At 46.4% G+C, this 288358-nt stretch overlaps 3 protein-coding genes across 5 annotated transcripts; 2 read left to right on the plus strand and 1 right to left on the minus strand.

Moving 5' to 3' along the window:
• Positions 1 to 16868: 16868 nt before the first annotated feature.
• LOC144805924 (uncharacterized) lies at positions 16869 to 240121 on the minus strand. The gene is made up of 3 exons (XM_078672395.1): positions 239953 to 240121; positions 185847 to 188165; positions 16869 to 22308 (listed from the first exon to the last, which is right to left on the minus strand). The coding sequence occupies exons 2-3, from the start codon at positions 187242 to 187244 to the stop codon at positions 20662 to 20664; spliced, it is 3045 nt and encodes a 1014-aa protein (XP_078528521.1). The 5' UTR covers positions 187245 to 188165; positions 239953 to 240121; the 3' UTR covers positions 16869 to 20661.
• LOC144805930 (uncharacterized) lies at positions 49732 to 60791 on the plus strand. Its single transcript, XM_078672402.1, has 2 exons — positions 49732 to 49785; positions 56650 to 60791. Exon 2 carries the CDS (start codon positions 57989 to 57991, stop codon positions 60116 to 60118), a length of 2130 nt encoding a protein of 709 aa, XP_078528528.1. The 5' UTR covers positions 49732 to 49785; positions 56650 to 57988; the 3' UTR covers positions 60119 to 60791.
• Positions 92091 to 95249, plus strand: LOC144805929 (uncharacterized). 3 transcript variants are annotated; one of them, XM_078672401.1, is made up of 3 exons: positions 92879 to 93575; positions 93639 to 94356; positions 94522 to 95249. In XM_078672401.1, exons 1-3 carry the CDS (start codon positions 92879 to 92881, stop codon positions 94907 to 94909), a joined length of 1803 nt encoding a protein of 600 aa, XP_078528527.1. In that variant the 3' UTR covers positions 94910 to 95249. The 3 variants fall into 3 exon arrangements, with proteins under 3 accessions (XP_078528526.1, XP_078528524.1, XP_078528527.1); XM_078672400.1 differs by adding an exon at positions 92091 to 92868 and having other exon boundaries at positions 92947 to 95249; XM_078672398.1 differs by having other exon boundaries at positions 92091 to 95249.
• Positions 240122 to 288358: the final 48237 nt, after the last annotated feature.

Below are 288358 nucleotides of genomic sequence, written 5' to 3' on the forward strand. Positions count from 1 at the left end.
TTGGCTCCAGTATGGCAAAATGCAGGAATTCCTAAGTGTGCAGAGAATGTGGTCAAGAATTGCATGGTGTGTCTGAAACACAATCCTGGTAGGGGAACCCCAACTCCAGCTGGTCATTTTGCGCCTCCTACGTATCCGTTCGAGGTATTGCAGCTAGATTTCATCCACATGGAGAGGTGCAACAACTTAAAATATGTACTCGTTGTTGTTTGTGCCTTCTCAAGATGGGTAGAAGCATATCCCCTAAAGGACAATACTGCCTTGTCCACAGCGAAAGCCCTTGTGAAAGAGTTCTTCCCTAGATTTGGAATGCCTAGAATGGTCTGGAGTGACAATGGGAGTGAATTTGTGGGTCGTGTGATGAAGAAAGTATGTGAAGGGCTAGGCATTCAGCAGAAGTTCCACGCTGCAAATCACCCCCAATCAGCTGGATTAGTAGAATGTTATAATGGCACGCTTAAGTTAAAACTAGCCAAAATTCAAGCGAGCACTGGTCTTAAATGGCCTGATGCTCTACCCTTAGCACTCCTATCCACCAGAATGACTGTGCATTCGCGAGTGAAACTTAGTCCCTATGAAATTGTCTTTGGCCGCCCGGCCAACATATGGGGAGTGCCAAGGCCCACAGAGTTCAGTGAAATCGAACACCCTGTTTTACTTGATTATTTGTACGAATTGACAGCTAAATTGCGTGTTTTACATCAACAGGTCCATGACACCCTGCCTCCGGTCTCTGAAACTCCAGGTCATCCCATCGACCCTGGATCCTGGGTTCTCGTGAAAAACTTCCAGCGAACCAAGAACGACCAGCCCAGGTGGACCGGACCGCACCTCGTCCTTCTTTCCACAAGATCAGCTGTTCGAGTGGAAGGGAAGAAGCACTGGATCCACGGGGTCCATTGTAAAAGGGTACCATTACCTCTGCCGTACGACCAGTGGGTACGGAAGGGTGTCGCTGACTCAGAGACTGAAACCGTGCCACGTTTTCTGCCTTTCAGTGATGCACGTGTAAAAGGAACACTTACTGAACAAGAGAGTGATACAATTTTGCAACCAGCTGTATCACCATCAGTTCGATTGGACACTACAGAACCTGAACTCCTTTTCCAAGATAATACAATACCAGGAAAACAACGATATAATTTGAGGCCGAGAAATACGAACTAATAAAAGTGTTTTTTTTCCTCCGAGTACTATTTTTGAAAGTGCGGCTCTCCCATCTGAGAAACTTGCTTATTTTTGTTTTTCGAACCGCCATCCGGGTTCCGCTGCTAGGGCCGCGATTGCCCAAAGTCTTTGGGGTGCAGCTGACGATGTTAGGTTGACAGTTCTGGTTGGTCCAAGGGAGTTGCCCTAGACTGACAGAAGCATTCCTTAGCAGAAACAACCTCCCATCGCGGGCAGCACTTTAGAGAGGATGGAGTTTTTCGAGATGGAGAGACCTGCCAAAACAATGAACTTTAAAGCCAAGATATGTAAAATGATGACAAAGAAAAGTTTTTTGATATTGTGCATTTTCATGTTATTCAGTGTGATGATATTTTTATTATGATATGTTTTATTCTCTTTTCAAGTGACATTTGCACCCACTACATCGCCTGCACTTCCTCCTTCTACTGTTTCCCCACACTCTTTTCAACCCCTTCCTGAACATGAATCCGCTAGGAGATTAGTGTTTATTAATAACTCCTTTGTTCAGCTCTTGCACCAACACCAACTTGTAATAAACACGACTAACTGTTGGGTGTGTGGTCTTATGCCTCACACAAAGGATAAAGGTATCCCTTATTTGGTCCTGCCTTTCAGCCATAATGGTTCTGTGTGGGCATACAGAACAATGTTCATCTATGCACGTGAAGTCCACCCCCTACGTTCTGTAAAAGACAATCCTAAGAATAGTGCTCTAGTTAAGGGTATAGTCGACATGATTAAGGAAGATATTTCTTATGAAACTACCCCCGAAGATGAGACACTTGCATATATAGGATGGAACGTGACCGGATATGGAGCTACTCTGAGTGAGAAACAGCAAGCTAAGAGATCGTCCCCGATTTGGATTGTACCCCATCAGGGTCAACTGTGTCTGCAAGGTACTGGCAAGAATCCCAGAGCTCAGTTAGGGAAGAGTGTCTGTACGGAAACGTGTTTTTGGGTCTCAGACTTCCCCTGCGTTTTTAGCAGCTAAGGGTACCTATTTCATCTGCCATGATAGAGCCTATACATGGTTGCCCCCTGACTTTTCGGGCTCATGTTTTGTTTCGTTCCTGTTGCCCCCCACCTACACAGCAGCGGCAGATTACCACAAGACAAGGATAGTTAGAGGTGTCTTGAGTAAAGAAGACACTGCAGGACAAGGATTTGGGGACTTTGTAAAGGGTTTTCTGCCGTTCTGGGGACCCATGGTTAACAGCAGGAACATAAGGCAAGTGACAAGGGTGGTTGAGTCCACCGTAATTGAAACTGCTGGTGCACTTAGTAACTTGACTGCTGAGCTCCAGTCGGATCGTCTTATGACCCTTCAGAACAGGGTCGCTTTAGATGTCATACTTGCAGACCGAGGTGGGGTATGTAAATTGATCCAATCGAGTTACTGTGTTTTCATTCCAGATAACGCTCCAACAGTGTACCAGGCCATCTCCAAACTGCATAAGATTTCCAAATCTATTCATGTGGATAAAGGAGATTGGTCGTTAATGGGATGGTTCTGGCAACTGATATCCGGCCGGGTATGGAAAATTCTGATGGCCATTGGGATGGTCTTAGCCATTCTTTTCCCGTTCTGTCTGTGTGTGCAGTGTGCTCCTGCAATATGTGGCCTCTGTGCTACATCATGTGTAAGGAAACCTGTATCAAGAGACGAGCTAAGTACTAGGATGATGTTACAGCAGCATCTCAATGACTTTAGGAATATAGACCTGGACTCAGATTAGCATGCGATTAGGTTAAATTGCCTATGTAAGGGCAAAAGGAGGGTTTGTAGTTCTGAAAATTCTGGACTCGTGAATAAAACTTTGTCGTAGCATGACGAATTTGATATCAAAAGACCGAGAATGGCTAGTACACTATGTACAAGCATTTTCGTCTTGCTCAAGTAACGATTTCACCTCGAAATCGTAATTTTTGTTCTGAACCCTTGGGTTCCATTTTGGGCACGGCAGCCATTTTGTGAGTTGCCCTCACATAGGCAGATGATTAAGCCAAATTCGATTCCAAAGGACACGTACACCTTAATTGACTTTTCTGTGACCTGGGCAAGCTGGAACCATTGCCCCAGGCCGAACCTGCCCGGCCAGTTCCTCTCCCAGTGGCCGAACGAGATAGCATCAAGGCACAACATGCCATAAACCCTTTTCATTGCACACACACCCTGCCGAATCTTGCTCACACCTGTCCCTGCTCTTTTCTCTCTCACTTGCTTTATGATGGGGAGGTGCCCGTTTTTATTGGGGGTCCACCGGTATCTGATGGAAATGTTGGGCCTTGCCGGGTAATTTGTTGTGGGCTGGACAAACTGAAATGTGGGCTTGTCTTCATGACTCTGCTTTTTCTTTGTAATGGGAACATGTGAATGGTATACTAAAATTCAAAGAATGTTTGCCTAAAGCACAATATTTCGTATAAAAAGAGAAGCCTGACTTTGTAAATTTGAGCAGTCTCCTGAGAATATACATCCCGTGTTGTTGTACTTCTAGGACGCCTGTTACTTGGTTGCAGCCAATAAAATCGATCCTTGACTTCACCTAGAAGACTCTGAGTTTCTGTGGTCTGAATCAGGAAAGTACTCGAGGTCTTTGGGTATACCCTGACACGACTGGGTTACCGGTTCGGTACCGGTTCTGAAAAACCCAGTACCTCACATGGTAGCAAATGTTAGCCCCTGGATGGGGAATACTCATCTCCAGGCTACTGCTAGGCCCTGTTTAATGAAAAGTGTATTCTTGAATGAAAGGGTTATCCCAGCCCATCAAGGATAAGGAAATGTACTAATGAAATGTTTTAAGGAGATAGTGATACCTGCATTATCGACATTACCTTGAATGATTTGCCAAATCTGAATTCTTGCTTAAGGAAAAGCTCATTTGGCTTGAATGCATTGTTTATCAGTGTCTCAAGGAATGTCTAGGGTTGTGTAAGGAAATAGATATGAGTTCCTACTGAAATTTTTATGCCTGCTTAGTGTAGGTACTGAAATGCTGATTCTGACCTACTGACCTGGGGATTGAAATGCCTGCAGTTCTATAATGAAATGTTTCCGTTACCTCCCTAATGAGACGGGGCCAGGATCCTGTAAGCCATTTGGGGACTGAATTCTTCTGAAGTTAACCCCAGGTTGGGGGTCGAGTTGTGCTAACCTGCCCCTAGGCAGGTCCTTGGAAGGTACCGCTATTGGGCTAGTTTCACGGCACCCTGGCCCAAAGTGCTAAATGGCTAGTGTGGCGAATGGTAGGTCTACCACTGTTGAATGAGTCAGCTTAATGCCCTGATGACTCCTGAGTAAGGAAATGTTATTATTCCTGCCTGATTTCTAGGGACATGTTTATTCTGACCCCATGCAATGTGTGCCTCCCATAATGAGATGGTTATCTTTACCTGTGTGCGGAGATGTTTATTTCTGATTAAGAAAATGTGGTACCTATGCCTAGGAGGGGGTTCTTCCTAACTGTTGAATGTTTATCCTGCCTAATGCCAGGTTTCCTGGAAGCCAACAGTTACCTACTTACATGTGTACTGCTGTGTAAAGAAACGTTATAACTTTCCTGGCAGGGTTATTGCAATATGCTGAGTTGATTAGGGAATCACACCCTTTACTCCTGCAGGGAAATGATTATTAAAATGTTCTTCCTAGTCAAGGAAATGTGTACCCTGGCGTAAGGAAGTATCTATCTCTGCGCAAAGGGGATAACTGAGAGGTACTGCTAACAAATGAAACGTTTTACTCTTACCTGATGAGATGGGTAATTCAGTCCTAATGAAATGGTTTACCTATGCCTAAGGAAATGTTCTACGTTGGCTTCATAGAATGTTCTACGCCTGCTTAAGGGAAGGTTTTTATTCCTGCTAAGGAGTTTTATGTAATGTTCACCCTTGCTTGGTGAGAAGTTAATTGATTTGCCTACTGAACAGGTTACTTACCGTATGACATGTGGACTCTTGCTACATGATATGCTCATCCTTACCTGATGAGCTGGTGGTCCATGCTAATCCTAATTAAATGTTTATGGCGCCGTGTTAAATTGGATATTTAACTGCTCCCTTTACTCCCCTCCGATGAAATGCTTTGATGAGTAATTGATACTGCAATTTTTGATTACCCTGAACCTTGATGTTACATAAAAGTGTATTGTTTTAAATCAAACTCACTCGTGTGGTCTCAGTTATTGCGAATGCGTTTATTGTCTCAGTGGTTGTGTGTGCTGTGTAGTCACTTAACACCTAAGCTTTCAGGTGCCTACCTGCTCGTGCCAGGCTACCCCCGGGGAACTGGTGACCCCAGTTCCTTCATTGGTGCTGAGCGGTGGGATTCAGGACCTGTGACTATACAGCACCCTCCAGTGAGACGAAGTGCGCCGCAATTAGACTGGCCACCTCTCGTGCCTGCAAGCATAATTAATTGCCCCCCACTGTCTAGCCTGTAGAGTGTGTAGAGACCTGTTTGACCCGGCATTGTTACCTACGTCCTAGTGCTTTCCCTTTATTTTATCAGGGTCCCCACCTGGCAAAATGGAGTTCCGGCTGGCCGACCTGAAAGAGTAAATGTAAATGTAAATGTAGTTGAGCTTATATAGCGCACAGCTACCCGCAGTGGGTTTCCCGGCGCTTGCTTAGGGAACCCTTCCTGGTATTCCCCTGTGAGATAGCAGGGTATCCACAAGGTGAAAGTCAGGCATCCCGCCGCGAGGGGCCGTTGTGGAGATTAAGCAAGCTATTGCCCAGAGTCGCAGAGTGTGAACCCGTGAGTCGAGGAGGCACCGGGGCGAGAATTATCGAGTCCGTGGAATTTTTAGCCCAAGACCCCCGCCGAGGCGGGGAATTGAACCCTGGTCCAGGACCGATCTCAGCTTCCGGGTCTGCTGCCTCTAACCCCTGAGCCACACTTCTCCAGACACAGGGGCACAGCCATGGGAATTTTGTCAGGGGATGAGGGTGCCGTTTGGGCGGAGAGCCGCAAAGGAGGAGCTCCGTACCGCGTTGAGGGCATGGGTAAGGGCCCACCCAGAGGGGAGAGGGGATGGGGAACAGGAGGGGCAGGTCACACAAGGGGAGGCGGGCGCTCCAGAAGGACTAGACCTACTGAACACTGTGATGAGTGGAAATGTGTTGCCGGGAAGACGTTCCGGGACAAGCAGTAGGGTATCTAGGAGGAGTGCGTCGTCAAAGGTGTATGAGGACAGGAGGGAGGAGAGGCGATTGAGATTGGAGCTTGCTAAGCTAGAGCACGAGAGGGAGAGAGAAAGGGAAGATAGGGAGTTCGCAATGGAAAAAGAGAAATTAGCATTGGAAGAGAAGAAGCTGGCGCACGAGCTTCATCTTAAAGAGTTAGAGCTGAGAGCCTTACAATTAGGTGCGCCAAGAAATTCTAATGGTGGCAGCGTACCCGAGGTTCGGGGGAGTGATCCTGAAGGGAGTGGTGCAGGGATCTTCTGACCCACCGAGGCGGGAGAGGTGAGGAGTAGCCAGCTAGGTCCCAGGATAGTAAGAGGGTTGTAGCCCCTCACATCCCATCTACAGGAGGGAGTGAGATGGGGAGGTGTCCCGAGGTGCCCCAACCGTAGTCACAGGGTCTGGAGAGTTCCATAAGGGGACCCCAGGTTGGGAGCCTAGGCAGTCCTGATGTGCCTTCCAGTAAAAGGGATCCCCTTGTGACAGGAGAACCCGGAGCATCAGTAATCGGAGCTCCAGTGGTTCGGGGTTCTGACCAGTCGCAGGGTTTAGATCCTGGACTGGGGTTTCAGGTTCAGGAGTTGCCTGACTTGGAGGGTGGGGTACCTGTAATCAAGGTCCCAACCAGTTTGACTTCCAAGGGTACTTCTCCCGGTGGGAGGGTGCGGAACTCTGGGAGGGGGTGCGGAGGGAGGAAAGACTCTCCTCTGTCACCGGCTCAGCCACAGGGCGCAGATCCCGGGTTGGGTGGCCAGGTTGAGGGTTTGCTGGAACTGGCGGGTGGGACATCGGTAATCAGAGTCCCTTCGGATTTGACTCTCAGGGGTACTTCTCCGATGAGGAGAGTGCGGAACTCTGGGAGGGGGTGCAGGGGGAGGGAGGACTCACCCCTGTCACCAGTTGAACCTAAGGGTCTAGACTCTAGGTTGGGTAGAGACTGTTGTTCTGAGGGTGTCCCGCTTAGGAGTAATGGGCGGAACCCCAGAAGGAGAGGTAGGGGGAGGAGAGCCTCGCCCCTGGTGGCTGGTCAGCCTGAGGGTTCGGACTCCAGGTGGGATGACCAGTGGCCGTTTGGAGCTGCAAGGAGAAGGAGAGTGGTCAAATTGTACTACAGGCCTGGGGCTACTGCCCCCCACTCTGTGAGAGAGCTAGGGCCAGAGACTTTTGGACTGTCTAGAGGCCAGTCCTGGCCACATCCCACTAGGGAACACCAGAGGGGTGGTTTGAGTGGTGAAGAGCTGGCAGATGCCATTGAAGTAACGGGCCTGCGTCCACCTTTTTCCGCCCCAAGCAGCGAAGCCCATCACTGTGATGATTGGTCTACCCTGGCTTTTGGCTGGGGGGGAGTTGTGTTGGACTTGGCCCTTTTCCCAGAAATGTTTTGCTTTTTGCTTCCCCTAATTCCGGATGTCCCCCCATGGTAATGTAGTTGTATAGACCCTGTGAGGTTGAAAGGCCCTGTGTATTATTAAAATCAATGCTAGGTGCAGGTGCTCTCTACCCTCAACATGGCTGCCATAGGCCCCTGTTACTGCAGCGTGGTCTTGTTAAGGTGCATTCTAGTTCCCAGGAGCTGGCAGGGACTCCAAACATTGTTGCCATTCCAGCCTGCCTTGACTGCCCACAGTTAGAGTAGGGAGGCTCCTGGCACCTTCTAGAATAGGGGCGGAACCTATTTTTGCCACCTTAGAGGGTGGTCACCTGACCTGGGCCTATAAAAAGAAAGGGAGGGAAACTTTCCAGTCAGTTGGGGCATCACTGACCTGGGGGACCCACGCAGGAGATTTAGGCGGTACGGCCTAGTCAGGGACTTATGCCACTGGGAGTGACAGGGCTTAGGTGCTGCCTTCCAAGTTGAGTGAGGTACCCTGAGCTAGCCCACTGATCTGGCCCGGCGGGAGGGGAACCCAGGGACCATCTACAGTGACCTGCTGAGGAATCCTGTCAGCAGCCCTCAACTCAACCCCCCTTCAAGAAGGAAGGAACTATCCCAAAGGGCGCCAGAACAACCAAGCGCCAAGAAGAAGTCTAACTGCCCTACCACAGGACTGCTGGGGGAACAACCAGGTATTGGCGCTCTGTCACCCCCTGCGCTCCCGGACTCCACCTGGGCCCCCCTTTGCTGATCTGCCACTGTCGTGTGGCCTGTCCTGCCTTATCTGATCTGCAAATCTGACTATCCTGCCTAATCAGCGCTCTCCTATGGTGCCCCTGAGAAGCGCTGTGGACTGCTGGAATTGTTGTGCCTCTAAGCGCTGTGAAATTGCACCCGAGCGCTAACTCTGCTGTGAAATTGCCCCGAGGCGCTATTATTGTCCCGCGCCGTTCTGCCCTGGAAGTGGCTGCCCGACTTACCACTCCAGAGTGGGAGCCTCGGTGCCTTCTTGTGCCCCCCTCGGCGACCCTCGGTGTCAGGAGAGGGCCGCCGCCGCATCGTGATGGGCTGCGCCCGGCCCGATTGTGTGCCATCCTCACGGCGGCCCCCGGAGACTTGGGGAGGCCGCCGCGATCACCAGCCAGCCGGTGCTGTCCTCAGTACCCCCTCGGCGGCCCTCGGAGCCAGGAGAGGGCCACCGCGAATTTATGTCAGGCCGCGCTAGGCCTGAGGCTGCGATCTCCGCGCCTCACGTGACGGGGGCGCCCGGCACGTCATCGGCCGCACCCCCGCCCCTTTGCCACGCAGCCATTGGCTGCATTTGCCGCGCCCACTGGGCCTGCCCGGCGATGGGCCGAGGAGGCCGAGCCCCCTCCCCTCCAGCCCCCGGATTGGTTCCCGGGCCTCGGAAGCCTCTGGAGGCCCGGGACCAGGAGAGGAGCCAGTGCTGACGCCCCGGAGGAGCCCAGGAGCCCCCACCAGCCTCGGGAGAAGCAGCGGAGCAATCGGGCTTCCCTAGAAAGCCCCCTTCCCTCCCAAGGCCAGCTGAAACCTCCGCAAGGGCTCCCCGAGGAGCCGAAGAACCCCGGTTAACCCTTGCGGTCGCGTGACCTCACTAGAGGGCTCCAAGAGGAGCCGGAGCCCTCCCCCAGCCCCCTGAGCCTACGCAAGGGTCCCGAGAGGCCGAAGAGAATAAGGTGAACCCCGGGGAGGTGGGCGGAAGGCCGGAGAAGGCCCGAGTTTGCCCCACCGCGGGGGAAAGTTGAAGTTGGGCCCTGCTGGCCCTGAGAGCCCTTGAGACTGGGAAGCTGTTGTTGGGCCTAGTTGGACCCTGCGGTTCGAACTGGGCCACCCCAAGGCAGGAGCTGGGTATTCCGGGCTCACTGGCCCCATTTGCTCCAGATGGTGACTAATATTAGAGTGGCCGGCTTGATTGTAATGGTTACCCCCGCTTAATAAGCCAGTTTAAGGCCCTGACCTATACCCAGATTACCCTTGCCTGATGAATGGGTCGTTACTGCCCAAGGAGATGTTTCTATATACATAAGGAAAGGTTTTATATGTGCAAGCCAAGTTCCATAAGTTCATTCTCGCTACATGAAATGCTTATGCTTGCCTGTTGAAATGCTTAGTCCTGCATAGGGGTCTGTTACTGTTTTCTTTAAAGGTGGCTTGATCCTTGATGAAATGTTTAATGGGTCATTACTATTAAAAGAAATGTTTCTATTGATATAAGGCAGAGGTCTTCAAACTTTAGTCGGCCGAGCCCCCCCATCTAAACCTTTTTACGCGTTGAGCCCCGCCACCGCCACTACCACCTGACAAAAAAGTACTGGAAGCTGGTACTCTGCATCATTGATGGCCATTCCCTCCTGCAGAGCCCAGGTTGTATAGGGCAAGTAATATTAAATAAAGTAAGAGTGTTTAGTAAACTGAAGCTTTTGTAGTGCATGTGTTTATCCTAAAGTTAAAATGAAAAGTCTCCAAGAAACAAATGAGCACAAAAATTTACATTGGTGCTTTATTTTTCACATAAAACACAAAATGTAAGATAGATCTGCAAAAACACTCCCAAAACACATGTGTGGGAGTGCTTGTTTTTCTCCACAGAGACAATGGGTGGACGTATTCTTGCTTCTGCCATCCTTAGGTTGTGCTCCACTTCCAGTCTTGAGCAGTGCCTGGAAATGGGACTGCTCACAACATTTCCAATATATTTTTTGAAGTTTCATATAGGGTGAACATGACCTAAAGGTATTGGAGCGCTTTACAGGAGCATCTTTTATATTACAGAAGCACACATTCATTTTTTGTAAGTACAGGGAGATTAAGTGATTTGCCCAGAATCACAGGATGTTGAGCAGACATCAAGAATTGAACCTGGTTTCCCAGCTCTACAGTCATCAGCTCCAGCTGTTGTGCCACATCCTTGCCTCTAAACAAGATATCAGAAAAAGAAGTTCCACAAAACATGCTTTCTGACACAATCGAAAAATCCATGATTATGTGGAGTATGGCCAGGTGTTGCCATGTCAGTAGGAGGCCAGCCGCAGTTTTCCAAGAAGCCTAGGGGACATTTACATCATACACATGTGATATAAGTGATTCAAGAGGATATATACATCTTTATTTTCTAGTAGCATCAAGAGTCAATTTGTTAGCATAGTTGGCTTATAAAGAAGATCGCCTTCCAAAGCTTCAGAAATAGTTGCACAATATTTTTTTTTAATTTGGTGTATGAAAGAAGTGAGGACAGATGGTAGGCACACTTAACAATATTTGTTATATTTGACTGTGGACTCAGCTCTAGGGATTGGAACATATCAAACAAGCACCAGCGACTTTAATCAAGGTCAAATTCATTTTTCGTAAGTCACTGGTAAATTAAGTGATTTTACCCACACGATGTTGAGCCGAACCCAAGACTCGAACCTGGGTCCTCAGAACTCAAGGCAGCACCTATGGCATTAATGCCAAATCCACTCCTCCTTGAAATATCCAATGTTCCCACTAGTATTGGGACGAAGGGGAAAGGAGCGCGGCTTAAAAAAAATAATACAAAAAGCTCTTCACTCTTACCTGCCAGAGAATGGAATCTACAGGAAGGATGTAACCGTTGTAAACTCCTTGCAGTGAAATGTACTTCCGATTTGGGAAGCAACATGGAGCGCAACTAGACAGAACTTTGGGGGGGGGGACTAAGATTCCCAGCCAGGGCTGGCTCTAACACTGATCGCACACATGAGAGGGACAGGTGAGTGAAGTGTCGCATGAGCAGGGTGAGTAGTGTGCTCGTGTGACAGCAGGGTGAGGTACAAGGTGAACTTGTGTGACTGCAGGGTGAGGTACAGGGTAAACAGCGCAAGAGTATTGTGAGTGCAGAGTGATCACTGTGAGTGCAGAGTGTGCTGATGTGACCGCAGGGTAAGTGGAGGGAGAACGGTGTAAGTTCATGGTGAGTGGCTTAAGTGCAGTGTGGTCACTGTGAGTACAGGGTGAGAGGGTGGGTTCAGGGCATAGTGATCAGTGTGAGTACATTGTGATCCCAGTGAGTGCAGGGTGAGTGTGAAAGTGAAGGACGAGAATGAGGAGTGAGTTGTCTGAATGCAGGGTGCATCCCCAGACACAGTTGAAGTTACTCAGCATGTTATTGAGGCTTGGCATAGGGTTTCAGATATAAGTTAAACTATTGCTTTTATGGCAAGGTCCAGGGATCGAGGGTGGGGGAAATAAATATTGTGCTCAACCTGCAATAAACTTCCAGTCTTGCGATTAGGGTTGCCAGCTCATTATATTGATGTCCCAGAAGGTACAAAAGTAAGCAGTCCCCTAAAGCCTATTTTCAGCACTGATTGGTGCACACTTGGAACAGCAAAAATACATAGAAAGTATTTTTAATTGTGTTCTAAGGCTGCCTGAATGATCTATGACATATAATTAAAGGGAACAAAGATTTGAAACTTCACATTACAAAAGAAGACATACTATTTTATTTATAACCCTATTTAGTGTCAAGACAGGGCCTTTGCAGACTCTTTAAACAGCACATGGCTGGCATTTTTATTTTGGTAACCCTACTTTATATTCCTTTTCATGAAATGCATTCTCACATTAAGGCAGTAAAAAGTAAAAGGTAAGGAATAGGCAGAGCGGGGACACAGGGGGTACTGGAACCAGAAAACAAACAGCCTCTTTAATCATTTTACAAAGTATGTAAATATGCACATGGGGCAGATTTACAAGCCCCTTGCGCCACATTTGTGTCACTTTTTCTATGTTAAAAGTGACGCAAAAGTGGCGCAAGGGGCTTGTAAATAAGCCCCATGGTTTTTAACAGGCACACAACACCCATGGGCACAAAAGGCTTCAGCATGCTTCCCTCCTCCCCCACCCCCCCTAGTTGTGTGTGTCAGCACAGAAATAGACAGTTTTGGAGCTGCGCATCCGAGTACTTCACAGGTCTTTAAAAGACCATTTAAGCGTTAGTGAGGCTTTGTTGTTTTCCTTCCTTTCTTAGAGCCCTTGCATCTCCATGAGAATTAGCGTCCTACCCCCTCCGAAATCGTCTTGCCTCTGGCCTTTAAAGACCTGTGACTCTTGACACTCTCAGCCGAGCGAGCCCCGGGCAGCTGCAGCAGCCTGGGCTGAGAGGCACGTCTCGCGACTGGAAACAACAGTGTTGGGTGTAGTGCGCGCCCCCCCTGAAGGGATGTGGTACCCCCCCCAGGGGGGCGCGCCCCACAGTTTGAAGAGCTATGCTCTAGATCGTAAGGGGGCGCACCCAGCATGTGTTGCAGGCTATGCATAGGCAGTCGGTACTGTCAGTGATGCGATCGTGGCAGCCCATATAGAGGAGAAGTGTGGCTCAATGGTTAGAGCGGCAGACCCTGATGCAGAGGTCTAGCCCGGGACCAGGGTTCAATTCCCCGCCTCGGCGGGTCTTGGGCTCAAAAATTCCACGGACCTGATCATTCTCGCCTCGGTGCCTATTCCAATCATGGAGTCCCACTCTGCAACTCTGGGCAATAGCTTGCGTAATCTCCACAGCGGCCCCCACTACGCTAAGGATGCCTGGCCTCCACCTTGGGGGTGCCCAGGAGTGGACACCTCACAGGGAAAGCCAGGATGGGTTCCACAGCGGTATTCGTTCAAGCGCCTTGAGACCCTTGCGGGTGAGTAGTGCGCTATACAAGTATCAATTTACATAATCACGCATGAGAGTAGCAAAGGGGGCCAACTCACCGTCCCCTACTATATCGTCAGCAGAGCGTATCCCTCTGATCCTCCACTGTGTAATCGGAGTTCAGATCATACTTGGCCCCAAGCAGCTCCTTGAGAAGAGCAGGGATCAGCAATGCGTTATACGTCTGAGCCAGGAGAAACGTGAGGTCAGTGAACCAACGCTGTTATGCCTCACAGTGGCATTATAGGCAGCCAAATCATTCATCTGCCTTCCTGTCCGCTCACAGCACCTGTGCAGAGGAGATGGACCCAGCGTTCGCCTCCCAGTACTGGCTCAGATATTGTGACCGTCTGTGTTTATTTTCAGGGGCTTTATACCGTGCTGTATACGTTCTCCAATGGGCCTGAGGAGTTTGCAACCGTCGAAGATTATGGTCGAGTTGCAGAAGATCATGATCAAAGGTACTGTTTGGGGGATCAAGGCGTAAACGTTTACAATGGAAGCAGGAGGTGAAAAGATAACCGCGTCCCTCAGGTGCGTCAATCACCAAGTATCCATCAAGGCACGATCATCAATAATGTCAAGGAGGATGAACCGGTCGCGGGGCTGCATGGTTTATGGTTTCTGGACTTGTCAAGGTGCCATATTCCAGCCCCCCTACTCATTAAATCCCTGGCTGCCCCAAAGGAGAGCAGGAGTTTGGTCAGCCGCCGGGGCATAGATAGAGCCCACACACAAAGACTCATTGAGGATCTGAACCTTGGCAAAAATATATCTGCCCAGGGGGTCCCGCCATGTCTGCAGCGTACAAACCCCCAGGGCTTTGTGAAATAAGATGTCCAACCCACTCTCCCTATGTTCCAAAGGAGTAGATGGGTGTGTAAGGGTAGTCTGGATCCTGCTGGCATGTAGTACCGTACTCATCCAATCCCTTCTGAGTTCATCATGTTCAATAGGTGACAGGTGTGTGTCCTTCAGCAATGCTACATCAAGGCGGTGTATCTTCTGAAATGAGAGGATTTTCTGTCTCTTGATAAAATGGGTCAGGCTGTTGACATTAAGGGGCATATTTACAAGGAAGTGGTGGAGCACAGCGTTGGCCTCTTTGGTTTACGCCACGCTCTCCACTGCTGAAATGCAGGGCTACACCGTATTTACAAGAATACGGTGCAGCCTTGAATTTCACCCTGTGCTGGTGCTAAATTTAGCTGCCTAACGCCAATGGTGCAAGGCTGCCTGCGTTGAGGGGAACAGGCATGACAAGTACCACGCATCAGGGTTTTGACTAACCCATTTCAATGTGGTGGTCCGCATCACCGTACTGAAATGCAAAGTCACACATTTTTATGGCTGTCTGAGCTGTCAAGGGCTGGAGCGCTGCTATAATAATTAGAAGTCAAACTGAGCAAAGCTGGCAGCGCACATTTAGAGGTTCTGGTTTAGCTACTTTCAGGCATGGCACTCCGATCCATCACGTGAGACATCCTGTGATTCTGGGCAAATCCTTCAATATCCCCGTGCCTAACAAAAGTGGATGCGTCCATCTGTAACACAACTGGGGCTCATATAAAGCACTATGATCCCCGATACCTTCGGGTCGAGTGCGAGCTTAATGAATCTCCGAAAAAAAATGCAGGAGACATTCCTATTCCAACTCTAATGCTAACCCCATGAAGCACCCTAAAACTTTAGGGCTACTTAGACAAAGACAGACTGTAATCCAAGTCACAGAGTTTCAAACCCACTACTTCCTGAAGAAAGCCTAAAGGAGGTTCTGGCGGTGCCCGACCAAAAGAACCAGTGGAGGCCAAGTTGCGTGATGTTTGGGTGGTTTCCTAGGGTCAGCACAAACTGCAGCAGTTTAGGGAACACAACTCTTCCCCTTTCAAGAGTTTGACACCAGCCGCTGTATTAGTGGTGTATGTACTGTCAGTAAATTATTTTAAGGGGCTGAGAACCCCTAGTCATAAGCACTGAATGCCCATGCTGCTCCAGACCAAGGGCTTCCTGTCCCCTGTCAACACTCAGCATTTCTGTAAGGAACCGGTTACGTTTCAGCCCCACACAGAGCAAACTAGTCCTCGTGGATCTCTAGGACCAAACACTCTGGTCCTGTGATCGGGGTCGATCAGCAGCCCTAGTTTTGTTGTTTTCGCCTGAAGTGCTCACCTCCATGTCTGCTAAAGTTGGGTTTATGAGAGAGAGTTTAGTGTTCTCTCGCCAGCCACCTACAGGTGCTGCTGAAGAGGGTCTAGAATAGGTTAGATTTGCAGGTATGATGAGACATGGCTGACCTTTCCCATGGAGCGGCGCTGTTAGCAGATAAATGTACACACTCTTGCTAGCAGTACTAACAGTATTGATCAGGGCATGGCATCACCATCACCGTTCCTTTGTAAAGTGTACATGTTTCTATTACTTTCATGTTTTACATCTCAAACCTTGATTTCCAAACTTGTGCTGAATATACTCAGCCAGCAGCCCATCTGGACATGGTTGGAGGGGGCCTGATCCAATCACTTATTGCAATTGTGAGGATGATAAAGTGGTAATAAACAGGTTTGACGTTGAAATCCATCGGCTTTGAGTCTCTGTGTTGTCTCCTTTAAGATTTGACTAACCAACAGTGTCATAACAGGCCCCTCACACCTCTCCGATGAGGAACACCCTAGACCAGTGGTCTTAAAATGTTTTAATGCCATGCCCCCAACTCCACAGCGATCGTCGGGCTACCCTCAGAATTTTTCACAATTATTCTATTCAATTGGCAATGTTTAAATATGTCTAGACTTATTTAAACATTGCAGTTAAGTACTGTTTTAAGAATGCAATCAAATACATGATTGCCAAAGATACTATTCTGGTCAGGTAGGCTTTAATATAGTCTTATGGCCTGCTGACGAAGGCCTGCATCTCGGGACTATAACGAGTCCAGGGCCTTTAACTAGCGGTATATCCCGAAGCAGAAGGGCTATAAGGCTATTTGAACATTCCACCCACTGAGGGTAGAATGTTCTAAATTAAAAAGAGAAAAACATGAAGACAAACATTGGAATGTTGGAGCTCCGGACTTATACCAGCCATTACAAGCCCGGAGCTGCTTCAATGGAGCTCCCGACATTCCAATGTTCTAATAATGGGTACAAGTACCCACAGTGAGTTTATTTGAAGTGGAGTCCTGTCCCTTTTGACACCTACTCCTAGCTAGGATATAAATGACAAAACATGTTAGTGATGGCCCATTGGAGAGCAGCTTACGGCCGCTCATTATTTTCAGCTTAAAACAAAGCACCGTTATCAGCATAATGCTTCTTTTGACCAGAGCCTAGCGCCCCACCTGGGATCATCTAAGGCCCCCATGGGAGGGCCGCCCCCAGTTTGAGGCCCCCCGCCCTAGACATACATTTCAAGCATTCTCAGATCCTAAACAAAATCCCATAAGAGCTGATAGAATGTGAGTGAATGAATCAATCAAGATTTATTTAAGAATGAATTAATATTTCACAAAATTGATATAGCAATAGTACAGAAGAACAAGTAAATGACCGAAATGCATTTTAACATCTACTAATCAATTCATAAACACTGGTAGGAAACAAGGAACTGGTGATTCAAAAGGATGAGAATAAATCCTACATCTAAATCTGATTACAAGTTTGATTAAACATTCAAAGATACACAAACTGACTAAAAAGATTCCATGGTTAATCACGCCGCTAGCTAAATCAAACCTACGGAAATATGTTACCAGCAGCGTGATAAGAATTTTTAGGCTAATGAAGTCACGTTTTGACCTAAAACTCTATCATTTGTTCGTGTCATACTGTTGACCAATTACTACAGAATGTCCAGATCATCTGAGGTTAGGAGGAAAGTTAGAGTCTCACACTAGCTTTCTTTTTTTTTTTTTCATTTTTAGGGCTTTAATACAGTGAAAATGTATCTCAATATATAACTGTTGGCAAATTGTTGCTTTGTTATCATTTTATCCGTCCCCTCAGAGTCAGCAACTAGGTGTTTCAGAAATGTATGACCTTTTTATTCTGTACACTGCAGTAAAAGCTAGGGACAGCTGTCGTGATCATCAACCAAACTACCTTTTAAATTAGTTTGAGCATCCCCAGTGCCCTAGCTTGAGTTCTCGGTGAACACCCACCATGTCATACAGGACAGGTAGCCAAGTCGATAGGGAGTCATCTTTCTTTACTTTAACATCATTGGTTCACAAAGCCCTCCATACCAAAAGTGCCATGGTGGATGGAACTCTGGCTCTGTGGCTGTGCTATGCTCTTTCTAGCATTTAACAGTAACTAAAGGTTTTATTTCCAAGCTCTGAAAGTGACCTCGTCCTGGTCTATCGGACATTGACCTGGTGTGCTAGCCTGTATCTCAAACTAGCTTTATAGGTATATCAGCTAGCACCTGTTTTAAAGAGAACCAGGGGTAGAAAAAGGTTTACGGAATCAAAAGAACCAAATACATTCAATTTCATATCACAATTATTTGTGTCAAATGTTTTGGTTCTCTAAAATTTACAAATGACTCGGCCTCACTCTAGTAATTATATTCAAATGTATGAATATTTAGATATGGTGTCCTGGCCTTAGAAGTACTGGAGTGAATATGTGCCCAAAATGAGGACATTTTAACACAATTCCATACACAGATTTGAGCTGGATCAACTGTGTGATGACAGCGATCCTTGTGCCAATCATTCACACTCGAGCTCATCAGGTAACAAAGACAATCATCAGTACAGACTACTTACTTATCCCTATCTTGGCTCAGTCTAGGAGAGCTTTTAGTTCCATTCTAGTCAAATATACATTTAAAGTTAAGCTTCCATAGGACTATGGAATGATTATTCTCCAGAGGAACCCACAGAATTCTCTTTTACAAGTTACATACGACAACAGCTCAAGCAGGTGCTGCTCAGTAACACCAACGGAGGGCTCCATAGATTGCTTTTGCTTGAACTTTAGCACTGTATGTTCTTACAGGGGCTTTAAGGAACATCCTTCCTTCCATTCTAAGAAAAAGCTTAAAACACTCGGTTAGTCCTGGACACAGGAAGAACGACATTCTGGATATGATTGTGGCATAAAGATTTCGACAAAAAAGCCAACACTCCTGTGCCAGACTCTCTGCTGAGGGCAGTCACACTGTCGAGGCAGGACCCCCTTCTAATGCCACCTGTGCCAGACTACCTGCTGACAGCAGTCACACTGTCGAGACAGGACCCCCGTCTAACGCCACCTCTGCCAGACTCCCTGCTGACAGCAGTCACACTGTTGAGACAGGACCCCCCTCTAATGCCACCTCTGCCAGACTCTCTGCTGAGGGCAGTCACACTGTCGAGACAGGACCCCCTTCTAATGCCGCCTGTGCCAGACTACCTGCTGACAGCAGTCACACTGTCGAGACAGGACCTTCTTCTAATGCCACCTCTGCCAGACTACCTGCTGACAGCAGTCACACTGTCGAGACAGGACCCCGTCTAACGCCACCTCTGCCAGACTCCCTGCTGACAGCAGTCACACTGTTGAGACAGGACCCCCCTCTAATGCCACCTCTGCCAGACTCCCTGCTGACAGCAGTCACACTGTCGAGACAGGACCCCCTTCTAATGCCACCTCTGCCAGACTCTCTGCTGACAGCAGTCACACTGTTGAGACAGGACCCCCCTCTAACGCCACCTCTGCCAGACTCCCTGCTGACAGCAGTCACACTGTTGAGGCAGGACCCCCCCTCTAATGCCACCCCTGCCAGACTCCCTGCTGACAGCAGTCACACTGTCGAGACAGGACCCCCTTCTAATGCCTCCTGTGCCATACTCCCTGCTGAGGGCAGTCACACTTTCGAGACAGGACCCCCTTCTAATGCCTCCTGTGCCAGACCACCTGCTGACAGCAGTCACACTGTCGAGACAAAACCCCCATCTGTTGCCACCTCTGCTAGACTCCCTGCTGGAATCACAAATTATCTTGAGTTTAGTGGCTCAATATAATTTCTTTACAATCAGCAGTAAAATGTCAAAATCCAAATCATTTTTTTATTCTATTACATATCTTAAAAAACGTGCCCTTCTTTTTAATATGTAAAACTTAGTCATTATTGTGTACATTTTATAGCATCGTGATTGGTTCTACCTTTATATTATTTTTGTGCAATCAATCTTTTTTTTCATTTCTTTTGTGGAACAATCATGTCAAAATTCGGCTCCATTAGCCATCAAAAAATCGTCGTGCAAGAATGTAAAATGGTGATTTTGCCTAACTATCACACAACATGCGGCTCAGTGACTTTTATAAATGATTCCTCCTGAAGAGAAGCCGCATGCTCACTCTGTCTATCACACAGCATGCAGGTTGGAGACTTTCATTAATAATCTGTATTTGCTGAACAGACACTGTGTGCTCTGCCTGGATATCACACAGCTGCAGCTCTGGGACCTTCATTATTGATCCTGCACTCTTCTGAAGTGTGCTCGGCCTGGCTATCACACAGCTGCAGCTCTGTGACCTTCATTATTGATCCTGCACTCTTCTGAAGTGTGCTCGGCCTGGCTATCACACAGCTGCAGCTCTGTGACCTTCATTATTGATCCTGCACTCTTCTGAAGTGTCCTCTGCCTGGCTATCACACAGCCGCAGCTCTGTGACCTTCATTATTGATCCTGCACTCTTCTGAAGTGTGCTCGGCCTGGATATCACACAGCTGGAGCTCTGCGACCGTCAATATTGATCCTGCACTCTTTTGAAGAGAGGCTGACGTCTTTGTAGCTTTGAAAGTTGACAAAAAATCCTCACACATTTACTGCAATGACATGGCTTTTCCCGTGTGTGTTCGCTGATCAGTACTTAATATTGAATATTCATAAAACCTACTTCAACATTCACTGCACTTGAATGATTCCGGTGCGTGTTTTCTGATGCCGTTTTGGACCTGATATATATATATCCATTGTCACACACCTTGCACTTGAATGGTTTTTACAGTGTGTATTCGCTGATATTTTCTTAATGTTGATGATTCACTAAAACTACTTCTACATTCATGGCAATGATATGGTTTTTCCCTAGTGTGTGTTCTCTGATGCTGTTTTAGTTGTGATAATCAACTAAACATCTTCAAACATTCTCTGCAATTATATGTTTTTTCTCCTGTGTGTGTTCTTTAATGGTGCTTTCGGTCTGATAATCGACTAAAGCTCTTCAGACATTCACTGCACTTGAATGTTTTTTCCCGTGTGTGTTTGCTCATGAATCCTCAATGTTGAAAATTCACTAAAACTACTTCCAGATTCACTGAACTTGAATGATTTTTCCACTGTGTGAGTGCTCTGGTGCCGTTTTAGGCTTGATAAATATATAAAGCTCTTCCCACATCCATTGCACTTGAATGGGTTTTCCCCAGTGTGTGTTCTCTGATGCTGTTTTAGGCCTGACAATCGAATAAACCTCTTCTCACATTCACTGCACCGGTATGGTTTTTCCCCGGTGTGTGTTTTCTGATGCTGTTTTAGGTGTGATGATTGACAAAAGCTCTTCACACATTCACTGCACTTAAATGGTTTTTCCCCTCTGTGTGTTCGCTGATGAGTCCTCAATGATGAAGATTCACTAAAACGTCTTCCACATTCACTGCACTTAAATGGTTTTTCCCCTGTGTGTGTTCTCTGATGAATCCTTAATGTTGATGAATTACTAAAACGTCTTCCACATTCACTGCACTTAAATGGTTTTTCCCCTGTGTGTGTTCGCTGATGTTTTCTTAATATTGATGAATCACTAAAACTTCTTCCACATTCACTGCACTGGAATGGTTTTTCCCCAGTGTGTGTTCGCTGATGCTGTTTTAGGTGTGATATTTGATTAAACCTCTTCACACATTGAGTGCAATTATATGGTTTTTCTCCTGTGTGTGTTCTTAGGTGGCATTTTAGGTCTGATAATCGACTAAATCGCTTCAAACATTCACTGCACTTGAATGTTTTTTCCCCTGTGTGTATTCGCTGATTAATCCTTACTGTTGAAGATTCACTAAAACTAGTTTCACATTCACTGCACTGGAATGGTTTTCCTCCTGTGTATGTTCTCTGATGCCGTTTTAGTCCTGATAAATATATAAAGCTCTTCCCACAATCATTGCAATTGAATGGCTTGTCCCCTGTGTGTGTTCGCAGATGTTTCCTTAATGTTGATGAATCACTAAAACTTCTTCCACATTCACTGCACTGGAATGGTTTTTCCCCAGTGTGTATTCGCTGATGCAGTTTTAGGTGTGATAATTGATTAAACCTCTTCACACATTCAGTGCAATTATATGGTTTTTCTCCTGTGTGTGTTCTTAGGTGGCATTTTAGGTCTGATAATCGACTAAAGCGCTTCAAACATTCACTGCACTTGAATGTTTTTTCCCCTGTGTGTGTTCGCTGATGAATCCTTAATGTTGAAGATTCACTAAAACTACTTTCACATTCACTGCACTGGAATGGTTTCACCCCTGTGTGTGTTCGCTGATGCCGTTTTAGGCTTGATAAATATATAAAGCTCTTCCCACATTCATTGCAAATGATTGGTTTGTTCCCTGTGTGGGTTCGCAGATGTTTCTTTAATGTTGATGAATCACTAAAACTTCTTCCACATTCACTGCACTGGAATGGTTTTTCCCCAGTGTGTATTCTCTGATGCTGTTTTAGGTGTGATAATTGATTAAACCTCTTCACACATTCACTGCAATGGTATGGTTTTTCCCCTGTGTGTGTTTGCTGATGTGTTTGGAGTCCTGATACCTGGCTAAAGCTCTTCTCACATTCAGTGCAATGGTATGATTTTTCCCGTGTGTGTTCGTTGATGTCTTTGTAGGCCTGATAACTGAATAAAGCTCTTTACATATTCAGTGCATTTGAATAGTTTTTTCCCTGTGTGTGCTTGCTGATGGTGTTTTAATATTGATGACAAACTAAAGCCCTCACTGCATGTGTCTGAGACTTCTCTCTTGGTTAGTGTCTCTGGGTCTGGTATATACTTGTTTACATCCCTTGACTGTACTTCCTGAAGGGCCAACATGACTGATAAAGCACTTGTGCTATTCTTGCATTCCTTGTATGAGTCGTATTTTGCACGTTTGTTTTCCGATTAAAGAATAAAGTGCAATGGTCACCAACTACTTTCCAATCTCATAACATGTGTAAGGCTTCTTCATGGGCGATTGTGTCTTTAGACTGGATAATGGTTCTCCATGCTTGCGGGTAAAGATTTATTTTCCTTCTTGTCAGGGAACACTGGGACAGTGCTCTTTATTTTAGACTGCAAAAACCCTATTTCTTTTAACCTTCAGTTGTCTGACTCCACTCCGTTGCGCTTTTCAATGCTTGCTGTGGATTGGTCTGAAACAGTTTGCAATGCACCTCTAGCACTGAATGGTAGCCTGGTATTATTTAAGGAAGCAGAGCACTGCTGTAACCACCTCATACCGACCTCATGATCAAAGCTGTTATTGGACATGTTTACACAAGAGGAGGTTTATCAGTGTTGTCTTCATTTTCTAGAGGTTACTTCTTCGTTTTGAGGCACGGAGGTGCACAGCTGAGACTTGTGGAATCACTGAATTTCTCGTGTCCCTTGTCCCTTCTTCCAGGATGCCTCAGTTTATGTTCAGTCCGGCTGGCTCTGTCGGTACTTATGTTTTCCTGAATACTGGAACTCAATATTTCAGACTTCGTCTTTGCAGATTTACAGTGTTATCTTCCTTATTTTGAAACATTTCGTACAATCAAAGATTGTTTTCTGTCAGATGTAAAAAGATTTAAAATTACTTAAAGGGAAACATAACGGAATGTGCATACACAATTTTTAATTGATTGTTTAAATATATCTTGATTACCATTTTTGAAACTTATGAAGGCATCTTTAACCGTACACAGAAATGTACATAAAAGTTGCTTTGAATATGTCACATCTTACTTATTTCAGCAAAGGTGTTCATGAGTAAGTTAGTAAAAAAAAGCACTCATACACTAGTTACAGCTTTAGGTAGATGCATATGGTCAAGGTTTTGTTAAAACAAGAACATCTCTTTGAGTAAGAGATGGATCAGGAAGACTCGAGACAGAAGGGTGGACATCAGAGTGTTGTATCATGAATCAAATATTGCTGCTCGCAGAGGTGCCTGGCTTCATCCACTGCACCCACAATATGCAGTAGAGCAGCAGTTTCATGATTGGATTTACTTTGTGGTTTTACTTCTCTCAAATATTTTTACGTTTGTCAGTATTATCTACCGGGGTGGGAATTCCCGGCGGGAGCTTGAGATAGCACACCAGCCTGGTGGCACACTAGTTGAGAGCTGTGGTGCATAAGCATAGCAAGAGCACAGATGGTGCTCCAAAGCCAAAGCCTGTTAGCACCCTTTCACCTCTGGATCTTGCTCAGCACCCGAAATGATCTTAAAAACATCTCTTAAGTCAAACTGCTCTGTCCATATATCCTACATCTCTGCTGCCCTCTATACAAGGAAGGGCCTGTTCTCAAATGTATTCACCTGCACCTCACATGCATAGACCTGCTTTCAACATTCCTTTTCCAGCACAAAACCTGCGAACAACATTTTCCAACTACGTAATTCCCATGACTTTCCATAGGTCTCTCCTCCTACTCATGCTTTTCAACATCACCTGTACAAACCACCGTGGCCACATTTAATGGAACAATCCTGAGGTGCACTCATTCTTTCCACAAGATGGAGAATGCACCAGAACAGCGCACGCTGCACATAAGATAAAGATAAAGTGCCCTCTGCGACTCTCACACATGCCCGGCAATGACACAGTCCCTACACAGCTTTTACAAAGGACCAGATGCTTAGCATTGCTTTTCAAATACACACAAAATGCCATAGGCACAGCTCAACAATGTAAAATAAAAGTATTTCACAGTGTGAAATGCACCGCCAAATGATCCAAAGCGTGCAGCATGGTCTTTACTAGCTCAACTGCGTTCTACAGCAGCAAAGTTTGTTGTCACCAAAGTGTTCTTCCTTTGAAAAAGGTGCTATGCATGTGGTATTTGTACAGCACAAACCTCACCAAAAATCAGCTGAGCTCCCTACCGATCCAAGGCAGGGACAGAGTCAACGAGTGATAGGTGAGGCGGCGAGATAGTGGATTGTTACTGCATTGTGATCGAAGAGCCTGAAACTAGCAGTGTGTATGATAATTCCTCAGAAGCTTTCCCTTTATGACATGTAGAGCGGGTCCAGGCCAAGATCAGACAGAAATAAAACATTTATAGCTCAGTAATATTCAGAGATATAGAAGCGGAAAGTAGGATGCTGGCTTCCAATAACACAGCACTGAGCACTCCACCTCAGCCAATCTTTAACGATTGTTTGAAGAACAGAGCAACAGGAAGGGGTTTTAAATGCCGACCATCGACCTTTCACCAGCTGCACATGGGGGACAGCATTGGCTAGATGAACGCTGTGCTCCTTCAACCGCTCGAGTCATGCATACAGGCGCTACAACATGTTAGCCAAGTGTCCTGGAACCCTCGATTCCAATTCACTCAATTTAACTACACACATTACAGTTAACTCTCCCCCTACCGTATCAAGAGCACGTTTCCTGATTCAACACCAGAGTGTCCGTGCTGTAAACTGGCTGATGCTGGTTTCTAACATATGGTGTGGGAGTGCCCACCACTACAGGTGTCATGGCTCGAGGTTACAGCCACCATAGCAGAACTTGCAGACCATACACTGTCAACTACCCCTGAATCCTGCCTGCTAGGCCTTCACCCTAAAGCAAAGAGGGGGCAAACACTTACACAGGTTCATAGACCTTGCATACGTACTTTTCAAATGACGAATAGCAATGTCTTGGAAAGCGGCCTCTGTGCCGGACACTAGGAGGCAGCTGCATACTCCCCTGCACTGTGCATGAGCAGAGGCCAACACACTACACATGCTACTCTCTAGAGGAGTGGGGAGAAGGGGTAGGAGGGTGGGAAAGTAGGATCTGCTTTCATTGTTACCCCCACTTTTTCCTGGTGTCATACAGTTTTTCCTGACTAGTCTGACTGAGATCCTGCTAATCAGGACCCCAGTCACTGTGCTTCCTTCCTAAATTGGCTAAGGTGAGTACTTTGGTACATTCCTAATTGGCTGCTGATGTACCCTTGTACGTCCCTAGTATATGGTACTAGATACCTGGGGCCAAGGAACTCCAGGGGACCCCCATAGGCTGCACCATGTGTTATGCCACCCATAAGGGACCCTTCAAACTCTGACTACATTGCAGCCTGTGTAAGTTGGTGCATGTACAATTGTACCCAAGTATGATGTATACCCTCCTGTTCATGTGATCTCTGGTCCCCTGTGGACAGTGGGGCCGGGAGCCGCGCTGACAGACTGCGTGGATTAGACATTATGTTGTTCTACACTTAAGTGTCCCCGGCAGCCTCCTCCTTACATCCTACTTCCTTATAATGTATTGTTTTATTGACGCACTGTCTGCTATTAGGATTGGCATGTTTCATAGTCCTCACCATCCTCCTTGCCCTGTGGTCACCCTTTACCTTAGCCCCCTCGCTGCCAGGCCTTTTGTCCCCCTGTTCCACTCCCTTTTTTGGTTAAAATCATGATCTTCCCAGCTTTCACGAACAGGCAAATATTTGTCAGAAAACCAAAATGTTCTACAAGGTTTTGGCATTTTATTAGGAAATAAGCTATTTTCCTATTTTTTGTGCTTTCAACCTCCTTCAAGTTAGTGGTAGAAATGGGTGTAAAACCAATAATGGATCCCGGAAAGCAACAGATTTATGAAAAAAGACATAATTCTGAATTTAGCAAGGGGTCAATTGTGTAGATCCTTCAAGGTTTTCCTTTAAAAGTAACAGTTGAAATAAAAAATATTGAATTTGAGTTCAAAACAACAGCCATGTGTGCCTAGATTTTCATCTGTAACTTCTTCTACTATCTTAGATTTTTTAAAGCAATATACCGTTATATTCGCAGGACCCTTCTGGAAGCGGGGATATATCGGGCTTGTAGGTCCACCAAGAACCTGAGATACCCAGAGCCAATAACTGAGCTGCGCCTTGCAATGGTCATTCATTGTGTACCGGGTATACAGCAATTCATTTGGTAAAATATAAAGAGAGAAAAATAGGTATCAAGTAAACCTATGTATTTCTCATATTGGGAACAAGATAAGGAGTTTTGAAGCAGTGGTTATTTGCACATCTCTGAATTTGTGGGTAGCAATGCCAGCATGTGAATTAGGGGGCATTTTTCAAAATGTCTTTTTTACCCACTGTGTTATATATTCGAAGGCAGAAATTCCTAAAAAAATAGCTGCTAATAACACTTGTTCTACTATTCTGGGTTCCCCTAAGTCTACCGATAAAAACGGTACCTCACTTGTGTGAGTAGGCCTAGTGCCCGTGACAGGAAATGGGTCAAAATGCAACATGGATATTTTTTGAAAACTAGACAACCATGGGAATCCAGGATGGGGGCACTTGTGAGGCTATCACCAGGTTCTGTTATTCAGAATCCCTTGCAAACCTCAAACTTTGTAAAACAAAAAACATTTCCCTCACATTTCTGTGATGGAAAGTTCTGGAATCTGTGGGGAGCCACAAACTTCCAACCTCCCAGCATTCCATCAAGTGTCTCGATAAAATTGGTACCCCACTCATGTGGGTAGGTTTAGAGCCCGCAACAGGAAACGGTCCAAAATAAAAGAAATGTGGTCACATAATTTTTTGCAAGGAAAACGGACCCTTCTTTCGCAACATGCCTACCTGTGGATTTTGGACCCTAGTTCAGCCGGCACGAAGGGAAACATAGCAACAGGAAATTGCCCAAAACGTACTGTGGAGACTTCAAAATTATTGATCACAAAAAAGACATGGGTTTGCGAGGGAGTCACTTGTGTTTTTGGTCACAGGCTTGGCAGCCATCTAGGGAAATCTAACAAACCCAGACATTTCTAAAAAATAGACACCTGGGAGAGTCCAGGGAGGTGTGGCTTGCGTGGATTTCCCAATGTTTTCTAACCAAGAATCCCCTACAAACCTCAAATTTGCTAATCAAAATTATATTATCGTCACATTTCTGTTTGAGATCACCAAGCCGGCACAAATTTCCTACCACCCAGAGTGCCCCTTAAAAAATAAAAATGATACCTCACTTGTTTGGGTGTCCATTGCAGAATCGCCTAAATAAATAGGGTGCTTAGAGCTTGCTGTGCTATTTCCTCAGTTTCTACGTTTTTGGCCTTTCCCAGTCGCAGACCCTTGGCCACCCAAACAAGTGAAGCATAATTTTTATTGGGAGACCGAGAGGAATGCCGTGTGGTAGGAAATTTGTGCCAGCATGGTGTACCCACAGAGAACTGTGAGAAAAATGTAATTGTTTAGCAAAATTTGAGATTTGCAGGGGATTCTGGGTAAGACAACATTGTGGAACCCATGCAAACCATACATCCTTGGACTCCCCGGGTGTCTAGTTTTTAGAAATGTCTGAGTTTGGTAGGTTTCCATAGATGGCCACCGAGCCAGGGACCAAAAATGCACTTGCCCACCTTGCAAAACAAGGTAATTTTGTGATAAATAATTTAGATGTCTTCACAATGTGTTTTGGGACCCTCCCTGCTGCAGGCCCTTAGCCTTCCCACACAAGTGAGGTAGCATTTTTATCAGGAGAGCTGGGAGAACTTTGGGTGGTAGGAAGTGTGTGAGGGCTTGGTAAAAAACTCCATTCGCAAAAATAGGTTGTTTTGTGATAGATTGGGTGCACCTGCGTTTTTTGGCCCTGGCTCGCAGGCCATCAATGGAAACTTACTAAACATAGACATTTTTGAAAACTAGACACCTGGTGGAGTCCGGGGATGTGTGGCTTGCATGGATCTCCCAAAGTTTTCTTATCCAGAATCCGCCGCACAGCTCAAATTTAGCTAAAAGGTCACATTTTCCTCACATTTCTGTGTGCCAAGTTTGTGAGATCACTGCCCGGCACACATTTCCCACCACCCATTGTCTCCTCAGTCTCCTGATAAAAATGGTTCCCTCGCTTGTGTGGGTGCCCAAAGCAGAGTCAGCCTAATAACGTATATAAAAAACTGCCCTTTTGGACCCTCTTTGGTCCCCCTCAGTGTTTCATTTTATAAGTTTTTAGGTTCTCTGTTTTGGGCGCCCACGCAATTGAAGTATCATTTTTATCAGGAAACTGAGTAGTACGCTGGGTGGTGGGAAATTTGTGCCAGCACGATGATCCAACAACTTTTCCACACAGAAATGTGAGGAAAGTGTGACTTTTTAGCTAAATTTACGTTTTGCAGGAGCTTCTGGGTAGTAAAACGCTGGAGGTTTCACGCAACCCACACCACCAGCCAAGCGCCATCCATGCACACCACCAGCCAAGCACCATCCATGCACACCACCAGCCAAGCACCATCCATGCACACCACCAGCCAAGCACCATCCATGCACACCACCAGCCAAGCACCATCCATGCACACCACCAGCCAAGCACCATCTATGCACACCACCAGCCAAGCACCATCCATGCACACCACCAGCCAAGCACCATCCATGCACACCACCAGGCAAGCGCCATCCATGCACACCACCAGCCAAGCACCATCCATGCACACCACCAGCCAAGCACCATCTATGCACACCACCATCCATGCACACCACCAGCCAAGCACCATCCATGCACACCACCAGCCACGGACCATAAATGGCTTCAATAAAATATCGACTCAGAATAGTTTTGATAAATTCATTAAGAGTAATGATATTATCTGTCTGCAGGAGACTTGTCTGTGTGACGATACCAGAGCAACCCTAGTTACAGAAGGTTTCGTCCAACACTATAAAGCAGCAAAGAAAAATACTCTGGGGAGGCCATTAGGGGGCTAACTAACGCTGAGTTCCACACTGATAGCTATGAAGGTTCAGAATTTGAAACTACATTGTGATTGGGCATTAGGCTGTAGGTTCCTACTGCAGAAGTCGGATCCCTGCTATGATGGAATATGTATTATAAACGTATATATACAGAAGGGAAAGGACAATGAATAGAAGGTGAATTTGGGAAAACTGAAAGAAGACATAAAGTCTGTTAGCCTAGAGTATCAGAAGGATATATTATTGGTGTTCGGTGATTTTAGATTAGACACCTCAAAGGGTGGATAATTGGCACAAGGAATTTTTAAAATCTTATAATATCGAAGTAGCCATTTTCCCTAGAGGAGAGATCTCGCCACAGGATGCGACTTTTACTCAGCTGATGGGTTCACTGGGCATGGTATGCGTAAATGGAAGAATGCTCTGTGCACTCTAGCCATGCTCTGTGCACTCTAGCCATGCACTGTGCGCTCTAGCCATGCACTGTGCACTCTAGCCATGCTCTGTGCACTCTAGCCATGCACTGTGCTCTCTTGCCATGTTCTATGCACTCTAGCCATGCACTGTGCACTCTAGCCATGCACTGTGCACCCTAGCCATGCACTGTGCTCTCTAGCCATGTACTGTGCTCTCTAGCCATGCTCTCTAGCCATGCACTGTGCACTCTAGCCATGCTCTGTGCACTCTAGCCATGCACTGTGCACTCTAGCCATGCACTGTGCACTCTAGCCATGCTCTGTGCACTCTAGCCATGCACTGTGCACTCTAGCCATGCTCTCTAGCCATGTACTGTGCTCTCTAGCCATGCTCTCTAGCCATGCACTGTGCACTCTAGCCATGCACTGTGCACTCTAGCCATGCTCTGTGCACTCTAGCCATGCACTGTGCACTCAGGCCATGCACTGTGCACTCAGGCCATGCACTGTGCACTCAGGCCATGCACTGTGCACTCAAGCCATGCACTGTGCACTCAGGCCATGCACTGTGCACTCTAGCCATGCTCTGTGCACTCAAGCCGTGCACTGTGCACTCTAGCCATGCACTGTGCACTCTAGCCATGCGCACTCTAGCCATGCACTGTGCACTCTAGCCATGCACTGTGCACTCTAGCCATGCACTGTGCACTCTAGCCATGCACTGTGCTCTCTAGCCATGTACTGTGCTCTCTAGCCATGCTCTCTAGCCATGCACTGTGCACTCTAGCCATGCACTGTGCACTCCAGCCATGCACTGTTCTCTCTAGCCATGCACTCTGCACTCTAGCCATGCACTGTGCTCTCTAGCCATGCTCTCTAGCCGTGCACTGTGCACTCTAGCCATGCACTGTGCACTCTAGCCATGCTCTCTAGCCATGTACTGTGCTCTCTAGCCATGCTCTCTAGCCATGCACTGTGCACTCTAGCCATGCACTGTGCACTCTAGCCATGCTCTGTGCACTCTAGCCATGCACTGTGCACTCAGGCCATGCACTGTGCACTCAAGCCATGCACTGTGCACTCAGGCCATGCACTGTGCACTCTAGCCATGCTCTGTGCACTCAAGCCGTGCACTGTGCACTCTAGCCATGCACTGTGCACTCTAGCCATGCGCACTCTAGCCATGCACTGTGCACTCTAGCCATGCACTGTGCACTCTAGCCATGCACTGTGCACTCTAGCCATGCACTGTGCTCTCTAGCCATGTACTGTGCTCTCTAGCCATGCTCTCTAGCCATGCACTGTGCACTCTAGCCATGCACTGTGCACTCCAGCCATGCACTGTTCTCTCTAGCCATGCACTGTTCTCTCTAGCCATGCACTCTGCACTCTAGCCATGCACTGTGCTCTCTAGCCATGCTCTCTAGCCATGCACTGTGCACTCTAGCCATGCACTGTGCACTCTAGCCATGCTCTCTAGCCATGTACTGTGCTCTCTAGCCATGCTCTCTAGCCATGCACTGTGCACTCTAGCCATGCACTGTGCACTCTAGCCATGCTCTGTGCACTCTAGCCATGCACTGTGCACTCAGGCCATGCACTGTGCACTCAAGCCATGCACTGTGCACTCAGGCCATGCACTGTGCACTCTAGCCATGCTCTGTGCACTCAAGCCGTGCACTGTGCACTCTAGCCATGCACTGTGCACTCTAGCCATGCGCACTCTAGCCATGCACTGTGCACTCTAGCCATGCACTGTGCACTCTAGCCATGCACTGTGCACTCTAGCCATGCACTGTGCTCTCTAGCCATGTACTGTGCTCTCTAGCCATGCTCTCTAGCCATGCACTGTGCACTCTAGCCATGCACTGTGCACTCCAGCCATGCACTGTTCTCTCTAGCCATGCACTGTTCTCTCTAGCCATGCACTCTGCACTCTAGCCATGCACTGTGCTCTCTAGCCATGCTCTCTAGCCGTGCACTGTGCACTCTAGCCATGCACTGTGCACTCTAGCCATGCTCTCTAGCCATGTACTGTGCTCTCTAGCCATGCTCTCTAGCCATGCACTGTGCACTCTAGCCATGCACTGTGCACTCTAGCCATGCTCTGTGCACTCTAGCCATGCACTGTGCACTCAGGCCATGCACTGTGCACTCAGGCCATGCACTGTGCACTCAAGCCATGCACTGTGCACTCAGGCCATGCACTGTGCACTCTAGCCATGCTCTGTGCACTCAAGCCGTGCACTGTGCACTCTAGCCATGCACTGTGCACTCTAGCCATGCGCACTCTAGCCATGCACTGTGCACTCTAGCCATGCACTGTGCACTCTAGCCATGCACTGTGCACTCTAGCCATGCACTGTGCTCTCTAGCCATGTACTGTGCTCTCTAGCCATGCTCTCTAGCCATGCACTGTGCACTCTAGCCATGCACTGTGCACTCCAGCCATGCACTGTTCTCTCTAGCCATGCACTGTTCTCTCTAGCCATGCACTCTGCACTCTAGCCATGCACTGTGCTCTCTAGCCATGCACTGTGCTCTCTAGCCATGTACTGTGCTCTCTAGCCATGCTCTCTAGCCATGCACTGTGCACTCTAGCCATGCACTGTGCACTCCAGCCATGCACTGTTCTCTCTAGCCATGCACTGTTCTCTCTAGCCATGCACTCTGCACTCTAGCCATGCACTGTGCTCTCTAGCCATGCTCTCCAGCCCTGCAGGCCTCCAGGCCTGGTTTGAGCAGAGGTCATCGTATGCAATGGTCCAGCCTCCAGCCCTCACCTTGGTCAGTCAGCACCGAGTGGTGTCTCAAGAGAGCCTCAGACTCAGCCCTTGGGCTGCGCGTTGGCAGTAGCAGGGATTGTTTTGGTTGTATTGAATGTATCCAAAGCTGGATGAGATGTGAGATTCTGTAGCGCATTAGAATCATTCATATTTCATGCAGCGCTATATTAAAGGAGACAGAGAAAGCATTCGCGGGAGTGGAAGCTTCTGGAAGGCTCACACAGCACAAAGGATCCAGTTTACAACCAGTGACAGTCAGAAGCGCCCGCTGAGCCGCGCATTGAACCCGTGGACGGACGGCACGCGCATTTGCATTATAATTACAATGCAATATAAAGCTCTGCAAAAAACAATTTAAAAAAAGACTGTGAGCCCATCTTTGTATGTCATTCCCTCACCTGGGGTGGTTTGGGTGCTGTGGGCCCTGCTGAGCCCGAGGCCAGGACTGAACCATGAGCGCGGGGTAGAGAAGGCCTGATAATGGGTAACTGCGCATGCGCTGGGGATAGACACTGCCTCCTACAGCGGGACGCGGTGAAAGACGGCCTCATGGATGAACAACTGCGCATGCGCGGAGGACAGACACACTGTTAATACAATGCAACTCCGGGAGTCGGTGCAAGAAAGTTTTCTTTATTTCGTTCTCAGCACCGGCCCCGACAGCACGGAGCGCAGGAAGGGGCCACAGCTCAGGGCCAGGACAGGTGGGACGGGGTCCGCGCAGGGACAAGAATGAATGAGATACAACAGCTGCCTCCCGCCACGGAGCACGCGCTGAGATGTATTTCTGTGCAGGGCTTCTCTATGGCACTATCTCTCCTCTGCGCAGGCGCAGTGAGGCTGAGCGCCCTCTGTCCGGGGCAGGTCACAGTCTGTACCCGTGGAAGGTCCTAACTCGGCGATAGGACGTCGTGTCTTCGCCCCGCACATGCGCAGCTCTGACGCGCGGTCCTGTTTTGTTCGCACGCGCGATGGTGGCTCGTGCAACGGCGTGAGCTCGCGCGTCACTCGGTCGGAGGGGGAATAACACACCGGCTCCCTTCTCACTGCCCCCGGTGCCCCACCTCTCCCCCAGGCCCTGCGGCCCCCACTGAGCGGTGATTAAGGAGAAGGGAGGAGACCTTAAAGCGCCCGGCCATGTGTGTGAGGTTTAAATATTTTTATTGGCTTTTATGTTTTAAAAAAAAAAAAAAAAATGTTTGTTGTTATTTATGAATAACAAAAGAGAGACCCTGCCATCGCCATAGTCAAATAGTTCCATATAATCCCGTCCCCGTGGGTGGTTTTGTGGTCCCAGGTGATCCTGGGGCCTTATTTATGAAAGCCTTGCGCCACCGATGCGTCACTTTTTCCCATGTTAAAAGTGACGCACCGGCGGCGCAAGTCCTTCATAAATAAGGCCCCTGGTGTCTGATTTCTGGTGTTCGTTTGGGCCTCGCGCACTCCGGCCGTTCTGCCACATCCTGCCCGTGAGAGCCACAAACAAGGATCCGCTGCAGGGGCGTGAGCCCGGCTGCAGCGATCCCCGCTTCCAAGCTCCATTGGCGTGATGTTTACCTTCTACTGTGTATGTCGTGCGCTTTACAAGTGAATGAATGATTGATTGATTGATTAGGTGGATCAAGAGAAGTAAAGAGAGGTCAACAATGTGTACTGTCACAAAGAGGCATGGCAGTCCTAAAATAATCAGCGGGAGGGGAATTCCTCCTTTCGGAACTAGGGCCCTCACGCACCCAGCCAGCTAGGTGCCATGCTTCATCATTGGGGCCTGCTCCTCGTTGGGTCGGCGCTGCAAGACCTGACGGCCACCCAAAGAGGGCCTCTTAGGTGGTGATCTTTTGTTCTATGCCGTTTGGTGCAGTGGAGGTAAGGGACCTAAAAAGTGGAGATGAGATGTAATGGAAAGTGATTAAAACAGGTTGGGTAGTGCAAAGACTGACTTTTATTCAAGTTGGCTCCCCACCAGGTTAAAAGGAAGAGTGGCGACTCTCTGAACTAATAGTTTGGGATAACTGCGCTCTACTCCTGAGGGGTCGACATGTTTGATGCCTCATAGTCTGGAGAATCAGTGGCGATTCATCAGGACCTAGTGAAAAACTATCAGTTCGAATGTTACTGCATATTGTGCTGTGTTTTATGTAGTTGGCTCCTCATATGCAATGCATTATTTCGCTATTCTCGTTGAGTCCATTGTCGGTTGTGCCCAGACCTAGGATAGTTTTTGCTTCGAAGCGCGATAATATGGAATCAGTGCAACATCCTTTTACATGTTTTAGGACTGTCCATTTTATGTCTTGTGTCCCATGTCTTTATTTCTTCGCAATGTCGTACCATGGGTGCATTCTGGACTTTGCATTTAATTCTTGATCTGTGTTGAGTGATTCTCTTTTTTTACTGCCTGAGTTGTTTTACCTACGCATGCAAGCAGGCATGGGCATATTACACAATATATTACATTGGTACTATTGTAATTTGTGAATTCTTCATCGATGATACTTTTGCCTCTGTATTCAAAGTTATCTCCTTCGATGGTACTCAATCATGAGATGCAATTTCCACATTGGTGGTGTCCTTTAATGTGAGGTAGTGCTAGCATGGTCTGTATGAAACCTTTGGTCTCTTCACCTGTGTATTGGCACGTACCAGTTTGTCTTCGATGTTTTTGACAGCTGTCAGGGGCCTCTGTTGGTTGCTGTCTTAATTCACAGAGTTTACCTTGGGTTGGGAACAAAAGTTTGATCCAAGGGGTGTACTGATCCAGATCACTTTTGTTTGCCATGGTGGTACTGTCTGCCACCTGGGATGTATCTGTGAACAAGTTACGGTTAGCTGCTGCACAGATGAGGAGAAGAGTTCCCCGTGGGTCAGTTCAGTGTCTCAGGAGAGTGTAGATAGAGATATCCAACTGAGTTCAAAGGGGCATAGAACTGATGATTGTCTCTGACGTAGAGGGCCACTGTCCATGTTCTTTCACCTAAGCATGTAATCAGATGTAGTATTGATATATAGGCAATCAACGAGGCATCAGTTTGGTACATTCATGATTGATTTAATGCCTTCGATCCATATTGAGATAGTCTTATTGAAGAACACCAAGTCGCTTATTCTTATTAAGAGATGCAATATCAATAAGCTGGTAATCACCATCGCATCCAGTCAGATAAAATCTTGAAAGGATTATTGCCTTGGATAAGTACTAGCGTGTAGTCTCGTCGGGTATGCAAGGCCGTCTATCCGATCTGATAGACAGACGGCCTTGCATGCAACGGTGATTGCCTGTATAATCTATCCTACATCTGATTACGGAAATAGCACCTTGGTGAGCTTCCCTGCACCTGCTTCTCTAATGATTGCTGCTCCTGTGTGGGCATAGGGTAGGCTTCAGTGAGCTCTTACCCCTTCTTCAGCCCTGGTGCCACTGTGCCTGCTGCACTAACAATAGATGTGCCCATGTGCTGTGTAGTGTTCAACCTACAAGGATACAGAACACTAAAAAGGCCTTTGCTGCAACTGTCCAGCTGACCAGTGGCATGGACTGGACTGGTCCCGGCTGTTGGTCCTTGACTGAGCCCATATGAGGCTCTATGTGCTTCCCCTGAGGTCCTGGGAGGCTATAGAAGTGCACTCCTATTATGGAAGAAGACTTAAAGGACTAAAGTCAAAAGGTAAAATCTTTGACCAGCACGAACCTGGTTGGTGTATCCGACCTGACTTCCATCCTGGTCACCATCAATTTATGCCTAGGTCTTCCGCAACAATGGAGTATCATTGGCACCTTGTGATTCTTGGCACTATCGCTACTTGAAGCATTACATTTCATATCTCAGATTCCGCTTATTGGGTTTTGTCATTTTAGTGTTATTTTGTTCATTACATTTTACATTATTTTTCTATTTCGTTTTTTTTTTTTTATTGTTTTACATTTTGACTTTTACTGTTTTGGTTTCTGCATACATATTTTACATATTTTTCTATGTTAAGCCTGCCTGTTCCGTGCCTTAGGTACCAGGGGGTTGACTCCAGGTTACTTTTAATGGCGTTGAGAATTCACTCTGACAGGGGTTGTGATTTTTCCTCTTTCACCACAAATAATAATTCAATTTCTTGCAGAAACTAGCAGAGTTTTTAGAAATAATCTGTAAATAGGCAGTTGATAACCTACCAGGGTTGAAGCACTTGGAATATGAGACGAGTATCGTGCGGGAACAGAACCTCTACAAAATTCAGTTTAGAGATAAACCAAGCTTCACGCTTGAAGATCATAACTTTTTAAAACAAATATATTGCAGCTCTTTGCATTTTGAAAGCCCCAAGCAAATTTGAGAACAGAGTGGATATATGTAGCAGAGACGAGTTTGTGTTTAACTGTTTATCTAAGAATTTGCAGGAGAGATTACTGAGCTGCAGGAACCCAACTCTCCCCGAGAGGTGAACATTCCTAAAAGCATAGAGCGCTACATCCTTCCATCTAGAACACTGATCTCTGGGGAGGGCGCATCACCAGTGAGTCTCATTCTTGAGACTGCTCTGGGTTGTTCTGTGAACTCCAGAGACTGAACAAAAAGGAATTGGGCTGAGAAAGCTTATCATGGCAGTTGTTACAGGTGTGGGTTTAAGGCACACGTGGGAAGTAATGGGAAATGCCCGGATCAAGGACAGTGTTGCAGTGTTGGGGCATTTTCAAGCAGTATGAGTGTATGCACTACTGTAAAAGTCTGCACAATTGATGTTAATGAGGAAGAATGTCCCCAGAGGGAATAACTTAGTTTTAGCCATTGATTCCATAGTTCGTTCCACCTTCCTGCGACAGGTAATGTGTCCCTTGTGTATGGTTCATGCTGGTGCGGTGCTGTTAAATGGAATGGCGGATTCAGGACTACCCATCAAGATTTGGTGTGATGTAGCCTTTGATAAAACTAGAGCCGTGAGAAACAGCTGGCCAGCTCCAGTATAAATCCCCACACCTTAGGTGAGCAGATTATCGATATATACTGGATTACTTTGTTAGTCTGCTGGAATGATTGGGTAAAAAGATTCACTCAAAAATTTATGTATCTATCAATGGAAGGTAAGGGATGGAATGGCAGAATCAGACTAAGTTGGTTTCGCTATGAGGCCGGTTCCTGATAATCCAGCGGTGTTGAGTGACATGCCTGTATCGAATGTAGATTTTGATGCCAATGACATTAAGAATACTTTACTACATTCTCCCGATGTTTCCCGAGTGGGTGCAGTGAATGGGTTGAGCATTGTATCAAACTTAAAGCTCAGGCAGTACCTCTCATTCATAGAGTGCGCTATGTTTTTCTGAGGTTACGGAGTAAGCTTACTGAACTCTTACATGATTTATGATACCAAGTCCTCTGAATGGTTTCATCAGTTTTTATTGTCCAGAAGAGGTCTGGGGGCATGCATCTTTTAAAGTTCACCGACCACAGCCCTTTGGTTTGAACCCTTAATGGTGTCAGTAAGGCCCCTGTAAGGTTGCTAAGGCTGTTTTTAAAATTACAACTTTGGCATCAAATTAGTACACAGAGACAGACACTACAGGGCTGGCTGCTTATCTAGAAAGCCACTTTTGGGTAGTTTGGTCACGAGGATTTGGATGTTCATGAATGTTTGTGGCAGCGGTGTTAGACGCTGTCCATGATGCTGCTTGTGCTGACCCAGGAGTGGTGCCAGTTCAGAAGGACTTCACAGATGGTCTCCCCTGGGACTGGTGCTTAAGTGCTGAGGTGTTTGGGTGTGCTCAAGTGGCGGCAGAGCTAACTGTGGCTCTGTATATGTTGTGAGACCCTGTGGTAAATAAATAAATAATACCCTATTTTTGACTAGGCATATATCATAACAGATAGCTCAATAAATAAGAGTCAAGATTCGAGGTAGTAGGAGTTTCTGCAGGTTTATTACAGCATAAGGACAGGATCAGGACGACCTGCATAGGAATAAGATGACAGGGCCCGGCAGCTGCCGGGGCTAGATCTGGGATGAGCGCGCTAACTTTTAATAACAATACAGGAGCATTTATACATAGCGCAAACACATAGCATTACATTGCAGTAGGCATAGCAGTGGGTGGAGCAGAAGGCGTGACGCGTAGCAGTCGCGAAAGATAACAGTAAAAGTAGGTGTAACTGGGCGTATACATAGACATGTGGTGCAAACGTAACAGAATATGTCATGAATGGGCGGAATCATTGGAGGGGGCTACCTAAGGAGCCGGGACCTCTAACCTAATGGTGCGCGTGAACTGGCAATGACGTATTACTAGGAGAAGCTGGGGGCTATGAACTCTGTGCTAGGAGCAGAGACTAAAGTCTGGAGGGTTGGAGCGACTTGTACCTAAACCCTATCTAGTATCTGATGTTTAGGGAACATGTTGATATAAACTAGAAGTCATGAGGGGAAAGGCTAACTTGATTCTAAGACTGGACCATGCATTATTCTACATGTAGTGCGTGATGGAGAATATTAAATGACCATTAAATACAGTATTTCTCTAACGTGGAGCCGCATAGGCTAGACAATGACGGAAACTATTGATGCAGTTCAGTAGCTTAGGAATGCAGAGAAGGAGGACTGAACTGATAACTGGAACTATAACATACTTTTGGCAGACTCAGAGGCAGAGCCAAGCTACACCGGGCACTGCGAGGCAGGAAGTAAGTGAAGGGTCGAGGATACAGGTGGGGGCTGTATCGCTCCTTAGCGAGACTTCAGGAGACAGGAGCTGAATCTGATGTCCGGGCCCTTTTGAGGCCTAATATTCGTAGTATTCACGAGGACTGGAAACTGGCATATTAGAGGAGGACACAACTGTAATTGCGTCTTGATCAGACATGGGGAGTAACATATGCATATTTAATCATGCACACATAACATATGATGGATGAGGCGTAGGGACACAGAACATGACAAAATTTACTTTTCCACATTCCCTCCTTGTCACTACGTTTCCATCAGGAAACATCAATATTCATGATACCATCTATCATTTCATACAGTACCATTTGCTCGTCTCGAATTGTCTTGGAACGGGATTTAGAACGGGGCTTAGGACTAGGAATACAAGAGGTAGCACAAATGCCGCAAATCGCAGGGCCACATTGTATACAGAGGCAGCAGCTAAATATGATCGCTACTGCAATACTTAGAAAGGACAGGATTTTCCATCCCCATGCGGAAATTATATTCCAGAACCAACCGGACCATGTCCAGGTGCCTGGATCTTGATGTAACAGATGGGCAATTTTATGGAGTCTGGTTATAGCTGAATAAACAGACGGCGCGTTATTTGGAATGAAAACGCAACAACTAGATCCGATGAGTCTACAGGCCCCGCCCCTATCGGCCAGTATGACGTCAAGGACGAGACGATTCTGTAAAACGACAATTCTCATAAAAGATTGCTCTTCAGTTAAGTTACCTAGAGCGGAGGCAGTCTCATCTACTACTGCTTCAAGGGTTCTTGTTAACCTACGGATTAGCTTACTGTTTACAACTGTGCCTAAATAAGGGAAAACACCTTTATCTATATCAATGAATTGTTCTGCGGCAGTTTCAGTATAATCGACAATCGGGAGGTTTCTCTTGTGTCTAGTGTGTACTAGGAAGGAATTCCTATGATAGTCAGGCGGGGCTAGAAAAACAGGTGGCAGTAGGAAGGCAATGTAACAGGTTCCCTCCCAATCGAGGGGCAGACGAACATATGCGGTTTGACCACAAACAAAATATGAATGACGTGAAGCTTTAAAATTAGATTTCCCACTGTCACTATACTGGATAATAGTAGTACAATCACTATGTCCTACATGTACGGAACCCTTATTTCGGACACATAATTCGCCTTTGACTGGTAGTACTGAAATAGCAGGTGAGTCTGGAGTAGTATCAGACTGGACATTCAGGACCATGAAATTCGACGAATAATTACCTAAATTATACACTTCATTTTCTAGATCTAAACCTGTTCTGTGGGGGAAACCTTGCTTGTCTGGGAAACATGTACTGTTAAGAAAAAACATATCTGTTGAGGATGACGTTAAGGTGGACCATGCTCCACACGAACCATTATGTGTGAATGGATAAGGAAAGAGTGGCAGAACTCCCTTCGGTGTCTGGAATGGGGGGAGTCGACCACACACCCAACAATTAGTGGCATTGCTGGTCTGGTGTGAGTAATGTAACATACGGATAAATGAATTGTTACGCATAGCGAGGCGGTAAGCATATTCGTGAGGAGCCAGATCACTAAACGTGTGCTCTACTGTAACATTAGCAGACTTATTTACATGAGGAATTGGAAAATACAGGAAAAATGCATAACTGGTGCAGGAAATCATAATGCTGATGAATAATATGAAGCTTAGAAAAATGATACATTGAATTGAATTTTGACTGACTCTCTCACTATGGGGGTCTATTTTATACATGTCAGAAACAGTCTAACCGTTTCACCTAGGGGAGGACTTATACAATCAAACTGACTGACTTATTTTACTAGACCTTAACTTTTGCTTATACTCCTGCTGCGGAGTTTTCTCTAACAGGGGAGGGGTTGTAGCAATGTCTTTTGCGGGACAGTCCTTAAGAGCAATAGTTTGGCAGTCTTTAAAATCCTGGGAATCCTTGGAAATGTTTTTAGAAACGGGTTTCAGTCCATTGAAAAGTTTTACATGAGAAAGGTGGACCCACCCCTTCCTGCCTTCCAGCTTGACGGCAGTACGGGTGGTCAAGAGGACCTGACGTGGCTCCTTCCAACGAGGTTCCAGCGGACTTGATCTGTCAAAATTTCGGATCATCACCAGCGAACCTGGAACGATTTCATGCGGTGCCACCTCGGTATTGTCTGGAAATGCGGCGGCAACCTGTGAACGACATGAGTTGAGGGCAGACATCAAGGAAGCTAGGTAATCTGTCAGCATATTACATGAAACATCGGTAATACTTCGGGGTCTAGGAGTACCCCACATGTTAGGGGGGCGGCCGAATACGACCTCATACGGGGACAGACCTGATCTGGAATGTGCGACCATGCGCATATAAAACAAAGCGACTGGCAGAGCTACTAGCCAGTCCACACCTTTTTCTTTACAAACTTTGGCGATGCGGATTTTCAGGGTCTGATTATGTCTCTCGACTAGACCGGCTGCTTCAGGATGGCGTACACAATGGAACTTCCACTGGTACCCTAACAACAGGGAAACGTGTTTCATGAGTTCGGATGAGAATGGCTGACCGTTATCAGAATATACGACTCTAGGGAGTCCATACCTAGGGAAAAATTCACGAACCAACTGCTTGGCAGTGGTCGCGGCTGTGTAATCTGGGACTGGATATGCTTCTGTCCACCTGGACAAAGCGCATACTACTACAAGGACATACTTGAAACCTCGACATCGCTCCATCTGAATATAATCCATCTGGAGGACCTCAAAAGGGTGGTCAGGGGGCTGGAAACCACCTTGTTCCACCGGAACACTTTTACCTGGATTAAACTGACAACATATCATACAGGTACGGACTTTCTGCTTGGCTGCAGCTCGTAAATGCTTGTTGAACCAAATGTTCTGGATACTGTCTAACATGGCTTTTTCTCCTAAATGTGCTGGACTATGTGCGGTATTAATGATGACTTGAACCATAGAGTCGGGGAGAAACCATGTGGCTCTACCCTTCGTTAACCATCCTTGATCTGTCTGGACCCCTCCTTGTTCGGACCATTTCTTGATTTCATCGGGAGTAGCATGTAACTGGATATCTATGACATCTTGTGTAGGGTCCTTAACTGTCATACATGTAGTCGGATCTGGAGTATGTGTCTTGTTAACTGGAATGTCTGGAGTCTGTGCTGTAAGCTTGGCTGTGCGGTCTGCTAGATTGTTACCTTGGGAAATAATGTCAGTAACTTTCGTATGTGCTTTGCACTTCATGATAGCAATGGATGTCGGTAAATGTATGGCATCTAACAGAGCTTGAATAAGGAGACCATGCTGAATCTTGGTTCCATGAGAAGTCATGAAACCTCTCTCCTGCCAGAGCACTCCGAAGTCGTGTACAACTCCAAATGCGTAACGTGAATCTGTGTAAACATTAACTTTCAGGTTCTTGGCGTGTATGCAGGCTTGTGTCAGAGCAACTAGCTCTGCTGCTTGAGCAGACAGGGTATCAATACGGTGTGTTTCAATAACTTCGGTGTCAGTAGTCACTGCATACGCGGCGACTAGTTCTCCTGTACTAGTTCTCATACATGAACCATCCACATAAAGTGTCAGGTCAGGATCTGGTAACGGAATGTCTGTCAGGTCTTGTCTTGGCTTTGTCGTAATGTTAACTACTTCCACACAGTCATGTGTGGCTGGATTTGAACTAACTGATGGTAACAGTGTGGCAGGATTCAGAACGTTGCAGCGTCTGATTTCTATGTGTGGCTGGAACAGTGTCAATTCATAACCTGTTAAACGTGCAATTGTCAAGTGCTGAGTTTGTGTTCGGTTTAAAAGAACTTCCACGGAATGTGGGACTTGTACTGTCAGGGAGTGTCCTAAAACTATGGAATCACTTTGTCTGATAGCTAGTGCTGTGGCTGCAACTGACTTAAGGCACGCAGGCAACGCCTGGGCGACTGGATCTAATGTGCTAGAAAAGTAAGCACAGGGCTTGGATTGTCCTGCTTGATCTTGTGTAAGAACAGATAATGCTGTACCTTCACGTTCAGTAACGAAAAGTGTAAAAGGCTTACTGTAGTTCGGTGTAGCTAGAACTGGAGCTTGGCATAGGGCTTTCTTTAACTCGTTGAAACTAAGTGTATGTTCAGATGTCCAAGGGAGGACAGTCGATACGGCTGCCTCCTGTGTCGTTAACTGTATCAGTGGCTTGGCTAGAAATGCATACTGAGGAATCCATTGTCTGCAATAAGAAGTAAGGCCGATAAAGGCACGTACCTCCTTCTGGGTTCTGGGCTGGGGAAGACTCGCTATTAACTGGATACGGTCTGGTGTCAACTGCCTACCCCTCTTGGACAGCAAGTGTCCTAAGTATACCACTTGCTGGACACAGAATTGAAGCTTCGAAGGGGACACCTTGTGCCCCATCTCGGCTAGAAAATACAAAACTGTAAGGGATGCTCGCTCGCAATCACGTTCAGAACGGGCTGTGATCAGTAGATCATCGACATACTGGAGCAGGGCAGTGTCAGTTGGCATGTGAATATTATCTAGTTGTCTCTTAAGTGCTTGACTGTAAATACTAGGGCTTTCTGTGAAACCTTGAGGAGCGCGTGTGAACATATAGCTCCTTCCATTTAAACAAAATCCGAAAAGAAACTGGCTGTCTGGATGAATTGGAACACTAAAAAATGCATTCTTAAGGTCTATGACAGTGAAGAACGTGGCTTCGTAATCAATGGCTGTCAACAGGGAGGAAATATCTGGGACAACTGGGTACTGAGGAATAATACATTTGTTAAGTTCTCGTAAATCAATCACTAATCGATATACTGGGGGTGCATTTGGATCAGTACGTTTCATGACTGGAATGATCGGAGAATTACATACATTGGAGTCAGTTTCTACAACTACTCCTTGTGCCATGAGCTCGTCTATAATTTTGGATAAGGCTGCTACAGCCTCAGGTGGCAATCTGTACTGTCTGATTCGGGGTAACACTACACCTGGTTTGAGAGTCACACGATAGGGTGTGATTTGCATGTAACCTACATCAGTTGGACCTTGCGCCCATAAATGCTGCGGAACATTAGACAGTCTGGAATCAAAATCTCGTAATACATAGTGACCCTTAAAGTCACGTAGGAACAGACGTATTCCCTCTGGGGAACAGCAAATGACTGCACCTAACTCTTTCAGTGTCTTAATGCCTAATAGGTTTTCTGGACATGACTTAGTAAGTAACAGATCAGTAGTACGGGACAATGGACCTACTTCTAGAGTAACTGGCTTTGAAATCTCATTAACTATTGGTTTTCCTGAAAATCCAAGGGAAACATTTCTTGAGCCTGAGAGCGGAGCCCCTGGAACTTCGGCATGACTAATTGTGGTCCTACTTGCCCCTGTATCGATCAAAAACTTTCTGTCTTTCCCTAATACTTGACTGTGAACATAGGGACCTTCTTGATCTACAGGTATCTCGATGAGAGGCAAGCCTACCTCCCTCTCTAGGCTGTTTCATGAATATGGCTGGTACTCTGGATACTCGGACTGAGCATACTGGTACATCTGCGATGTGACATGCTGTGTTGCAGCAATAGGCTGCGGTACTGTAACTGTCTGTGGTGCATTCTGTGGCTGAGGAATCTGTGAAACTTGTTCTTGTCTAGGCGGACGTGGTCTTTCTTTAGTCTTACCAGTAGCTATGTTGTGTTTCAGAACTGCACACTCGTTTATAAAATGACCTGGCTGTTTACAATAATTGCAGTTCCCTTTAGCGGGTGCTGCAGGATGACTGGCTTGATTCGGACCCCTCTTCTGACTGTCTTGAGGAACAGATTGTGCAACTAGCACTTTCATTTTCGTGTCTTTCATACGTTTTCTCTCGTGTTCTTGCTCTTCCCTGATTCTATTCTGGTGATACTGGAGCATCTGGAGCATCTGGGACGGAGTATTAGCTTGCCAGGTGCTTTCGACTTTCAAAACTCGATTTTTAATTTGTGGGCTTGAATTCTCGACTAATTTAGTAACGAAAAGGTGAGGGTATGACTCACTACTTGTCTTGAGACCACTGTTAATACTAAAACATTTTTCAAATCTAGAATAAAAATCACTAATATCTTCATCTTGTTTCTGTTTACAGGCTGAGATTGCATCCCAGTCTTCCTTTCTCGTTGTCAATAATCTGGGTAAAACTTGAATCAATAATTCTGGTAATTCTTTACATTTATCTCCAAGACCGGTACCTGGTACTCGTGCCTTGTCTTCAGCTTCTAGAGCTGCCCAATCGATCTTTTTCTCTCCCACCTCCCATTCTTTTTCCTTTAGCTTTTCATACACCCCTGCGGGTAACAGGACCTTTAACATTTTAATGATATCTGGGTAAGTATATTCTCCCATACGGAGCATGTCTTTTAATTCTCTATGGAACCCCGCTGGATCTTTGTCATGACAGGGAATTAATTTCTTCATTTCAAGAAGTTCCATCTTTGATATTGGAGTGTATACAAACACTCGTTGCATTTCGCCACCCGTCCCTCTGACTGGGTGGACTTCTCGTAACGGATTCTGTCTGTCTATGTAGAATGGTTTACTTTCTGGGGGTGAGACATGAACAAAATGCGGGTTCAAAAACTTTCTATATTTGTGACGCTGTTCTAGAATGACACTAATTAAATCGGTACCTAGACCTCTCCATCTGTACTGGAGTAACTCGTTCAGGATATCGTGTAACGGACCTGGATCAGAGTGCTGACCCTCATACAGAGTAATGAGGTGCTGGATCATATACATACCCACCAGTCGTTGCTCGGCTGGGGGCAGTTTCAGAAACATTTGTGCCACTATTTCGTCTGGAAAAGTGGTAGAATCAGTAATCCATCGGACTGCTGATCGGGCTAGTTCTTGTTCGTGCATGGTACTTAACTCACTATAACCGATTCGTGATTTCAGAATGTGATCGGTAGCTTGAAATACTTGTTCTAAAGAACCTTGTTCTGGTGCTGAATGATGGAAAATAGACTTGTGTTCTAGGCGTAAATGGCGATCTGGAAATCTAGATTTTCCTACATACGCTATTCTGGCGGGATTCTCGTCCTCTTCTTCTTCGGGATCAGAGATACTTTCTTTCTCGCTTACTTGTGCTGCTTTACGCTGTTCGTGTATCTTTATTATCTCTTTACGGATTTTCTTGTACATACTCTCCATAGCACCGACGGTCTTGTGCTTACCCTCGGCTATATTATCACTCCACCTTGTCAGGATTCTCATTTCGGCGGAATCTTTAGACGGGTAATCTTGTTCTCTTATTAGACAATTGATCAGGAACTTTAATATCATGAGCTGGATCTCGGCTTTCCTTTGAGACATGGTCTCACTAATACTTTCTGGATCATCCCCTGTACGGATGAAACGATATATTCTGTCTAGATCTTCTTTCATATTCGGTAAGGTGACTAGATACTCGGCCACCTTTCTTACGCGGAATGAATATAAAACCATATTATCCTCGCCTGGGACTGGATCATAGCAACATTCGGCAAGGGATTTTCTTATTTCTGCAACAGACTGATACCTAGGCGTACGCTGTGATGCTTGTGCATGTAATTCGGCTAACGTTAAACGCTTGTGTGGCGGCGGGGTTTGAGGAGGACCTCCTCCTGCGGCCCCTAAACTGGAGTCGTCTACTGAGGCTCTACGTCCTGGCAGAGTGGGAAATGGAAATGTAGGCTGGACTTGTATGGCGGGCTGGACCGGGGGTACCGTAACAGGTACTCCGGTGTCTGGAGGAGCGGGAAGTGCCTGATTTACAGGGACTGGCGGAGCGCGAACAGGATTTGTATATTCTGGGACTGTGTCGTCCAAATAGGACGAAATAAAAATATCAGCTGCAGTCTGTTTGTGACGTAACTTGGTCGGAACTAATGGTGGCGGAAAATTACTGGATGCCTCTGGGGTCGCTTTTGGCAAGCCCTCGGCAAGGAGAGGATACATACCCTTAATAAGGGCATGCCTCTGTCTGTCTGATTGTTCGGCTTTGACTCGTTCACCTATCTCGATTAATTCTCTTTCTTGGGCTCGTTCTTGGGATTCTCTACTTAACTCTGACTTTCTGACTTCCTTTTCGGTTCTTCTATGCGCTTCTCTACGCCATAACTCGATGGCATCTTTCTGTGACTGTCTGGCTTTCTTTTTCCATAATGCTTCTTCTACTCGCATGATACATTCGGCATCCCATGTACCCGATACGGGCCATCTATACTTTTCTTCTAACCGTTTGGTATACTCTACCCATAAATCTAGATACAATATGGCGCTTATGCCATGTTTCTGATACATAAAATGACCTGGACTGTCCCTCGGCGGGACAGGAACTGCTGCTTCCAGCAGACCCTTTCTAGTTTTTAACTGACGTAACTTGGAAAATATAGGCATGACTGAACTGTAATCTGGACACAATACAATACACAATAAACGCGAAATCACGTCACACTCATACCACAACATTAAAATACATGAAGAACATTATAAATAACAGTTTGAACAGAATATTACCTGGAATACTGAGAGCAGAAATACAAGAATTTTCTCGAGAACGGAACAGACTAGAATTACTGGATGCACTGCTGTAACAGTACGGAACATACCGGTCCCATAAAGGAACGCATCAAGACCCGTATCCACCTAGGTGAACACTTCGTTTGTGAGTCTGGGTACCACCAACCCACGGACCAGGAGTCAATTTAGATTGGTCCTGTCTAGATACTACCCCAGCAATGGTACTCACCGGGCAGCACGGAACGGAAGGCCTCGGATCGGACTGGACTGCTACGACGACGGACGGACTTCGGACTTCAGTTACGGGTGGGCCTCCGGATACCTCGGACCTTGGACTCTCGGCTTGGGCTCTGGTCGGGACTCGCCGCGTTCCTCCACCGTCTCGTTTGGATGCTGGACCGCCTCCTCCGTCTCCTCCGTGGGCCTGAGGGATACTTGGAGCAGAAATATCTGCCAGTGCACGGTATGGTTCCGTCACGACTGCAGAGGGTCAGGGGGTCGGCGTGGCTTCACCGACGCGTGGGGAAAGGGCAAGTCCCTATTCGGGCGCCATTATGTGGTAAATAAATAAATAATACCCTATTTTTGACTAGGCATATATCATAACAGATAGCTCAATAAATAAGAGTCAAGATTCGAGGTAGTAGGAGTTTCTGCAGGTTTATTACAGCATAAGGACAGGATCAGGACGACCTGCATAGGAATAAGATGACAGGGCCCGGCAGCTGCCGGGGCTAGATCTGGGATGAGCGCGCTAACTTTTAATAACAATACAGGAGCATTTATACATAGCGCAAACACATAGCATTACATTGCAGTAGGCGTAGCAGTGGGTGGAGCAGAAGGCGTGACGCGTAGCAGTCGCGAAAGATAACAGTAAAAGTAGGTGTAACTGGGCGTATACATAGACATGTGGTGCAAACGTAACAGAATATGTCATGAATGGGCGGAATCATTGGAGGGGGCTACCTAAGGAGCCGGGACCTCTAACCTAATGGTGCGCGTGAACTGGCAATGACGTATTACTAGGAGAAGCTGGGGGCTATGAACTCTGTGCTAGGAGCAGAGACTAAAGTCTGGAGGGTTGGAGCGACTTGTACCTAAACCCTATCTAGTATCTGATGTTTAGGGAACATGTTGATATAAACTAGAAGTCATGAGGGGAAAGGCTAACTTGATTCTAAGACTGGACCATGCATTATTCTACATGTAGTGCGTGATGGAGAATATTAAATGACCATTAAATACAGTATTTCTCTAACGTGGAGCCGCATAGGCTAGACAATGACGGAAACTATTGATGCAGTTCAGTAGCTTAGGAATGCAGAGAAGGAGGACTGAACTGATAACTGGAACTATAACATACTTTTGGCAGACTCAGAGGCAGAGCCAAGCTACACCGGGCACTGCGAGGCAGGAAGTAAGTGAAGGGTCGAGGATACAGGTGGGGGCTGTATCGCTCCTTAGCGAGACTTCAGGAGACAGGAGCTGAATCTGATGTCCGGGCCCTTTTGAGGCCTAATATTCGTAGTATTCACGAGGACTGGAAACTGGCATATTAGAGGAGGACACAACTGTAATTGCGTCTTGATCAGACATGGGGAGTAACATATGCATATTTAATCATGCACACATAACATATGATGGATGAGGCGTAGGGACACAGAACATGACAAAATTTACTTTTCCACAACCCGATTCTTTTGTTCTACTTGGGAAGCTGAGACCATGCTTGTTGAATATTCACCCAATGTGTGTGGTGAGGTCCGCATTGCAGGTCTGCCTGAAGTTATGATGCTGCCGACAGCAGCGTGTCTGCTAAAAGCGATGGCGTGACTGGTGGAACTATAAAGCCAAATAAAAGAAAGTTATCTTCCGACACCACAGTCTTCGTGACTGAGACCAGTAATACTGAAGACTTTGAGACTCACAGCTGTAATTTCTCCTTTCAGAGCGTTATTGCTGCAGATGGAGTGAAGCCCAGAAGAAAGCACATTACTAAGGTACCAACAAAGTTTAATATTTTTCAATTGTATTAACTGTTTCTCTTTTGCAACATTTGGAAATGCATTTTCTAGTTTTGTGGCTTTTTGTTTCGTTTTTTCTTGTAGGCTGTTACCTTTTGTTTAAAGGGAATGATGTTGTAGTGTGTGACCTTAATGCTGCAGTTTGCATTTCATTACCATCATTTGCTTACCCTGGAGAATCTCCAGGGTGCAGTAGGTTTGCTGTTCCAGAGTTCTTTCTTCAGCTTCTGGGCAGTTGTCACTCTGTGGCGGTCTGTGGTCCTGTTTCTCTGCTCTTCTTGTAGTAGCTCCTATCAGACTATGGACTGTTCCCATGAGGCACAGGGTCAGACTGATTTGCATATGGCCATGTCTGAAATGGGGTGGCAGAGTGGGCTAAAGAACGGTGATGGATTAAACCCAGATCTGTTGACTGGGTGTGAGTGTTTGATTGGTTCAGATGCTCCGTCCATCACCACCCCCTTTTTTACTGCTTTTGGCCGCCATAAGTGTGGCAGGGTATGCTCAGACGTTGAGTCCCTTGCTCACTTTGCCACTGGATTCAAGCCAGCCTGGCTGAAGACGGCTGGAATGCCAGAAACTGGTCCTATGAAGCTTGATTCCGGTCCACGGAAGGCATGGCTTGGCAGTTCGGGCTGGACTGTTCCCATGAGGCACAGGTTCAGACTGATTTGCATATGGCCATGTCTGAATTGGGGTGGCAGAGTGGGCTAAAGAACGGTGATGGATTAAACCCAGATCTGTTGACTGGGTGTGAGTGTTTGATTGGTTCAGATGCTCCGTCCATCACCACCCCCTTTTGTACCACAAGGTCAAAATCAGCCACTGGCTTTCATCAGTAGAAGGCTAATCCCCAGGGATCAGCGTCGAAGTGCCATTTAGATGGGTGCCTTTGCTGTGGTTTGGTCCCTTGAGAAGTTTAATTCAAACCTGTATGGCTCTCACTTCCAAATTCAAACCTTCCACAGGCCTCTCCGATGGTTAATACAAATGAAAGGTGAAAATCCCAAATGGCTAAAGTAGTCCATCTCCCTACAGGGAATAGACTTTGAAGTGAAACAGAGACCTGGGACTGCCAATGCAGATGGACTTTCCAGGTTGTCCCATTTAGACGATGTTAAATGTTACGTTATGTTAAAAATACTTATAAAGCGCACGCACACCACAAGGTTTCAGGGTGCTGCGGACAAGGGAATCCTGCCCCTAAGTGATTCATTCATAAGCCTGGCAAAAGAGCCAGGCTTATGAATGAATCACATTCACATGCATTTTAGGTCAATGCGCAAGCGCATTGACCTAAAATGCGCGTGCATATTATCAAATCGCCATCTGTTCCCCAGCAGCACTCCTCCCACACCTTTGAAGTGAAGCTTAGCTTCACTTCAAAGGCCCCTGCTGCTTCACACCCTCATCACCGCTCTCCCCGCTCTGCCCCCTCCCCTGCCCGCCGTGTCGCATTTCTCCTCCCCCCTCCCCTTCTCTGTCTTCCCTCCGTCTTGTTCAAACAAATATGCTTTTGTTTCACCTTTTCCTGTAAGATTACTTTGATTAGTGGTAGTAGATTTCTTGGACTTTTTATTTCCTGCAAATTAACTGAAGTGATAAGATCTTATTGAAGCAAGTGATCGCGCTATAGCAGTCTGTCCTTGCATTTCTCCTCCCCCCCTTCTCTGCCTTCCCTCCGTCTTGTTTTTTTTTACCCGCTCCGCCCCCTCCCCTGCCCACCGTGTTGCATTTCTTCTCCCCCTCCCCTTCTCTGCCTACCCTCCATCTTGTTTTTTAAACGCAGCGCTTACAAACATAGACAGCATACACAAAAGCTTTCTCAAAATACAGCATGAGAGAATTCTTCACACACACAGACACACACACGCACTCACACACAGACACACACACCCATGCACTTGCAAACAGACTCACATGCATGCACTCACATACACACACCCACATGCACACCTAGACACACACACACACACACACATGCACATACACTCACACTCACATGAATACTCCCACTCAGACACACACGCACACAACTAGCACAACTAGCGTCATCCTCCCCTGCCCGCCGTGTCGCATTTCTCCTCCCCCCTCCCCTTCTCTGCCTTCCCTCCGTCTTGTTTTTTAAAAGCAGCGCTTACGAACATAGACAGCATACACAAAAGCTTTCTCAAAATACAGCATGAGAGAATTCTTCACACACACAGACACACACGCACACACTCACACACAGACACACACACGCATGCACTTGCAAACAGACTCACATGCATGCACTCCCACATGCACACTCAGACACACACACACACACATGCACACACACTCACACTCACATGAACACTCCCACTCAGACACACACACACACACAACTAGCACAACTAGCGGCATCCAAGGAGTGTTATGTTTTCCCATCACAAGGAAAGCATGTGCAGCATATTTTCTGCCACATACGAGAAATATCACAAACTCTTGCGTAGGATGTATTTTTATGTAATTTTGTATGCTAAAGTACTCAGAGAATAGAAGAGTAATTAAATACTTAGCTCCCCTAGAGCTTTGACAAGGACATTCTCTGCCTTTTCCAGGAGCAGTTAAATGTGTTTCTTCTTTGCCGCTATGCACCCACACAAATGGCCAAATAGCTGCTGCCGATTCACAATTAATTTGAAAAAAAAAGTCTCCGTAAGTCAGGAGACAGGCAGGAAAGGCTACAAAAAGAAGGTAGCAAGCCTCACCTGGCAGCAGTGTATTAAGGGGAGCTATTTTTGGTTCATTAAAATGAGCGATCACGCACTAGTGGCCCGTGACCAGTTCTTTGCCTGGATAACCTTGATCCAGCTTTTGCCCATGACCAGGATTATGATGCATCAACCGTCTTGTTACTTGCCACTAACTTTACCAAGAAGTGGGCTACACTATGGTAACATCACTCTGTGCTTTATGTTATCTTGGATGTCAGAGAAACGACAGCCTTCCCCCTTTTAAACCAGCTGGCTTCATTGCCAAGCTTGTTTCCTTAGTATTGGGACAGCGGAGGTTCCTAAGTATTGAGGACTCCCCAAGGCTTTATGCAGCTCGGTTTCATGTAAGATGAGCGAGGGAGTAAATACTCCCACTCAGACACACACGCACACAACTAGCACAACTAGCGGCAGGCTGAAACACAAAGTAAATAATAAATAAAAAACAACATGTAATCTTTGACAGGGATTACACTGCCACTGACAAAGGTAAACAAAAGTTAGCTCAGGATCTGCAACACTGCATGTTCTTCTCTTCGCTCAAGTTTGACTTGCAACTGTGGGGAGGGGGCGGTGTATTCGCCAGAGCACTTCCACCTCATAATCTGGAAGCATAAATCACCCCGCCCTCCCTCTCCCCATTGTTCGGCTCCCATTTCCTGTAAAGTTCAATTCACAGTTTCTGTATTTTGTGGTCGCCTTTACATAGTGCATTACACAGTGAGTTACAGCCCTCAGTTCACGACAGGCGACACTGTTTCAAGCTGTTTTCAAGCTTTCAAGCTTTATTACAAATCACAAAAAAAGATGTTAATATTTCACTTCTGTTCTTGGATTTTCGTCACAATAAAAAACACTGAATATAATCTTCACAAAAGTTATTTACAAAAGTTTAAGATATTGCCATTACAAATTAAATAAATTATTTAACAATTAATTTAACAAAAAAAATAAAAGCCATTGTTATTTGTAATATTAATACATCTAAGTCACGTAAATAAAAAACATGTTGCATTACAAATGTTATAGGTGTCACATTTGCAAAAGTTATTACTATTAGCATTGTAAATGACAGAGCTATTAATTTAGCTATTTTAACAAACACATAAATAAAAAAGAATTTAATTTATAAGACCAATAGCTCAAACTTTCCTAATGCGAGACCTATTGCATTTTCAATGCTTGTTTGGGATGACCACCACCTCAGACATTCTTTGGTCCTCTGGGAGACACCCTTATTTTCAGGCAGTCTGAAACCTCCTCTGGAGGTACTCCTTGATTTTATCCATCATGCTTTTATATAATTCTATGGGGAGCTCATTAGGCCCCGTCGCTTGCCCTGCTTGCAAGGTTCTTATTGTCTTATTTATTTAGTCTAATGTCAAGTCTTGGTCTAGTGCGTCTCGGTCCTCATTCGTTAGCATTGGCAGGGTCAGGTCTTTCAGGAAGTCTCTCCCATTATTTCTGTCCCCTTGTAGTCAGTGTCCTCAAGGATCACTGGTTTGAATTCATCCTATAGCACGCAAGCTGATTCAACAGGCCGCCCGTTCTCCTTAAAATAGAATTCTGCTCTATCTCTCATACGAGCTTTGACCGTCTTGTCTTTTAAATATCACGGACCAACCCTTGGGGGTAGCATGAAGTCCATAACCGGACCATCGAGTTGCACCTCCACCAGCGAATGGTCTGAGATTCCCCCTGCTATGTGCGTAGCGGCTCTAAAATCAACTTTATGGACAGTCTGGGTGAAAAGATAGTGCAGGCATGCCAGACTACCATGTGCTGAAGACAGGTGCGTCCGGTTCTGATACCCTCTTCCCCTCTAGGGGCATTTAGGAGTATCATGAATATAGTATAGGGTCAGTTCTGTCAGTCCAGTCACCCCAATGCGTGTATGCTCAGTCGTAAGTGTCTTACCCTTTCACAGGATGAGTCAGTCTTATCTGGGTCTCTTTCCTGTTTCCCGACACTTGAATGGCACGCCCGAAGACTCGAGAGAGCAGTGACCCACCAGCAGGCTTTTGTGGAGCGGTTTTGTCCTGGATATAGTGCTGCATTCAGTAGGGCACCCACTCTGTCTTTTCTTTGCAGTTGCCTGAAGATCATTAGTCCCAAGGTAGCAGTCACACCTGGCCTGTCGGTAAGTGCAGCCCCCTCTGGAGGCCCGATCGTCAGCAATCGAGGCCACACTGTGGCTGGCTGGACCACAGGCGTAAGCTCAGACAGGGTGTTCGACACTGGAGTAAGTGTAGTCCCTCATGGGCCTCTGACACAGAGTAGTCAGAAATTCAGCAGCTAAAGGCCCAACACAGGCTCTCCAGGAAGTCAGTAGAGTCAGACTCTGTTGTGTTAGGAATTTGGCAAATGCAACCTTGAATGGGCCTGTTGGCAGCACACAATCGTCCTACTGGGCCTCAACAATCATGTTGTTGTAGAGTTTTATTTTCTGCCTTGAACTGTTGGGAGAGTCTTGGGGCGGGGGGGGCATCTCTCAGACTAGCTGGTCCTGCTGGATGGCTTTCCGGCCCGCCCTACAGATAGCCTTGTCCTCCTGCTGGACAGTCAAACTCCCTTCCCTTTCTTACCAAACAGGCAGGCTTCTAGGCAGATTTTTAGGCTCCCCATTAAGTAAGTCAGCCTGCAGGTGATGTCCCTTCAACTTAGATAGACTGTCAGGCTGACACCATCCCTGGTGTCACAGCAGGCACCTGGGTACTTTGTAGAGCACATTATTCCTTGGTAACAGAGGACTTCGAACTAGGGTATAAAAGAGGGATAGATGGTCCCACTTGTATACACAACTGGCAGGCAGGAGATGCAGTTTACTCTGTCGCACTCTCACATTGCATTTATGCTACGCACACCGACACCCTAAACATGCACTTGATGTTAGCGCAAAGTCTGGGCACAGGTATATAAATGGAGCATTACATGGTTGTGTCAGTAGGAAGCCACTTCACTGAACATGATGCAAAGATCTCATCAGGCTATTGATCCTTACAACAGGGTGCATTGCCACCACCGCTCTAGCTGTTAAACCCATGACAGTCCTCTGCCTTAAATAAGAGCACACTTGGTGTGACCCTCCAGGTCACAGGACCTGTCCAAGACCTCTCATAGTCCCTTGTTAGAAGTTGCACAGTACTGGAGTGGCAGAAAAATCTCATGTAATTGTTTTGTGGTACATTTACCCCAGTAACGTGCAGTTACAAGTTTAACGCCAAGGACTGGGGAGTTGCCACGAGGAACAGACTCTTCTGCCTGTCAAACCACATGCCCTTCACTATTTCATAGTGTTTTCCTGCTTTTATTTACCACTTGTTTTAAGCAGGTGGTATATATATGCATGTGGTTGGTTGGGGGGAGATGGGTGAAGCAGGGGAGGGAAGAGGAAAGCATTTTCTAACAGAGGGAAGAATTGTGTGTTTCCCCCAGTTAGTAAAAAAACAGCATAAGTCTTGGCTGCGTCATTTCAGTAAAGATTTTCTGTCTGGAAAAAAAGTGTGTCCTATTTTTTTTTGCACCCGGTACATCCAGGTGCAGAAAAACCTAACAAATGATAATCAGATGGAATAAAATGAACACATGAAAGTATGCCTTAATTTCATTGCCCTTGATTCATACTCTGGACCATAGTTGAGGGATAGGTCTAGGCATAGTCCTCGCAATACACAATAGATTTGCGTCCGGCAGAGGACAGAACTCAAAAGTCAGGAAACCAGCTACAAGTAGGTGGTAACTCAGGGCAGGGGAAAACGCCTGTTGTCCGTGGAGGAGAAATTCCCATCCCAGAAATCTACATTAAAACTTAATTAATAGTATTCTTTTTTAAATATCTGTTTGGTGCCAGTCCATATGACTTTAATGTCTGCCTTTGGGATTCTATGTTACAAGTCCATAGGGTACATGTATCCTTTTGAGCTTAATAAATTCTACAAATCCTCACTCATCCAAGTACTCTCAAGCTACCATTCTACACTCTGCTCTGTCTGAAGAACAGCTCAACATTTTCAAAATTCTGCAATTCTGCATTGATTTGGCTTGTAAATTATTTTTGTTGAAATCTACATGTATTAACTATTTAATTTTAATACTATAGGTGATTGAAATTACGCATGAAGAAAGCAAGATTTAGCACCAGGCAACTGAATGTTAGTGCCATAAGAAGGATTATTTGGAAAAACTGATGGACATCCAGCATTCTAAGTTTAAACAATTTCCAAAACCTAGGTGTGGCGAGGAAGTGGGAGCTGAGGAAAGTACTATACCTGTAAGTGAAGTCTCTAATTTTGCATTTCATTAACCCAGAGCAAAGTCATATCTGTGCACACAGCATCAGGAATAATGCCAGAAAGACCAATCACAGCATCCTCATCTGAAATATTATCAGAAAGACAAATTGCTGCAGCATGACGGAATAACGTTAATCTAAAGCATCATCTAATTCCAGACACTGCAAAAAAGAAAGTTATAACAAAAGGTTTCTTCTGCAGACCATCAAAGAAAAGACGCTAAAAGAAGACTCCAAAGCTGACAAGCAAACAATCAAAATATTGGAAAATCACCTTTGTTTAACAACCGTTTTTAACCAGTTACGCAAGTTTGAGACTATCTGCCTCTGAATAGAACACCACGACCCACTCTGCTCACTCTGGCGAAAACCTAAAAATCCACCACTTTATTGTGTTCATGACCATCTCAGAATGTTTCCTTTTTAATGTTTTCTGTTCTGTAATTCTATGTAAATCGCCTCGACATTATCTGTTGTGCAGGAGTGATGTGTAAAAACTGATTAAATGAGCACCATTGCGCTATATCTAATGTAAATAAATTCTCGTCTTCAGAACTACACCTTACACCAAACATAAAAAGGGTAAAAGGAACTGATGCTCTTTGACTCGTGATCCACAATAGTACTGTGCATTTTCTAATGTTCTCAGTTACTGCCATTACATCAGTGCAAAAAGGTACTTCTCAGTTTAATAATTAAATATCAGACTAACACCTTATTACTGTATTGCTAAGAACCTATACAAATAGATTTGAGAACAACTTCAGTCACAAAATAAGTTGCTGCCGGAGAGGCTATAACCAAAAGACTATTATCTGCTAGAAACATTTCGACAGGTGTTACAGGGCTGCTTCTAGACATATTTTGCTCAATTCAAGTGTAAAACACACAATTTCTTTTAGAGATAAATACTGAACATTATCTAAACAAGCCCGACTCTAAAATCGGGTTCACTCTTACCGTGGCATATAAGGAAGAGAAAATTAAATGTAACTCAAGGAATACACCTTATAAAAACACGGGCTGTGAGAACAAATTCAGTGTTCAAACCCACCTTAATCAAAGCAAAATAACCCAAGTTGGAGAAAAAAGTTACCTGTGCCAAGAAAGATTCAGCCATAAATCTCATCTCACTGAATTTGAGAGAATGCACACTGGGAAAAACCTCCCTCAGTGCAAAGTATGCCAAAAAAGTTTCAGGCGTAAATCTTATCTCACTGAGCATATGAGAATCCACACTGGGGGAAAAAACTCTCCGTGCAAAGTATGCCAAAAAAGTTTCAGGCGTAAATCTTATCTCACTGAGCATATGAGAATCCACACTGGGGAAAAACCTTATCAGTGCTCTGAATGCCAGAAAAGGTTTCGTAACAAACCGAGTCTATATCAACATGCATTAACCCACTCTGCAGAAAACCCTTACCAGTGCTTTGAATGCCAAAAAAGTTTCAGCCGTAAATCTTATTTCACTGACCATATGAGAATCCACTCTGGGGAAAAACCTTATCAGTGCTCTGAATGCCAGAAAAGGTTTTGTAACAAACAAAATCTTTCTCGACATGTATTAACCCACTCTGTGGAAAAACCTTACCAGTGCTCGGAATGCCAGAAATATTTCAGTGACAAAAGAGGACTCACTCTACATACAAGGACCCACACTGGAGAAAAACCGTATCAGTGCACGGATTGCCAGAAATGTTTCAATGACAAAAACATGCTCACTCGGCATAGAAGAACCCACACTGGGGATAAACCTTATCAGTGCACGGATTGCCAGAAATGTTTCATTGACAAAAACAGTTTCACTCGGCATAGAAGAACACACACTGGGGAAAAACCTTTTCAGTGCTCTGAATGCCAGAAATGTTTCAGTTGCAAAAGCAGACTCACTGAACATACAAGAATCCACACTGGGGAAAACCCTTATCAGTGCTCTGAATGCCCACAACATTTCAAACTTAAATCACTTCTAACTGCACATTTGAGATTCCACACTGGGGAAAAACCTTATCAGTGCTCTGAATGCCAAGAAAGGTTTTGTAACAAGCAAAGTCTTTCTCAACATGCAATGACCCATTCTGTGGAACAACCTTATCAGTGCTCTGAATGCCAAAAAGGTTTCAGTGTAAAAAGTACTCTCACACGGCACATAAGAATCCACACTGGGGAAAACCGTTATCAGTGCACTGAATGCCACAAATGTTTCAGTCAAAAAGACCGCCTCACTCGGCATACAAGAACCCACACTGGGGAAAAACCTTATCAGTGCTCTGAGTGCCAGGAATGTTTCAATGAAAAAAGACATCTCACGCTGCATATAAAAACCCACACTGGGGAAAAACCTTATCAGTGCCCTGAATGCCAGAAATGTTTCAGTGACAAAAGAAGTCTTTCTCGACATACAATAGCCCACACTGGGGAAAAACCTTATCCATGCTCTGAATGTCAGAAATGTTTCATAAACAAACACAGTCTCACTCAGCATATAAGAACCCACACTGGGGAAAAACCTTATCAGTGCTCTGAATGCCCAAAAGATTTCAAACTTAAATCACTTCTAAATGCACATGTGAGATTCCACACTGGGGAAAAACCTTATCAGTGCTCTGAATGCCCAAAAGATTTCAAAGTTAAATCACTTCTAACGGCACATGTGCGATTCCACACTGGGGAAAAACCTTATCAGTGCTCTGAATGCCAGAGATGTTTCAGTGACAAAATGAGACTCACTAAACATACAAGGATTCACACTTGGGTAAAACGTTATCAGTGCACTGAATGCGACAAATGTTTCAGTGAAAAAAGCAGTCTCACTCAGCATATAAGAACCCACACTGGGGAAAAACCTTATCAGTGCTCTGAATGCCACAAAGGTTTCAGTCAAAAAAACAGTCTCATTCATCATATAAGAACCCACACTGGAGAAAAACCTTATCAGTGCTCTGAATGCCAGATATGTTTCATTAAAAAAAGAAGTCTCACTCAGCATAAAAGAACCCACACTGGGGAAAAACCTTATCAGTGCTCTGAATGCCACAAATGTTTCATTGGAAAAAACAGTCTCGCTCATCATATAAGAACCCACACTGGGGAAAAACCTTTTCAGTGCTCTGAATGCCAGAAATGTTTCAGTGAAAAACGCAGTCTCACTTACCATATAAGAATCCACACTGGGGAAAAACCTTATCAGTGCTCCGAATGCCAAAAATGTTTCAGCCAAAAATCTCATCTCACTGAACATGTGGGAATCCATACTGGTGAAAAAAATTATCAGTGATCTAAATGTCAGAAAAGATTCAGGGGTAGAGATGGTTACAAGCGCCAAACACACCATCAAAATAATCAGTTCTCCGAATGCCAGAAAAGCATACATTTTAAACTCAATCTCACTCTACATGAGCAGACGCACACAGGGGTAAAACATTACCAATGCTGTGAATGCCAGAAATTCCTATTTGATAGGCACAGCCTCACTAACCATAAGTGACTCCATACTGATGGAAAACCTTGAGGCCGATTCCGATCCTGGAAAAACGCTGTACAAATCGTGGTATGGAGCGTTTTCCCCATACAACTCGTACTTGTAAGGAGGCCCCTACAACCTAGGAAGTACGATCCGTACAAATAGACGCACTCCATACAAATTGTAAAAAAAACATACAACTCGTATATACAAGCGATTCCGATTCGGATTGCTCTGTACGCGGCGTTCCCATGTATTCCCGGCAGCAGTTTACAACCCGGCAAGTACGATTCGTACAAACGGCACTCCGTACGGCTAATTTTTTTACAAGAGCCAAAAAGTGCCGGAAAAACCTTGTACGCCCCGAAAACAGTACGAGACAGACCCCCTCATGTGCGCGTCATACACCCCATGAATACAGGGGTACGGTGTGTATGTATGGTGCGTACGGATGACACGGAAAGTGGGGTACGGTGCGTACATACGCGATGGAGGGGTACTGGTCGTGTACGCACCGTACAAGCACCGTAACCCAAAATCGCGTATGTACGCACCGTACCCCAAAATCGTGCATGTACGCATCGTACCCCAAAATCACGTATGTACCCCCAATCGCGTATGTACCCACCATACCCCAAAATCCCGTTAGTACGCACCGTACCCCAAAATTGCGTATGTACGTACCGTACCCCAAAATCGCGTATGTACCCCAAAATCGTATATGTTCGCACTGTACCCCAAAATCACGTATGTACGCACCGTACCCCAAAATCGAGTGTACCCCAAAATCGCATCTGTATGCACCATACCCCAAAATAGAGTATGTACGCACCGTACCCCAAAATCGTGTATGTACCCTAAAATCGTGTATGTACGCACCGTACCCCAAAATCACGTATGTACGCACCGTACCCCAAAATCGCATATGTACGCACCATACCCCAAAATCGCATACGTACGGTGCGTACATGCGCGATGTTCGGGTACGCACCATACACACGCCTCTTATGTGGGGGGACCCCTGTACGCCTCATACCCCTATACGACCCGTACCCCGGTATGAGTCATACCCCCAGAACGAGTCATACCAGGGTAGGAGGCGTATATGGGTTGGCTTCGTTGCCCGGTACGAGTCATTCCCCGTATACAGACCATTATCCATACAAATCGTATGCTGACAACCCAGTACGAATCGTACTTGACGGGTTGGACAGCCTTTTTACAAATTGTATGGTCTTTTTTACAAGTCCGTGTAGTACAACTGTTCCCTATCCGATTTGTAAGGATCGGGCCGATCTGTATGTATTTTTCCCGGACAAATGGTACTACACGGGTTGGAAGGGACTTTTACAATTTGTATGGAAAAAAATACAAATCCTATTTGTATGGAAAATAAAAATCCAGGATCAGAATCGGCCCCCTTATGAGTGCTCTGAATGCCAGAAAAGCTGCAGAGAAAAACGCTATCTCACCATGAGAAAATTGACACTGGCGAAAATCCTTATGCCATAAAAGCTTGAATCTGAAATACAGAGTTATGCTTCATGAGAGATCCCACTCTGGGGTAAAACCTTATGAGTGCTCGAAATGCAAGCAAAGTATTGGTTACAAATTACTTCTCACTTGACATGAGCGAACTCACACGGGGGAATAAAAGCCTTATGTGTTTTCTGAATGTCAGATAAGGTTTAGTCTTGAATACAATGTCACTTCACATGAGAGAATTCACACTGGACTAAAGCCTTATACAGGAGGGGAAAGCCAGAAACGTTTTACTCAGAAAGGAGATCTCACTAAACATGAGAAATACATCCACATGAGGTAAAAAGTAAGGCGTATCTTGAGTTGCAGAAAAGCTTCTAACAATCTGACTTTACATGAGAGAGCACATATTGTAGTTGCAATAGGATTCATCAAGAAACTCTTGCAGGATAATTTAGGCTGCCCGCATGCAACCTCCAAAGAAATTTCAGGCCTGGAAATATTTTTAATTGCAACAGAATTCACAATTTGAGTATCTGAAAGTTACAAAACTCTCAAGGTCTTTACTTTAGACAAAGTAGTGTTAGTGGTTGCAAAAATCAACTGATTGCCAAACAAATCAGAATAATAATGTCATAAATTTTACTCCACCCAAAAGGTTTCTACTCACCCTTGTTTCTTAACATATGACTGATATCTATATTTTCACGATAAGATTAAGCCTATGCAGAGTTCCTCAATGAGGAACTCTGCAAAGTGATAAAAAAACTCTGCCGGTGTACACGGAGTTCAGCGAGCAGCAGAGTGGGTAAGAGTCATGCCGTTTGTGGTGATTTTGATCTCCTGGTGTTTGTCCCGCCCTGTAAAAATAATCGCGAATGGCACCATGTGCAGCGCAAGAGGTAGCAGCTGCTTCTACTCGAGCAGCAGCTTTGTCAATGTGAAGGAAGGTTTCTCAACGCGAGTGGTTGTGACCTGCCACGACCACTCGCATTGAAAAATCCAACCACCCGCTTTGAGAAATGTCCCCAGGAGGTTGATTTTGCTCGCCAACTAGACCATGGCGGGCGCGAGCAAGTTAAAATCTCATCAGGATGTGGATTTTCCCCGATCCGGCACATGACGTTGAAGAGCTCGAGTGTAGTAAAAACCTCGTTAGGCTCCATGGACCGGAGTTTTTAGGAACTATGCGAGCTCCGCGGAAAACTCCGCGAGCAGAGTTCACCACCCAGAATGAGATAATATACGACACCATGAAAACATAACAAACCATTTACTTGCCTTCGGTAACGCTCTTTCTGGTGGATACTCCTTTACCTGCAGATTCCTCACCTTGTGAATATCCCCCACACGCCAGACTGGGTCCTCCAACTTTAAAGCAAAGTAGGAGACAACATCCAACTCAGTGTCGACATCATTCTGCTCCAGAAGTGACAAGCAGAGACTCCTATAAGCACTTTCCATTCGCTCTGTGAACAACTACAGAGGTCTATGATTTCATTATCTCACAGGTCTGTATCACATATGCAGGCCCTGGGCAGATATTAATTCACCATTTTTATCATGATTAGAATTCAGATGAAGTCTTTTCATTTCCAAAATTCTAATTGTATTCTCAGCAGCAAGGGTATATATAAATCGTTGAGTGATGACTGCACAGTGCTCAAGATGAAAGTGATATGATGATAAAACAGTCCGATCTACATTTTGTACACAAAAACAGGGCTGTAAATACTTTTGTACAATACAAGTTAAGCAAAGGCGATTCTTAGAAGACATAATATATATGAAATAGTCCCTGTATAGTCAATGTTTCGACCCTTCCAGTTAATTACCGTAGTCTCATCAGGACGGTAGATCGGCGCCTCTCCAATTTGCCCATACAATGGTAGGGTAGTGGTCAGTTTGGGTGGGGGTGGTAGGATCTGTCTTTTTTCCAGATCCTTGGAAAAAGGCATCGATTTTGCCGCTTCTAAAGACTCCCCCCCCCCCCCCCCCCCCCCCTTGATCCCTCAGATGTAAAGTACTACAGATCCAAATTGGTCTTTTCTCTTCCCGATGAAATATTAGAAAAGGCCATGAATCAGGAGATCACCGCCTTCTTCAAAAATACGGACTGTATGGATCCTGTTCAACATGGTTTTAGACCCTACTACTGTACAGAGTCAACCATATCGGCAGTGACTGAAGAGATCAGATCCATTATGGATAGAGGAGATTAAACGGCCTTGATCCTATTGGATCTTTCAGCCACATTTGATACAGTTAACCATTTCTATTTGGTAAGCCGTTTAGTAAGTATAAGCATCAAAGAAACTGCTCTCAAACTGACCAGGTTGTTTTTGTCAAACAGAGAGCAATTGGTACCTTTGGAAGATTTTACCTCTGCCCCATTTTCACTTCCTTGTGGGGTGTCGGGGATCTTCAATAAGTCTGACTTAGTCTAACGCCTACAGCACTCCATTAATTGAACTAGTTCGATCCTGTTGGTTCTCTGCATTCTTTTATGCCAATGATACCCAAATAGTGGTATCGGCTACTGCAGAACCTGAAAAAGTGGCAAAAGATTTTAGAACAAGTATGACTAGCATTGCTAATTGGATGCAGAAGACTTTCTTAAAATTGGATACAGAAAAAACAGAGTTAGTGCTATTTGGTAAGTATTCCTCCATCTGGAGCTCCTTTTGGTGGCCACACATTCTCGAGCCCCTTCCACTCCCAGTCCAGAAGGCTAGAAATTTGGGTAGTCGTCTTTGACTCAATCCTCACTTTTATTGACCACTCCAATCAGGTAACCTCTTCCTGTTTCCTTATGTTAAAACATTCAAAGAAAATCTTGCCCTTCCTTCCCATGGAGCTTAGGAAAAGTGTTATCCTGGCTGTTGTCGTATCTAAAAGGGAAAATTTTATTGAACTTTATATGGACTCCCAGTTGTCTTCTTAATAAGTTGCAAACCGTCCAAAATGTGGCAGCAAGAGTGCTGAAGAACCTCCCCAGATTCTGCTCAGCCTTTGAAGCCATTTAAGACCTCCATCGGCTGCCCATTACTAGGCAGATATGTGTACCCAGAATAAAAAGTGTCCATTGGGGAGGGAGACGTTTCTCCTACTCCACCTCCAGATGGTGGAACTCTATCCAATCACTTGAGGTCAGCCTCAACTATTGGAGTTCAGGAAGGAACTTAAGACTTTTCTTTTCAGCCCATAGTTTAATGCTCTCATCTAACTGCTAGGCAAATGTTTAGGTATTTTATATTCCGTACTGTCAGATTTTCAAATGACAATAGTGCCAGGATGCCTTTTTGGTAATCGTGCGCTTGATTTAAAATTTATTTAAAATTGTTGATCTCCAAAAAGGCCTAAATCAATAAATTGAATTGAAATTCAAGTTTATCATTGTAATCCTATTGTTGGAAAAGATGTGATTTTTAACCCCATGAGGCGGTTCCTTTCCATAAATCATTCAGGTTGTAATCATGAGTCAAATAATGCTGAGGAGTAGGGCTCCCCCGATTGAGGTATGGAAAAGGGGCTTGGACTATTATATGGGACTGGAACGTCCAGTGTTTGAGGCCCGCGGCTGCCCCAGAAAGCACTATAAAATTTGGAAGCGGTGGGCGGAATACAGGGGGCTGTGGCTGCAGCCGCCGCCGCGGCAAGATGCAACTGAAGACCGATTGTTCTGAGAACCGGGGCGAGGAGGAGAGTGTAATACCGATATTGTATAGACTGATTAGCTTAGTTCCAGGTGACCATCGTGACCAGGGCTAGGGTGGGTTGAGGGGGTGGGGGTAGTTCAAAGTTAATGCCTTATCCTGCTTACTGTACTGATTGCTATATTTTGCTTCTTGATTACATGCTCACAGCTCCTCCGGTGTTCGGAGTACTGTGGATGTCTCGGAATCGTATTTCGAATGTCAATAAAAATTTGGTTCTGAAAAAAAAATAATGCTGAGGAGGTTAAAATATTCAAATTGAATTCTAATTACACATGAAATGTTCATTGTTCAATATATTTCTCTTAGTATTTTAATGTGAGGACTTTATTGCTTAAGGAAAATAATTAGTATTTGTTTTTCTATATGTAGGAAGCATTACATTAATGAAACCACTGTATCCCACCTTCTTTCATTCCTTTCCTGTTCTTTATGAACGTTTCTATTGTTGAACTTTAAAGATTGCCCGAAATTAAGAATTGTGCTCTACATAACTTTGCTGTGTTACAGTATTTTGATTTTTATGTACAACTTTCGTCTCTTATGTGTATGGCAACTGATGTTTTGTTTTGCTTTAATAATCAGCTCATGTTTATTAGGTTTTATTATTCAATAAAATGTTTCAAACGCAACAAATGGTAGTTGATATGTATTTACAACTGCAACATTTTTATTGTATGGGCACTTTCAAAGGGGCCACAAATCTGGTCTGTGGGATGACGGAGGTCGACATTGGCATCAGCATGGAGAGGTTTGGGCAGGTGATTGGGGGTACATGTAAAGTTGGAATTAGGGGGAACAAAACGTACATTGTGTGGACTGTGACTCCTGGAGCTATTGTGAGGGATACCATGCTACCCTGTAAATGATTTCCCTACTGATTATTATCACGGTGAAGATCCCTCAGAAATAAAAATGATGTTACTGTCAATGCCAATGGAGGACATCAACTGCCACAGCTTGGACCTATTGACCCAGTGGAATGCTGAGGACAGGTCCACGAAGGCTAGGTATATGGGGCTGGAACGAGCCACAGTGTATTTGTTCAGAACCATGTACAAGTTTAAACACTGTTCCGCAGTGGAACGACCTGGGCGAAAGCCGTATTGGATATCGGATAAAAAGTTGTTTTCATCAACCCATGATACAAGTGTGTCAAGTACCATGTGGCCCACCACCTTCACCACAGAGTCCAGCAGAGAAATGGGCCTATAACAATAGGTACTGTCCCGTTATCCCTTTTGAAATGCCGGGACTATAATCGATAAAGCCCAAGAATTTGTGCGGCCAATCTGGACTGCAGCATAGATGACAGCTGTGAGGACAGGCACCCAGGTTTTTAAGTGGGCGATGTAGAGATCTGGTGGGATCCCATCTGGCGCAAGGGCCTTGTTTTTAGATAGACCCAGAATACCTCTTGCGTGGTGAAAAAAAGTTCCGACTTGCCTTCCACCCTTTCCTGCCCCTCGATTGGAGGGGTATCCGACTGGAAGATACTCTCGAAATGATATACCCAATCGTCCTGTGTGATTTGGGCATCCAGTAAATTAGCTCTATTTTCCAGATTAACAGATGGGCTGTTAATAATACCCCAAAACTTTGAGCTATTCCGCAGTGTACTAGCCTTCACTAAATCGATCCAGGCCTCCTCCTTCAGGACAGACTCGCGAGTTGCTAGAGCAGTCTTATATCCTCTTCGTAGGCCTTTGACCTCCACCCGGTCTCGGGGTTTAACACCCAAGGCCTGTCACAGGTTCCTGGAAGCCTGGGAGCACGCCGAGTAAAACCATTGTGGACCTGGTTGCTAACGGCCCCGTAGAAACTTCCTTATGACAGTAGACATGGATCCAAATGCACCCATGATGTTCAGAGCACTTGCCTCATCGTCGAGACAGGTGGCAAACTCGCTGCGACATCGAGTTAAAAGGGACTCGTGGAGTACCTCTGGGACAATACACCCCCACTTTACGCTCCTTCCCGCTTCCACCTCTTTAAGGGGGCACCAGCCCCCCGTCCACCTTGGTGTGTCTGAGTGTTTGGGTCCCACCTGTTGAGACACAAATGGGGTTGTGGTCACTTTATTCACTCGCCTGCTCAGAAAATTCGGTAACCAGAGAGTAAAAGGGGGTATATACAAAGGTGAAATCAATAAAGGTCTCACAACATCTCCCAAAAAGGTGGGAGTAATGTCTTTTTTCCCTGGAGGCAGCTTATTCATTACAGATGTTAGATCAAATTCAAGCAAGATGGAATTAAGCTCAATACCCTGGGGAGTATGTTCCGTGTGTAAGCCTGCTTGTCGTGCACAGTCCATAGCTTCCACTCCTCCTTTCCTTATGTCCCCACACACATGAGTGTTAAAATCCCCTGTTAGAAAAATGTAGTGATAACTCTGACCTTTCAGGATGCTATCCTGAAGTACAGACGCCAACAGAGTTATTTAGCCCTCATCCGAGTGTGTAACTCCCGCGTTGTAATAGTTTACCCAGAAGTAGCTTGCTCTTTCCACTGGACAACAACATCACATGTGAATTGGGAGAGACACATATAGTGAGGTAGTGTAAGAAACTGTCTCTCTATACTGCACTAAAGTGAGGTACAGTGTGTATAGAGTCCAAGGATCTCCAGAGGTAGGCAGAGTTAAAAGTTAGATAGAAACGTACTCTCTAAAGTGGTAGCTTGGTCGAGCAGTGAGGCAGTATCAGAGGACAGTGTAAAGCATTTGATGTACACACTCAGTCAGAAAATGAATTCACACACTCAAGAACTGAACTCTAGGCCAATTGTTTTTGTATAAAAAAATTACTGTTGTTTTATTTCTAGAACCATGCAAGTCTGGCACAGGTAAGCATAAAAATACTTTGCAGTAATAATTTACTTGTATGAACACAGTTCAAGTATGCAGTAGAAATTGTACTTTGTTTGATTTACAGGGGAGCAGTATTATGCAACACTTAGCAAATAGAGTACATTGAAATGAATAGGCTTTTTCAGTAAATTGCAGGTAAGTTACTTTTTACGTTACTTTTCTAACTCAGTGCTGGATACCTAGATTCAGAACTGGGACATTTCCTAGAAACAGGTAAGTAATTACGTTTTGGTTCTTCACATGATTTTTAAAGAATATTTTCAGTTTTCAAAACACCACACTTGGAAACTTTTTGGAGCAGCACATTGAAATGAATGGTCTTCTACAATAAATTGCAGGTAAGTTACTTGTCGCTTTACTTTTCTAACTCAATGCTGGATACCTAGATTCAGCACTGAGACATTCCCTAGAAACAGGTAAGTAAACACGTTTTGGTTATTAGTGCATTTTTTAAAGACTATTTTGAGGTTTCAAAACTCCACACTTAAAAACATTTTCGAGAAAAAGTGTCCATGTTATCCTATGAAGGGAAAACAGAATAACGGTTCTCAGGTAAGTAATCTACTGTGGGTGTTCAGGTTCTGGGGTTAGACTCAGGGGTGACCCAGGGTCAGTGATGCACTGTTGTTACACCTTCAGCGGCACTAGGACAGCCGGGTGCAGAATGTTGAGGCCCAATGTTATTCTATGGAGAATAGGGGAGCACCGGTTTGTGGCCGTTGGCAAGCAGGCCACGGGATTATGGGAGCAAAGCGCTTAGGGTTTAGCTCAGGGCAAGTTGGGGACCAAAGGTGCACCCTCAGCGGCACTAGGGCGGCCGGGCGCATGGGGCTGTTTTGAGGTCGGGTGCCCTGTTGATTTCAATGGAAATTCTCGGGACAAACAAAACACTGCAGGCTCGGGGACGAGGATCTTCGAGGAGCGACCACCACTTCGAGGGGTAAGTTGGGATGTTGAGGGTTGGTTAGGCACCGCTGGGTTGGGCACACAAGGCCGTGGGGCGTGGAGTGCAGGGGGCCCTTTCAACATCAGTTTTTCTTACCCGCTCTGGTCGCGGTAGGGGGTTCTCTGGATTGAGGCTGCAGGCGTCGTCTGGAGGCTTGAGACAGGTCAGGGGTCGCTGGATATCTAGTCAGGATTGCCAGGGGGACCTCCTCGTGGTGTTGTTTCACTCAAGCTCGTGCCAGGTTCGGCAGGTGCACAGTGGGCTGGATTCGCGGTTTCTGGCTGGCACCAGAAGCTGCAGTTTAAACATGTGCGGTGTTCACAAGAGAAACAGTCTTGAAAGTGAAGGCAGGTCCTCTGGGGTTTGTGAGGGTGCTGGCTACTGGACACGCCGGGGTTTCGCAGGAGCAGGTTCTAGGGGAGACAGGCCTGTAGGGCTGGGGCCAAGTCAGTGGGCGTTGTCCTCTTATTAGCTCTGCACGGATTCTCGTCCTTCTTCTCTTCTTTTCTTGTTGTTGCTGGATCTGAGGAAGGAAGGTTCAGGGTGCCCCTAAATATGAAATTTAGGGGCATTAAAGGTAGGTAAAGGGTAGGGACTAATGGGTCCATTCCCCTGTGGTGGGTACACCCCCTATTCTGCCACTCTCCAGTGGGAGTGGGGCTGAAGCCTGTCCCTGGTTGGCTGGGTCCGCCCATCCTCAAGATGGCAGGGACTCGAGGTAGTGCTTCACCTCGCCTCCCCCACCTTAGGGGTGGAGTTGGCAGAGGTGGGCACACCTCTCTTCCTCAATTGTTTTCCCCGCGGGTTCTCCCGCCCAAAGTGGGGGGTAGAACCAGAGGGGAACTGTTGCTGAAAGCGACAAATGGTCTGGAGAGTCTCACAAAGGTGGCATGCCTTTGAAGCTTCCCCTTCGTGAACCCTGCCCATCCTGGGGGTGGAGGCATGGCACCTCGTCCCAGGATGTGCATTGTTTCAGACCCCCGAGAGCATCAAGCTCTCGACCTAGGGGTCCAGAAACAGGTCTGGTGGTGGCAGCCTAAGCAGCCACTCAGTCAGGTCACTCGGAGTTTGTCGAGTTTCAGGGGGCATTTCTAAGATGCCTTCTGTTGTGCATTTTACCTTAAATCCCACACTGGCATCAGTGTGGGTTTAATATGCTGAGAAGCTTGATATCAAACTTCCCAGTCTTCAGTGTAGCCAATATCGTGTTGTGGAGTTCGTAATGACAAGCTCCCAGCACCATATATTCTTAATGGCAGCACTGCACTTACAGTGCGCGGGAATAGCCTTGGGCACTGTAGGGGTACAGGGCTCATGCACCTGTACCCTCACCACTGGCATTGAAAGTATGCCAGGGCAGTGGTTTGTGGGCATGGCACACAAGGATTTGTGCCATGTCGACTCTTCAGTTTGTTCTGCACCAAGACACGCAGACTGCAAAGGAAGTGTGTGAGTGTCAGGGTACAGGGCCTCTAAGGGTGGCACAATAAGTGCTGCAGCCCTTAGAGGCGTTCTCTGTCACAGTGCCCTGGGTACCTGTGGTACCATTTACCAGAGTCTGACATGTAGCCAGAGATGTCAATTGGGTTAGTTTTGGGGAAAGAACAAAGGCTCTGGGAACCTGATTGGCAGGGACCCAGGGTACACCAAGAAAAAGTGCATCAGTAGTCTAGCAAAAAGTGGGGGGGTTACTGCAACAGAAACCCACTATCCTAAAGGTAGCGGAGATGCCAAGGACAGCTAGAGAAACAAAGGTGATAAGCCCCCTCTTGGCTCTCCCTGACCTGGACAGGGTAGCTGGAATGAGGAGTGTTTTATAGCCATCCAGGTGATAAATATTGTCTACAGCCCAAGTTTCCTGAAGGCATATCACATAAAAACTCTTAACAAGGGCCAACCATTCGGTGTTCTGGATCTTACTCTCCAGCCCCGCGATATTCCAAGAAAGAAATTTACACCCTCCATTCACACTCCATGCCTGTTCCGGTGGCGATACATTTCCCTGGGATGCGGGTGCCACAGGGTCCTAGGGATCCACACATCGTCAATCTCCATCTTCCTATGAGCTCAGAGGAGTAAACCTATTTCCTGTGCTTACTCCTGTAATCCCCTCTGCACGACCCCTATGGCCCACATCTTGGAGCCGCTCGCGCTGGGACCGTAGTTGGTAATAATGGGGACTGTAGAAGTGTCAAGATTGCTGAGTTCCAACACCTGTAGTTAGACTGGGCAACCGTGCTTAAGATTCAGTTGACCATGACTGGATTGTTAAAATTGATGATAATGCAGTCCCCCAGTCAGGATTTCTTGGCGCTACCAACCCACTGTGTCCGGTGCACCATGAGAATTTGGTTTTCCACCCTAAGCCCAGGGTCAGTGTTGGAATTGATCCAGTGCACCACCTTACTGTTCAGCTGGTAAAAGTCTTCCTTGGTCCCGGGGTTGAGGCATGGTACTCACACCACAACAAGCGGAGTGGACTCAGGTAGGAGATGAACAGAGCCCAAACTAGGAGAATAGTTATTCTAGTCCCCGGGGCATGGCTTCCAGCCCCTCCCACCTGTCATCGGAACTGTACAATCCGCCCACTTTGAAACCCTGAGATTGCAGAGATTGAAAATATACTGAGTTCTGGGTGACCCCCGCCCCCCTCCGGTTGGCTGGACGGTCTTTAGGGTCAGTCCTGAGCATAATAGGTGGCATTGTATCTCCTACCATGTGACTAGGCTGCTTTGTGATAGACACTGCTCTGTCTCCTACCTCCGTGCCACTACCACTGGGACTGGAAATGGTGGTCGAGATCGTAGGCCTTGTAGGAGGGATACTTGTGGAGAGAAGGACACGGTCCCCTTGCAAAGAGGCGATCAGTGCAGACAGGTTGCTTTCCAGTGCAGAAAGTTGTAGTAGGATGGGGTCCAATTTAGTTCCAAGTGCTGACAGCAAGGCCGCTTTGAGCATGTCTAACGAAATAGCATCCACGTTAGGCACTACTGAGTGGACTGCTGAAGATGACTACGATCCAATGTTCTTTCTGCGTTTACAAGGGCCCCCAACCAAAGGGCGCTTCCTCTTAACGCCTCCTGGGCCCAACCCATTGCTAGGGGTCATGTCAGAGGCTGACCGAAAAATTGGCGACTGGGCACCGACCCATGTGACAACAACTGGTGTAAGGAGGACGATACCCCCAGCCTGGTCTTGAGGCATATGGAGTAGTTTCTTACCTGTAACTCCAGTTCTGTAGTAGGGGTATCTCTGTTATAGTCATAATCTAGTGAATAGTCCCGCCCATGTGTGTGGACCCCGGAGCAATCAAAAATAATCTCTTAAGCTGTCTTTATTGCAGTACCGCATAGACACTTAAGAGTACATTAAAGACAATAATGCAGCCTGTACCTACAAGTCTAAACTGTCCAGTACTTCAACTAGAAATGCCAAGGATATTACACCAATATCACATCGGCTGCCAAGCCATGCCCCGTGCCTGGCCTATGTTATTTAATTATTTGCGTCACATTCTCCTCGTGCCTGCCTGTGTTATTGTATTGTTTGCGTCAGATTCTCCTCGTGCCTGTCCTGTGTTATTGCATTGTTAGCATCAGATTCTCATAGTGCCTGGCCTTTGTTATTGCATTGTTTGAGTCAGATTCTCCTAGTGCCTGGCTTGTGTTATTGCATTGTTTGAGTCAGATTCTCCTAGTGCCTGGCCTTTGTTATTGCATTGTTTGCATCAGATTCTCCTAGTGCCTGGCCTGTGTTATTGCATTGTTTGCATCAGATTCTCCTAGTGCCTGGCCTGTGTTATTGAATGGTTTGCGTCACGTTTTCCTAGTGCCTGGCCTGTTTTATTGCATTGCTGGCATCATATTTTCCTAGTCCCTGGCCTGTGTTATTGCATTGTTTGCGTCACGTTTTTCTAGTACCTGATCTGTGAGATTGCATTGTATGCACTGCTCTTGCTATGTTATTATTCTAATAGTTGCAGCTTTTCTAACAAACATGGTACCTTTTATTCCAATCAAGTGCATCTGACTGCAAGGACACTGCACTCTTCCTGCAGGAGCAATCGATTTCCTATTTATGTAGCAACAGACAGCACAACATGTCTGCCAGAGATGTCGTAGGGTCAGAAACAGTACATATGTAAGTAGGTATGATGCAAAACAAACTGTTGAGTAAGATTTTAAACGAAGAATCTGCTATGATAGATGGCGAAACATCAGCAGTAGGACAATGGTACATGGAATGATATTGGTAGATTGCAGTGCGTGTCACTTATTGTTCTTTTCTTCCACTCTCATGGCGGCACGACGTGAAATATGTACATGTCATCATGACTCTGCTTTTCCTTTGTAACCAAAACCTGTAAATGATATATTGCAAATTCGAAGAATGTTTGCCTGAAGCCGAATATTCTGTATAAAGAGAGAAGCCTGACTTTGTAAATTCGAGCAGTCTCCTGAGAATATACTTCCCCGTGTGTTGTACTTCTAGGATACTTGTTACCTTGGTTGCAGCCAATAAATCGATCTTTGACTTCACCTAGAAGACTCTTGAGTTTCTGTGGTCTGGATCAGGAAGAACCCGAGGTCTCTGGGTGTACCCTGACACCGCTGGGTTACCGGTTCTGTGCCGGTTCTTAAAAACCCAGTACCTCAGCTGGCGCCCAACGTTTGGGGCGATTCCAGTGGTACCAGTCAGCCAGAGGATCGTGAGGAGCTTCGTGTGAAAATTCCAGAGGACGGCCAACCACCTCATCGACCCCTGCATGTCGACGTGGTCCGAAGGTCTTTGCTGCGATGTTCCCCGCTTCCCGACGGCTACAAGGACTGCTGCCCTGGCTATCGCCCTGATTTGGACCCTTGAAGTTTGGTAGAGCAAAACACTAAGATGAGTCTTCTGGTGACGTCATTGATATCTCAGTTAAGTATAAGTGGAGCGTCTCCCAGTCCTTAGTTGGTCTTAGCCTTGGGTATCCTTTGGGATAATTGTTGGTACTTGCAAGCACCAAAACCGAAGGACTCGTGTATTCACGAGAAATATCGTAATCGATAATCCTTTGAAGTTTGGAACTAGACTAGAGAGCGAAGATGCCTAGTCTTAGACTTGGAAATTTGTTTTGCCTTGGTTGTAATAATAGGGACTCCCGATTGGAGGACTCATGTCCGGTTCCTCCGGTTGGAACTCCAACCTACGAGTTATATGTCAAACACGGAGTAGGCCCCATCACATACAATGAAGTGTGGATCAAATACACAAGGAAAGATGGTGTTTTAAAATGGCCCCAATATGGTAGCTTTGATGCCGAAATCTTAGACAACCTTGAAGTTAAACTGTTCAAAAAGAAAGCCCGGCCGGCGATGTTTGACTCTTTTCGCCTATGGCGTAAGGAGGCCAAACAAAAAGAAATCAAATTAGCTAAGAAAAATAAGAGAGAAGGGGGAATGTCAGTAATGCAAGCTGCTATGCAGTTTAAAGACAATGAAGAAGAGCAGATGAGTGAGCAGTTGCACAGGCAACGTAAAATGGCAATAGATAAATGTTATCCAGTTTTGCCGTCTCTTCAGCAAGAGGCAGCAAAAGAGCGTGAAAAAGATCCATTGATGTCACATTTGTTAAGTTCACCACCCCCCTATGCGCAAAATGCCACGGCACCCCCGCAACCTTTAGTTGTACAACCTGCGCCTCCTATTCCTCCTATTCAGCACTCACCAGCTGTTCTCCAGCTGGCTCCTATCCCTATGGTGCAGCCTCCTCAAGGCCCACCGATCACACCTGTTTCACCTGCGCTTTCCACAATTTTGCCTACTGTACTTTCTACTTCTCCTAATGCTCCCTCTACGATTTTGCCTAGTGCTCCTTCTATGTCTCTTGATGCCTCCTCTGCTATTGTCTCTGCTCCTGCCTTATCTCACCCCGTTGTTCCACCCGTTCTTCCCTCAGTTTCACCTTCCATTCGGCAGAAAATGGCCAGCACTGTCACTAACCTTTTCTCACCTCTTTTCGGGTCGCCTACTACGACCCCTAAAATGGAACGAAGACAGTTGCGAAGTCGACTGCCTGACTATCAAGAGAGAGACTCACTGAATCGTTTGGCACGGAAATGGGTGATGGACACTGTGAAGTATGATGTAGAGTCTGTCATGGAAGTCTTGCATCAATGGGAAGCACCGACGCAGAGATATTATTTTGAACAGATGTGTGTTTTCCTTTGCGAGGATTTGGAAGACAATGATCTGGAATGCAACCCGCAATAATTGTGTCGTGTACGGTTTAGGTTTGGAGAGGGCATGATTGTAGGTCCCGATGTAGAGCAAGCGGTTGAAATATTGTTATCATATCGGAGTAAGGGGAGCAGTTCTGGATCACAATTTGAACCTGGTGCGTCTAGTAGGAAAAAGGCGCAACAATACTCCATGAGAGAAGTCCCCCCACAATGGAGAGATGGCGACATAACTGTTAACCCACCTATTCTGCCACACTTTCAGCGTGTATGGGTACATGTCCCATGGAAGCGAGCTGAAGTTTTAGCACTTAAACAGACATTACCTGATCCGCGTAAAAATCCTGCAGGGTATTACAAAGAGTTGTCACAAACTGCTGGGTCATGCATAATGATTTTAGCCGATATCGATATGTTATTTGGGAATGTTGTTCCACAGCCTTTATGGGGTAAAATTCGTCATACAGATCATGATCAGGAATTAGGTGACTCATGGGCTAATATTGCTGCTGCAGATGCCCGACAAGTTGATGGTGCTAAGCCTGAGCCTTTGATAGCAGAACTCCCTGGTAGAATAGTTGATTACATGAAAACGATAATGCCTGCAATACGCGTAAATTGGGATACGTTATCTGCATGCAAGCAAAAGAAAGAAGAAACTGTCTCCGATTTCTTCACCGGGTTTGAAGAAACATTTGTCGACCACAGCGGTCAAGATATGACCACAGAAGGTGGTCAGAGATTGTTTGTCAATAAATTCGTGCACAATCTGCTTCCAGAATTGTGTAAAAAGTTAAAGGATTCGGAAAGTTCTTGGGCTGTGTCATCTTCAGCGCAGATATTGGCTACTGCACAATATTACGAAAATAGAGACAAGGACAAGAAAGATAGAGTAGAAAAGAAAACTAAAGAGCTGAAAACAAAGGTTTTGCTACAGCAAGCCTATCCGCCACGTGGTGGTGGTAATCAAAATAATAATGGCCAGAATAATTTTCAGCAGCCTCAACAGTATCAGAGGAACTCGCCAAGAGTCGAGTACACTCAGCCACGTGTCCCTGTAGGCCCCAAGCAGTGTTCATATTGCAAAGGAGAAGGTCATTTCAAGTATAGTTGTCCTATTTTGTTACAACGTGCAAATGGTGTTTCTGGTGCAAGAGGTCGTGGTGTTCAGCAAGCGCCTAGAGGTAGAGGACGTGGAAACATCCCTCAGAACGCACGTCCCCTTCCACCACAAAATTCTATGAATAGGTTCGATCAGCAGAACAACGCATCTGACAGGACAGCTCAATACTATGTTGTTGATTACTATACAGAAGATGAGTATTTGGAGGGTAATGATTGCTAGGACAGCCATAGACAAAGAGAGGGAGTTGTTTCAGTTCCAGTAGATCAGAGCGGACCTTACATTGAGGTGATTACATCAGGTGTGTCAGAGCCTTTTCTGTTGGATACTGGTGCTACAAAGAGTTCTATTATGCACTCCAAACTCCCTGGCGCACCTTTGTCTGGCGAAATTAACGTTTCTGTAGGTTTTTCTGGCGCCGCAGTTAGAAATCCGATTTCTGACCCTTTGTCTCTTTCTGTTGGTCCTTGCGAATTCGAAGCACCCCTCATTCTGACAACAGGTTGTGGTGAAAACTTGCTAGGATTGGATTTGTTAAATAGATTGTATGCGACTTTGTACTGTTCTCCTTCAGGAGTACAACTTACTTTAGGCAAGAAAGTGGTTTCTCCCATGTATTTGTCGAGGGATAAACTTCCAGCAGAATTGTCATTTCTTCCAGATATTCTTTGGGCCGCTGGTCCTAATGATGTAGGCCTTTTAGAAATTCCACCATATGTTGTAACATTGAAAGCCAACGTTAAAATGCCACAAATTCCCCAATACAAAATCTCGAGTGAGGGTGGAAAAGCCTTGCTAGCGATCGTTTACGAATTGATTGAAAAGGATGTGATTGAAGAAACACGAGGCAACGTTTGCAATAGTCCAGTTCTGCCTGTTTTAAAACGAACTGACCCCCTCAGCCACCTGTGTACAGATTCGTGATTGATCTTAGAGAGGTGAATAAAATAGTTGTGCCACAATTCCCAGTTGTCCACGACATTACCACAATATTGACCATGATTCCAGCTTCTGCCTCTTGGTTTTCGGTGATCGATCTAAAGAATGCTTTCTTCAGCATCCCGATTGCTGAGGAAAGCAGGGATATTTTTTCCTTCAGTTTAGGAGGTCGAAGCTTCCGCTTTAAATGCGCTCCTCAGGGCTACTGTGAAAGTCCATCAATATACAGTCAAGCTCTAAAAACACAGCTTGATACGATTGTTTTACCTAAAGGTGCTGCTCTTGTACAGTACGTGGATGATTTGCTCATTGCTGCAGACACTGAGGAAATTTGTAAAAAGGCAACGCTGTCATTATTGCGTCATCTGTGTGAACTTCATCACAAGGTGTCACTTTCCAAACTGCAATATTGCCGACAAGAAGTGACCTACTTAGGTCACCTCTTATCAAAGGAGGGAAGGAAACTGACCCCAGAAAGAATTCAGGCAATAGCGAAATTGAATGTGCCAAGAACACAGAGAGAAGTGCGTGCTTTCTTGGGCATTACATCATACTGTAGACAGTGGATTCCGAATTTTTCGTTATTAGCCAAACCCTTGGTGGCATTAACGTGCAAAAATACACCCAATCCCATTCCTTGGTCTGAAGAGTGTCAGAAAAGTTTTCTTGAATTGCGCACAGCATTGTGTTCGGCTCCTGTGTTAGGTACCCCCGATTATAGTAAGCCTTTCACATTATATGTCCACGAGAAAGAGGGCTGTGCATTGTCTGTGTTGACTCAGTTGTTTGGAGGTAGGCAGCGTCCATGTGCCTATTTTTCGTCAACTTTGGATCTGGTAGCTAAAGCATTGCCAAGTTGTTTAAGAGCCACAGCAGCAGCAGCAGCTGTTTCTATTCGACAGTCTGCTGGTCTAGTAATGAATAATACACTAGTCGTGATGGTCCCACATTCAGTAGACACGTTGTTAAATAGAACCAAGACACAGCACTTAACTAGTGCTCGACTGTCCAGTTACGAATTGACATTACTAGCGAGTCATGTGCACATAAAAAGGTGCAGTACCTTAAACCTAGCTACATTGTTGCCAATTGCAGAGGAATCAGATGTTTCAGAACAGCACGATTGTTTTCTCAGAACAGAGGAAGAGACGAAAGGGAGAGTAGATCTATCCGATACTTCTCTTGCTGAATGTGATGGTACATTATGGGTGGATGGTTCGTGTTTCAAGCTCCCGAGTGGTGACACGACTGCAGCATATGCTGTCACGACTTTGCATACAGTTGTTGAAGCTGCGCGTGTGCCACATAATTCAGCTCAAGCAGCAGAATTAATTGCACTCACAAGAGCATGTGTATTGTCCAAAGGAATGAAAGTGACTATCTACACTGATAGTCAGTATGCATTTGGAGTGGCTCACAGTTTTGGACGATTGTGGAGAGAACGTGGGTTCCTGACTTCGCATGGAGCTAAGATTCAGCATGGTCAGTTGGTGAATGAGCTTCTTGAATCACTGACCTTGCCCCTGCAAATGGCGATTGTGAAATGTAGTGCTCACAAGAAGGTGACTGATGATGTTGGTCATGGAAATGCATTTGCTGATGGGATCGCGAAAGAAACGGCAAAGAAGGTAATGAGCCGAATGTATGTTGCAGGCCCTGCAAGATGGACTGGTGATGTTGGAATGTGTGAAGACACAATAGAGAGTGTGAAGTCCATTCAAGCTGAGGCCACAGAGAAAGAATTGAGCACGTGGAGAGAAAGTACGGGAAGAATGGATACAAATGGTTGTTGGATTGAATTATCAGAGCATCAGAGATGGTTGTTACCCGATGCATATGTGCTTGCAGTGGTTACAATGGCTCATGGGATGGCTCATATCAGCGTGAAAGGGATTTGCGAGTTGTTGGCCCCAGTATGGAAGAATTCAGGGATTCCCAAGTGTGCAGAGAATGTTGTCAAGAATTGCATGGTATGTCTGAAACACAATCCTGGTAGGGGAACCCCAACTCCAGCTGGTCATTTTGCACCTCCTACGTACCCGTTTGAGGTTTTGCAGCTAGATTTCATTCACATGGAGAGGTGCAACAATTTAAAATACGTACTCGTTGTTTGTGCCTTCTCAAGATGGGTAGAAGCCTATCCCCTAAAAGACAATACTGCCTTGTCCACAGCAAAAGCCCTTGTGAAAGAGTACTTCCCCAGGTTTGGAATGCCTAGAATGGTCTGGTCTGATAATGGAAGTGAATTTGTGGGTCGTGTGATGAAGAGAGTGTGTGAAGGGCTAGGTATTCGGCAGAAGTTCCACGCTGCAAATCACCCCCAATCAGCTGGATTCGTAGAATGTTACAATGGCACTTTAAAACTTAAACTGGCCAAAATCCAAGCGAGCACGGGTCTTAAATGGCCTGACGCTCTACCCTTAGCACTCCTGTCCACTAGAATGACTTTGTATTCACGAGTGAAACTTAGTCCATATGAGATCGTTTTTGGCCGGCCAGCCAACATATGGGGATTGCCTAGACCCACTAAGTTCAGCGAGCTTGAACACCCTATTTTGCTTAATTATCTGTATGAATTGACGGCTAAATTGCGTGTTTTGGATCAACAGGTCCACAACACCCTGCCTCCGGTCTCTGAGACTCCGGGTCACGCCATTGACCCCGGTTCCTGGATTCTTGTCCGCAACTTTCAAAGAACGAAGAACGACCAGCCCAGGTTGACCGGGCCTCATCTCGTCCTTCTTTCTACAAGATCAGCCGTTCAGGTGGAGGGGAAGGCCAACTGGGTTCACGGGATCCATTGTAAAAAAATCCCTTTCCCTCTGCCCTATGACCAGTGGGTCCAGAAGGGTGTCGCTGACCCAGAACCTGATACCGTGTCACATGCCGTCCCTTTAATGACTTGCATGTAAAAAGAACTGACTCTGAGTGAGAAAGTGAAAACCTTTTGCACAAGGCTGTGCCACCACCTAATCGATTGAACACTACAGAGCCTGACCTCTTGTTCCAGGATCAGACAATACCTGGAAAACAACGATATAATTTGAGACCGAGGAAAACGAACTAATAAAACACTTTCTTTTTGCAATTTGAGACCAAGATCCATGGACTAATAAATAGGTATTTCTTTTTCCTCCCAAATACTATTTTTGAAAGTGCAGCTCTCCCATCTAAGAAACTTGCTTATTTTTGTTTTTCGAACCGCCATCCGGGTTCCGCTGCTAGGGCCGCGGTTGATTAAAGTCTTTGGGGTGCAGCTGACTACGTTAGGTCGGTAGTTCTGGTTGGTCCAAGGGAGTTGCCCTAGACTGACAGAAGCATCCCTTAGCAGAGGCAACCTCCCACCGCGGGCAGCACTTTAGAGAGGATGGAGTTTCCCGATGTGGAGAGACCTGCCAAATGGACGAATTTTGGACAAAAATTGTGCAACGTGATGACAAGGAAAAGTTTTATAATATTGTGTATTTCTATGCTATTCAGTATGACGATATTTTTGATAAGTTACGTTTTATTTTATTTTCGTGTAACATTTGCACCCACTGCATCACCCATACCTCCTCCCACTGTTTCCTCTCATTCTTTCCACCCTCTGCCTGACCACGAATCAAATAGGAGATTGGAATTCATTAATAACTCCTTTGTTCAGTTGTTACACCAACACCAACTTGTAATGAACACAACTAACTGTTGGGTGTGCGGTCTTATGCCTCACACAGCGGATAAAGGTATCCCTTATTTGGTCCTGCCATTTAGTCACAATGGTTCTGTATGGGCATATAGGACAATGTTCATATATGCACACGAAATCTACCCCCTACGTTCTGTAACAGACAATCCTAGAAAAAGTGCTCTAGTCAAGGGTATAGTAGACATTATTAAGGAAGGTATTTCTTATGAGACTATCCCGAGAGATGAGACACTAGTCTACATAGGATGGAACATGACTTGATATGGAGCTATTCTGAGTGAGAAACAGCAAGCTAAGAGATCGTCCCCGATTTGGATTGTACCCCATCAGGGTCATCTGTATCTGCAAGGTAATGGCACAAATCCCAGGGCTCCGTTAGGGAAGAGTGTCTGTACTGAAACGTATGTTTTTGGATCTCAGACTTCCCCTGCATTTTTAGCAGCTAAGGGTACCTATTTCATCTGCCACGATAGAGCCTATACATGGTTGCCCCCTGACTTTTCGGGCTCATGTTTTGTTTCCTTCCTGTTGCCTCCCACCTACACAGCAGCGGCAGACTACCACAGGACAAGGATAGTTAGAGGTGTTTTGAGTGAAGAAGACACTGCAGGTCAAGAATTTGGGGACTTTGCAAAGGGTTTTCTGCCGTTCTGGGGATCCATGGCTAACAGCAGGAACATTAGGCAATTGACCAGGGTAGTTGAGTCCACCGTGATTGACACTGCTGGTGCCCTTAGTAACTTGACTGCTGAGCTCCAGTCGGATCGACTTATGACCCTTCAGAACAGGGTCGCTTTAGATGTCATACTTGCAGACCGAGGTGGGGTATGTAGATTGATCCAATCGAGTTGTTGCGTTTTCATCCCAGATAACGCTCCAACAGTGTACCAGGCCATCTCCAAACTACATAAGATTTCCGAATCTATTCATTTGGATGAAGGAGATTGGTCGTTAATGGGATGGTTCTGGGAACTGATATCTGCCTGGGGATGGAAAATTCTAATGGTCATTGGGATGGTCTTAGCCATTCTTTTCCTGTTCTGTCTATGCATACAGTGTGCTCCTGCAATATGCGGCCTTTGCGTCACATCATGTGTAAGGAAGCCTGTATCAAGAGATGAACTGAGTACTAGAATGATGTTACAGCAACATCTCAATGACTTTAGGAATATAGATCTGGACTCAGATTAACATGAGGATAGATTAATTGCCTATGTAAGGGCAAAAGGAGGGTTTGTGGTTCTGAAGATTCTGGATTCATGTAATCGTTCTGGACTCGAGAATTAAAACTTCGTCGAAACATGACGAATTTGGTATCAAAAGACCGAGAATGACGAGCACACCATGTACATATATTTTCAGCATATTCGAGTGATGATTTCACCTCGAAATCGTCAATTGCGTTCTGAACCATTGGCCTCCATTTATGTGTTGCCCTTTACATAGGCCTTAATCCAGCTGAATTCAATTCCACAAGGACACGTACTCCTTAATCGACTTTCCTATGACCTGTACAAGTTGGAACCATTGCCCCAGGCCGAACTCGTTAGGTCAGTTCCCCTCCCAGTGCCCGAACAAGATAGCATCAAGGCTCAACAAGCCATAAAACCATTTCAGCGCGCACACCTGCCGTATCTTGCTCCCATCTGTCTCTACTCTTTTTGCTTCACTTACTTTATGGTGGGGAGGTGCCTGTTTTATTGGGGGTCCACCGATATCTGATGAAATGTTGGGCCTTGCCGGGTGATTTGTTGTGGGCAGCACGACGTGAAATATGTACATGTCATCATGACTCTGCTTTTCCTATGTAACCAAAACCTGTAAATGATATATTGCAAATTCGAAGAATGTTTGCCTGAAGCCGAATATTCTGTATAAAGAGAGAAGCCTGACTTTGTAAATTCGAGCAGTCTCCTGAGAATATACTTCCCCGTGTGTTGTACTTCTAGGACACTTGTTACCTTGGTTGCAGCCAATAAATCGATCTTTGACTTCACCTAGAAGACTCTGAGTTTCTGTGGTCTGGATCAGGAAGAACCCGAGGTCTCTGGGTGTACCCTGACACCGCTGGGTTACCGGTTCTGTGCCGGTTCTTAAAAACCCAGTACCTCAGCAGAGAAGGTTGAAAGATCTGAGTCTTGATACTGGCAAATAGACTGGTAATCCCTGAGGGGGTTCAGTTGGTCTGTGTGTTGCCATGGCTGTCCAGGGGGTGTAAGAAAATGTCAGCAATTTGTGGAGGGCCCTCTTTTGGGTGAGAACCACCCAACTTCATGCAATATGGACTTGAGGGTTTGTGTCTGCGCAGGATGCGTTACATTTTGATAGCAAAATGGAGGACCTTGTCCAAAGTGGATTGATGTTACCAATGATTAACATCTTCAGTTACAACAGATAGAGAAAACAGTGGCGGCTCCCCCATTGGGGCTTGTTGCGTTGCCTCACTGCTTTCTGGCAGTGCGAGAAGGCAGAAACATAAATGGTAAAAACTACCATTAATGTTTCTGCCTTCTTGCACTGCGTGAAAGCAGAAGTGCCTCTGTTTCTGGTTGGGGGCGGGCGGGTGGGCGTCATGCTTGAGGGCGGGGGGGAGTGGCTTGCCTACTGTTGTGGGTACTGACTGTTTGGTCGGCCCCAGTGTCAAACAAAGTAGTCATGCACACTCCTGCCGGGGGGCTCTCCGCTGCGCCTAACCAATCACAAAGCGTCGTGATTGGATTAGGGGAGCAGGAAGAGGGAGGCGGCCTAAAAGGGCGCCAGGACTCCAGAGCAAGCAGGAGCTAAGACAGCGGAGCGTGATGCGGTCCCAGAGGACGCAGGTACGTTTTTTATTTTATTTAGGTAAGATACTGATAGATTACCTCCCCCCCCCCCGCTTGTACTCACCCGCTTTGCCGGCCGCAACTGTTTACATGATACCATGGGATTCGATTAAACGTTCCCACCATAAATGCTTCTTCTTCCTAAAATTATGGAACCCTATCATTGAAAACAATTGGGCTATATATCAACAGCAGGGGTCTTCTTTGATTTTCAGTGCCTGGTAGCCCTGTTTGCATGAATTTGTGTATTAATATGCCAAGGTTCTTACGTATAGTGTCAACTGATCACCATCGTTTCTCAAGCTGACAAAACCAAAAGCGTTCTCTGTTAACAAGCAAGATGCTATCACGGTTTTCCAGTGTACCTTATCCTCCGACCTCTGACTCATTTTGTAGAGAAGGCTTGTGCAGTGGCGTAACGAAAGTTGGAGGGGCAAGGTTCACAGAGGGGCCCCTGCTCCGGATTTAATCTGGAGCTCTCTGGCTTCAGTACAGTGCTGAGGGAGACCCCGTACTGCGGGGCTTGTGTCGTTGCTATCTATTCAGGAACTTTCTTTTAATAACCGCATAGCCACGTAACAGTTGAGCTGAAAAAGACACCGGAATAAAAAGATGGTGTTTTCCCAAGTGGAGTATTGGTTAATAAACATAGTCTGTGAGTCTCAAACACAGTACACATAAAGCCGCCCACCCAGGGTAGATGATACGGTTGTATCAACGTCTAGTGCAGTTATCTGCATCAACAACGTTCTTTACTAAGCTCTCAACTGTGGATTACCATTAGCATCTTAAATCCTGCAGTCTCGGCACTGTAAAACCGAGCAAAAACAAATCAAACTAGAATACGATATACATAGCATGTGCATATTTACTGATCTGTTGTGTCCTGCAAACACTATTCCATTCTGATGACAGGCTTTTCAGGAGTCATTGGAGGGTTGAGCGCTGAAGTGCCTGGCCTTGCCTGCAAGAACTCTCTGCCTGTTTTCTGCTTCCCGCCGAGCTGCTTGTGTTCCTGCTTGGAAATCGGCATCTCTCCCGACACAATCTGCCATTTCAAAGATGCTGCCGTATTTTATGTTGATAATATCTTAATAGCCTCCCCTGCTTAGGAATACGATCTAAATGACCCGTCCTCCAGTCCACCCTGCCAGGGCCGTATCTGTGAACCACGGATTGTCTTCCCTGCAGTGTCGTCGACCAGATGCCAGACAAGCAGGAGGCATCTCACACTCTCACTGCCTGTTATGTGTGGCTCAGTCCTTAATCTTTACGATAGTGAAATTTATTATTCTTTTCCTGCTAACAAGCTGTGTGGCTAAACTCTCATTCACAGAGGCTGCAGAGGCACCAGAAGTCCTCTGCGGGGCTTCCCGAAGAGGGACACATAACCATGGGGTCAGGCCACTTTTATCTTGGCTGTTTTTAGGTGTAGTCGCAGCAGGGAATGTACGAAAGCAGTTTTTCACTCCCCATCTTGTGCAAAGTGCCAGTGGGTGGGTCAGTTCAAGACTTAGGGCCAGATGTAGGTAATCCAGATTTACCGATTCTAAAATATCGAATTTTACCGATTCGGAATTTTAGAATCGGTAAATGGGATGTAGGTATTCATTCGGTAAGTATTACGGGATCGGTAAGATTTGGTAAATATAATACCGATTCGGTAAAAGGGGGAACACATTGAAGGGTGGCAGGGTGTCACTTTGACACCCTGTTGCACCCCTAAATAGTGTATGGGTGCATATGTGGCACACCTACATGCCCTAAGGGCATGTATGTCTGCCACATGGCACTGTAATAATTTGAAAAAAATTGCTTCTTTTGGGGTTTTTGATATTTACCACCAACTTGTAGTTGGTGGTAAATAACAAATCCTAAAATGGGAAAAGTACTCATTTGAGTGCTCCCTACATTAAGGTCTCGGTAATTTACCGAATCGGTATTTAAGAATTCGGTAATTTACAGATTCCTTAAATTACCGATTCGGTAAATTATCGAATTCTTAAATTAGGCCCCTACATCTGAAAAGCCTAATACCGGTCGGTAACGGCCGAAATTCTGTAATTTCGGCCATTACCGACCGGTATTAGGCTACCTACATCTGGCCCTTAGTTTTTTTTTTTAACCTAGCTACCTCATTACTCTTGGCATTTGCCCTTCTTTCAACAGACTACTATCGGAGCTGGCTGCGTGTTAAAGAATCACACCACAGGCTGCGTACGTACATAATAATCATAAGTGTTTGTTTTATTAAATCATTTTCATCTGCTATTGTGTTGTACAAACTGTGAAGAGTTAATTTTTTTTAATCGGGGCTGCATTGTGACAGGCGTTACCATACCAGAAACAACCTTTGTCTGCAATTGTTTAAGCAGTTCTTAGTTCATTAATTATTAACTTCTTTCGAGTGGTAGATGTATTCAACTGCCTCGCAATGACGTCGGGAATAACACCAATTCATCAGAAAAACTTTTCATTCATTGGCTAGGATTTTGTTTTCTCACACCGAGGCTCATCTAAAAGCTGAGTGAACGGGAACTAGCAGGCCTCGTTTTTTTAAAATCATGTTTTTAAAATATTTTCTTCTGTTCGATATGGCTCTGTCTTTGAATTTGCCCCCATGCTTGTCTACGCACGCTGGAAGCCATTGAGCATGGACTCTACGGGTATCACTTGTTGTGATGTAGTATGTGGGATCTGTCTCTGTGTAGCGTGTGGTAGTAGTGGAAGGCCTTATCTTAATTTAGGGTAGGTGTGGTCTGTCCGTGTTTTGGTGCAGGGCGTCAGTAGGAATGACGAATATGAGGTAGGAGTCCGAATAGTGGGATTACACTCTCAAATTTGCTTGAAAATGCACCATTTGCACCCTCCGTAGGTGGTTCAGTCTCGCTCGCTCGCCACAGTGAAGTACAACAATTGTTTTATGCCTCACCACTTTCAAATGTCACCAGCCGCCACTGAGAGAAATCCCAGGTACCTCTAGTTTTGAAAAGCTTCCTGCATGGGATGTTCAGATACAGTGGTTGAATTAAACCTTGGAACAGCACTTGTAGTGTTGACTTCTGGAGTCTTGTAGTGTGTGCTGTATGCAGTAGGACTGTCTCAATGCTCTACGGAGCTCATAAAATCCAGACTCTCATTCATCTCAGAGCTCGAGCTCTGTGGCATGACCAGTAGAACTGCAATAAAGAAGATGACCTAGAACAGTTCTACCTCTCCCAACCTTTGAACTGATCATTGAGGAAAGAAGACCTTGTCTGGAAAGCAGATCTACGCAAGGCACAGCTGACAGAAAGCCCCTGCCTGGAAGGAAGATCTGCACAAGGCACAGCTGACAGAAGTCCAGCCTGGCAGGAAGATCTGTACAAGGCTCAGCTGAGAGAGGTCCACCCTGGAAGGAAGATCTGTACAAGGCACAGCTGACAGAAGTCCACCATGGAAGGAAGATCTGTACAAGGCTCAGCTGAGAGAGGTCCACCCTGGAAGGAAGATCTGCACAAGGCACAGCTGGCAGAAGTCCACTCTGGAAGGAAGATATGCACAAGGCACAGCTGAGAGAGGTCCACCCTGGAAGGAAGATCTGTACAAGGCACAGCTGACAGAAGTCCACCCTGGAAGGAAGATCTGTACAAGGCACAGCTGACATAAGTCCACCCTGGAAGGAAGATCTGCACAAGGCACAGCTGACAGAAGTCCTGCCTGGAAGGAAGATCTGCATAAGGCGCAGCTGACAGAAGTTCTGCCTGGAAGGAAGATCTGCACAAGGCGCTGCTGACAGAAGTTCTGCCTGGCGGTGACCTCAAAGCAGTGAGAGATCCACAAACCACTAGACCCTTCAAGCCCAGCTAGCCACACTGGACACAATGTACATCAAAGGCCTGATTTAGATTTCAGGGGATGGTTTATTCCATCACAAATGTGACAGGTATCCTGCCCGTCCCATTAAAAATGCATTACATCCTGTGGCAATCATAATAAAGCAGACAGGATATATGTCACGTTTTGATTAGGCCTTGGAATAGTTCACAGAGTTTTACTCTGCAGAACTCCACGAAACTTCACACTCTGCGGACTTCCACAAGTGGCAGAGTTTGTTAAATTGCGCTGTTCTCACTGATCTTTCGTGCCAGGAGTTTGTCCTGCATTGTAAAATCAGCATGAACGGCACTACGCGTCACACCAGAGGGCGCTGCTGCTTTCTGCCGCTCGAATTGACATTCTAATTGAGTGGCAGCTTCATCAACGAGAATGGCAGATTTCTACACTCAAGTGGTCGCGACCTCCCTAAATTAGAAGTCTCACCAGGAGGAGGTCTTGCGCATAATATATTCTCACAAGCGCTCGCCACCTTACCGTTGGTGAACCGCTTGTGAAAAAAACTCAGTTCTGCATCACTTTGTGGAGTTTTTTGGAACTCGGCACCTGTCGGCAAAACTTCGCAAGCTCCCCCGGCAGAGCGGAATTCTTCTACCACCCCTAGTTTTCAGGCAATAATCTGTTGGACAAACTCCTAACTAGGCCCTATGTCTGCAATAAGTGTTGTAGAAGAAGTGAGATCCATGGCCTTGTGACTATCAGGTCATTATCTGACTTCTGATGAACCCCACAGAGTGAGTGGGCAGCCACAGGGCAGTAGGGGGGCCGAAGGACAGGAAATGAGATAAACTAGAAGATGGCAAATATGGAAAGGTAGAAATGCTGCATCACCGGTGGATAACTGACACCTCCTTCCGATCTTCCAAAGGCCCATCCATTCACAAAGTGGCATCCAGGGCCCCAAACGGACAACATCATGCCAGATGCCATGTAATGTTGGAAAAGGGGGAAAAAAGAGTAATATGCACACATCTGATGCGGGGATACGTAAGGTAAATTATTGGTTGTGATGGATTTTCTATAAGTACTAAATGACTGATATTGTTGAATATTAAATTATATGAATCAACGTTTGTTTGCCTTATCTGCGCTTATAATGTAAAGGACGGGCCTTACATTGAACCCCTCGCTCTGTTTTACACAAAAGCCCCGGAAGGAGCTGCATCTTACAGACTTTATCTACTTTAGGAAGAACTAAAGACTTGCTTTTTAAAGTTGTCTTCCAGGGCCAGAACCAGGCTCTGTAAGCGGCACTAGTTTCAGGGAGATGGACAGATGTTATGGCGATAGGAAACCCCCTCAACTCACAATAATGTTCCAATCTTCCAGGTTAGAAGAAACCAGAAATGCTTGAACCAAGGAGCTGTTGAAAGTGTCAAAGGTGACTTATGAACAGCGAGTAAAGACAGGAGTTGGTATTTGAGATGATCTTAAGTGAATAGGAAAGAATGAGAAAAAGTGTGTAAATGGAGTTACTTTTGTTGTATACTTCGTAAAAAGAGTTACTGGAAATTTTACAGCCCAGCCTGATCCATCTCTTTTTCTAAAATCTACTGTTGTTTAAATGAAATCTTGACCATATGCGTCTATCTTAAGCTATGCCTCTAGCACTTGGGTGCCCCGTGAGTTACTTTGCTCAGTTACTCTGTAAACATTGGTAAATCACCTCCTTTTCAGACATTAATAAGATGTCACGTGATCAAATGAACTTTTAGTTAAATATCTGTGTATGATGAAATATTCCTTGCTAAGTTTCAAAAGTGATAAAGAAGAAGGGGGAGATTTACTAAGATTTTGCACTGTGTTTACGTCACAAAAGAGGCACAAAATGGCGCAAAATCTTTTTTCCTAATTTACTTTCCAGCGCTAAACTTGTTTAGCGCTGGAAATAACGTTAAAGTAATGTGACATAGCATTGTTTGGCATTACTTTGTGCCATGGGGGTCTGCCAAGGTTGGTGCATGGGCGTTCCCGTGCAACCAGATAACTAGGTGCAAGGAAGGAGAAATGCTTTCATTTCTTCTTCCTTTTCTGACTTTGCATGTGTGCTGCACTGTACAACACGTATACAAAATGGTAAAAGCTTTCCCTCGTGTCGTGTAGTATTTTGTACAGGAAGGGTGTCCTTCCTGTACAAAACCCATGCTGGACTCACAGACACACACACGCTAGTGCTCTGGTGCTAAGGTGTGTGCATGGCGCAGGCCTTCTGTAATCAGTGCCGGCGCAAGGGAAAGGAAAGGAGAGAGCCATATCTCTGAAAATATGGTGCTCTCCTGTTCCCACTCGCGTAGCTAGGGGGGGTGAGGTGGGCGCTCCGCCCCAGGCGACACCATTTTTGAGGCGGCAGCCGTCCCGCGGCACTGGAGGCCCGTTGCGCTGAGGCGGCCTTTAAAATGTATTTGGGATTCTTGGGAACGATTCACTGGAACTAAAGAAGGAACACAGTGTCCCATAAATTATTAAGGCGGCCGCAACGGGCCTCCAGTGCCACGGCCGTGCTGGGGTAGAGTGCGTCTGAGGTCACGTGACGTCTGGAGGGAGAGAGAGGAAGTAGGCAAGCGGCAGCGGGGGAATCTGAGGCTATGTGCTGCACGAGACTCAAGTGAGTCTCTCTCTCAATGGCACAGCCTCCCGACACGATGCAATCATCCGGCGATTATCATGGCGCAAAACAGATACTGCAGGCAGCTGGCGGGCTAAGTCAACAGGGTGGCCAGCCAGGCCAGCCAGGCCAGCCAGGCCAGCGTGGCGCCTGAGGGCCGCCCAGGACGAGGGGCCCACATCAGCAGGCGCAGCCTGGAAGAACTGGGCTGCAGCAGAGAGAGAGTCCTCCAAGAACTGTAAAAGTAAGTGAGTGATTTAGTCGACTAAGTCGGTGACAGTAACAGGTGGTGCAACTGACATCATGCATGCAAAAAAATATTGGTAGCAAGATAAAAAGTGGCATTAAATGTATGTGGAAAATAACCCTGTGGTAATGAGGTAGCGCTTATGCAGTAATTTCATTCTTTTCAGGACGATGACGTAAGCAGAGAAACAGAAGGGGGTTCCCCACAGGGATTTGGATGGTCGGCAGGTTAAGGGGTTAAACAGAGCAAAAGATCAGCAATAAGAACCCTGCCGAGTCACAATACGTGACGTAAGCAGCACTGAACGGCACTTACATTATCAACCTTCATTGTCTGACACGCCAAGTTTATCCAGCAAGACAAAAGCGTGCACTTTCTTAAAGGATATGTTCAAGTGCCATCAGGTAATTTGGGTCATCTGAAGAACTATTACGTGCTTGAACTTGTTCCAAACACGGATATAGACAAACTAGAAAAGCAGATTGTTTTGTCGCATTTAATAGTTTACTCCAAAATATGACGTTTCCTGTATACTTTCCTCTTAATACATTAACAATCTATACAAACTAAAATTGGGAGTTGTCGATTAAATAAAATTAACAATGTAAGAATTTCAGTTGCGCTGTGCAATAGGGATTAAACACTTAGACATGTTTAATTAAAGTAATCAGAAGCGTAATAGTTGCAACACACTGACAATATTTGAAAAGACACATGTTAAAATTGGGGTGCAACAGAGTAGTGTGAGATTTTCGGTAAAAGCAAAACTGACCAGATTCCAGCTTTGGCTGCCAATATTTTTTCAAACTCAAAAACGGAGCCTGCTGATGAGAGACCAGAGAATTCATGAAATGCTTGTAGATCCAACTTCGTTTGCTATGTTTGCCATACATGTATGTGCATGTAACTTGCATGATCGAGGTAACTATTAGCAGCAATACTACGTGTCTCTCGGACATCTTTCAAGTGCTCACCGTCCTTCCCCCCCCCCGGGCCCCGGGCGCCACAAGCTCTAGCTACGCCCCTGCCTGTTCCCTTCCTGTCGCGCCACGCAGCATAGCCTCGCAGGGGGAGGGCTGCGCTGCATTGTGTGGAGTGTCGTTTACAAACAGTTAAACATTGTGAATTCTCCTTCCATTATGTTTCAATTTAGTAATTTTAAATATCTTTACATCCAACAGAAAACAAGCCTTGAATGTGTGAAATGACCATCAATAATGAAGCGAATGCTGAAAATCTTCAATAATAGCAGAATAAATGAGCTACGGTATTCAGGAAGTCATCAGCGCAGTCGGCGACAGGGGAACCTGCACACAAACTGACAGATCCCGGATGAAGCATCAAGGGCAGTTCAGTGATTGTAAGAGTCTAAGCTGTGCACCTTCACGCCACAAGACGGAGAAATGACCGTAGGAAAATAAAGGCAACAACAATAACAAACCGCCTCCTGTATAAACAAGTGTCCAACACCAGCTTTGATCCTGGGATCGGTATGATGTGATTACCGCAGTGCTCTATTTAATAAAGTGATGACAAGCCATCATTCCGTGCTCTAGGAGAATTGTAAACTCTTTCTGGACAAACCACAGTAACCAGAGAAGAGCACAACAGAGCGGAGCCAGACAACTGTCGGGTAAAGGAAAGAGGAGTTCTTCTATCTACAATACAACAGACTGTCCCTATTTGCACCGGTCAGAAGGAAGATACATCTTTACCCTCAAGCGTGCATAGCCATAATCCAATCTAAAGGCACAATTACCTACAAAGACACCTTCTACGTATTAGGAGTGTGGCAAATATTTGGTGGCTATCGCATTTTATTGTTAAAACAGAACAAACATGGAAAATACAGCACACATTTAAAGTGTGTGAGAAAAACACAAGTGCTTTATAAGCCATGTCGGCCCATCAGGAAATGCAATCATGGGATGTAGACAAATATATACCCGACCCACAGACACTAACCAAGAAGGAAGAATCATACACATGCAGCGAGAGCTTTAGTTTAACATCACTACGCAAGCTTCATCAGCACACGTACATGGGACAAAAACCATTCAAGTGCAGTGAATGTGTCAAGAGGTTTAGTAGGTTATCAAACCTCCAAAGTCATCAGCGAACACACACAGGGGAAAAGCCATTCAAGTGCAATGAATGTGGGAAGACCTTTAGTCGATTATCAGTGCTACAAAGTCATCAGCGAACACACACAGGGGAAAAACCATTCAAGTGCAGTGAATGTGGGAAGAGCTTTAATTGGTTATCAAACCTTCAAAGTCATCAGCGAACACACACAGGGGAAAAACCATTCAAGTGCAATGAATGTGGGAAGACCTTTAGTCGATTATCAGTGCTACAAAGTCATCAGCGAACACACACAGGGGAAAAACCATTCAAGTGCAGTGAATGTGGGAAGAGCTTTAATTGGTTATCAAACCTTCAAAGTCATCAGCGAACACACACAGGGGAAAAACCATTCAAGTGCAGTGAATGTGGGAAGTGCTTTAGTAGGTTATCAGAACTACAAAGACACCAGCGAACACACACAGGGGAAAACCCATTCAAGTGCAGTGAATGTGGGAAGTGCTTTAGTCAGTTATCACACCTTCAAAGACATCAGCGAACACACACAGGGGAAAAACCATTCAAGTGCAGTGAATGTGGGAAGAGCTTTAGTTGGTTATCAAACCTTCAAAGACATCAGCGAACACACACAGGGGAAAAACCCTATCATTGTAGTGAATGTGACAGTAGTTTTCGCTGCTCTACAGCATTAAAGGATCATCAGCGAACACACACAGGACAAAAACCATTCAAGTGCAGTGAATGTGTCAAGAGCTTTAGTAGGTTATCAGAACTACAAAGACACCAGCGAACACACACAGGGGAAAAGCCATTCAAGTGCAGTGAATGTGCTAAGTGCTTTAATCAGTTATCAAGCCTTCAAACACATCAGCGAATACACCGAGGGGAAAAACCATTCAAGTGCAGTAAATGTGCAAAGTGCTTTAGTAAGTTATCAAACCTCCAAAGTCATCAGCAAACACACACAGGGGAAAAACCATTCAAGTGCAGTGAATGTAGGAAGAGCTTTAGTTGGTTATCAAACCTTCAAAGACATCAGCGAACACACACAGGGGAAAAACCCTATCATTGTAGTGAATGTGACAGTAGTTTTCGATTCTCTACAGCATTAAAGGATCATCAGCGAACTCACACAGGAGAAAAACCATTCAAGTGCAGTGAATGTGGGGAGAGCTTTAGTCAATTATCAGGACTACAAAGACATCAGCGAATACACACAGGGGAAAAACCCTATAATTGTACTGAATGTGACAGTAGTTTTCGCTTCTCTACAGCATTAAAGGATCATCAGCGAACTCACACAGGAGAAAAACCATTCAAGTGCAGTGAATGTGCAAAGTGCTTTAGTCAGTTATCACACCTTCAACGTCATAATCGAACACACACAGGGGAAAAACCATTCAAGTGCAGTGAATGTGCAAAGTGCTTTAGTCAGTTATCAAGCCTTCAATGTCATAATCGAACACACACAGGGGGAAAACCATTCAAGTGCAGTGAATGTCCAAAGTGCTTTAATCGGTTATCACATCTTCAAAGACATCAGCGAACACACACAGGGGGAAAACCATTCAAGTGCAGTGAATGTGCAAAGTGCTTTAGTTGGTTATCACACCTTCAAAGCCATCAGCGAACACACACAGGGAAAAAACCATTCAAGTGCAGTGAATGTGCAAAGTGCTTTAGTTGGTTATCATACCTTCAAAGCCATCAGCGAACACACACAGGGGAAAAACCATTCAAGTGCAGTGAATGTGCAAAGTGCTTTAGTCAGTTATCACACCTACAAAGACATCAGCGAACACACACAGGGGAAAAACTATATGATTGCTGTGAATGTTTGAAGAGCTTTAGTCAGTTATCAACCCTACGAAAACATCAACAAACGCACACAGGGGGAAAGCCACTCGAGTGCAATGACTGTGGGAAGAGCTTTAGTCGACGATCAGAGCTACAAAGTCATCAGCGAACACACAGGGGGAAAACATAGAAGGGCACTGAAAGTGAGAAGGGCTTTTGTCAATTTTCGATCCCACACTGCCCTCAGTGAATACACTCCTTCATTTAACTCACATGGAAATAATCCTAGAGATGCAGAGATTCTGGAAAGAATTTAAGAACATCAAAAATAATATTGACCCATCTAAGGACATAGACAAGAGCAGAACAGTGCAGTTATTGTGAGAGGAATGAATTACGGAAAAAGATCAAATTCAAATTATGTATGACATTGAAATACCAATGATAGAAGACCTGAATAGCAGTAAAGAAGAAAACCAGATAACAGTATTTGCAGAATTATAAAAGTGTTTGTTTCCAGTGATTGTTCACTTCCGTGCACATAGCAAAGTGACATGATGTACCAGGATACACAGTTGGAGACAAGCACAATGTGGATTAAAAGAAACATTGTTGATTTTTATTTGGTGAAGAAGAGATACAAAGAAAAAAATTCAATCGCACCTGACCACACTACCTGTAAAAGCAACACTGAACAATACTGGGACTAACAGCGGTATCTTCAGCTAACTTGTCGGATTAGTGATAAAACCTATAAACCCAACACACCCAGAGTGGACATGTTGTCAGGGCTCTGGAGATGGAAGCTTCATTGGTAAAATGCATGTATTACTATTAACAAATGCTACTGCAGTATATGTAATGAACTAAAGCGAAGCACAGGTGTTCAAGAAATAACCTATTTTGAGATATAAAAGAGCACATACCTTGTTTTTAAGTAACGTTTGGTGCATCTTTTACACACTGTTATCGGTCGTGCCTCGCGCCTTATTACTAAGTGCCTCTCCGACTTGGCGATGTGGTGAAATAGCGAAATCCCACATCAAAAGCATATATGTCTCAGGACAATCAGTTGCACTCCCAGCAACTCGTCTTCCACACTGATTGTTCCTTGTTCTCAAATGTTCTGAAGGATTTGTCATATGAATGCCAGAAGTGGCAGTGACATTCATGAAGCTAAAGCTAACAGGAGGGTGTGGGAGATAGAGAGGGGGAGAGATAAAGAGAGCGAGAGAGACAAAGAAAGGGGGAGAAAAAGAGAGAAATGGAAGGAGGGGGAACAGCACGTTATTTGTACTCACCTAAAAATAGAAGAAGCAGCCGAATACATGCCAAAGTGTGACATCACCAGAGAAACGGGCTGAACACCTGTGAATTGATATGTTTATTTTTAACACCTATAGACCCATGTCATGCCAATAAACAGGGCACAAGTAAGGAAAATAGTGAAGGAGCCCATTATCATATGCAAATCACAGAGACGTCACATGTAGTGACATCACAAGAAGTGATATCAGGCCCTTATAATAATGTTCACGTGAAAGGTTGACGGCCTGTTTTAAAAACAAAAGATAAGAAACATAAAATAATGTAAAAGTACGTTTTTGGTTTCAGTTTTTATACATCATGTGTTTTTCCCACTTTTAGTTTGTAACTAAACTCGGAAATGACTGAAAGTGTAAATATTTTTAAACAGATATGTGGAACTTGGAAATTACATTTTTAAACAGTTTTCAGTGAATAAATAAAATTTGCTTTTAATTTGCGCTTGTTTCCTGACGTTATTCCTTATCCAGCCCCTAAGCCCCAAAGTGTTTCACATTTACAATGTATTAAGCAATAGAAGGGCTAATTTTGTCAAGTTCTCTGTCTCTCTCTTGCGCCACTCACACAAACAAACACTCAGAGGCCTGTGTCTGCAGTGCAGGGGCACAAAGTAACAATTACCAGTTGCAGACTAAGGATCTAGGTGGAACTGAGTCCCGTTTCTAGATAATAGTGGGGGGACCCCTTAAACTGTGGCTACCCCCTCGACTTGTGCCGTGCTGATAAAGCAATAGTGAAATTGAGTAATTTATGATGAATTGAAATGAGAGAAAGAGAAGAAGAGAGCGTGGTGCAGGATATATTAAAGAAAATGAAAAAAAGCGACACAAGACTTTACCCTGTTCGGTGTACTAGCACTTTACGTAAGCAAGTTGTGCTGTGTGTTGTGAACAGGCTGTCACCCCCTTTGTATGTAAATGAGCTTCTGTGACCAGACACCCCAGGCTCCCATCTCTTCTAGCGCGGATGATAATGTGAGCACTGTAAGGTAATCACAAACTAGGGCTTTATTGAGAAACAATCGGCTTCCAGGTCCCACAGCTGTGGTTATGTAGTTCTTTATTCGTTTTTTTTAATTTACTTTAATTTGCAGCAATTCTCCAGGTTACTTTTTCTCAGTATTACGCTTCAGGTCGCTCATAGCTCTCCATCAGTTAAATGTGAGGTTTGATGTAGGATTTGTTGCAAGTGTTCCTAGACCATGTTCCAATCCCTTTGTCCTCGATTTGTCGGCATGGGTTTTGTCCACACACTGGTCTAGGATGGGCCTTCTCAAGGTAGAAGGCGCTGTAATAGGAATAATAAATCAGACATATATGAAATTGTATGTAAACAAATGTGTGCCTTTCAGTTATCAGGCACCCCCAGACCCACATCTACACATGGAATTGAGCACCAAACTAAAGTGACTCCTCCCTGTATAAATATGTGCCATCAGTAATCAGGCTGATCGTTCTACTGATGTTGACAGCAAATATAGTTTCTGGCATTGTGCACATTGGCCTAAATTTTAATTGGTGAAGTTTCACGCAGTTCCGCTGATGCGCACAGCTTATAAGGTTTGTGGATATTGTGCACTGTACGCAGATCACTGAAGATCACCCTTAAGTAGTAACTAGGTGAAAACATAGCTCGTACATCATGCAAGATGTCACTGCCCCTCCCTTCTTGTTGACATCTCCAGAAGTTCCTCCTCTCTCGTGGAAGAAGGTTTCCACACATTATGCTCGTGTCTGTGCCACTTAAGCGCAGGGAGGAAAGCCTCATTGCTAATGCATTGTTTGGGCTCTGAGGGATAAGAATTCTTTGAACACCTTCCTGAACTCTCTGATAGTGACTCCGACACTCTTAATGAATACGAGATCTGCTTCAAAAAGTTGGACTTGCACCACCTCCCCAAAGTGAGTACAGTCCTTGAACAATATCACTTCGGGAGAAGGATGCAAAGGCAGGATGAGTCGGTCGAACAGTACATAACTACCTTGCGCAAATTGGCTTCCACGTGCAATTTTGGTGCCGCTTTAGGGGATCGCTTAAGAGATTAGTTCATGTTAGGATGCACCCTCGACAAAACAAGACATGCCCTGTGGTAAAAAGACACACCATCTCTTCAAGAAGTGCTGACCATAGCCAAAAGTCATGGGCATTCAAAAGTGTGTGTTGATATTATACGCAAAGACAGTACAGGTGATAAAAAGGAGAACATTAATGTCAAGGTGGTGGTGGATAGATTTGTTAAACCCATATTGAGCACCACTTCAAAGTCCTTTAACACAAAGAATTTTCAGAGGAAGTGCTTCAGGTGTGGCAACTCTGGCCATATGGCCAGCTTTAATCCGTTGCGTGCGTCGGACGGCCCCCTAACGTCACAGTGGGCATGTGTGGAGGGGCTGTACGTACTGCACCCACTCATTAATATGCCCGCACAGCGGTGAAATTCGCGCCACAGGCAACGGGTTAAAGACTGCCCAGGTTGGAAGGCCATGTGCAAAACTTGTGAGAGAAAAGGTCACGTCTCAAAGAGCTGCAGAACGGGCCACGAGCATAAAAAAGTCAGGGAAGTTTATCTTTATGAAGAAGATTTAGAAGGAATCAATGTTCTCCCTGTCACAGGGAATGCTAGAGATGGCCCTCAGGAGCTAGTTTTGATCAGTGATGCTCTAGTGAGCATGCTCTTCGACTTTGGGGCCAAGATACCGCTAGTCCCCAAAACATTTTATGAGTGTAATCTGCTGGGCAAACTCACCCTGTTGAAGCCAGACATTAGACCAAAAGGTTAAGGTATGGTGACTATTGAGTTGCTGGGTTATTTCTGGGGCACGATTGACTTCAAAGGGAGAGTCATCCCTGGTAAAATCTATGTCTCGATGAAGCGGGACTCGCTCATAAGTTGCTTCCATCAACGTGATCTACATATCTGCCTTTATCCCAATGAGATCTGTCTGCCTAAAAAAATTACCACCAGTTAGGGTTGTTAGTAATGCTAATCGAGACTGGATCAAGGAATTCCTTGAGGTCTTTGCTGGTGAACTGTGTTTGTTTCAAAAACTATGTACATGGGATAAAGGTCAAATCTAACGCTGTTCCAAAAACAGCTAAGGTCAGAAATGCACCTCTGTAAGTAAGGGAGAGCATAAAAGTTGAATTAGGCAATCTCTTAGCCAAGTTTATCATTCAAGAAGTTGAAGCAACGTTGTGGGTCTCTCCTGTTGTTATGGCCCGCAAAGCCAATGGGGAGGCTAGGCTCTGTGTGAGCTTGAGGGAGCTCAACAAAGCAGTTATTGTTGATCATTATGCTTTCACCCACATAACTAAAATGCTGTGTTCTCTTGAGTGGGCAAGGCATTTTTTTTCTTGGACTTGACCTCCGCCTATCACCAGGCCGGCCTTCACTCCTCTTCAGAACATTCAGAGCATTTACTCCTCTTCCCAGGACCTTACCTCCTGGGTAACACCCTTTGGTACCCTTAGGTTTCTAAGAATGCCTACCGACTGATTTCTGCGGCCTCAGTTTTTCAGAGGGCGATGGAGGGCATTCTTGGAAGCCTTCAGGGTTTCAAGGTGTACCCAGATGATGTGCTCATCTTTGGTGTGGATCTTGAGGATCATAATGGGAGGCTGAGGTCAGTATTGAAGAAGTTAATTGATGCTGACCTCACCCTTATTGCTGACCAGTGCAAATTTGATGTCAAAGAATTAGAGTACCTTGGGCATTTTGTGTCCGCTGCAGGCATCAAACCTAAGCACCATTTGTAATTTGCACAACCCTTTGAACAAAGAAGAGTTTGTAAAGTTTCTCAGCATGGCTGAATTTTATCACAAGTTCGTTCCGAACTTTGCAGGGAAAACCTCTTGTTTGAGGTCTCTCCTCAAGAAGGGAAGCACATTTGTTTGGTCCAAGGGCTGTGAGGAAGAGTTTGAGTGCATTAAGAAACATCTGAATGAAGCACCTTGTCTAGGAAGTTTTGACCCCACAAAGGAATCTTATCTCATCACTGATGCCAGCTCAAAGGGGTTAGTAGCAGTTATTTTGCAAAAGGTTGATGTGGAGGTTAAAATTATTATGTTCTTCTCTAGGCCCTTGAGGGGTGCTGAATGCAACTGTTCTGTTGTGGAGAAAGAAGCTCTGGGTGTTTCCTGGGCAGTGCGCAAGCTGAGAAAGGATTTGTGGGGGAAAAGGTTCAGAATTCGTACTGATCACAAACCTCTTAGGGAGGTCTTCTCCAAGAAAGGCATTGACTCTGTCTCCCATGGGATACGGAAGTGGGTTGTGGCTCTACAGTTCTGGCACACTGTCTGTCAAGACTGGTGGTGTGGAGTATGAAATGACAGATGATGTTGAGAGGTTTGGAGGTGAATAATTGGAGGAAGGAATTAATTTGTGTGTGATTAGCGAAGGGTTGATTTCAGAGAGAGAGTGGAGGGAACATCACATGATCGGTTTAGACTTGCAGAAAGTCCTCACCATGGTCAAAGGTGGTTAGTGTGAGAAGAAGGACTGTGAGGAGGTCCTCGAAGGCTTTTGGCAAGTTAGGAAAGATCTGGCGGGGGGAGGATGGTCTCCTCGTGTGTGGTAGTAAGTTGGTTGCACCCCTTGCTCTAAATTATAAGCTAGTAAAGAGTGCTCACACCTCGCATATAGGCATTGCCAAGACAAAGCAAATTATCAGGTAAGAATATTGGTGGTCTGCCATGGATGTACATGTAGAGAGGTTGGTGCGTGAATGTGCGTGTTATGACAGGATATTGAAGTGCAGGACTCAACCCATGGTTATTAGGGAACAGGCTACTGGTCCGTGGTGGACACTTTCATAGATATTTTGGGACCTGTGAAGTTGAAGACTCAGGATCTCTATTTGATCGTGTGTATTGATATGTTTTCCCATTGGCCTGATATCAAAGGTGGTTAATTCCGTTGAATCTGGTGAAGTGATTGAGTTTCTAGAAGAGTTATTTGAACGTGAGGGTTTCCAGTTAACACTCTTGTCAGACAATGGTATTCAGTTCACAACCTTAGTCATGGAAGAGTTTCTGAGTTCCAGGGGGATCAAGCATAAGAAGGCGTCCCTGTACAATCCACAAAGCAATGGTGTGGTGGAAAGGTTTGTCAAGGTTGTTAAAGAGACTCTGCAACAAGCTGTTGTCTGTGGTGAAAGTTGGGAGTTGGCCATGAGGAAGTAGGTTAGCGAGTATAGGTTCACTTCTTGTTCGTCCACTGGTGAAACTCCCTTTTGTTTATTTAAAGGAAGGGTCCCCAACATGGAGGTCACTCTGTTGTGGGTAATGATCAAAAGAACCTTAGTGGATGAAAAGGTGGGTTTTAGAACTGGGGGTCTCTAGTCAGCAATGGCTTGCACCTTTGTCCAAATAGGGACCCTTGATTCTAGTCAGAATAAGGGGGCGACACTCCTAAAATAACCCCTGCTCAACCCTGTGGTAGCTTGGCACGAGCAGGAAGGTTTATCTCAGAGGCAGTGTGTGAAGCATTTGTGAACACTTACAGTAATACAGGGAAAACACTACAGATGTACACCACACAGGTTTTATAAAAATAAGTATTCTTAATATAGACTTAACACAAGACTCAAACGACAAAAATCCACAATACTGTAAGCAGAAATAAGATGGTAGAAGTAGCTCAAAAATAGGTTATTCACTTAAACGCAGTTTTTAGCAACAGATAACCCCAACTGGAGTTATCACAACGTCGAGGTCAAAGAAATCCCAAAGTACGGCGCCGACCGTGAGGTGCGCGGCTTCGAGCGCGCAGTCAAAACAGACCCACAAAGAACAGTACCTTGGAAAAGTGAAAACAAAGACAGCTCACAGCGTAATTGGCGCTGTGTTGTGTCGGTTCCTTGCTTCAGGGGAGGCGCGTGTCAGGTCCTCGATGCTTGCACAAAGCAGGGGAGGCGTTGGTTCCTTACGATAGCGCCGAAACCAAGGTTCCGTACAATGTCACGATGTCGATGGATTCTTGACCACCCACTTCTAAGATCGGCTCCACAATGATGTCGGCTTTGGAGGCGATGTGGCATAGCAGCTGGCATCAGGCCTACGTCACAAAGTCGGAGCAGCGCTCAGGGCTTGTGGCAGGTCACGATGTCGCTTGTTGGTGTCGATATGGCACGGCGGCCGGCGTCGGGTCTACGTTGTAAGTCAGAGCAGCGCTCACGGCTTTGATGGAGATTATGGCTTTGTTCGCCGGCGTCAGTTTTGCAATTTCCTTCTGTAGCAGCCAGAAAAGCAAGTTCCAGATGCAGGCAGGCATATGGGGTGAAGTCTTTGTATCCCTGAGACTTCAGACAGGAGGCATGCTCAAATTCAAGCCCTTGCAGATTTTCTGCAAGATGATGAAAGTTTCAATAAAAGTCTTTTCTCCTTTCCTTGGCAATAAAGAAACCACTGAAGGTCATCCCCAGCAAACAACACACTGGTATAGGGGTAGTCAAAAACTCCTGCTGATTCTCTTGTTCTTCTCCTTGATTCCCAGAAGTGATCTAAAGTTCTGGGGTCTTGGTCCCCCTTTTTATACACACAAATCCTTTGTCTCTGAAGGTAGAGAGTGTCTGTACCTAGTCTAAACCAGTTCTGGGTGCATCCTGCCAGTGCACAACTTCTTCCTTTGTCAGGGTGGGCCAGGGTCAACAGACACACCACAGGAGGTGGAGCCAGCATTGTGGAAGGCAGGCGCAGCCCTATTCAGGCCCAGGTGCTACTCCTCTCACCACTCTACATGCAGATAGGTCTATTCAGCCCAGTGCTGACTCACCCTGTCTCCTGGAGCCCCCTCAGCCCCTGTCACTCACAGACCAGACATGTAATACACATCCTTGCAGAAGCAGGCTTGGATGGTTAGGCAAGAAAATACCTATTTCTAAAAGTGGTAGTTTCAAACACAGAATGTTTAAAACCAACTTCACTAAAAGATGTATTTTATCATTCTGAGTTCAGGCATATTAAATTCATTTTTCTACCATTTCCCTGGGATAGTTAAGATTATAAGGTGTTATAACCAAACTGCCCCTTCTGGCCTATGGGGACTGGTAGCCTTGCAGTAGTGAAAAACAAAATTGGCTGTAATTCACTACCTGGACATGCTACACACATCAGTGCATGTCCTACCTTTCACATACAATGCACCCTGCCCTAGGGCCTACCTTAGCCACACCTCTCCGGGGAGAGGTGTGGCGCCGCAGCCAGGGCGACTGACGCTGGAATCTGGGGACCACGGTTCGATCCCCGGCTCCGGCGGCAGGTTAGCCCAGCACCATGTGACTCTGGGCAATAGCTCGCTTAATCTTCCCGACGGCCCCCAGCGCCTAGAGACCCTTACGGGTGATTGTGCGCTTTACAAATGTGGACTGTACTTTACTTTTACTTAGGGGTGGCTAACATGTAGAAAAGGGACGGTTTAGAGACTAGTCAGTGGGTGCACTTTATAAACAACATAAGGCCTCACCTAAAAGACACTTAGTCCTAACGTAAATAACAAATCCGGGGTTTTCAATACTCTTCTCAATTCCCTCGAGTGTGTACAGTTCAACTACTCTTGTTTGTCACAGTGTCTCACTAAAAACAACAACTGCTACCATCCAGACTCCCCACCTTCCAGCAGTGAAAAAATGTGAGAGAAGGGAGAGAGTACCTCATGGTAGAACCGCCAACGGGGTTGCTGACTAACAATCGCCAGCTTACCCACTTCTCATCATCGGTAACTCTCTCTCTGAGTGTGTAAGAAGTAAAGAAAACACAGGAAAAAACTGTGTTGGTTCTCCTTTTCGAGAACCACAAAAAAAGTGGTGACACAAGTGATAGTGAGACAAAATAACCGTGCTTACTATTGTGTATATGTGCCCAATGAACCCCTGTGAGAAATAATTAACATAATTCTGTGAGTGGGTGCACTTACCAAGTACACATGGCAGTACTAGACTGCATACAGGCTCTGCAATGGCAGGCCTGAGACACACTTTACAAGCTGTTTCTGTGGGTGGCACAATCAGTGCTGCAAGCCCACCAGCAGCATTTGACTTACAGGCCCTGGGCACACGCAGTGCAGTGTACTAGGGACTGACATGTAAACCAAATAAGCCAATCATAGAGTTATTAATCCATGACATCAAATTAACATAGGGAGCACTTGCACTGTGGCACTGAATAGCAGTGGCACAGTGCTCACATGCAATGCACCGTGCCCTAGGGCCTACCTTAGGGGTGGCTACCATGTCAAAAAGGGAAGGTTTAGGGACTGGTCAGTGGGTGCACTTACCAAGTCGACATGGCAGTACTAGTGGAAGGGAGTCTCATGCCAATGCTACCAGGTCTAACAGTATTGAGGACTGGAAAGAGAGAAAGAGGTGATAAAAAAATACAGATCTTGTATGATAAAAGGAGGGCTGTGAAGAGAACAGTGGTCGACGTGGGAGACTGAGTCAAGATCAAGATTCCCAGATCCAAATTCAGTCTTCCGTTTAAGGGTATCAAGGTTTTCAAAAATGCAATAACGACGAGTGAGCCTGATTCAGGCTCTGAGGTGGAAGAGCCTGTTGCAGGAGAAAGGGGCTCTGGGCCACTTCACTTGAAATGTATTCCCCGACGTTTGCACGATTGTGTTTCTTAAAGTGAGCTCTTTTCCCATTTGCCATACACCCCAGTTTTCTCTTTGCCTATAAAATAGCTTTGTTGAGTTCTTCAAAGATCCTACATGCATTCTCTATTATGTTCTTTGTATCCTTTGCATTCATAGTTACGTTTCCTTTTATTTTCTTTAAGTTTATAATGTGTGAGGGGGAGAAGGTGTGTCGTCCTGTGTCATGATACTCTGGAATGTGAGGATGGGTTCTGGGCCGTGGGCTGGAATAGAGACATTTGTCATTCGGTTTTACCTTGATGAAGGATGGGGTCTCTGTAGCTGTGATACTTAAATAAACCTTTCTTGACCCCCCGTATGATCTACTCTGCTTTCTGGAGGGACACACTTCCACAGACGTCCATGTTAAATCTAGCAGCGCACAACCCACTGAGCATTCCTGCATGTGTGGTACTTGATGGCAAAGGTTTATTGTCAGCGGTTTATGCCATAACGCCTAAAACATTGATATTTACAGCATGTAATAAAACAATCACAATTCTTGTTAATTTAAAACGACTTAAGCACAGATCATATAAATACTAATCCACACATAATCCATGATCTGACGTGAAGTGCAAGTGCAAACGGATGACGTACATCACTATGAAAACCAATCAATTAGATAGAGCGGTCATTAGATCTTACAAAGCGTCCTAAGTAACAAGCGCATACCGAGGTGCAGACACCGGCGTCTCCGTCTGCTTGTTGCCTACTCAGAGCAATTAAACCTATTAGGAAGCCTGAAAGCTGTCTTATAAACAACAGAAATAAAACAAGAGCACAAGCCTGCTGCGCAAACGTTATCTATTATGTTACAAAAACGAGGATTTGACCACATAATTACAGTTTTGCTGACAGCCCTATGGAAATTAACCCTTAGATATGGGCCAATAGACGTCCAACACCTAAGCGAGCATTTTATAAAGTGCAGGTGCAAGTAGAAATGAGCAACAATACGTCTCGATGCTCTGTCCAGTCAATAAGGGGCTCCTGGTCGTCCATTTTGCCCTAGTGCCTTTAATACCGGAGTCGAGCCACACTCCAGTTTATGAGGGCAGATCTATCAAAGGACGACCACAGTCCCCAGAGACAACTCGGAAAATGGCAAAGCCATCACTACAGTTGGTTTATGGTTTGCACCCACTTCCTTCGCTGCTGTCTATAGCAGGTCTGCATATACGAAGCAACTGCCTGGCAAATCTCCATACGATCAGTTCTATAACATAAGAAAAGTGCTGCCCTGCAGCATCTCAGATTACGTTTTAGAAAAAGAGGACGTAGGTAGTACCTTTGGAATTTAAGCGACATATCACACAGCAGCATAAAACACATAAATGACTCAGGGCCCCCTTATGTACTGGGACACATGTTAGATCCGCCTCCAGGGGCTTTACCCATGATTTAGCAAAGGCCCCCACCTGAAGAGTCCCTAAGCTGAACATGAGATAGAAAGCCCTTTTCTCAGGAGGGAACAGCAAGTCCTTGAACTGCTCCCAGCGCGGTTCACATTTTACTTTCTGGTAATTAGTCGCAAGGATGCCTTTCCTGGCTTCTTGCTTGCGCCACATGAATGGGCAATATTTCTTTTTAACCAGTTCTATGGTTGCCTTATTCATCAGTTCCAGGTTATTCTATTGCTCTACTAAACTACTGTATGTTAGAACGTTTGTAACGTACTTTAACCAGGGTAAAGTATTGTAATCCTGCATCGTCGCAGTTCCTTCAGGACCATTCTATATGAGGGAAGAGCTGGAGTCGACCACACTCGCACCCGGTGTCTTACAGGTTGAGATCCTCCGGTGAACCCCAGCTCAGCTGTTAATACTGTCATTGGGGTGCCAGGACCCAGGATCAGTACACGTTACAAGAACATTTTCCCAGTTTTTGAACAGCGTGAACCTTTGTAAAATCCCACAGTTAGCACCATAAGAGCAGGCCACCCGTGCATTTGTCTTGAATGTGTCAGTGCTAGTTTTATTGGTCTCTTGCTGCTTGAGTTAGCAAAATGTAGAATCGTGGCGACAAGTTTGTTTCCGACTTCGCTAGATGAGCTTTCCAATATAAATGGTAATCCATTCGTATGCCGAGGTAGCCATGTTTTAATTAGCTTAGTTGGTTTACTATCAATCCTGAATGTCAACAATAACTTTGATTTAGGATTAATTATCATATATTTTTCTCTTTATTGATTATTAACTTCTGTACTTTAGAGAATAGCTCGAAGCCTTCCAAAAGTTGATGCATTGATTTTTCAGTATGCTCTAATATTACTGCATCATCTGCGACCAGCGGGATTGGAATATTCTCCTTCTCCAATATCGGAACATGGAGACCAAGATTCCCGAGAGAATCAGTTCCATTGATGTGAATGTTGAATAAAGCTGGGGCAAGTACGCAACCCTGCCCAACGCCAATGTTTATTTCAAACTTCTCTGTGCATTCTCCTTTTACAGTGATTCGTACTCTGGAATGATTGCCGTGGGGCAGATCCTTTCGGATACTCAAACAGTTGCTTGGGAACTTCCTTCCTCCAGAAGACTCCAAAGGACGGAGCGCCAACAGAATAGAATCCTGTTTTTAGGTCTCCAAAGACCACAAAGAGCCAGGAGTTTCCAGGGACACGTACTTCATACAGATCATGTACAACCTCAGAGCCAGGTCGATTCTACTTTGGCCTTTCCAGGATCCGGCCTGAAGGTTAGAGAGAATCAATCAATCAATCAATCACAGCATTTATAAAGCGCATTACTCACCCGGTGGGTCTCAAGGCGCTAGGGGAGGGGAGGTCCGCTACTGCTCGAACAGCCAGGTCTTGAGCTGTTTCCTGAAGGCGAGGTGGTCCTGGGTCAGGCGGAGGTGGTTCGTGAGGGAGTTCCAGGTCTTGGCGACCAGGTAGGAGAAGGACCTTCTTCCTGTGGTGGCTCTTCGGATGCGGGGGATGGCGGCGAGGGCGTGGCCGGTCGATCGAAGTTGGCGTGTGGGAGCGTAGAAGTTGAGGCGGCTGTTGAGGTATCCTGGGCCTTGGTTGTGTAGGGCCTTGTGTGCGTGGGTGAGGAGACGGAAGGTGATTCTCTTGTTGACCGGTAGCCAGTGCAAATCTTTCAGGTGTCCGGAGATGTGGCTGCGACGGGGGATGTCCAGGATGAGTCGTGCTGAGGCGTTCTGGATCCGCTGGAGTCTCTTCTGGAGTTTGGCGGTGGTTCCGACGTAGAGGGAGTTGCCGTAGTCCTGGCGGCTGGTGACGAGGGCCTGGGTGACCGTCTTCCTGGTCTCGGTGGGGATCCACCGGAAGATCTTACGTAGCATGCGCAGGATGTTGAAGCATGATGAGGAGACGGCGTTGACTTGTCTGGTCATGGAGAGGGAGGAGTCCAGGATGAAGCCCAGGTTGCGTGCGTGGTCTGTTGGTTTGGGTGCGCTGCCTAGAGCGGGGGGTCACCAGGAGTCGTCCCAGGCGGAGGGTGAGGATCCCAGGATGAGAACTTCCGTCTTGTCTGAGTTCAGTTTCAGGCGGCCGGTCATCATCCACTCGGCTACGTCTTTCATCCCTTCGTGTAGGTTGGCTCTGGCGGTGGCGGGGTCGTTGGTGAGGGAAAGGATCAGCTGGGTGTCGTCGGCGTAGGAGATGATGTTGAGGTTGTGTTGGCGTGCGATGGCTGCGAGGGGGCTCATGTAGAAGTTGAAGAGGGTTGGGCTGAGCTAGGAGCCTTGAGGAACGCCGCAGATGACTTCGGTGGCTTCTGATGTGAACGGGGGAGGAAGACTCTCTGTGTCCTTCCGGCGAGGAACGAGGTGGTCCATTCCAGTGCCTTCTCCTGGATTCCGACGTTGCTGAGACGCTGCACTAGGGTACGGTGGCAGACAGTGTCGAAGGCTGCGGAGAGGTCTAGGAGGATGAGGGCCGCTGTTTCTCCGTTGTCGAGCAGGGCTCCGTTGTCGAGCAGAGTTCTCCTCTGTCCAGGACTCGAGTCGTGACTGTAAGAGTTTCCCAAAAATGTTCCTGATGTTGTCTAGGGAGGAAATTTGCTGATAGTTGGAGGGGTCATCTCTCCCCCCTTTCTTGTGAATCACCATAGATATGGAAGGCTTGCATGATTCTGGAACCAAACCAAGAGGCATTACGGTGCTAAATAAAGCTGTTTAAGACCCTGAAGCACTGAACGTCTGAACTGGCCAACCCTCCTTTCCTCTGAATCCATGCAATAACGCTTAGTGGAGGTGTGGAGGGGGGAAGCCCATGTTACCGCACAGTAAACAAAGTGATGCTATAAAGAGAACAAAGGTATGCCCAACTAGAAGACCAGGAACCTGGAGGAACAGCAGGTAACCAGTAACAATGCTTCGCTGTAGACTGATTTCTGAAAAATACCAACTCGATGACTGTGTGGATGCCGCCGCTCTCCACGAGCGGTCCATTAACCAGAAATGTACAGTTTTGACATTTGCTGACACGACTTCGACAATTTGGAAAATACAGTTAAAAAGCAATGATAGAACAATAGCACTTGATTCCATTTATTCACAGAATTTAGCAGATTAACCCACCCACCAATAGGATCATGAGACCACCATGAGACAGACCAGATTAACCCCCTACCATAGGGACCACCATGAGCCAGACCAGATTACACCCCACCCGTAGGATCATGAGACCACCCTGAGCCAGACCACCTGTAGGATCATGAGACCACCATGAGCCAGACCACCTGTAGGATCATGAGACCACCATGAGCCAGACCACCCATAGGATCATGAGACCACCCTGAGCCAGACCACCCGTAGGATCATCAGACCACCATGAGCCAGACCACCCGTAGGATCAATAGACCACCAAGAGCCAGACCACCCGTAGGATCATGAGACCACCATGAGCCATACCACCCGTAGGATCATGAGACCACCATGAGCCAGACCACCCGTAGGATCATGAGACCACCATGAGCCAGACCACCCGTAGGATCATGAGACCACCATGAGCCAGACCACCCATAGGATCATGAGACCACCATGAGCCAGACACCACCATGAGCCAGACCACCCGTAGGATCATGAGACCACCATGAGCCAGACCACCCGTAGGATCATGAGACCACCATGAGCCAGATCACCCCTAGGATCATGAGGCCACCATGAGCCAGACCACCCGTAGGATCATGAGACTACCATGAGCCAGACCACCCGTAGGATCATGAGACTCCCATGAGCCAGACACCACCATGAGCCAGGCCACCCGTAGGATCATGAGACCACCATGAGCCAGACCACCCGTAGGATCATGAGACCACCATGATCCAGACCACCCGTAGGATCATGAGACCACCATGAGCCAGACTACCCGTAGGATCATGAGACCACCATGAGCCAGACCACTCGTAGGATCATGAGACCACCATGAGCCAGACCACCCCTAGGATCATGAGACCACCATGAGCCAGACCACCCGTAGGATCATGAGACCACCATGAGCCAGACCACCCGTAGGATCATGAGACCACCATGAGCCAGACCACCCCTAAGACCATGAGACCACCATGAGCCAGACCACCCGTAGGATCATGAGGCCACCATGAGCCAGACCACCCGTAGGATCATGAGACCACCATGAGCCAGACCACACCTAGGATCATGAGACCACCATGAGCCAGACCACCCGTAGGTTCATGAGACCACCATGAGCCAGTCCACCCGTAGGAGCATGAGACCACCATGAGCCAGACCACCCGTAGGATCATGAGACCACTGTGAGCCAGACCACCCGTAGGATCATGAGACCACCCTCAGCCAGATCACCCGTAGGATCATGAGACCACCATGAGCCAGAGCAGATTACCCCCCCCCCCGAAGGATCATGAGACCACCATAGTGTTTGAGCGAGAAGCAACAGCTAAGACGCAGACACTCGCTGTATCTGAAGTCCACAGTGATGGGTCGTGGAGACGCGGTCATAGAGTGACTCGCGCGTATTCTCTTCCTTTAGAATTCTCTTTTTTGTGTTTTCTTTCCTTTAATTCTTCTCCTTCCTGTCTGTTTTTCTTCTTCCCCCACCCCGCCAGATTGCCCTAAATCCTTTTATTTATCAACCAAGGGGTAAGATGTTGATTAAAGCTTAATTTGAGCCGGTGGTCGCAGGTGGGTCCCATCTTCACTCTCGTTTTGAGGGCCGGCAGTTATTTTTCCTCATCAGACTTTGACCCATAACGAGGGAGTGAAAAACACACAAGAAAGGGAAAGAGAAAGATGAAACAAAGTAACAAAGGGAGAAAGCAGGGACCTACAGGAGTGAGATAAAGGAGCCGGGAGTGTCTGGGGGTGGATTAAAGAGCCATGAGGTGGAATCAGGAGTGAGATAAAGGAGCCAGGAGTGTCTGGGGGTGGATTAAAGAGCCATGAGGTGGAATCAAGAGTGAGATAAAGGAGCCATGAGTGTCTGGGGTGGATTAAAGAGCCACGAGGTGGAATCAAGAGTGAGATAAAGAAGCCGGGAGTGGATGGGGGTGGATTAAAGAGCCACGAGGTGGAATCAAGAGTCAGATAAAGGAGCAGAGAGTGTCTGGGGGTGGATTAAAGAGCCATTAGGTGGAATCAAGAGTGAGATAAAGGAGCCGAGAGTGTCTGGGGGTGGATTAAAGAGCCATGAGGTGGAATCAAGAGTCAGATAAAGGAGCAGAGAGTGTCTGGGGGTGGATTAAAGAGCCACGAGGTGGAATCAAGAGTGAGATAAAGGAGCCGAGAGTGTCTGGGGTGGATTAAAGAGCCACGAGGTGGAATCAATAGTGAGATAAAGGAGCCGAGAGTGGCTGGGGGTGGATTAAGAGTGTCGGTGGTGGATTAAAGAGTCATGAGGTGGAATCAATAGTGAGATAAAGGAGCCGAGAGTGGCTGGTGATGGATTAAAGAGCCATGAGGTGGAATCAATAGTGAGATAAAGGAGCCGAGAGTGGCTGGTGATGGATTAAAGAGCCATGAATCAAGAGTGAGATAAAGGAGCGACCCTTGACCCTGATCCAGGCAGGTCGCTCCCCACGCCGCACAGCTCTACCTGTCTGTGCCAATATCCCTGCTCCCTGATCTCACTGCTGCCGCAAGTTCAAGTTCCTCATCCACCCCCAGGCTCCCACCTGCGCCTCATCCCTGGTGGCCCAGTGGTGAGCCGTAAGTATCTGTGTGCTCGCTCTGTTCCTTTTTGCCTGTTATTTGTCTGATGTTGTATTACTTTTTGCGGTATCTGTTACCCACTGTTGTATTACCACTTTGTATTCTGCTGCTGTATTATTTTGTGCCCACTGTTGTATTCCTTTTCTTTGTATTCTGTGCTGTCGCCCGTTTTTTGCGTACCTCAACAGATGACTCAGCTTCTACACCCTGAACTGCCAGCTTAGCTCCGCTGACCTCACCCTCGCCACCGTCCCTGTGTGGGTGAAATACCCCCTCCGTCCTCAGACCCCATCCACTGAGTGAGAGACCCTTGTGTGGGTGAAATACCCCCTCCATCAGACCCATCCACTGAGTGGGAGACCCCTGTGTGGGTGAAACACCCCCTCCATCAGACCCCATCCACTAAGTGAGAGACCCCTGTGTGGGTGAAATACCCCCTCCATCCTCAGACCCCATCCACTGAGTGAGAGACCCCTGTGTGGGTGAAATACCCCCTCCGTCCTCAGACCCCATCCACTGAGTGAGAGACCCCTGTGTGGGTGAAATACCCCCTCCATCCTCAGACCCCATCCACTGAGTGAGAGACCCCTGTGTGGGTGAAATACCCCCTCCATCCTCAGACCCCATCCACTGAGTGAGAGACCCCTGTGTGGGTGAAATACCCCCTCCATCCTCAGACCCCATCCACTGAGTAAGAGACCCCTGTGTGTGTGTAATACCGCCTCCATCCTCTGACCCCATCCACTGAGTAAGAGACCCACAGATACTAACCAAGAAAGAAGAATCATACACATACAGCGAGCGCTTTCGTTTGTCATCACTACTCAAGCTTAATCAGCACACGTACACAGAACAAAAACCATTCAAGTGCAGGGAATGTGTCAAGAGTTTTAGTAGGTTATCAGATCTACAAAGACACCATCGAACACACACAGGGGAAAAGCCATTCAAGTGCAGTGAATGTGCAAAGTGCTTTAGTGAGTTATCAAGTCTTCGAAGACATCAGCGAACACACACAGGGGAAAAGCCATTCAAGTGCAGTGAATGTGTAAAGAGCTTTAGTCAGTCCTCACACCTTCAATTTCATCAGCAAACACACACAGGGGAAAAGTCATTCAAGTGCAGTGAATGTTTGAAGAGCTTTAGTTGCACCGCTCTTTCCTTCTTGCAGCCAGCAAATCCAACGAAGAGCTGGTCGTCCACTCGATAGTCTCTTGTTCTATCAAGATAAAAGCTCACCACCCTCTTAGGGTCCAGACGGTGTAGTCTCTCCTCCTCCTTGGAAGGATGAGGGGGAGGATAAAAGGTAGGAAGGATAATAGACTGTCCTAGATGGAAGGGAGTTACCACCTTAGGTAGAAAAGCAGCCCTGGTCCTAAGAACCATTCGTCAGCATGAATGGTCAAGAACGGGGGCTTGGAACTAAGAGCTTGAAGCTCACTTACCCTCCTTGCCGAGGTGATCGCAACCAGGAAGACCGTCTTAAAAGACAAAAGCCTCATGGGACACTTGTGTAAGGGTTCGAAGGGAGAACCCTTCAAGTAGGTTAAGACAAGATTTAAGTCAACCCATCAAGTAGGTTAAGACACGATTTAAGTCCCATTGAGGTACAATAAAGGGAGTAGGAGGGAACTTATTAGTGAGGCCCTTCAGAAACCTCACAACCACAGGAGACTTGAAAAGAGACGGCTGATCCGGCAAACAGAGAAATGCCGACAATGCCGAAAGATAACCCTTGACTGTGGCGACAGCAAATCCTTGCTGTGCCAAAGAAAGAGCAAACTGTAAAATATCAGACAAATGAGCCTTCAAAGGGTCAACAGACTTCTCCCCACACCAAGAGACAAATTTAGACCATCTGTATGAATAAATGGATTTAGTGGAGTCACGCTTAGCCGAAAGAATGACATCCACCACATCGTGTGGGAGAGAACAGGAATTCAGGTTGCCCCGTTCAATCTCCAGGCATGAAGGTGTAATGTCTGGAGGTGGGGGTGTAGAACCTGCCCCTCCATCTGGGAGAGGAGATATGCCCTGAATGGGAGACGGAGCGGTGGGCGAAAGGAGAGGTGGAAAATATCTGTGTACCATACCCTTTTTGGCCAATCAGGGGCGATCAGGAAACTTGGGCCCGGTCTTGGCGAATCATCCTCAGAACCTGAGGAATCAAGGGTATGGGAGGAAACGTGTAAAGGAGTTGACTTCCCCAACTCAACTGAAACGCGTACCCCAAGGCTCCCTGCATCGGATACTGGAGACTGCAGAATGACGGGCAGTGAGCATTCTCGTGAGTGGTGAACATGTCCACCTGAGGAGTCCCCCACGTCCGAAAGACGTGACAAACCACCTCTGGGTTACGGCTCCACTCGTGGTCGGCAGAGAACTGCCGACTGAGACTGTCCGCACGCACGTTCAGAACTCCGTCCAGATGATTTGCCATCAGACAAATCTGATGGTCCTGAACCTAGGACCAGAGGCGCAGAGCCTCTCTGCAGAGACACTGCGACCCAACTCCTCCCTGCTTGTTGATATACCACATCGTGGTCGTGTTGTCCATCAGGACTTGAACTGACTGACCGCGAAGGGAAGGGAGGAAGGCCTTGAGTGCTAAACGAATCGCCCGTAATTCTAGAAGGTTGATGTGAATCAACCTTTCCTCTGTAGACCAAAGACCTTTGACCTCCAGATCCCCCAGATGAGCACCCCACCATAGAGTGGATGCATCCGTAATCACTGTGGCCACCGGAGGAGACAGATGAAAAGGCTTTCCCTGAGACAGATTGCCTTCCACGCTCCACCAAGATAGATCCACCGCAGTTTCTCTGGAGATCCTCACAGACTCCCTGAGATCTCTGTTGTGTTGACACAACTGCCTGCGGAGGCACCACTGGAGCGCCCTCATGTGCCAGCATGCATGGTTGACCAACAGAATGCATAAAGCCATCAGACCGAGCAGGCGAAGGACCTTCAGGACTGGAACGACCGTTCCATTGTAAAATAAAGGAATCATTTCCTGTATGTCGCGAATCCTTTCAGGTGGAGGGAACGCACGACATACAGTTGTGTCCAGTACAGCACCTATGAACAGGTTGCGCTGGGAGGGCACCAGGTGAGACTTGGGTACATTTATTGAAAAACCCAACCAGTACAACAATTGAGTTGTCTCTTGCAGATGCTGGAGCACTTTCTCTGATGACTCTGCTTTGATCAGCCAGTCGTCCAAATAGGGGAATACTGGAATCCCCGATCTTCTGAGATGTGCTGCCACCACCGCCATCACCTTGGTGAAGACTCAAGGGCGCAGTAGTAATTCCAAAAGGAAGGACCGCAAACTGATAATGTTGCGATCCCACCGTAAAACGGAGATACTTCCTGTGCGACTTCAGGATTGGGATGTGAAAATACGCATCCTGCAAGTCGAGCGACACCATCCAGTCTTCTTCCAGCAGCGCTTGAAGAACCTGCGCCAGGGTGAGCATCTTGAACTTCTCTTGTTTCAGATAAAGATTCAATTTCCTGAGATCCAGGATTGGACGAAGCCTGCCATCTTTCTTGGGAATCAGGAAATACCTGGAGTAGCATCCCTAACCCCTTTCCTGCTCTGGAACCACCTCTATCGCACCCTTTCTTAATAGCGTCTGTACTTCCTCCTGCAGAAGTAAAAGGTGTTCCTACGTGCAAAAACCTAGACAAGGAGGGTAATTGGGAGGGAATTCCCGAAAGGGAAGAGCATCCCCATTTTCTTCGAGATTGAGAACCCAAAGATCTGATGTAACCGATTCACAATCCCATAGAAAGTAGGTAAGCCGGCCCCCCACCGGACCCGCATGATCCTGAATGATGGATCTAGGGCTGCTTTTCTGAGGCTGGGGGGTTGGAGGAGGAGGAGGAGAAGGAGGCTTGACGAAATCGAGGTTGAGCTCTTTGTTTACCCCTATATGTTCTGTACAAGGGATTCTGCTGCTGCTGTTGCTGCTGCTGCTGACCTTGCCGATAGGTACGAAAGGAAGAGCGTCCAAAAACTCTGTATCTCTTGGTGGAAGAACCCCTGGTCTGAAGACCTAAAGATTTGGCAGTAGCCCTACTGCTCTTAAATCTTTCTAGGGCTGTATCAGCTTTTTTCACAAAGAGTCCAACACCATCAAATGGCAGATCCAACAAAGCAGCTTGAACATCTGCCGAAAAGTCTGAAGATTTCAGCCAAGCTGACCTTCTTGTGGCAACTGCAGTACCCATGATACGTGTCACCGAATCCGCAGTGTCTAGCCCACTTTGTATCACCTGGCGAGCCGCTGCCTGTGTATCCTTCAACACCTCCTCAAAATCCTTCCTGTTGTCAGCAGGGATCTTAGGAGCCAGAATATGCAGTGTATCCATGAGAGCATGCACATATCTCCCCATAAGGCAAGTGGCATTGGTTGATTTTAACGCCATACTCGCTGAAGAAAAGGTCTTTTTTGCAACCTGATCTTGTTTCTTGGTATCCTTATCCCCAGGCACTTGAGGAAATGCACCCACAGTCTTTTTGGAACAGGCTGCCTGGATTACTAAACTCTCAGGTGAAGGATGAAAAACAGGGTCTTCAGGAGCAACCCTGTACCTTCTTGCCACATTCTTGGAAACTGCTGGTGCTGTAAGAGGCTTTTTCCAAACTTCCATGATAGGCTCCGTTAAGGCATCATTAAAGGGGAGCAACGGTTCTACCACGGAACTGGGTGAATGCAGAACCTCAGTCAGTAGATTCTACTGTGGGTAGAGTCAAATTCAAAAGTTCTGCTGCCTTCCTCATAACCATGTGATAAGGCTGAGCGTCTTTTGAAGGGGGATCAGACACAGAAGGTAACTCCCACTCGGGAGAAAACTCCAGGCCACTAGCCTCAGCCAGATCCTCGAAACAGTCATCCTCAAGCTCACCTTCTTCCATTTCAGCTTGAGCCTCTGTATATCTCTGCTCCTCCATGAGGCGCTGAGCCTCCCTCCTGGACCTTTCCTTTACAAGCCACGTCGTCGGATCCACCAACGACTCTGACGGAGCCGGAGCCGGCGTCGGTATCGAATCCGATGGCACAGAGGGTTGGTCTCGAGGTCGATTCGGAGGAGTCGACGTCGGAATCGGCGTTGACGACCTCGGCGGAGCCGGGTACTGCCACGGCGGCGTCGGAGCTGGCATGAACGGCATAAATGGAGCCGGAGCATGGGAGTGAGGAACTCCTAGATTGAAGGCTAGTGGACCCACGGGACCCGAAGGTGCACCAGAGGGGTACCAAGCCCTTGAAAAAAAACGCTGACAGGTCTTGGCCTGGGGCTGGAAAAGGTGGCTGAAGGCTGGTCTTGAGGTGGTTCCGGATTCGACTCTTCCATAGGCGCAGAATCCTCACCAGCAGGAACTTTTTCCTCATCCACTCGGGCCGGGGACGGAGCCGGAGATGGAGCCAGAGACGGAGCTGGCGACTGAGCCTGCGACTCCGAAGGCGAAGCCTCACCTTCAGGATCCAAGACCTCCTCCGGAGGAATCACCTTCGAACGTACCTTCTTGGGTGACTTCGACCTCAAGTCCGAATCCCTACCGGAGTGACGTCGGGACTCATGTCTTCTTTTCTTATGCTTCTTCCTCAACTTCGAAGCATGATCGAAGTCGACTCCACTCGAGACCTTGACCTCGATCTCGACCTCGCCCTTCTCGAACGAGACCTCGAAGACTTTCTCTCCTTGTCAGCTTTCAGCTCCGCCACCAGAAGTTCGGCCTCTCTCTCACGCAGAGCCTTCGGGTACATCTTCCGACATGAAGAACATCCATCGACATCATGGTCCGAACTCAGACACCAGATGCAATCTTCGTGTGGGTCCGTGATTGACATCATTTTCCCACATTCTCTGCAAGGCTTGAAACCGGTCTTCTTTGTCGACATCGTGAAAGACACAAAGAAGCATAAAAGTGATGAAAATAGCAACAAAGTTACTAAATAGCTACAGAGATTCCCCGAAACCGTTAGCGTCGACGACGTGGAAAAAATGGAACTGATGTCATCACGCCGGCATGGGCCTATCATGGCGTCGGTGACGTCAGCGGAGTTGCGAGCGATGCCGTGCCTCTATGACGTCCACGTCCACGTCGGCGCGAAGCTACAAAAAAAAATTCTGAATGTTGCTGACGCAAGGGGGATATTCACAAGGTGAGGAATCCACTGGCTGATGTATCTATCAGAATGAATATTCTTCAGAGTTTTGGTCATTTAGTGCATCATTAATGGTTCTCTGACAGCGGCCAGAGAACAGTTTAGAAGAGCAGAAGTGAAAGCAGGTTAACCCTCGCAGTGCATGACATTTACCTCTGAAGCAGGAGAATGTGAGCTGCAGCTCTCTGGGTTAACCCTCGCAGTGCTGACATTTACCTCTGAAGCAGGAGAATGTGAGCTGCAGCTCTCTGGGTTAACCCGTGCAGTGAATGACATTTACCTCAGAAGCAGGAGAATGTGAGCCGCAGCTCTCTGGGTTAACCCCTCGCAGTGCATGACATTTACCTCTGAAGCAGGAGAATGTGCGCTGCAGCTCTCCGGGTTAACCCTTGCAATGCTGACATTTACCTCTGAAACTCTGATGTAGAACAAATGATGATCATTTCCATCATCATTCAATCAAATCCGAGGAGACAGAGAAGTTGAAACATTTAAGGCCAGGTTTAGAACTCGGCGGACGGGTTACTCCATCACAACGATGACAGATATTCCATCCGCCGAAATATGAATTCCATTATATCCAATGGGATTAATATTTCGGCGTACGGGGTATTCATCACTTTGTGATGGAGTCACCCGTCCGCCAAGATCTAAATCAGGCCCTTGGTTATTAACAGGTTTCTAAAAGCTTGACGGTCGAGTAAAAATTGAATCTTGAACAGCAAAGAATTCCAGCACTTAAAAAATAGAATTCAGAACTCTGCTTTACAGTTCTAGACCCTTGGCCTGAAAAAATAAATCTATATTTAGAACAGAAGGAAGGTGAATGAAATTCATTATTCACTGAAATTATACTCTGGCTTTGTGTTTACAAGCAAAAAGGATCCCTCATTTTATATAAGCTTCAGTTGTGTGATAGTCAGGCCAAGTACTTATTTATTTATTTTATTTAAAGAGTTTTGTATAGCGCGAACAAGCCCCATGGGTAACAGAGCGCTTTACATATCATGAGGTAGTAAGGAGACACATCTTGTACAGAAGAGTTAAACAAAGAGATATAGCATATATACGTGTCCAAACCTCAAAATATTGAGAAACAAAACAACAAAAAAATACAGTAAACACAATATATACAGTGTCTGAGATTATCTTAGTGAAATAAGACTATCTCTATAATGCTATTCCCTGATTGCAGGGAGATTTTTTAAGTGTTCTTTCCGATGTGTTCTATATTCTTTACAATCTAATACCAGGATTAGTATTGTACCGGTCTAGGCAATCTTCCAAAATAATAGTGGATTTATACATCGGGTTAACAAAGTATGGTTTGTGACATGAGGTAGATTTGGTTTTTAGTATTTAAGTTCACTTGTCCTGTATCTTGCCCTGTAATTTCCATCTTCTCCATGCATGGAGTATTTCCCTCGATTACGACCTACTCCGCTGTTGTGCTTTTTTCACTTCTTATGAGTAAGTGTCTTGGACTTAACTCTGCCGCTGTGTTAAAGAGGATCCAACTAGAGCTATGGGAGGAATTTGCTCATTAGAAATATTTTTCGTTTCCCTCTTAAATGTTGCTCTGTTTGTTAGCTTTCTAATGTTTGGCGGAAGAGAGTTCCAGATTCTAGGGGCTGCTCCAGAGAACGTTCTATCATAAGTTCTCTTCTTCCTGAAAATGGGCCGTCTCAGTACCAGCTCCTTGGCACTCCTAGCAGGTCTATTTCCTCCAGATAATACTATTTTCTGGGCAAGATATCTTGGAGTGTTGTAGTAAAGTGCTTTGTGAGTGATACATGCCATTTTCGGCTGAATTCTGGCTTCGTACAGTAGCCAGTTTAATGCTTTTAGGTGTGGAGAGATATGGTTGAACTTCCTTGAGCCGGTTATAAGTCTTGCCGCTGCGTTGAGGCATGCTTTTAGCGGTGCTGTGGAGATTTGTGATATGCCTGCTAATGTAGTGCACCCATATTCAATCCTCGAGATGACCAATGATTGGACTGCCAGCTTGAGATCTGCTTTTGAAATGAAGGGTTTCACCTTTCTAATGTAGTTCAGGTGAAAACAGGCACTTTTTGCCATTGCCTTGATATGTTCTTTCATATCCAGGTTCTCATCAAGTGTTATTCCTAGTGATTTAGCTGAGTCGACTAAGGTTGGGGTGCAGTTAAGCGCCGTGATCATTCTAACCCATTCCTTAACTTCTGTGTGTGTCACTGTGTCACTCCAGAAGATTGCAGAATCAATATTGAAGGTCACAGAGCTGCAGCTATGTGATAGCCCGGCCGATCACATAACTTGACTTCAGAAGAGAGCAGGATCAATAATGCCTCCCGTCCTATATGGCATGGTGGGTGTTCACTGAGAACCAACTTTTCAACCTAGGCTCAGGGCACTGGGATGCTCCAACTAATTTAATAGGTAGTTTGATTGATCAACAAGACAACTGTCCCCAGTTTTCACTGAAATTCACTGAATAAGTAGGCCATCGATTTCTGTGATGCCTAGTTGCTGACACTAAGGTGACAGATAAATGGATAACAGAGCAGCAAGTTGCCAAGAGTTATGGGCTGTGCAACATTTTCAATATATTAGGGCCCATTAAATAAAAATATTTTTTTTAAAAGCTGGTGTGAGAATCTCTGGATATGTAATAAGTTTTCTCCTAACCACAGATGATCCAGACGTTCTGTAGTAATTAGCCAAACGTATGAAACAAATTATAACTAGAGAGTTTTAGCTCAAAATGTGACTTCATTAGCTTAAGAATTCCTTTCATCCGTAGGTTGGAGGATGCTGCTGGTAACATCTTTCCACGGGTTTGATTTAACAAGCGGTGTGATTAACTATGACATCTTTTTTGTCATTCTATGTATCTTTGAATGTTTAATCAAACGTGTAATCAGTTTTAGATGTAGGGTGTATCTTATCCTTTTGATCCATCAGTTCTTTGTTTCCTACCAGTGTTTATGAATTGATTAGTTGATGTTAAAATGCATTTCAGTTGTTAACTTGTTCTTCTGTACTATTGCTGTATCAATTTCGTGAAATATTAATTAATTCCTAAATAAATCTGGATTGATTCATTCACTCACATTCTGTCAGCTCTTATGTGATATTTTTTTAGGATCTGAGAATGCTTGAAATGTATGTCTCGGGCAGGGGGCCTCAAACTGAGAGCGGGCCCTCCCAGGGGGGCCTGAGATGATCCCAGGTGGGGCGCCAGGCTCTGGTCAAAAGAAGCATTAAGCTGATAACGGTGCTTTGTTTTAAGCTGAAAATAATGAGCGTCAGTAAGCTCTCCAATGGGCCATCACTAACATGTTTTGTCGTTTATATCCCACATTCATGATTTCTGAGATAAATCTTGATTGATTCTTTCACTCACATTCTGTCTGCTCTTCTGTGGTTTGTTATTTATGAAGAGAGAATGCTTTATGTATGTCTAGAATCTTCTGTGACAACTGACAAGTAGTCCCTAGTTGGCCTATAAATCAGGCAGAGAGGGAGGTTCCTCAGTTAGATTGACAATGGGGTAAGGGGGAGGGAGGGGGAAGCCAAATAGCCAGCAGATGCCATAACCACATGAAAAATAAATCACAAATAATGAGGGAAAATTATAAAAACACAATTCAAAACACAAAGTGTATGTACTTGCACAAATTTTTAATTCACGATATACAAAAGTTGATATAATACCAGTTTAAAAAAACATAAAAATGTACTTGTAAATGTACATGGGTACAAAGGAATAATTTAAAAACACAAGAACACAAGTTGTCGACGCAGCGTTTCGGTATCTAGGATTTTGACCTTCATCAGGACAGGGTTTCTAGAAGAAGAAACATCTTATTTAGAGAAGGATCTATTACATTTTGATCATCAGTTTGTTCACATAATTATAACATTAAGAGACCCATGTTATCTAGCATAATTGCTTGACAAGTACAGTGTCGGTTTTTTCTTTAACAAAGGTGGGCACAATTTCGCCTCTTTTATTAAGCATTTGGTATGGTCTTGAAGGGAAAAAGGGGGGGGAAAAACCTTAGAGTGCTAGGGTTTATAGGTATTACGCAAACCCAGTGACTGAGGTGGGGGTAGCACATATCTAATAGAATGTTGTGGCCAGTTTTTTAATAATTACTGGAGCACGCAGGGGTTTATACATTTCCTGCCGTTACAGAGACCTATAATGATGGAGTTGTACAAGTACCTTTGAAAAGAGAAAACAAGATCCTCTCTATTCGGTTCTGTATACGTGTTGTTGCATCCACCCTTGTGGAAGCACGATTCCTTGGATGATGGGGTCGTTCTAAAAATTATTAAAGAATATTTGTATTTTTCATGTCTGGTCATCATAGGATTTACTGCTAAGATATGCATATGACCTGGAGAATTACCTTTACAGTTAGTCTTTTTGGTGTATCCTTTAGTTCTGTTCACCAATGAGATGGTTCAAGTGCGAACTTTGTGGAGGCTACCTTCTTCAATTGGATAGTCTCTGTGGGAACCCTGTGTTGTGGCAAAAAATGAGTAGATACAATGTCTCTACTAGTATCGCGAGAGTTTCTGGTAGGGACAGTTTGTGTAATTACCTTAAATAAATTTGGTATTCCTGATGTACGTGTAGATATTAAACATTGCTCAGGTGTGGTCAGGTGGATCTCTTTAGAGGTTACTGTCATCAATTAGTAATGCTCTGCCGGAGTCCTCAGGCGTCCTATATATTAGGAGAAGCCATATATACAATATTTCATAATCCTGATTTGGAATAAATTGACATATTCATAGTCCTAAACATTTTTAGAGCATTACTAATTGATGACAGTAACCTCTAAAGAGATCCACCTGACCACACCTGAGCAATGTTTAATATCTACACGTACATCAGGAATACCAAATTTATTTAAGGTAATTACACAAACTGTCCCTACCAGAAACTCTCGCGATACTAGTAGAGACATTGTATCTACTCATTTTTTGCCACAACACAGGGTTCCCACAGAGACTATCCAATTGAAGAAGGTAGCCTCCACAAAGTTCGCACTTGAACCATCTCATTGGTGAACAGAACTAAAGGATACACCAAAAAGACTAACTGTAAAGGTAATTCTCCAGGTCATATGCATATCTTAGCAGTAAATCCTATGATGACCAGACATGAAAAATACAAATATTCTTTAATAATTTTTAGAACGACCCCATCATCCAAGGAAACGTGCTTCCACAAGGGTGGATGCAACAACACGTATACAGAACCGAATAGAGAGGATCTTGTTTTCTCTTTTCAAAGATACTTGTACAACTCCATCATTATAGGTCTCTGTAACGGCAGGAAATGTATAAACCCCTGCGTGCTCCAGTAATTATTAAAAAACTGGCCACAACATTCTATTAGATATGTGCTACCCCCACCTCAGTCACTGGGTTTGCGTAATACCTATAAACCCTAGCACTCTAAGGTTTTTCCCCCCCCTTTTTCCCTTCAAGACCATACCACATGCTTAATAAAAGAGGCGAAATTGTGCCCACCTTTGTTAAAGAAAAAACCGACACTGTACTTGTCAAGCAATTATGCTAGATAACATGGGTCTCTTAATGTTATAATTATGTGAACAAACTGATGATCAAAATGTAATAGATCCTTTTCTAAATAAGATGTTTCTTCTTCTAGAAACCCTGTCCTGATGAAGGTCAAAATCCTAGATACCGAAACGCTGCGTCGACAACTTGTGTTCTTGTGTTTTTAAATTATTCCTTTGTACCCATGTACATTTACAAGTACATTTTTATGTTTTTTTAAACTGGTATTATATCAACTTTTGTATATCGTGAATTAAAAATTTGTGCAAGTACATACACTTTGTGTTTTGAATTGTGTTTTTATAATTTTCCCTCATTATTTGTGATTTATTTTTCATGTGGTTATGGCATCTGCTGGCTATTTGGCTTCCCCCTCCCTCCCCCTTACCCCATTGTCAATCTAACTGAGGAACCTCCCTCTCTGCCTGATTTATAGGCCAACTAGGGACTACTTGTCAGTTGTCACAATTGCTTCTCTCCTCGTCCCCTAACGGATTGTGAGGAGACCTCCCTTTTCATTTTGTTGTCTAGAATCTTCCTCATCGGGGAGGTGTGAGGGACCCGATGTGACACTGTTAGTCAAAGCTTCAAGGGGAGGTCACACAGACTCAAAGCCAGAGGATTTCAATGTTGAACCTGTTTATCACCACTTAATCATCCCCACTGATCATAATAAGTAACTGGATCAGGCCCCCTCCTCCATTTCCAGTTGGGTATATTCAGCACAGATTTGTAAATTAAGGTTTGTGATGTGAAACATGAATGTAATGGAAACGTGCAAGCATTACAAAGAAACGTTGAGGGTGGTTTTCCTTTTTTATCCAACTCTCAGCCTAGACCAAAGCTTCAGTCATTGCAATAGTTTGTTGTGGGGTATGTTGGCTTATGGCACTGTCTGCAGAAGAGATTGTGTTTCTGTTGCCCAGTTGTGAGTGTGTGTGCACCTGCCAGGTAGGGGACCTGTGAAACAGCGGAACATAAATGTCTGTGTGTTCTTAAAGTGCCTCAGCAGGAGGTTTTGTGTATGCAGGTTGGATATGTGTGCATGTGAAGAGGGTAGGGTTGCCTTTGCAGAGTGTGTGTGCCTGTATGAGGTGTCTTCAGTGTTTCCATATCTTTGCAGGTTGCCTGACTTTGCAGATGTTTGCAGGGCTTTCATCCTCTCTTCTTGGCCTCTCCTCTTTGAACAAGAAGATGAGCGAGTGGACAAAGTAGAAGAGTCCAGGCAAGAGAAATAAGAAAGGTACAGAGAGAAAAACGCAAAGGGTGGAGTAAAGTAAATAATGTATATCAGCTAAAATACCAAATAAATAAATCTGTCGGCAAGGGAACCAGAGCTCGAAAAGAAGGGCAGGAAAAGGAAAATAATTAATTTTATTTATAAATTGCAAAAAGCTGAATTGTATGTTAAAAATATGATCAGGTGCCATGTGACTCTTCAAGAATTGGAGGGGTAGTTTACTGTTTAATAGTACCAATAGTTGAACCAAGTAGAGCTATGGGATTGGGTTTTAATCCCATGTAGTTTGCTGCAGGTCAGCAATTTCAACTCTAGTGACATTGTTAAAGGTCCTTAAAGCACTAAATGCAGAGATTGATTGTAATTTATTGATCCCAGGTTCCAACTATCTTCCTGTATAAATGGGATAATGTACATACTGCACGGATCTGTGTTACCTTTGTATCACTAGAACCAGTCCTAATAAATTCCTAATAAAAATAAATCGAAAAGTACTCCTAAATTAGGCCAATTTTACACCTAAGACAACCTCCAGCTGTTCCACCTCTAGACATGTTTTTGCTTTTAAAAAGACCTATGAATGTGTCGGCTATGGTCCATCTAAGATTCAGGTAGTAAGTAGGACAAGTGGATTTCTATGGAGGGCCAGTAGATTGCTCCAGGATTCTGCATTTTGGACAAGCAAAGTTTTAATAGAATTTCATGCACCTGGAAGGGGCATTACAGATCTATACGGTGCACTGATTACCACTCACAGTAAGGGACATTACAGATCTGTATGGTGCACTGATTACCACTCACAATAAGGGGCATTACAGATCTGTACGGTGCACTGATTACCACTCACAGTAAGGGGTGTTACAGCTCTGTACGGTGCACTGATTACCACTCACAGTAAGGGGCATTATAGATCTGTACGGTGCACTGATTACCAGTCACAGTAAGGGGCATTGCAGATCTGTATGTTGCACTGATTACCACTCACAGTAAGGGGCATTATAGATCTGTACGGTGCACTGATTACCAGTCACAGTAAGGGGCATTGCAGATCTGTACGGTGCCCTGATTCCCACCTACAGTAAGGGGCATTACAGATCTGTAGGGTGCACTGATTACCACTCATAGTAAGGGGCATTACAGATCTGTACGGTGCACTGATTACCACTCATAGTAAGGGGCATTACAGATCTGTATGGTGCACTGATTACCACTCACAGTAAGGGGCATTACAGATCTGTACCGTACACCGATTACTACTCAAAGTAAGGGTTATTACAGATCTGTACGGTGCACTGATTACCACTCATAGTAAGGGGCATTGCAGATCTGTAAAGTGTACTGATTACCACTCAAAGTAAGGGTTATTACAGATCTGTACGGTGCACTGATTACCACTCATAGTAAGGGGCATTACAGATCTGTACGGTGCACTGATTACCACTCATAGTAAGGGGCATTACAGATCTGTACGGTGCACTGATTACCACTTATAGTAAGGGGCATTGCAGATCTGTACAGTGCACTGATTACCACTCACAGTAAGGGGCATTGCATATCTGTACAGTGCACTGATTACCACTCACAGTAAGGGGCATTGCATATCTGTACAGTGCACTGATTACCACTCACAGTAAGGGGCATTATAGATCTGTACGGTACACTGATTTCCACTCACAGCAAGGGACATTACAGATCTGTATGGTGCACTGATTACCACTCACAATAAGGGGCATTACAGATCTGTACGGTGCACTGATTACCACTCACAGTAAGGGGTGTTACAGCTCTGTACGGTGCACTGATTACCACTCACAGTAAGGTTTGTTACAGATCTGTATGGTGCACTGATTACCACTCACAATAAGGGGCATTACAGATCTGTATGTTGCACTGATTACCACTCACAGTAAGGAGCAATACAGATCTGTATGGTGCACTGATTACCACTCACAGTAAGGGGTATTACAGATCTGTACGGTGCACTGATTACCACTCAAAGTAAGGGTTATTACAGATCTGTACCGTTCACCGATTACCACTCACAGTAAGGGTCATTACAGATCTGTACGGTGCACTGATTATCACTAATAGTAAAGGGCCTTACAGATCTGTATGGTGCACTGATTACCACTCACAGTGAGAGGTATTACAGATCTGTACTGTGCACTGATTAGCACTCACAGTAAGGGGCATCACAGATCTGTACGGTGCACTGATTACCGCTCAAAGTATGGGGCATTACAGATCTGTACGGTGCACTGATTACCACTCACAGTAAGGGGCATTACAGATCTGTACATGCACTGATTACCACTCACAGTAAGGGGTATTACAGATCTATACGGTGCACTGATTACCACTCACAGTAACGGGCATTATAGATCTGTATGGTGCACTGATTACCACTCACAGTAAGAGGCATTACAGATCTGTACGGTGCCCTGATTCCCACTCACAGTAAGGGGTGTTACAGATATGTACGGTGCACTGATTACCACTCACAGTAAGGTTTATTACAGATCTGTATGGTGCACTGATTACCGCTCACAGTAAGGGGCATTACAGATCTGTATGTTGCACTGATTACCACTCACAGTAAGGGGCATTACAGACCTGTATGTTGCACTGATTACCACTCACATTAAGGGGCATTACAGACCTGTATGTTGCACTGATTACCACTCACAGTAAGGGGCATTACAAACCTGTACGGTGCACTGATTACCACTCACAGTAAGGGGCATTGCAGATCTGTACGGTGCACTGATTACCACTCATAGTAAGTGTAGGAAGGTGGATATCTGACTATGGTTACCCCCAAACTTTTTGCCTGGTGTTTAGCTGGTTTTTGACATAGTTGGCCTGGGATCCTGCTATTCAGGGCCCCAGGCTAATTGCTCTCTCCTTAAAATGGACTCCATGTACCTTAGGTGCATACACAATTGGAACTTGTTGGACCCGGCCTCGTGGCGTGGTCCCACTCCTCCCGCATGGCGGGCCCTGGACTACCTCGACCCCTGTCCTCTGGCCGAGGGCGGCACCATCCACCCTACACAAGAGCCGCCCCTCCGGGCAACTGCCGGCTCTCCCCCTTTGGAACTCGGCCACCCCTCCTCGACACCCTCGGTTGGTCCGAACCCTATCCCGGACCACCACCTCAAACCCAGAATCCATCTTGGACCCTCCACGACCAGGCCCCGTGGCCTCAGCCCGACCCCGGCCGCAGACCCCGCGAAGCCCCGACATTGAGGCACCACGATCCGACCAGGTGGTAAAGAGGCCACTTGACGGTTCAATGGGGGGACGAGTTTCGATGGTCCTCCAACTGTCCCCCGACGCCTGGTTTCGATCGCCTCTAGCCTCCCTGGGCACAGGCTCCACCCCCCTGCTGGGTGTCTGGACACTCTCATCCCGGCCCCTCCGACCCCCAGGTGCGAGGGTCCGACCATCAAAGGACGCCAGACCTATATCTGGGGCAGCTCTGGAGCAGGTCGGCAGTTGTATCCTGGAGTCGAGAGACACCGAGACAAACTCATCTGCGTGGAACCCGTAACCACCTTTGGAGCCCTGCTGGCGCTGCCGCGGCTCATCTTCGCCGGAACTATCCTTGGAGCCCTGCTGGCGCTGCCGTGGCCCATCTTCGTTGAAACCATCTCTGGAGCCCTGCTGGCGCTGCCGCAGCCCATCTTCATTGAAACCATCTCTGGAGCCCTGCTGGCGCTGCCGCGGCCCATCTTCATTGAAACCATCTCTGGAGCCCTGCTGGCGCTGCCGCGGCCCATCTTCGTTGAAACCATCTCTGGAGCCCTGCTGGCGTTGCCGCGGCCCAACTCTGAGGAACCCCCCAGCTCGAGGATTGAGAGCTGAGCGTAGGGTTTCCCCGTACCAGGCTGGTACCAAGACTGTCCCGCTACCCCCTTCCCTCCGAGACTAAACCTGAAAGGATCCCTGGATACGGTTACACCTGTATCGCTACGATAACCTGCCTTAAAGTATTGATAAAAGCGTTGAGAATCTATCTTTGTGTGGTGTCCATCTGTAGGGGGGTGATTGCTCATCTGTACGATCCTTGGGGAGGAACCTCGCCAGGAGGCCTCTCGACTTTGCTCGGCCAACCCTAAGATACCCCTTTCCAACATTGGTGGCAGGCGGTGGGATCCGAGCCGACGCAGATTGTACAGAGAGTAACTCGCCCCACTACGAACAGAAACACACGACGACCATGACTACTAAGGAAACCGGACCGACCTCAGAGTTCCAGATGGAACGATTAGAAGTCTATAGCCACAAAGAATTGAAGCAATTCTGCAAAGACTTGGGTATCGCTACAACAGGACTAAGCACCAAAGCCAATCTCAAGCAGGCCCTGCAGACCTGGGTGGAGACAGGAGCGACGCCACCCCAGAACGAAGGCATCACAATCCCCGATCTGCACCCAGAGAACATCGCAACCCCAGCGGAGGAGAGAAACACAGGCCTCTCCCACGAGGATGCCCGAGAACGAGAAAGGAGCCGGCTCCATGAATTGGAACTGGCTAGACTCCTAGCCCTTGAGCAACTACGGCTACAGGGAGACCTGGAAGAGAAAAGAAGGCAGAAAGAGTTAGAGGAGAAGAAGCTTGCGTACGAGCACAAGCGCGGTTTAAAAGAACTGGAGATTAAGGGGAAAAACGGGGACACCGGCGTCTCCGGGAGCTGGAGCCCCCCTCCTCCTACAGACACAAAAGTCCACATCCCCAAAGATGTCGTCCGAGAGTACTATAAAAACGACGACATCCAGCAATGGTTTAAGGCCTACCAGGTAGCCATGACCTCACACCGAGTACCACAAAAAGACTGGGGTGCCGGGTTATGGGGAGGGTCGTCAATGAGGGGAGAGACGCCCTGCTACAGCTCCCCGACGCCGAGATGACCTCGTACAAACACATGAAAGCCGCCCTCCTCACTCGCTATGGGCTCACCCCCGAGATGTACCGGTAGCGATTCCGAGACTGCAAAAGGATCCCCGGTACCACCTGGGTGGAATATGTGAACTTCTTTAGTAGAGCCTTAGAGGGGTGGATCAAAGGCAGCCAAGTCACCACCTACGAGCAGCTGTTCGACCTCATTGTATGGGAACACCTCTCCAACAACTGTTTCGTCGAACTCAGGCAGCATCTCCTCGACAGCAAGCTGACCGAGCCACGTAAACTCGCCATCGAAGCCGATCGATGGGAGAGCACCCGGGTCCCCCGGAACTGGATGGGAGACCAAGGCCGAGCTCACCAGCGATCCCACCATCAGCGAGGAGGAGGAGGAGGCCAGGGCAGGGGCAGGGACACCGCCACGGTGCCCCCCATCAACACGTCCCCTCCCCTGGCCGGAAGAGGAGCCCCCCAGCACGGCCGGGGCCCCGCTCAAACCTTATCTGCCACAAATGTCAGCAACCCGGTCATTACGCCAATGACCCCAACTGTCCCAGAAACCAGCCATCCAACCCCACAGGTCCGCAAAACCGCCAGATCGCCGCCGCCTCCCTGGGGGAGGAGCAGGGCGAAGAAGCCGACTATGACCAAGACCAGACCGAGTGGGAGCCCGCAGCCATGTCCCTGGTATGTCTGGGCGAAAGAGACATGGTCCCCCGGGCCCCCATCCCGGCCAACACTCAGAAGTACAGCCAGTGGGTCACCATTAATGGACACCGGGCCGAAGCCCTCCGCGACACAGGAGCCAGCGTGACGGCCTTCCGTTGCCACCTGGTGACCCCGGATCAAATCTTGCCCAATGTACTGTGCCCAGTACGGTCCGCGGATAATTCCGAGAGCCTGTGCCAGATGGCCCGCGTCCCCTTTGAGTGGGGGGGGGAGTGTCCGGCATGCTAAAAGTGACTGTCCGAGACGATGCCCCCATAGACTGCCTCCTCGGGAACGACCTCGAGAGCTCCCCCTGGGCTGACGTCGAGCGGAGAGAGCATCTGGGGATGCTAGGCCTCCCTGAGTGGGTCTGTGCGATAACCCGATCCATGGCCGCCCGAGCCATCACCTCAACCGAAGAACCAGAATGGCCCGAGCCTCCACCGCCCGTCGTCTCCGAAGACACCGACCCTGAACCCGGTCCACCGGGGCCCAACTGTGAAAAAAGTGCCCCACTCAGCGACCTCCCGGAACTGGCCCAGTGGCGCCAAGAAGGTGGCCCCACTCGAGAACAGTTCTGTCAAGAGCAAAAAACGTGTCCCTCCCTCGAGGGGATCCGACAGCAAGCCGCAGCCCAGAGCACAGGGGATGCCTCGGGGGCCCACTGGGTCTATTGGGACAATGAGCTCCTCTACAGAGAGCACAAGATTGCCGAGGTAGGGGCCAGCCGGGTATTGGTGGTCCCCCTCCGATTCAGAGACTTCCTCCTGAACCTGGCACACGATGTGCCCCTCGCCGGACACCTGGGGCAGGACAAGACATACAGCCGCCTGGTGACCAACTTCTACTGGCCCAAGATGAGGAATGATGTGATCAATCACTGCCGGACTTGCCCCACCTGCCAAGCCAGCGGGAAGAGCGGCGGAAAACTAAAAGTCCCCCTGCAACCTTTTCCAGTCGTCAACACTCCCTTCGAGCGGGTGGGGATCGACATCGTGGGGCCCCAGGAGCCCCGGACCTCCCAAGGTTACCGTTTCATCCTCGTCCTGGTGGACCATGCCACCCGCTATCCCGAAGCTATCCCTCTCCGGACCGTGTCGGCTCCCATGGAGGGCCGGACCCTGATGGGGATCTTCTCCCGGGTGGGCTTCCCCCGAGAAGTCGTCAATGATCGGGGTACGAACTTCATTTCCCGCTACATGAAGTCCCTGTGGCAGCAATGCGGGGTCACGTACAAGTTTTCGACCCCCTATCACTCCCAAGGGAACGGACTGGTGGAACGCTTCAATCGCACCCTCAAGGGGATGATCATGGGCCTGGAAGAGCCCTTACGGCGCCAATGGGACGTGTTGCTGCCCTGCCTCCTCTTCCCCTATCGAGAGGTCCCCCAGAAGTCCCTGGGATTCAGCCCCTTTGAACTATTGTACGGGCACCCGGTCCGGGGTCCCCTAAGCCTGGTCAAAGAAGGTTGGGAGGTGACCGCCCAAGATGCTCCCCCCGACGTATACCGGTACCTCCTGACCCTCCGGAACCAGACTCGGCGGTTCCGGGAACTTGCCAAGGCCAACCTCGAAGGCAGTCAAGAAGACATGAAGCGTTGGTATGATCAAAACGCCTCTTCTATTGAGTTCGAGCCGGGACAACAGGTCTGGGTCATGTCCCCGGTCGAACCGTGTGCCCTCCAGGACAAGTGGACCGGGTCCTTCAAGGTGGTGGAGCGCAAGAGCCCCATCACTTACCTAGTGGACATGGAGTCCCCGAGGAACCCCCTCCGGGTCCTCCACGCCAACCGACTCAAGCCCCACTTTGTCCGATCAGAACTTAGCCTCCTAATGGCTACCGACAGTGGGGCTGAAGATGACTCAGAGCCCCTACCAGACCTCCTGAACGCCCTCGAAAAGGACGGCTCCGTGAAGGGAGTCAACCTCTCCTTCACCCTGACCCCAGAACAACGCCGAGATTGCCAAAAGCTATTGGGACAATTTGCCGATTTATTTTCTCTTACCCCCGGGGTCACCCCGTGGTGTGTCCACGATGTCGACACCGGGGATAGCCCACCTGTGCGACACTGGGCCTACTGAGTTCCCGATCGAGTGCGAGCCTGCATTCAGTCAGAAGTGTCCAAAATGCTGGCTCTGGGGGTGGTCGAGCCCGCCGACAGTCCATGGGCCAGTCCTGTTGTCCTGGTCCCCAAGGCCGCTGCCCCTTGGCGCCGCCCCCGAACTCAGGTTTTGTGTGGACTACCGGGGTCTGAGCGCCGTCACCCGGACAGACGCTCACCCCATCCCTCGGGCTGATGAACTGATCGACCGCCTGGGGGTGGCCCGTTACCTGAGTACCTTTGACCTGACCGCGGGCTACTGGCAGATCGGACTCACACCAGGCGCCCAGGAGCGATCCGCTTTCTCCACCCCCGATGGCCACTACCACTTCAGGGTGATGCCCTTCGGAATGAAAAACGCCCCCGCCACGTTCCAGAGACTGGTGAATAGGGTGCTGGCGGGGCTCGAGGATTTCAGCGCCGCCTACCTGGACGATATCGCGGTGTACAGCCTCCACTGGGCTGAGCACCTCCAACACCTCCGGGAAGTCTTGGCCGCCCTCCGCCGGGCCGGATTAACCCTAAAAGCCAGCAAATGCCAGATCGGCCAAGGTTCCGTGACCTACCTGGGACACCAAGTGGGAAGCGGCCAGGTCGCCCCCCTCCAACCCAAGATTGACGCCATCATGGCCTGGGAGCCCCCGATCACCCAGACAGAGGTCCGAGCCTTCCTGGGGCTCACTGGATATTACCGGCGCTTCATAAAAGACTATGGCAGCATTGTGGGCCCCCTCACGGAACTCACTTTCAAAAGACAACCCCAGAAGGTGCACTGGACACCCGAGTGTCAGGCCGCCTTTGAGACCCTAAAGACAGCGATGTGCACCGCCCCCGTGCTCAGGGCCCCCGATTACAGCCGGGAGTTCATAGTTCAGACGGATGCCTCTGATCACGGTGTCGGGGCGGTTCTCTCACAAGTCAACACCGAGGGGATTGATCAGCCAGTGGCCTTCATTAGCCGACGTCTGCTGGCCCGCGAACAGCGCTGGAGCACCATTGAGCGGGAGGCCTTCGCCGTGGTGTGGGCCCTCAAGAAACTCCGGCCCTATCTCTTCGGCACCCACTTCCGGGTACAAACTGACCACCGACCTCTGCGGTGGCTGATGCAGATGCGAGGGGAGAACCCGAATTTGCTGCGTTGGTCCATCTCCCTACAAGGGATGGACTTCACTGTGGAGCATCGCCCAGGCAATGACCACGCCAACGCAGACGGCCTGTCCCGCTTCTTCCGCCTCGGCGAGGAGAATACCCAAGAAGATGGGTGACTCTCCCTGCCTTCAGCTGGGGGGGACGTGTGTTGGACCCGGCCTCGTGGCGTGGTCCCACTCCTCCCGCATGGCGGGCCCTGGACTACCTCGACCCCTGTCCTCCGGCCGAGGGCGACACCATCCACCCTACACAAGAGCCTCCCCTCCGGGCAACCGCCGGCTCTCCCCCTTTGGAACTCGGCTACCCCTCCTCGACACCCTCGGTTGGTCCGAACCCTATCCCGGACCACCACCTCAAACCCAGACTCCATCCTGGACCCTCCACGACCAGGCCCCGTGGCCTCGGCCCAACCCCGGCCGCAGACCCCGCGAAGCCCCGACATCGAGGCACCACGATCCGACCAGGTGGTAAAGAGGCCACTTGACGGATCAATGGGGGGACGAGTTTCGATGGTCCTCCAACCGTCCCCCGACGCCTGGTTTCGATCGCCTCCGGCCTCCCTGGGCGCTGGCTCCATCCCCCTCCTGGGTGTCTGGACACTCTCATCCCGGCCCCTCCGACCCCCAGGTGCGAGGGTCCGACCATCAAAGGACGCCAGACCTATATCTGGGGCAGCTCTGGAGCTGATCGGCAGTTGTATCATGGAGTCGAGAGACACCGAGATGAACTCATCTGCGTGGAACCCGTAACCACCTTTGGAGCCCTGCTGGCGCTGCCGTGGCTCGTCTTCGCCGGAACTATCCTTGGAGCCCTGCTGGCGCTGCCGTGGCCCATCTTCGTTGAAACCATCTCTGGAGCCCTGCTGGCGCTGCCGCGGCCCATCTTCGTTGAAACCATCTCTGGAGCCCTGCTGGCGCTGCCGCGGCCCATCTTCGTTGAAACCATCTCTGGAGCCCTGCTGGCGTTGCCGCGGCCCAACTCTGAGGAACCCCCCAGCTCGAGGATTGAGAGCTGAGCGTAGGGTATCCCAGTACCAGGCTGGTACCAAGACTGTCCCACTACCCCCTTCCCTCCGAGACTAAACCTGAAAGGATCCCTGGATCCGGTTACACCTGTATTGCTACGATAACCTGCCTTAAAGTCTTGATAAAAGCGTTGAGAATCTATCTTTGTGTGGTGTCCATCTGTAGGGGGGTGATTGCTCATCTGTACGATCCTTGGGGAGGAACCTCGCCAGGAGGCCTCTAGACTTCGCTCGGCCAACCCTAAGATACCCCTTTCCAACAGAACTGGTTCACCTTATAGGCCCCTGTAACAGTGTACCATAGGTACCCAGGGCATAGGTGTATCCAAGACCTACCAGGGGCTGCAGCATGTATTTTGCCACCCCTTGCCTGGCCTCCATATTTGACACAACTGGCTGATCACTCAGCTGGGGTAAGTTGGTGTAATCACGTCTTACTTAGATATAGTATCCCTATATCTAACCTTAACGGGACACATGTTAACCTATAAGCCATTCCTATGGAAGGCCCCTGCAATCCTGGGGGCAGAGTGCGTGGTTTCATGTGAGATGGTGCTCTAGCATGAGCTGAGCCTGTCTGCAGCTGTTGGGAACAACTCCCTTAGCTGTTCCGCGATATTGCCATACCATATACTCTTAAGTGCATTATAATCCTCGCGGTTATATGCTAACTTTGGTTTGGCTTTATCAAAACATGTTGAGTAAGGTGTCATACGATTTGGAATACTTTCCCCTCGACAGTTCTGTCGACGGGGATAGCATTCCACCCTTCTAGAGGGACACGACATGTGCGTAGCCTTAACCCCGGTTAAAGTTAACCAGAGCCTCAGCATCACAAAATGGATGCTGCCACCACAGACACAAGTCTGACCTCCTGCTGCTGGGAGTCCTTCCAGCGAGGGAGGCTTGGACAAAGGGTTTCCTGCCTTGGGAGGTGCGAGCACCACCCCAGACAGGATTTTGTGTATTGGGTAGGACAGGGCTGAATAGATTGAGACATGTCCGGGGCACACAAGGTGTCCCCGTGCATAAGCCAGTCCAAACCGGTCCTGGGACTTTCCAGACCCATGGCTGGTGAGGAGCTGGACAAAGGAAAGGGGGTGTAACCGCCCCCCTTCCTGGTCCCACCCAGAGGAGGGACCTAGCAGGTGATCCACCCCTCAGATTGGGAATAAGAGTGGGAGCAGTGCCATAGCACCTCAGATCATCCTGAATCAACTTGAAACTAAGAAGACAACTGGACTTCGACATTCTGCTGCACGGAAGACTGAAGAGTATCTCCCTTGTGGCCTAGGAGTGGCCACCCTGTGAACACAGGTACCAACCAGCAACTTGACATCTGCTTTGCCACCGCCTCCCGCCAGAGCCCTAGCCCAGAGCCTGACAAGCGCCAGACTCCCAGATTTCTCACAGCCCGATCCACAGTCCCTACAAAGAAGGGACCCGTGGAGGCACCGAGAGACGTGGGACCGGACCTCTTGGAAGACACCTGAAAAGCTGACTGCGCAGCATCAGAGGCACCCTCGACATTGTGCTTTGGGGATTGAGAACCCCCACTAACGAGCAGCCCTTGCACCGAAGATCAGCCCCCCAGCATCTCCACGATCTGCGTGGGGCCCTTTTGCATTGTGCTACTCGACGGGCCATCCCGGCCATTAGCCACGTGGTCAGCGGCCATCTTGGCGATGAAACCAACAAACTACACTGCGGGTCTGGTTGCTCCAGACTTGCCCTCGCTCCTGTAAAAAGGAGCACCCGCTCTGACCTTGCTGGTCCGAGTGATAAGCCTCTTTCGATTCCTGCGTAGCTTGCATTAGCCAAGGCCTGTTTGCTCCAATCAAGTTGCCGACACCGCCGACAGCGAGAAGCCTGCGTGGGACAGCTCGTGATTGACTCCTGGACATCCTCGACCCCTGGTGTCCATGTGGCTTGAGGTTCCGTGACGATTTTACTCGTGTTTGTAACATTGTCGTAAATACATAATTTTGGTATCAGTGAACCGCAAATGATCCATTTAGTATATCCTGGTGTTTTCGCTATGCTACGAGCAAGAGCACTCCTGTTATGAACACATTTCTGTTCTACCCATGGCATCCATCTTAGAAACACGGAAGCCATTTTGTATTCCTTGCCCTCACATAGTCAATGGACGCGCAATGACCTCTTTTCATTTAAGGACACGTAGGCTTTAGCCGGCGGTTCACCTTGCGAGGGACACGTGCACCTTAGGCCAGCAACGCTGTGGCAGCATGACTCGGCAAGAACTGCCTCCCCAGCCTGAGGCCAGTCCTGCTATACTGGTTCTTGTGTTCGTTGGCCTGATCATGATTAGGCGGCCGAATCTGGTAACCGTGCCCATTTACGACCCACAAACATCTCTTATCCTGTCTTTCTATCTTCTGCACCTGGCTCTGCTCCTTTCCTTCTGGGCCTTTATTAGGGGGAGGTAACGAAATTTACGATGAGGCGGTCCGGGTCTTGAATGAGAAATTGACATGGGATTATGATGGAATAGTGGGAACCCCTCATTCGTAATGTTTTGACATCAGATACTGTTGACGATTCCTGTGCAACGCCAAATATTTATTGTTCAAGACACGAATGTTTAGAACTGTGGTAACATGTAAAGAATTTGCCCCGAGCAGAATATTTAGTATTTAAGGAGTAACCCTCTTTGTACAAATTGAACAGGCTCCTAGACACTGCCCCTGTGCAGTTTCTGTGACTTCTGTGTCCCTGCAGTAATAAACCTTTGGTCTTTGACGCCACCATCGAGAAGCCCGTGTTTCTGTTTGTTTGTGCACCGAGACAGGTTGAACTCCGGGGTCTTCGGGTGTTGTCCCTGACACCTCTGGACGGAACCAAAAAGTCCAGAACTCCAATTGGCGCCCATGTGGGGCAACGTCATTCGGTACCGGTCCAAAAGCCTGAAGAGTTCGAGAAGCTTCGTGTGAAGATTTCAGAGGGAGGCGCCCCACTTCATCGATCCCGGCATATCGCAAAAGTGGCCCGACGTTCTCTTCCACGAGGGTTCCCGTTCAGACGGCTGCAGTGGTTCGTTGCCTTGACCGTCGCCCTGTCTTGGACCCGAGGTGCAGTCCTCAGTACGGCGAGACGTGACGGGTTTCTCCTTGGTGACGTCTTCAGTGCCTCAGTTAAGTATTTTGTGAGGGTTGCTCCTGTTTGGATAATCCTTTTAGTTCTCAGTTCAGTTCAGTTCTGTAAGATTATCACTGGTTATTCTGGTTACGATAATCATTCGGTTCAGTTCAGGTATCGATACGTTTGTCAGTTCTGGTAGGCCTAAGTTCTTGGTTCAAGTGCGCATTTTTTTAATTTGTGTTTCGTCTGTTTTGTGTTCCGGGTTATAAAATGGTAAGTCGGAAAAATTGTATGTTGTCTTGTTTTAGTTGCAACAGTGATTCCCAGTTGGAGGACTCGTGTTTGGTTCCTCCGATTGGAACTCCCCTTTATGATCTATATTGCAAATTTGGTGTGGGCCCTATCTCTTATAACGAGGTATGGATCCACTATACAGAGAAAGATGGTGTCCTTAGTTGGCCACTACATGGTAGTTTTGAACCTGAAGTTCTCGATAATCTAGAAAGAAGGTTGTTTAAGAAGAAAGCCCGGCCGGCAATGTTTGATTCTTTCCGTTATTGGCGAAAAGAATCTAAACAGAGAGAAATTAAAAAATTGAAGAAAGAACAGAAAGAGCAAGAGTTGACTTTAGAACAGTCTGCTAAGCAGCTGCAACTCAACGAGTCTGAAAAAGCGATGGAGGTGGCCAATAGAGAGCATAATTTAGCGATAGACAAGTGCTATCCTGCTTTGCCATCGAGTACAGCTAAGATAGTAGAGGACCCTGAAAAGGATCCCCTGTTATCTTACTTGTTACGATCACCCCCACCGTATGCACAGGGTGCTACGGCTCCACCTATACCGAATGTTCAATTACCGGTTGCTGGACAACCTGGTGTCCCTGTTCCCGCTCCTCTGAATCAAGTTCCTGTACCTCCTATGGTCACTATTAATGTTCCTTCGGCACCCCCTCTTTCAGGGTTGCCGGCTTCTTTACCTATACCTGTATCGCTCACACCTGCTAGTTCACAAGCTGTTTTGCCCGCTACTCCTACTGTTCCTGATCTATCTGTTCCAACTGCTACTCTATTTACTGCTTCTGCTAATATTATGACTCCACTTTCTGTTCGTCGAAGAATCACTGATTCTGTCTCTAACATTCTATCTCCCTTCTATAAAACTCTGATTAAGACTCCTACCTCTGACTCTGTGCAGAGACGTAGTCAGCTTCACAGTACTGAAGAAAGAGGGATATTAGATTCCACTGCCCTTAGATGGATTTCAAAAGTTGGAAGATATAATGTACAAGATGTATTAGATACATTTATGCAAGGGAATGAACCGACACAACGATATGTGTTCGATGAAATGTGTTTCCTTCTACGTGAGGAACTGGAAGAGGATGACCCTGAATCAAATCTAGGAGAATTAATTAATGTTCAGAAAGAGTTTGCTGCAGGTATGATAGTCGGTCAAAATATAAAAGAAGCGATGGAACTGGTTCTAAGTTATAGGACCGACTCATCCCTTCGTTCACCAAGAGAGTTAGGGAAACGTAGTACGAAACAAAATCGTCAATATCCAATGAGAGAAGTTCCACCAATTTGGCGTGAAGCTGTGCAAGCTAATGTAAACCTTGGTATTGCAGCCGCTCCGGCCCAATTCCAGAGAGTATGGATACATATTCCATGGAAGCGAGCTGAAGTATTAGCAGTGAAACAGGCCTTGCCAGATCCGCGTAAAAATCCTGCAGGGTACTACAAAGAGTTGGCTCAAACAGTTGACGCTTGTGTATTGAATCTTGCTGACATAGATCTGCTATTTGGTAATGTAGTACCGCAACCAATTTGGGCTAAAATTCGTAAAGAGAATCATCCAGTTGCCCTAGGTGGTGATTGGGCAGCTATAATTGCAGCGGATGGTCAACAAATAGGTGGTTCTAAACCTGAACCCTTAATTGCTAATTTGCCTGGTAGAATAATCGATTTAATGAAAACCTTGATGCCAGCATTGCGCGTTAACTGGGACAAATTGTCCGCGTGCAAACAAAAGAAAGACGAAAGCGTCTCCGACTTTTTCACAAGATTCGAGGAGACTTTTGTGGATCACAGTGGTCAGGATATGAGCACAGAAGGAGGCCAGAGATTATTTGTCGATAAATTTGTGCACAATCTGTTGCCAGAACTTAGTGGTAAATTAAAGAATTCTGAAAGTGCGTGGGCTGTCTCTACGACTGCGCAAATACTTGCTACTGCCCAGTACTATGAAAATAGGGACAAAGAGGAGAAAGAAAAATCAGATAAAAAGACGAAAGAGTTAAAAACTAAAGTACTTTTACAGCAAGCTTATCCGCCTCGCACGAATCAGACTAATATACAGCAAGGGCCATATCAAAGAACGGATTATAATTCTCAGAGACCACAGTACCAATGGAATCAGTGTGCTTATTGCAAAATGGAAGGCCATTATAAGACTGAGTGTCCGGTACGGGCACAAAATAATGCTGCGGCAGCTCAAAGAGGTCGTGGTGGTTATATGCAGAACTCTAGAGGTCGAGGAAGAGGTGCTATGCCTCCACAGACAAGTGATCGCCCTTCTAATTATTTCGACCAACGAAATGGACAATCTGCCCAACAGAATAGGTCTCCACAGTATCATGTTGAAGACTATTATGAAGCTACTGAGGAAGGTCAGCAAAGTGAGTACTAGGACAGCCATGGACAAAGAGAGGGAGTAGTATCAGTTCCAGTAGATCAGAGTGGGCCTTATGTCGCAGTAGCAACATCAGGTATAGTCGAACCGTTTCTGTTGGATACTGGTGCAGCAAAAAGTTCTATCATACATGCGAAACTCCCTGGCGCACCTTTGTCTGGCTCAACAAACGTTTCAGTAGGTTTTTCAGGCGCCCCTGTTCACAACCCTGTTTCTGGTCCTTTGTCTATTTCTGTTGGACCCCGACAATTGAAAGCACCCCTGATTTTGACAACAGGTTGTAATGAAAATCTGCTTGGTTTAGACTTGTTAAAACGCCTATATGCGACATTATACTGTTCTCCAGAAGGAGTACAGCTTACGTTGGGTAAAAGAATAATCTCTCCGATGTACTTGTCGATGGATGCGCTCCCACCAGAGCTGCGTTCACTCCCTGATACTCTTTGGGCGACTGGTCCTAATGATGTAGGTCTATTGGAAATTCCACCCTATATAGTAACTTTGAAAGCAAATGTCAAACTTCCACGAATTCCACAATACAGAATCTCTAGTGAAGGTGAGCGTGCGCTCCTACTGATAGTGCATGATCTGATTGAGAAAGACGTTATAGAAGAAACTAGAGGTAATGTCTGTAATAGTCCTGTACTGCCTATTTTGAAACGAACTGACCCAACAAAACCTCCAGTATATAGATTTGTAATTGATCTTAGAGAGGTTAATAAAATTGTGATTCCACAGTTTCCTGTGGTTCCAGACATTACTGCATTGTTAACGTTGATTCCTGCTACAGCAGCATGGTTTTCGGTTGTCGACTTGAAAAATGCCTTTTTCAGCATTCCGATAGCCGAAGAAAGCAGAGATATCTTCGGTTTCTCTCTAGGAGGACGAAGCTTCAGGTTTAAACGCGCTCCACAAGGCTATTGTGAAAGCCCATCCATTTACAGTCAAGCATTAAAAAGCCAGTTAGATTCCTTCGTACTTCCTCCTGGTTCTGCTTTAATACAATATGTTGATGATCTTCTAGTGGCTGCTGATGACAAGGAAACTTGCAAAACAGCTACGATTTCTTTATTGCATCATTTGTCAAATTTGAATCACAAGGTGTCACCTTCAAAAATGCAATACTGTTGCCAAGAAGTGACCTACCTAGGTCATCTCTTGTCAAAGGAGGGAAGGAAGTTGACCCCAGAGAGAATAAAGGCAATTACACAGATGAATGTTCCTAGCACGCAGAGAGAAGTACGTGCCTTTTTAGGTATTACCTCATATTGTAGGCAATGGATCCCAAATTTTTCTCTTTTGGCAAAACCATTGGTAGCCTTGACTGGGAAAGGTGTTCCGAGTCCGGTACCATGGTCTGCTGAATGTCAGCAGAGTTTTTCTGAATTGCGAAATGCACTGTGTTCAGCACCTGTATTGGGTACACCCGACTACAGTAAGCCATTCACGCTCTATGTCCATGAGAGAGAAGGTTGCGCGTTGAGTGTTTTGACACAGAAATTCGGTGATAAACAACGCCCTTGTGCGTATTTTTCATCAACATTAGATCCGGTAGCTAGAGCGTTGCCTAGTTGCTTGAGAGCTACAGCCGCAGCTGCAGCCTCCATTCGGCAATCTGCTGGTTTAGTAATGAACAACATGCTAGTAGTTATGGTTCCTCATGCTGTGGATACACTCATGAACCGAACCAAGACGCAGCACCTTACCAGTGCTAGATTATCAGGTTATGAACTGACACTGTTAGCTAGTCATATTCAGATCAAAAGATGCAATGTATTGAATCCAGCAACATTGTTGCCGACTAGCCAAGAGTCGAGTGATTCCGAACCACACGACTGTTGTTTCAAAACTGAGGAAGAAACAAAAGGACGAATTGATCTAAAAGACACTCCGTTATCAGATCCAGATGGAACGTTGTATGTTGATGGGTCTTGCTTCAAATTAGAGAATGGTGATGTGACTGCTGCTTATGAGGTAACGACTTTGAGTACGATTGTGGAGACTGCAAGAGTGAGTCAGAATTCTGCCCAGGCTGCAGAATTGATCGCGCTAACAAGAGCGTGCGTTTTAGCTAAGGGAAAGAGAGTAAATGTGTTCACAGATAGTCAATACGCGTTCGGCGTGGCCCATAGTTTTGGCCGCTTGTGGAAAGAGAGAGGTTTCATTACGTCCCATGGGACTACGATTCAACATGGCCAGCTAGTTAATGACTTGTTGGAATCTCTAACCTTGCCGACTGAAGTTGCGATTGTGAAATGCAGTGCTCATAAAGCAATCACGGATGATGTTGGTCGTGGGAATGCTTTTGCTGATGAGACTGCAAAACAGACAGCTAGAAATATGATGAGTAGAATGTATGTTGCAACGTCTGCAAGATGGATTTCTGAGTCTGGAATGTGTGAGGACACAGTGGAAAGCGTGAAAGAAATTCAGAAAGAGGCGACTGAGGAGGAAAAGCGTGCATGGAAAGAGAGCACGGGTAAATTGGACCCGAGTGGGTGTTGGATTGACTTGTCGGAACAACAGCGTTGGATGTTGCCTGATGCGTATGTGCTTGCAGTAGTAACGATGGCACATGGAGCAGCGCACATCAGTTCTAAAGGGATTTGTAAGATGTTGGCTCCAGTTTGGAAGAATGATGGGATTAGTAAGTGTGCAGAGAGAGTGGTGAGAAATTGTATGATATGCTTGATGCATAATCCTGGCAAGGGAATCCCCACACCTGCAGGTCACTTCGCTCCTCCTTCCTGCCCCTTTGAAGTGATCCAGCTAGACTTCATTCACATGGATCGTTGTAATAATCTGAAATACGTCCTGGTGGTAGTTTGTGCTTTCTCCAGATGGATCGAAGCATACCCGCTAAAGGACAATACTGCTTTGTCCACTGCCAAAATACTCCTTAAAGAATACTTCCCCAGATTCGGAATGCCACGGATTGTATGGTCAGATAACGGAAGTGAGTTCGTAGGGAAAGTTATGCAGAGTGTGTGTGCCGGCCTAGGGATTAGACAGAAGTTTCATAGTGCGAATCATCCCCAGTCCGCGGGTTTAGTCGAGGGTTACAATGGCACCCCTAAACTGAAACTTGCTAAGATACAAGCATCCACGGGTTTGTCCTGGCCAGACGTATTGCCTTTGGCTTTGCTATCAACAAGAGCAACTGTACATTCTAGAGTAGGGCTTAGTCCATATGAAATAGTTTTTGGTCGTCCTGCAAATGTTTGGGGGGTACCTAGACCAAAAGAATTCAAGCAGCTGGAATACCCAATGCTAATTGATTACCTTTTCGACTTGACTGCTAAATTGAGTCTTATTCACCAACAGGTTTTCGATGCATTGCCAAAGCCACCGGAGAGTCCAGGCCATCAGCTGAAACCGGGTGACCAGGTGGTCATTAGAAATTTTGCAAGAACGAAAAATCTTCAACCCAGATTCATTGGCCCTTTTCAAGTCTTACTAGCAACGAGAACTGCTATTCGTGTGGCCGGAAGGAAGAACTGGATCCATACGACACACGTCAAACGTGTGCCTCTGCCACTTCCTTACGACAACTGGGTAAAGAAAGGAATCGGTGCCTCTGAAACGGAACAAGTCCCCAGGTTCATACCTTTCAGCGATGCAGAACTGATCACGGATTCACCAAATTCTGACTCTCCTCCTGAAACTGCTCTTTTGAACCCTGAACATTTGTCATCCGCACCCAACGAACATTTGCCATCTGCACCAAAAGAACATTTGTCATCTGAAAACGTGAACATTACAACGTCGGCTGAAAATACACTGTTTCCAGATCAGACAGCTCCTGCAAAACTGAGATACAACTTGCGACCTCGCAATATGGACAAATAAAGCAGGAAACTGCCTATTTTCAGATTTGAATTTTCTATACATTGCCTCCAGCCAGGAAGTTTACTATTATTTTTGTTGTTTCAAAATTTTGCCTTGCCGTCTGGGTAGCCGTAGGGTCGTGGCTGTGTGCCTAGTTGAATCTGCGGGGGTCAGACACAAGGTCGATCTTTCTGTTAGTTCTGGGAACTCCCAGGGCTGATAGAGGCATTTTCATCTACGTACACATCATCAGTGGTCGCGAACGGTCGTAGAAGATGGAGCTTCCTGAGCTGCAAAGAAAGAATGTAATTTATGTTCGCAGAAATAGACTGTACCGAATACTTCACAGCAAATGCTTTCTAATGCAATGTGCAGTTACGTTTTTAATCGTTTTGATAACGTTGGTGGGTGGAATCATCTTTGGTGTGCATTTGATTTTCATGCCGGTAACTACAGTACCTCCCCTTGATCCTACTACTTCTACGGTTTCTTCTATGCATTCTTTTCACTCATTTCCTGAACACGAACAAGCTCGACGCTCAGAATTTATTAACAATACATTTGTACAGCTCTTGCATCAACACCAACTGGTAGTTAATACTACAGACTGCTGGGTGTGCGGCTTGATACCTCACACTATGGATAAAGGCATTCCCTATCTAGTCTTGCCTTTTAGCTACAATGGATCATTTCAGGCCTTTCAGACCATTTTTTCATATGCCCTTGAGACCTATCCTCCGCGTCCACCACGGTCCACTAAATACAACTCAGCCAACAAAGCTTTAGTCCAGGGAATTATTGACATGATTAAAGACGTCAATAATACTCCATCTTACACTAGAGATGAATTACGGGTGTATTTGAGTTGGAACTCTACAGAGTATCGCCTTAGTTTGGGAGAAAGCAAGCGTAAAAGCTCCACTTCAGTTTGGGTCGTGCCTCACCGAGGTCAGGTCTGTTTGCAAGGAAATGGGAGAAATCTGAGAGCTCAGCTAGGGAGGAGTGAGTGCGTTGAGACTTACGTATTTCCGTCTAACTCCTCCCCTGCCTTCCTTACTCCTAGGGGTACTTACTTCATCTGTCAAGACAGAGCGTATACATGGCTGCCTGCTGACTTCTCAGGTTCATGTTATATTGCTCGATTGTTACCTCCGACGTACACTGCTTCCTCTGATTATCACAAGACCAGAGTAGCAAGGGGTGTCTTCAGCAAGGAAGATACCGCTGGTCAGGAAGCTGGAGACTTCTTCAAAGGTTTCCTTCCGTTTTGGGGGCCTATGGCCAATAGTAGAAATCTACGTCAACTAACACGGGTAGTTGAATCTACTGGTGCCCTTAGTAACTTAACAGCTGAGCTTCAGGCGGATCGTCTCATGACGTTGCAGAACCGAATGGTTCTAGACTTAATACTTGCGGATCGAGGTGGGGTATGCAGAATGATCCAATCGAGCTGCTGTGTTTTTATTCCCAATAATGCTCCAACCGTCTATGAAGCGATCTCTAAGCTACACAAGATTTCCGACTCTATACACGTAGACAAGGGAAACTGGTCCTTCATGGAGTGGTTTTGGACTCTGGTATCAGCGTGGGGATGGAAGGTTCTGATGGTCATTGGTGTCATCCTAGTATTTCTGTTCTCATGCTGCCTTATTATCCAATGTGGTCCCGCTTTGTGTAGCCTCTGTGCTGCAACCTGTTTCAGAAAACCGCCTGCATTAGGAGAAAAGACACGAGACAGAATGATGATGCAACAACATGTCACTGACCTAATGAGCATAGAGTTAGATTCTGACATAGACTGAGTAATTGCCTATGTAAGGGCAAAAGGAGGGTCTGAGGTTCCGTGACGATTTTACTCGTGTTTGTAACATTGTCGTAAATACATAATTTTGGTATCAGTGAACCGCAAATGATCCATTTAGTATATCCTGGTGTTTTCGCTATGCTACGAGCAAGAGCACTCCTGTTATGAACACATTTCTGTTCTACCCATGGCATCCATCTTAGAAACACGGAAGCCATTTTGTATTCCTTGCCCTCACATAGTCAATGGACGCGCAATGACCTCTTTTCATTTAAGGACACGTAGGCTTTAGCCGGCGGTTCACCTTGCGAGGGACACGTGCACCTTAGGCCAGCAACGCTGTGGCAGCATGACTCGGCAAGAACTGCCTCCCCAGCCTGAGGCCAGTCCTGCTATACTGGTTCTTGTGTTCGTTGGCCTGATCATGATTAGGCGGCCGAAGCTGGTAACCGTGCCCATTTACGACCCACAAACATCTCTTATCCTGTCTTTCTATCTTCTGCACCTGGCTCTGCTCCTTTCCTTCTGGGCCTTTATTAGGGGGAGGTAACGAAATTTACGATGAGGCGGTCCGGGTCTTGAATGAGAAATTGACATGGGATTATGATGGAATAGTGGGAACCCCTCATTCGTAATGTTTTGACATCAGATACTGTTGACGATTCCTGTGCAACGCCAAATATTTATTGTTCAAGACACGAATGTTTAGAACTGTGGTAACATGTAAAGAATTTTCCCCCGAGCAGAATATTTAGTATTTAAGGAGTAACCCTCTTTGTACAAATTGAACAGGCTCCTAGACACTGCCCCTGTGCAGTTTCTGTGACTTCTGTGTCCCTGCAGTAATAAACCTTTGGTCTTTGACGCCACCATCGAGAAGCCCGTGTTTCTGTTTGTTTGTGCACCGAGACAGGTTGAACTCCGGGGTCTTCGGGTGTTGTCCCTGACACCTCTGGACGGAACCAAAAAGTCCAGAACTCCAGGCTGCAGAGAAAAGCTACACCTCAACGCCTGTTTGCACCCGACATCGCCTGGTTCCAATCTGGTTCCACGGTAGTCACTGGCTAGTGACTTTGAACATTGTCCCCTCTGCTTTCAGGTCTTCACGACATCAGATCCACCCTTGGATCCACCGGAACTCTTCACATTGAGCCGCCTGCAGCATCTTCAGCTCCAAGCACCATCGACCAGCGTGACGAAACCCGACACTACTTCGACCCTATGCACCCGCGTCCTGTGGGTAAGGTAACTCAGCAACGCTGGTGTTCCCACATTGGTACACACCTCTAGGGCCTGTGTCTTAAGTTTTAGCTTTCTAGGTCACTCGGAAGGTTCCTAACTAACTAACTTTATAACTTTTACGCACCATAGACATTGCATTGGTGAGTGCGTGCACTTTAAACACTGCACCCGAGTCCCGCGGGCCTTTCCCGACTTAGTCACTGCTAGTCCCGATCAGCTCAAGCGATTCCCAAGGCCCTAGGCCTTTTTCTTTTCCGATTGGTATCTCTTATACCACTTTCTTAGTATATGGTTTAGGTGGCCCCTAGGGCTCATCCATATTGTGCAACTTTTGCGTATTTTAAACTGTGTCTTGTTTAACGCTTGTGCTTCTGTGCTCATAAAGAGTTCAGGGGATATTTGTAGTTAATAAATATATATATATTTTCAATATATATCTGTGTGGTGTCCTTTCATTTGGTATTCAAGGGGGTTGTGTATGGTAATACAGCTGGCTTCACATGCCTTTCAGAGTTTAGCCTAAGACTGCTTTGTCCACGTTACCACTAGGATAACTGGTCTATAAAGTTGACTTACAACCGATCATCATAAGGGTTGCTTGGCATGATACAAGGTGATCACTAGAACTAGTGAGCATCATATATCAGGCCAACTTCTCACATTGGTGAGCAGCGGATTGGGATCTGAGCTTGCTGTTGTTTTACCATTACAATCTTTGAGAGTATCATTTGAAAGATCATACAGGTACCTGATAGGTACATATAAAACAAGACTAGTATACTTAAGTTCTACTGAACTTAGTTGTTGTACAGGATAGGGAGTAGCACACCCTGACTACAACTACTAGATAGGTTTAGTAGGTAAACACCAGTGTAGGTAGATTGCAACACATCCACCCACACTAGAGCAATGTCTGGAGCTAGGGTTCCACTGGGAATGTCTCTGTTGAGAGTGACCCTCCAAAGGCACCATCCGGATTTGCTATATTTTCCTTTAAGGAACTAAGACAGCTTTGTGTCTTAAGAGGTCTGAAGACAGGGCCATCCCCTACTACAGACCACCTTAGAGAGCTCTTAGACCAGTCTGAGGCTCTAAAGACCTCTAAAGCAGACACCACAGGGCCTGCTGAAGGAGGCTCTCCCACTAAAGATGACAGTACTGAGACCCCTGTCCCCATAGTCCAGGTAGATGAGGGTGACCAAGTCACTGGAGCTCCTCAGGTAGATGAGGAGGAGGAAGAAGAAGAGGAGACAGAAGGGGGAGCAGTGATTCTGATGATGGCAGAAATAGTCAGGTGCTAGTCAGCAGGCTTAACCAGGCCAGACATGTGTTTTTTAACGGAGACATGGCTTAAACCCCACTCTACTCCAGCTATCACGCTTGGTATACCGGATGGCTATAAAATAGCAAGATTAGATAGACCCTTAAAAACCGGCGGGGGTATAGCCATTGTATTTAAGGACAGTATGTTAGTCTCTGTCCTTGATCAAATCTGCAATATGGATTTTGAAATGCTGATTTTTAGGTTCGGCTCATCGGCCAAATACTGTAGGAAAGGTGCTTTGGTCTATCGCCCCCCAGGCCCTATAAAGAACACATCCAAACAGTTATTGGAAGCACTGGTTCCCTATGTATGTTCAGATAAAGATTTTTTGTTGGTTGGAGACTTCAACATCCACAGTGAAGAAACCAACAATAGTGAGGTACAATCCTTTCTGGCCGATTTATCCCTAATGGGACTAAAACAGTGTAATTCTGGCCCAACTCACCAAGCAGGACATACTTTAGATATGATTATATCTAATTTTTCTGGAATCGAATGTCAGCCTCCCTTGCCATGCCTTTGGACAGATCATTTTTTGCTTGAATTTTCTATGCCCCAGAGGGCTGTTTGTTCCATTCCTACGGTGCAAATTCCTCCTAAACGGAGGCAATGCATAACATTTCCAACACAAACTTTCAAAGGGAATATTGTCCTCCTTTTATTCAGCCCACAGATGATATAAACTCTGCTCTCACACAGTGGAATTCAGCCATTAAAACCACAGTACACCTAATTGCCCCGCTAAAAACTTTTAAACAACGTTTAGCAAGGAAACAAGAGGTCTGGTTCTCGGAAGAACTACGTAACCTCAAACAGAGGGCTCGAAAGATAGAAAAAAAATGGAGGAAGTCCCATCTGGATGATGATAAAGTCGATTATCAAAAGGCTTTGAGTATATATCACAAAGCTATAAGATCTGCACGCAAGAACTATGTCACTACCCAGTTGGATACAGCTGGTAATGACTCCAAAGTTCTATACCAGATTGTTAATACCTTCTTAAAACCTTCAGCATGTGAGAGCATAGACATGGCGTCCCAACATCTGTGTGACAGTATATCACACTTCTTCACTGAAAAAATTGATGCCATTTATGATAAAATAAAGGCACACACCCCTGTTAGGACTGATCCAGAAAATATAACCTTGGTGCCTATTACGCCTACCAATTTGTATTCATTTATGGATTTCCCTGAAATTACCTTACAAGAGGTTCTGAAGTTGTCCATGGATCTCAAAAGTGGGAGTCCGGCAGATCTTCTCCCAGCTAGGCTCATGGGGCCTCTGGGGGCAACCCTCGGTTCTGATATCCATAAACTTGTACATCTTTCACTTAACACTGCTAAAGTCCCTCAGGAATGGAAAATGGCCTTGGTCAGACCTATTCGGAAAAACACATCACTTCCCTGGACTAATATGTCCAATCTGAGACCAATTTCCTTGTTACCTTTTTTGGGGAAAATTATTGAGAAACATACCAACAAACATCTGTCAACTTACCTGGAACATTCTAACAGCCTCGATCCATCACAGTCAGGTTTCAGGCCAAAATACAGTACTGAAACGGCCTTGCTGTCGATAACAGACGATCTACGTATGTACCAGGACAATGGTTTTTCAGTTGTCCTGGTGCTACTTGATTTATCGGCAGCGTTCGATACCATATCTCATAACATCTTGATCGAACGCCTGGCTGTGAGTGGAATCGGTGGTAGGGCACTGGACTGGATTAAAAGCTTCCTCTCGAATCTCACCCAACGTGTCATCATGGGTGACTTTAGATCTGAAGAGGTTAAAATCACCAAGGGGGTTCCACAAGGATCGTGCTTAAGTCCGACCCTATTCAACACCTATGTGGCCCCCTTGGCAGAAATAACTAGAGCTTTTGGTTTTAGCCCAGTGTCATACGCTGATGATACGCAGCTACTTTTCCCTTTTAAACATCTCACCCCTGAGATCATAAATCTTTCTCTGATGGGATGAAGGCAGTAGCGCGATGGATGTCCCGCAATTTTCTACAATGTAATGTCGGGAAAACAGAGGTGATGCTCTTTCGGAAAGCCAAAATTCAATGGTCTCCTGATTGGTGGCCTCTAGACCTAGGCCCAGTCCCTGAAACCCAAATCTACAATTAAGAATTTGGGAGTACGGCTGGAACCTGAGCTGACCATGAAACAGAATGTTAATGTAACAGCGGGATCTTGTTTCCACGTGATAGGTCTCCTCTGTAGGATATTTCCTTTTCTGCCTGACTCTTATAGAAGAACCTTAGTCCAGGCTTTGGTGATCAGCCGTCTAGATTACTGCAACGGTCTTTTAGCAGGAGCTAATGAAGAGGTTCTTGACTGTTTGCAGGTAATACAGAACACGGCGGCCAGATTGGTGCTAAATGCACCCCCCAGATCTCCATCTAAGCCTTTATTACACAAACTCCATTGGCTGCCCATACGTCTACGAGTCAAGTTTAAGACTTGCTGTATCATTCATAAAAGTCTCCACGATTTAGGACCTGAATATCTGTCTACTAAATTTGCTCCATATAACCCCATGCGTACCCTTAGATCCAGCCAACAGCTGTTGTTAAAAGTACCTAAAATTAATAAGGCCAGACTCGGTGGCAGGGCCTTGTCGATAGTGGGTCCTACATACTGGAACATGCTCCCTTTACCATTAAGGCAATGTTCTGATCATCTGCATTTCAGGAAAAACTTGAAAACGTTCCTGTTTAGCCTAATTAGCTAATTTAGTTTTTGTTTTCTAGAATCACAGTTTTAATTCAACTGCTATTGCTATTGCTCCATCAGATTATACGTCAGAAGCGCGGAGATACTCCCCCGGGAGTCGATTCATAGCGCTATACAAACCTGCAATAAAATAAAAATAAATAAAATAAACCAGGCTAACCTAAGTGTATTTGGGACTGAAGCAAGGATGACCTTGCCCAGGCACCCAGGTAGACTTAACCAGGAGCATAGGAGGAGAAGGAATCACTCAGGTGACTCCAATACCTCCCAGGCTTCTAGAGGTTCTCATGGTCACTCCAGAAGGGAGATGACTAGCCCTCAGAGAAGGCAACATGAGGCCAAAATGAGAGAGGCTGAACTTAGGATCTAGAGACAAGAATTAGAAGTTGCCCTGGCCCAAGAGAAACTTGCTAGAGCAAGACAGCCTAGAGAGAGTGGGGTAATAGAACCCACTGGCGGCAGCATTATCCACAAGGATAAAGACAGGTCTTTTGATACAAGAAACCTGAGTAAGATTGTGCCCCCCTACAAAGCTGGGGATGATATCCACAAGTGGATGACTGCACTTGAGAGTGTCGCAGGGTTTCTGTTCTCACACAGAACTGTGCACAGAGGATTGGAACCTCGGCGAATTAGGGTGACCCAAAACTCACCTTAGTACCCAACTTACCCCTTACCGAGCTAGCTACAGTGTCTCATTGGTCTTATCAAACTCCCAATGTTTAGACAAACCAGAACATGAACTTACAGTACCTCAGGATACGTGGAACTCATGAACACTCTTTCGTTATATTATCATTACAAACCAGAACATGGAGTAAAGAAGAACACATGTGCATTTGAAATGTTTATTTACTAATGCCGTCTTCTCAGGCGCAGTATCTTAGATAATACAAGTATACATATTATCAGTAGCAAAATTACCAGCATAGTTACTAATACATAAAAAGCGAATGGTGACAGCATGTTAACATGCTGTAATGAATAAGAGTTAACAACACTTATATCTCACCCTCCCTAACACACATATTATATTATTTGCTAAGAAGGTCTCTTTGGGTCGAATTAGGGCGGGCCCATACCTTAGTGTCCTAGCATGACGGAATCACATCAGCATACACCAGCTCTCTCTTCATGTGTACCGCATCAAGTGTGTTTTATGTGCCTCATGCAAAGCAATATCAATCCCGCCTGAAGCCAGAGTTGGCAAAAGCTGCACTTGTGTTATGACTATGAAGGCGTGGAGATCAGACCTCATAACAATTCCATATCGTGTTGTTCCTGAAACTTCAGCACTCTTCTTGCAGACATAGTTTATTAAGCAAAGCTGATATCAGAGCAATAACATATTATTCTCACATAAACCACGGCAAACTACTAGGTTGAAAGCTAAGTCAACAATTAAGTGTCGTGTGCAGAAGTTGCAAAAATGGAAAATGGCGTTTAAACCTCAAATGTGCCTATGCTAACTTAACACGATATAAGGATATTCAGGAGCTACATGACAAGAGAGCCTGCAAAGTACAGCAGATCCCTCAGGAGCAGTGGGCAGCAATCTTGTGGCTCTCCTTTGAAGGTAGAGGCCGAGACAGACTCCTCACAGTTAGTGATGGGGATTCTAGAAACTACCTGGTCCTGAAGAGTGCTCTGATTGATGGGTTAGGCTTAACCACTGAACAGTACAGGTTAATGTTCAGAGATACCCAGAAGACACAGACTCAGGACTGGTCTGAATTTGTTGAGTGTGCCACTAAGGCTCTGGAGGGATGGTTGCTGTGAAGCAAGGTTACAGACTATGAAGGATTGTATAATTTGCTGATGAGAGAACAAATTTTAAATAATTGTCAGAACCAGCAGTTGCATCAACATTTGGTTGACTCAGATTTGACCTCTCCCCAAGAATTGGGAAAGAGGGCAGATAAATGGGTTAGAACCAGAGTTAAGCAAAAGAACCAGAACCAGAACCAGGGTGGTGACCAGAAGAAAACAGACCAGAAGGGTGGGGAGCAGAGAACTAAAGACCAGAAGTCTTCAACAGGGCCCCAAACTAATGCAGAAGGTGGGTCCCAAACTTCTAAGAAGAAGAAGAAAGAAGGTCAAAGAAAACCCTGGTGTAGTACTTGTACAAACACCTCTCACTGGACAAGTGAGTGTAAAAAGGGTGGAGCCCCCAGCACTGCAGCCCCTAAGGCACCTGCACCCACTAGTACAGCTAGCAGTGCTGGTCCACAAACCAAGGGGGTAGTGGGTATCACCTTGGGAACTGAAGGAGATTCTGACCTAGTCAGAACCCTTACACAGGCTGTTCTGATTTGTGAGGGGGACATAGATTTGGCCCCTGCCATAAGTCCCAGTAATCTGGGCAAATACAGACAGACACCTTTGATTAATAACAAAGTGGCTCAAGCTTACAGGGACACATGTGCCAGTGTCACTATGGTGACACCTAACTTTGTGGACCCTGGACAATACATGCCAGGTGAAAATTACCTGGTGACCAATGCCAGCAATGTCACCACTACCCATAGTGTGGCAATTGTTAACTTTTGCTGGGGAGGGGTAACTGGCCTAAAAAGAGTTGTGGTTAGTGCTGATCTCCCAGTTGAATGTTTGTTGGGCAATGACCTGGAGAGCTCTCTATGGTCAGAAGTTGAGTACAGGACTCATGCAGAGATGTTAGGGATATCATCACATGTCCTTGCTGTGACCAGGTCACAGGCCAAAAAGTGCCTCTCTGAACCTCAGGTCTTGGATCCTGGAACAATGGACCAAGCACCTTCCAAGAAGAAGAACAGGAGGGTTAAGGCTGTGCCTTCCCAACTGCCTACAAGTGAGGATCAAGCTTCACAGGAAGCTGGTCTTGAGACCCCTGAAGGAACTGTCTCTGAAGAACTTGAACCTGACCAGGTTGAGGTTCTGGGGACAGGGGGACCTTCTAGGGCAGACTTGGGGCAGGCTCAGTTAACCTGTCCTTCTCTTGAACCCCTCAGACAGCAGGCTGCGGCTGAGGCTGCTGGGAATGCTCAAGGTGCCCATAAAGTTTATTGGGATGATGGACTCCTTTATACAGAGGGTAGAGACCCCAAGCCTGGTGCAACCAGGAGGTTGGTTATACCTCTGCAATTTAGGGGTTTCCTTCTCACCTTGGCCCATGATATTCCTTTAGCAGGACACCTAGGCCAGAATAAGACTTGGGACAGGCTTGTCCCTCACTTTCACTGGCCTCACATGTCTGAAGACACCAAGGAGTTTTGTCGCTCCTGTGAAACCTGCCAAGCCAGTGGTAAAGCAGGTAGCACCACAAAGGCCCCCCTGATACCACTTCCTGTGGTGGTGGTTCCCTTTGAAAGAGTGGGGATTGATATTGTAGGTCCAATGGATCCCCCTACAGCATCTGGGCACAGATTCATACTGGTGGTGGTGGACCATGCCACCAGGTACCCAGAGGCAATTCCACTTAGGACCACAACAGCTCCTGTTGTGGCCAGGGCCTTACTTGGAGTTTTCTCCAGAGTGGGGTTTCCTAAGGAGGTAATATCTGACAGAGGTGCCAACTTCATGTCAGGATATTTGACAGCTATGTGGAAGGAATGTGGTGTCAACTACAAGTTCACCACTCCTTATCGTCCACAATGTAATGGGCTTGTTGAAAGGTTTAACAAGACCCTAAAGGGTATGATCAAAGGATTACCTGAAAAGCTCAGGCGCAGATGGACATCCTTCTACCCTGCCTTTTGTTTGCTTACAGAGAGGTCCCTCAAAAGGGGGTTGGCTTCAGCCCCTTTGAATTGTTGTTTGGGCACCCTGTAAGAGGACCCCTATATCTAGTGAAGGAAGGATGGGAGTTACCGCTCAAAAAGCCTAAACAGGACATAGTGGACTATGCACTTGGTCTCCGCTCCAGGATGGCTGAGTACATGGAAAAGGCATCCAAAAACCTTGAGGCCAGTCAAGAATTACAGAAGGCTTGGCATGACCAAAAGGCTGTTTTGGTTGAGTTTCAGCCAGGACAGAAGGTATGGGTGTTGGAGCCAGTGGCCCCAGCAGCACTCCAAGACAAATGTCTGGACCCCATACAATTCTGGAGAAGAAGGGAGAAGTTACCTACTTGGTGGACCTAGGAACTCCCAGGAGCCCCCACAGTGTGCTCCATGTCAACAGACTAAAGGCATATGTCAACAGGGAAGACATGGGCTTGCTCATGGCTACAGATGAGGGACAGGAGGAAGAGAGTGACCCTCTCCCAGACCTGCTCACTCAGAACCCTGAGGATGGCTCAGTTGATGGTGTGGCCTTAGATGGCAGCCTCACTGAACATCAGCAAAATGACTGTAGACAAGTTCTGCAGGCATACAGGCATATGTTCTCATTGACACCCAGTCAGACTAACTGGTGTACCCATGTGGTGGACACTGGTGACAGTCTTCCTGTAAAGAGAAAGATTTACAGGCAACCTGATCATGTCAGGGACTGTATAAAGACTGAGGTGCAAAAGATGCTGGAATTAGGTGTCATTGAGCCTTCAGAGATCCCCTGGGCTAGCCCAGTGGTTCTGGCCCCCAAACCTCACACCAAATATGGCAAGAGAGAGATGAGGTTCTGTGGGGATTCCAGAGGACTCAATGCTGTCACCAGGACAGATGCACACCCTATTCCAAGGGCAGATGAGCTCATTGACAAGTTGGCTTCTGCCAAATATTTTAGCACATTTGACTTGACAGCTGGCTACTGGCAAATCAGGTTAGCTGAGGAGTCTAAAGCCAAAACTGCATTTTCTACCCCTAGTGGGCATTATCAATTTGTGGTAATGCCCTTTGGTTTGAAAAATGCACCTGCCACCTTCCAAAGGTTGGTGAATCAAGTCCTTACTGGGTTGGATGACTTTTGCGCAGCATATCTGGATGATATTGCTTTCTTTAGCTCCACCTGGGAGGATCACCTGGTCCACCTGAAGGAAGTGCTTGAGGCTCTGCAAAAGGCAGGCCTCACTATCAAGGCAACAAAGTGCCAGATAGGGCAGAGCAAGGTTGTATACCTGGGCCACCTTATAGGTGGAGGTCAAGTTCAACCCCTGGAGAGTAAGATCCAGACCATCAAGGACTGGTCCCCTCCAACCACCCAGACTCAGGTCAGAGCTTTCTTGGGCCTGACTGGGTACTACAGGAAGTTTGTTAAGAACTATGGGTCCATTGTGACTCCTCTTAATGACCTGACATCCAAGAAGATCCCCAAAAAGGTTCAGTGGACAGTAAACTGTCAAAAGGCATTTGATGACCTGAAGAAGGCCATGTGCTCTGCACCTATCCTGAAGAGTCCTGACTACTCAAGAGAGTTCATTGTCCAAACAGATGCTTCTGAGTTGGGAGTGGGAGCAGTGCTTTCACAGCTTAATGTAGATGGCCAGGACCTACCCATTGCTTTTATTAGCAGAAGGCTGACCCCCAGAGAAAAACATTGGTCAGTTATTGAGAGGGAGGCCTTTGCTGTGGTGTGGGCCCTGAAGAAGTTGAGACCATACTTGTTTGGCACTCACTTCAAGATTCAGACCGACCATAAGCCCCTCTTATGGCTTAATCAGATGAAGGGTGAAAACCCCAAACTACTCAGGTGGTCCATTTCCCTACAGGGGATGGACTTTACAGTGGAGCACCGCCCAGGGACTGACCATGGCAACGCAGATGGTCTCTCCAGGTACTTCCACTTAGAACATGAAGACACAACTGGTCAAGGTTAGTCTAATGTCCCTGCGTTTGGGGGGGGGGTTGTGTAGGAGAGTAGGGTCTGCTAATCTTTTGGTCACCCCAAATTTTTGCTTTTTGCTTCACTGGTTTATGACTTAATGTGGCTGTGGGCCTGCTAATCAGATCCACAGCCTGCTGTTCTCTCTCTAAATTACTGCCAATGCACTCTAAGTGCATTACGAATTGGAACTGGTTCACCTTGTTGGCCCCTGTAACAGTGTACCCTAGGTACCCAGGGCATAGGTGCATCCAAGGCCTACCAGGGGCTGCAGCATGTATTGTGCCACCCCTGGCCTGGCCTCCATATTTGACACAACTGGCTGATCACTCAGCTGGGGTAAGTTGGTGTAATCACCTCTTACTTAGATATAGTATCCCTATATCTAACCTTAAACTGAACACATATGTTGCTATCAGCCACTCCTATGGAAGGCCTCATCAATCCTGGAGGCAGAGTGCTTGGAAATATGTGAGATGGTGCTCTAGCATGAGCTGAGCCTGTCTGCAGTTGTCGGGAACCACTCCCTTAGCTGTTCCGGGATATTGCCATACCATATACTCTTAAGTGCATTATAATCCTCGCGGTTATATGCTATCTTTGGTTTGGCTTTATCAAAACATGTCGAGTAAGGTGTCATACGATTTGGAATACTATCCCCTCGACAGTTCTGTCGACGGGGATAGCATTCCACCCTTCTAGAGGGACACGACATGTGTGTAGCATTAACCCCGGTTAAAGTTAACCAGAGCCTAAGCATCACAAAATGGATGCTGCCACCACAGACACAAGTCTGACCTCGTGCTGCTGGGAGTCCTTCCAGCGAGGAAGGCTTGGACAAAGGGTTTCCTGCCTTGGGAGGTGCGAGCACCACCCCAGACAGGGTTTTGTGTATTGTGTAGGACAGGGCTGAATAGATTGAGACATGCCCGGGGAACACAAGGTGTCCCCGTGCATAATCCAGTCCAAACCGGTCCTGGGACTTTCCAGACCCAGGCCTGGTGAGGAGCTGGACAAAGGAAAGGGGGTGTAACCGCCCCCCTTCCTGGTCCCACCCAGAGGAGGTACCTAGTAGGTGATCCACCTCTCAGATTGGGAATAAGAGTGGGAGCAGTGCCATTGCACAGCAGATCATCCTGAATCAACTTGAAACTAAGAAGACGACTGGACTTCGACATTCTGCTGCACAGAAGACTGAAGAGAATCTCCCTTGTGGCCTAGGAGTGGCCACCCTGTGAATACAGGTACCAACCAGCGAATCAACGTCTGCTTTGCCGCCGCCTCCCACCGGAGCCCGAGGCCAGAGCCTGACAAGACCCAGACTCCCAGACTTTACACAGCCCGATCCACAGTCCCTGCAAAGAAGGGACCCGTGGAGGCACCGAGAGACGTGAGACCGGACATCTTGGAAGACACCCGAAGAGCAGACTGCGCAGCATCAGAGGCATCCTCGATGTTGTGCTTTGGGGACTGAGAACCCCCACCACCGAGCAGCCCTTGCACCGAAGATCAGCCCCCCAGCATCTCCACGATCTGCGTGGGGCCCTTTTGCATTGTGCCACTTGATGCGCCATCCTGGCCACTAGCCACGTGGTCAGCGGCCATCTTGGCGACGCAACCGACAAACTACACTGCGGGTCTGGTTGCTCCAGACTTGCCCTCGCTCCTGTAAAAAGGAGCACCCGCTCTGACCTTGCTGGTCCGAGTAAGAAGCCTTTTTCAACTCCATCGTGGCTTGCATTAGCCAAGGCCTGTTTGCTCCGATCAAGTTGCCGACACCGCCAACAGCAAGAGGCCTGCATCTGACAGGTGGTGACTGACTCCTGGACGTCCTCGACCCCCGGTGTCCACGTGGCTGCAGAGAGAAGCTACACCTCAACGCCTGTTTGCACCCAACATCGCCTGGTTCCAATCTGGTTCCATGGTAGTCACTGGCTAGTGACTTTGCACATTGTCCCCTCTGCTTTCAGGTCTTCACATCTTCAGATCCACCCTTGGATCCACCGGAACTCTTCACATCGAGCCGCCTGCAGCATCTCCAGCTCCAAGCACCATCGACCAGCGTGACGAAACCCGACACTACTTCGACCCTGTGCACCCGCTTCCTGTGGGTGAGGTAAATCAGCAACGCCGGTGTTCCTACACTGGTACACACCTCTAGGGCCTGTGTCTCAAGTTTCAGCTTTCTAGGTCACTCGGAAGGTTCCGAACTAACTAACTTTGTACTTTTTACGCACCATAGACTTTGTATTGGTGAGTGCGTGCACTTTAAACACTGCACCCGAGTCCCGCAGGCCTTTCCCGACTTAGTCACTGCTAGTCCCGATCAGCTCCAGCGATTCCCAAGGCCCTAGGCCTGTTTCCTTTCAGATTGGTATCTCTTATACCACTTTCTTAGTATATGGTTTAGGTGGCCCCTAGGGCTCATCCATATTGTGCAACTTTTGTGTATTTTAAACTGTCTTGTGTTTAACGCTTGTGCTTCTGTGCTCATAAAGAGTCCAGGGGATATTTGTAGTTAATAAATCTATATATATTTTCAATATATATCTGTGTGGTGTCCTTTCATTTGGTATTCAAGGGGGTTGTGTATGGTAATACAGCTGGCTTCACATGCCTTTCAGAGTTTAGCCTAAGACTGCTTTGTCCACGTTACCACTAGGATAACTGGTCTATAAGGTTGACTTACAACCGATCATCATAAGGGTTGCTTGGCATGATACAAGGTGATCACTAGAACTAGTGAGCATCATATATCAGGCCAACTTCTCATAACACCCCCTTTCCTTTGTCCAGCTCCTCGCCAGGCCTGGGTCTGGAAAGTCCCAGGACCGGTATGGACTGGCTTATGCACAGGGACACCTTGTGTGCCCCGGGCATGTCTCAATCTATTCAGCCCTGTCCTACCCAATACACAAAATCCTGTCTGGGGTGGTGCTCGCACCTCCCAAGGCAGAAAACCCTTTGTCCAAGCCTCCCTCGCTGGAAGGACTCCCAGCAGCAGGAGGTCAGACTTGTGTCTGTGGTGGCAGCATCCATTTTGTGATGCTGAGGCTCTGGTTAACTTTAACCGGGGTTAAGGCTACGCACATGTCGTGTCCCTCTAGAAGGGTGGAATGCTATCCCCGTCGACAAAACTGTCGAGGGGATAGTTTTCCAAATCGTATGACACCTTACTCGACATGTTTTGATAAATCCAAACCAAAGTTAGCAAATAACCGCGAGGATTATAATGCACTTAAGAGTATATGGTATGGCAATATCCCGCAACAGCTAAGAGAGTGGTTCCCGACAGCTGCAGACAGGCTCAGCTCATGCTAGAACACCATCTCACATATTTCCAAGCACTCTGCCTCCAGGATTGATGAGGCCTTCCATAGGAGTGGCTGATAGGAACATATGTGTCCAGTTTAGGTTAGGTATAGATATACTACACCTAAGCAAGAGGTGATTACACCAACTTGCCCCAGCTGAGTGATCAGCCAGTTGTGTCAAATATGGAGGCCCGGCCAGGGGTGGCACAATACATGCTGCAGCCCCTGGTAGGCCTTGGAAACACCTATGCCCTGGGTACCTAGGGTACACTGTTACAGGGGCCAATAAGGTGAACCAGTTCCAATTGTGTATGCACCTATGGTACATGGAGTCCATTTTAAGGAGAGAGCAATTAGCCTGGGGCCCTGAATAGCAGGATCCCAGGCCAACTATGTCAAAAACCAGCTAAACACCAGGCAAAAAGTTTGGGGGTAACCATAGTCAGGTATCCACCTTCCTACATAACCCCCCCCCAAACGAAAGGAGATAAGGCTATCCTTGTCCAGGTAAGCATATATTGCCTAAGTGGCCATATAAGGAAGTACCAGCTCTAGCTTGGTTACCCCCTGTGTCATGGTCCACTAAGCAATCCCTCACCCTAAGGGTATCTGAGGGTCTCCACCATAGGGAATCTCTACCTGTGGTGTGTCTTTGCAAAGTCAAAGGCTGGTGTTGAGATGGAGTACTGAAGTGAGACTCCTCTGTAGGACTCAGCTTCCTCCAATCACTCTCCACCATGTGTGCCTTTCTTTCTTTGACTGAGTTGCACTGTGCTCTCAGGGTCAACCTCTGGCTACCTAAAGCTGGAGGCTGTGTCCCTCTTGTTGGCTTACTGGAGGGACAGTTCAGGTTTGGGCCCTTAGGGTCCCAGGTTTGGCTGTGCCCAACAGAATCCATCTGTGGGAGGTCCCTAACTACTTTTAAGGGGGCTCCCTCGGGAGTTTTTAAAGTTTTCACCTCACTAGGGCTACTAGTTTCGGTGCCCCTAATCTGTTGATGGGGGTGCTTTATTTGACAGGGGGCCCTTTGGGGCTCACTGTCCTTCTTGTCCTCTGCAGCCCTGGGCTGACTAAGGCAAGGTAGAGAGGAGCAGGTTACCTGCTCCAGACTGGGTCCCACCTGAGAAGGGTCCACTGCCATCAGAGGCTCTGTCAGGCCAGGCCTAACAACCTCTGGGACAGTTCCTTCATCAGGGGTAAGATCAGTTCCCTGAGGAGGCTGATCCTTTCCTAATGTCTGGTGAGGGGGAGATTTCTCTTCCTCCTCCATGCTCTCAGTTTGGGTGGAGTGATCCATCATTTCAGGCTTCACTACCCATGTATCAGTTTGAGTTTGGGCTGTGGCCATCACAGCCCCACCAACCTTTTCAGGAGGAGACTCAGTTTGGGTATGAGCTGTTATCATAACAGCTCTGCTAATATTTTCAGGAGGTAAGTTAGCTAAAGATGGGGCTGAGGTTTGCTCAGCCCTCCCAACCTTTTCAGGAAGGACATCTTGGATTGGGGCTGTAGCCATTACAGCCCCACTAACCTTTCCATGGAGATTTACCATTTTAGAATGGGTTTGTTGTTCAACCTCATCCCAGGCTGAGATTTCCAAATCATTACCAAGTAGGCAATCTACAGGCAAGTTTGCTGACACTGCCACTCTCTTGGGGCCAGTGACACCTCCCCAGCTAAGATTGACTACTGCCATGGGATGTTTGGTTTCTATTCCATCAATGCTTGTCACCTGATATGTGGCATCAGGTAAAAGTTGCCTTGAGGGGACTAGACATTCAGCCACCATGGTGATGCTAGCCCCTGTGTCTCTGAAGGCCTCAACTTTCAAGCCATTGATGAGGGGCTCCTGTCTATACTTGCTCAAAGTGTTTGGGCAAGCAGTGAAATTGGCAAACCCCATGCCAGTCTCATAGACAAGAGTATCTGAGGTAGGGGACCTGGTTAGGCCAGAATCCACCTGAGCTCCAAAAGTAAATCCACCCAAATTCTTGGGGGTGCTCCCACCACCTGGGGGACCACTGCTAACAGTGACAGGAGGTGTTGGAGCTTTACCTGGAGGTATATTCTCCTTATTACCATTCTTTGGACAACAGCTGTCTGATTTATAATGTCCAACCTGTTTACAGGCATGACAGTAAGGCTTTTTCTCTGTAGAGGAAGTGTTCTGGGGCCCACCCTTTCCATTGGAGTTTTGGGGCCCTGGGGAAGTCTTCTCTTTGGATTTATCCCCACCTTTCTCTTGAGGCTTGCTAGTCTCTTTCTTTTGGTCACCACCCTGGTTCTTAGGCCTGATCCTGGTTCTGACCCATTTGTCTGCCCTCTTACCCAATTCTTGTGGAGAGGTCAGATCAGAGTCAACCAGGTGCTGATGTAGAAGCTGATTTTGACAATTATTTAAGATTTGCTCTCTCATCATCAAATATACAATCCTGTATAGTCTGTAACCTTACTTCCCAGCAACCAGCCCTCCAGAGCCTTAGTGGCACATTCAACAAATTCAGACCAGTCCTTAGTCTGTGTCTTCTGGGTCTCTCTGAACATTAACCTGTACTGTTCAGTGGTTAAGCCTAACCCATCAATCAGAGCACTCTTCAGGACCAGGTAGTTTCTAGAATCCTCATCACTAACTGTGAGGAGTCTGTCTCGGCCTCTACCTTCAAAGGAGAGCCACAAGATTGCTGCCCACTGCTCCTGAGGGATCTGTTGTACCTTGCAGGCTCTCTCAAGTGCAGTAATCCATTTGTGGATATCATCCCCAGCTTTGTAGGGGGGGGGGCACAATCTTACTCAGGTTTCTGGTATCAAAAGACCTGTCTTTATACTTTTGGATAATGCTGCCACCAGTGGGTTCTATTACCCCACTCTCTCTAGGCTGTCTTTGTCTAGCAAGTTTCTCTTGGGACAGGGCAACTTCTAATTCTTGTCTCTGGATCCTAAGCTCAGCCTCTCTCATTTTGGCCTCATGTTCCCTTCTCTGAGGTCTAGTCATCTCCCTCCTGGAGTGACCATGAGAACCTCTAGAAGCCTGGGAGGTATTGGAGTCACCTGAGTGATTCCTTCTCCTCCTATGCTCCTGGTTAAGTCTACCTGGGTGCCTGGGCAAGGTCATCCTTGCTTCAGTCCCAAACATATTTAAGTTAGTCTTGTTAAGCCTGCTGACTAGTACCTGACTATTTCTGCCATCATCAGAATCACTGCTCCCCCTTCTGTCTCCTCTTCTTCTTCCTCCTCCTCATCTACCTGAGGAGCTCCAGTGACTTGGTCATCCTCATCTACCTGGATTATGGGGACAGGGGTCTCAGTACTGTCATCTTTAGTGGGAGAGCCTCCTTCAGCAGGCCCTGTGGGGTCTGCTTTAGAGGTCTTTAGCCTCAGACTGGTCTAAGGGCTCTCTAAGGTGGTCTGTAGTAGGGGATGGCCCTGTCTTCAGACCTCTTAAGACAAAAAGCTGTCTTAGTTCCTTAAAGGAAAATATAGCAAATTTGGATGGTGCCTTTGGAGGGTCACTCTCAACAGAGACATTCCAAGTGGAACCCTCTGCTCCAGACATTGCTCTAGTGTGGGTGGATATGTTGCAATCTACCTACACTGGTGTTTACCTACTAAACCTATCTAGTAGTTGTAGTCAGGGTGTGCTACTCCCTATCCTCTACAACAACTAAGTTCAGTAGAACTTAAGTATACTAGTTTTGTTTTATATGTACCTAGCAGGTACCTGTATGATCTTTCAAATGATAATCTCAAAGATTGTAATGGTAAAACAACAGCAAGCTCAAATCCCAATCCGCTGCTCACCAATGTGAGAAGTTGGTCTGGTATATGATGCTCACTAGTTCTAGTGATCACCTTGTACCATGCCAAGCAACCCTTATGATGATTGGTTGTAAGTCAACCTTATAGACCAGCTATCCTAGTGGTAGCGTGGACAAAGCAGTCTTAGGCTAAACTCTGAAAGGCATGTGAAGCAAGCTGTTTTACCATATACAACCCCCTTGAATACCAAATGAAAGGACACCACACAGATATATATTGAAAATATATATAGATTTATTAACTACAAATATACCCTGGACTCTGAGCACAGAAGCACAAGCGTTAAACACAAGACAGTTTAAAATACACAAAAGTTGCACAATATGGATGAGCCCTAGGGGCCACCTAAACCATATACTAAGAAAGTGGTATAAGAGATACCAATCGAAAAGGAAATAGGCCTAGGGCCTTGGGAATCACTGGAGCTGATCGGGACTAGCAGTGACTAAGTCGGGAAAGGCCCGCGGGACTCGGGTGCAGTGTTTAAAGTGCACGCACTCACCAATGCAATGTCTATGGTGCGTAAAAGTTATAAAGTTAGTTAGAAAGGAACCTTCCGAGTGACATGAAGAGTGAAACTTAAGACACAGACACTAGAGGTGTGTACCAGTGTGGGAACACCGGCGTTGCTGAGTTACCTCACCCACAGGACGCGGGTGCATAGGGTCGAAGTAGTGTCTGGTTTCGTCACGCTGGTCGATGGTGCTTGGAGCTGAAGATGCAGCAGGCGGCTCGATGTGAAGAGTTCCGGTGGATCCAAAGGTGGATCTGAAGTTGTGAAGACCTGAAAGCAGAGGGGACAATGTTCAAAGTCACTAGCCAGTGACTACCGTGGAACCAGGATGGAACCAGGTGATGTTGGGTGCAAACAGGCATTGAGGTGTAGCTTCTCTCTGCAGCCACGTGGACACGAAGAGGTCGAGGACGTCCAGGAGTCAATCACGAGCTGTCACACGCAGGCTTCTCGCTGTTGGCGGTGTCGGCAACTTGATTGGAGCAAACAGGCCTTGGCTAATGCAAGCCACGCAGGAATAGAAAAAGGCTTATCACTCGGACCAGCAAGGTCAGAGCGGGTGCTCCTTTTTACAGGAGCGAGGGCAAGTCTGGAGCAACTAGACCCGCAGTGTAGTTTGTAGATTTCGTCGCCAAGATGGCCGCTGACCACGTGGCTAGTGGCCGGGATGGCGCGTCGAGTGGCACAATGCAAAAGGGCCCCACGCAGATCGTGGAGATGCTGGGGGGCTGATCTTCGATGCAAGGGCTGCTCGGTGGTAGGGGTTCTCAGTCCCCAAAGCACAACGTCAAGGATGCCTTGGATGCTGCGCAGTCAGCTTTTCGGGGGTCTTCCAAGAGGTCTGGTTCCACGTCTCTCGGTGCCTCCACGGGTCCCTTCTTTGCAGGGACTGTGGATCGGGCTGTGAGAAGTCTGGAAGTCTGGGTCGTGTCAGGCTCTGGGCTCAGGCTCCAGCGGGAGGCGGCGGCAAATCAGATGTCGAGTTGCTGGTTGGTACCTGTGTTCACAGGGTGGCCACTCCTAGGCCACAAGGGAGATACTCTTCAGTCTTCTAAGCAGCAGAATGTCGAAGTCCAGTCGTCTTCTTAGTTGCAAGTTGATTTCAGGATGATCCGAGGTGCTATGGCACTGCTCCCACTCTTATTCCCAATCTGAGGGGTGGATCGCCTGCTAGGTCCCTCCTCTGGGTGGGACCAGGAAGGGGGGCAGTTACACCCCCTTTCCTTTGTCCAGCTCCTCGCCAGGCCTGGGTCTGGAAAGTCCCAGGACCGGTTTGGACTGGATTATGCATGGGGACACCTTGTGTGCCCCGGGCATGTCTCAATCTATTCAGCCCTGTCCTACCCAATACACAAAATCCTGTCTGGGGTGGTGCTCGCACCTCCCAAGGCAGGAAACCCTTTGTCCAAACCCTCCTCGCTGGAAGGACTCCCAGCAGCAGGAGGTCAGACATGTGTCTGTGGTGGCAGCATCCATTTTGTGATGCTGAGGCTCTGGTTAACTTTAACCGGGGTTAAGGCTAGGTACATGTCGTGTCCCTCTAGAAGGGTGGAATGCTATCCCCGTCAACAGAACTGTCGAGGGGATAGTATTCCAAATCGTATGACACCTTACTCGACATGTTTTGATAAAGCCAAACCAAAGTTAGCAAATAACCGCGAGGATTATAATGCACTTAAGAGTATATGGTATGGCAATATCCCGGAACAGCTAAGGGAGTTGTTCCCGACAGCTGCAGACAGGCTCAGCTCATGCTAGAGCACCATCTCACATGAAACCATGCACTCTGCCCCCAGGATTGCAGGGGCCTTCCATAGGAATGGCTTATAGGTTAACATGTGTCCAGTTAAGGTTAGATATAGGGATACTATATCTAAGCAAGAGGTGATTACACCAACTTACCCCAGCTGAGTGATCAGCCAGTTGTGTCAAAATATGGAGGCCAGGCCAGAGGTGGCACAATACATGCTGCAGCCCCTGGTAGGCCTTGGCTACACCTATGCCCTGGGTACCTATGGTACACTGTTACAGGGGCCTATAAGGTGAATCAGTTCCAATTGTGTATGCACCTAAGGTACATGGAGTCCATTTTAAGGAGAGAGCAATTAGCCTGGGGCCCTGAATAGCAGGATCCCAGGCCAACTATGTCAAAAACCAGCTAAACACCAGGCAAAAAGTTTGGGGGTAACCATAGTCAGATATCCACCTTCCTACAATAATGAGGAAAGTGTCTGACCCTCCAGCCTCCAAATATTCGAGGCACATTCAGAAGGGGGCCAACAGGACCCAATCTCAGCTAACCCCGGGGGAGGGGCGACCTCGGGCCTCACTCGGCCTACCGCCCTCCTCCCCAGGGGGTTACCTTGTGTTCTTCGGCCCTCCGGGGCCCTTGCGAAGTGTCCGCTTGGGGGGAAAGGAGCTTTGGCCCTGTGCGCCACGGGGGCAGTTCTGGAGCCCCGGTGCTGGGGCGAAGCTGGACCAGCGTTTGGGGCGGCAAGTGGAGGGGGCTCTCAGGCTCAGCGGCCCCCTCCGTAGTGAAGTGCAGCTCTCTTCGGCCGCCGGGCCGTGTCAGCGAGGCCCGCGGTGACGGCCAATGAGGGAGCAGTGTGGGCCGGGCCGCAGGACCAATCGCGGCACAGGGAGAAGGGGGCGCGGCCAATGACGAGGCCGAACGCCCTCGTCACGTGATGGAGGCAGCGACTTGGCTTCAGGCCTAACGAGGCCTGACTGGACTACGCGGCGGCCCTCCTCAGGCTCCGGGGGCCACCGCGGGACCTCCTCTTAGTCGGGTGTTGCCCGGCCACACTGCGGCGGCCCTCTTCTGGTACCGGGGGCCACCGAGGGGTATCACAGCGCTTCTGTGGCTGCGGCGGTGATTTGGTGCGCTGAGCGACAGCGCCTGAGGGGCAGTCTCGGCTGGGCAGAAGGAGGGGGCCACTGGCGCCTTCAGGCCCGGCGCGACAGCGGCAGACAGCGACAGGCTATCACAGCGCTTGGGGACAGCAGGTGAGCGCTTGGGGGCAAATGCAGCGCCTCGCTGACAAGATGATTCCTGAGGGGGAGAAGCGCTTTAGAATACCAGTGCCTCACAGGGGGCTTCAGCGCTAGAGTCTCGAGGGCACAGTTAGCTCAAGGCAGGCAGGATGGGAGCAAATTGTAGCGCTTGGCCCACAGTTCAGTCAGGGGGAGACAGGTAGGCCCAGTTGTAGGCAGGGGATGCGCAGGGCAGCACAGTCCAGTACCTGGTCCCAGGAAGCAGGTTTCTTGGCGCTTGGATGGTTCTGCGCCCTTAGTTGCTTGTTTCTTGAAGTGGGGGGGTGATGAGTTGAAGGCTTGAAGAATTTCTCCTCAGTCACTGCAGATGGGCCCTGGGGTTCCTTACCACTGGGCCAGATCAGGGGGCTAGCTTTGGACACCTCACCCAGCTTAAGAGGCAGCACCTTAATCCTGTCACTCCCAGTAGCATAGGTTCCTCACTAGGCCCTCCCGCCTAAAACTCCTGCGTGGGTTTCCCAGGTCAATGATGCCCCAACTGACTAGAAAAAGTTCCCTCCCTGGCTTATATATGCCCAGGTCAGGTGACCACTCTCTAAGGCGGGAACAGTCAGGTCCGCCTTTCTTCTGGAAGGTTCCAGGAGCTTCCCCACTCTAACTATGGACAGGGGCTGGGTGGCTGGTGTTGCAACATTGTATGGGGACCCAGCCTGCTCCTGGCAACTAGGGTGCTACACTAAAAAGACCTCGCTGCAGTAGCAGCGGCCAGTGGCAGCCATGCTGGAAGTAGAGAGCACCTGCACCCTAACACAGATTAGCTATGAAAAGGTGCCCGAAGACCTAAGGGCCAACAAAAAGAAGGTGGGAAAAATGAGGCAAGGGCAAAAAAATCACGGGGAAAGAGCACCCTAAGGCTGACAGGTCTAACAGATCTGATGTCATCAGCGCAGTCTCCGTACCGTGGAATCGGCGGAACCCAAATTGAGTATCATCGAGTAGATGGTGTTCCTCCATGAAAGCAGATAGTTGTAAATTCATTGCTTTTTCGGCCACTTTGGCCAGGAATGGAAGGCTTGCAATTGGCCGGTAGTTTTTCAATTCATCCTTATCAAGGTGAGGCTTCTTTAGTAATGGTTTGAGGAGAGTTTTTTTTAGGGCGTCTGGATAAATACCTGATCTGAACATGGTGTTGCAGATTAGAGTAATGGCAGGTATAAGCACATCGATAATAGGTGGAAGAATTTTAAAAGGACAAGGATCAAGTGCAGAGCCTGTTTTGATCGTGGTGATGATTTCTGCAGTTTGAGCGTTGGTGATATCTGTAAAATGAGTAAACTTGGGTGCAGAGTAAGTCGAGGTATGGGTAATAGAGGGGGTATTAGTATTATTTGAGAAAGCCGAGAAGATGTCATTGACCTTCGTGAAAAAGAAGGTAGCTAGGGCATCTCAAAGAGATTGAGAGGGAGGTGGGTTCAGATCAGGGGAGTAACCAGCTAGCTGCTTGGTGGTATCGTAAAGTTCCTTAGAGGAGTTTTTTGCTAGCTCTATCCGTTCACTAAAGTACTTTTTCTTAGCCTCACTGATCATGGTTTTATATTTGACCAACGTCTCCTTGTAGCGAATTCTGTTGTCTTCGCTATAGGCCTTCCGCCAATGCCTCTCCTTGTTCCTGCAGAGTTGTTTCTGGGTTCTTAGTTCTTCAGTGAACCAAGGTGCCGAGGGGGCGAGTCTGTTTCTGGTCGCCTGTTTAGTGGGAACCAGTGAATTAGCGGCAGTACCCAGCCAGTCGTGGAATTGCTTGGTGGCAATGTTGGGGTCTGCGGAAAAAATGGGGTTGGAATTACCAAGTAGCGTTTTCAGGCTAGGACTATCTATGTCATTCCAGGCTTTAAACGGTTGACGGGAATTGGCCAATACTTTAGCGGTGAGTGTTTCCTGGATGATGATGGAGCCCAAGATGGAGTAATGATCTGACCAAGTGAAAGGTAGGATTTGATTTATGTGGATATCCTCCAGATTGGAGAAGATGCCATCCAGTGTATGGCCATCGTCATGCGTAGGAGAGTTAACCAGAAGGGGAAGACCAAATGTCTTCATATCCGAGATAAGAGATAAAGTATCCCTATCCTCTAGTTTGTCTAGGTGAAAATTAAAATCACCCAAAACTGTAAAAGAGTCTTCCAGAGCCAGGGATTCCAGGATAGAACTCAAATCCAAGATAAAGTCTGATCGTGGTCGTGATCCAGGTGGTCTGTATACGAGGATCCCTTTGAAGTTGTTGGAAGGGGATAGCATGATTGCGAATTGCAAAGCTTCGCAGGAGGATGACGGGGTGGCAGTAATTCTCACATTAAGTGAGTCACGGGCGATAATCGCTAGTCCGCCCCCTTTTTTATGCTGTCTATCGTGTCTATAGATTGTGAAACCTCTTGGGACTGCAATCACTAGGTCTGGGTCGGATGAATTGTCCATCCAAGTTTCGGTCATGAATAATATATCTAAATACCTATCCTCTATCAAGTCTGATATATCCTGTCGGTGTTTACCGAGTGAGCGTACATTAGAAAGTGCTATTGATATGCTGGTATGTGTATTTTTGTTAGCACTGGAGGGTGATTTAATGGCGAGGGGGATAGAAACCATACAATGAGGACAGAACTGTGTGAAAAGACCGGGAAGGGATATTGGGTCAAGCTTTCGACAATCGCAGTGATTGTGAGGACGCATCTCGAGCAGCTTAATATTAGAGTAGTGTAGACAAGTTGCTGGGTTAAGGGGACCAGGGGTGGTGGCCCTGGGCCCGGTCCAGGCGCGGACGGGCGCAGACGGGCTTGCCTTTGGCGCGCCGCCGGCGCGCCCGCTGCGCCCGCTGCACCCGCCCGCTGCGCGGATGGGGAGGGTTAATGTTTTTGTACATGTAAGGGGCGGGTTTAGAGGAGGGTGGGAGGCGTCCAACAACTGGACCGCAACCCTTCCTCCCAGCAAGATGGTGTCTGAAATGGGTGCAGTTATGGTGGCAGCGCCTTAAATCGGCTGTGCCGTGCACAACAAAGGAATTGGCGGCTTCGGAGTGAGGCTAGTCTTGCGCCGAAGTGCAAAGAGGTAGCGTTTAAAATAGAGCTGTTAAAATATATACAGATTTTAAAATACACGTACTTCGGATTTCAAGAGCGTGCAGAAAGGCAGTGAACAGAAAAGAGCTGAGAGCCCCCGGCTTCCGCCTCAGGGGAGAATATGGCAAATATCACAGCTATAGTATGTGATGCCCCTTAAATATACTGGGAGGGCGGGAGGCGTCCAACAACTGGACCGCAACCCTTCCTCCCAGCAAGATGGTGTCTGAAATGGGTGCAGTTACGGTGGCAGCACCTTAAATCGGCTGCGCCGTGCACAACAAAGGAATTGGCGGCTTCGGAGCGACGCTAGTCTCGCGCCGAAGTGCAAAGAGGTAGCGTTTAAAATAGAGCTGTTAAAATATATACAGATTTTAAAATACACGTACTTCGTATTTCAAGAGCGTGCAGTAAGGCAGTGAACAGAAAAGAGCTGAGAGCCCCCGGCTTCCGCCTCAGGGGAGAATATGGCAAATATCACAGCTATAGTATGTGACGCCCCTTAAATATATTGGGAGGGCCGGAGGCGTCCAACAACTGGACCGCAACCCTTTCTCCCAGCAAGATGTGGTTCCGTAAAAATTATTACGACGTTTTGGGCATTACCGAATATGGATGAGTTTGGTATCCGCGAGCCGTAAATGGCGAGTTCAGTAAGTGTACGTATTTTCGCTGCACTACCTGGAAGGGTTCGCCTAAATTACTTGGTTCTTCATCTGAACCCTCGGGTTCCATTTTAGATACGGCATCCATTTTGTTTCTTGCCCTCACGTAGTCAGCGAGCAGGTAACTGTTCGCCCCCTGACCCTCTAGTTCCCAAGCCTTGCGGAAGACGCATACTCCTTTCATGCGTCTTTATGGCCGGAGGAATGACACAGCGAAGGCAGATGACTCAGCTTGCAGGTAATCTGGTCGTGCCGGTCTATTGTGACAGCTGTGCAGGCGATGGGATCCAGCTCTTTGATCCTACGATCATGCCTCCGATATTTCCCCCACACTCTTTTCTCTACACGTGTCTGACTTCCTTGCAGCTGCTCTTGTCTTTTCTTCTTGGTCATTTACAACTCTAATGGGTGTGCCTAATGGTGGGAAGATGTACTTTTACAGTTGGGAACCGGCATTGCTGCTGTAATTATGTTCCGGGATTCTGAACACATGAAAGCGACCCTTTTGAAGTTTACTGTGGGAACTGAATTGTAATCTTTTGTTCACATGTTGTGCAATGGCAACATTTTGTATAAAAGAGAGCGACCCACATATGCAATTTGAAGCAGACTCGCAGAACCTACATGCCGATGTACTTCTAATGACTCTTGTTTCCCTGCAGTAAATAAACGCTGATCTTTGACGCCGAAGGAAGTGTCCCGTGTCTCTGTCATTGTGCGCCGAAACAGGTATCCCATGAAGGTTATAGGTGTTGTTCCCTGGCACCGCTGGTTCTGTTAAAAGTCCAGTCCTTCAGTTGGCGCCCAACGTGGGGCGACATCAGCGGTACCGGTCCAAAGCCTGACGATCGTGAGGAACTTCGTGTGAAATCTCCGAGGGAAGGTGCACCCCGCTTCATCGATCCTGTTGTCGAAATAAGTGGCCCGAAGATTTTCCCTGCGAAGATTCCCGCCTCCAAACGGCTACGACGGACCGATGCCCTGACTGTCGACCTGTCTTCGACGCCCGGCGCAGACCTTACGTACAAGCGAGACGATAGACGGGCCTTCCTGGTGACGCCATTGAAGTTCTGAGTTAAGTATTTGTGGGTCGCTCCCAGTCCTTAGTGGTTGTTCCAGCTTCTTGAAGCTTTGTTATAGCTTATTAAAGCTTTGTTGTTCTAGCTCATTGAGCTTTGTTGTAGCCTTGTAAGGCTTTGTTGTATTGCATGGTTCCATTGCATTTATGGTTCTTAGTATTGGTTCGTAGTATTTTATTTGACAGTTGCAATTGCCAAAAACCGAGGGTTTTGTCTTACACGAAGATTTGGCACTTCGGTAACCCTTGAAGTTTGATACTAGGTTAGTGTGCATGATGCCTAGCCATAGTGGTTTGTTTGGTATCCTCAAATGTTGCGCAATGGATTCCCGGTTGGAGGACTCGTGTCCGATACCTCCAGTTGGAACTCCGATATATGAGCTCTACAGTCGACATGGTGTGGGCCCTATTATATATAATGAATACTGGGTCCGTTACACGAAGAAAGACGGTGTCCTTAGTTGGCCACCACATGGAAGTTTTGAACTTACGATTTTAGATAATCTTGAAGCTAAATTATTTCAAAAGAAAGCTAGGCCAGCTATGTTTGATTCTTTTCAGCTGTGGCGTAAAGAGGCCAAGCAGAAGGAAATCAAACAGCTTAAAAAGGATCGAAGAGAAGGGTTTGTTCCGATAATGCAAGTTGTACAACAAAGTAAACGAGAAAAAGAAGAAAAAGAAATGGAAGTTTCCACTAGACTACATCACATGAGTATAGATAAATGTTATCCGGTTTTACCGACTAGTCTAGATAAGAAAGAAGAAGATTCGAAAGAGGATTCCTTGTTAGCGTATTTGATGAAATCGCCACCCCCTTATGCACAGGGTGCTACAGCCCCTGTAGTTCCTCCTGTTGTTCCAGCGGCTGCGGGTCAGCCCGTTGTTAATCCTACATTTGTCCCACCACCTGTCCTTGCTCCTATTGCCCCTGTACCTGTACCTCCTCAATCTGTTATTTCTGTTACCCCGACTACCTTGTCTGTTTCTACTATGCCTTCCTTCGCTTCTAACGTTGTTGCTCCCGCTCTTCTTTCTTCTTCTCCTTCTGTTCGTAATCGTATCCCTAACACTGTTGCTACCCTTTATTCACCGCTTTCTGGTCAGTTATTCCCGTCCGATACTTCTGAAACTCCTCAGAGACGGAGTCAGATCCCTAGTGGAAGGGAGAAAGAGACATTAGTGACCATGGCACATAGATGGATAAGACACCCTGCTAACTACACTCCACGCGTGGTCTTCGACACGTTTTCTCAGTTTAATGAGCCTACGCAGAGATTCATGTTCGAAGAAATGTGTAACTTTTTGAGGGAAGAATGGTATAACGATGATCTAGATAACGTACCGCCCGATGTAACTGAACTTCAGAGCCACTTTTCGAACGGTATGATTGTAGGTGGAGATGTACGACGTGCCTTGGAACGTTTGTTAGCGTTCAGATCCACAGTGCATTCTCGAGTGTCATTTGATGATGCCACTGAGAATTGGAAAGCGGCTCCTGGTCAGTATCCTATGAGAGAGGTTCCGCCACTTTGGGTGCCTGGTGATCCGCAAGCTAACCCTGCGGTTTTACCGCATTTTCGAAGAGTGTGGATACACCTCCCATGGAAACGATCGGAAGTTTTGCAAGTGAAGCAATCCTTACCTGATCCGCGTAAGAATCCGGCTGGTTATTATAAGGAGCTATCCCAATTGGTGGACGCTTCTGTTATGAACCTTCCCGACATCGACATGTTGTTTGGTAATGTTGTACCACAACAAGTTTGGGCAAAAATTTGTCAAGCCAACCACGCAAATGAGTTAGGTGGTGATTGGGCCGCACTGATAGCGGCTGATGCATTACAAGTCGGTGGGGCTAAGCCTGAGCAGTTGATCTTGGATTTACCTCAGAAAATCATTACGCTCATGAAAACTCTCATGCCAGCGATGAAGGTGAACTGGGATAAGTTATCAGCTTGTAAGCAAAAGAAAGACGAGAGTGTCTCGGATTTCTTCACAAGGTTTGAGGAAGCGTTTGTCGACCACAGCGGTCAGGACATGGGCGCTGAAGGATGCCAGCGGTTATTTGTCGACAAGTTCGTGTCGAATTTGTTGCCTGAGCTATGCAACAAATTGAAGAATTCTGAAAGTGCGTGGGCTGTTTCAACCACTGCACAGATATTAGCAACGGCTCAATACTATGAGAATAGGGAAAAGGAAGAAAGTGATCGTGTAGATAAGAAAACGAAGGAGCTCAAAACAAAGGTTTTGTTGCAGCAAGCGTATCCTCCATGATCAAACCAAAATGACTCACAACAGCAGTATCGACCGCGAGCACAGCCTGATAGGATGCAGCCGCGCTCTGACAACTCTGACTATAGATCTTCACTTGGGTATAATCAGTGCGCATATTGTAAAAGAGAGGGACACATAAAATATGATTGTCCTGTTTTACATGACCGTCTAAATGGTGTGTCGACACGAGGAAACCGTGGTGGTGGTCCCCAACAAGCATCACGAGGTAGAGGTCGTGGTTCACCCCAAAATCAGATTGATCGCCATCAAAATCAATCGGATACGAATAATTGTTTTGACCAGCGAAATGCTAGGTCAGTTCGATCTGCACAATATAATGTGGACGATTATTACGTAGAACATGAGACTGTTGCAAACGACCAATACTAGGACAGCCACCGACAAAGAGAGGGAGTAGTATCAGTTCTGGTTGATCAGAGTGGGCCTTACGTTGCAGTGGCTACATCGGGCATAGTTGAGCCTTTTCTGTTAGACACTGGTGCGACGAAAAGTTCCATCATGCATTCGAAACTCCCTGGCGCACCTTTGTCTGGCTTAACGAACGTTTCCGTTGGATTCTCTGGCGCCCCTGTTAGCAACCCCGTCTCTAGTCCTTTGCCCCTTACGATTGGCCCTCGTGAGCTGAAGGCTCCACTGATTCTATCTACCGGCTGTGGTGAGAATCTTTTGGGTCTGGATTTATTGAAACGACTATACGCGACTTTGTATTGCTCTCCTGAAGGAGTGGAGCTTACATTAGGTCGGAGAGTTATCTCTCCCATGTACTTGTCAATCGATAAATTCCCACCGGAATTGAGTTCCCTTCCTGCGTCTCTATGGGCCACAGGTCCCAATGATGTGGGTCTGTTAGACATTCCACCTTATGTGATTCAATTGAAACCAAATGTGCGATTACCACGTTTACCTCAATATCGTATCTCTCTTGATGGTGAGCGAGCGCTGTTGGAAATCGTTCATGATCTAATTAAGAAAGGTGTGGTTGAAGAAACTCGTGGAAACGTGTGTAATAGCCCTGTATTGCCTATTTTGAAACAAACTGACCCATCCAAACCTCTGGTGTATCGTTTCGTAATAGATTTGAGAGAAGTAAATAGAATAGTGATTCCACAATTTCCCGTGGTCCCTGATATCACGGCCTTGTTGACTCTGATTCCGGCTTCTGCCTCCTGGTTCACGGTGATCGATCTAAAGAATGCTTTCTTTAGTATCCCGATTGCTGAGGAAAGCAGAGACCTATTCGGATTCGCGTTAGGTGGTCGCAGTTTTAGGCTAAAACGAGCTCCACAGGGCTACTGTGAGAGTCCGTCAATCTACAGTCAAGCACTTAAAAGTCAGCTAGATGCCTTTGTTTTACCGACGGGTGCGGCTTTGATTCAATACGTTGATGACCTTCTAGTGGCAGCTGATACAGAAGCTATTTGCAAAACGGCTACAGTATCATTATTGCATTATCTGCATGACTTACATCACAAAGTTTCACCTTCTGTTGTCAAGAAGTTACCTATTTAGGTCACTTATTGTCAAAAGAAGGGAGAAGGTTGACCCCAGAGAGAATCGCAGCGATTTCCCGAATGACTGTGCCAAAAACTCAGAGAGATGTTCGTGCCTTTTTAGGTATTACGTCCTACTGCAGACAATGGATCCCAAATTTTTAATTGATGGCGAAACCATTGATAGCCCTTACGTGCAAGGATGTTTCATCTCCTTTGCCTTGGACTGAAGAGTGTCAGAAAGGTTTTTCTGAATTGCGTGATGCGTTGTGTTCGGCTCCTGTGTTGGGTACTCCTGATTACAGTAAGCCGTTTACACTATACGTTCACGAGAGAGATGGCTGTGCGTTGAGTGTTCTGACACAACCTTTTGGCGGCAAACAACGTCCATGCGCCTATTTTTCTTCGACTTTAGACCCAGTAGCTAGAGCCTTGCAGAGTTGTTTAAGAGCAACAGCGGCAGCTGCGGCATCCATTCGACAGTCCGCAGGTCTAGTCATGGATAATATGCTTACGGTAATGGTCCCGCATGCAGTTGACACTCTTTTGAACCGAACGAAGGCTCAACATTTGACGAGCGCAAGATTGTCTGGATATGAGTTAACGTTACTGGCCAGTCATATACGGATAAAACGATGTAATGTGTTGAATCCATGAACATTGCTGCCGATCGACACGGAGTCAAGTGGTGAAGCACTACATGACTGTTATCTTCGAACTGAAGAGGAAACAAAGGGTCGTATTGACCTAAAAGATACTCCATTGGTAGATCCCGATGGTACTTTGTACGTGGATGGTTCCTGTTTTAAGTTGCCGAATGGTGATGTGACGACTGCGTATGCTGTAGTAACATTGAGTACGATTGTAGAAAGCGCAAGATTGAGTCAGAATTCGGCTCAGGCTGCTGAGTTGATCGCCTTGACAAGAGCGTGTGTGTTGTCTAAAGATAAACGGGTGAATGTGTTTACAGATAGCCAGGATGCTTTTGGTGTGGCCCATAGTTTTGGGCGATTGTGGAGAGAAAGAGGATTCCTTACGTCGCATGGCACGAAGATTCAGCATGGTCAGCTTGTGAATGACCTTTTAGATGCACTCACATTGCCTAAACAGGTGGCCGTAATTAAATGTAGTGCGCATCAGAAAGTGACGGATGATGTGGGTCGTGGTAATGCGTTTGCGGATGAGACGGCTAAAAAGACAGCTAGGGATTTGACGAATCGAATGTATGTTACGAGTTCAGTGAGATGGCCAACTGAGACTAGTATGTGCGAAGACACAATTGAGAGTGTGAAAGGAATACAGAATGAGGCCACCAAGATGGAAAAGACTAAATGGAAAGAAAGCACGGGAAGATTGGATGAGAACGGATGTTGGGTTGATTTGTCAGAAAAACAGAGATGGATGTTACCGGATGCATATGTGCTCGCTGTCGTTACAATGGCTCATGGTACAGCACACATCAGCACGAAAGGTATATGCAAGTTGTTGTCTCATGTATGGAAGAATGATGGGATTACTAAGTGTGCAGAGAGAGTGGTTAAGAATTGTATGGTGTGTTTGATGCACAATCCCGGTAAGGGCACTCCCACTCCCTCTGGCCATTTGGCCCCTCCTTCATGCCCTTTCGAAGTTATCCAGTTGGACTTCATCCACCTGGAGAGATGTAATAACTTGAAGTACGTGTTGGTTGTGGTATGTGCCTTCTCCAGATGGATTGAGGCTTACCCCCTTAAGGACAATACTGCCTTATCCACGGCAAAAATTTTGCTCAAAGAGTATTTTCCCCGATATGGAATGCCTCGGGTTGTATGGTCGGACAACGGAAGTGAGTTCGTGGGAAGTGTGATGAAAAGTGTATGTCGTGGCCTCGGTATAAATCAAAAATTTCATAGTGCAAATCATCCACAATCAGCGGGCTTGGTGGAAGGATACAATGGCACCCTAAAACTAAAACTGGCTAAAATTCAGGCAACAACTGGTTTATCATGGCCTGACGCTTTGCCACTAGCTCTCCTATCGACCAGGGCAACTGTACACTCACGAGTAGGGCTTAGCCCATATGAAATTGTGTTCGGCCGTAGTGCTAATATATGGGGAGTCCCAAGGCCTAAGGAGTTTGATAGAATCGAATATCCAATGTTGATTGATTATCTTCATGATCTGACTGCTAAATTGAGTTTGATTCATCAACAGGTCTTTGAGGCTCTGCCGTCACGAACAGAGGGTCCTGGTCATCGGCTCCAACCAGGGGACTGGCTCCTTGTCCGCAATTTCGGACGAAAACGGAACCTTGAGCCGAGATACGTGGGACCATACCAGGTGCAACTAGCAACAAGGACGGCAGTTCGGCTGGAGGGACGGAAGCACTGGGTACATGCTACCCATACCAAAAAGGTCCCGCTTCCTTTGCCGTCGGACACTTGGATGAGAAGAGGTTTTTCTTCATCTGAAACTGACGCTCCACAACGTTTTGTCCCATTCAGCGAAGCTCAGCTTGTATCTGACACCCTTGTTGATTCCCCTCAAACATTTTCCTTTCCGTCAACCCTGGAGAATTCAAGTGCTGAACAATCATCTGAACAATCGGACACTCATTTGCCATCCAATCCACTATTTGAAGATCAGACTCGCCCTGGAAGCAGCCGATACTTTCTTCGTCCACGTACAAGCCACGAATAAAAAGATTTTTGTTTTATAGGTTTCACATTTGCCCTGAACATAGTGGACATTGTATATTGTGTACCTTTTTCCTTTTCGAACAGCCAAGAACATTATAATAAATTGAATGCTCAATTTAGCTAAAAACCTATCATCCAGGTTGGCCGTAGGGCCGTGCGGGTACTTCCTTCTGTTTAGCAGCTATCGACACTAGGTCGGTTTCCTTTGTCGATTTCTGGGAACTCCTGGGAATTGATAATCGCTACTCAGAACGAAGTGCGTCAAGAACGTCGCGGACGGTCGTTAGGGGATGGAATCGTCATTTGAGCTGTAGAAGAGAGATAAAATGTTGGCGCAAAGATTGGCATTAGAAAAAATGTTTCGTACAAAATGGTTTTTTCTACAGGTTTTCATATTATTCCTGACTGTATCTATGTTACTGGTGGGGGGAGTATATTTTGGGTCCAAATTCTTACTGCTTTCTACAATACCTACTCTTCCATCTCATGATCTAAATTTCGTTTCAACTGTTTCTCCGCATTCCTTTCATTTTCTGCCTCAACACGAACAAGCCAGACGTGCGGAATTTAGAAACAACTCCTTTATTCAACTTTTGCATCAGCATCAGTTAGTGGTAAACACTACCAATTGTTGGGTGTGTGGGTTAATGCCACATACCATGGATAAGGGTATTCCGTATTTGGTTCTTCCATATAGTTCCCAAGGGTCAGCTCGAGCATTGCAAACTATGTTCCGTAGCGCACTAGATTCCTACCCCCATCGAGAACCACGCTCAGGAAACTCTGGTCCTGGCCCGTACCACAAGACTCTGGCGAGAGCTATTGCTGATTTAAATAGAGATATTTTTGACGCATCGCTTATCCCAGAGGAGGAGGTGCGAGCATATAAGGAACTAAGTGAGGCTGAGTATAGCTTATCAGTGGGTGATAGGCAGCTTAAAAGCTCATCACCGATATGGATAGTACCTCACCTTGGTAACTTCTGTCTGAAAGGTCTTGGTCGAAATCCGAGAGCTCAGTTTGGGGAGAGTGCGTGTACTGAGACATATGTCTTACCAACGCTCTCGTCCCCTGTCTTCTTAACTGCCAAGGGTACCTATTTTGTATGTTATGATCGAGCCTATACGTGGTTACCCCATGACTTCTCGGGTACCTGCTATATTGCAAATCTTTTGCCTCCAACTTTCACTGTTGCCTCAGATTACCACAGAACTAGAGTCGTGAGAGGTGTTGTTGACAAAGAAGATACTGCCGGTCAAGAAGCAGGAGACTTCTTTAAGGGTTTCCTACCGTTTTGGGGCCCTATGGTCAATAGCAGGAACCTGAGGCAGTTAACTCGTGTAGTGGAATCAACTGCCAACATAACTGCAAGTGCCCTTGGTAATTTGACGGCCGAGCTTCAGGCGGATAGACTGATGACGTTACAGAACCGTATGGTTCTAGACGTTGTTCTAGCAGATAGAGGTGGTGTTTGTAAGGTCATCCATTCGAGCTGCTGCATATTCATACCTGATAACGCTCCAACGGTTTATCAAGCCATCTCTAAGTTGCACAAAATTTCGGAGTCCATACACATGGACGAAGGAAATTGGACGCTTCTGGGATGGTTTTGGGGTCTGATGTCGACTTGGGGTTGGAAAATTCTGATGATCATAGGGGTTGTTGTGACGTTCCTGTTCACGTGTTGTCTTTGTGTACAGTGTGGTCCTGCCTTATGTGGCCTTTGTGCTACAACGTGTATAAGAAGGCCACCTGTTACCAGAGAGGCATTGATGGATAGAATAATGTATCAGCAACATCTAAATGATCTGATGAATATCGAGATCGATTATGATTCCGACTAGTGCTTGCCTACATGAGGGCAAAAGGAGCGTCTGTGGTTCCGTAAAAATTATTACGACGTTTTGGGCATTACCGAATATGGACGAGTTTGGTATCCGCGAGCCGTAAATGGCGAGTTCAGTAAGTGTACGTATTTTCGCTGCACTACCTGGAAGGGTTCACCTAAATTACTTGGTTCTTCATCTGAACCCTCGGGTTCCATTTTAGATACGGCATCCATTTTGTTTCTTGCCCTCACGTAGTCAGCGAGCAGGTAACTGTTCGCCCCCTGACCCTCTAGTTCCCAAGCCTTGCGGAAGACGCATACTCCTTTCATGCGTCTTTATGGCCGGAGGAATGACACAGCGAAGGCAGATGACTCAGCTTGCAGGTAATCTGGTCGTGCCGGTCTATTGTGACAGCCGTGCAGGCGATGGGATCCAGCTCTTTGATCCTACGATCATGCCTCCGATATTTCCCCCACACTCTTTTCTCTACACGTGTCTGACTTCCTTGCAGCTGCTCTTGTCTTTTCTTCTTGGTCATTTACAACTCTAATGGGTGTGCCTAATGGTGGGAAGATGTACTTTTACAGTTGGGAACCGGCATTGCTGCTGTAATTATGTTCCGGGATTCTGAACACATGAAAGCGACCCTTTTGAAGTTTACTGTGGGAACTGAATTGTAATCTTTTGTTCACATGTTGTGCAATGGCAACATTTTGTATAAAAGAGAGCGACCCACATATGCAATTTGAAGCAGACTCGCAGAACCTACATGCCGATGTACTTCTAATGACTCTTGTTTCCCTGCAGTAAATAAACGCTGATCTTTGACGCCGAAGGAAGTGTCCCGTGTCTCTGTCATTGTGCGCCGAAACAGGTATCCCATGAAGGTTATAGGTGTTGTTCCCTGGCACCGCTGGTTCTGTTAAAAGTCCAGTCCTTCAGTGATGGTGTCTGAAATGGGTGCAGTTACGGTGGCAGCGCCTTAAATCGGCTGCGCCGTGCACAACAAAGGAATTGGCGGCTTCGGAGCGACGCTAGTCCGCGCCGAAGTGCAAAGAGGTAGCGTTAAAAATAGAGCTGTTAAAATATATACAGATTTTAAAATACACGTACTTCGTATTTCAAGAGCGTGCAGTAAGGCAGTAAACAGAAAAGAGCTGAGAGCCCCCGGCTTCCGCCTCAGGGGAGAATATGGCAAATATCACAGCTATAGTATGTGACGCCCCTTAAATATACTGGGAGGGCGGGAGGCGTCCAACAACTGGACCGCAACCCTTCCTCCCAGCAAGATGGTGTCTGAAATGGGTGCAGTTACGGTGGCAGCGCCTTAAATCGGCTGCGCCGTGCACAACAAAGGAATTGGCGGCTTCGGAGCGACGCTAGTCTCGCGCCGAAGTGTAAAGAGGTAGCGTTTAAAATAGAGCTGTTAAAATATATACAGATTTTAAAATACACGTACTTCGTATTTCAAGAGCGTGCAGTAAGGCAGTGAACCGAAAAGAGCTGAGAGCCCCCGGCTTCCGCCTCAGGGGAGAATATGGCAAATATCACAGCTATAGTATGTGACGCCCCTTAAATATACTGGGAGGGCGGGAGGCGTCCAACAACTGGAACGCAACCCTTCCTCCCAGCAAGATGGTGTCTGAAATGGGTGCAGTTACGGTGGCAGCGCCTTAAATCAGCTGCGCCGTACACAACAAAGGAATTGGCGGCTTCGGAGCGACGCTGGTATCGCGACGCCGGAGGCGACCCCTGTTTCTTTTGCTGCTTCCCCTGATTTTTATTCTTCCAATTCTGTTTTGGAAAATTTGGATGGTTGTCTTTAGTAGACTTTGCTATCTGAGTCTGCGGTTGAGTTGCCGTTTTAGCAAAAGGCTTAACACCCAAACTATTGCGGCCAATGGTCTTATAAGCCTCCGCAATAATTCATGGTAACGCTCGGGGTTTGTCGACGTCTTGGACAAGGCGCAAAGCATTCGACACCTGAAAGTTAACCGCATCTCCCTTTACATTACAAAAGATGAGATCAGCAACTACGTCAAACACTCCAACGAGCCTCATTCTCAACTCGACAGCCGCCTCCGCACTGTGCTCATCCGGAACATGCTTGATCACAGAGGGCAAGACATTCACAGACAGCGCGCAGAAATACTTCGCATATTCTGCTGCAAATACTTTACCCCAAATCTCACAATCTGTTAACTCTGGCAATAAGTCTTTCTGCAAACTAATTGTGAGAATCCTGTGTTTTTCCACAGGAGTGGTATTAGGAAACACTGCTTCCAGTTGGTCAAATTTCTCAGCATGACAATAAGGCATATCGTACTTAGTTTGAGGGTGCTTGCCCATTACCGAATTAACCGAATTAACCATGAATGGACTAATCTACATCCCGGCCGGTCCAACTTGTTCCGCTGCAAGAAACATATTGAACCAAAGCCCTATGTACCCCAACAAAAGAGGTATAAAGTTGACACAAGTCGTCAATCGGGGCATTGAGATAACGTGGATATGGTGTGAACCCGGCTAAGACTGGCCAAGTTGCCCCAGGAATTGACAAGCGACCTAACCGAACCGGAGTTACGGTGTGGGGGAGGGTGCCATACAACCAAATACGGTGCTGCCATTGCAAAATTGGAATCTCTTGTTTCCTATATGGAGTATAGTTCACAGGAATCGCAGTGTGAGTGTATGTATGAAATGTATCCTCATCTGCATTTATTGCAGGAAACGTGACCCAAGAGTAGAAAAGCTCAAAGGAGAACGCCGAATATGCACTCACCACAAAGATAACAGACATACCATCGTCTGGTACTCCAAACTGCGTCAGATGACGCCGGAGCGCTGTCCAACTATGCTGAGCTATGTCAATATCACCCATGAGGACATAGAGAAGAAAAACAATTTATATAAATTGCAGTACAACAAAGGGTAGTATTCAAAATGTGAACCTTTTCATAAATCTCATGCTTGAATTAACCTATAACACATTCATATAGGTAGGTTAATCCGTCACGCATGTTAACAGGAAAAGGTGTTGAGGGTATTGTGGACAGATACGAGCACTAATCAAGACTTTGGGCGCCATGTTGCGGGAATTCTGCTCATGCACAGAACTATGCGCAGGAAACCAGGACCTCAGTGTATTGTGGTGTACCAAAAATCCACCTCAGTGCCCAGAACCCCTATCCGACTAGCAACAGTGTCTCATTCATTCTCCATACTACAGCGAAGCTACCAATGAACAAGCGACTTTGGGACCTCTCAGGAATAGTGGGAATCAAGAACACTCTTTTGTTTTTATTCTCATAAATGTCCACAACGTGAGCAATCAGAGACACGGTATAGTTTAAAATGTTTATTTCAACTACGTGCTCTAAGATGCAGTATATTTGCTAACATAAGTAAAAAGATGCATAAAATCAATACAATCAACATTGTTACAATTCCATAAAATACAGAGGGAGAAATCATATTATAATGATAGTGGAACCAGGTCTATAGCGCCTTGTGTACCACCCTCCCCTTGCTAGGAGCTAGGTATTATAATAATAGAAGATCTCTAGGTTAAAACCGGGAACCCCATACCTCCAAAGTCAGGTGAAGTGAATCGCATCCCAGATCAGCAGAGCTCTTTGTTGATTGAAAGGTTTTTCCCAAGTGCTAGACTCATGCATGCAGTGCAATATTAAAAGCACCTGAGTTTCAGAAATGAGCAGCTGTGTTTGTGTTGTGTTTAGAGCGTGGGCCGATCAACCTGCATCAACAGCATACATTGTTATTTTAACCTTGAACACTTTGTGCAGACTTGAGGTCGCAGTGTGAGTCTGGAGATGTGAAAAACAGATCGTTCTCATGTGAAGGAAAAGCAAGCAGTTTGTCTTTATAAAAACAGAGATGTAGTGTCGTGTGCAAAAGCAGCAAAATTGCGTTTTCGCAACTAACTCACTTATGCTAATATAGTAATGTGTGCAGGCAGAATCATATTCATCCCTACACTTTTACAGGTAGCATGAACAGGAACACTTGGATGTTTTTCTTTGCAACTCTTCATCGCCAAATAAAAACCACCAGTGCTTCTTTTCTTTTATTTCACATTGTGCTAGTCTCCCAGTGGATCTCCTGTTATATCACGTTTTTTTTCTATGTGTACCGAAGTGAACAATCACTGGGAACAGACACTTTTATTATTCTACAAATCTTTGGTTTTCTTCATTTCTTCTAGTCTACTCTTCATTCATCTGGTATTTGAATAACACACATAATTATATATTTGTTCCTGTAATTCCTTCATCTCACAATAACTGCACTGTTCTGCTCCTGTATATGTCCTCAGATGAGTCAATATTATTGTTAATGTTCTTAAGTTCTTTTTAAATTCACTGCATCTCTAGGATTATTTCTAAGTGAGTTAAATGAAGGTGTGCGTTCGCTGAGGCTATTTAGGATCAGGAATTGACAAAAGCTCGTCACACTTTTAGTGCAATTGTAAGGTTTACCCCAGGTGTGTTCGCAATTGACAAAATCACTTCTGACATTCATTGCAATGCTCTTTTTTACTCTGTGTGTGTTAGTTGATGTATCCATAGGTTTAATAACTGACAGAAGATATTCACACATTCACTGCACCTGAAAGGATTTTTCTCTGTGTGCATTAACTGATGAATCCTTAATGCAGAAGATTTCCTAAAGGTACTTCTACACTCACTACAGTTGTACGGTATTTACAGAGTGTGTGTAAGCTGATGTCTATATAGGCTTGATAATTGACTACATTTATTCACACATTCATTGCCCTTGAAGGCTTTTCTTCTGTGTGTGTTCGCTGATGCCTGTTTAGGATTGATAATGGACTACAGCTTTTCAAGCATTCATGGCATTTAAAAGATTTGTTTCCCCTTTGTGAGCTCGCTGATGATTTCTTAATGCTGAAGAGTAAATAAAACTACTGCCACACTCACTGCAATGGTAAGGTTTTTCCCCAGTGTGTATTCGCTGATGTCTCTGGAGGCCTGTTAACTGACTGAAGCTCTTTACACATTCACTGCAATGGTATGGTTTTTCCCCTGTGTGTATTCTCTGATGTGTTTGGAGGTTTGAAATGCGACTGAAGCTCTTTACACATTCACTGCAATGGTATGGTTTTTCCCCTGTGTGTGTTCGCTGATGTCTGCGGAGGTTTGAAATGTGATTGAAGCTCTTTACACATTCAGTGCAATGGTATGGTTTTTCCCCTGTGTGTGTTCGCTGATGTGTTTGGAGTTCTGCTAATGTACTGAAACTCTTGGCACATTCACTGCAATGGTATGGTTTTTCCCCTGTGTGTATTTTCTGATGTACGTGTAGCTGTGAAATCTGATTGAAGTTCTTTGCACATTCCTTGCAATGGAATGGTTTTTCCCCTGTGTGTATTCTCTGATGTCTGTGGAGGTTTGAAATGTGATTGAAGCTCTTTGCACATTCCTTGCAATGGTATGGTTTTTCCCCTGTGTGTGTTCGCTGATGTGTTTGGAGTTCTGCTAACGTACTGAAACTCTTGGCACATTCACTGCAATGGTATGGTTTTTCCCCTGTGTGTATAATCTGATGTACGTGTAGCTGTGAAATCTGATTGAAGTTCTTTGCACATTCCTTGCAATGGTATGATTTTTCCCTTGTGTGTATTCTCTGATGTCTGTGGAGGTTTGCAATGCGATTGAAGCTCTTTACACATTCCTTGCAATGGTATGGTTTTTCCCCTGTGTGTATTCTCTGATGTGTTTGGAGTTTTGCTAACGTACTGAAACTCTTCACACATTCACTGCAATGGTATGGTTTTTCCCCTGTGTGTATTCTCTGATGTGTGTGGAGGTTTGCAATGTGATTGAAGCTCTTTACACATTCCTTGCAATGGTATGGTTTTTCCCCTGTGTGTATTCTCTGATGTGTTTGGAGTTTTGCTAACGTACTGAAACTCTTCACACATTCACTGCAATGGTATGGTTTTTCCCCTGTGTGTATTCTCTGATGTGTGTGGAGGTTTGCAATTTGACTGAAGCTCTTTACACATTCAGTGCAATGGTATGGTTTTTCCCCTGTGTGTGTTCGCTGATGTGTTTGGAGATGTTTTAACCGACTGAAGCTCTTCACACATTCATTGCAATTGTATGGTTTTTCCCCTGTTTGTATTCGCTGATGCTCTTTTATGGTTTCTATTTGGCTAAAGTTCTTGACATATTCAGTGGAATTGCACGATTTTTCTCCTGATCGTGTTTCCTGAAGGGTCAGCATAGTTAATAAACTACTTGCGTTATTTTCACATTCCCTGTATGCGTGTTATATTTTGGACGCTTGATTTCCGATTTAACAATAAAATACCAGGCTCACTAAATACCTGCCACATTCATAATATCAGTAAGGCTTCCTTGTGGGTGATTGCATCTTCAGATTGGATAATGGCTTTGCATGCTTGCGGGTAAAGCTTAATCTTCCTTCCGGTAGGTGCTAATTGGGACAATACTCTGTACTTCAGAGAGCAGATCTCCGCTTTCCTTTAGCGCCTTCAGTTGTTAGGCTCCACTTCGTTGTGCTTTTCCCTGGTGCCTGTGGTCTGGCTGGAAAGAGTTCACAATACACTGAGAGCCCTGAATGGTGGTCTGTTGCCAGTTTAGATAGCGAAGCACTGCTCTAGCCATATCATGATGGTGAAGCGACTCGTAATGTGTACAGCTACTCCAAAGAGTGTCCCGGGGCAAAGCACAGGTCAGAAAAGAAAGTAAATCAGTTTGTTTCAAACATGGACAAAAAGCCAAGTTTTCAACATTTTTTTAAACATTATCATGTTACTAAGAGCTCAAAGCTGATGAGGGAGTTTGTTCCAAGCTATGGATCCCAAATAGACACAAGACCTTCCTCCAACTCTCATACCAGCCTCATGATCAAAGCTGGTGTTGGACGCTTGTTTATACAGCAGGTGGTTTGTCAGTGTTGTTGTCTTGGTTTTGTTGAGGTCATTTCTTCATCTTGGGATGTCGAGGTGCAGATCTCAGACTCGGACACTCACTGAATTGCCTTTGACTGCTTCTTCCTGGATCTGTCCTCTGCCTCTGATTGCACTGATGTTTTTTGAGCTCCTTATTTTTGATAATTTTTGCTGGTTTGATGTGTTATCTTCATTATTCATAATCAATCGGTGCATTTAAGGCAAATTTTCTGTTGGAGGTAAAGAAATGCAATATTACTAAATGCAAATGTAATACAATGTGAATACACAATATTTAACCAGCTGGATAAGACATCTAGGGGCAGATTTATGAAGGCCTTGCACAGCCGGTGCGTCACTTTTAACATGGGAAAAAGTGACGCACCGGCGGCGCAGGGCCTTCATAAATCTGCCTCCTATTCTCTACCATATTTGAAATTTAGTAAGGAACATTTTACCATACATGGATATTTCATTAAAACTGCGGTTGAACATGTCACATCTTATTTACTTCTGAAAAGGCAGTGATTTACCATTGTTCAGAGTAAATTACTAAGGAAAGGGCAGCTACAGAGCACTCGTGCTGCAGGTACAGTTTTGGGTAGATACACATGGATAAGATTTCATTTAAACAGAACAGATTGTGGAAAAAGAGAGGAATCAGGAAGCGCTGCCGTTAATTCAGTTTCAGGAAGTATCTACCAAAGGTAGCTCTTCAGGAAGTGTATAACAAAGGTAGCTCTTCAGGAAGTGTATAACAAAGGTAACTCTTTATGAACTGTATAACAAAGGTAACTCTTCAGGAAGTATATATGATAAAGGTAACTCCGGGCATCTTTTTCCACAATGCTTTCCTGTTCACACTGGATCAGCTCAAATGCCAACCACCGCCTTTACCTTGCTTGTTACTAAAGACAGGGGTCCCTGTTTACACAGGGTGGTCACTCCTTGACCACGAGGGAGATGTCTTCAGTCTTCTAGTCGGTATAGAATGTCGAAGGTCCAAGAGTTTCATTTCAGAGTTTCGTTCCAGGATAATCTAAAGTCCTGGGGACACAGCACCTATCTTTATACTAAGAAAATGGGCTGGATTACCCACTAGGTCGCTCCTATGGGTACACCTGGGAAGGGGGTGGTTACACCCCTTACCCTTTGTCCAGTATCGCGCCAGAGCGGGGCTGGAGTGCCCCAGCAACTGGTTTGAACCGGGCTATGCATGGAGCATCTTGTGTGCCCCAGGCAGTGTCTGGAAAAGCATTGTTCCATTCAACTCACACTGCCCTAATACACTACAGGCTATCTGTGGAGGTCCTAGCACCTTCCTCGACAGGAAACCCATTGTCCAGGCCTCCCTTGCTGGACTTTCGTCCAACAGCAGGAGGTCAGACTCGTGTCTGTGGCAGCAGCATCCATTTTGTGATGCTGAAGCTCTGTTTAACTCTAACCGGGTAAAGCAGTAACATACATGTCTTTTCCCTCTAGAAGGGTGGAATGCTACCCCCCGCCGGAATTGGTGGGAGGGGGTAGTATTCCAAAGTGTTTGACACCTTACACCACATGTTTTGATAAAGCCACACCAAAGTTAGCATTTAACCGCGAGGATTATAATGCACTTAAGAATATATGGTATGGCTATATAATAGAACAGCTATGAGGACATGGTTTTGAAAGCTGCAGAGGGGCTCAGCTCATGCTAGGGCACCCTCTCACATAAAACCAAGCACTCTGCCTCGAGGATTGTCGAGGCCTACCATGGGAGTGACTTATAGGTGCATATGTGTCTATATAGAGGTAAGTGTAAGGTATACTATATCTAAGTAAGGGGTGATTACACCACCTTACTCAAGCTGAGTGATCAACCTGTGGTGTCAGTTTGGATGGCCAGCCAGGGGTGGCATAATACATGCTTCAGCCCATGGTAGGCCTTGGATGCACCTATGCCCTGGGTACCTATGGTACACTACACAGGGGCTCACAGAGGTGACCCAATCCCCAATCTGGTATGTACCTAAAGTACATGGAGTCCATTTTATAGGGAGAGCAGATAGCCTGGGGCCCTGAATAGCAGGATCCCAGGCCAACTAAGATGAAAACCAGCAAAACACAAGGCAAAAAGTTGGGGTAACCATATAGTCAGATATCCACCTTCCTACGTCCAGTGTCTTCTCAGTGTTGGAAATTATAAATTTTATTAACAGCACAATATTAACTCACCACTGCTGTGGCTTGCAGTCATAAGGCCATTATGAGCGGACTATGTTGTGTGCCAGAAAACCTGTGAATAGTTTAGCAAGAATGTTTGGGAGGGAGATTGGTCTCATGATGAGCAGGACTAGGGGGTTTGCCAAGGCCTGTGAATAACTGTTATTACTGTTTCTCTCGTGGTGTCAGTGGGCTTGTCTGTGTCCTCAGCTCTTTCAACAATGTTTGAAAACAAAACTAGTCAGATGATAGCTGCCAGGTGTACATGTTTTGCATATGTAGAATCACACACTAGTAACTGTAGTGCATGCATGGTTCACCTTGTCAGTTTGTGAGCAAGTGAGCATTCACGGACCCCAATCTGACTATTTATGACACTGGAAACAGTTAGAGTTTCACTTCAACAAAATGCTGGAGTAACTCTCTTTCCAGGGTAGGAAGAGAAATGGATCACCCTCTAAACGTGGTGGCGAGTAGTGCTATACGGTTCATAGCACCATTTATCTGGGGAAAACTGGGGAAATGGTACAATTCACTGGGGAAATGGCATGTGATGACAATGTGACATGACATTTCCACTAAACCTGCTTTTACACTTTTTTTTGAGCTGTCTGCGTTCAGTTTATTAAGGCCCAGGGTTTAGTTTCAAGTCAAGAGATAGTGCAGGATTAGACTAATTATAATGTCATAGATACCAACAAATGCCTTTAACACGTATGCCTTTACCCTGCAATGCCTTAAACACATATGCCTTTACCACGTAACACCTTTACCATGCATATGCCTTGACCATGCATAATGAAGGATTTACAAAAATGGCCCGGCCAGTAAAGGGTGGGTGCCCTTGAGCCCATCCAGGGCAAGCACATGATCAATGTTGAGGGCCCCCAAAGTCCCCATGACGTCAGCGGGAGCCAGTATTGTTCCTACCCGTAGAGAGCAGCTTAAAATCCTGTGTTCTACGGGCAGGAACAATTTATTCATATGTTTCTCTGCCCGCTTTATAAGCTGTGCATTGTGGGGAGTGTAAGTTATAGTTAGCCCAGGTAACTATAACTGCTCAGTTTCTACGGTTTTGAGTATGTAAAATCTGAACCTAAGTAAACGTCTCTGTAACCTTTGTTTTTTTCGGTGTATTTCTAAGGTTTTTGATGCTATTTCCAACCTATAACGTCTCTGTAAACTTCGTTTTTTTTCAGTGAAAATATCTCTCTCTCTCTCTCTATATATATATATATATATATATATATATATACATATATATATATTACCTACTGGCGGTCGCCAGTAGGTATATATAGTTAGGATTTTTTCTCTATGGGATTTTTGAAAATTCTATGTCTAATAACTTTGGCGTTTGTGGACGGAATTGGCTGAAATTTTCAGGAAAATGGAACATTTTGTTTCTGAGCAGCCCCTGGAAATTTGGGGGGGGTTCGTCAAGGGGGGGCCGAGAAAAAAGGGGGGTCCCAAAACGTGTTTTTAACATTGAGTTTTCCATAGGGCGGTTGGCCTCACTTTTAGCCCGAACGGCTGAATGAATTTGCACGAAACTTGGCAAAATTGTAGGGACTGGTAGCCCGATGTGCCTTTGCTAGGTCTCAATATATGTGCTCCAGTGGATTTTGAGAAATTAACGTTCAAAAAAAGATATATATCTGTAACAGCGGACCGGGCAGCGTTCCAGTTCGCGTACTTTTCGCGGTACGGAGCTTTGTGAAGCGAAGCTGATTGGTTCTCCGGCGTCTGTAAACATTCCAAACAGTCCGTAGCGGCCGCCATCTTGTCTCTCGGTAGGATCGAGAGACAAGAGGAGGCCAAAGCGAAGGGGCAAATGACCATAAGGGGGCATAGTAGATCCTAGCCGACCCCCTACGTTTGATGTGGAGGTTTTAAAAGGGCCCCGCGGGGCAAAAAAAAAAAATAATAATAATAATCGAACGGCTGAATGGATTTGCACGAAACTTGGCAAAATATTAGGGACTGGTAGCCCGATGTGCCTTTGCTAGGTCTCAATATATGTGCTCCAGTGGATTTTGAGAAATTAACGTTCAAAAAAAGATATATATCTGTAACAGCGCTCCGCTTCGCGTACTTTTCGCGTTATGGAGCTTTGCGAAGCTGATTGGTTCTCCGGCGTCTGTAAACATTCCAAACAGTCCGTAGCGGCCGCCATCTTGTCTCTCGGTAGGATCGAGAGACAAGAGGAGGCCAAAGCGAAGGGGCAAATGACCATAAGGGGGCATAGTAGATCCTCCCTGACCTCTTAGGTTTGATGTACCATTTTGCCAAGTTTGGTGTGGCGTCTGTAAACATTCCAAACAGTCCGTAGCCGCCGCCATCTTGTCTCTCGGTAGGATCGAGAGACAAGAGGAGGCCAAAGCAAAGGGGCAAATGACCATAAGGGGGCATAGTAGATCCTCCCTGACCTCTTAGGTTTGATGTGCCATTTTGCCAAGTTTGGTGTGGCGTCTGTAAACATTCCAAACAGTCCGTAGCGGCCGCCATCTTGTCTTTCGGTAGGATCGAGAGACAAGAGGAGGCCAAAGCGAAGGGGCAAATGACCATGAGGGGGCATAGTAGATCCTCCCTGACCTCTTAGGTTTGATGTACCATTTTGCCAAGTTTGGTGTAATTCCGTTCAGCCATTCAGGCTGTAGACGTATCTAAATGTCCTATGGAAAATTGCATGGGGAAAACACATTTGAAAGTGTTGAAATTTAGAACCAATTAAAATGTTACTTTGGTTTTGTATTTGTGTGTGATGAAAGTTAATTGGTTATGTATATATCTAAAATGAGAGGAAACCACAGCCATTTTGTGATACTACTGTCTGAGGTACATTTGTGAGGAATTTTTGGTGGTCAATTTCTGGTGTTTGATTTACACAGTACTAACACTTCTCCTACTTTTAAAAAGGTGAGTTGTTAATTTGTAAGGGGAACTATGTTGTACACTTGAAGATAATTTGAAAAATGTTTTCTGTTATTTATTTACAGCCCTTCTGTTATACTAAATACTTGATAAAGTTAGTTTTATATTATGTATTACTAAAAACGATAAATGAAAGTGATTATTTTTTTCTGCAATTTACAGCAAGCAATTTCAAAATAAAATGGCTCACAATGAAGAGACCGTGGCAATTTCTTTTGAATTATCCACTACATTTATTGAAATTGAGAGCACCAATAATGAAATATTGTCACAAGGAGGAGATGACTTGAATGATTTTTTTGATCAATCTGTTGATGGCGAATTTATCGAATGTTTGGAGACCATAGGGTTACAAGAATCATCATTGCAGACTTTTCATGAGGAGATTCCAGATGAGATGATTGAAGAGGAAATTCCTGATGAGGACATGTTACTAGTTCTTTCAAATTTTGAAAATTCAGAAGAATAAATTTATATTTAGAAATCAAAAATTGTTTGAGACATTATTCATTTTTATTTTTAATTTATGAGGTTGTAGCGAAGGGATTGTAGTATAAAATGAGACTTATAGTATAGAGTGCAACATTTTTATGTTACATGGTAAGTTTACTCATATTTACTTCCCTTCTCCCACTATATTATCTCCAATGTGTATTTGACATCTCTTCTTCATGTCCGGCCTCCTTTCTCTCACTGTCTGTCTCTGATGCATCTTATCTCTGCCATTTTGTGTAATTACAGAAGAGAGTAAAAAAAAATAGTTCGGAACGTGAAAAGGGGGCAAAGTAGAGTACCCCTCACCCCCTAGGCCTTCTCAGGCGGTCCCAAAAGGATCAGTTCCTGCTTTCCTGAGAGATTATGGTATGAGTTCCATATACCACAATAACTTGCATTACAACATGCAAGATATCTATCTCCTATTACCAACTTTTGGAGATATTCGCGCTAAGCGCGAATATCTCCAAAAACTAACACCTGCCCTGAGTAGTTCTTAGCCATGTTATCCAATGGGAGGTGGATAACATGGCTAAGAGCATTAGCTTGGTAATGCATGAATATCGCTGACTTTTTAGCGATATTCATGCATTGCGGCCGTTTTTTATCGCATTTGTGATAAACCTTGATAATAGCAAGGTTTATCTTCGATAATTTCTGACGATGCTTAGCGGTAAAAAATTCGTTGCTAAGCATCGTTAGCGATAAATATCGCTTAGCTTTGGTAATATGCACCAACATCTGTTAACGTTCGATTCGAAGGAAATGAGGAAGTGTTGAAAAACATTGTCTGCGCCATCTTGCCTTTTTTGAAATGCCACACTTTTGTCGTGCACGGCAGCCATTTTAGATGCCTTGACCAGACCCACTCTCTGCACGCTGTCGATTCGTAGCATGGCTCCCTACGCTCGCAAGCATCTTCCCCAGGCACTGGTCACCCCCGCTCTCTGTCTTATGCATGGGCAATAAACCTCCCCCCATCTACGCTGCTCTTCCCTGAGAATCACACTCTGTGCCCGCCCGACACCTCCCTTTCGCCCTATTCACTACCGCACCCTCTGACACTCCTCTTCCTCTGTGTCCGATTGTCCAGGCTATCAGCTAGCCCTGCAGATGTAGTTTATGGCCCCAGCTGTAAAGAATCACCCCTCTTCAAAGGAGTTATAGTAGATCAAGGCCCACACCCGATGAGATCCGTCACACCACACGTGTTCCTACTATCTGAAAACCATCCTGTATTGTGATTGGGGAGGGGACCGAGCCTGAAGCGGAAGATTCCAGGGATGACTCTTTGTACATCAAAGTTTTTACAATTATGTGTCATATTAAAAATATATAGCACTCCAACAAAGTAGTAGGATTATAAAACTTTAATAACTTATAAATATATACAACAAAACAAAAACAGTAAAAACATTTAAACAACGAAGAGACCGTGGCAATTTCTTTTGAATTATCCAATACATTTATTGAAATTGACAGCACCAATAATGAAATATTCTCACAAGGAGGAGATGACTTGAATGATTTTTTTGATCAATCTCTTGATGGCGAATTTATCGAATGTTTGGAGACCATAGAGTTACAAGAATCATCATTGCAGACTTTTCATGAGGAAATTCCTGATGAGGACATGTTACTAGTTCTTTCAAATTATGAAAATTCAGAAGATGTTGCCTGGGTGCCGCACTGATTTGGGTATCCGGCGTGGGGCGTCCCGGGGGGTGGATTGTCAGTAGCGGTCTGTTGTGCGAATAGTTCCAAGGCAGCAGAAAGTGCTGAAATCTGGATGTCACGAAGGTGATGTCTAGTAAGTTGCCGCCCAGCAAATAACGGCGTGGGGCGCCGCGGGGGTGAGTGAGTCCAGTAGGCACCACAGCTATACTTACCGGCATTGCAGAATTACTGCTGGGGACAATGCCTGTGCTGTAGCAGGGTCACAGCAGAAACAAAAAGGATTCTGTTGAAGATGTTGTTGGTTTTCAATTTGAAAACAGTTCTGGTGTCAACTGCTATGCTAATGTAGTGGTTAGTGTTTTGTTTTCTCTAGAAAATGTAAAAGAGGGGGAGGCAGTCCAAAGTTCCGGTAAAAGGGCAAAGGAAAGGATCGGTGGTTTGAACTATCAGTCAAAAAGGGGAGGGGGTGCAACAATTTTTCCTACCGGGTCACACTGTGCTTTCACCGGAACTGAGGTCTGCAGGATTCTAGTCATTCAAACTGAGGCTGGCGCCAGCATGGGAGCGCCGACGTCCCGCGGATACAGTTTCGTCACTCCACGGGCGATCATGGCAGTCATTCCTCATCGGGGGTGTCTGCGGGGGTCGGAGACTCCCGTGGCTCCTCTAGAATCTTCAAGGTCGTGGAGGACTACGGTGGTGGAGTCAACCAGTGACCGGGCCATTTCTTTATGCTGGGCCCGCTCTTGCCAGGTCGACCGCCATTTTGAGAGTTCGGTAGCTACTGGCGATCGCGGGGTCAAATGAGCGGACGGGCTCCACCCTGCCGGGCGAGACGTTGCAGCATCGCCACAGTGGAAGAACCCTTTTCCGGGCGCCTGGAGCGCTGAGGGTGCAGCTGGGAAGCCTCCACCTGGGGAGGCGGGAGAGGCCTGTTCGCACCGTCTCTCCCTCCCAGTGCACCCCCCGGCGTCTCGCTTGACATTTGTTATGGCCGGACCAGGCGATGAGGACGAGGGGGGGGTCGGCGGCATGTGCAAAAATTCCCCCCCAGTGTTGTCAAAGCCATTATTGAAGAAAGAAGAAATGTCCCGTCCGTCTTTGGGCCGGACCTCCGGTGGATGGCGGCCGGACGCCCTTTGCTCTGGCCCCATGAACGGGTTCCTTGGCTCATCGGCTCCAGCCGGATCCTTTTCCGGGCGCCTGGAGCGCTGAGGGTGCAGCTGGGAAGCCTTCACCTGGGGAGGCAGGAGAGGCCTGTTCGCACCGTCTCTCCCTCCCAGTGCACCCCACGGCGTCTCGCTTGACATTTGTTATGGCCGGACCAGGCGATGAGGACGAGGGGGGGGGGGGGGTCGGAGGCATGTGCAAGACATCCCCCCCCCAGGGTTGTTGCAGCAATTATAGAAGAAAGAAGAAATGTCCCGTCCGTCTTCGGGCCGGACCTCCGGTGGATGGCGGCCGGACGCCCTTTGCTCTGGCCTCATGAACGGGTTCCTTGGCTCATCGGCTGCAGCCGGATCCCGTCGGCCCCAGCCCCCGGCCGTTGGTGGCCGGACCGGGAGAGAGTGTGGGGGGACAACCTGAAACTCTCAAGGGCCACCGCGGCCGGACTGGGAGAGAGAGGGGAGGGTCGAGGACACGGACATTCCCCCACCTAAAACTGTCCAGTGTTGTCAATCCCCCTGGCCGGGTCCCGCTGGCCTCGGCCTCTCCTCCTGCTACACCCTACGTGATGATCTCCTGGCCGAGGCGTGGCAGCAGGACCCGCCTTATATGTGTTGCTTCCGGCTGGGCGTAGCCGAAAACCTGTTGCACTTTGGAAGTTTCTAGAATGGGGTGGATGTCTGCTGACTTGTATGTTTCCCAGTTTGCCGTTATTTGGCCGTGGCAGGCGGTGGGACAGACAGGTTTTGGGGCAGTGAGGGGCGATGTTTTCAGGTTTCTTATTACAGGCTTACTTCTAACGTTTCTTGTTTCTAGGACAATAATAGGTTTTATCATTACGTATTGTTATCGTTTCTTTGTTTGTTATTTAATAAAAAGTTCATCAGTGGCCTACTGATTTTCGTTTTCCTATTCTTTTCTTTCCAGGTTGTTTCATGCTAAAGTTTCTGTTAACAGGATACAGTGATCACTTCGTTATTATTGCATATGTCCTTTTCACTAGGGGTGCTCTCTGGTCGGGCCAGATGACGTATCTCTAGTAAATGGTCCGGGTGAAACAGGTGCATCAATCAGTGGGGAGTAGATAGGCATGACAGATTACAACGGGGGAGAAAGGTCCGCATTACGTACCCTTTCACTACTTGCAAAGATTTTCCTACGTATATTTGCAAACAGGGAATACCTCCAAAAAGAACCAATTCCCAAACAGTCAATGTTTGGGCAAACAATCAATCAATGAGGAACGAAATAGGCACGACGTGTTAAAGGTTTGCGTTACCTATCCTTCACTATCTGCAAAGGGAGAGAGAATATTCCTATTCTTCCTCGTTTGCAGGCAGAGAAGATCCTTAAGAGAACCAACTTCGAACAATTCAATGCTCGATTCAAACAATCAACAAGGGGTATTGTGAACACAAATGAACGCCGCTTATGTACATACACATTGCTATTTTCAACAGGTTGTTCCTAATGTTTCTATTTTAGCGAGGTCAAAAAGAGATCCCATTAGTGGCCTACTGATTTTGCTTGATTCCTTTTGTTTTTTTACACGATTTTTCGCTATCTGCAAAGACTAAACAGAGTATTGCGACTCTGTGCTTGTTTGTAAATAGAGAATGAACCAAAGAGAACAATCAATCAAATGGAGAGAGAAGCAGGCACGACGGATTACAACGGGGGCAAAGGCCTGCGTTAACTACCCTTCACTATTTGCAAAGAGAGAGTACTCCTAATAGAAATGAGGGGTGGGGGCAGAATTCAAAGCAGATCAGTGTGCATAAACACGAAAATGTTTTTACTTACCACGTACTTGACATTCGACAGCTTATGATATTTGCTATTAAAAAACCATTGAAATTCACTGAAAAAAACATAGGTTATAGACCATATATAGTTAGGAATTAGCATTTACAAAACCTTGAAAATTCACTGAAAAAACCATAGGTTATAGACCATATATAGTTAGGAATTAGCATTTAAAAAACCTTATTTTACTCACACAAAACCATTGAAATTCCATATATAGTTAGTTGCACTAACTATATATCGCGCACCCGCAATCCACTGCTGATCATGTCACATATTACATCATTCATGACATGGTCAGTGACATCACTGATGACATCACTGATGACATCTCAAATGACATCACTGATGACATCACTGATGACATCTCATTTGACATCATTCTTGTGCTAATACGATAAACCTCTTCAGACTCTAATATAACCTTAGATACTCTCAGTGTATACAGACACTCACACACTGTCACTCATCCATGGAGTTACTCGCACACCTAGTCAGTCATGCAAAGAAACAATCTCACCTCCATTTCTTCAACTATACAGTTATACACACCTTACTTATTCAAACATATACTAACACATATTTACTCTCTTATACAATCCCTGATACAAGTTCACAATGATCCATACAACCACTCACACATTCAGTGGCTCTCATGCACAGTTATTTATATATGCCAACTCTCACATGTACTGTGTTTTACATATGTACTTACTATGACATGTAGCATTGAGATATCCATTCACTCATCAATACACTCATGCACACAGTCAACTGCCCATGTAGCTGTTTCCACATGCACTCTTGAACTCATACACCTAGTGAATCAACTGCTCACACATCTATGTACAGAGTCACACACCTCCCAGCCACCCCCACACAAACTCAATCTCCCATACAAATACTTGGGCAACCAATCAATAACACATATAGCCTCTCGTATAGCTAATGATCAACACATGCAGCAGTTTACATCACAACAGACATAATGATGCACAAATTAAGACAGTTTAGTCACTAACCCATGCATTCAGAGAGACACATTTAATCACTCACTCATACAGTCAGTCACGCACCTACTAAATCCTTCATCCAGACACTTATACATCCACTCATTCTTCAATATGTAAGACATATTTTAACTTTACAGAAACATACAGTCACTGGATGTTGTAATCAGTGATGTCATCAGTGATGTCATTTGAGATGTCATCAGTGATGTCATCAGTGATGTCACTGACCATGTCATGAATGATGTAATATGTGACATGATCAGCAGTGGATTGCGGGTGCGCGATATATAGTTAGTGCAACTAACTATATATGGAATTTCAATGGTTTTGTGTGAGTAAAATAAGGTTTTTTAAATGCTAATTCCTAACTATATATGGTCTATAACCTATGGTTTTTTCAGTGAATATATATATATATATATGTATGTATATATATATATATATATATATATATATATATATATATATATATTCACTGAAAAAACCATAGGTTTCAGGCCTTATATAGTTAGGAATCAGCATTTAAAAAACCTTTGAAATTCACTGAAAAAAACATAGGTTTCAGGCCTTATATAGTTAGGAATTAGCATTTAAAAAAACCTTTGAAATTCACTGAAAAAAACATAGGTTTCAGGAGTTATATAGATAGGAATTCGTTTTTAAAAAACCTTTGAAATTCACTCAAAAAACTATAAGTTTTAGTGGTGTTATAGTTAGCTGGACATTTTACTCATACAAAACCAATGAAATTGCTCCTATATAGTTAGTTGTACTAACTATATTTCGCGCACCCGCAATCCACTGCTGATGATGTCATATATTAGATCATTCATGACATGGTCAGTGACATCACTGATGACATCTCAAATGACATCACTGATGACATCATCCAGTAAATGTGGTTTGCTTCGTTATTTAAATATGCATTATATATATAGCAATTTACATTGAAGAAAGAGTGGATATATATGGATTGCTATTGTATGGGGAGCGTGAGTTAAAGTGTCCTGAGGCGGAAAGCCAGGACTTTTTAATTGAGCTATTTTGCACATTGTACCAGCGATTTTTTAACTCTGTCTAAATCGTTTTTATTTGTTTTAAATTTGTCTGCTGAATTAATAGTTCGACAAATCCTTACTGCCTGTCACCACGATGTGTCCCTGATCTTCCCCAGTGCAGCCGAGTAGGTGCTGCCGGGGTTCCCCGCCATTTTGGGTGAGGGCAGGAGCAGGGCGACCAGGCGAGTGCTCAGCCCCTCCCACCCTCCCGCCCCTCGCCAGTACTAAAGACCCAACGCGCATTCCCTCAGTGATTGCTATTGTATGGGGAGCGTGAGTTAAAGTGTCCTGAGGCGGAAAGCCGGGACTTTTTAATTGAGCTATTTTGCACATTGTACCAGCGATTTTTTAACTTTGTCTAAATCGTTTTTATTTGTTTTAAATTTGTCTGCTGAATTAATAGTTCGACAAATCCTTACTGCCTGTCACCACGATGTGTCCCTGATCTTCCCCAGTGCAGCCGAGTAGGTGCTGCCGGGGTTCCCTGCCATCTTGGGTGAGGGCAGGAGCAGGGCGACCAGGCGAGTGCTCAGCCCCTCCCACCCTCCCGCCCCTCGCCAGTACAAAAGACCAAACGCGCATTCCCTCAGTGATTGCTATTGTATGGGGAGCGTGAGTTAAAGTGTCCTGAGGTGGAAAGCCGGGACTTTTTAATTGAGCTATTTTGCACATTGTACCAGCGATTTTTTAACTTTGTCTAAATCGTTTTTATTTGTTTTAAATTTGTCTGCTGAATTAATAGTTCGACAAATCCTTACTGCCTGTCACCACGATGTGTCCCTGATCTTCCCCAGTGCAGCCGAGTAGGTGCTGCCGGGGTTCCCCGCCATCTTGGGTGAGGGCAGGAGCAGGGCGACCAGGCGAGTGCTCAGCCCCTCCCACCCTCCCGCCCCTCGCCAGTACATAATGGAACCATCACGCCAGACACGCGACACGCGACAGGCCGGGACCCGGGGCCATAACCCCTGTCTCACCCTCCAGCCACCCACGGCCTCTAAGGAAATACCCCATCACTTACTCAGGGAGCGAGCTACGGAAACTTAACACTACTCACTATCAGAACCAAGCATCATGTGCATAACTGGAACCCTTAAACACCATGGGACCAGTCAGTTGTCGGAACTGCCACTGGCTGAGCAACCCCTGGCATTGCCCCACAAATCCCGCTTCCCTCGAAGTAACTCTAAAATGTATCTATCTTAACGTAAGGTCCCTCCCCAAACATGCAATCGAAGTATGGGACATTCTAGAAAATGATCAACCCGACCTAGCCTTTATCACGGAGACGTGGTTAGATACCCACAATACCCCGGATATTGCCACGGCCTTCCCAGGCAACTACAAAATTCTCAACCTGAATAGGAAGAAAAAGAAGGGAGGAGGGGTAGCACTGCTGTTTAAAGATTCATTTTCTTGTAGACAAGAAGTGATCACTCATGTCAGCTCCCACGAAGTCATGGCATTTTCCTTATCCACTAACACCACTATCCTATTTGGTGGAGCCATAATCTATAATCCCCCGGGCTGTACCTCGGAATTTAACACGCATCTCTTGGCACAAGTCTTGCCAATCTGCCTCCAGAACAAAAATATATTACTCCTAGGGGATTTTAATATCCACTATGATGATAGTAATAACTCCCTTACTAAACAATTAACTGAAAACATGGAGATTCTGCAGCTGTCTCAGAGAATTAATCAACCCACCCACCGGGCCGGACATATCCTCGACCTGATTTTCTCCAATATTAACCCTATCTTCATCTCAGGGATAAGACCATTACCGTGGACAGACCACTTTATGGTTGAATTTGATATCCACCTACCGGTTAAAAACCCCAGGCCATCTTATCAGACAACAACTCACAAACGAAGTTATGCCAACTTCAAGGTTGAAATTTTCAAGAAACATTTTCTACATCCCCATACCGGAGAAACAAGTGTAGATGAAGCAACAGAGAGACTTCAGGACCACATCACAATGGCTCTGGAGCACTGCACTCGACAGTGTCGGAATCCCAAACCCAGGCGTACCATGTCCGAAAAGTGGTACGGCCAGGAACTGAAATTACTAAAAAGGAAGTGTACTATGCTCGAACACAAATGGAGATTAACAAGATCCCAAGAGACTAGGTCAATCTACAAAAAAGAACTGTCACAATATACTAAAGCCATTAGGAAGGCAAAAAAGGATTACTTCTCTAACAGAATCTTAGAGAATAAAGACTCCTCTAAAGAGCTCTTTAAAATAGTTAAAGAGCTATGTAGCCCGCCCAGTTTATCATCTAATCTGATTCCCTCGCAGATCAACTGTGACAAAATGAACGACTTCTTCTGTGAAAAGATAGATAAAATCTATTCTGCCTTCCCTAATCCCGAGACGGGCCCCTCGGTGGACCACGAGCCACCCACCTCCCATGCCCACTGTACCAGCTTCGGTCCATTTTCCGAAGAGGAAGTGGGCAAAGCAATGCTCGAAATTAAATCCGGCTCCCCCTTGGACCCCTGCCCACACCATATCTTCCGACAACTCATTCCTCTAATTTGCCCTGCAGTTACCCAAGTGTTGAATCACTCACTAGAAACAGCAGAATTCCCACTCATCTGGAAGAACGCCACAGTCACCCCCCTACTAAGAAAAGCAGGTCTGGATATTAACAACCCTGGCAACTATAGGCCCATCTCCCAACTTCCCTATTTGTCGAAAGTCCTAGAGAAACTGGTCAACAGGCAATTGGTCAGTTTTCTCGAAACGAATAATCTCCTAGACATTACACAAACAGGTTTTAGGGCCAACAACAGCACAGAAACTACTCTCCTGCCCGTGCTGGATAACATCAGAATGCATGTGGACCAGGGTAAAACAGTTGCCCTAATCCTGTTGGACCTCTCAGCGGCTTTCGACACTGTCCCACACAGTCTGCTCCTGGAAACCTTAGCATCTAGTGGCATCAGGGACAGAGCACTGGGATGGCTGCGGTCTTTCCTATCGGAAAGATCACAATCGGTGCACCTGGGCAATTTCTCATCCCCTCGCCGGATTATCAAATACGGGGTCCCGCAAGGGGCTTCGCTAAGCCCTACCCTGTTCAACATTTTCGTGTCTTCCCTTGCTGAAATTGGCAGAAAATGGGGTGTTGAAATCTGCTCCTACGCTGATGACACCCAACTCACTGTAATTTTGGATGAGAAGGATAACCCCAGGGACAGGCTTCTAAACTGTCTCTCTGATTTGGCTAATTGGATGCATACACACTACCTCAAGCTAAATGCTGAAAAATCGGAGATACTGCTGTTCGGAGGCCACACTCAACTATGGAACGACACCTGGTGGCCTGAAGCACTGGGTATCCCTCCTGCCCCGGCACCAACAGCAAGGAACCTTGGAATAACTATTGACACCTCCCTCTCCATGAAAACTCATGTAGCCACTATATGCGGCAAAGGCTTTGCAACCCTGAAAATGCTCAAAAGAGTCTTTCCATGGATTCCAATAGAGTGCAGAAGGATCCTAGTTCAGTCTCTCCTGATGAGTAGGCTGGACTATGGAAACTCCTTGTTCGTTGGCATGTCAGAGTACCTATTCACCAAACTCCAGTTGGTGCAGAACGCAGCAGCCAAGGCCATCTGCATGAAAAGAAAATATGACTCGGCCTCTACCTGTTTGAGTGATCTACACTGGCTGCCAATGAAGCAAAGAGCGATTTTTAAATTATTATGCATCACTCATAAAACGCTGAACAAGACTGGACCTCTCATACTGAGAAATAGGATTCACTTCTACACTCCCACTAGAAACCTCCGCTCACAACTCTCGGCACAAGCTAGCATCCCTCGGGTCAAGAGAGCCAGGATGGGTGAACGAGCCTTTTCCCACGTCGCTGCAAGGAAGTGGAACGAACTGCCTGTGGCCCTCCGACTCACAGAATGTCACCTGGCGTTTAGGAAACAACTAAAAACCTTCCTTTTCCCCTACTCCGACTAAAACACTCCAACGCTGCCCATCTCACCCGCACCCATACTTCAGCAATCTCAGCGCCGTGATATCCCCTTGGGATGATTGTTAGCACTCTACAAGAAACCTAAATAAATAAAAATAAATATATAAATAAATAAATATTGGGATGGAGAATTTAGTAGCAGTGTAATTGACTGTTTACTTGACCAATTTATAATGTCTCACTAAATGTAGTGGATAGTGACTAAACTGTGTGAATATCTGTATCACTTTGTCAGTTGTTGTGTAAACTGATTCTACAGTTGGTTACTAGCTATGTGAAAGTCTATATTAGTTATTGATTAGTTAACTGAGTATTTGTATGGGAATGTGAAAGTGTGTGTGGTTCGGTGGGGGGTGTGTGACTGTCCAAACATGTGTGAATAGTTGATGCAGTAGATATATGAAGTTAAAACTACATGTTCTAACAGTTTGGGTGACGGAATCTCTTTATGGGTGTGGTGAGGAGCAAATATATTTCTCAAAGGTACAGGTCCAACAAACTAGAAAAAGAAAAGGCAGTGTATGTGTCAGTTGTTGTATATAAATAAGTATACATAAGACACAATGATTGTGTGAGTGACTGTATGGATAACTGTATACTTGTAATAATGATTTTATAATTCACTAAGTATGACTTACTATCTAAATGAATAGAAGAAGTGGTGTTTGTATAAGTGTTTTGCTAAGTAAATATGTAAGTATGATCCATTGTTTGCATAAGTGAGTAGGATGACTTCATATGTGAATAGGATGTGTGCTGTTGTTTAATGTCGATATAGATGTATAAGTATTTTTGATAGTGTTCTATTGTTCATTGACGGCATGTTTGAGTGAATCCATAGGTAAGTGATTAGATGTGTGTATACATCTATGAATCACTGAGTGGATTTTTAGATACTTGTATTGCTGTGACAATGGATTTAAATATGATACTCTGTATTTTACAAAGAGTGATGAAAAATTGTAATAGTGTATGAAAAGGTGTATGTGATTGTCACGTGGATGATGTCATCAGTGATGTCATTTGAGATGTCATCAGTGATGTCACTGACCATGTCATGAATGATCGAATATGTGACATCATCAGCAGTGGATTGCGGGTGCGCGAAATATAGTTAGTACAACTAACTATATAGGAGCAATTTCAATGGTTTTGAATCAGTAAAATGTCCAGCTAATTATAACACCACTAACACTTATAGTTTTTTGAGTGAATTTCAAAGGTTTTTTAAAAGCTAATTCCTAACTATATAACTCCTGAAACCTATGTTTTCTTCAGTGAATTTCCAAGGTTTTTTTAAATGCGAATTCGTAACTATATAAGGCCTGAAACCTATGGTTTTTTCAGTGAATGTAGGTGTGCCATACTTTTGTCATAAGTAAGACTGTTAGCGTTCTAGGTATTCTTTAGAACACTGTGGGACATTCTGTCATTGGGCTATAGCTGGGCTATATCCGGCTGATATTTGGGCTACATTTGTTTTTTTTTTGTCTCTGGTGGCCATCTTTGGGCTACATTGGGCTACATTGGGCTACATTTGGGCTCTAACATATATATAGCCCAATGTAGGCCAATATATATTTTTTCAAAGTTAATTTTCGTAAAAACCACTGTAGCATATATCTTGAGACATAGCAAAGGCACATGGGGGTACCAGTCCCTACAATTTTGCCAAGTTTGGTGGAAAACCATTTAGCCGTTCGGGCTAAAAGTGAGTCCAACCGCCCTATGGAAATTAACATGGGGAAAACACGTTTTGGGACCCCCCTTTTATCTCGGCCCCTGCTTGACGGATCCCCCCCAACCTTTTAGAGAAGGACCGGACCGCCGCGAGGCAAAGTTGCTGAAAAATTCAGGCAGATTCCTCAACCGGCGCCAAAGTTATTCCCAATAGAATGTTGCGATTTCCCTATGGAAAACAATCCTAATTATATATACCTACTGGCTATCGCCAGTAGGTAATTTATATATATATATTTAGAGAGAGAGACATATATATATATATGTGTATATATACATAATGTATGACTTATTATTATTAGAGCCAACTCTATAAGACCTTGTAGAATGCATTATTTATAGATTGTAAATAATTGTTGTGACAGAATAACTGAATGAGGAAATGATATCATCATCTCGCACGCAGCACTTTAAGAGTACTTTACAGGAATGGAAGAAAGACAAAATGGCGATTGTATTGAGCCATAGTTTGTAAATGAGGTTAACAGTCTAGTGTTTAATGAACACAAATAAGGGTACTACCACTGAGCACTTTTTATAAATTTACTAGACGCCTGGGACTCTATGGTCTAGTTGAAGGCTAATTGTAGCCGAAACACGTAGACCGTCCTTTATTGCACGTTTTTGCACATCGGGTTTTAAAAATAAAATATTTTAGATAACCTACCTGTTGTCGTGCCGTGCCGTGACTTCCGCTGGGAAAAGAAAGGTGGTGAGAGGTATCGAAGGAATATATACCCAGACCGCCAAGCACCCGATGGAGGTAGAGATCTTGCTGTCAGTTGGCAGTCCGTGACACGCACGGAAAGACAGAGTTACTTCAACGGCGTCTCCAAGCCTCACCAACAGAGGATCTGCGAGGTTGGGAGTGCTGGGGCAGGAATTTATGATCTTCCAACACAGTGTTACAAACTCAAGCCTACCACTCTCCAAACTCAGCCACTCACCGCGAGTAAGAAGAAAAAATCTGCCTGTGTGGGAGCATTCGTGCACATTGAGAACCAACTGCATGATGGGATCTGCGATCCGCATAGCACGAACTGGCCGTGTGCTCCTTAACGAGATGTGGTGTAGGTGAGCCCTACGCTACTTTAGAAGGAGGGGCATAATCAATAAAAAGGAAAAAGAAAAAAGAAAAATACTTTGAGATTGCAACAACGGAGGCATCTGATGAGGCAACCGCCGAAACGCGTCATGCTAATACAAAATAAAGAATTCCTTTGAAACCCTGCCGTGTCCATTCATCCTTTTCAAAGGAGAAGGGTAGCTATATATATATATATATTCACAGAAAAAACCATAGGTTATAGACCATATATAGTTAGGAATTAGCATTTACAAAACCTTGAAAATTCACTGAAAAAACCATAGGTTATAGACCATATATAGTTAGGAATTAGCATTTAGAAAACCTTATTTTACTCACACAAAACCATTGAAATTCCATATATAGTTAGTTGCACTAACTATATATCGTGCACCCGCAATCCACTGCTGATGATGTCACATATTACATCATTCATGACATGGTCAGTGACATCACTGATGACATCACTGATGACATCTCAAATGACATCACTGATGACATCACTGATAACAACATCCAGTGATTTTTTGTTTCTATAAAGTTTAAATATGTCTTACATATTGAAGAATGAGTGGATGTGTAAGTGTCTGGACGAAGGATTTAGTAGGTGCATGACTGACTGTATGAGTGAGTGATTAAATGTGTCTCACTGACTGCATGGGTTAGTGACTAAACTGTCTTAATTTGTGCATCATTATGTCTGTTGTTCTGTAAACTGCTGCATGTGTTGATCAGTAGCTATATGAGTAACTATATGGGTTATTGATTGATTGCCCAAGTATTTGTATGGGAGACTGAGTGTGTGTGTGGCTAGCTGGGAGGTGTGTGACTCTGTGCAGATCAATCTGTACTTGTATCAATGATTGTATAAGAAGGTAAGTATGTGTTAGTATATGTTTGAAAATGTAAGGTGCTCTATGTTTAACTGTATAGACAAGAAAATGGAAGTGTCATTGATTCTTTACAGGACTGACTAGGTGTGTGAGTAACTCCATGGATGAGTGGCAGACTGTGAGTGTCTGTATAGGTGTATGAGTGCATATGATAGTGTTGTAAAGATGAGTGATTGTATGTATGAATGATTGTATGGGTGAATGAGTGAAGGTGTGTGTAGACGTAGCAATCAGTGAGTGCGTATGTAGTAACTAGTATTGGTGTGTCAATGGTTTCAAAAATTATACTCTCTTTTTAACACTGGGTGAAACAGAGGTTATATTAAAATGTGAGGAGATGCATTGTATTGTCACATGAATGATATCATCAGTGATGTGGTCATTGATGTCAAATGAGATGTCATCAGTGATGTCATCAGTGATGTCATTTGAGATGTCATCAGTGATGTCATCAGTGATGTCACTGACCATGTCATGAATGATGTAATATGTGACATCATCAGCAGTGGATTGCGGGTGCACGATATATAGTTAGTGCAACTAACTATATATGGAATTTCAATGGTTTTGTGTGAGTAAAATAAGGTTTTCTAAATGCTAATTCCTAACTATATATGGTCTATAACCTATGGTTTTTTCAGTGAATTTTCAAGGTTTTGTAAATGCTAATTCCTAACTATATATGGTCTATAACCTATGGTTTTTTCTGTGAATTTCATTGGTTTTTTAACAGCTAATATCTGTAGCTGTAAAATGTATTCTTCTTTAAATCCAAAAATATATTTTATATGTTTATGAATAATTTTTTTTTTAATATTTTTTTTTCTTCGTTCCCGCTTCGCGAATCGGGAAGCTTCCCGTTAGCTGACCTTGATGCCGCGAAATAGACCGCGAGCCGGTAAACGTTTCTTTACCGCAAGTGCCGCGTTAGAAAACAACATCGTGACGCCTCCCGTCCGCATGACGTTTCACGTTGTCGCGTGATACGTCATATGACGTGCTACGTTAGCGAACTGGTACGCGAAGCGAGTCGCAAAGCGCAGGTTTCTGGAAGCAAACCGGGAGGCCCTGCAAAGCGCCTAACGTAAACACAGCAAGTCATGTGACTTGGTAATAACACTTTTCATTGGTTCATTTCACTTTTGGTTTCCTAATGATGTAAGACTAGGTCATATAATCTAAAATGAACACTTTTGATTGGTTGAGAACTCTTGTTTTTCCCAAATGATGAAAATCCCTCCTTCTTTCCTCACTCTGACTTTCATCATTGTGAGAGAAAGACCCTTTGTGATCACTGAGCAATGGCTTCTTTAGTAGCTTCAGCTGGTGCTTCCCCACCACCTCCACCACATCCAAGGAAGAGTGGACCACCTGCTCAAGTTATAATTCAACAAGAAGAAGAAGAAGAGGAACAGGACGACGAGCACGAAGAGAGGCAGTTTTTGCCTGAGCAGCCCAGGACGTCTCACCGGAAAGAAAACTTCATTTGGCAATTTTTTAAAATTCCCAAAGGTCAGAAAAAAGTAAATGCAAGATACGTAACTTGCCTTATATGTCAAGATAGACTGTCCAGAGGAACCGAGAAAAAATACAGTTTCGGAAACTACACAATGCATCGCCATATGACTAGGTGGCATCCTGACAACTACAGTGCTGCACAGTTTCGGAACGACCTAGATAATCTCCCTATTATGGCCAGAAGATCTGTTGTACCGGAAGTAACGGGACCAGAGGGCAGGGAGATGGTGCCAAATATACAAATGAAATTTGGTTAAGTAAAACACACCTGCGTATTTTGCGATGGATTCATTTCCTACGGAGAAAAAAGCATCACTCTGATCAACAGAGCTATTGACTATCATATGCAAGTTTGTACGAAACGCCCAAAATAATAAATACTTCTTTTTTTGTTTTGTTGCTCCTGTTGAGCCCTTTACAATGAATCGTTTTCATTGCCCCCTCCAAGAAAAACCCAAAAAAATATAAAACTTCAGAAAAATTCAAAAAAAGTAAAAAAATGTCCCGAAAAATAATAAAAAAAATACAAAACAACAAAAACAATAAAAAAAAAAGTTCTTTTCAGAACTACCTCCCCGTTATTAAAAAATTGGTACAATATTTGGAACTGTGCCAACCTCTATTTCTCTTAGTTCGCTTCCCAGTTCGCTCGCCGGTACACGAACTAGAAGCGAACCAAAAACAGTAAGTATAAGGGAAGGAAACAGACACTTATGTTAAAAGAAAGACAGCTATAGGGGAGTAAACTAGAGATACTATTACCCGTAATCCACTGCTGATGATGTCACATATTACATCATTCATGACATGCTCAGTGACATCATCAGCAGAGGATTGCGGGTTTTTTGGCAACGTGCCTTATCCACGGTTTAATAACGCTGCCTTTTGCTTTATATAAGTTTTCAAATTGTATGAAATATATACCAATAGGTTGTTATGAACCTTTAGGTAGTGCTTTTCTTCATGAGGTCTGGTCGCTTCTATACACATACAGATGTTTCAAAGATGATCAAGAAGTTTATCTGAATGGAGAGGAATGCACTGAGACGCCAGATCATTCACTAATGTGTAGGCACATACAGTTACACGGTTCATGCAACAAACACCGACCAAATATGGCTTGCGTGTTGCAAGGCACGCCAGTTCCTGCTATCATCCCCACGTTCAAGTTGTTGGAAAATGGTAGTTATTTGATGCTCAATAATGAAGATTGTTCTGAGTTAATTGAAAAGGGTCTGCACCTCTGTACGGGTGTTCGCTATGTGAAGCACGAAAGTTTCACGGGCCGAACTCAAGGCCACCTCTCTCTGAGACAAAAGAGCTCTTATTCTTGCCATGCCGTTGAAATCTGTCCCAAGGTTGGTATTTGTGGCCAGATTGAAAACTCCCTATGTTCATGTGTGGGAGGAAATAGAACATTTCTGCAGCAAATAACCCGTTCACTTACTGTTACGATAAAAGGAATACTTTTAATTCAGATTTGCCTTTCAATTTCAGCAAGATGGTTTCGACTATCTTTAACGCATCCTCCACAAAGACCCTGGCGCACTTTTTTAAAGTTGTTACCAGTGGTCTCGTGACTTCATTTGAGAAAATCTTTGGAGTCATCCCTGCTTCCTTTCATTCTATTTTCTCCACTCTGGTTCGTGGATTGGCATTTTTACTTGCATTACCAGCGGACGCTCTTGTGCTTTTTTACATTTTTAAATATGGATGTCCCTCCTATGCAACCTCCCACCCTGCAGCTGCTGACACTGTTCCGCAATCGCATGCTAGAATATTATGGCAAAATGCCGTTGGCGATATTAAGCACGGCATATGGATTATCTTTTCGATTCTCCTACTTCACCTGTGTCCAGCCTGTATTTCACTGCCTGACCTGTGATTTCGATTGGGCCATTGATTTGTGTCTCTGCGGACCGGTTTCTCCTGACGTCGACTTTAATCAGCTGATGACTCCTATCATTACTCACGAGTTGGTTTGTCCTGGCGAAAGGATTATGGCTGTGGCATTGATGCATGGACTACTTGGTCCCTGGAATTTACTGGCGGCAGCACAGTCTTTCTTGGAACAGAGCTTTCTTGAAAACCCACCGAGCTGTCCTCTGATGGTGATAGAGGATCCGGTGCTGGGAGAGCACGTATGTTCTTTTCCGCTTTTAAATTGGATGGCTGAACTGTTTTCGGATGAAGACGGTGACTTCCTATTGGAGGCTGTTGCAGCTTATTTTGCATACACAGTTATGTCATAGACCTTTTTCATGTTTGATATGCTGAGTACTAGCATTTCATTGACAATTCATTGACTTATTTGTCAAGTTTTTATTATTTACCTTGCCTATTGGCTTAAGACTCGATAAAGTACTTGGCTGTTTTATTTTTCTTTAGCATTAAATTTTCCTAGTTTTTAATGCTTTACCTTGCGGACCGTCCACATATAAACTTGCAATCTGCTCTCATGAGATGGCACTTCTATTATCTTATTCAGTTCGTTTCCGGATCATGGGGAGGTGTCATCTAGGTCCTGGATATCTTTACACCGTGTTAAGTTATCATGGGCTCATTACCGGTTTAAACGCCATTTTTCCTTTTTTGCAACTTCTGCACACGACACTTAGTTGTTGCTTTAGCTTTCCACCTAGTAGTTCATCGTGGTTTACATGAGAATAATATGTTATTGCTCTACTATCTGCTTTGCTTGTTAAACTATATCTGTACAGCGAGTGCTAAAGTTTCAAGAACAACACGATACAGAATTGTTATGAGGTCTGATCTCCACGACTTCATACTCATAACATAAGTGCAACTTCTGCCAATTCTGGGCATGAGGCGGGTTTTATATTGCTTTGCCGAACACACATACACAACAGTTGATGCGGTTCACATGAAGAGAGAGCTGGTGTATGCTGATGTGATTCCTTCAAATCTAAGACACTAAAGTATGGGCACGCCCTAAACCAACACAAAGAGACCTTCTTAGCAAATAATATAATATGTGTATTAGGGAGGGTGAGATATAAGCAGCCGCGGGCCCTGGAGGGAGTTACGGTGAGGCAGGGAGGCGGGGAGGGGGAGAAGCAGGGTGGAGCCCTCTCTACCTTGCCCCTCCCCCTCCCCGCCTCCCTGCCCCACCGTAACTCCCTCCACGGCCCGCGGCTGCTTATAAGTGTTGATAACTCTTATTCATTTACAGCATGTTAACATACTGTCACCATTCGCTTTTTATGTACTAGTAACTATGCTGGTAATTTTGCTACTGATAATATGTGTACTTCTATTATCTAAGATACTACGCCTGAGAAGACGGCATTAGTAAATAAACATTTCAAATACACATGTGTTCTTCTTAACTCCATGTTCTGGTTTCTAAGAAATATATAACGACCGACTGTTCATAAGTTCCACGTATCCTGAGGTACTATAAGTTCATATTCTGGATTGTCTAAACATTGAGAGTTTGTTATATCCAATGTGACACTGTACCTAGCTTGCTAAGGAGTTTTTGATTACTAACGTGAGTTTTGGGACACCCTAATTCGCCGAGGTTCCAATCCTCTGTCCACAGTTCTGTGTGAGAACAGAAACCCTGCGACAGGGGCACCCCCGACCCTTGCTGGAGCTTCATCACACTTGCGATACAACTCCAGCAATGCGCCACCTTTACGGCACAGATACATCACGCATCTGTGCTGTTTTTGCCCCATGATGCACCGCATTGTAAATGCAGCACACCATAGGTGACGGAACAGCGGCACAGAATGACTAACACATCCCTGGTGATGCGCCAGTCATCATAAATGTATCCCTATGCTTCTTATCTTGTTAGAGATGAACCGCCATATGTATCATCAAAGTTTTTTGCATTTCCTAAATAGCGAACTTTAAGGAATAAATAGCGATTCTTTACCATTCCTAGTTTGCGATTAGCTATTTGCTAATTACAAATTACCCATTCATTTCCTTCATTTCCATAGGGCGGTTGGACTCACTTTTAGCTGGAACGGCTGAATGGATTTCCACGAAACTTGGCAAAATTGTAGGGACTGGTAGCCCGATGTGCCTTTGCTATGTCTCAAGATATATGCTCCAGTGGTTTTTACGAAAATTAACTTTGAAAAATATATATTGGGCTACATTGGCCTATATATATGTTGGAGCCCAAATGTAGCCCAATGTAGCCCAATGAAGCCCAATGTAGCCCAATGTAGCTCAAAGATGGCCGCCAGACACACAAAAAAACAAATGTAGCCCAAATATCAGCCAGATGTAGCCCAACTATAGCCCAGTGACAGAATGACCAATCAGCTTCGCAAACCTCCGTTACGCGAAGCGGAGCGCTGTTACAGATATATATCTTTTTTTGAACGTTAATTTCTCAAAATCCACTGGAGCACATATATTGAGACCTAGCAAAGGCACATCGGGCTACCAGTCCCTAATATTTTGCCAAGTTTCGTGCAAATCCATTCAGCCGTTCGATTATTATTATTATTATTTTTTTTTGCCCCGCGGGGCCCTTTTAAAACCTCCACATCAAACCTAGGGGGTCAGCGAGGATCTACTATGCCCCCTTATAGTTATTTCCCCCTTTGTTTTGACCTCCTCTTGTCTCTCGATCCTACCGAGAGACAAGATGGCGGCCGCTACGGACTTTTTGGAATGTTGACAGACGCCGGAGAACCAATCAGCTTCGCTTCACAAAGCTCCGTTGCGCGTAAAGTACGCGTCCTGGGACGCTGCCAGGTCCGCTGTTACAGATATATATCTTTTTTTAAACGTTAATTTCTCAAAATCCACTGGAGCACATATATTGAGACCTACAAAAGGCACATCGGGCTACCAGTCCCTACAATTTTGCCAAGTTTCGTGCAAATCCATTCAGCCGTTCGGGCTAAAAGTGAGGCCAACCGCCCTATGGAAAACTCAATGTTAAAAACACGTTTTGGGACCCCCCTTTTTTCTCGGCCCCCCCTTGACGAACCCCCCCCAAATTTTCAAGGGCTGCTCAGAAACAAAATGTGCCATTTTCCTGAAAATTTCAGCCAATTCCGTCCACAAACGCCAAAGTTATTAGACATAGAATTTTCAAAAATCCCATAGAGAAAAAATCCTAACTATATATACCTACTGGCGACCGCCAGTAGGTAATATATATATATATATATATATATTATTCCTCCAAAAAGACCTGGTGCACGGCCCATAGACAGATGGCGAGTGAAACCGAGCAGGTCACGCGGCGATTATATGATCCACAGCAGTTTTCTTCACAGAAAAGACTCGCACTCAGGATAATCCACAGTTTAATATGCAAAAGTTGCGCATTTCGACAGCGAAAGCTGTCTTGATCACACAATTTGCCATTGATACAGAAGTCTATACATAGGCTTAAGACACCAAAGAGGGACTAGTTGTTTGGTAACTGGTGTCCAGATCAAACTTGGCGGCCATCTTAGAGTGGTTTATACGCATACATAGTATATAGCACAAAGTTCATTTCTTTAGATGTGTATATGCATACATCTCATAAATCCAATAGAAAAAGGTCAACTGGGGTGACAGACGTTTCATAGTGGCTACTGCCAGACTGTGGAACTCACTTCCTTTGTGTATTAAGACATGCCCCACGCTACTCAGCTTTAGGAAACAACCTAAGACGTGGCTGTTCACTCAATAGATGCTTTAGTCTGTGCAATTTCTGATCTTATAGCGCCGAGACACCTCCGGGTATTTGCGCGCTAAACAAATTGCGAAAATAAATAAATAAATAGGTGACCCAAAATAATAATTGTAAATGAATATTTACATAATCGTCTATATATATTCTACATTCGTTAATACATAGAAACATTATTTTTTCGACATAGTGTCATTATAATATCATAGATAACTGACGAAAAAATCTCCTATTGCTGAAAATGTGTGAGATCATGTATGGCATAGTGCCCAAATTTACACAAACTATCATCATATATGGCATAGTGCCATTCTTATCTGAACATCGTCGTATATATCGTGCTTAGTTATGTATCTTAACCCCTTCGACGCTGATGACGAGCTGGGCTCGTCATGAGGTAGCCTCCTCGCACGCTTATGACGAGCCCAGCTCGTCACGTAACATGCGATTTAGAAAAACTCAGCGTACGGGCGGAATTCTGCCCGCACGCATGCGGTTAAGATAGACTCAAATGCGTTCGTTGATCGCCTATACAGTACTCCCTGTACCAAAAGAGAAGAGAAAAAATAGAAAGTGCACTAAATAAATCTTAATCAAAAAAAATATAAGTTCTTATCTGAGAAACAGGACCCTTGGAAGAAAGGGGTAGGTTATCAGGAACAGTGTGTCAGGGGCTCTAGTCCAAGAAAGAAATTCCCTCTTTGGCCCATGTTAAACTATGAAATACAGCAATAATTAGAGTACAGTGGGCGCTGGTGCCACTGCACCTGCTGCACTAATGAAAGCTACGCCTGTACTTTACGCATTGGGTATGAAAGTAGAAGTGGAGGTTAAACAATCTGTTTTTGTGAGAAAAATAATGATTTAAAGTACAGTTTTTACACTGAAAATCTTATCCTAATAATTGACTGTGAATACATAGAAAATGGGGTGTGCTAATGTAATTTAATGCGTGTTTTAATGTATAGGGCAGGCATAGGGAATACCTCATTAAAAGAGGATTTCTATCTTCTAAGGAAGAGGTTAAGCACATTGATAGCCCTCCACGACACCGGCCCAGCGTACCTCAACAGACGACTCAGCTTCTACACCCCCACCCGCAAGCTCCGCTCTGCCGACCTTGGCCTCGCCGCTGTCCCCCGCATTCGAAGAACAACAGCCGGAGATAGAACCTTCTCCCACCTCGCCGCCAAGACCTGGAACATCCTCCCCACCAACCTATGGCAGACCCAAGACCTACTGGCCTTCAGGAGACTACTCAAGACCTGGCTCTTTGATCAGTAGCAGAGCCCCGCCCCCAGCGCCTTGAGACCCTCACGGGTATGTAGTACGCTTTACAAGTGTCCTGATTGATTGCTTGATAAAGACAGAAAAGAGTGCTCCCACTAAGAAATACACATACAAAGAGAGGCACAGACCCACAAACACACACCAATCATGAACATACAGACACCTAACTACCCACAATGGTGCCCACAAACACATAAATACAAATAGAAACAAACTAACACCCACAAACAGATATTCAAATAGACGCACACAAACATGCACACATAAGCAAACACACAGGCTAAAAGACACTCACATGTAAACCAGCACACACCTCATTGACACTGAAGTAAATAGGTAATAATGAGACACTGGCAGGCAGGAGCGTGGCTTGGTCAGTAAGATTGGAGGGGGTGAGCTGTTTTTTCCACGAATGGAGCTGAGTTATAATGTGCATGAGAGGACCTAACGGGGCAATGGAAAGGAGACACATGCGGAGTAAGAGAAAACACGTTATTTTGTAATACAACCAACATTGTTAAAGACTTTCAAAACAGAAAGGGAAAAGTGTGTGCACACGTCTGTGTCGGAGTGTCGATAAAAATTCCTGTTGAAATATGACAGACATCTCACCATACCCGACTAAAAGCACCTGTGCCCAACTATTTAGCTGAAAATACATTTGACATTTACTGCTGGCATGGCAGAGAATAACACTGAATAGGGAATGAAGTAGAATTTAAAGTACTAGGGTCTCTACAGCAGCACAGAGGATGGGTGCCTAACTTGGCCTGGTGCTCCAGGGGGGCCGTTCCCACTAAATCTGCAGCCTGATCTTGCTTGGCCAGGGATGAGGGATGGCAACGCGATAACTTAAGACACCCAGTGGGTCGGTAACAGGCAGGAAGCTCTGATACCAGCTATTTTTAGCCCACTGAGCAGACAAGACCATATTCCAAAGGGGGCTACTTCCCACTAAATTAGTATTCAAGGATCACAGACATGATCACATCTGTCCACAACAGCCCCTCAGAGATCACTGAACAGTGCAGGAGGGTGAAACTTTTAAATGTGTATTTAAAGGAAATTGGCTGAAACTCCGTGGAGATCGCAATAATCTGTCACAATGACTAGAACTCCCAAATCTCCATTTTAAACAAAATTTTTAATAATTGATGTATGGAAGTATGTTGTAGCCCAACCATGTAAAAATGCTACTAATGATTTTACGTGTTTATATAAGTATGCAGTAGTACTATTATAAATGTCATTGGTTTAATGGTTTTTGTTTTTAAAAGACTGATCACTTAAATAAAGAAGTCTATACACAAGGACAGAGCAGAGAGGTCGCCGTCACCAGCCATGGTTCCTCTTGAAGCCCTCGTTATCCGTATTCAATGGGCGGGAAGCGCAGTTGGGGTAACAAGATGGAAACGAGGAACAGCAGTACAGATACGAGAGAGAGGGAAAGCCAAGGAAGAAAAAGTGCGAGGGAAGGAAGAAAAAGGGCGCCTGGAGAAGGAGAGATCCTTACATTTCCCTCCCACAACGTAAGCAAGTGGCCGGGGCACTGATCTCATCCTGGTTAGACTACTGCAATGCGCTCCACCTGGCTATCAACAAGACTGTAATAGCCAAACTGCAGCTGGTCCAAAATGCGGCGGCAAGATTGATTTTTGATATTCCTAAATCTCAATCAGTTTTGGCAGAGATTCTGAAGCTCAATTGGCTACCTGTGACAAACCTGTTACCATCAAACTTTATGCATCGTTCACAAGGCACTGCATAACATGGGCCTGGAGATATTAAAGACATGTTTCAATGATATATTCCCTCCAGACAGCTTCAATCCTCAAGTCAAAATATTGTAATTGTTCCTAAATACCAAAAGCAAGTTGGGGAGTCCAGAGCCTTTTCCGTGGCCGTATTCAAGCTATGGAACTCCCTTCTCCGTTCCATCTCCAGTCTTCAGGCTCACACCCTATTTCGTAAGGCCTTGACCCGTTCGTTGTGTGAGTCGGCCAACGGCCGTCGCGAGCACTACCTCGGTAGTGCTGCGCACGTCCGTTGGCCGACACAGCCCTGCCCGTGCATGGAAACATCCGCACCGGGTCGGATTCTACGGTGCGCTAAGGGGGTTAAAAACCTGACTTTTTATTCTGTCATGGATGCTTTCGGGGCTTGAGACCATGGAATTTCTATTTCCATCTTCTTTTCCTTCTTTAGGGATAATTGCTGTCAGCGCCTTAACACCTTTGGGCATTTGTTTGCGCTCTATAAATCCTTTTCATTTCCTATAACGTTAGAGAGACGTCAAGACGAACATGAAAATGTAAAGTGAAGGGGGTGAACGAGGAACACCAGGAGAACGCCAGGCATAAACAATAGCTTGTTTTCTGTTCCCATTATCTTTTCTTCCTGCCCTTCAATATAAGGGCAAGAAAAAAAGATAATGGGACCAAAAATGGGGGCAGTGACAAAAATGCAAGTCTTATTAGCTGCAATAAAGAACTTAAAAAGCATTGTGTGTTCAGAATGGGAGGATATGTAAACTGAGCTCTCTTTGTTTTGTTGTTGAAGTAATTAAAATAATTTCAGAAGTTGTTATTATTATTGTTAATGTATAATTATTATTGCACACACTAGGTCTCGAAGGAAGAATCAAAGCGCTAAGTTGTTCTCTCCTCCTGGAAACCACTGAAGGCTTCCAGGAGCACACAACAAACCATGCTCAGTCTCATGCCCCGTTGTGTGCAGCACTCTTGGAAAAACTGCAACAAAAGCAATGCAAGCACCATCCAACATAAGCGGCGATTGTAGCACCGTTGAGAGTGGATAAATGTCTTTGTCAAATCAGTACTCACGCCGCCGCCACCCTTGGCCCGGATTGCACCCGTTGTGTGAAAGCACTGGATAATGCTTGTGCGATACAGTACCTTGCAGGGACTAAAGAATGCATGGCTCAGCAGTCTGTCTGCAAAAACCCTGAAGATGCATGCATGACGCAGCAATCAGAGCACAAATATATCTGAAGGATGCATGGCTCAGCAGTCTGTCTGCAACAACCCTAAAGAGGCATTCATGACTCAGCAATCAGAACACAAATATATCTGAAGGATGCATTGCTCATCGGTAAGTTTGGAAAAGCCCTTAAGAGGCATGCATGACTCAGCAATCAGAGCACAAATATATCTGAAGAATGCATTGATCATCGGTAAGTCTGCAAAAGCCCTTAAGAGGCACGCATGACCCTGCAATCAGAGCACAAATAGATATGAAGAATTCATGGCTCAGCAGTATGGCTGCAAAAACCCTAAAGGGGCATGCATGACTGCAATCAGAGTTCAAATAGATCTGAAGAATGCAAGGGTCAGCAGTCTGTCTGCAAAAACCCTTAAGAGGCATGCATGACTCAGCAATCAGAGAACAAATATATCTGAAGAATGCATGGCTCAGCAGTTTGTCTGCAACAATCCTTAAGAGGCATGCATAACTCAGCAATCAGAGCTCAAATATATCTGAACAATGCATGGCTCAGCAGTCTGTCTGCAATAACCCTTAAGAGGCATGCATGACTCTGCAATCAGAGCACAAATAGATCTGAAGAATGCATTGCTCAGCAGTATGTCTGCAAAAGCCCTTAAGAGGCATGCATGACCCTGCAATCAGAGCACCAACAGATATGAAGAATGCATGGCTCAGCAGTATGGCTGCAAAAACCCTAAAGGGGCATGCATGACTGCAATCAGAGCACAAATACATCTGAAGAATGCATGGCTCAGCAGCCTGTCTGCAAAAACCCTAAAGATGCATGCATGACTCTGCAATCAGAGCACACATATATCTGAAGGATGCATGGCACAGCAGTCTGACTGCAAAAACCTTTAAGAGGCCTGCATGACTGCAATCAGAGCACAAATAAATCTGAAGAATGCATGGCTCAGCAGCCTGTCTGCAAAAATCCTTAAGAGGCATGCATGACTCAGCAATCAGAGCACAAATATATCTGAAGGATGCATGGCTAAGCAGTCTGTCTGCAAAAACCCTTAAGAGGCATGCAATACTCAGCAATCAGAGCACAAATATAGCTAAAGGATGCATGGCTCAGCATTCTGTCTGCAAAAACACTAAAGAGGCAAGCATGACTCAGCAATCAGAACACACATATATCTGAAGGATGGATGGCTCAGCAGTCTGTCTGCAAAAACCCTTAAGAGGCATGCATGTCTCAGCAATCAGAGGACAAATATATCTGAACAATGCATGGCTCAGCAGTCAGTCTGCAAAAACCCTTAAGAGGCATGCATGACTCTGCAATCAGAGCACAAATATATCTGAAGAATACATGGCTCAGCAGTCTGTTTGCAAAAACCCTTAAGAGGCATTCATGACTCAGCAATCAGAGCAAAAATATATCTGAAGGATGCATGGCTAAGCAGTCTGTCTGCAAAAACCCTTAAGAGGCATGCAATACTCAGCAATCTGAGCACAAATATAGCTAAAGGATGCATGGCTCAGCATTCTGTCTGCAAAAACACTAAAGAGGCATGCATGACCCAGCAATCAGAGCACAAATATATCTGAAGGATGCATGGCTCAGCAGTCTGTCTGCAAAACCCCTTAAGAGGCAAGCATGACTCAGCAATCAGAACACAAATATATCTGAAGGATGGATGGCTCTGCAGTCTGTCTGCAAAAACCCTTAAGAGGCATGCAAAACCCAGCAATCCGAGGACAGACACATCTGAACAATTCATGGCTCAGCAGTCTGTCTGCAAAAACCTTTAAGAGGCATGCATGACCCTGCAATCAGAGCACAAATAGATCTGAAGAATGCACGTCTCAGCAGACTGTCTGCAAAAATCCTTAAGGGGCATGCATGATTAAGCAATCAGAGCACAAATATATCTAAAGGATGCATGGCTCAGCAGTCTGTCTGCAAAAACCCTTAAGAGGCATGCACGACTCAGCAATCAGAGCACAAATATATCTAAAGGATGCATGGCTCAGCAGTCTGTCTGCAAAAACCCTTAAGAGGCAAGCATGACTCAGCAATCAGAACACACATATATCTGAAGGATGGATGGCTCAGCAGTCTGTCTGCAAAAACCCTTAAGAGGCATGCATGACTCTGCAATCAGAGCACAAATATATCTGAAGAATGCATGGCTCAGCAGTCTGTCTGCAAAAACCCTTAAGAGGCATGCATGACTCTGCAATCAGAGCACAAATATATCTGAAGAATGCATGGCTCAGCAGTCTGTTTGCAAAAACCCTTAAGAGGCATTCATGACTCAGCAATCAGAGCACAAATAGATCTGAAGAATGCATTGCTCAGCAGTATGTCTGCAAAAACCCTTAAGAGGCATGCATGACCCTGCAATCAGAGCACAAATAGATCTGAAGAATGCATGGGCCAGCAGTATGTCTGCAAAAACCTTAAAGAGGCATGCATGACTGCAATCAGAGCACAAATAGATCTGAAGAATGCATGGGTCAGCAGTATGTCTCCAAAAATCCTTAAGAGGCATGCAGGATTCAGCAATCAGAGAACAAATATATCTGAAGGATGCATGGCTCAGTAGCCTGTCTGCAAAAACCCTAAAGAGGCATGCATGACTCAGCAATCAGAGCTCAAATATATCTGAAGGATTCATGGCTCAGCAGTCTGTCTGCAACAACCCTAAAGAGGCATGCATGACTCAGCAATCAGAGCAAAAATATATCTGAAGGATTCATGGCTCAGTAGTCTGTCTGCAACAACCCTAAAGAGGCATTCATGACTCAGCAATCAGAGCACAAATATATCTGAAGGATGCATGCCTCAGCAGTCTGTCTGCAAAAACCCTAAACAGGCATGCATGACTCAGCAATCAGAGCACAAATATATCTGAAGGATGCATGGCTAAGCAGTCTGTCTGCAAAAACCTTTAAGAGGCATGCATGACTCAGCAATCAGAACACAAATATATCTGAAGGATGCATGGCTCAGCAGTCTGTCTGAAAAAACCCTTAAGAGGCATTCATGACTCAGCAATCAGAGCACAAATAAATCTGAAGAATGCATGGCTCAGCAGTGTCCACTATCACACTGTTGCGACGCATGCAGGCAGGAGGACTATAGCATCACAAATATACTCTATGTAGGTAGAATGATAGGCGATTTTTGTCCGTGCATGCACACACTTATGCTGGGCAAAGGACGTGCACTGCTCGTCTGTGTGCACACAACTGCGCTGTAGAGGATACAAACATAGCAAGCATAGCTCAACAGTCTTGTGCACAGCTGCGTTGTACTGGATCCATACAAGATGTATGTGGGGGTGTGGTGTGTGTGTGTGTGACTAGCACACAGGTTGAAAGCAGGATGGCGCAACAGTGTGCACAATTGTACTGTATTGTAGTGCACAACTGCACTGTACAGCAAATCAAGTAGGAGTTAATAGTGTGCAGAACTGCACCATATAGGAAGCATGCAAGGCGTAACTGTTTATACTCCGCAGCACAGCACACTATATAAAGCATGTTATTAATAGAGTTTTGTTAAGCGCATTCTACCCGGAGGCCTCGTAGCGCTATATTGTTTGAGTCATGAGAAGTCACAGAGCCAGATTAGGTGAAGAGAAGCGTTTTCAGTTCCTTACGGAACTTCAATAGATTAGGCTCGCCACGGAGGGTGTCAGGCAGGGAGTTCCAGGCTTTCGCGGCATTCCAAGAGAAGGAGCGTCCACCCCATCTTGCCCGTCTAGTTCTGTTAACGGTGGCCAGGAAAGCTGAGCTGGATCTCAGGCTTCGTGTAGGGAGATAAGGGTTTGCAAGGGAGCAAACCATGGCTGGGCCGGTCTTCCACATGGCTTTGTGCATAATGCACATGGATTTAAACACAACTCTGGCCTTGATGGGCAGCCAGTGCAGTTTCTTTAATGCAGCTGTGCCTGACTCTCGTCGGCCCAGGTTTAGGAGAAGGCGAGCTGCTGCATTCTGTGTAGTCTGCAGTTTTCTGGTGGTGGAGATAGGGGCTCCTAAATATAATGAGTTTCCGTAATCCAGACGGGACAGGATAATGGCTTGCACCATAATTCTTCGTGCCTGGAAGGGAAGAAGAGGCAGCACCTTCCTGAGCATCCGCATCAGGCCAAAGCAGGTGGCGGATAGGGTAGTAGCTTGTTGCTTAAAATCCAACTTTGAATCCAACCACATGCCCAAACTCTTTATTTGGGTCTTGGGTTGGGGTGGGGTCCCCATACTGGGGGGCCAATCGAGCGTAAGGCTCGGAGTTGGTGAGTTACCCAGAATCATAAGCTCAGTTTTTTCACCATTGAGCTTTAGGTGTGAGAGGGTCATCCAGTGATTTATTGCTGCCAAGCAGTTCATAAGATTGGGGGGGGAGGTATTAGGCTGGTTCAGAGATACCACTAATTGTGTGTCGTCGGCATAGGTCACTATATCTAGGCCGAACGAACGCACAATATCTGCCAGAGGTTGTAGGTATACATTGAATAAGGTAGGGCTCAAAGACGAGCCCTGTGGTACACCTTGCTCAAGGGGCCAGATTTGTGAGTGGGCATCGTTCTCGACTACCTCGAAGGAACGGTCCTTCAGAAAAGATTGGAGCCATGTTATGGCCTTCCCTGTGATTCCTATGTGACGTAGGCGGTCAAGGAGGATGCTGGTATTGACGGTATCGAAGGCGGCACTGAGATCAAGCAACATGATTGCTACAGTGCCGCCTTGATCCATCTGTTTCCTCGCCATCTCTGTCACAGTCAGAAGGGCCGTTTCTGTGCCTAATTTTGGACGGAAACCTGCTTGGGAATCGTGGAGCAGGAGATTATGTTCCAGGTATTGAGTGACAGAGGCATTAATATGTTTTTCCAGCAATTTGCTGATCCAGGGGAGGAGTGAGATTGGACGATAGTTGGCCATGTTATCGGGGTCCAAGGTGGTTTTTTTTAGAAGTGCTCTAACTTGGGCACGTTTCCATACTGTTGGGACTGTGCCTGTGGTAATAGAGGAGTTTAAAATTTTAAGGATTGTAGGCCTAATGGTGTCCTTGATTTTAAGTAAATGGAAAGGGGGAGCCGGATCGATGGGTGAGCCAGATTTAACCTTTTGCATCAGAGTATCTAGTGACTCCTCGTTAAGTAGAGGAAACTCATCCAGCGTGCAAGGCGCCAACTGTGGTAAAGGGGAGCTTTTGGATGGTTTAAATGTGGCGATGATATTCTGGATCTTTTTATAAAAATATTCTGCCTGATTATCACAGCGTAGTTGGATTTTACTGGGATCAAGGGGAGTAAGTGTGTGTACAATTGTACTGTGTAAAAAGAAAGCATGGCTCAGCAGTATACAAAAATTATTTTCACACTAAGAATTTAAGACCTAACACTATGCTCAACTGCACCTTAAACGAAGCTTGCCAGGCAAGAGAGATTGCTGCACGGTTGGCTGTAGGATGCATTGAGGGCACAGCTCAGCAATGTGCACATCTGCACAGTATCATAAGAATACCTGGTTAAGAAAGGCGCAGCAGAGGGTGTGCACAATTGTGCGATATAGAAATTATTTGTGGCTCATCAGTGTGGGCACAACTGAAATGAAGATGAAGCAAGCGTGGTTCAGCAGTGTGCACAACTACCCAATATACGAAGCATGTTTGGCTCAGCAGTGATTGCCCCATTACAGTGCGTAGAAGTATGCAAGTTCAGCCGTGAGCGTCTGACTGGAAGCATGCAATGCTCAGCAGAGGGGTTACAATAGTGGTGTATAGGGATGCATGGCTTGCCACGGCGCTAAATTGCACTCAAGGAACCATGTATTGCTCAGCAGTGTGTACTACAGCAAAGTACAGAGAGCATGCAAGGTACTGCAGTGTGCACAAGGGTACAGTAAATGAAATGAGCTTGACTTTTATAACAAATAATCAAACAAATATGGAGAGAACACACAGTTAGTAATGCATGCATGATTATGTAGCTACTGCTGGTTATAGCAGAAATGTCACAGCCAACCGTGTGTGTGGTGACCCAGATCCTTCTTCCTGGTAGAGTGGGCTCGTGCCCCCTCTGCTAGTTCTTGGCCTGCCTGTTTGTGGCAGAATTGTATAGTTTCAGCGATCCATCGTGCGATGGTTCTCTTTGTTACTTGTCTAACCAGGAAACTGCTTGCGAAGGACACAAATAACTGGTTTGTTTTCCTGTGCTCCTTAGTTCTTTCCATGTAATGCATTACTGCTCTTCTAGCATCCAGAGTGTGCAGTGCCCTCTCTGCGCTTGTGGACGGTTTCTGAAAGAAGCTTGGTATTTGTACTGTCTGGTTCATGTGGAACCTAGACACCACCTTTGGCATAAAGTGTGGGTCAGTTCTCATTACCACCCTATTATTGTGTATTTGAATGTAGGATTCCTGCAGTGTCAACGCTTGCAGTTCGCTTACCCTGCGCAGCGAGGTGATAGCCACCAGAAAGGCTGTCTTCATTGCCAGCATTTGTAGGGAGGCCTTATGGATGGGTTCAAAGGGCACTTTTACAAGCTCTGTTAGACTAAATTAAGGTTCCATGCCGGTGGCGGCATCCTCTTAGGTGGTGCAATCCTTTTTGCCCTTTCCAGGAATATCTTTACTACTTGTCATGTAAAGATGTTCTTTCTTGTCTCTCCTCTTGTGTAGCCTACGATCGCTGCTAGGTGTACTCTTAGCGAGGATGAACTTAGTTTTGCTTTCAGCAGGTGCGTGAGGTATCTTAGCACTGTTGATTCCCTTATCTTCTTGTGTAGTTTCTTCTTGCTGCACCATTGTGTGAATCTCTTCCATTTTGCCACATAGCACCTTCATGTGGTAGGTCTCCTTGCCTCTCGTAGCACCCACAGGGTGCGCTCAGGTAACCTTAGGTGTGCAAACTCTATATCTTCAGGAGCCATGCCGCTAGGCTGAGGCTCTCTGGCTCCGGGTGTAGTACTTCTCCGTTTTGCATGGAGAGTAAGTCTTTTCTTTTCCCAAACTTTTGGGGTGGTCCCTGTGCCATTTCCATTATTTGTGAGTACCAGGTCTGCCTTGGCCACTGTGGTGCCACCAGGATCAGTGTCATTCTGCTGGTCCTGCACTTGTTGAGTACCCTGTTTATCAGTGGTATCGGGGTAAAAGCGTAGGCAAATGTTTTCGACCAGCTTATCCATAGGGCAGTCCCCTGGGATCGTTCCCCTGGTTACCTGGATGCGAAGTGTCGGTATTTTGCATTCTGGTGTGTTGCAAATAGGTCTATCTTCTGTGTTCCCCATCTCCTGAATAGCCTTTGCGTTTCCTGTGCATTGAGCTTCCACTCGTGGGATGCTGAAGTCTGTCTGCTGAGCCAGTCTGCTTCCACGTTGTCCTTCCCTGGTAGGTGTATGGCTAGCAGGGCTATTTTGAGTGGGATGGCCCATCTCCATACTTCCTGCGCTAGGTTGGATAGTGCGACTGATTGTGTTCCTCCCTGTTTGTTGATGTAGAACATCGTTGTTGTGTTGTCTGTTTGTATCAACACTCTAGTTGTACAGTGGTTTCTGGAATGCCTTCAGGGCGAGGAACACGGTCTTCAGTTCCAGATAGTTGATGTGCCTGACCGCATCTGCTGGAGTCCACAGACCCCTCACTTTGAGTTTGTTCATGTGTGCTCCCCATCCCATCTGGGATTCGTCTGTGGTGATGGTCACCATTGGGGTTGGTGGCGTTAAAGGCTTCCCTTTTGTTATGGTCCCCCTGTTCCACCATATACTTTCCTCCTGCACTGCGTGCGTTACAACCACTAGATCTTCCCAACTTCCTGCAGCTTGTGACCATTGTTGTTGGTCTCATGTGGAGCTGTATATTGGGGACCAGGTGTATACAGGACGCCATCATCCCCATGATCTTGCTCGCTGTCCTCACTGTCAGGGCTTACCCCTTCTAGTAGAGGCGTGTGTCCTTCAGCAGGGCCAGTGTTCTCTTGTCGCTGGGGAACACCTTGCGCTGTATGGTGTTGATCTGTGCCCCCAGGAAGATCTTCAATTGCTCTGGTTCCATTGAGGATTTCCCCCAGTGTACGGAGAAACCCAGGTCTGTCAGTGTTTCTGTGACCCGCTGTGCGTGTTCCCTGCATGTCCTGTGTCAACTTGCTTTTATTAGCCAGTCGTCGAGGTAAGGGTATACATGAACCCCTGCCCTGTGCAGGTACGCTGGCACGGCTGCGAGACATTTGGTGAACATCCTTGGGGCGGACTTTAGTACGAAGGCTAGGGCTGTGAACTGGTAGTGTTCTTTGTTGATGGTAAATATTAGTAGATGTTTGTGCTGCCTGTTCATGGGAATGTGCAGGTAGGCATCTTTGAGGTCTATGCTAGACATGAATTCTCCGTCCCTTATCTGAGGAATGACCTCTTGTAGGGATGTCATTTTTAATTTTTGTGTCTTTATGTATTTGTTTAGGAACCTTAGGTGAAGGATGGGTCTTAGCGTTTCGTCCATCTTTGGAACTAGGAAATAGTTTGAGTACACTCCCTTGTTCCTTTCTCTGAATGGAACTGGTTCGTTAGCCTCCTTTCGGAGGAGTTCTTGTGATTCCTCTAGGAGTAACGCTAGTTCTTTTCCTGAATGTGCCTTCCTTTTTGGTTTTCTGTTTGGTGGTTTCTTTTCCAGTTCTATGCAGTATCCAAACTGTATGATGTTGAGTATCCATTTTTCTGTAGTTATCTTCTTCCACTCATGGAAGAAGTGTCTTAGCCCCCCTCCTACTGGTGTTACATGTTTGTCGATGTTTGGTCTGTGTAACCCCCTCTTGTTGACCTTGTTGTGCCTCATCCTCGGAGGGGTCGTGTGACGGAGTCACTTTGTGGTGGGTTGTTGGCCCACTCTTCTTGTTTGCCCTCGTCCATTCGCCCTCCCACGAAAGGACTGGCCCCGAGGTTGGTACTGCCAGGCTTGCTTTTGCTGTCCCTGCTGCGATTGATTGCCGCCCTGGTGTGCCTGCTGGAATGTCTGGTGAGACGTTCCCGGCTGGTTTCCTCCCCTTCCGTTTGGTCTCTGTGTCGGGGTACCCCTTCTCATCCTTCTGAATTGTAAGGCCCCCATGGACCTTGGAGTTTCATTTTCTTTCTTGAGCTGGGTGAGTTTCTCATCCACTGGTGCCCCGAACAGTGTCTCTCCATTGAACGGGGTGCTCAGAATGTTGTTTTGTACTCCTGGCGTCGGGTCTTTCTCCTTCGAAGTCGAGCGGTCCTTTTCGTGGACATGCTTCGACGACCTTGGCTTTTCGCCGGTCTTCGCTGCCTGGGAGTCCTTTTTGAAGGATCCGCTGGGCTGTTTGTCCTTGGATGCAGCTGCAGCCGTCGAGATTTTCGGCACCAGTGCTCCCTTCGAGGACTTAGACTCTGTTTTTCGAGAGTCTGACTCGGGCTTTCGAGAGCCTGTCGACGGGTTTAGGGGTTGACGTCTCTCCTACCTCTTTAGATGCCTTCTTAATGGTCTCTACAACCGTGTAGTCATCTGGTCCCTCGGCGATGGTGTCCTCTTCATCGCTGGAGAGGCCCAGGTCCCGAAGCAACAGAGGTTGGCCTTTGCCTTGCATGGTGTAGTTGGCTTTCCTCTGTCTCTCTCTAACCCTGGGTGTCTTTGGGGTGAAGGCGGAGCAGGCATTGCAATCCTTGCTCTTGTGGTCAACTGGTAAGCAAAGGTTGCAGACCGGGTACGGGTCCTGGTACGGGTCCTTCTGCGCCTATTTGTGGTGGCAGTTACGGCAGAATTTAAAAGGTGTTTTGTCCATTCCTGCGCTCATGGGGCACCCTGTGTGCCCATTCTCCGTTGGACGTCGAAGATCTCAAAGTTTTCCTCCTTCTTCGTCGTCCCGGCTTGGTGATATCGTTCCTCTGTATCTTCTCCAATCTTTTCTGTGTAAAATTCATCTTTTTCCTCTTCTTTTCTCCAAAAACTCTGGAGCCTCTCGGTGACGATCCAGACCCAACGGCGGAAAAAAGAATCTGAAAATGGCGCCCAAAGGTGGGAGCTTATGACCGTGTAGTCATCTGGTCCCTCGGTTATGTTGTCCTCTTCGTTGCTGGAGAAGCCCAGGTCCCGAAGCGACAGAGGTTGGCCTTTTCCTTGCATGGTGTAGTTGCCTCTCCTCTGTCTCTCTCTAACCCTGAGTGTTTTCAGGGTGAAGGCGGAGCAAACGTTGCAATCCTTGCTCTCGTGGTCGACCGGTAAGCAGAGGTTGCAGACCAGGTGCTGGTCCTTCTGCGCGTATTTGTGGTGGCAGTTACGGCAGAATTTAAAAGGTGTTTTGTCCATTCCTGCGCTCAGGGGGCCCGCTGTGTGCCCATTTTCCGTTGGACGTCGAAGATCTCAAAGTTCTCCTCCTTCTTCGTCGTCCCGGGTTGGTGATCTCGTTCCTCGGTATCTTCTCCAATCTTTTCTGTGTAAAATTTGTCTTTTTCCTCTTCTTTTCTCCAAAAACTCTGGAGCCTCTCTGTGACAATCCAGACCCAATTGCGGAAAAAACGAATCTGAAGATGGCTCCCAAAGGTGGGAGCTTCCGCAGGAAGTGTGCCGATGTCACAGGAAGTACACCAAAAGGTGGGCCGTCGACGCCCACGTGGGCTATGAAAAAAAAAAAGAAAGAAAAGACTACGATTTCGGACCCAACCACAAGACCGCGGAATAATGCACAGCATAGTGAATCCAGAAAGATTCCCGCTGCAAAAGTATCAGAATCAGGCACAGGCCAGAGCTCTGAACTCGGATCGTTGGAAGACCTGAGAAACAAGATGGCACCAAAGATTTTTTTTTCTGAGGAACTTCGGATGCTCCAAAAAGAAAACAAGCACTCATTTCAGTCAAAACAAAGAGGCAGAGGAAGGGGCATAAAAGTGAAAGCCAGAGAAGAAGGCAACGAAGGAAAACGAACAGCGGAATGGGAATACGGGGCCAGCAAAGAAAGAACAAGTAATGGCAGTACAATCGAAGGAAGGAACAGTAACAAACCTCTCTAAAACACAAGCCTCACATGAGGACATTGAGACTCTTAAACTTGGACTATCCTTTTGTCCTACATCACAAGTAAATTATGCACAATTAAGGATTGATTTATTTAAGTTTGTTAGGAAGGTGAAATTGTACAAAATACATGCATTACGTCCAAACAGGGAAACAATTGATGTGACAACAACTACCAATTCTCCTCAGACTGCCCTTACAATAAGAGACCTTGAGATATTACAAACACTACACAGTTTAGAAGGAATGGAAGAGACCACAATCATATCTAGTGATTCCAATGACTCTCTAGATCCCACTAATATTGAATATATTAACAACATCCTTGGTATCGACACAGGGGGTACTGAGGCGACGAATTTTAGAATGCCATCTAGATCCATACCCCAAATACCCAAAGACAATATTGACGTATTCTCAGACACAGTTGCAGAGGACATTTTGAAACTAAGTAGAGAACACTTGAAACATAGTAACTTGAAAAAGAGACAATGGAACACATTAACTGAGTAAAAGAAAGATCAGACAATAGTCATCAAACCCTCCGACAAGGGGGGCAACATAGTGATAATGTGTAGAGAGAACTATGTAAAAGAGGGACTCAGACAGGTGAGGAATAGCACATGTTACGTTAGAACTGACAAGGAATATTTACAAAATGTAATTACGCTCTATAAAGAAAGACTACTGGAGTGGCATGAACACCAACTACTCAGTTGGGATGAACTACAGTTCCTATAAAATGAAACACCTACCAACCCCACACTCTACCTGTTACCAAAGGTACTTAAGGATGCACTAAACCCACCAGGTCGTCCCATTGTTTCCTCAAAAAATAGTATATTTGAAAATACCTCAAACTATGTAGATCATTTTCTGGCGCCATATGCACAGAATTTGGATTACTACATTAGAGATACGCAAGACTTCATCCAAAAATCCAGTAATCTGTGTTGGGACAAGGAATGTTGGCTAGAGTGCTTAGACGTGGAAAGTCTGTACACTAGTATTAGGCATCAAGATGGAATGATTGCCTGTAAATACTTTCTCAGAATGAGAGATGCTAAGGTACTACAACACACACACAGATGATCATGGAAATGATCGAAACTTGTCTAAAGGAGAACATTTTCCTCTTTGAAAATACATTGTATAAGCAAATACAAGGAAGAGCCATGGGGACTTGCTTCGCCCCCAGCTATTCCAATCTTTTGGTGGGCTGGTGGGAGGAGCCTGTCCTATGGAATCAAGATCAGAATAGATTCATTGGTCAAATCAGTGTGTGGGTCAGGTATATTGATGACGTCTTCCTTCTTTGGGAGGGGAGCGAGGAAGACCTTAAAATCTTTTTATCTGTCATCAATAACAACATCAATCTGAGATTCACCATGAATTACAGCCAGGAAACGGTGGATTTCCTTGATATCAAAGTTTCACTCAAAAATGGCACACTCCAGACTGATCTCTATAGGAAGAACACTGCTGGCAACTCGATCCTCCTTTCGGATCTATCATCCACCAAGCTACTCTCAGAGCCAAAAGAAACAATAGCACCAATTAAGGCTATACGAGAACCAAACAGGACAGATTGCCTTAGTGCCAAAAAGTATCCTATGAAAAGCCTTATAAAATCTAGCATAAGGGCTGATGAAAAATTGAGAGATGAACTTTTACAAGGAAACCACACATATCAAAGGAACCTGACAAAGAACCGATACGATTTATCACCAAGTTTACAAGTCAGACAAACAACTTATGCAAGATCTTAAAGAGTAGATGGGCAATACTAACACATGATACCACCTTGAGAACGGAGATAGGCAAATACACCCAACATCACTTTTAAGAGAAATGTTTCCATAACAGACATGTTAGTACACAGCCATCTCACAAGTAACAGACAAACATGGTTGCAACAGAGTCGAGGTTTCAGAAAATGCGGTAACTGCAAGGCATGCAAATTCAGCCCTAATGTCTATGACAGTGGTTCCCAAACTTTTTTGACCCGTGGCTCCCTTAACCTACTTGGCAGTTGGCCGTGGCTCCCCACCATTTTTTTACCGGCGTACCGGGGTGCAGCGGCGCACACTTTGGGAACCACCGCCACAAAGTGACGCACCCGCGGCGCAAGGGGCTTGTAAAAAATGGGCTTGTAAATAAGACACACATGGTGCTTATTAACTCAACATCGACGTTTAGATTCTTAGCTTCGATATGACGCACTCATCTCAATTTTTTTGTGGAAAACGTCGCGGTGTGCGTAAAAAGGAGAGACGTGCTCTCGAGTTTATTTGCAGAACATTAACAGCTGTCTAGAAAAGAAACACCAAATATAATTGTGCAACTGCCCATTTGCCCTACCCCAAAACACATACCTTCCTAACCCGGCCGCGCCTTATCTATCTCTTCCTTTAGGCAGCTACAGTTTTAGCAATTTCGCCCGCCGTGACATAACCGAGCTCTTAATTGAGCCATTTAAATGCAGAGGGCGAAAGCGGGGATCACGTTCAGAACAAAGGAGCCACATCCTGGGCGGCGCGGCGCCCCTGGCTTCTCATCACGGCGCACCGGGGCGCCGCGGCGCACACTTTGGGAACCACAGGTCTATGAGATTACCCTAGACAGGATTAGGAAGAAACACTGTATCACTAAACCAATCACATGCGAAAGAAACTACGTACTATATGTAATCATCTGCCCATGTGACAGGTGAAATATAGGGTTGACTACCTTTCCCATACAAAAGCGTATAATCGAACATTGGCATGCCATCACAAATGTAGACATGAGCTACAGCACAGCACGACACTTCAGGGAACACCATGATGGAGATTGGACCAAAGCCAGATTGTTTGGCATTGATACCGTTGTGAAACACCCTAGGGGTGGAAACAGAATACTGCATTTCACAGAAAGGAATCTAGGTACATATTAAAAGCAGGAAGTCTCGCTCCACATGGTATGAACCAGGGCAAAGAGCTTTACACACACTTGTAAATTAGAAGCTCCTATGTGTAACTCATTTTTCTTTTCTTTTGATGATATTTCTAATTGTCAGAAATGTATATATTTATTTCTGTAGACATATCACATTCATCATCGATATTATTTTTTCCTCTTATAATAGTTTTCCAAGATGCAACACAAAGAAGACTGTACTTAGGTTGTACTTACGTTATGCTGGTATACTAAATCATTCTTTTTCTCCCTTATAAATATTTGGAAGCTTCCATGCACATCTGCTGGTAGCGTTAAGGAGACTATAGAAGGTGACCCCCATGTGGCAACACCTTTTTTTATTCACTGAGGTGGAAGTACGATTTAGTTTCATTTGGGTACTATACCCTTAAGCACAGCAGCATTTGTTTGTCAGTTTTGAAAAATATAATTCAGAAATAAGCCAAACATAGCTGAACAACTGTCATAGAAACTGTACTATACCTAATATATGGTGGCTAAAGTCAATATTATTGGTAAAACTTAGTTTACTAAATAACAACTTTTGTTCGTCATTGATACATTTTTTGTTGACAAAGAGTTGAGGAGGAATGACAGAATGTGAAGTATTTTGTTTATGTTTACTTGAACGTGTTATTGCACGTTGTATAAATGCAATGAACATAGAGAAAAATGGGTTATGTGGAAAAGTTCGTCAGATCGAAACGCGCCAGTTTCGTTTAACAAGTAAATACCAGTGATACAATACTACTGCGTTGGTTTTCTCAGGAGTGACAGGCAAGGCAGAATACATGTGGAGCATACATATATATATATTCGCTGAAAAAACTACAGGTTACAGGGACGTTAGAGTTAGGTTCAGATTTCACTGGGTCAAAACATAGAAATTCAGCTGGTATAATTACCCAAGCTAACTATAACTTATGCCTCTGCAATGCACTGCTTATGACCTCACATATTGCATCTCTCATGATATGGTCAGTGACATCGCTAATGACAACATCCACAGAACCACTCACACACCCTCTCCTACCCCATAGAACCTCTCATACACCCAATCCCAACCCCACATAACCCCTTACATACCCATTCACAGACCCTTACCAGCACTCACACAACCAATGACTCATCCAAAGAGCCACTCACAAATCCACTCACTCACACAGCCACTTACACACCCACTAAGTCACCCATACAGCCACTCATGCACCCACTCACTCACCAATACAACCACTCACATATACATACAGACAGACACACACCCACTCCTACCCCATAGAACCTCTCATACACCCAATCCCAACCCCACATAACCCCTCACATACCCATTCACAGACCCTTACCAGTACTCACACAACCAGTGACTCATCCAAAGAGCCACTCACAAATCCACTCACGCAGATAGATACAGCACATTCCTGCCCTTTCGCTATCACGCAGCGCAGCTAGATGGCTTGCTGAGCTGCGCTGTGTGCCCCTAAGTGTAGTAGAAGGACGTGCAGTATGGAAAGATTTTTCCAGTGAAGAGTAAAGAGCGGTGCAGCGCGCCCAGCGTTTCTCTTTTTTAAACGCCCCTCGGACTGTAGTAAAAAGTGATTCCGTTTGCAGACCACAGATGGGCTCTAAACACCCTGCACAGAATAGTCAAAGGCAGAGCAGTCCGCACAGATGTCCTCTTTTATTTTAAATCCCCCGCACAGTGTAATAAAAAGCAGTATAGTGTGTGCATATTAACGTTCCTGTCAACAGCCCTCACAGAGCAAGGAAAAGCAATTCAATGTACAGATTTTCTCGGTTCACAGAGATTATTAGTAAGCTGAGCACAAATTTCTCACAAAGTAGCAAAAAGCAGTGCCGTTTTCACAGACATCCTCTTCTTCAAAGTGCAGTAAAAAGCAGAGCAATGTGCACCGATTTCTCACAGTGCAGGGGGCACAGACTACTCATAGGGCAGTACAATGCATGGCAGCAAGCACAGATCGCTCATAGTGCAAATAGCTGTGCAGCATGCACTGATTCCACACAGTGCAGTACGATACAGGGCAGCATGCACTGATTCCACACAGTGCAGTACGATGCAGTGCAGTGTGCACAGATCGCTCATAGTGCAAATACCCGTGCAGCATGCACTGATTCCATATAGTGCAGTACGATGCAGTGCAGTGTGCACAGATTTCTCTCAGTGCAGTTGCACAGACTTCTCATAGTGCTGTAAGATGCAGTACAGTGTGCACAGTTTCCTCATAGTGCTGTACGATGCAGTGACGTGTGCACAGCTTTCTTATAGTAGTAAGATGCAGTGCGTTCAGATTTCTCCCAGTGTAACAAAATGCAGTGCAGTGCGCATAGACTCCTCACAGTATAGTAAGAAACAATGCAGTGTGCATAGATTATTCATAGTGCAGTAAGATGCAGTGCAGCATAAACAGACTGCTCATAGTGCAGTATATACAGTGCAGTCTGCACAGATTTCACACAGTGCAGTTTGATACAGTGCAGTGCACAGACATAGACTTGTCATAGTGCAGTAACGTACTGTGCAGCTTGTACAGACTGCTCATGGTGCAGTATATACAGTGCAGCGTGCAGAGATTTCTTACAGTGTTGTATGATACAGGGCGGCATGGACAGCTTTCTCACATTACAGTAAGATGCAGTGTAGAGTGCAAAGATTCTTCACAGTGTTGTAAAGATGAAGTGCAGTAGCACATATTCCTCATCCAGTAAAATGCAGGGCAATATGCAGTGATTACCATCGTGCAGTGAGATGATGTGCAGAGATTACTCATAGTGCCGTCAGATGCAGTGCAGCGTGCACAGATTCCTCACATTGCAGTATGATGCAGTATACAGACCTGCAATAGTGCAGTTAGATGCAGTGTAGCGTCCGCAGATTATTCATAGTTCAGTAGGATGCAGTGCAGTGGGACAGAAGTCTCAAAGTATATTAAGATGCAGTGGAATGCACAGATTTATTATTGTGCAGTAGACAGCAATCCAGTGTTCACAGATTCATCACAGTGCAGTAAGATGCAGTGCACAGATCCCCTCTTTAACACAAATGATGCCCACAAACACGCTGAGGGTAGAAGGAAATCCCCCCAGGGGCCTCGGATAGAAGAGCTCAGCTCAGCCCCAGGGGGCCCCGGATAGAAGAGCCCAGTCAGTCCCTAGGGCCCCCGGATAGAAGAGCCCAGCTCAGCCCCAGGGCCCCCGGATAGAAGAGCCCAGCTCAGCCCCAGGGGCCCCGGATAGAAGAGCCCAGTTCAGTCCCCAGGGGCCATGGATAGAAGAGCAAAGCTCAGCCCCAGGGGCCCCCCAGATAGGAGAGCCCAGCTCAGCCCCAGGACCCCCGGATAGAAGAGCCCAGCTCAGTCTCTGAGGCCCCGGATAGAAGAGCCCAGCTCAGCCCTAGGGGCCCCCGGATAGAAGAGCCCAGTTCAGTCCCCAGGGGCCCCGGATAGAAGAGCCCAGCTCAGCCCCAGGGCCCCCGGGATAGAAGAGGCCAGCTCAGCCCCAGGGCCCCCGGATAGAAGAGCCCAGCTCAGCCCCAGGGCCCCCGGATAGAAGAGCCCAGCTCAGCCCAGGGCCCCCGGATAGAAGAGCCCAGCTCAGCCCCAGGGCCCCCCAGATAGAAGGGCCCAGCTAAGCCCCAGGGGCCCCCCAGATAGGAGAGCCCAGCTCAGCCCCCCCAGGGGCCCCGGATAGAAGAGCCCAGTTCAGTCCCCAGGGGCCATGGATAGAAGAGCAAAGCTCAGCCCCAGGGGCCCCCCAGATAGGAGAGCCCAGCTCAGCCCCAGGACCCCCGGATAGAAGAGCCCAGCTCAGTCTCTGAGGCCCCGGATAGAAGAGCCCAGCTCAGCCCTAGGGGCCCCCGGATAGAAGAGCCCAGTTCAGTCCCCAGGGCCCCCCGGATAGAAGAGCCCAGTTCAGTCCCCAGGGGCCCCGGATAGAAGAGCCCAGCTCAGCCCCAGGGCCCCTGGATAGAAGAGCCCAGCTCAGCCCAGGGCCCCCGGATAGAAGAGCCCAGCTCAGCCCCAGGGCCCCCCAGATAGAAGGGCCCAGCTCAGCCCCAGGGACCCCGGATAGAAGAGCCCAGCTCAGCCCCAGGGGCCCAAAATAGAAGAGCCAAGCTCAGCCCCAGGGGTCCCAGAGGCCCCGGGATAGAAGAGCCCAGTTCAGCCCCCAGGGGCCCCCGGATAGTAGAGACCAGCTCAGCCCCAGAGGCCCCCGGATAGAATAGCCCAGCTCAGCCACAGGGACCCCCGATAGAAGAACCCAGCTCAGCCCCAGGGGGCCCGGATAGAAGAGCCCAGCTCTGCCCTAGGGGCCCCCGGATAGAAGAGCTCAGTTCAGTCCCCAGGGGCCCCGGATAGAAGAGCCCAGCTCAGCCCCAGGAGGCCCCGGATAGAAGAGCCCAGCACAGCCTCAGGGGCCCCCGGACAGAAGAGCCCAGTTCAGTCCCCAGGGGCCCCGGATAGAAGAGGCCAGCTCAGCCCCAGGGCCCCCGGATAGAAGAGCCCAGCTCAGCCCCAGGGCCCCCGGATAGAAGAGCCCAGCTCAGCCCAGGGCCCCCGGATAGAAGAGCCCAGCTCAGCCCCAGGGCCCCCCAGATAGAAGGGCCCAGATAAGCCCCAGGGGCCCCACAGATAGGAGAGCCCAGCTCAGCCCCCCAGGGGCCCCGGATAGAGGAGCCCAGCTCAGCCCCAGGGACCCCGGATAGAAGAGCCCGGCTCAGCCCCAGGGGCCCGAAATAGAAGAGCCAAGCTCAGCCCCAGGGGTCCCAGAGGCCCCGGGATAGAAGAGCCCAGTTCAGCCCCCAGGGGCCCCCGGATAGTAGAGACCAGCTCAGCCCCAGAGGCCCCCGGATAGAATAGCCCAGCTCAGCCCCAGGGACCCCCGATAGAAGAACCCAGCTCAGCCCCAGGGGGCCCCGGATAGAAGAGCCCAGCTCTGCCCTAGGGGCCCCCGGATAGAAGAGCTCAGTTCAGTTCCCAGGGGCCCCGGATAGAAGAGCCCAGCTCAGCCCCAGGAGGCCCCTGGACAGAAGAGCCCAGTTCAGTCCCCAGGGGCCCCGGATAGAAGAGCCCAGCTCAGCCCCAGGGCCCCTGGATAGAAGAGCCCAGCTCAGCCCCAGGGGCCCCCAGATAGCAGAGCCCAGCTCAGCCCACCAGGGCCCCCGGATAGAAGAGTCCAGCTCAGCCCCAGGGATCCCAGGATAGAAGAGCCCAGCTAAGGCCCAGGGGCCCCCCAGATAGGAGAGCCCAGCTCAGCCCCCCCAGGGGCCCCGGATAGAGGAGCCCAGCTCAGCCCCAGGGACCCCGGATAGAAGAGCTCAGCTCAGCCCCAGGTGGCCCCAGATAGAAGAGTCCAGCTCAGTCCCAGGGGCCCCCAGATGGAAGAGCCCAGTTCAGTCCCCAGGGGCCCCCGATAGAACAGCCCAGTTCAGTCCCCAGGGGCCCCGGATAGTGGAGCCCAGCTCAGCCCCAGGGACCCATGATAGAAGAGCCCAGCTCAGCCCCAGGGGCCCCAGATAGAAGAGCCAAGCTCAGCCCCGGGGGCCCCAGAGGCCCCGGGATAGAAGAGCCCAGTTCAGCCCCCAGGGGTCCCGGATAGAAGAGCCCAGCTCAGCCCCAGGGACCCCGGATAGAAGAGCCCAGCTCAGCCCCAGGGGCCCCCAGATAGGAGAGCCCAGCTCAGCCCCCCCAGGGGCCCCGTATAGAGGAGCCCAGCTCAGCCCCAGGGCCCCGGATAGAAGAGCCTAGTTCAGCCCCAGGGGCCCCCAGATAGAAGAGCCCAGCTCAGACCCTGGGGCCCCGGATAGAAGAGCCCAGCTCAGCCCTAGGGACCCCGGATAGAAGAGCCCAGCTCAGCCCCAGGGGCCCCCAGATAGTAGAGCCCAGCTCAGCCCCAGGGGCCGCAGATAGAAGAGCCCAGCTCAGCCCCAGTGGCCCCCGGATAGAAGAGTCCAGCTCAGCCCCCAGGGGCCCCCGGATAGTAGAGCCCAGCTCAGCCCCAGGTGCCTCCGGATAGAAGGGCTCAGTTCAGCCCCAGGGGCCCCCAGATAGAAGACTATAGCTCAGCCCCAGGGGCCCCCGGATAGAAGAGCCCTGGGGTCCAGGATAGAAGAGCCCAGCTCAGCCCCAGGGGCCCCCAGATAGAAGAGCCCAGCTCAGCCCCAGGGGCCCCCGGATAGAAGAGCCCAGCTCAGCCCTAGGGGCCCTGGATAGAAGGGCTCAGCTCAGCCACAGGGGCCCCCCGGATAGAAGAGCCCAGCTCAGCCCCAGGGGCCCCGGATAGAAGAGCCCAGCTCAGCCCCAGGGGCCCCCGGATAGAAGAGCCCAGCTCAGCCCCGGGGCCCCAGATAGAAGAGCCCAGCTGAGCCTCAGGGGCCCCGGATAGAAGAGCCCAGGGGCCCCCGGATAGAAGGGCCCAGCTCAGTCCGGCTCCTGCAGAGTTTCCCTCCAGGTTTATTCAGTCTGTTTCTACAAACACAGCAGAGGGGGCTGACAATCTCCTACCTGAGCAGAGACCTGTGCAGACGTGTCCGGGCTCTCTCCCCCTGGGGCTGGGGTGTGGGGGCAGGGGGCAGATCTGGGGTCTGAGTGGGGGGTCTCTGAGGGTCTGCAGATGGAGGTAACTGCACAGACAGACAGGGCTCCTTCCTCCTCTGCAGAGGCCGAAAGTGATGTCACCGCCGCTGCTGGTGCTGTCTCTGCCGCCGCTGACCCGGAAGAGGAAACCCTTCTCCTTTTCATACAGTATACAGCTCTGTGGGTTTTATCAGTAGGCGAGGAGCGCCCTCTGGTGGCCGCTGACGGAACCGTTGCCTCCAGGCTCCAGCAGTGAATTGGAAATGACAGCCTGAGTTTCATTAAATATTTGAAAATGTAAGAAACTGCTAGTATTAAACTGGTCAACGTTTTTCTGTTTCTCTATTTTTCCTGTTTCTGTGGGTAATTCTTTATATATGTTAGGGCTGTGTATACTCAAACAACATTCCAACTCTGCCCCAAATTAAGTTTTGCATGTGTCTGCATTGTTCACCACCTCACTCCCATCAAAGTTTCAGAAGAAAGAAGTCGATTGTAGTATCAATAAATTCAAAAGACAGAACAATCAGGTTTTAACACAAAATAGCAAATGTAGCACACAACCAGTAATCACTGGTAAAAGGTAAGTACACACTATGCAACCCTAACCACCTTAGGCATATATCACGCGGGGAACCATGAACTCACTAGCAGAACCTATATTAGGAAAAACCACCTCCTAAGCATAAACATACATTTAGAGGTGTAGGCAAAAAGCACTGCAAAAATCACATTAGGAAGGTAATCACATTGCGCCAAAAATCACATAAGACACCAACATGTACCCCAAGCAAGGGCACAAAACATGAAACTGTCTCCCCAGGCCAACTTGGCTTCTCAGGGGGGCTGAAACGCCCTGTGTCCACAATGTCAGGGCTGGGCTGCGCAGGCAGCCAAAGAAAAATGCGCAACAGTTCTCAGGGCCTAAATGGGATTTCTGGTTGGCTAAGGCTCGCGCCAAAGCCAGGCAGAAACCACCACTCTAGTCAGGGCAAGGGAGTTACACTAGGTAACGTGACGCAGTAAGGCTTATCCCGGAGGCAATGTAGGTTAAGTGTTTGCGCGCGCACCCAGCAACAACAAACAAGGCCCACCACAAAGGAAACTCCACACAAGGTTATATATAAAAATAGCCTTTGTATTATACCAAACACATTAGATAATAAACACACACTTTACAATGTGCCAACAGGCACGGGCGGAATTTACAGGGGAATATATACATGGGACAGGGACACATGGATCACTGTCAGGAATAGACACTTTTAGAACTAGCACTTAGTAGAATTAGCACTTTGTAGGAATAACACTTAGAACATAGAACATATCATAACTGTAGCACCAAATAAAAAATGTAGCACACAACCAGTAACCACTGGTAAAAGGTAAGTACCACCTATGCAACCCTAACCACCTTAGGAGACTATCACGCAGGGAATCTTGAACTCACTAGTATGACCTATACTAGAAAAACACCCTCCTAAGCATAACAATACATTCAGAGGTATAGGCAAGAACTTGGCACATGATGCATAAATGACATTAGGCAGATACTCACAATTGCGCAAATATCACATAGGGCCAAGAACATGTACCCCACGCAAGGGCACAACACCAAAACTGTCCCCCAGGCCAACTGGCCTCTCCGGGACTGAAACACCCTTTTTCCAGAATGTTAGGGCAGGCTGCGCAGGCAGCCAAAGAAGATTCACCAGGGCCTAAACGTAGCAGCTGCCCACTAAGTGCTGGGCAGCTGGGGATCTCTTCTGGGCATGAAAAGAAACAAGGGGGGGCGCCAAACACGTGTGAGCCTGGTAGGCTCGAGAAAGAAAATGCCCCCTGGAGCCTCATGGGCTCTGTATCAAACATGTGCCCCACACTGGGGGAGCGGCCCTCTGCCAACTGGGGCCTCTCTACCCTCAATAATGCCCCTCAATCGTGGGAGTCCCTCTCGGGGGACTAAAATTTACAAAGTGCCCCGTCGGTGTGGATCCTTTCAGGCTCAAGACAAATGCCCCTGGCATTGTTGGAGTCCCTCTCAGGGGGACTCGAAAGTAACAATATCCCCTGTGGAGCCTTTCAGGTTCGAGACACCGCACCGGCAAGAGGGGAGGGGCGGGCACCGGCAATGTGCCCTGACGCCCCCCTCTACCACACTAAACCCAGGGCATCACTCACCGGTTCCTCTCCTTCCGGCGGGACTCAGGGCTTGCGGCCGTTCAGCTCCTTGGCGGGTCATGAGTCCTCGGGGAGGCGGGGTAGGCTCCCGTCTTCCCACCGAAGCAACACTGCTCCCAGCCACACTTCTCTTTGTTGGCACCTGCGGGGCTCTCCCTCGGTCATGGGAGCCCCGCAAAGGCAGGCGCCTTCCTCTCCTCACCGGGCAGCTTCAGGCGGCAGCGTGCGCGGGACTTCCTCCAGTAGACTGGAAGTCCCACCTCCCGCCAGGCGAACTGCTGCCTGACTTCCGGTTTCGGCGAGAGGCCGAGGGCCGCGGCGGTGATTCTTCCACAAAATGTGGGGTGGGCACCCTCGAAACACAAAATGAAAGTAGACACGTGGTAGGCACCCGTATTAAAGGATAGAAAAATACCCAAAGACGCAGGATGGGCACCTGCGTGGAATTAACCAAAAAGGTGGGATCCCCACACCAGAGAATCCCTCTAGGAAGGGATCGCATGCATCAGCGGCGCAGCGCGCTATTTTGAGGGGAGGCCAGCACTCCTCAGGCACTGGCAGGCCACCCAAGTCCCTCGAGGTCCAGGGACAAAGTCCAAAAAGAAGGGAAGGCAGGGGGGGGGCAAAGGCTGGGCCCAGGGGCCACCTCACAGGGCCCTCCAGACAGGGAGGCAATCCCCAGTGGCGGTCTTCCTGATGCCCAGCAGCAGCAGGTCCCCCCTCTAAGATAGGATCAAGAAAGAGAACAATTTTCAAGGGGTCTCAGACCCTTTTTATACATACAAATCCTTTGTCTGTGTCTCCAGGGTGGGGGGAAAACCAGTCGCAGCTGGTTTTGGAGCACTTTGTTTTGCCCAGCCCCTCTCCCTATTCACTGGCCAGGCTAGGGTCATCAGTCACACCACAGGGGGCGGAGCCAGCATTGTGTGGGGAAAGCCCAGCCCTATTTAGGTCCTAGGCGCACCCCTCCTTCACATCAACATGCAGATCTCCCCATTCCCCACCGGGGCAGACCCATCCTGACTTCTGGAGCCAGGCTCACCAGCCAGCTCCAGCCAATCACATGCCAGACAGCCAATTCACATAATTTACACAGACAGGCCAACTTCTAGAAGTGGCACTTCCACTCTAGGTACATTAACGCTGCACACCTCATCGCGCAGCATTTAATCACACGAGTCAGCACATACCAAACTCGACCCTGCACGCCACAAGCATCAGGAACTAACAGGGACACATACATTCCCCATGCATTCCTATGGGAGGGCAGGCCAATCTCACCACACGCACTCAGAGTGCGCACGCACTTTCCACTATGACACAGTGAAAGTGCGCAGAAGCCAAAAAAATAACTAGCACCATGTCGCAATTAAGCGAAAAGTTCAGGGGTGAACCTGCCAGAAGGGCCAAGTCCAAGACAACCCCCTTCCAGCCAAAACGCAGGGTAGACCAATCACCACCGTGATGGGCTTCCCTGCTTGGGGCGATAGAACACAGACACGGGCCCGCAACTGCAGGGACACACTCCTGTTCTACGCCACGGTAAACCCATGGTGTTCCTTCTAAAAACACTGTCTGAAACAACTGGGCTACCCCACTGGTACTCCCAAGCTGTCCACGGCCAGGACCAGGCCCTAGGCCACCCAGGTGCCACTGGTCCTTGCCTATTCACAGAGTGGGGGGTAGTAACCCCTGTTACATAGTAGCCATTCTCCACTCTTCATGTCTGTTGGACAGGGCTAGAATGCCACTGGTTCTCCAGCCTAGGGTCTACACCCTCAGGCAGACCAGGAGTCACAGGGGAGGCTCTCCTCCCCTATCCCTTCTTCTAGGGTTCCTCTACCTCCTGCCAGGGGTACCCTTAGGACACCATTCTCCCAACCTAGGGTTTAACCCCTCAGGTTGCACCGGGGTCAGAGGCAGGCTCTTCCACCCTCTGCACCCCCTTCCATAGTTCAGCACCCTCCCAACTGGAGTGGTACCCCTGGAAGATGAACCGGTCAGGATGCTGGTTACAGACATCCTACCCTTCAGGTCAGGCTGACCCTGAACCTGGCCTCCCAACCTCTGGTCTAAAACCTTTGGTGGAATAATTGCCTGGCACTCCAGGACTTCTGGGGATTCACACCCCATCCCCCTGAGGCTGACACATGACCCATATGTCATGTGACCGTCTGTCTGGTGCAGATCTCCCGTCCCCTGTCCATCTGTCAGTGTGCAGAGATCTCCCAGAACAGAAGTGGTGTCAACATGGTCACTCCAAGGGAATGTAGCCCAACTGGCTAGTCCCTGACCCACTGGTTCTTCCAGTGGGGAACACATCCCCCATTCACTCCTCACTTCGGACTTCTGTGCCCTCCCAACTGGAGTGGCACTGCCGGACACTAGAACCACTGGAGCTCTATTTACAGACTCTCCAGGTTCTCGAGACACTAGGTGATCCTCCTAAAACGGACTAACAGGACAGCCTAGGTCCCCACCCTGGTGTTCCCTAAAGAAACCACCCAGGTTCTGAGACAGGGCTTCGGGCATCTGGGGACTCTCGGTCACACACTCACTCCCGCTCCGCTGAGACAGGTCGTAAGCCCCTACACCCCTCTTGCTACTCTGGGACCTAGCTGGGCTACTCTGAACCTCTTCCACCATGCTGGCCTGGAAGATACCTGAACCACTATGTTAGACCTGGCACCTTGGCGTGAGTCTCCCTTCCACTTTTTGCTGTTGTGCCTCATATGGTTTGCTGGTGTTAGCTGCTCAGAGCACTGTGCCACTGCCAATCAGTGCCACAGTGCAGGTGCTCCCTATGAAAAGTGTGTATGTAATTGACTTCCATGATTGACTTATTTGTTTTACTGTCAGCCCCCAGTAAAGTGCCCCAAGAGTGCCAGGGCTTGTAAGTACAAATGCTGTTGGTGGGCTTGCAGCACTGGTTGTGCCACCCACAGAAGTGGCCTGGTAAAATGTGCCTAAGGTCTGCCATTGCAGAACCTGCGTGCAGTCTGGTACTGTCATGCTAACTGCGCAAGTCTCTAGGGTTCAGCCCCTTAGAGCTTCTGTATGGTCACCCAGTGAGAGGACCTCTGAGTTTGGTAAAGGAAGGCTGGGAGCAATCTCCCAGGAAACCTCCCCAGAATGTATACATTTACATGCTGGCCTTCAGAAACCAGACCAGGCGATTCAGGCAACTTGCTGAGGCAAATCTGGAAGCCAGCCAGGAAGAAATGAAGCGGTGGTACGACCAGAATGCCACTCTGGTGGAGCTTCAGCCTAGACAAAAGGTGTGGGTCTTGGCCCCAGTGGAGCCTTGTGCACTTCAGGATAAGTGGACAGGTCCATTTGAGGTTGTGGAGCGCAAGAGTCCTGTTACCTACTTGGTGGACATGCAGTCTCCCAGGAACCCTTTGAGGGTCCTACATGTTAACCGCCTTAAGCCCCACTTGGAGAGGTCCGAAGTGGGAATGCTCTTAGCAAGAGATGATGGGGCGGAGAAGGAGTCTGAACCTCTTCCTGACCTCCTGGTAGCCTTAGAGCGAGATGGGTCAGTGGATGGAGTTAACCTCTCACCCACCCTGACCCCCGAGCAACAGAATGACTGCCGCCAGCTGCTGGGGCAGTTTCCTGATCTGTTCTCCCTGGTTCCTTGTGTCACAGATTGGTGTATCCATGATGTGTACACAGGAGACAGCTTACCTGTAAAGCACAACGCTTACAGAGTAACTGACAGGGTCAGAGCCTGCATCAAAGAGGAGGTCTCAAAGATGCTTGCTCTTGGGGTGGTTGAGTCCTCCAGCAGTCCTTGGGCCAGCCCAGTGGTCTTGGTCCCAAAGGCTGCGGCGCCGGGAGCCACACCTGAACTCCGGTTCTGTGTGGACTACAGAGGACTCAATTCAGTCACCAAGACTGACGCGCACCCTATCCCGAGAGCTGATGAGCTCATAGATCGGTTAGGGGCTGCCCGGTACCTCAGCACGTTTGATTTAACGTCTGGGTACTGGCAGATCGCCCTGACTGATGGGGTCAAAGAGAGGTCAGCATTCTCCACACCAGATGGGCATTTCCAGTTCCGGGTTATGCCATTTGGGATGAAGAATGCCCCTGCCACCTTTCAGAGGTTGGTCAACCAGGTGTTGGTTGGGCTGGATGAGTTCAGTGCTGCCTACCTGGATGATATTGCAGTGTTCAGTGTTACCTGGACAGAACACCTGCGCCACCTCTAGGAAGTGTTGACGGCACTGCGCAAGGCAGGCCTCACGATCAAGGGAAGCAAGTGTCAGATCGGGCAGGGTTCCGTTGTGTACTTGGGACACCAAGTGGGGAGCAGCCCGGTGGTGCCTCTCCAACCCAAGATTCAAACCATCCTGGCTTGGGAATCCCCAAAGACCCAGACTGAGTTGAGGGCCTTCTTAGGACTCACAGGGTACTTCAGGAGGTTTGTCAAGGGGTATGGCAGCATTGTTGCACCCTTAACAGAGCTGACTTCTAAGAAGCAGCCCAGGAAAGTGATCTGGACTGACACCTGTCAGAAAGCGTTTGACACCCTGAAGACTGCCATGTGCACGGTGCCCGTGCTCTTGGCTCTTGACTTCTCCAAAGAATTCCTAGTGCAAACAGATGCTTCAGAGCATGATGTAGGGGCTGTTCTCTCACAGATGACTGAGGAGGGCTGGGACCAACCTGTAGCCTTCATCTGTAGGAGGTTACTTCCACAGGAACAAAGGTGGAGTGCAATTGAGCGAGAAGCATTTGCTGTGGTCTGGGCACTGAAGAAGCTAAGACCCTACTTGTTTGGGTCTCACTTCCGGGTTCAGACAGACCATAGGCCCCTCAGATGGTTGATGCAAATGAGGGGTGAGAACCTAAAACTGTTGAGGTGGTCCATTTCCCTACAGGGTATGGACTTCACGGTGGAACATCGCCCTGGCATAGATCACGCCAATGCTGACGGTCTATCCAGATTTTTCCGCCTTGGTGATGAGGAACTCCCTGGGGTAGGGTAGTTCTCCCCACATTTCAGCTGGAGGGTACACGTGTTAGACCTAGCACCTTGGCGTGAGTCTCCCTTACACTTTTTGCTGTTGTGCCTTATATGTTTTGCTGGTGTTAGCTGCTCAGAGCACTGTGCCACTGCCAATCAGTGCCACAGTGCAAGTGCTCCCTATGAAAAGTGTATATGTAATTGACTTCCATGATTGACTTATCTGTTTACTGTAAGTCCCCAGTAAAGTGCACCAGGAGTGCTAGGGCTTGTAAGTACAAATGCTGCTGGTGGGCTTGCAGCACTGGTTTTGCCACCCACAGAAGCGGCCTAGTAAAATGTGCCTAAGGTCTTCCATTGCAAGACCTGCGTGCAGTCTGGTACTGTCATGCTAACTGCGCAAGTACACCTACTTGCCAGTCCCTAAACCTTCCCTTAAATTCATAAAAGTCACCCTTATGGTAGGCCCAAGCGCAGGGTTTGTTGTAGCATAAGGTAGGACATGCCCTGATGTGTGTGGCATGTCCTAATAGTGAATTACTGCCATTTTAGTTTTTCACTATTGTAAGGCTACCTACTCTCCATAGGCTAGAATGGGCTGCTGGATTTATTACACTCTATAATCCCAGAAGACTCAGAGAGCATGGTAGAAAGTCAAGTTTAGTATGCCTGAACTCAGAATAATAAAATACTTCTGGATACCGTCTGGATCTGATCCATAGCGGTCGCTCCCCCACACTCCCTGACCACAGATTCTGGTCGTGATTCTCCTTCCAGCGCCCACAGCTGTAGCGCATTGGTGTCCTGGTTGCTGGGACTGGTATCGTAGCCTTTTAAAAACTAGCGCTTTCACCTGAATATAGCGCCGAGCCTCGCCTTCTGCTCTGCCTAGTAGCGCGACATTGTAACATTGTATCTGCTGTGACTTGCATATTTTACTTGCGTGCTGATTCCATTCGGTGCATTATTTGTGTTTATTAGTGATTATCGGACTCTTTTTGCCTCTGCCCCCATTTCACTTTCTATTTCGACCTCCATTTTAGTTGTTGTGCATTCACCTGGCCCGCCTCTGCTCCCTGCTACCGACTCCCAGCTGCCCCTCCCACGCTCCGCCCCCCTCCACTCTCCATTTAAGACAGATGACTCAACGCGCAGCGTCCACGCGCAGCGGTCGCACCAAGGGTGCGCCAAAGGTAAGCCCGTCTACGCCCGTCCGCGCCTGGACCGCGCCCAGTGCCAGACCCCCTGGCCCCCGCACACCGCACTCTGGCCGCATCAAGTATGATGCAGCCACCCTCCTAGCCCTTAACCCCAGGCGCACTCCCCAATGCTTCGAAGCTGCCCCAGGACGCACTCATGGGCCCTTCGCATGCCACTCCTGCAAATTCACTAGCGTCAAGACCCCTACCACAACCACTATCCCCAAACACAAGTCCGACCCTAACCACCTTAAGTGCATCCTACTGAACACCTGCTCGGTCCACAGACACGCCACCGAACTCTGGGATCTACTTGACGTTATATCACCAGACGTCGCCTTCCTCACTGAAACATGGATGAATGCATCAACACCCGACATCGCCATAGCCATCCCGGACAATTACAAGATCATCCGTAAAGACCGCCCCGTCCAAACAGGAGGAGGCATCGCCATCGTCCATAAAAACACCGTCAAAATCACGACCAGCTCCGACGCTAACTTTTCCACCGCCAAACACCTCCACTTCCAGGTCCACACTAACCCCAGAACCACACTCAGAGGCACCCTCATCTACAGGCCTCCAGGAACACGTAAACAATTCAGCGAGGACATCACTGACTTCATCAGTCCTTATGCCCTCGCCTCCGAGATCTACATCCTACTAGGAGACCTCAACTTCCACATGGAAAAGAATAATGACAGCAACACCACCACCCTGCTGGATAACCTAGCCAATCTCGGACTCAAACAACTTGTTGACTCCCCCACCCACATAGCCGGACATACGCTAGACCCAATCTTCACTTCCAGCAAACACATCTCCTTCGATCGCACCACAGCTCTCCATTGGATGGACCACAGTTGTGTTCACTTCAGCTACAAAACCACCTCGACCCACAACCCCCCACAACCTATTCCCCGAAGAAAATGGAACAAAATCACCACCGACCAACTCCTCACATCGCTAAATCAAAACCCACCCGCCCTCTCATCTGACCCTAACCAAGCTGCCATCAAACTCAAACAATGGATCACTCACAGCGCTGACGAATTAGCACCCTTGAAAAACCATCACACCAAACAAGACAGCAAAAAGGCCCCCTGGTTCAACGATGACCTTAAAAAATCCAAGAAACTTTGCCGTACTCTCGAGAAAACATGGAGAAAAAACCCAACCACCGACAACATGACCACCTTCAAGGCAGCAACCCGCAAACACCACCAGCTGATTCGATCCACCAAGAAATCAGCCTTCAAGAATCGACTCGACAACAATGCCCATAACAGCAAGGAACTATTCAATATCGTCAAAGAATTTACCAACCCCACCGCAGCCTCAAACGACATCAGCCCCTCCCAAGACCTCTGCTTCCTTCTTCTACAACAAAATTGCCGACATACATAACAGCTTCGAAAACAATACCAACAAACAATCCTACCCACCCCCCTCAGAACCTATACCACCCTCCAACAATTTCAACGCCTGGAACCCAATCACCACCGAAGACACCATCCGCCTCATGAATTCCATCCACTCTGGCTCGCCAACCGACCCATGTCCCCACTACATTTTCAACAAAGCAGACTCCATCATCGCACCCCACCTCCGTGATGTTAACAACTGCTCCTTCAACTCTGCTACCTTCCCAGAAAGCTGGAAACATGCCAAAGTCAGCGCGCTCCTGAAGAAACCCACAGCAGACCCCTCTGAACTCAAAAACTACCGCCCAATATCCCTCCTCCCTTTCCCGGCAAAAGTCATCGAGAAAGCCGTCAATAGCCAACTCGCCGCCTTCCTCGAAGACAACAACTCCCTCGATCCCTCACAAAACGGCTTTCGAGCCAAACACAGCACCAAGACCGCCCTCATCGCAGCTACAGATGACATCCGAACACTACTAGACAACGGAGAAACAGCGGCCCTCATTCTACTCGACCTCTCCGCCGCCTTCAACACAGTCTGTCACAGCACCCTCATACAACGCCTCAACAATATCGGAATACAAGGAAAAGCGCTGGACTGGATTGTCTCTGTTGCATGGCCCTGAGAGCACTCCTGACGTTTCCTTCAAAAGCTGCAAACTCCCAACTCCCTCAAGGTTAAGTCAACGCAGCCAGGAAATTAACACTGACTGATTTAACTTCCCCCGAAGGGAAAGGGGAAGTGGACCGAGAAAACAAACAAACAACAAATAAAGAAATGTTGTCTTCAGTAATAGTTTTCCCTTGATTGTGCTCCTGGCCGTCAAATGTTTACTTGATACGTGCTACTGGTTCCACGTAGTTCTGTAGTTAAAAGATTTACCATCAATAACTCTCCAAAAACAACTTCTTTACACTGTGATGATAAAAAACTTAATTACTGACCATAAATTCTTGCGGCCTTTGTTCACACACTTTTAGTTGTATTACTCAGCGTCAATCTCAAGATCCTTTGAAAATAAGATTAATGTCAAAACATGACCTCACTTAAATAATGCGTTAGTTATTTAACTGGTTAGTGAACTTAACAGATTCCTTCATGCAAACACTCGTACCTGCAGTCTTCTGCAATCTCTACTACATATGGGAATCTGTAGTGGGATGATAAGAAAGAAAGAACAACATCCCTCTGCTATTTTTTACAGGTTACCCACATAAATACCAGCAATCAGTTTTAAAAACAATTTGTTATCTGTTCAAAAACCTTTTGACTCTCTCTCTATTTACACTGTAGCTTCAGAAAACCTATTGAACAATTGTTTTCCTTGACTTTGCCAAGGCTTCTTTTTACATAGCAGTCAAGTCGAAATGTCTCTTGAATTCTTGCTACCTTCCAAGCTTTCAACTCCAATTCTCTAATGTCTTGCCTTGCCAAGGTTTGTTTGTTTCGCCTTGCCAAGACTGTGCACTTTAAAATCCTAATACTCTGAAACCTCTGTCTTTCTATTATATACTAGGTTTGTCTGCTCAGTTTGTTGTCCCAAACAATTCAAGACTTAAATGTCTAAAATGGTTAAAAATAGATAAATCTTACTGTCCATTTAAAAGTTGTTGTGTAGACTGAAGCCTCGAACCGCCAGCCGGCAAAAGGGAAAGGAAATACGCAATCCCGGCTGGCTTGCCGGGGAAACAAGCGGAGCTTCGTTAAACTTGAAGCCTCCGCACCGGGAAGTGTTAACTGGAGTCTTGAATCGCCGTCCGGCTCAGGGAAAGGAAAAACGCACTGCCAGCTGCTGTGCCGGCAAGGAAACGGAGCTTCGCTTCAGATGAAGGCTCCGCGCAGGGAAATCAGTGAATGGAATGAGCGAAGCGGGAAAGGGTAACTGAATAACTGGGGCCTCAGGAATCAGGACTGCCCGGGGTGATCATCTCTCGGACTGAAGGACTCGGAAAACCACAACAGCTGCGCGCTGTCAGAAGCGTTTGTCAGGGTTGACAAACTCGAGACGAAGCGCCGACCGTTGGCAGCTGACATCTATTTATAGAAGCCCTCCAGTCACGAGAGCCAGCACGAGCTCTAGAACAATTACTTTTCAGCCACGCAGGGCTGCGCGAGCCCTACCCTCAAGGGGCTTACAGTTTAGGTCACCAAAACACAGAAAATCACTTTAATACCTAAAATAATAAACAAACATTGTCAAAACCAAATTAAACCCTCAAGTTTCTCTACAACAAAATTATAAGATAACATTTAAAAATAAACCATTGTTTGAAATAAATTATTAAATACGTTTTGATCAGTTTCACAATGCCTAGACAGCCCTTATCATTCTGAATTATGTTAGACGACCTGTAACACCCCTAACAGTTCCTCCCCCCAAAGGTCGTCTCACAGGACGAGGTTTATCAGGATGTAAAGCATGAAAAGACCTGACAATTCTAGGAGCATGAACATTCCTTTCAGGTTCCCAAGATCGTTCAGAAGGAGCATAACCCTTCCAATCAACCAAGTAAAACAAGGTACCTCGAATTCTCTTTGAATCTAAAATAGCTTTAACCTCATACTCAACATGATCACCCATAACCACCGGCGGGGGTGGATTATCAGGTCGAGTAGACGGTTCAAAAGGTTTCAAAAGAGATACATGAAATACAGGGTGAATAGCATATTCATCAGGCAAAATTAACCGAAGAGATACAGGATTCAGAATCTTTTCAATTTGAAAAGGCCCAATAAATCTAGGCTTCAACTTTCTGGGACCTTCCAACTGAATATTCCTCGTAGACAGCCAAAGCCATTGACCTTCTTCGTAAATAGGAGAAGATCTGCGATGAGAATCAGCAGTTCTTTTCATAGTTACTTTGCTTTTAATCCATTGTTTCCTAGCTTTTTCCTGAATACCCAACAATGCTGTCAATCTATCAGACACAGCAGGCATGGATTGCTGATCCTCTGGTAAAAGAATAGGAAGAGATCTGGGGTGCAGACCAGTGAGAAAATAAAAAGGAGAACAACCCAAAGCAGAATGAGTGGTATTATTATAAGCAAATTCAGCCCAGGGCAACATTTCATCCCAAAGACCAGAGGAATTAGCCAATAAACACCGTAAACCCTGTTCAACATGCTGATTAACTCTCTCAGTTTGACCATCAGTTTGAGGATGAAAAGAAGAAGACAAAGCCAACTCAATTCCCAGTTGTTTGCATAATTGCGACCAGAATTTCGATATAAACTGAGGGCCTCTGTCAGAAATAATCTTAGATGGAAGACCATGGAGTTTAACAATATTAGATAAAAACACAGTACTAAATTCAATAGCTGAGGGAATTTTATGTAAAGGAATAAAATGTCCCATTTTTGATAACAAATCAACTACCACCAAAACAGTAGTAAAACCATTAGATTTAGGAAGATCAGTAATAAAATCTAAACTGATTGTATGCCAAGGTTGGGGAGGAATAGTCATCGGATGAAGTAAACCCATTGGAACTGCATGTAAAGCCTTTTGTCTCGAGCAAACTGGACAAGTTTTTACAAATAGCTGAATTGCAAGAATCATTTTTTCCCACCAAAAATGACGCTGACATAGATCTAACGTTTTATTAATGCCAGGATGAGCTGCAATTGCCAAGTCATGATTCCAATGCATAACTTCCTCTTGTAATTTTTTAGTGGGAACAAACAATTTATTATCATGAAAAAACAATCCCTCTCTGATTGAATTACCTCTTTGAGATAACCACTCATGAATATTAAACTTCTTTAATTCTACTTTAACAGACTCTAAAAAGTCTTCGGAATGAATTTCAGCAGCTATTTTTTCTTTAGGCAAAATACTTGGTGGTTCATTTATTACATTTGAATCTTTTTCACAAACTAATCGTGACAGAGTATCAGACAGCAACTGCTTATTTCCTGGTCGATAGGTTATCAAAAAATCAAATTCACTAAAAAACTGTAACCACCTCATCTGTCTAGGAGTGAAAGCCTTCACAGTGGAGTAAAACTGTAAATTTTTATGATCTGAAAATACTGTGATGGTATGTTTAGCACCTAAAAGATGATGTCGCCATTCCTGAAACACATCTTTAATAGCTAAAAGTTCACGTTCGGCAACAGTATAATTCTGCTCAGCTAATAAAAGCTTCCTAGAAAAGAAGGCAACTGGATGTAAATGGCCAGAATTTGAATCCTTTTGAAGCAACACTCCACCAATAGCAGTCTGCGAAGCATCTGCCTCCACGAAAAAAGGTCTATCAGGATCAGGATGAACCAAAATTGGAGCCGAAGTAAAAGCCTTTTTCAACAAGGAAAAAGCTTGATCCGCTTCTTCGGTCCAAGAAAATTTCCTCCCTTTTTTCAATAACTGAGTAATAGGAGTAACGATTTCAGAAAATTTAGAAATAAATCGTCTATAAAAATTTGCAAAACCCAAAATCCTCTGTGTATCCTTAATAGAAACTGGTATTGGCCAGGTCGTAATTGCTTCTACTTTTTTAGGATCCATATGGATACCTTCTGGAGATAAACAATAGCCCAGAAATTCCACCTTGGAAGCATTAAATACACATTTTTCGAATTTAACAAACAGGGAATGATCTCTCAACCTCTGTAAAACAGCTTGAACGTGTTGTACATGTTCCTCAGAATTTTTAGAATAAATTAAGATGTCATCAATATAAACTATACAACAGACATCCAGTAAATCATGTAAAACCTCATTAATAAAATACTGAAAGGCTGCAGGGGCGTTGCAGAGACCAAACGGCATGACAGTATATTCAAAAAGACCAAATTTCGTACGAAAAGCAGTCTTCCATTCATCACCCTCCTTAACTCTAATCAGGTGGTATGCACCTCTAAGATCGAGTTTGGTGTAAATGCTGGAACCCTTGATTTGATTAAGAAGCACCGGAATTAATGGTAACGGGTATCTGTTTTTAATTGTTGCCTTGTTAACAGCTCTGTAATCGATACAAGCTCTCAAATCTCCTGTCTTCTTAGCTACAAAGAAGAGCGGAGACGAGACGGGAGAAGTGGAGTGCCGAATAAAACCTAATTCCAAGAGCTCGTCCAAATATTTTCTCAAATACTCATTTTCAGGTTCCGTTAAAGCATATATCCTGCTACAAGGTAGAACAGCTCCTGGAACCAGATCAATTCTACAATCATAGACTCTATGTGGTGGGAGTTTAGTTGCTTCAACTGGATCAAAAACCTTAGCAAAATTCTTATACTCAACAGGGAGACCACTAATTTCCGCATTTAAGGTAGCACAAAAAAGCGGCATCACCGGATCTCTAGTTTCCTGATAGCAATGTAACTTACAAAATGAAGACTCTAAGGTAACAGTTCTTTTAATCCAATCAATTCTGGGATTATGTATTTCCAACCAAGGAATACCCAAGATGACTCCAAAGGTCGGTGCATCAATTAGGTCAAAGACAACCTTTTCCGTATGACCATTGTCTGCCACTAAAGTCAATGGTTCAGTGTTAAATCTAATCATTCCAGAAGACAACACCGAACCATCAACAGCCCTCACAGGCTCCGGTTCTTCTTTGGGAATGAATTTTAAATTCAATTTCTCAGCAAATCCAATATCAAAAAAATTCCCAGTAGCTCCAGAATCCAAAAGAACCGGAATACTATGTCTCTGAAGAGTAGTTAGAATAAAAACCATCCGAATGGTAAAATGTTTAGGAATATGTGTAGTTATATTTGTGACAAACTGAGAGATCTTAGACGACGATTTTCTCAAGGAAACGATCTCGGCTTTCCTCGAGAATTCTAGTTTTCCGACTGATTTACCACAGAGGTTTCAATTGCTAAGACTTTTTTCTTAGTAGGTTTAACAGAACAATCTTTAGCAAAATGTCCCGATTTGCCACAATACAGACACAAATTACCCTTTCGCCTACGTTCTTTTTCTTCAGAAGTTAACGGCCCCTTAAACCCACCCGACAAAACAGGTTCAACTAAAGTACTCTTAACTTCTGATTCTTTTTTCTCCACTCTAAAAGAACTTCTAAAGTCACTTCTTGTCCTTTCGTTTTTATGTTCACCCAACCTGTGATCAAGCTTAACCACCAGATCCTGAAACTCTTTAAAATCCTCAGGTAAATTAACTATATGTGCCAGAGAATCCTTCAATTCGTCTCTTAAACCTCTATAAAATAAAGAAATTCTTTTTTCTTCTGGCCAATGAGTTTCAGTCAGAAGTCTATTGAAAGTAGTTATATAAGAGATGAGATCTTTTGCCCCTTGACGAAGACTCAACAACTCATTATCGGATGCCTGAACTAAGGTATGTTGGACATTGCTAACTTAAAATTTTGCAAATTATGAAGTAAGGGATCATTATTATCTACCAAGGGCATTGCCCAATTTGCAGCTACCCCCCAAAGATAAGAAATTATAAATGCTACCTTGGAAGTATCCGAAGAAAAAATTTGGGGCTTACACATGAAATGCAAATGACATTGACTAAAGAAAGTTGCAAACCTACTGTTATCCCCAGAAAATCTCTCCGGATTTGCCAATGGAACAGGAGTAGGAGTAACTACAGTGACCTGAACTGGTTGCCCTTCTAACTGACCACCCAAGGAATGCGGTTGACGAACGTCAGCTCCGAATCTTGTCGGCGCTAAGACTGGTCTTTTCTCCTTAGAAGGATCCCTCCAAACCGAAAATTCCGCTTTAGTTTTTTCCAATTCCTGACGGAGCGATTGATTCTCCAATCGCAAATTCTCCATTTCTACAGTCATCTTCTGCACTAATTGCGACAACTGTGACACATCCATGAGAGTGAGTTTGCAGGCTCCGAAGGAAACGTTTTTTTTTTTTTTTTTAAATGTAGGCTTCGTCTACTGTTGCATGGCCCTGAGAGCACTCCTGACGTTTCCTTCAAAAGCTGCAAACTCCCAACTCCCTCAAGGTTAAGTCAACGCAGCCAGGAAATTAACACTGACTGATTTAACTTCCCCCGAAGGGAAAGGGGAAGTGGACCGAGAAAACAAACAAACAACAAATAAAGAAATGTTGTCTTCAGTAATAGTTTTCTCTTGATTGTGCTCCTGGCCGTCAAATGTTTACTTGATACGTGCTACTGGTTCCACGTAGTTCTGTAGTTAAAAGATTTACCATCAATAACTCTCCAAAAACAACTTCTTTACACTGTGATGATAAAAAACTTAATTACTGACCATAAATTCTTGCGGCCTTTGTTCACACACTTTTAGTTGTATTACTCAGCGTCAATCTCAAGATCCTTTGAAAATAAGATTAATGTCAAAACATGACCTCACTTAAATAATGCGTTAGTTATTTAACTGGTTAGTGAACTTAACAGATTCCTTCATGCAAACACTCGTACCTGCAGTCTTCTGCAATCTCTACTACATATGGGAATCTGTAGTGGGATGATAAGAAAGAAAGAACAACATCCCTCTGCTATTTTTTACAGGTTACCCACATAAATACCAGCAATCAGTTTTAAAAACAATTTGTTATCTGTTCAAAAACCTTTTGACTCTCTCTCTATTTACACTGTAGCTTCAGAAAACCTATTGAACAATTGTTTTCCTTGACTTTGCCAAGGCTTCTTTTTACATAGCAGTCAAGTCGAAATGTCTCTTGAATTCTTGCTACCTTCCAAGCTTTCAACTCCAATTCTCTAATGTCTTGCCTTGCCAAGGTTTGTTTGTTTCGCCTTGCCAAGACTGTGCACTTTAAAATCCTAATACTCTGAAACCTCTGTCTTTCTATTATATACTAGGTTTGTCTGCTCAGTTTGTTGTCCCAAACAATTCAAGACTTAAATGTCTAAAATGGTTAAAAATAGATAAATCTTACTGTCCCTTTAAAAGTTGTTGTGTAGACTGAAGCCTCGAACCGCCAGCCGGCAAAAGGGAAAGGAAATACGCAATCCCGGCTGGCTTGCCGGGGGAAACAAGCGGAGCTTCGTTAAACTTGAAGCCTCCGCACCGGGAAGTGTTAACTGGAGTCTTGAATCGCCGTCCGGCTCAGGGAAAGGAAAAATGCACTGCCAGCTGCTGTGCCGGCAAGGAAACGGAGCTTCGCTTCAGATGAAGGCTCCGCGCAGGGAAATCAGTGAATGGAATGAGCGAAGCGGGAAAGGGTAACTGAATAACTGGGGCCTCAGGAATCAGGACTGCCCGGGGTGATCATCTCTCGGACTGAAGGACTCGGAAAACCACAACAGCTGCGCGCTGTCAGAAGCGTTTGTCAGGGTTGACAAACTCGAGACGAAGCGCCGACCGTTGGCAGCTGACATCTATTTATAGAAGCCCTCCAGTCACGAGAGCCAGCACGAGCTCTAGAACAATTACTTTTCAGCCACGCAGGGCTGCGCGATCCCTACCCTCAAGGGGCTTACAGTCTAGGTCACCAAAACACAGAAAATCACTTTAATACCTAAAATAATAAACAAACATTGTCAAAACCAAATTAAACCCTCAAGTTTCTCTACAACAAAATTATAAGATAACATTTAAAAATAAACCATTGTTTGAAATAAATTATTAAATACGTTTTGATCAGTTTCACAATGCCTAGACAGCCCTTATCATTCTGAATTATGTTAGACGACCTGTAACACCCCTAACAGTCTCCTTCCTCGCCGGAAGAACCCAGAAAGTACGACTTCCCCCATTCAAATCAGAGGCATCCGAAGTCATTTGCGGTGTACCACAAGGATCATCACTCAGTCCCACCCTCTTCAACGTCTACATGAGCCCACTCGCTTCCATCGCGCGTCAACACAACCTTAACATCACCTCCTACGCTGACGACACCCAGCTGATCCTTTCCCTTACCAAAGACCCTAACTCCGCCAAAACCAATCTTCACGAAGGTATGAAAGAAGTTGCCGAATGGATGAAAACCAGCCGCCTAAAACTTAACTCAGACAAAACGGAGGTGCTCATCCTAGGATCATCCCCCTCTGCCTGGGACGATTCATGGTGGCCTTCAGCTCTGGGCACAGCACCCACACCCACAGATCATGCACGCAACCTGTGCTTCATCCTAGATTCCTCACTCTCGATGACCAGACAAGTCAACGCCGTCTCATCCTCCTGCTTCAACATACTTCGTATGCTCAAAAAAATCTTCAGTTGGATCCCCTCCGAGACAAGAAAAACTGACACCCACGCACTATGTCACGAGTCGACTGGACTACGGAAACACCGTCTATGCCGGAATTACAGACAAATTACTGAAAAAACTCCAACGCATCCAAAACGCATCAGCGAGACTCATCTTGGACATCCCTCGCCAAAATCACATTACCGGCCACCTGAAAGACCTCCACTGGCTCCCCGTCAACAAGAGAATAACATTCCGTCTCCTCACCTACGCACACAAGGCCCTCTACAAGCTAGGGCCCGAATGCCTCAACACCCGACTATCCTTCTACACACCCACCCGCCAATTAAGATCTTCCGATCAAGGCCTCGCCACAATTCCGCGCATCCAAAGATCCACCATGGGAGGTAGATCCTTCTCCTACTTGGCGGCCAAGACCTGGACTCCCCACCCACCTCCGCCTTACACAGAACCACATCTCCTTCAGAAAAGAACTTAAAACCTGGCTATTCGATAAATAATGAACCCCATCCCCAAGCGCCTTGAGACCCTCTGGGTGATTAGTGCGCTATATAAATTCTTGAACTTGAACTTGAACTTGAACTCTTTTAGTAAAGTTTATTTTAATATCCTGTGTTTGCAAATACTACTTTTAGAAAGTTAGTATTTGCTTGCTTAACCATTTCAGCCCGCCTCTACCCTGATGTGTATCTGCTGTCTGGTTTCTGTGTGTGACAGGGCTGGGGAATTCCAAGGGACAGGCTGGGGTTGACAGGTGGTGAATAGAGTGATTACACCATGATGGGTGGGGGGGAGTGCCCCTTGACTCTGATTACGGCTGTGCTCTGCCAGCACAATGCTGGCTCCGCCCCTCGGGGAGCGACTGATGACTCTGCCCTGCACCTGGCCCGGGAAGAGGGAAGACTGTCAACAGAGTGCTCCTGACTGTACTTGTCATCACAATGCTGGCTCCACCTCCTGCGGAGCGTCTGATGTCCCTGCCCTGCACACTGAAAGAAGAAACCAGAGCCTGAAAAACAAAGTGCTCAGAGACTGACTGGATTAGGCAAAGGCCCCCCTGGCCTGCGAGAACAAAGGATTTTCAGTATAAATGTAGGAGCCCTGCTACTAAGAAATCAGATCCTGTTTACACCAAGAAGGAACTCTGCCTGAAGAGAAGGACCTGGGATACCTGCATGGAGGACTACTGTCTCTAATCCTGAGAGACTGGCCTGTGGTGGGTGCCTTGCTGCAAGAAGGAGAGAAGAAGAAAAGACAAAAAGACTTAATTCATTTGTGCATCTGAAACAATCTCCAAGGGCTTGCTTGTGAACTTGCCCCCTGAAGTGCGCCCCAGGAACAGTGGGCGCTACCCCTCTCTTTGAAGAAGGAAGCTGCTGCTGGTGTTTTTTCCCCCTTCACCGCTGACCCCGGAGACCTGAGTGCGCCTGGGAATCTGTCCCGCACTCTGAGAGCCAGTGCGTCCCCCCTCCTGCCAAGCAAGGTGACCTCTGCCCGACTGCACCGCAACTAGCATCGTGAAGGCCTGACCCGCCTGGCCTAAACACCGCCACCTGCAACCTCGAGCCGGATTTCGCGCCGCAAGGAAGGACCGTCCGCTCCAAACAACGTGAGTCTGTGGCCCCCGAGCTGCAGAGCACACCGTGAAGATCGACTGCACTGGAGCTCGCCTCTCCAGGACGACACCCTGCTGACAGCTCCTCGCCGCTGGATTCACCTCAAGCCGCCACCCCCTCCCTCTTCAAGACCGGGACGGGTGCCGAGGTCAAGAGCCGCCCCACAATGCATCGCTGCCCTCCGAGACGTAGAACCTGCTGGGCCATCGATCCATAGCTCGCCACGAAGGAAGACGGCACCGCGACGTGGGACGTCCCCTCTACGCCTGCTTTTGTCCGCCCTGACCCCCGAGACCAAGGGTACTGTAAATCGAATCGCGGTATGAGTCGCACTCTATCACTACGACTCGCACCGCCTGTGTGCCTGAGGCCCCTGGTACACCTCGACTTGTGCCCTGTGCGAGTCTCGCCTCGCACTGCCTGTTAGACCTGAGGCCCATAGTACGCCTCGAGCGGTGCGCCCACCCTGCTGGCAATTGTGAAACCCTCTTGTGACCCCATGGCTGAAGGTACGAGTCGCACCAGCTTATTACGACTCGTACCCCTTGTTTGGGTTCGCTTGCAGCGTACGCGTCTCACGCGGGATGCGTGAGGTTCAGTAGGGCCTTTTGCCGGTGATCGTATGGAGCGCACAGGAGTGTTCCAGAGGGCCCAAACCTTAAGCAAACACCGCAATAGCAATCGTAACCGTGCCTGAAGCCCAGTGAGCCGGCTGTGGAAGTATTTAACCCCTTCTAGGCCCCGAACGTGGCATCCAAGGCCTATATCTTACAGTTGAACATTGTGGCATCATTGTTAAAGTAATTTGAACCATTTTGAAGTACTGGGAAGCCATTCGTAAGAGCATTTAACCCCTTCCAAGTCCTGAATATCCCAAATACGAACTGTGACATCAATCTAAAGAGTAACTGGAACATTTAAAGTCTGTATGTACAAGCCTGCTTAAGAGTTATATATAAAGCCTATATTTTTACAAAACTTACAGTCTTGTGTCCCTGTGTGGTGGGTTTATGATTCATTGTGTATGTTATGTCAAATGCTTAACCCGGTGTACTCTGGAGTTTAGCCTTGTCTGCTTGCGCCACGCCGCCTAGAGGATGAGCAGGGGTTATTTCTGGGAGTAAGTCCCTTGCCCTGACTTAGAGGAGAGGGTCCCTGCTTGTCACAAGTACATACCTGTGCCAACCAGAGACCCCCAATTCTAACATTGGAGGCAGAGGTAGGGATCACGAATTTGCATTTGTATAATATATACAGTGATTGTTGACCATTGCACAGTGATTACAGTCCAGTAACTTAGCCACAAACTTTTTTTTAATTTTCGCTTTGCTAAAAGAGATCCCTTGTGTTTAAAGTCATGACTGGCTCAAAGAGCGTAGAGAGGGCAGCATCTGAAACCTCTGAAGTAGTGGAAGTAGAATGGGATGAGTCAAAACTGGACAGCCACAATAAATCTGAGCAGAACAGCTTCTGCAAGAGATTCAAGGTTCCACATGTGGGATGCAGAAACAATACAGATCTCTACAAGGCGCAGAAAGCCTGGATTGAATCAAGGAATGCACCTGAGGATCTTGTTGTACCTGAGAGAGCAGAGAGCATCCATGGCTTTGGCAGAGGCCTGTCGCCAGAGGAGCTGGCAGACAGACAGGCAACCAGGGATCATGAAATGAAGTTGGCAGAGCTGAAGTTAAAGGGGCAACTTGAGCTAGAGAGCAAGAGAATGAAGAATCCAAATGGAACATGAGATGAAAGTGAGGGAGATGAATTTCAAAGAGAAAAGTTTGGAGCATCCTCCCCCTGGTGGCAGCACAACACCGGTGCAGGTAGAGTCAAGGGTGTACATGCCTATGGATGTGGTGAAGAAGTATTTTAAGGGGGATGACATAGGGCAGTGGTTCAAGGCCTATGAGGTAGCCATGTCCTCCCACCGGGTCCCTGAGAGAGATTGGGGGTGGGGTTGTGGGGGCGGTTCCTTAGTGAGGGGCGGGACACACTGCTAGACTTGCCCTCTGAAGAGTATAATTCCTATCACCACATAAAAAAGCCTTAATGACTAGGTTTGGGTTAACTCCTGAATTGTATAGACAGAGGTTATGGGGTTGTACTAAGATTCCTGGGGGTACCTATGTGTAGTATGTAACCTTTTTCTGCAGAGCATTTATATATAAAGCCTATATTCTTACAAAACTTACAGTCTTGTGTCCCTGTGTGGTGGGTTTATGATTCATTGTGTATGTTATGACAGATGCTTAACCCTGTGTACTCAGGAGTGTATCCTTGTCTGCTTGCGCCACGCCGCCTAGAGGGTGAGCAGGGGTTATTTCTGGGAGTAAGTCCCTTGCCCTGACTTAGAAGAGAGGGTCCCTGCGTGTCACAAGTACATACCTGTGCCAACCAGAGACCCCCAATTCTAACACACTACTTTTGTAATCACTCACCAAGGACTCTGCAGAACCTCTAGCGCTCTCCCAGCGGACTGCTTCCTTTGCTAGATTCCAAGGACAAAAGTGTCCAAAGCTCAACATGTGCTGGCGCAGCCCTGGACAACAAATACTGAGCAACTGCTCTTTGAGGAACATATTCACTATTCCATCCACCTCCTGGTCCGGGCTAATCTCCATCCAAACATCCAGTGCATCTGAACAGTCATCCACAAAATCCCCCCAGTCCTGGTGAGACAGTTTCTTACTGCCCCTGAATTTCAACCTTAACTCCTCTTCTTGGGAAACAGGTACCATACTTTGGGAACTGGGAATGGGACTTCCTGCACTGGGGTCTATATAGCTGCCACCACTGGACTCAACCCACCCTGGGGAGTCCAGAAAATTATAACAGCGCGTAGGGGATGGTCTACCCTCCAGAGCTAATTTCTCTCTGGTGAAGGCCCTCTCAGCCTCCTCTATCCTCTCCTGCGGAAAGACCCTCTCAGTCTCTAGCTGTTGCTTCTCAACACCCAGCTGCGCCATCGCCTAGGCATGCTCTAACCTGAGCTGTTCCAAAGCCAGCTGGTGCTCCCTTTCTTTCCTCTTATCTTCCCACTCCTCTGGGGACAGGTAAAGGGAAAGGGATGGGGCGCTGCCCCCTACACTGGACCCAGCAAAGGACTCCCTATCTATGGGGTCTTCACTTTCTGCTGGCGCCCATGTACTGTCATTTTCTCCCTCCGCTTCAGACTCTTCAGGGCTCCCCTCAGACCCACCACCCTCATGGTGTGAAACCCGGGCCCTCTCCTCACTGTGCTCAGGTTCCCAGTCATCCTTCTGCCATTGTGTTAGGTTTTCCCTAAGTTGGGACTGGGTGTCTGACTCATTCACTGCGATGTCTCTCTCTTTGCAAAACTCTACCAACTCATGCATAAACATACCCCAGAAATTAAAAGCAGACTATATCTTGGCAGGTTGCTCACAGACACGTGCAACCCAGGGGACTTAACTGTCTGAGCTGAAGCAAGAGTACACAATTCACAAAGTATTCAGCAAGCTCCCTATCCCAGAGAACTCACACTCACTTGTCTTGTGCCACACACCATTCATCCACACACAACCCCCCTCGGACTGGTAAGGCAGTTTCTACCGCCCCTGATTTCTCAACCTGACCACACGTGACACAGGTACCATACTCTGGGAGCGGGGCGGGGAACAAATGTACTGGACACACTGACGCTGCTACCCCTGGATCCCACCCTTTGGTGCATCCAGATAAACTCAAACTGCACTTAGGGGATAGAAACCACCCAGAGCTAGTGACACCTAACTCACAGTGCACAAGAAACACATTTCCCAAGAATTGACTTTTAGCATAAACTTAAAAACAATAATCCCCAAAATGTGATTATCTAAAATGCATGGTTTTGTGGTGCGGCCAGTTGCCGCTGTGGTACAGCACAAACACAAATCTGGATGCTTTCGCTGCCACCAATGTTTGAAATTGAATTTCCGGTTGGCTAAGGCTTGCGCCAAAGCCAGGCAGAAACCACAACTCTAGTCAGGACAAGGGAGTTACATGCCAAAGATAACCCCTGCTCACCCTCTAGGTAACGTGACGTGAGCAGTAAAGCTTATCCCGGAGGTAATGTAGGTTAAGTGTTTGCGCGCGCACCCAGCAACAACACCCAAGGCCCACCACAAAGGAAACTCCACACAAGGTTATATATAAATAGCCTTTGTATTATACCAAACACATTAGATAATAAACACACACTTTACAATGTGCCAACAGGCACGGGCGGAATTTACAGGGGATTATATACATGGGACAGGGCCAAATGGACCACTGTCAGGAATAGCCACTTTTAGAACTAGCACTTGGTAAAATTAGCACTTTGTAGGAATAACACTTAGACCATAGAACATATCAGGTTTCAGGTTTCAGGTTTCATACGTCTTTATTTCGATTTTTGCATCATAAAAGACAATTATACAAAGGGAGATAAAAGATACATAAAACGAATTAAAAACACCATATATACTTAAAACATTTCATCATTAAAAACGAATTAAACGGAGGAGCTACGCTAGCAACCAAGATGGCCGCATAAGCTCCCAGCTCCGCCGAACTCCGCCGACCTCCGCCGGAGGCTCATGAATCCTGACTCCCATCCTGATTTCCCACCGGACTCCCGTGCAGATGAAGTGCGCCTGGCTCTAAAGGTGTAATCCCGGAATTTCTAGCTGCTCGGATGACGAAGGTACGCCGTGCGCTATTCTTGGCCTAACCCAGATCTGAAGCCTCGAGTTCTAACCCGGCTGGCTTGGAGTTGAACAACATCGGCCGCGGGGCGTGGCTTGTTCCGGTCTCCCCAAGTGGCGTCTTCTTTTCCCGTTTTGGATGGTGATCTGGTGGCAGCTTTTCCTCGCAACTACGGTGGCTTATCGTACCGATTGTTCTGTTCGGGGATCCGCTGCCCGTAGGCCCCGTTGGGGTCCCGGGGTTTCTGGGCTCGGTTCCTCGTTGACAGCGGTGGTATTGATATCGTGCTTTGAAAGTGTTTACAGTGGTCTTTTACATTGCTCTTTCCCTGTGCCCCGGAGAAGTCGACCTCTGGGGTTCGGACACCTGCCCGATTGCTCACTGAGGGGGGATGGAGCGGGCTGAAACTACACCGTCTCTACGCACCGTAATGGCCGCCATTTTGGAGCTCCACAAACGAGTCACCGCCACCTTCCAAGGGATGGTCGTAACTGTTGACCACATTTGCCGGAGACCGGACCCCGACCCTTTGTTGCCTGTGAGCCGAGATGCCTTACCCACGGAGCATGTTTCGATTGCCACCAAGGACCCTGTGCGGACTTAAGACTTTGAAATTCCCTGTAACCCTAAGATGGCGGCGATCGTGCTCGAAAGTACTGGACGTGTGTTGGGCCCTGTGTTGACCCCGCCCGAGATGGATGTGACTATTCCTGTAATACAGTGTGACTTCTCCAAGGTCTGTCGGATTGCTCCTTCGCCTCTTTCAGTGAGTGACCAGAACCGCTTCGCTGTTCTCTCGCTGGTGGGCAGTGGACTTGCTTTGACTTTTCGACTCTGTGGTCGTCTATCCTGGTCTCACTCCTTTCGCATCGACTTTGACACTCTCCTTTTTTTGGATATTCTTATTTTGATGGCGGTTCGAATAGACAGAGCCCGCGTGGAAAATCGCAGCGGCCTGGTTGTACCGGACGGGGTCTTCGCAATAGATCGTGAGGGCCTGGGCTGAACATGATTGGACTTTGATGTACTTTCTTTTGACTTTGCCGGGTTGTATCTGTGGGAGCGAGGGCCAGATGGGATTCTATTGTCTGAGTATTGCTTGTCTGATTTGCTCGAAACGGGGTTCGCTGCCTCTGTGGTGCCAGGGGACGGGCGGGACGGCCCTTTTCTGTTTGTGGCTCCCCTACTGATTGTTTCTCGTCTGCCTTTGGCGGGGGGATGGGAGTCTGGGAGCTCGTATAGTTTTGTAACATATTCCTCCTCCACCTTTTCCCTTCCTTGGGGTGTAGTTTAGTGGGTGACAGGCACGCTGTTAGTGGGGTTAGGTCGTAGCCATCTGCAGGGGTGCAGGGTGGAGGGTTGTGTTGGGGTTTTTTATTTTTTCTTTGTTATTTTCTATGACCTTTCTATTTCCCTTTTCCCTTCTTCACAAGAGATGTGGCGTATTCTCCTGCTCCTTTTTCTTCACCGTATCTGGGTGTTGCATGTCTGATTCGTATATCCTGTATTCCTGGTGGGCGGGTTCTGTTGAGGGGTGCTTACGGTCATTGATATCCTATTGTTTTGCTTCAGCTCTAAGCTGGTATTGATTTTTCTGATGCTTGTGGCTGTAAGTATTTCTTCATTTCATTTGCCCGTCCACAGTTATACTATGTTTCGTCTAATGCCACCCGATATGTGTATTTTCTCTCTTGAGTTGTAAAATAAAAATATATATAAAAAAAAAACTGAATTAAACTGTGTAATAAAGACCCAGTGTATGAAATACCCAGCTAAAATTATGAATCAAGTGACTGCAAGTATCTGGCTCTGATAATCCACGCCCACCCCAAGTACTTGGCCACACCTATTACCACCATCTCTGAGGTGTTGGTACGTAGCGCCCACAAAGCCTCTGTGCTCCCTTTAATTTTCATTCGACAACAGATGGGCCTAATCCATTTAATTCTTGGGGCATGATAAGCTGGACATGCGAAAAGGAAATGACCCACACTCTCCTTATGATCAACACACCAAGGGCAGAGATCATTGGAATGAGCAGACCAGTTTTTGGTAAAGGACCTTACTGGTAGGGGCCCGACTCAAAACTGATGGTATAGTTTTTTATCTAGAGCTTTTGTAATAACGTCCCAATAATTCTCCAGAAGAGGGTCCAATTTATGGGCCAAACATCTACCTGACAAGCTGGTAGCATCAGATTGCACAATAGATGGAGGTTTAACAGATGTCCAGTATAGTGCTTTAAAAGCTTGCTTCTGCGGAAAAGTGGTGGACCCCGGAGAAACCCACAGTTGGCTTAGGCCCTTGTCCTCCAAAATTAGTTTCACCTCACGTAGCCAGGGAATATTACTAGAACCCAGTGCTGATCTCACGTCCGCCAGTTCGCTGGCATAGAGACTTAGATCCGGTGACGTCCAGATCCATCTCCACAATGCCACTAGCCGATATCGCGCCATCTCGTTAATCGGTTTGCAGCCCATATCCAGCAAAAGTGGTTGGATTGGTGTAGATTGGGGGAGACCTACCAAATTCCGCATGAATTTGTTTTGTGCTTTAACCAATGGCAATAGGTTCTTATAACCCCATAGATCAGCCCCGTACAAAATGGCAGAACTAATTTTGGCTTCGTATATCCTAAGTGCTGGTGAAACCCGTTTGGTTAGCGACATTTTTTGCTCCTGAATTAAGCAGCCCGTAAGGCGTGCCAATTTTAAATGGAGCACATCAATCTGGGGTTTCCAGCGGAGGCGATAATCTATGGTCACCCCAAGATATGTCATAGCCTCCACTTGTTCAAGACTGACACCATTCAATGTAACAAAACTTTTGATTGGACGATTTTTGGTTAAAACCATGAATTTGGTCTTGCTCACATTTATTTGCAAATCATTTAATTTGCAGACCTCCTCGAACCTATTTAGTGCAGTTTGCAGCCCTTTACGTGTCTTCGAGAGGAGCAAGGTGTCATCTGCAAAGATGAGCATTGGGAACTTAGACCCACCTAGAGATGGTGCATCAGTGGGGATAGCAGCAAAAAACGTCACCACCTGATCAATGAACAAGAGGAAGAGGGTGGGTGCCAGGACGCACCCCTGACGGACACCTTGTGTTATGGGGAAGCTGTCCGTCACCTGCCCTTGGCCTCCCCACCTTACCCTGGCAAAATTGCCCTCGTGTAATCTGACCACAAGGTCTAGGAGGTCTAGCGGTAATCCCAAATCTCTCAGGACCGCCCACAGTTTAGCCCTTGGCACAAGATCAAAGGCTGACCTCAGATCTACAAAGGCGGCGAAGATGTGTCCACCGCCCATCAGCACCACCTTCCAGTATATCAGAGTGAATCTGAATAACTGGTCGATGGTGCTGGTGCCTGTTCTGAAGCCCGCCTGTAATGGGGAGAGAATGCTTTCCATCTCCATCCACCCCTGGACTCTAGCAAGTACCATCCTGGCAATTTTTTTTTGTAGGGAATCGATTAAATTGATGGGGCGGTAATTCCCCTTTTTAGGTTTCGACCTGGCGAGAGCACTGCGAAGCAGTGCTCTGCCCAGGGAGAAATCTTATGTCTTACACTGTGTGCTTTAGTTCAGCCTCTCTCTTCCATTGGCTAGCTCCATAAATGGAGGCTAGCCATTGGAAGAGAGAACTGTCCGTCATTTCCCGAGGCGATTGGTGGGCGTTCCCGGCGATTTTTTCTCATCCTGCCCCTTTTAACACGTCATTTCGGCGGTGGGCGTTTACTTTTTTTTTTTTGGCCACCTTTTATTTTGTCATTTGCCCCGACCTCTGGTGAGAGCTTGCTGCTGTCCTGCCTTCCTCCGTCCCCCCTCCCGCTGTCCTTGTGCCCGTCCCCCCTCCCGCTCTCCGTGTGCCTGCCCCCCCTCCCGCTGTCCGTGACCGACCATCTGTTTGTGTTTTAAGACCCTGCCGACCGCCGCCGGAGGAAGTGCAGGTCCAGGTGAGTGCTGTGTATTGCAGTAAATGCTTGTGTATTTCGGCAGGGACGTACCTTGGGAGATTTTTATGTGAGACCCTTAAATCTAGGGAGGGGGGAGTGTTGGACGGCGAACTCGAGCATGCGAGGCTGGAAGAACCTTTAGTGGTGAATAGCACCTGCCACTTCCTTGTGCACATGCGCCATATTAGAGACCCGTGAGGTGAAGGAGGGGGAGTCTCTATACTTTCCTCATGCGCAGAACATCCCCAAACGAGCTCTACACAGAGAGGGGTGCTGGAAACATCGCGAGAGTTTGAGCAGTCAGCGAGAGCCGGGGCGCCTAATCCGCTGACACGCGATACTGAGCGCAAGCCCCGGAAAGAGACGGGGGGGTGGCCGGTGCAAGTGTCCGGACTTGACATATCGCTCACGGTGACCAGGCGCGGGTAGTGCGGCCGGTGCCGCGAGGAGCAACCCGCGGGCCCTGGAGGGCGCGCTGTCACAGGCCTCTCCCCGGCCCGCAGTCGCCATGCACTCGGACGAGGGCTACAACTATTAGTTCGACGAGGAGTGTAGCGAGGACAGGAGCCGGAGGACGAACACCTTGATTTGGGGGTAGTTGAGCCTGGCTTGGGCAGTGGTGAGAGGGACGGACTAGAACCTGGCGGAGTCAGTGGCGTTGGGGGCAGTGCACTGGGTCCAGGCCACGACGAGGAGGATTATCGCTAGGAAGTGTTGACGGCTGAACAGATCCTTCAGCACATGGTGGAGTGTATCCGGGAGGTGAACGAGGTCATACAGGTGAGTAGTGGGGTCACAAGGTAGAGTTGAAGTGGCATGCGAGTGACTGTGTGCCAGAGGTTAAAGGATATTACGGGGACAGGGGTGTTTTATGCTGGTAAACTCCGACTAGCACATAAGGGAGAGAGAAGGGACTGAGTGTGACTGTGATCGTGAAAAGTGATGCTTCATAGCATAAGGAAGAGATGCGGATCAGAATTTGAAGATGATAGTGAACAGTGTCCATGTGTGCCCGTTCCCGCCCCCCCTCCCGCTGTCCAGGTGTGCCCGTTCCCGCCCCCCCCTCCCGCTGTCCATTCCCACCCCTGTCGGTGAGCTGGTGCATTGAAGCACTGGAGCTGCAATGGTGCACTAGTGCACCCCGGGGTGCGCTAGTCTCGCGCGGATCGACACTGAGGCGAAACCGTTGCATTGTAAATGCTTGTTTAAAAATGGGAAGAATTTCTGCCCCTTTCCAGGACTCTGGGATCCTTGCCCCCTTAAGGATAGCATTAGCGATCAAAGTTATATAGGGAACCCAAAGTTGGGGATTTGTTTTGAATAGGTCCGCCGGAATAGAATCCATCCCTGGGGCTTTCCCCGATTGGACCAGACTAAGAGCAAACTCGGTATCAAGAGTCGTAAAAACCAGCGAGTGACAGCAGCGGTGCGTCCATTGGGGCGTAGGGGCGTAGCCCTACCAGCCCTGCTTGGACCCGCGGCTGCCGTAAAATAATTAAAATAAATGTTTACTCACTGTGTGTGTATTTTAAATATATTAGCACAATATTTATCCGGCGCCGCCGGGCAGCACCCGACTGAATCGGGAGTGCGGGGGGAGGGGGGGGCAGGCTGGTGTGGTGATTGACAGTGAGTCCTGAGTCAACGACGAGTCTCCAAGTTGTGTTCCCGCATGTATGCTTCGGGCAGCAACTTGCCTGAGCATGCGCAATAAAGTCCCCAGGGCCCCTCACATAATCCATTAAGGTAGTAGGGGGGGGGGGTGCAGGTTATTGGTGCGGCAGCCCCTGGCAGCAAAAGGGCGACAGGGCGAGCTGTTAATGTGCCCGCCAAGCCAATCCTGGCGCTGATGCAGCGCCAGGATTGGCCGGTCACCTCGCAGCACAGCAGGGGCAATCCATATTGGATGCCGAGCGTGGGTGTCTCAGCCGCCCTGCACTGCACAATGGCCAATCACTGTCTCTGACTTAATGTAGTCATGCAGTGATTGGCCATTTGCGGCGCGCGGCGCTGCAGTGTCGTTGGATCCGGTTCAGGTTCACTCGCCTCGTGGACTGTGGAGTGGAGACAGACAGTGCCTTTGATTGCCTGACGCCGCCGCCTGTTGCCTTTCTTTCTGGAGTCTCATTCTTCTATAGTGTGATGTGAGTACACTACAGCTCTCCAGTCTCTGTCTTCCTTTTTGTCTCCTATCCTTGACCTTTACCCCTTTCAGTTTCTCTCCTTCGCCTGCTTCTCCCCCATCTTCCGGGCCCTTCTCCTCGTTTCTCGACCCCACTCTTCTTCAGTGCTGACTTCTTCCCTCGAGTTGTAAGTACTGATATCTCCCCTTCCTTTGCAAGTGATCCGAAGGGACAATGTGTTGTGGCTTCCACTGCTACCACCAGTGGCGGCTGGTCCAAGGGGGCGTTTGGGCGCCGCCCCACTACTTTTTCGCCGTGCGAGAAGGCAGAAACACATGGTAGTTATTACCGTAATAACTACCATATGTTTCTGCCTTCTCGCACGGCGAGAAAGCAGAAGTTAGAGTGGGCAGGGTTACTCGAGGGCAGGGGGGAGCGGCTTGCCCACTGTTGTTAATACTGTCTGTTTGGGAAGCCTGAGAGGCTGCCAAACAGACAGTATTAAGAACAATGGGCAAGCGCTCCCCCCTGCCCTCGAGTAACCCCTCCCACTCTCCCTGCTCTCTGTATGCTGCAGCATACAGAGAGAAATGATGTAGGTAGGGCAGCCGGCCGATCCAATCACAGCGCTGGCTGCTGTGGAGGGGAGGGAGGCTGCCTGCAGCCTTCCTGTTGACGAGAGCCCAGACGTTTTCAAAATCCAGGACGCGGGATTCGGGAGTCTGCAGTCTCGGGAGAAAAGCGGGAACTGAAGCCAAGGTAAGTTTTATAATAGTTTATTATTTATTATCGTCGATGTCACGGTGTCTTTCCCTTCATTTGTATACCAGTCTCCCTTCCCTGGAGAGCTTTTATGTGCCCTCCTGATTCCTCAGCTTTCACTTCTCTTCTCCTTCCCGCCTCATTTTTTTTGTCCACTCGCAGGTTTTCTACAGGCTGTTTTTCTTTTCACTTTTTTCTCAGTCTTATTTTCACATCCTGGTCTTCTTAATTCCCTCCTTTAGTTTCTAAATGTCACAACCCACATTTCGCTGCGCACGTTCTACTGGATGTGTTATTTTATTCCTCAGACGTTCACCATAAAAGCATAAATCAGGCGTTGTGCCCTTGCCAGGATGCTTATGAAATTATGCCGCTACGGTGTTACTGCGTCAAGATAATAAACAGAAAAGACACACGATTAACAACAAGCGCATCTTGGTGACTGGCTGGCAGGTGAGGGCTCCCCTGGGCATGTCCTCTGCCTTTGCAGGATAAAAATCTGTGCCGCCGCCGGGCCTCCAAAATCTACGGTGCGGGGGTGACATGAATGGCGCCTTCAGTAAACATTTGCATAACCATTTCAACATTGAGAAATTATGGCAGCCAGTAGAAAGGTTCCCTGAGAGTCGGTGTGTAAGATTGACTTCAGTGTCTTGGTGGGCCTATGTAATCGTGCAAAAGGCCTATGTTGGCATGAGTCACTGTAGAAAGCAGGTTCCCCCAGAGTTGGTGTTGTCTTAAGTTCAGTGTCTTTGTGGAGGGCTATCTATGCTATGGTGGCACGAATGAGTCACTGTAGGCGTGCATATCATCTCGCTGTATCTCTGAAGTGCATTGTTGCTGCGCGTGCCAGCTGGGGATTGTAGGATAAAGGTCGGGATGACAGCCCTGCCAGGCCTACCAGCCCACTGGTGCAGATTACAAGCAGATGGTCAACATCGGGCGCTCAAACACACCGAGCAATGTTACCACCTTTAATATTCGCCACAAACAGCGTCAACTCTGACATGAAAACATGTTGTGTCTGCGTGTTTTTGAATATAGGGATGTCCTCGTTTGTACTGTTGCTTTAAGAGCGAGAAATTTCGTGCTCTATTCTAGGAAGTCTGGTTGAGTACAAAACCTCCCTGACAGCTCCATGGCAGAGATGCGTGCTGTAATTTAAAATAAACTTTGAGCACCAGCTGTGCTTCTCATCATTTTGATTCATTTTGTATCCATCTAGTTTACAATCTATTCATTATCACTCAAAGTTTTAGCTTGGTGCTACAGAAGATCATTAATCATGGATATAATTTAATGACAGCGGGGTCATGTCCCACTAAGTACACCTTTGTTTGCCTCAAAATGCTAATCACTCCTCTGCAGCATTAATAAGGGGCTCTGGTTATAAAATGTGATAATAATGTGTGGTCTTGTTAAAATGCATGTAAAGTGCAGTAGATTATAAAAGTTTTAAGCAAAACACTTTCACAATTGCTTTATTACCTTTCCTGCTTTCTTACATTTGCTTGAAAATGTATCATTTGGCCACTCTTTTTTCAAAATTTTCTTGGGGAAGAACTCCCCGAATCCCCCTCTAGGTAGCAGTATGGCTAGCATTTTACGCTCTCCACTTTCAAATGTCACCAGCCGCCACTGGCTACCACCGTGACCAGGCGAGGCTAGTCTGTAAAGGCAGTGAGTTAAACACCAGGCCATATCTGCGAGACTGCGACCATGTGGGGTGACCACGGGCGCAGCTCTGACTCCTGTGTACTAGTTTGTATAGTCAATGTATTTTGAACTGAACCCATACCTTGTGGATGTATCATTGTATCGGTGTTATGTTGACTGAAAATCAATAAAGAAAAAAAAGATGAACATTATCTTGGTTGGCTAGTAGTAGTTCTGACATGAACCTTTTGAATGCAAAGACAATCCAGGATTGGCATATTATACATGCCAGATGTACATATTTGTATATTATTACATAACAAAGGGATATTGCAATCGTCCCACCCACAAACAAATATAAATTATGTTTAACTTAACGAGGTGTTCTCACGTCAGAATGTGCCTCCGTTCCTGTAATCAACAATTGGCTAATGTAAGTGAAAAATGAACTGTAAAATGTACTATTAAACCCATTTTGTCAAAATTGTCACAGGTGACAACATTCAATACCACTGTTTTTGCTGTTGACCTTGCAGGCAGTGGCATTAACGGAAGTGGGCGATGCCCACGGAGGAAGTGGGCTGCGTCAATGGGCAAAGTGGGTGGCGGCCTCCTTAGAGATAAACTGTGCACCTGCACTTAAGCTTTTTTACAAATCAAGCACTGACAATGGCCGACGGCAGTAGGCGCTCCCCATTGCCCAATCTATCTTATAGATGTATCTTGCATTGGCAAAGCTGCCTTGCCATTGTTTTAAGCTCTTGCAGACTGGCACAATAACTTATGGCCACAGCGTCTGAGCTGGGCACGTCTCCACCATTGAAGTGTGGCCCGAAGTCCCCGCGGTTCCCCCATGACATATTGTAAACTCTAAATATTAATATTAATAGAGCCCTAAAGGCACGTGTGGGACTGGGAGCCGTGAGCAGCAGCTGATATGAAAGCGCAGCCTTTACCAGCGGCCTGCTCTTGCGTTATTAGGACAGTCAGGCTTCAATACTCCACGCCGCTGAGAAAGAGAAGCCAGCGGTTACAAAATCTCATATTTATATGCAAAGCCTTTTATCCTGGGACAGTGTTTCCCAATTCATGAATATACATTGCACAGGGCTGTTAATTTCTCTTGTTGGACCTCCTCGCTCTTTTAACCAGCCAGACATAAATTTCCATCAGGTTCAGGTCTCCAAAACAGTTTCAGTAAGAGTGCCCTAAATTGGGCAATTATTGTTATCCTATTCTTCTTAGCTCCCTTAAATGACTGACCGAGTTACATGCGGCCATCTCACAGGTTTCTTACTGTCAGCTGTTCTTGAAAGGTAGAAAAATGCCTTCCCATGTCCTTTCTCTAAGTGTGTGCGAAGGGACATTTCTGAAATGGCTCGTACCCCGGGGGCATTAACACTCTCGGCAACATTCACTGGTATTTCCATCGATTGGAGGCTCTATTAAAATGTATACTTGTAAAATGGCATCAGACATGGAAACTGTTTTCCCCACGGCTAACAATTCTATTAAGGTTGTAGTCTGCACACTCCCAACCTAAGGGATATATGATAGGATCACAGGCAGCAGCATGCAAATTGTCATTGATAAATAGCTAAGAGTCACTGCTGACTAATCACCACCAGATGCTCTTTAAGATTCTGCCAAACTATTGCCACTTCTTGTGCTCTCTCCAGAAGCGCTATTGCGGTTGCCTGGGTTCCATTACGCAGAAGTATCCATAGTGTGTATGGCATGTTTTTTAGTAGGTTTAGCCACTTTCTTCTTTTTAAACTGAGTTTTGGAGGCTGATCGCTTCTCTTTCTTTTTTACACTAATCTCAGCTTCGCATCCTGATTCCCCTATTTACTTCAGAGGTGGTAGAATGTACACCATGTTTCCCAAACATTTGAAACAAGCTCAGAGTTTTAGATTGTTGCGGCGTGCAACCTATCGATTTGCACAAAGTATTTAGAAATAATAGTGGAGCCTCGTCAGGTCCCAACAAAGAGTGCATTGCCAAGAGAGAATTTAACTAAAAAATGAATTTCAAAGATTTCTTCCTCATTTTAATCCATTTGATTGCTTCCAGATCTCAGTTTGGAATCAATTTATGTCCATGCGTGATTCAAATATTTTAATCCATATTCAACGAATGCCTATCCAGGCCTTTCTGAACAACGCATGGGGATTCACCCCTCCTTATAGCGTGATGTTAATTTTGTTGTTGGACCCAATGCATTTCGGGCAGAGTCCGCGATCATTGCAGGTCTGCCCTAGTTCAGGGTACAGACTGGCGTGAACTACCGTTTTATTTAAGCCTATTTCTTCCTGACGCCCTTTATTTAGCCCCATACGGTAGATGGGCCTCGCGACTGGTGACGTCCGCCTGTACATTGCAGGCTTGATCTACAAACGTTCTGACTGAGCCCTGCTCTAGAGCTGTGTGACAGCAAAGCATGGAAGCACAAAACTATAATACGCCGCATTTCCCTGGTGTACTGGAGAGCTTGGAGACTGGTTTTGGAAGCCCAGGACCGCCCCTGATGCCTCAGTCACTTTCCACAGCTCACTGATAATAACTGCAGCAAGCACAGGAAGGCTTCAACACAGAGAGAAAGGGAGGAAGGAAGAGGAAGGTCGGGAGAAAGCAATAAGAGAGAGGGGAAGAGAGAATGGAGAGAGAGAGAGAGAGAGCATGGATGGATGGAAAGAGAGAGCGGGAACATGAGGTGACATAGGCATTAGATTAGGACTGATTTTAGTATTTTTGTCAGGGATGCTTTTGGTTCCCTAGTCCAGCCCGGATGAAACTATAGCTCACTGAGAGATTGCACAATAGGTCAGAGAATGATCAAAAGAGATAGACGAGAGCAAAACACAGAGTTGTCATAATAGCAGAGCAAGTTTAGGTGCACCACTGGGTCATGCGTAGAAAGGCTGGAGCGTGCACGTGCATTTCATACTAGCGTGACCAGCTCAGCTTTCAAATCCACAACATACTTGCTCAATCCAGCAATAAACATTTCCATTCATTTTCCATGTGTTGATTCTATTAAATAGAATCAACACATTAGTAACAGACGTGGATTGCCTTACAGTGCAAGAGCCAATGTACGCGGGTTGGTATTGTATCCGTCCATCTACCGCTCCATACATTCAGATGAATGTGGCACTTGAAAGCGCTGGGTCCCGCAGGCATCTGATCTCTGAGTCCGATAAACACAAGGTTATTTATTGATGTGATGGGGCAGCGGCAGGATTTCACTGAGGCTAGCGGGAGATAAGCACCAAACCAGACGTCAAATGAAATTTAGAGAAGGAGGTTGATTTCTGTAGCTGGGACCCTACTCTTTGTTGCTTTCTCATGCTGAGAAATGTGTGATCCTTTTTCTGGTTTCTTTGTACTGACAAGATGTGTCATTGGCAAATTGCAGACCTGTATATGCAAATTGCATAGCTACTGGCTGTGACCTGCTCAACATTTTGTGATGAGGCGGGTATACTAACTAGTCACATCACAAATTGCATATTTTCAGGTGAATGCAACACCTCCTGCCTAAAGAATCTTAAAGCGGCTGGAGTCCTTTGTGAACTTATAAAAGACAGCCCTCAATACCTGCGCTTGTATTACTTTAATGTGGATAAGTTTATGTAAAATCAGCCAGTGCCCCTTGAAGGGATACAGGATGCTTTTAAAAGAAAAATAAATCACATAGAGCGAAAGACATAATTGGGACAATGCATTGGTGACCACTGTCTGTTCCCACAGAGTCCACCCAATACAATTCACAGCTCCGTCTTTGAACGAGGATGGCCCCTGTGGTGACGTCAGAAGGGAGGGGGACAATGGATGGAATTCAGCTGCCTTTGTACCAAGAAGGTCATTTCTGACTCGAGCCAGGTGCCACATGCGAGGATACAATTTATTAAAACTTAAAAGTGGTCTTCTTAAAGACTTTTAGCTATGTGGAGCAAATGGTCTCCGTGTAGTGAGTGACTAAGGGTGGGTGCTGTGGATTTCAGTTTTGCTTTTGGCCTGAAACTTCACCCTCCCCAAACGCTACCACCACCAATCCTGGTGAAACATGCATAGTTTGGATGCTTTTAACACAGTGCGCTGAACTAGCACCTCAAAGAATTGAACACATAGCATGAATCTTTGATCTAAAATGGGAGCGAGAAACTAAGAATTAACAATGTAGTAGAAGCCAAATTACACGGGCGGCTGGTGGAATGCAAGCAGGTCAGATGATTGGCACGAGCCCAGCCAGGTGAAAAAAAAGTTGAAAGGTACATTTAATCAAGATTTGGACCGTTTAAAAAGACCTCCCGGGCTTGTCGGATTTACAGGGAAAGCGCTCGTGCGGACAACACCCTGCAGAGGCATTCGTTGTTCTAATTACGGGGTTTGACTTGTTGAGAATTAATGGCGAAAAGTAGAAGGTTGGCCTTGACCGGGCCTTTGAAATAAAGAGTGTATATTACCTGGAAGTAAAGGCACTGGGTAAGTAATAATGCAACAAACAGAACCGCTTTGAATTCATACACTTTTGCTCCTATGGCATTTAAAAAAATAAATCTGTAAATATTTTCAAACTGTATTTATTTAGCAACGAGTTTGCATAGCTGCGCAATAACCAGTAGTACCTATGTGAGTTAGGTACGCTTTGGAAGCAGGATTTTCATGGTCCAAGGCAAAATGGCAGCTAGTCTTTTGGGCGCTCCTTTTCCCTGGCAAAAAGGCAGTTTTTCAGGCAAACGGTTGTATTCTAGAAACCTCTTGGATTTGCACCATAAATAACACAGCTGCCTACAGTGACATATCTCCAGCACCATACTTTATTCTGTACAATGTTTAAAAGCACCTAATTCAACTAAGATACAATAGCAACATACAAAGGTTGTGCTATACAGAGTGGTCAGACCCCCGGCTGGCTTTGACAGGTGCTGCAGTGTGAGTTGCATTTCGTGAGAAGGGTGACTTAAAAAAGAGAATTCTGTGTGCTTTACCTTTGACTCAGGAAACAGAAAGATGATGGGTGGAATGACTTGGTGATGGGTGAAATTAATCTTTGCTACTTGTAATTATTCAGGGTGCTTTCCACACCATCGGTATTTGATCCACCGTGCCACGGCAGTGGCTTTTTTCACATAATTATGGCTATGCCGCATTTGCCTCATAATCCTTCACCTGCTGCATAATCTACAAATTTTAACAAAAATTGTTTATAGCTCAAACGGATCAAAAGTTAATGAAAACATGACAACGTAGGTTCACAGGCAATGCTTTTGTCAGAGAGATCCTTTTGTTACTGCAGTTTCTAAGTTAAAATCCTAACATAAAACAGCGAGCTATTAACTGTCATCTAAGAGCTGGATGCAAACTGCAAGGAAAAAATTGCAGCGTTTTGTTTTTTCCCCACAGTCTTTGTTTCATTACCTTAACTGTTTCTAAAATAAATTGTTATCTTTTCATTTTCAGCACCTGACAACCTGAAACATTACCGCATTTTGGGGCAATTTTCCAGCAAACAACAAGAGGACCCCAACCTCCTTTGCTGCTATCACCCGACCCCGGCTACAACCCAGCAAACACCAGTGACCAGTGTTAAAGGTAAGCAAACTGATGCTATATATTTTTTTACATGGGAGTTAGGGCTATGTAGTATGTGGTCACTCTCCAGGCCCTGAAGCAGTGTCTCTTTCAGTGCCTCCAGCAACCACTATGGCACAGAGAGGCAGGAGGCAGTACGGCTGTATTTTAGCAGTCATTTTGTGGGAAGGGGAGCTGTTGGAGATGTATTTGTATTTGTACTGAAATTTCATATTATTGCACTGCACCTTATACGTTGTACTTTGATTATTGACTACCTATGTTATGCCATCTATTAATGTAATAACTTCACTTTCACAATTGCTTTATTAACCTTCCTGCTTTCTCAAATTTGCTTGAAAATGCACGATTTTTCTTGTTTTTTTCAAAATTTTCTTGTGGGGGTTATCCCCCCAATCCCCCCTTTTGGGGTTCGGGCTCGCTCGCTGCGCTCGCTCGCTACGGTGCTGTATGCAAATTAGTTTGCGCCACACCACTTTAAAATCTCACCCACCGCCCCTGCTCAGTAGTCTAAAGAAAATCCCGAATCTGAATCTAGTCAAAAGAAACCTTTCGTGCTCTTTCATTTGTAGATTAAGATAGGGCTGAATGGTCCTTCCTTTGGTAATCAATTGGTGTAAAATCACAGTCTTTTTCTTCATTTCACTTGACTGTCTTTGAGTCGTAAGGAAGTTTAAACACAAATATTTCAAAGTCTTCCTAGTAATGTCTAGCATAGATTCAGGCTCATAGAAGAACTCAGGGTGCTCAATGTTAATACAAACAGTTTTGATATAACATAACCATTTAATCCTTTTTGCCCCATCCAGCTTTAACACATCTCCCAACATAAGTCTATTTAAATGGCATCTCTCATTAGTCCATACCCGGTGCCATAAGAGCACCGGTTGGATTCTAATTAGATCTTCCAAGAAAAACAGACCTAGTTCTGTATGGCAATTGTAGTTAGACATACTCATTGGGAGTGCCAATAAATACCGTAAAAAAACATTTTCAGTTACTTGTAAGCTACTGACATTTAAGTTTACCCATATGCCTGCCCCATATAGTGCGACCGAGACACAGCTAGTTTTGTAGATGTAAATAAGTTCTTTGACTGGTTTTTTGCCCATCTTTTTACTAAAAGTCTTAAGAGCCATTATGGCTTTGGCAAATAGTAAGTTCCTAGCCTGTATTGCACTATTCCAATTCCCAGTATGCTCAAAGAGAATCCCCAGGTATGGAAAAGTAGGGGTGTGCTGTAAAGGGATTGATCCAATAAACATAGTTTTTTTCCTTTTGTGGACATTACCACTACAGTTCATCACAAAGGTCTTGGTGCAATTAATTTGTAATTCAAGTTTGTCCATAAAAGTACTGAAGGACGTAATCATTGCCTGCATGGCTACAGGGGTTCTTGCCATAAGCACGGTATCATCTGCGTAAATAAGAGCTGGTAACCTGCGGGATGAGGCGTTAGGCATATCATTACACTCCCGTAGGAGAGTGTCCTCTAAATTATTAATATAAATAGAAAATAAAAATGGAGCAAGGACGCACCCTTGTCTAACACCCCTTCCGACTCTAAATTCCCTTGTGCATTCACCCCCCACGCCAAACCTAACCATTGCGCAGGCCCCATTATACAGTTCTTTAAAAAAAATCTTTAATATTTGCTTCAACTCCCAAACTGGTTAGAATAGTCCAAAGTTTACTATGATTTACGTAATCAAATGCAGAGGTAAGATCTAAAAAAGTTAGAAAAAGTCTACCTCCCTTGGCCGTTGTATATTTTTCTATCAATATTGATAGATTAAGTACTTGTTCAATAGTGCCAACTCCTTCTCGGAACCCATATTGAAGGTCACTTATGATATGGTGTTCCTCAGCCCATTTCTGAAGTCTGTCTAAAATGACTCTCCCAATAATCTTAATGGTAGAGTCAAGCAATGAGATGGGCCGGAAGCAGGCACATTTGGATCTGTCTCCTTTTTTAAAAATTGGTATAATAATTGATTGATACCATGTATCAGGTAATCCTGTGGAACTAGCAGCATTGAAGAATCTGGTGAGCAGCGGGGCCCAGAGACTAATGTTCTTCTTAAAAATGTCCACTGGTACGCCATCAGGACCTGGCGCCTTGCCCCCACGTCTGGACTTAATACCCTTAATTACCTCATCTAGGAGGAAATTAAGATAGAGCCCTTCTACGTGCTTTTTCTTAGCCGTTGGCCCTAGTGTTGAGTCGCCTATAGCTATTACTGGATTATAGAGAATTTCAAAATGCTTAACCCAGTCGTCTTCGTTTATAGCTATCTCCATTCGGGCCTGAGCTATCTTTAAAAAAGGGAGCATTGACTGCTTTCCAAAAAGCTGTCATATCCTTAAGTTCAGAGGCCTCCGCTATGGATGTCCAAGCTTTATCTTTTAGCAACTGTTTTTGAGTTTTTAGTGCGGTTTTGAACTCCTTCCGTAGGGTCCTTATCAGAGGCTGGTTTCTCACTCGCTGTCCCAAGGCCATTTTTAGTTGTTTAAGGGCCTTGGTACAGGCCGGTGAAAACCAGGCTCGTTTTTTCCTTGAGTCGTTATTAGCCTTCGCATTGACCCATAAACCGTTTTTTATACTGGCGATAATCTCTTTAAAATTAGCTAAAATTGCTACATCCTCGGTTTCCGGGTCTAAGCAGGCATCAAAGTATATACTGCAATCTTTAACCAGTTTACTTAGAAAAACCTCGGGGACCACCCTGGTCCATTTAACGGCATAACCATTTTGTCTATTTATGCCCACATCAATAGAAAAAGCTTCAGCTCTTTTATGCACAGTTAAATCAATGTCCAATAGTTCCATCCTTATCGGGAAATGATCGGGAAATGATCACTAAAGGGGACATTTAAGACATTATAATTGACAAAACATTCCCGATAACGTGATGAGATAAGGATAAAATCAATGGTTGACATCAGTCCTCTACCATTAAAGGTTGGAGTGAATGCAGTCTTGTTACAGCATAATTCATTTGCAAACCCTAGATCATAGAAAAAAAGAATCTCATTTAGGGCATCTCCTAAAATTGAATGCTCAAAATGAGATATATTAGTTTCCCTTTCCATAGACAGTCCACAATTTCCAGTTCCAGATCTATCACATAAAGAACAGGTAAAATCCCCACCCCAAATTACGGTGAACAATCTATTAGTACTATTAATGATGCTATTTAAACTGTTGTTGAGATTTTTAAGTACTGCCAGTGTATCAGCGGGGGAAATATTGTTATAGAAATTAACTGTTAGTATGGAGACAGAACTGTCAAAATGCAGACCAACAATGTGAAAAAAAATTGTATGAGAATATAGCTGCAATTTTTTATATAGGAGGCAATTTGAGATGTACATGCATAGTCATCCTTTTGCTCGACCATGTACTGAAGCTACGGCAGTTTTAAAACCACTCAGATGATATTCACCCTCAGTCCAAGTTTCCTGAAGACAAATTACATCACAGTTTTCAATAAAGAGTTTCCAATCTGGATTCTCTATTTTTGCTCTGAGACCGGCTCTATTCCAGAAAGTGATAGACCATTTTTTCCCAAAACTTTCAACTAATTTCCGACGAGTGCATGACCCACTATCTGTAGTAGTATGGGTTTCCTTGCCCATAGATATTTGATAGCACTTGTCTGTCACCCTATGTTCTTCCACAATGGTAACAGGTTTGTCACAACAAAAGTCATCACTAATACCTACGCTGCTCACTTTTGGGGTAAGTTCCCTAGACGTCACCATGCTTGTAATGTCCGTATTGGCCTTCCCTAAATCTGGATTACTAGCCTCAATTATCAATGGACTATTAGACGTATGACCGCTACGCGATTTCTCATTTAACCATAGTACAGGGAGTCACTCATTTTCATCCCAACCAGAGAAGGGATGAAAAAGGTTAGATAGTTGTATGTCCCAGTATTCCCTGGGATTTTCGGTATGAAAATTGTAATTATTAAATGATGATGGATGCAAATTAGGATTCATTGTTTGAGGAAAGGGGTTATCATTTTTGCAGTAGTATCTATGAACGGCCGGGTTCGGGATTAAATTTGGTCTACATGGTACGTAAGGTCTATGCATCTTTGATGGATAGTTTGTGGGCATATGGTTAAAAGAAGGAGTTTCAGTCTCACTGTAGTAGCTATGGACAGCCGGATCCCAGCATGTACCAGTTCTAGATGGTACATCATGTCCACGCTTCATAGGGGGGTGTTTGGGGTACCGCGTTGATCGATTATTTATTGGGTTCATCAAAGCTTCTGGGTAGAAGTAACTCAGGTTCCGCGTAGATATGCCCCCCTCACATCTCCCGGGGAACCAGTCACTAATGTATGTGACCAGTGTGTGATCTTTAAAATTAACTATGATCACGTCCCCTTCAATGTCCTTGGGGCGTAGACCCACCCAATTACATCGTCTAACTGAGACAATGTCTCTATTTAGGTGCGAAGGGAGCGGTCTATACTTACACAGCCAATGAATAACTTTGTTTTTAAGGCTGGAATTATATTCTATGCTGCCACCTGACAGAATCGGGACGCCAGTCAGGATAATAACATACTTTGATGATTCCGGTGGTAAATCTGCTATATTGCTGGTTTTAGTTCTTGCTGCGTGGACAGCCTTACTAGAGGAATCCTTATGCATATTATGTTTAGTAATTCCTACCTGGGCTTTTTCTTTAATTATTTTATCATTAACTGGAACAGTATTAATAGCCACTGATTCATTTGAATTAGCTGTAGTAGAAGTTTTGTTGGGTATGGGAATAGCAGTTTGTTGCCTAGATGGATTGTTGGTGAGCTGTTTAACCACGGGAGGCACGTAACTCGGGTTATTGGATTGTTGAGAATCTGTCAGACTTTTATTCAACAAGATCTGATCCATCTTCTCCCCTAACCTTTTAACTCTTTCGGTGAGCGGGAGTATTAGGGCTTTTAAGAGGCATTCAATGTCCTCTAATAGCCCTATATGGTTAGGGGCAATTTTTCAATTGACAGTACAGTGCCCTATTGGATCTACTTTCCCACCATCTTTAGTGATCTTATGTGGAGAATACATATTACTGGTAGCCATTGGGGGAAATCTTTCTCCCTTTCTAAGACCACTCTTTCTTCTCCTTTTCCTTGGTGGGAAACGAGAAATACTATTGATTCCCTTAATAGGAGGTTTTTTGGAATTCTTCCTTGATACGGTATCCGATTGCAAATCCGTACCTGGAGGTGGAATAGAAGGTTTCTTGAACTTTCTATCAAGTGAACTAACCAGTTGTAAATCAGTACCCAAAGGTGTAAACACAGGAGAGGGTATATTTACATTATGTAGGGGTGCTACATCATTTGGTAGAGGTGTACTTAGGTCAATTAAGGAATTGGATGTTTGGATAGGATCAGTAATGTTAGAATCAGGAATGGCTAAGATATCATCAGAGGGAAGTTGGGTGTCTTGAAATATTAATGGTATATTTTCTGTGCTGAATAAGTCAGCATCAGAATCTATATGTATCACTGGATCTAATAGATTACAAGAGTCAATCTTCTGTAAGACAGAAAGTGGTTGTTTCTTTAGGAGTTCGACAGAGAGACGACGCCCAGCTCGCCTCTCGGCCAGCGTGATCTCTCTGTCTACCTCACTTTTTACTCTAGCAAAATATTTGTCCAGTGGCCCAAGAATAGATGCCCCTATAGTACTAGGTAAGGGATCCAAATCAGAGGAAGGCATTTTAAGTTTGAAGTTGATAGGAATCCCCTCAGGTAACTAGGTTAACAACTAGAAACACCCCAATTAAACAAGGCAAGCAGAATATAATGTGACTGACAATACTTTAAAACAGAAAGAAGGCTGTATACGATGATAAGGGCTAATATCCCAGTCCCGGTAACCAGATGTCAGGGGGGTGGCCCAGCCAAGCCTACTCCGGCCTCTGACGGCCACAGACGGTGCCGCCCTTGTCCCGGGCTTCTCCCGGACGCTCCCGCGCTTCGGGATTAGCACTTGACTTATATCCGTGGGATGTAGGAGTGAGAGTTGGGCGTGGCTAGCAGGGAGAGCGGCCAGGTGACGTGAGGCACGGTTTGCCGGGGCTTCTGGAACTCGAAGTCCGGTTCCGAGTGCTCGCAGCCCTGCTGCACACAGTTCGCCCTCACAGTCAGCCCAAAATTCCCTCAAGGCAGGAAAAGCGGAGCGGGACCCGCGGAGCGGGACCCGCGGAGCGGGTACCGCAAGTTGTAGAAGTAAAAGCGGCTGGGAGAGCCCACAGCAACAGTCAGAAGTAAAAGCGGCTAGGAGAGCCCACAGCAACAGCCAACAAGGTCCGTAGGGTGTCCCACAGGATCCAGCACTGACAAGGTTTTTCTAGGTGAGAGTTGGGCGTGGCTAGCAGGGAGAGCGGCCAGGTGACGTGAGGCACGGTTTGCCGGGGCTTCTGGAACTCGAAGTCCGGTTCCGAGTGCTCGCAGCCCTGCTGCACACAGTTCGCCCTCACAGTCAGCCCAAAATTCCCTCAAGGCAGGAAAAGCGCAGCGGGACCCGCGGAGCGGGTACCGCAAGTTGTAGAAATAAAAGAGGCTAGGAGAGCCCACAGCAACAGCCAACAAGGTCCGTAGGGTGTCCCACAGGATCCAGCACTGACGAGGTTTTTCTAGGTGAGAGTTGGGCGTGGCTAGCAGGGAGAGCGGCCAGGTGACGTGAGGCACGGTTTGCCGGGGCTTCTGGAACTCGAGGTCCGGTTCCGAGTGCTCGCAGCCCTGCTGCACACAGTTCGCCCTCACAGTCAGCCCAAAATTCCCTAAAGGCAGGAAAAGCGCAGCGGGACCCGCGTAACGGGTACCGCAAGTTGTAGAAGTAAAAGCGGCTAGGAGAGCCAACAAGGTCCGTAGTGTTATCACTTTACATGTGTTCTGATCATATCTATATATTCAGTAATTTGTCTTCCTTTGGAATTGTCAAAGTCAAATGTTAAGTGACACCACTCCCTGTTTCTTTTTTTATACCTCATTTCTCTATTGATTTTTCATATACAATGAGCATATAACAGGGATGAAAGTTTATCGATTCAGCGGAGTCCAAGATACTGTGTAAACTAGAACTTGTGAGTCGACATTGAAAACAGGAAAAACAATAAATAAAATCACAGGTCCAGATAGAGCTGATGTGTCCCTGAAGTTCCTGCAGATGATCAGGGAAAGAGGATGAGGGTGAACATGAGGGGAAGGGACATGGGAACATGAGAGAAAAGTCAGGGTGCAAGGCCCCATGGTCGCCCCCCAAAAAACCAACTGAGGACCCGATTACGATGCGTTTAGGAACATAGGCCCAGATGCATGAAGCTGAATACCGAATCTGCCCCTTTGCGACCGGTATTTTTGCATTTAGGATGCATCATCCCAAATGCTAAATTTGCAATATAAGAAATCGCAAAATTGCGATTACTTAAATTGCTATTGCATTTAAGGAATCTCAAATTGAGATTCCTTAAATGCAATGCATGAAAGTTAAAAAAAATAGCGATATCGCTAATAGGGGTCGCAAATAGATAGATAGATAGTATAGATTATAGCTAGACTTGTCAGTGCCGTGCCTGGCTGTTCTCTGTGTAGGTATATCCGATAGCGCCAGGACGCCCCTTCGCTGGGGCAGCTGTGCGCTTTAGAAAACGTTTAACATAACATAACATAACATAACATTACCATGAAGTTGAACTTCATGGTAATTTGCAAAAACTTTGAAAAATGCACTAAAGTGCATTTTTCAAAGTTCCATTTTACACTTAGGGCATGTGTGTGTGCAAGATGTACCCATATGCAGATTTCAGGGGTGCAACAGGGTGTCCTTTTGACACCCTGGCACCCTAGAAATTGAAATCTCAATTTGCAATTCTCTAATTGAGAATCGCAAATTGAGATTGTCTTCCCATTCATTCCTATGGGCCTCTAGGCCCATGGGAATGAATGGGGAGGTATTCCTTAATTGCAACTCGCAATTTGCGATTCGCAATTAAGGAATTTTAAGAAATCGCAATTTTTTAAGCGAGTTCTTCATGCATAGCATTTTGCTATTCCTTATTAGCGAATCCTTATTTTTCGCTAATAAGGAATCGCAAAATGGATGCTTGATGCATCTGGGGGATAGGCTCCCATTGAAGTCAATGGGAGTCCAACCAAATCGCATCTGAAAGCATCCGGATGTATCATACTCGCTCTGTTGGACTCTCCCGATCCGATTTGGTTGGAAACCATTCCCAAACCCATTTGGTCGGGAAGCTTTCCACACCACATCAGAATCGGGCCCATAGTGTCCTTGAATATTTTCCACATCAGGATATAATGCAACATTGGGACAGTCTCAAGATCATAAGGGGGAGCACCCAGCATGTGTCGCAGGCTCTGCATGAGCTGTCGGTACTGTCAGTGATGCGATTGCGGCAGCCCATAATCACGCATGAGAGTAGCAAAGGGGGCCAACTCAACGTCCCCTACTATATCGTCAACAGACCGTATACCTCTTTTCCTCCACTATGTAATAGGAGTTCAGATCATACTTGGCCCCAAGCAGCTCCTTGAGAAGTGCAAGAGTCAGCAATGCGTTATACGTCTGAGCCAGGTGAAGCATGAGGTCAGTCAAACAATGTTGTTATGCCTCACAGTGGCACTGATAGGCAGCCAAATCGTTCATCGACCTTCCTGCCCTCTCACAGCACCTGTGCATAGGAGATGGACCCAGCGTTCTCCTCCAAGTACTGGCTCAGATATTGTCACTATCTGTGCTTGTCTTCAGGGGCTTTATACCATGCTGTGTACATACGTTAAAGGGCCTGAGGGATTTGCAACAATCGATGTTCATTGTCGAGTAGCAGAAGATCATAATCAGAGTTACTGTTTTGAGGATCAAGGCGTAAACGTTTACAATGGACGCAGGAGGTGAAAGTATAGTCCGCGTCCCTCGGGTGCGTCAATCACCATGGATCCATCAAGGCATGATCATCAATAATGTCAGAGAGGAT

This window comes from Lissotriton helveticus, assembly GCF_964261635.1.
Source record: "Lissotriton helveticus chromosome 1_1 unlocalized genomic scaffold, aLisHel1.1 SUPER_1_unloc_33, whole genome shotgun sequence".
NCBI lineage: Eukaryota > Metazoa > Chordata > Amphibia > Caudata > Salamandridae > Lissotriton > Lissotriton helveticus.

What these genes read in the sequence shown, in the direction of transcription:
- LOC144805929 (XM_078672398.1), top strand. Translation starts at nt 92,735, where the DNA reads ATGTCGGCCCATCAGGAAATGCAATCATGGGATGTAGACAAATATATA.
- LOC144805930 (XM_078672402.1), top strand. Translation starts at nt 57,989, where the DNA reads ATGCACACTGGGAAAAACCTCCCTCAGTGCAAAGTATGCCAAAAAAGT.
- LOC144805924 (XM_078672395.1), bottom strand. Translation starts at nt 187,244, where the DNA reads ATGCTGACCCTTCAGGAAACACGATCAGGAGAAAAATCGTGCAATTCC. An exon ending in CAAATCTTTTAAATGCCATG is followed by an intron (nt 22,309 to 185,846) that starts AATGCTTGAAAA and finishes TTCAGTTATCAG; the next exon opens with GCCTACAAAGACATCAACGA.